Source organism: Halichoeres trimaculatus, unplaced genomic scaffold, assembly GCF_033239565.1.
Source record: "Halichoeres trimaculatus isolate MK-OKI-2021-1 unplaced genomic scaffold, fHalTri1.1 fHalTri1_scaffold_3, whole genome shotgun sequence".
In the NCBI taxonomy this organism is placed as follows: Eukaryota; Metazoa; Chordata; class Actinopteri; order Labriformes; family Labridae; genus Halichoeres; species Halichoeres trimaculatus.
This window is the reverse complement of record NW_027437181.1, coordinates 40,871,480-41,118,979: the sequence shown is the minus strand read 5'-3', so window position 1 is coordinate 41,118,979 and position 247,500 is coordinate 40,871,480. Positions and strand designations below refer to the sequence as shown.

The 247,500-nt window shown below is 42.4% G+C and overlaps 5 protein-coding genes across 7 annotated transcripts in view; 3 read left to right on the top strand and 2 right to left on the bottom strand.

The window, feature by feature from the left end:
* The window catches only part of ano1a (anoctamin 1, calcium activated chloride channel a), a 77,571-nt gene extending 18,712 nt beyond the window's left edge, over positions 1 to 58,859 (top strand). For all 3 annotated transcript variants that reach the window (XM_074666401.1, XM_074666402.1, XM_074666400.1), the window contains exons 3-25: positions 4,426 to 4,773; positions 12,207 to 12,305; positions 13,683 to 13,834; positions 17,150 to 17,204; positions 20,967 to 21,018; positions 23,467 to 23,522; positions 23,822 to 23,863; positions 29,546 to 29,610; positions 32,698 to 32,832; positions 33,524 to 33,684; positions 35,212 to 35,297; positions 40,052 to 40,123; positions 44,383 to 44,457; positions 45,284 to 45,485; positions 45,900 to 46,011; positions 46,107 to 46,164; positions 47,624 to 47,724; positions 49,643 to 49,785; positions 55,413 to 55,565; positions 56,388 to 56,440; positions 56,567 to 56,751; positions 56,854 to 56,959; positions 57,349 to 58,859. In XM_074666401.1, coding sequence (XP_074522502.1) covers positions 4,426 to 4,773; positions 12,207 to 12,305; positions 13,683 to 13,834; positions 17,150 to 17,204; positions 20,967 to 21,018; positions 23,467 to 23,522; positions 23,822 to 23,863; positions 29,546 to 29,610; positions 32,698 to 32,832; positions 33,524 to 33,684; positions 35,212 to 35,297; positions 40,052 to 40,123; positions 44,383 to 44,457; positions 45,284 to 45,485; positions 45,900 to 46,011; positions 46,107 to 46,164; positions 47,624 to 47,724; positions 49,643 to 49,785; positions 55,413 to 55,565; positions 56,388 to 56,440; positions 56,567 to 56,751; positions 56,854 to 56,959; positions 57,349 to 57,591 — 2,754 coding nt within the window. In that variant the 3' untranslated portion in view covers positions 57,592 to 58,859. The remainder of the gene's footprint in view (positions 1 to 4,425; positions 4,774 to 12,206; positions 12,306 to 13,682; positions 13,835 to 17,149; positions 17,205 to 20,966; positions 21,019 to 23,466; positions 23,523 to 23,821; positions 23,864 to 29,545; positions 29,611 to 32,697; positions 32,833 to 33,523; positions 33,685 to 35,211; positions 35,298 to 40,051; positions 40,124 to 44,382; positions 44,458 to 45,283; positions 45,486 to 45,899; positions 46,012 to 46,106; positions 46,165 to 47,623; positions 47,725 to 49,642; positions 49,786 to 55,412; positions 55,566 to 56,387; positions 56,441 to 56,566; positions 56,752 to 56,853; positions 56,960 to 57,348) is intronic.
* Positions 58,860 to 101,281: 42,422 nt separating this feature from the next.
* On the bottom strand, positions 101,282 to 110,060 carry LOC141788187 (phospholipase A2-like). The gene is made up of 4 exons (XM_074667045.1): positions 110,012 to 110,060; positions 108,931 to 109,081; positions 108,704 to 108,837; positions 101,282 to 101,400 (listed from the first exon to the last, which is right to left on the bottom strand). The coding sequence occupies exons 1-4, from the start codon at positions 110,058 to 110,060 to the stop codon at positions 101,282 to 101,284; spliced, it is 453 nt and encodes a 150-aa protein (XP_074523146.1).
* Positions 110,061 to 117,557: 7,497 nt separating this feature from the next.
* On the top strand, positions 117,558 to 204,338 carry cep89 (centrosomal protein 89). Its single transcript, XM_074667131.1, has 18 exons — positions 117,558 to 117,805; positions 120,833 to 120,939; positions 121,472 to 121,618; positions 121,696 to 121,888; positions 123,974 to 124,025; positions 125,786 to 125,890; positions 128,235 to 128,492; positions 129,990 to 130,132; positions 131,935 to 131,985; positions 132,618 to 132,701; positions 134,076 to 134,179; positions 135,423 to 135,538; positions 136,326 to 136,506; positions 137,096 to 137,263; positions 140,541 to 140,682; positions 147,936 to 148,025; positions 192,114 to 192,262; positions 202,959 to 204,338. Exons 1-18 carry the CDS (start codon positions 117,728 to 117,730, stop codon positions 203,236 to 203,238), a joined length of 2,448 nt encoding a protein of 815 aa, XP_074523232.1. The 5' UTR covers positions 117,558 to 117,727; the 3' UTR covers positions 203,239 to 204,338.
* Positions 163,263 to 192,131, bottom strand: LOC141788247 (E3 ubiquitin-protein ligase RNF182). The gene is made up of 2 exons (XM_074667132.1): positions 191,898 to 192,131; positions 163,263 to 164,413 (listed from the first exon to the last, which is right to left on the bottom strand). Exons 1-2 carry the CDS (start codon positions 191,974 to 191,976, stop codon positions 163,668 to 163,670), a joined length of 825 nt encoding a protein of 274 aa, XP_074523233.1. The 5' UTR covers positions 191,977 to 192,131; the 3' UTR covers positions 163,263 to 163,667.
* Positions 204,339 to 207,104: 2,766 nt separating the features above from the next.
* On the top strand, positions 207,105 to 229,524 carry LOC141787386 (ATP-binding cassette sub-family C member 12-like). Its single transcript, XM_074665677.1, has 30 exons — positions 207,105 to 207,158; positions 207,304 to 207,452; positions 207,651 to 207,797; positions 207,917 to 208,064; positions 208,236 to 208,472; positions 210,226 to 210,399; positions 211,752 to 211,899; positions 212,331 to 212,479; positions 212,598 to 212,705; positions 212,889 to 213,104; positions 213,209 to 213,280; positions 213,402 to 213,526; positions 215,075 to 215,147; positions 215,359 to 215,562; positions 217,893 to 218,045; positions 218,234 to 218,330; positions 218,474 to 218,560; positions 219,882 to 219,968; positions 220,390 to 220,493; positions 221,075 to 221,245; positions 222,372 to 222,598; positions 223,839 to 223,976; positions 224,121 to 224,310; positions 224,388 to 224,477; positions 224,699 to 224,888; positions 224,980 to 225,139; positions 225,239 to 225,317; positions 226,948 to 227,061; positions 227,417 to 227,581; positions 229,404 to 229,524. Exons 1-30 carry the CDS (start codon positions 207,105 to 207,107, stop codon positions 229,494 to 229,496), a joined length of 4,149 nt encoding a protein of 1,382 aa, XP_074521778.1. The 3' UTR covers positions 229,497 to 229,524.
* The last annotated feature ends 17,976 nt before the right edge of the window (positions 229,525 to 247,500 follow it).

Sequence of the window (247,500 nt, the reverse complement as noted above, 5' to 3'; positions counted from 1 at the left end):
TGACTTTAAACAGGGTTTAAGCCCTGTTACAAACAAGTGGTCTGGTATGAATCTGTACAGTTTGGTATAGTACTGCATTTGGCAGTGTCTTAGCTGAATGCAGGTAGCCCCGTCAGCTACATAAAAATGTGATGGCATACCAACGTGACACAGTGTACCACACAAATAAATCCAACGAAGAAGAATAATGCAACATAGTTTCATTTCAAGAGCGGTTTCACACACGCCCACAGATCAAAAAGTGTGACCATACAGGTCGATAATTTGTGGACTTAGGTCAAAGGGTACACCATCGAATATGTACCGTATGATGTCTTAACCTGGACTAAGCTTATAGTAAACTGGTTGGAGTTGGAGGTCCAGACATGGTTTCACTTTTTAACCAAAGTTCAACACTGATGTTCCAGTCAGTGCTCACTAAGGGAGATCAGGTTTTGTTTGCCATAATTTGATTATTAGAAAATCAGAGATTTTAATGTTCATGGTAGTTTACCTCCAGAGGAGCAGGAATTTAACTGTGGCACCGATGACCCTCTTTTACAGCAGTTATAACATCTCCAAGTTGAGGTGTAAATCTTTTAGGATGTAACAAAATCAAAGGTTTATCTGCTGGAGTCCTTACTGTGATATAAACAACCAGGGTCAGCAGAAGAGCTGTGTGTGTTTGACCAGTGTGTGTGCACAGTGTGTGCTCTAAAGGCCTTACAGGGGTCTCACCCACACACACACACACACAGACACACACACTTGAGGGTTATCCAGCATACGACAGTAACAGTGGCTGTAATCAGATGAATGAGAGCAGACAGGGTCAGGCAGTGGGATAACACCGGATCACGTCAGACTACAAACATGGATGATAAAAACTCATCTGTCTGTGCCCCAGCTCATGTCACAGAAATGATTATAATAAATAATCACTGAGTGTCATGTTTCATTTTTTTCCCAGCATGGTTGTGACGTTATAATGGTTAAAGGTTGATTGATCGTCCTGTTGCATACATAGAATAGAATAGAATAGAAATAGAATAGAAAATACTTTATTTATCCCCGAGGGGAAATTCAGGAGTCACCGCAGCATTTAAGAAAACAAAAGTAAGAAAGAGTATAGAAAGTGCAAAAATGTCCATAAGAAATTAGATGACGACATCCCGTCCACCACTCGTCCACCACTCTCCAGCCCAGCCAGTCTCCACCTCCACAGGGTCCAGGACTGAGCCTCCCCAGCAGTCTGTTCAGTCTCTGTCTCCTGGATCCTGTCTGCTCACAGCAGGCGAAGCTCCTCCGATGTGTCGCGGCGTCCGATGTCAGCTCCGTCAGCCACGTCCGTAAACAGCACGATGCCGCTGGATTAGCACAGCTAGCTCGTCCATCCCCCGGGGCTAGATCCCACGTTCCCAACAACGATGGATGGAAGGACAGGTCCACGTCGTCACCTCCCAGCTCACATCTGAGAACCAGCACGTCGTCCTCACCGCCTCCTCCTCAGCTCGAGGGAAATCATCAAGCCCTACACTAGTTAGCATTGACATGCTACAGGCTGCTAACAGCTAATTTCGCATGTAAACAATGCAGCCATGGTTACATGTAGGATCTCCAGACAAACACAGGAGAAAAGTAGTAAAAAATATCGCCGAAGCCACAAAAAGTTTGGTGTCCGTGACCGACAATGAACCATACAAAGTGATGATCCACTCCAAATACAAAGATGACGAAAAAGAGATGAAAAAATTACAAGAAACGGACAAAGACGAGAGAGCTGCTGCAACAGGCAGCTACTTGGGTAGCGCCTAGCAACCGAGAGCAACATGACTCCAACAGTGTCAGATGAAGACCTTGTCTTTGCATGGCTTACATTTTGTGGTGTTTCCATTGACTATAACCAGGACAGGTCCCCAAATTACCAACAGGTACTGTTCCACTTTTTGGTACCTTTCTGTTGGGGAGCCAAAGGTACCAGTCCTACCCCAGAAGGTGGAGCTAGAAACACTGTGGTCTGTTGATTTGTCGAAACAATCCTCACTCCAGTCTCTTCTGTCGAAAACAAAACAGAGCCAGGTTCTTCTTCTCTGTTGGGTTTAAAAGCGGGGTACAGTGTGTCGCACTGTTACATTGCTGATGCAGCTATCAGCATCCAGCTTACACGCCTCTGGCCAAGAAGGGCACAGTTGGCTGTGGAAACACAAACAGGATCAGACTTTACCAGTCCATCCCGTATCAGACTGTACTGATCCACACCCAACCACTCAGGGGAAACTGGGCTTTAGTGTTGGGGTCCTTCTTACACCACTGAATCCTGTACCAGTGTCCTTAAAGCGCCACTTTAGTTTGGGAGATTTCTCTGTCAGCAGCTTTTCAGCTCAGTCTCTGATGTTTTCATGTCTTTTCTTTATTTCCTGCTGAAAACAAATGTGAAACAAATCTGACCAGTGTTGGGTGAATTACTTTGAAAAACTTAGTTAGTTATGGATACTTGTTACTTGCTCACAAATATAAATAAACTGAATTAGTAACTGAGTCACTCCTTCTTAAATGCAATTAATTACCAGGGAAATTTATTGGATTAATTAAAAAAAATCCCTCAAAAATGTGAAAGAATTTTGAGTTTTCAGCAGATTTTGCTTTGGGACAACATTATTGTACTCTTCTTTGTTTGTGCTTTTAACACCAGTGATGTTGAAGTGGTGCCTGTACGTCCATCCAGAAAACACCAGTTTTAACCCAACAAATCACTCCAAACTCACCATTGTTGCAACTCTGGCACTGACTGGCTTATCATTGAATTGATGTATTCAGCTTATCATCATTACTTATGTGTCTGTCACCTCTCACCAAAGGACAATCAGAAAAAAAAACATGTTTTATTTGCAGCTCCTGTCCTGAGCCTGGTTGAGTGAGTCAGGTCAGACAACAGCTGTCTGATTTTGTTGCATTGTAACGTGCCACATTACACCATTGGTTAAGATAACAGCATTGTAACGGTCAAAATATTAATGAATTAGATCACCTGTTACTGGTAAACATTGCCATTATTCCCAAAACTTCAAATGGAGCAGACTTCTCTCTGCACAATGATATTGATATGAATCCCCCAGAGTCTGGGAGTAGTGCTGCATCCCAGCAACAGTCTGTATTTGATGGCAATGGTCTGCCTTCTGGGAGCAGCATAAAGAAAATAAAATGCACAATATCATCATGTGCCTCCTCTAAACTGGCTGGGTGAAAGTCAAAGCGTACTGAGGACACTCCAAAAAGAAACATTTGAACCACTTGGTGCAACACGGTGTACCAGAACATGGTAACCCTTGTGTGCGGATCCTGCTCACTGCATCAATACACTGCAGGTTTTTCCTCCATAGGAGGCAGCGTAAAGGCCTTTTGTCTAATGCATTGGGGAATTTGGTTGGGGAATATGGAAACATAAATAGACAGAGTAGGATGCATATCACTCTGGAGACACTTCTTGGTATGAGAGTTAAATATTGTATGATACAGCAAACAGCATGTTTCAGCTGAAGGCACGGCTCTGCAGCATGTTGCTCCCTGTTGAACAACATGTTGTGTACACTGGGTTGTATGTTTTCTCCGCTGGCCTCGACACAACGCCTCATGGGTCCACAGATGCTGAAACATAGAGGTTATGAAAGTGGATGGTGCCCAGGAGTGCATTAGTCCACTGAACTGTCAGGAACATGTACATGTACAGCAGTGAACTGTTGAAACCATCAACAACGTGATCCTCACAGTGCCCTGACTCCGCCTGTCAGTCTCCATCCAGCTTTCTCTTTTCTCTTTTTCTCAGTCTCTCTCTGGGCTTTTGTTGTATTTGGTAAAAGACTCATAGTTCCCTGAGGAGAAATGCACAAGATTTGAGTACTGGTCATGGGCTCATGAAACCAGGGACCCTGTATCTTTACAATGAGAACATTTACAAAGATAAATACATATAAAAACAATGTTCATGCAGATATGTTTTTCCTCTGAAAAGGAAATTCAATATTTTTCTTTATTTTTATTTGGGATCCTTTTACCACAGGACTGTCATGTTGGAGATCAGCCTGTGGCTCTGCTGAGGAGTTACTGCAGCTTTGCTCAGAGGATAATAGACGACTGAGTACGAGTAGACGAGTGTATGAGTGTGTGCTCTGGAGTCGTATGTTTTGACTGTAACAACAGCTCTGCCTCTGGGACATTAATGTGTTTGTATTTATGTCATGTTTTTGTCTTGCAGAGTAGAGACACAAAAGCAATAAAACAATGTTGTAAAGACAGTGTTTGGATCAATAAATCGAAGCAAAAGTTATTTAAGTAAATCCTTCCTGAACAAACCTTTGTTTCATTCAGTGTTTGGAACATGGTTCATGTTTTCCAAGTCAACTTTTAACAAGCTCTGATAAACTCCCTTTTTTTCTGTCTTCCCTTCAGCCCCTGAAAAATCTTTATGCTGAGGATGGCTCACCTCTGCATCAGCGGCTTGGCCCATACTTCTCTGATGGCCGGCGGCGGGTAGATTACGTACTGGCATACCACATCCAGAAGCCGAGCAGCATCCGGCGACAGTCGTCCAGGTTTGGAGACAACAACTTTGTCAGACGGCTGCGACGCAGCCTGAGCATGAGGAGTAGCAGGGCGCCCCTGCAGCCCAAAGAGGACCCGGAGATCGCTGCCCAAGAGCATCGGACTGATTATCACGAGGACGACAAGCGCTTCAGGAGGGAGGAGTTTGAGGAGAACCTCCTGGAGACGGGGCTGGAGGTGGAAAAGGATGAAGGGGTAAGATGGGAGGGCGGGGTTAGTTGATATGTACTATTTGACAGTTGTAGTGTTTTTTGTTTCTATGTAAAACTGTCCATCCCAGCACTGTCTTTTCAATCAGTCGTCAAAGCAAATATACAACCACCAGTTCCATCAGATGTGGACACTGAGTGAAATGATGATTGCAACAGATCTTCATGGTTTTACATGTCGTTTTACTCCAAACTGAATTGAAAAGAGTGCAAAGACAACATGTCAGATGTTGAAACTGAAGTATTCGACTGGTTTATAAAAGATCTGCATTAAAAACAGACATGACGGAGCACAGATGGCCCAGTGGTCTCGGTCGCACTCCCTGAGGTTCACCCGCGGTCGGCTCAAGTTCAAATCCTGCCTGTGGCCTCTTTCCCTCATGTCGCCCCCCCACTCTCCTCCATTTCCTGTTTCATCCACTGTCCTCTCCTCTCTGTTTAAAAAGATTATAGCCCCTAAAAAACAACTTAAAAGAAAAAAAAGAGGCATGACTCTGTAGTGGAGATCACTGCATTAAAACCAGACATGACTTTGTGGGCTCAAATTTATTTTAAAATCTATTATCTTTGAACATAGTTTATCACTTCATACACAAAATCAGCTTCAAACTGAAAAGAGGAAACCAGATATAAACCTGGTCCAGAAACAGATGAGACTTTTCTGGACCTGAGCCTGTTCTAGATGGACTCAGGGACTCCGTGGAAAACTATCCTGTGGTCTGATGAATCCAAATCTGGCAACCCAGTTTGTTATGAGCTCACAGCTCAAAGCCAGCCTCCACAATGGAATGTGGATCAGGAGAGTCCGTGTCATGGGGGGGGTTGCAGATCTGTGAAGGATCCATTGAGGCTGAAGTCTATCCACAGGTTTAGGAGCAACAGATGCTGCCATACAAAGACTTTTCCACTTTTCAGGGTGGTTCAGGAAGCTCAGAGAGCAGCTCTGAGCAAGGAGAAGACCGAAACTTTTATCTTAGTGAGCAGGTGTGGCTGACCCCGATGCTAGGTATGACACAGTCTGCTAAAATCTGTGATTGGTTGGTACTAAAAGGAAAAAAAGACTAAATAAAAGCTCCTAGTGATGAATGGACGGTAAAATCAACCAGTCACATAACTTGGGCAGGATTAAGAAATGTGTCATTGTAACATGAATTTTATATCATAATGATGAAACTCAGTAAAATTCAATTAATTCTGATTCAGCTTCAAAAAGTTTGAACGTCCCTCTTTCACATTCTGTTAAATGTCCATGCTGCTCATGTTACTACTCCATTCAAGAACTAGACAGAGCCTGCTGTTTGGCTCTGCTCATAGGGGGGAATAAAAAAGTACTGAGAGGGAAACTAGGTCCCTGTATTACAGCACAGGGGAAGAGGCAGACTTGGAAAGGCATTGCCCAACAAATCAAAGTGTGAGGTTCCCTGTCCTTATGTACATGTTGCTCCTTAGTGTGAGGAGAGCTGGTACGTGCTGCAATCCCAAGCAAGGTTACAGCACCAAGTGAAGTTGTTCTCCAAAAGTAGACTACCATTTAAGCTATGGCTGCTGGCAACACTTTCTTTAAGTTTGACAGTCCTAAAAATGGTGAGGCATTTCATCTGCTGATTAACTGAACTGTTGAGGGGGTTTAGAGTTTATATATGGGTTGTAAATCAAAAAAAGATATATTTACATTACACAAAGTAAATAGTTCTGTTCCTTTATTGCAGTTTAGAGTTTGCATATCTAGTGTTACAACACATAGCAGATTATTTCTGTCTTGCATAATCCAGTCAGGGCCTATTACTTCTTTGTGGTTTAACCTGAGCACAGGTGTGTTTGGGTGAAGGAATAACCTGTGTGTCTGACAGAAGCTTCCTCAGCTAGCGCCTGCTGGAGTGACAAATTTCCTCATTTGAATTACAAAAAACTCTGAAACTTAAAACATTGAGCATGTCTGTGGTTTGGCCCCGTGTCAGATAAAGGATCAGCCAAGGATCACCCTGGCGTCCCCCATGCATCCTCCACCCCTTTGTGCTTGTTTACTTTTTAGACACATGGGGATCAAGTCCTGGTTTAAAAAAAAAAAAAAAAAAACTTGGACATGGTCTTTACTGTTGTCTCTCAGGGGTAAGAGGACCATGTGTTATAAACACAGGGAATCTTGTGGGCAGGATAAGGAAGTCAGGGTCCTCAGGAGCCTTTCCCAAAGTTCAGTCATTTTTTTTTACATGAGGGGTCTCAGAGTTCTCTCTGAATGGTTCACCTTACACCTGAACCTATCCTGAGCAGTCTGGGACTTGGTGCCAGGGTGGTCCCATGTTAATACATGTGTTTGCACCTGTCAGTAAAAGACCTTCAGAGTGCAGCTGAGCGTGGTTGATGCTGCAGGAAGAGTGTGGAGCAGTGGGAATGACACTCAGCACCACCAGGTCCACAGTTCTGTGCAGGAACACTGAGAGTGGGCCTGCTGTGATGGTTGTGGAAAAGAAAAGTGAAACTGGCACCTGGATGGCTGGATTGATGCACTGACAGGATGTGGACTGCTCCTCAGACTGGTTGATTTGTCTGGAAATGCATCCTGGTGGTTTGAGAGCTCAGGATGGATTTTCACATTTATGATACAATAGTTGTTTTGATTGTAATTATTTCTGTTCTCACTTTCTCTAACTTTCTGTAAAATATGTGCCTTTTTTTCGTAACAACACACCCACTGTTCCTCTGAGGATGCTAAAGATGGATCTTTTAAAGAACAGGGTGAGGTAGAAGAGATGGATGTGGGTGGAAACAGTCAGTTCGAGTTTTGGAGATGGTTTTAATGAATGGACTCAGTAATGGATAGAAAGAGGCCATGAGACAGAGAAAAGCAGCGTGCAGCCGGGCCTGAGGTGGATGCAGGTCACGTTTCGGATACTGAGGTAGAAAGTGACTGGACTGGATCTCCTGGTAATTTAAAGGTGTGAGAGAAAGCTTTGAATTCCATTTCTATTACTGTTTCCCTCTTTCTCACAGCGCACCTTGGATTCCTCTGAAGTTCCTCTGCTGAAAGCTTCGATACATCAGCCCTGCCACTGTCAGCGTAATGACTTTTCCTGATTGTCCTGACTGTCTTGATTGATTGGCTCCCTGTTACAAACAAGCTGTTGTATTCTGTATTCTGTTATTCACAACCACATGCTGCAAAAGGCTCAAGGTCCTGCAGCCTCTGACCACACACTTAGAGAAGAGTCTCTCTATAACCTGAGACCTCTGGCTAAGATCCATCCATCCATCCATACAGCCATCCATCCATCCATCCTTACAGCCATGCATTTGTCATCCATCCATCCAGCCATCAATATATCTAACCATCCATCTATTTATTCATCCATCCATCCATCCATCCATCCATCCATCAATCCATCCATCCATCCATCCATCCATCCATCCATCCATCCATCCATCCATCCATCCATCCATCAGTAGATCCGTAATAAAACCATAACCTCCCCAGATCTGTGCTCTCTTCCTGTGAAGCTCTGAGTCATGGATCCTTCCTGTGCTAGTGCTAGATGACAGTCCAGCACGTCGAGTTTCCACATTAATAAACTTTGAGCAGTAAAAGACAAACAGATCTGCTGCTGATTGTTTTTCTAGTCCATCCAGATCTTTGAACCATTCTGGAGAACCACTTTGATACCACAGTGTTTGTTTCTCTTATCTTAAGTCTTCTAAACATGAATGTTCGCTGGGCTTTATTCCTGGAGTCTCCCGTGTCCTCTTGTGTATTTTCTAAGTGAGTGAATCCACAGAGACAGCATTTGTTTCCTTTAAAGAAGGAGCCCAGCTTCTTGTCACATCTTAGTCACTTTAGAAAAGGCAAATGGAGATGAATTAACTCTTCACCCAGTGAATCATCCATTAAAAGTTACATGAGCAAACCTTTGACATAACACAGCTGGAGTCTTAATATTTTCTGAAAAGGCTTTTAACGAATCACCGTGTCACGTCTGAATCTCAGCTTGTCGTTACATGTCAGTCTGCAGGGCTGGAATGTGGGGGCAAGTTTTCTCACTCGAAAGGAGGCTGTATAATCTACAGAGAGGGCACAAAGATACAGGGCTCTATCTGCTCTGTTAGAAAGACCTCAAAACTGACCTCTGAGGGCACAACATCTGGAGTCATGGAGCTAGAAACAGGGACAGGGCTGAAGAAAACCTGGAGCAGAGCCAGACTCACGGTGGCTCTAGAAAGGTTTACTTATCCTGGTGAAAGTCCCAGTCTTACTCATGAGGGTTTAAAATACAGCTGCTAAAATAAAATGTGGGTACGTAGTGTCCATCAATCCATCCATTCACCCATCAATCCATCCATCCATCCATCCATCCATCCATCCATCCATCCATCCATCCATCCATCCATCCATCAATAAATCCATCCATCCATCCATCCATCCATCCATCCATCCATCCATCCATCCATCCATCCATCCATCCATCCATCAATAAATCCATCCATCCATCCATCCATCCATCCATCCACCCATCCATCCATCCATCCATCCATCCATCCATCCATCCATCCATCCATCCATCCATCCATCCATCCATCCATCCATCCATCAATAAATCAATCCATCCATCCACCCATCCATCCATCCATCCACCCATCCATCCATCCATCCATCCATCCATCCACCCATCCATCCATCCATCCATCCATCCATCCATCCATCCATCCATCCATCCATCCATCTATCCATCCATCCATCCATCCATCCACCCATCCATCCATCCATCCATCCATCCATCCATCCATCCATCCATCCATTCATCCATCCATCCATCCACCCATCCATCCACCCATCCATTTATCAATAAATCATCCTATCCACTTTAACCTTTTGGGGTCCCAGCTGTCATTGGTTTAGAGGTGGGTTCACCTGAACAGGTCTCCACCCTCTCACAAATTTGGAGTATGAGCTCAGTCAGCGCAAGCTCGGACTACTGAAATGCTAACAGCTGGGTCGGACAGAGATCAGACCAAGCCTGTCTGCCACTGTTGTCAGTGTTGTCACAGTCACCCTGAAAAAGTAATCTGATTACTGATTGCTCCTCTAAAAAGTAACTTACTTAACTGATTACTCAATTTTAAAAGTAACCAAAGTTAGATTGCAAGTAACTTCATTTGTTACTTTCAGCAGCTGCCGCCAAAACCTACAGCTGCACAATTTGGCAAAACTGTGTGTTTGTGATTACAATGGATAATATGAGTCTACATGTTTTGTTTCAAAGGAACATGCAGAGATTATTGGTCGTTGTGTAATGTGTACTTTACTATTACAACAAAACTATTCATTTTAGACATTTTGAATTTTAAACTACCACTAAAGAAAGCTTTCACAGTACTATTTTTGGTGCACTACAGCACTGTTCAGTTTAATTTTAGATTTAAATTATTTTTGAAATGCTCTGTTTTAGTCTAATTTGGTTTTCATCAGTTTCAGTTTTTGTTACAGCTGCAGTCTGTTGAGAGAGATTAGAGAGTCTGCTCTGATAATCCTCAGTACCTTGCTCAGGGCACCAAAGTCTAAAAAGTCTGGGCATGCTCCTGCCTGTCACCAGGTGCCTTGTTGTAGCTTACATCATGTTGCCCTGCTCATTAACGATGGATTTATGCTAAATGGACGCTTCCTCTTTGGGTGAACCAAAACTAGTCTGATACACACACATAGATAGAAAGATAGATAGATAGATAGATAGATAGATAGATAGATAGATAGATAGATAGATAGATGGATGGATGGATGGATGGATGGATGGATGGATGGATGGATGGATGGATGGATGGATGGATGGACGGACGGACGGACGGACGGACGGACGGACGGACGGACGGACGGACGGACGGACGGACGGACGGACGGACGGACGGACGGACGGACGGACAGACAGACAGACAGACAGACAGACAGACAGACAGACAGACAGACAGACAGACAGACAGACAGACAGATAGATAGATAGATAGATAGATAGATAGATAGATAGATAAAATACTTTATTAATCCCCGAAGGGAAATTCATGTAGTTTGGGCTCATCTTCCAAAGATTAAAGAATGAAAATAAAGATAAAGAATAAACATCTTCACTTATAAGAAAAGGACAGCGCCACCTGTCAAAGCAGAGTGACACGTTCTAGGCCAGAAGTCTGATTCTCTTTTTCTGCATGTATACTCGGTTGCGACTAGACCCCCTGCTGTACACTGCTCTATGATTGAGCTATGACCTTAGTCAGACCACTGTGTGTATGGGAACATACTGAGACAATCATTCACACACACTCACACCTACAAGATACTCAGAGTGACCAATCGACCTGATGAGCATGTTTTTTGACTGTGGGAGAAAACTGGGGGGGCCGTTTCAATGACTGTTTCAGGATGAAACACTAAAGTATCGTGTTTTAGCCTCACAGACAGCATTTTTAGCCAAACTAAAATGTAAACTTTTGAAAATGGCCTCCAGAGGTGTTCCATTTTCTGTAATCATCCTCTGTTTTGTTTATCAGCTGCTGGCTAGACTTCTTCTGGTCTGTGGAGGAACGTGGGGTGTGTCTCTATAGTCATATCGCCAACTACAGGCCTGGCATGTGTACTACAGCATTTTTGGTCCCTCAGTCTTTCCCTGTAATTGCAGTTCAGTGTGAAAAGTTTTTGTGTAAAGGACACTGGAGGGGACACACACATCCCCGGGGTGAACATCCTGCACAGCTGGAATCAAACCAGGAACTTCCATTTCTAACAGGCACAAACAGAGCTCCAGACAGATTTGGGAGCTCCGTATCAACAGAGTATCCTCTGCTCCTCAGCGTCATAGCACCCAGTCTTTTAAATCCTGCTCAAAAATGAAGCTTTGTTCTAATTTCTGACATCAACTGCCCTGTCTGCACCTTTTTTTTAATTCAAATCCTCTTGGCTGTAAATTGCAAAAGCCTTTTATCGTGCTTCTGTTTTGTGTGTTCCTGTTGCAGAAAGCTTATTTCACAACAGTTAAACTGTGTCATCTGTTGGATTGTCATCAGGAGACAGAACAAACCAGAATATCTGATGCTTGTTTGACACTCAGTAGGCCTTGCTTGTGTGAGTTGGTTGTTATGTATTTTTGTATCCAGACGGGTCAGTGTGATGAGCTGAAGGGTGTGAAGTGAGTCTGGCAGTGTTTGAGTGGTTTACATAACAGCAGAGGCTGCAGAAACTCTTTAATGCAGCAATAAAGATGCAACTTTGAGCTGAAGTTTGAGCTGAAGTGTGGACGCAGAGGATTTTCCTGTGACTCAACATACAGCTCTGCAATCAAGCATGTAGTGTTTTAGCCTCTGTTCATTTTTGTTGGTAAGTTTTTTGTGTTGCAGAGGCTTTACAAATACACTGTTTAACAACTCACACTGTTTGTGTTTCAGAGTAAGATCCCTGGAATCGGCTTCTTGAAGATACACGCTCCCTGGAATGTTTTGTGTCGAGAGGCTGAGTTCATGAAGCTCAAGATGCCGACAAAGAAGGTAGTTCACCCATAAGCAAACCATCCCTCTGTCAGACTCATGTGTACTCTAGCCTCCCCCCCAATGAGCCTGAGCGAGCTGCAGTCCGGGGTTACGCTGTGAAAAATGGGTAGATAAGGATTTCCTGTTCCTCCGCCTTACTTAGCATTCATGGAGCTTTTCAACAAAGCCATGGTGAGATGTTAACAGCTCATACTTTTGCTGAAGTGAGGCTGCATAGAAACCTAAGAGGACTGCAAAACACAAGAATAATCATTTAACACCTGTCGAAGCCAAAACACACAATTTGTTCTGTCATTACTCTCATTGAAACCATCACTGTAGTCCCAGGAAAGGGTTTTTAATGTGAGCCTCTGGAGACAGATACCTCAGCCATGTCTCAGCAGGTAGAGCTGACAGTTTTCTCAAACCCAACAATCTCATTTTTACCTGGTTTATGTCACACCTCAGTGAGGGTGTTCCCCAGGGGTCTGGACTTGGTCCCCCTCAGTTACACAAACTCTGTTTCTGTCCACAGTCTTTTATCTATGTTTTATAAATCTTTTTTTTGTCATTTCTTTGTTTGCTAAAAAATAATCTCTAGAACAGAGGTCTGCAACCGGTACTTTCAAAGGAGCCATTTTGCCTCTGCACACCTGAATTTAAGTTGTTCCAGAGCCACAAAATCTACTTCAAGTGTATTAAGTGTATAAAACTGTATGCATAGTTAAAAGCTTGTATGAAAAAGTGTTTTGAGTTTAGACAATTCTACATTTGATGTGATAGTTTATTTCTTTAGAAAATTCAGAAAAAAAATCATAAGAGATAATTTTTAAAAAGTTGCAAATCAATAAATTTTCGAAACTTAAAATTTTTTTTTTTCAAAAGGTCAAAAATTTCAAATTTCAAAAAAATGTTTGATTTTTTAAAAACACTGCAAAAATCGAAAAAAAAATCCAAATTTTAAGAATAGTTTAACGTATAAAAATTAACCAAAATTTTGATATTTTTGAAAGAATTTTTGAGTTAGATACCATTTAGTGATAAGATTGCTCTACTCATCATTTTTTGTTGTTTGCTAATGTCTTGCCACATGTAAAGCATGCAAATTAGGCTGGCAAGTTGTCAGTTAGATCAACAGATGAGATGACGATTTGGTTCAACAAAGTAGTTACACATTATTTTAGGTAGTGTCAGTGTCTGTAATCTTTATTACCTCCTGTGAGAAAAATAAAAATTCGTTATTTCAGTCATATTTTTTTAAAGCTACAAGGAGCCACTGCAAAGGAGTCAAAGAGCTGCAGGTTGCAGACCCTTGGTCTAGAAGATGTCAGGAATACAGGGACATTTTAAGTACAGTGCATCATCTCAAATGACCCTTTGTCTGAACCTCCCCAGGTGTACGAAGTGAAACAGGGGAGTAACGTGGTGGAGAAGATTCGACTGTTCATTCATAAAGTTACTGCTCCTCTCCATCCTAAAATCGATGCCAACCGGCCCCAAAGCGTCAAATCCCTCTCTCATCCTTTCTCCAGAGAGAAGCAGCATCTGTAAGTGGATTCTTTGCTGGTTTTAAATTCAGCACACAGCGTTTCTGTGATTTACTGACTTTCATTAGGTTGGTCAGAATTAATGCCACAAAGAATTACATTACATCACTGATTAAAAATAAAAACTGTTAACCGTGGATCATAGAGATGTGGAATTTTGAGGTGTCAAACCAAAAACTATGTCCAGAAAACTGTGATAAGCTCTGAACTGTGAACTGTTCCCTCCCTCATTCTGAGTGACGCAAAGATAAAATGTATTTCAACTAAACCGTAAAGGTCAGGAGGTCGACTAAGCCATGTCTGTCAAATGAAAGAACAATAACTGTGACAGTAATGATGCTGAAAAAAATAATTACCCAACCTTACTGAAAGCCTTGATTAACTCACAGAACTATCAGCTGTGTAATCTCCTTAAACACATAAGATACAGACTCAGACACAGAGCCCAGGGTCAGGGGTTAGAGCTGGAACTGCTCTGGTGTCCCAGTTGTATTGATCAGTCAGTTCAAGGGGCCTCATTGTGTGTTTGAGTACAACAGAATTTATTGTCAGATTATGAGGGCCCATTCTTTGTCCACAGACCACCATTATTCATCTTATTGACGAATGTCCACAGGAATTGGAAAAGAAATGCAGTCGCAGCATCAACTGTTTCTCAGTTACTTATTTGAACAATAGCAGAGAGAAAAGGAAGGCATGACTCTATGTCAGCTAGAGGAACAGAAAGCCCAGAAACAATGTCTTCTGTCCCTGTGGGCTGTCAGTAGGTAACAGTCCACTGGTTTTAGAGTTACCATGGTGGCTGTGGTGAAGCCAGGGATCAGAGGATAAGGTGAGGAAACTCAAACTACCATTTTGTTATCGTCCGAGTGCTGTTAAGAGAATTTGGAGAAGACAGCTGCAGCCACACAGGAACTTTTCTGACTGAGACAGCATGGAGAAATAACAACCACAGAGGTGTAAATTGGAACAGAAATCATTCAACAAGCCTTCCAAAGTGTCCGAGTGGAGCATGGCAGGAGCTTTTCAAGCCTGACGCCAAAGCCTCCATCTCTCGGCGTCCTCTCCCCGGAGGAAACAAACAGCCTGAATCACAAAAATCAGTTACATGTTCTGAACACTGTCGCTCAGATTTTTCCACAGACCAACGCAGCATTTAGACTGATCAGAAACACACGTCATGACTCGATATTTCATTTCCAGTCCCAGCCAGTGAAGCCCTTTCAAAGGCTGTGATCAGAGAAGAAGAAAGTCTTAGTATAAACGTCAGCCTGCTGGGATGTATGGAGGAGAGAGTGGGCTGTGGGCGGCTATATTTACAGCTCTGACTAACAGCTAGCCGGAGATCTCCCTCCACATCTTCTTCCTCTCCTAATCTTTGGCAGCGCTGAAAGCTCCACGAGCTTAATAACTGGTTAGATTAATACCTTAAATCTTCAGGTTTTCTGTCAGACTGTTGCCGTTTCTCTGTAGAGATAAGAGGACCACTAAGAACAGTTTCAGTGAAAATGTACCAGACTGACCGGGAGCTGGAGAAGGTGACTGACAGCAGCTGCCCACTCAGCCACTTCAAGTGTGCATGTTTCAGTACACACCTCCAAGAGCTTTCCCCCCAACAGTACGCTCATTCAGTCTGAGAGGTCTTCATGTCTTTGCAAACTCCTGCTGATGTCTAACAAAAGTGGCCTGACCCTAAACGAGTTGGAAAGGAACTAAGGTGTAAGGTTAATGTCAAAAGCAAAACGGCGTTTCAGGTGCAGGCTGAGCACAGATCAGATCAGTGAAGAGGGGAAATGGAGGAATTCACTGATGTCCCAGGAGCTCAGCTTCAGATGATGATCTACCAACCCAGCCGACAACAACTGACCTGTTCGGCAGAGAGTCATCAGTTAGCACGGTCAGTCATAACTCTAAAACATTGTTTTCTCTCTGACAGTCAGAACTCAAAAGAAGCTGACTCCATGGTTTAGTATCATTTCTGACCACAGAGCAGCTACACATTTTCATGCTCCTTACAGCTTTCATTTGGTGTTTGAAGAACAATAACTCGTCTGAATGAATGGAGCTTAACACCCCTCCTGTTGCCAAAATGCGTCCTTATGATGGCATAGGTTGAAGAGGGGTCTGTGTGTGCAGTCGCAGGTGTGTTGTGCAGAATGCGTGCTGTACACCAGCTGGTGGTCGTGGTCAAACCAGCATAGGATGGTTTCAGCTTTTGTCAGGTGGATAACACACAAATAAGGCAGAATTGTCAAAGTCTGACAGACTACCCACCAGCTTTTTCCCCCTGTCTCATCTGGTCAACATAAACTCACAAATATCTGGACAAGTTTTTGTCACCAAAGAGTCATGTTTAGCTCGTCACTGTCTCACTGTTGTCATGAAAGAAGGGGGTGTTAACTAGTTTGATCACGTACAAAAACAACACTGGAGTTCAGTGATGAAATGTTGCTGTAAAACTGTAAGAGATGTTTCACGTGTTCAATGTATAGAATGAGAATCTCTTATGAGAGAGTCATGTATCAGTGGGCTCTCACAGAGATCTCACCTGTAGCCCTGTTTTTACCTGATACTTAAATGAAGTACAAACACGTGAAGTGAGAGGTATAAACACATGATTAAACTTGAAAGTGATTCACCTGAAGCAGGCCGGAGTCATAGCTTAAAACATGAGCGCAAAACTGCTAGCTCAGGCTAGCTGGTGTTAGTAAATTACCCTCAAAGATCCAACATCAGCAGAAAGATGGTGCTTGGTGTGGCTACGTCTCTGGACTCGATGGAATCTAGTGGATTGTTTGGTTCAGACAGTTCGGTCCAGCTCCGGGTATTATCCTGGATCTGCTACGTTTGCTTTGTTATTTTACTAACTGCTGTTTGAGGTTTTTTTTTGGCCTTTATGCGCTGACACGTCTCTGCAGAGCTGTGAAAGCTCTGACTCACAAGATGTAACCTCCAAGATTGGACAAACATGATCTGCCCAAACGCTGATAAATCATTTGACCTCCTCACTGCTTTGAGTTAACCCATGACTCATCGTATTGGGAGGGGGGGTTAACTGGTTAGTTGGTGTATTGGAGCTGAGTCTTCACAATGGAAAGTGTGACCAGTATGCGTGACATTTGCTAAACCCTAGAAAAGGGCGCTGCCGTGCAACAGTGCAAAAACAAAACTCATTTTATCAACTGAATCAGACCAAAGCAGTCGGACGAGATAGATTTAAAAAAGTTGTTTTCCCTTCACAGCCAATAAAAGGAAGCTCATTTCACAGATCTGAATGTGGAACTTAACCATTTCCTCTTTGTTTTGTGTTGCCAGATTTGACCTGTCTGACCGGGACAAGTTCTTTGACAGCAAGACCAGGAGCTCAATAGTGAGTACTGCCTCTAACTCTTGGCCAGGGGAAACTGCGAATTGTTTATCAAGAGAATTTGTAGTATCTTGTTGTCTTGGAGCAGAAGTGTCCCGATTGGAACGATGGTTTGAACACTTTCTTGTTAGCCCTTTCCCATGTTGGCGGGTGCCAGTGGGTTGGCTGGTTCCAACCATTCAGAACAGACAAAAACACACCCTGTTTATCATCTGATCCACTTTAATAAGATTACTGATGACAAAATGAAAACCGTGCTGCCTCAAAAAGACTCCAAAGCTACAATTGAGAATATTGACTCATGAGAGATTTTTTTTCTCTGAGGACCTAGCGGTTGAATTACTTAAAAGGCTAAAGATGTTCTCTGTGAAATATTTTACTGTAAAACAACAGTAAAATACTGACAGCAGAAATGGTCAGTGATTTTATGTTATTTTACAGTACAGTAACCCTGCTGCCAGTATTTTGCTGTTATTTTACAGCAAAGTAATTTTTGTTGTGATGGCATTTTGTAAACATGAGTGAGGAGGGAACTCAGTGGATAGAGACCCTGCTTTACTTTTAGAGCACAAGCTGTCTGTGTGTCAGACAGCTGTTTGTGCTCCAATTGAATTACTGTATTTTAAGTTAACTGACAAAGAAAATTTCAGTTTATCCTTTTTATTCATTTAAAACACTGTAGAAATCAGTGGGTATGTGGTCCACACCATGTGAATCACAGACAACCTGTCTGTACAATGTGGAGCACAGATAGCTGTTCCATGCCATGTGGATCACAGGCAGCCGGTCTGTGCCATGTGGAGCACAGATAGCTGTTCCATGCCATGTGGAGCTCAGACAGCCAGTTTGTGCCATGTGGAGCTCAGACAGCCAGTTTGTGCCATGTGGAGCTCAGACAGACAGTTTTTGCCATGTGGAGCTCAGACAGCCTGTGCCCCGCACTTCAACACATGACTGTACAACAGGATCTCATATCCACTGAGTTCCCTCCTCACCTACTGTTACAAACACTGTCACAACAAAAATGACTTTGCTGTGAAATAAATGTAAAGTGCTGGTAATTAACTGTTATTTTACCAGGAGATTTTTCACAGTGCTGTATTTAAACATTAATGGATTTTACCATTGAAGTTGCCTCGTTGTCCTACAGTAATTGGTTGCAGTGTTTGCTTGCTAACTATAAAGTAGTCAACAGCTTTGGCAGATTTTAGAAATCCTAACAGGAACTAATGCCGTGACCAATGATCAGCGGGGAAAAGGATCATTCTTAAGACGTAAAGCTGCTGGGCGAGTCATCCACTAATATCTTTCCTCCCTGATAGATCAGGTCCTCAACTTATTATTTTATTAAACAGACTAAATTACCTTAAATTAATCATTCTTAAAAAGGGAAAAAGGGCCCAGGGCCCAAGGCCCCAGTCGTCTGCTGTTTTGTTTTGTTGGTGTTCACTCATTATAACTTGAACTGGGGGCAGAATTGAAACAGGATTGCGTTGTCTCTTATAGATCAGGTCTGTAAGTTATTATTTTGTTTCACAGACAAACCAGCCTGATGTTATTTATATTTTTTACATGACAGGGTGTCACTTTTGCCTCATGTTTGTGGTTCACAATTCTCCCCTGCTCTGTATAGCACATGGCAGAGATCCACTCTGTTAACAGACACACAAACAGATGCATGAACACACACACACACACACACACACACACACACACACACACATATACACACACACACACACACAAACACACACACACACACACACACACACACACACACACACACACACACACACACACACACACACACACACACACACACACACAAACACAGAAAGAGAAGTAAAGGGATGAACACTCTCTGTGTAGCAGACAGTTGGAAACAAGTAATGTAAAACAAATATCTGCCTGCTTGTAAGCGCTCCCAGCGCCATCTTTGTAGCCATCTCCCTCCCCATCTCCCTCCCCATGTGTCAGCAGCCAACGCTGCCCCCACCCAGAGCAGTTTCGTATGCAGTAATGTGATGACATTTTATATTTATTTGATGGAATGACATGGCCTAGACTTGGCTCTGACTTGGCTCTTTACGGATGGACAACCAAACTGGTTCTTGGAAAGAAAGTGATTTGAGCAAAAAAGCAGTAGCACCAGCATCTAACTAGCACTGGTGGAAGTGGGGTATGAGTCCTCCTCTTAATAAACTCCAAGCCCAAGCCACCAGAGCTGGAGCTGAAATTCTCTCATGAGTCCTGATGGTAACGATTTGTTACCCCAGCAGCCCTCGGCGATAGTCCTGCCAAAGTGAAATCTCTTTCTTTACTTTTGGTTAAAACAATTCCTCCACCCTCCTTCCAAACCTGGGCTGTGAAATCGGGCTCTGTTATATCACACCCATACTTCAGCTGCTGGCAGTTTTCTTGAGAGTGCTCTGAGGCTGGAACCAATCACCCCCCCCTCAGCAGCCTCCACACTCACACAGTCAATCATTCCTGTCACACTCACCTGCAGCCCACCACACAGGCTTCACAGCAGAGACGAGGAGGAAACAGATCCAGAACACATGGGAAGAGACGGCAGGGGAGAGATGGAAGAATTCACACTAACATGCTGGTTTAAAGACTCATCTTTACACATTTATGGATCAGTTTGACTATTTTCTTATTGGCCTGGCAGCTGATTAGACAGGCATTAGTGGAAGGAGATCCTGACGAAGGGTGGAGCTGCTCTTCAGCCTCAAAGACATATTTGAACATCCACCAGCTGTCTTCACCAAATTAGCCAAACCAGCTGTTTCCCAGTTAGCGTACAGGTTTGAGAATCACTGGTAAAGATCTGAACACTCATCACAAACACATTTATCAGCTGAGCCACATCTCTCTAAATATCTACTACCAAAAGTTGTTTTCTCTCTACTTTTAGGTCAGTTGGTTTAAAATTATTTTAAACGTCTTTTTTTACAGTGTAGCAGACTGACAAAGTCATATTCATAGTCACTTTTTTTGCACAATGTCAGATTTTTTATGAGAAACATTGGTTACACTATTTGATATTTATTGGTTACACTAACTGACCTGACATGTGGTTACATTCCGAGGTGCATGTTGGCCTCCGTGCGTCGAATGCGTCGCCTGTTCGATGCAGAAGTATAATCACACCACACTGGAGAGGCGGCATTAATGTGAACAATAAATCTAAAAGCCAAGACCATGAAGTGTGTTTCATTACATTCACGTGATTCCCAAATTAAGGACACAAACTTTCTGCATGAATAAGAATGGGATTTTAAAAGTGTGATTTATCTGATTAACGACTGAACTTCTCTAATTAATCACCATTAAATAAGCGCATCGTCTAAATCTTCCAGAGTGTTCTATGCCTGGGTGCTTCAGGTCCCTCTCTACATGAATCTGCATCACACACGTGTGGCTACATCAACGCACACTCACAATCTGCACACCCACACGAGCCACAGCAGCACTTGACTAATTACTGGATAATGTGATTATCTTCTCATTACTGGTTGAGCTTCTCAGTCTCTCTTATTGCCTCTGTGCTGAGCTCCGCTTCTCATCGATGTAACCGAGTGGAGAGCTGTGTTTCCCTCTTAGCCGATCAGAGGCCTCTCTCAGGACATCTATACAGTACAGGTCTCTGCAGGTCCCCTGAGTCCCTCTCCATCCAGTTCCCTCACAATTAAAGATCCTCAGCCCCAGCTTTGTGTGTGTATCTTCAGTTAAAGAGGGATTTTTCTCTTTCGTTGTCAGGTCTACGAGGTGCTGAAGAGGACACGATGCACCAGAGCCAAATACTCCATGGGTAAGACTTCTTATAACAAACAGGAAGTAAACACATTTGGTGGCATTTGGCGATCAGAATCACCCCACAGATCAGGAGAGGTGTGATTATCTCTGCCGTCAAGTCAGAACTTCAGCTCTCTGTACCTTTCTGTCATCTCTAAAGTGAAATGTTAGCTGAAAGTGTCTGATAACCAGTGAGATCAGCCCCGGCTGAGCTTCACAGTCTCTTGAGTGTTATGTAATTGTCAGCTGAAGAACATATATTTATATTTCTATAGGAAATATGTTGAGATTTGTTGTTCAGGTAGATAACACAACATCAGAAAAAGAGAAATGTGAAAAAGGCAGAAACTCTAAAGACCGTTTGAGAGAAACCAAGTCAAACATAGTTTCTCCACACAGGTCAGAGGGTTTCACAGTGAAAGCTGCACAGAAATAGTCCATTACATAAATACACTGAGGATGAAGCTGGAGTAGTAGTCATATTAAAAGATGTGTATGCTTTTTTTGCATCCTGCTGACCTGATATTATTTAATATGAGAGATGAATGCACGATGAAGCATCTTTTTTAATATCTTGGTAAACATTTATGGACATATTTCTGCTGTTTCTGAATCTGGTCATCATATGAGCCCCTCCTAATGTTCATCTGTTAATCTGCTCATCATGTGGTCAAACAACCTTCGGACCCTCTAGCTGTTTTGATTGTTGAGCTATTTTTGGTACATTTTAGGCAGGGTATAAATAACTACAGCTTGTTTCCACAAAGCGGTTCAGTTTGGTCCATCTCAGTACGACACACATTTTGTAGCTTTTCCGTACCGTCCCACTTTTTGGTACCCTCCAGTTGAGGGGCCAGACAAACCGATCCTACCCTAAAAGGTGGTGCTGTTCGTTGATTGGTTGAAAGAATCATCACTTCCCATGTGAAAGCAGCAACAGAGACCAATACATTACCCTGCTATGCTTGAAGCTTGATTGAGCTTTGCAACAAAGAGCCACATGCCAATCACAAAGAAGATGAATTTCTTAATGTCTTCCATCGCTGCTCTTTGTTTACTGTGTCATGTTTCTCTTCTTCATTGGATTTATTAGCGGGGTACACTGTGTCACGCTGCTATGCTGTCATGCTATTACATAGCTGACACGGCTATTGGCATCTGGCTTGCACCCAGGGTTGGGTACCTTTCACATTTAAAACAATATGGCACTGATGCCTGGTACCTAGCTATCTGTATCGGTACTCAGTGGTACCAATTTTTGGTACTTTTTGTGTTTATGTGATAATGAATGCTAATTTTTTAGTAATGAAATCTCAAAGTTTTTCAATTTAACATTAATTTTTCAATAGGTAACCTTACAATGTTGTGTTCATGTCAAGCATGGAAAATTGCCTACTCTCCACTTCCTAGCAGTCACAAGGATGTGTTTAGGTACCAAATCATGGCACCAATTGACTTTATATGAATAGGTACTATGGACGGAATTTGGTCAGTACCTATGAAAGTACCTAATTCAGTACCCATCCCTACTGAAGAGAACATTCGTATTAACCACATAATGTTGACTGTTGAATACAGAGCATTATGCGAGTAAAACAAAACCAGAAAGGAAAGAATGAAATCAGACAAAGTGTTGCAGTGTTCTTCATCCCTCCTCATCTGTATTTAAAATCCCTGTGAGCCTGTTTGAGATGAGTATCACTAGACATCAACAATCACAGCATTTCTTTCTCGTGACTTCACTGTAAATATAACAGACCATTAACAGCAGGCCATGCACACTCTGTGAGGTAAACTGGTCCGCTGCATTCAAAGAGTTTTTCCAAATCAGCAGGACATTTGGGTATTTTTGACGTACTGCAGATTTAGCTCTTTTTCACACCATACTACATTTAGACCAAATCAGTACAAACTGCTGGGATAATAGGAGGTTTAGAAAACAGCCTGAGTTACCAAGAGCAGTGAGGCATCGATAGCAACACATTAGTTTCTATTGACGCTGAGGTGTAAGACTGTCAGCGTCATCATCGTTAAATCATAACCAACAGAAACAGTGACGGGAACAATAAGGGCTGTTTTTGGACCAACCTCATTGAGCCTGTGGGGTCATTAAGTGTGACATGTCTGACATATGGACTAAGAATAGAAAAATGTCTTATTACCCTGAACAGCTTGGTGGAGAGGAGCAGGAGGGAGAGAAGGCAAAATGATGCAGGACAGCTAATACCAACATACAGTCATAATAAACCATGTTTTTGTTTTGCTAGTGAGATAGTGCAGAGGAGTTTAAGCCTTTTCCAAGCTTATGACCAAATATGATACAATGCATCATCAGTTATTCTGTGTGTGTATATGTGTGTGTGTGTGTGTGTGTGTGTGTGTGTGTGTGTGTGTGTGTGTGTGTGTGTGTGTGTGTGTTCCCTGCCTGCCTGCATCATAATCTGTTGAATAATTCCCCTTGCAGGGATCACCAGTCTGCTGGCTAACGGCGTCTACACGTCTGCTTATCCTCTGCATGATGTGAGTATCAACACGACACTCCCCAGCACCTCGCCACTCTGACCACCTGAGATAAACTGCAGTTCATTTACAGATGACATTTTTGCATTTCAATTAGTCTCTAATGGGAAATCTCCAAAGCACCTGCAGCTCGCCTCCTTTGATTTATGTAAACTAATCCTCTTCTTGAGTAGGATGAATCTCATGGCGTTAATGAGTTTATGTGAAATTAAAGGTTTTACTTATGACAACAAAGTGTGTTTGTCTGAAGCAGACTGTGTGGTCTCTAACGTGTCTACATGTCTGTTTGTGTGTCACAGGGAGACATTGAGGGAGTGAATGCAGAACCCAATGACCGGAAGGTAAGACCTTAAGTCGACACATTCAACAAAGTGTCAGCACACAAACATGCTGAGATCATAAAAAACAGCCTAAAGCACACTTTATGAGCCTCTCTTTACCTCTTCCTCACTCATACTCTGTCCAAAATCTCTGAGTGTTGGGTTGGATTGGATTGTCTGTTAATAAAAGTGTTGCAGATGCTCTTATTCAGGGTCTAGTAGTCGTCTAAGTATATCCCCCAATACCCCTTTTAGACCAAACTTGTGCCAGTTTCAGGCCAGTGCCTGACTTTGCACTGGTTCTTCCTGTTTCCAGTGACAAAGCTCTGGCTCCATGTGCTCAAAACTGGTGCTTAGGGAACACCAACTCTTGACTGGGCCACAGTGAAGCACCCACAGAGTGGACAGCATGGCCCCGCCTTTTGCCATTGTACAGTTTTGAAGCCAAAATACCTAAGTTGCAGGCGCTGCCAGAGTCTCTGCGCAGTATATATGTGTATATATGTCTCTAAATATATGTATATATATATATATATATATATATATATATATATATATATATATATATATATATATATATATATATATATATATATATATATATCTTGTTTCTCCTGCCCAACATATTCTACAATTCTCAAAAAAAAAAAAAGAAATGCACAAGAACAGCAGCTGTCAATCATTGTCAAACGTGACATAATTCAGAATAAAGAGGACCTGAATACATGGCAGCCAAATGATATCCTCAAATCACCACAACATTTAGGCCTAGATGTGAGAAACATTTCTACCAGGTGTATTTACTTTTTAAAGTCTGACCACAGCCCATCTGGAATGACTGGTGAGATGGCTTTTTTGGCCTATACTGCAGCCAGCCACCTGGGGGAGCAGTTTTCGTGGTTACCTCACTTCAAGCTGAGCTGTCCATATTTTTTACAGTCTATGGTCTAACCCATGTTATTTTATTTAACAGACCAAATAGCCCTATGTTATTTCTATATTCACCCCGATGTGTTCACAGACCCACAAACACATGTGTGCGCGCACACACACACACACACACACACACACACACACACACACACACACACACACACACTAGTACTCTCTGCAAACAGTCAAGAAAAATAATGTCACAACCACCACAAGAAACACAGACTTAAAAAAGATTTGACGCCACCCCTGGAACAGCTACAATGTAGCGATGTACTGACGGTTTACGGTGATGCAACGATGCGGCCCCCGTTTGGCTCCTTGCTGATGGAAAACCAAACCTGTTCTTTGAAAGATTGTAATCAGAGCCAACTAAACACTAACACCAGCACTGAATGAGCACTGGTGGGAAAAGAGTAACAGATGTTCCCTTTTTCCAGCTCCTCCTGGAGCATCCCAGTGTGTTCCTAGACCAGGTGGGATATAATCCTTCCACCAGGCTCTTAGTCAGCCCCTGGTTCTCTTTCCAGTTGTACATGCCTGAAACACCTTCAAAGAGAGGTGTCCTTATCAGTGTCTGAACCTCTTTAGTGACTCCTTTGAATGTGAAGCAGCAGCAGCTCCACTCTGAGCTCCCCCCCTAATGACGGAGATCCGGACCCTCTCTGAAGCAGAGCCCAGGTACTGTCATTACATTTAGGACAACATTTTCTTGACAGTGTCGTGGCACATAGTTTAGAACTGCAAAGTGAAACAGTCAGGCTGACAACAACAGGATGTTCTCTCCATGTACATATCGTGTTTTTATCATTTCCATAACTCAGTTTTCATTTGAGAGTCTGAAACCATGACCCCATGAAGTTCCTCTTATTGTGGGGTCAGACAGATTTCACTCCCTGGCACTCCCTGGTGTGAGTGAGGAGGGTTGTTTAATAAATGCCCAGTCCTTTCCACTAGGTCCTTATAAAAGCTATAAAGTATTTAAGATGTTTCACAGGGTCTGTGGTCAGCTTCATACCACACACAACACAGAAACACGGGATTAACTAGTGAGTCACACACAAACCATCAGGGAGCATTTGTGATAATGTGGGGACCAGCCTAACATGGCAACTTTTCCCTTTTCAGAGGTTTCTGCTCTCATTGTTGGAGGGTACAATGAAGCAGGCACTGAGAGGGAGTATAAGAGCTGGAGCTGAGTCTGAAGTCGTCCCCTCCCCTGCTAACACTCTCCATAATTATACCGTAGGCCGAGCGTCACTAAGGAAACAGACCAATGGTTCCACAGACGAGCAGCAGCCTCCACAGAAACACACTGATCTTTCACGTTGAACATGTTGCAGAAACACTTTGAAGTCAGCATAATGCAGATATTCTAGGCGTTGTTTCCCTCCCAGCTGTTTGATTGCTCCTCTGGAGTTGCCTCCTCTGATTTACACCCTTCACTTCTCGTCCTGAAGCCTGTGAAAAGGGGTGTGATTGGGTTTGTCAGGGTTTTAGGGTGATTTATGTGAAGCCAAGATGCAGAGCACACAAGCCCACTGAGCTGTGTGATGGTAACTGTAAGGAGCGAATCATGTGGTGGTGATTTACATTTAAATGAAGTTCAGCACAGGGCTCTGGACACACACACACAAACACACACACACACACACACACACAAACACACGTGTTGTTACCCAAACAGTAGACTTTCAGTTCACACACTATTAGACAGCATCATGTATTGTAACTGATGGCATGAATTAAGCACACACCTGAAGTCTCCAACTGTTAAACGGTGCAAATGCAGCTTGAAATTGTTAATGAGCTAAAAGTCTGTAATCAGTGATTTAATGACTGACAGTGGTCCTGATGGAGCAGATATTTGCATTTTGCTGCTCGTCACACGGCTGCGGACGAAACAAGAGCTCTGTCATTACAACAGTATGACTGGAACTGAAAGCAGCTGGTGTCGTGCCTGTGGTCAGTGGGAACATTAGCCTGTTGGGTCATTGGGGAAAGATATTAAAAGAAATCAGAGATGACTGCACTTTGAAAACCAAGCTGTTGTTTTCAATGTGGACTCCACCCTTGGTTTGGTTTACTCTCTGAAGTCTTTCCAAATGTTTTCCTCTGAAGATCCAGTTCGGACATGCTCACGCTGACGATTGTTAATAACCTTGTCGTTGCTATAATCATGTAATTATAACTATTAGCTCTACAAATGCAGCGTAGTTAGCTTTGTGGAAGGTTTTGACAGAGGGATTTGTCTGACATGCTGCAGGGTAGAGCCAGGTAGGGCCAAGGTCACCTGTGGGTGATCAGTTATTTACAAGTTCGGATCAAAATCTACTTCCAGTCTACACTCCTGGGTCTGGATTTTCTGTGGTCTGCAGGATAGTGATGGGAAAAGCAGTTCTTGTCAGTGTACTGAATCAGCAGAATCAGCTCAGTAAAGTGATTTGTTCAAAAGATTCACTGAATCGTTCACAGCTCTGCCTGAGAGTCAGAATTCAATAAGCTGAAAACGGCTAAACGTTTCGTTCTGCTTGAACTGACTGAGATCAGCTGGTGAGGAGCATTGAGCCAAAAAGCTGAGAGTTTAGTGGGATTAAGCTACAGTTTGCAAACTAAAAGCTGCTGAAACAATCACATATGTTAACCATGAATGTTCTGTTTTGTGCGTGCAGTCCATAAATCATTCACTGATTGACTGACAGAGAGGAAGAAAGAGACTCAGAGGCGGAGTTCCCATTCAGGACAATTAGTTTACAACTGACAGAGCCTGAAGGTGTGAGACTGTGAGGCTCCAGCCTCAGTGACACACTCTGTCCTGACTGAAGCGTGATTGAATTGAGACTGTCGTTGGTGGATGTTGAAACAGTCAGCTCAGTGATAATAAGCTGTATGTACTGTATGTCGTCCTTCAATGTGTTTTACAGCCCCATTTCCACCAAGCTGTTCAGTTTGGTTCGACTCGACATGGCAGGTATTTTGTGGTGTTTCCACTGACTAATCCCAGGATAGATCCTCAAATATCTGAGACTGGCCATCCCACTTTTTGGGACCCTTCCGTGGGGGTACCAGACTAAACCAACCTGATCCTGGAAGGTGGAGCTACAACACTGCAGACTGTTGTTTGTTCGAAAGAATCGCCACTTACCATTATTTGTGCAGCTGCAGTTGTATTTCTCCTGGTGGCCCACAGCCATTGCCAAAACAAAACTTGACTTTTGTAACAAAGAGCCACATGGAAATCACAAAGAAACGCTAGCAGGACCAGGCTTTACCGAGCCAAGCCGTACCAAACCATACTGATCTAAACTGGACTGCTTGGTGGAAACAGGGCTCAGATTGTCATTCAGGACTGCTGAAAAAGAGGAAAGTAAACTTAGCATGGAAAAGGAATTCCTAGCTCTGTTAAACTAGGAAATGACTTGTTTAAACTTGTTTTAGTCGAGAACGCTGGGTTTTTATTACAAATTGAGGTCAAAGCCAGGTAAAGAGTGGTTTTATTATGGTTCATTCTGGAAAACCTCACCTCAAGCCATCCACATAAGCAATTCTTTCTTCTAGCCCAGAAATCTGGAGCTGTTTTTTTTCTGGTCCAGTTCTATGGTTGTCCAGAAACAAGAACTGGTGCCTGATTTGGATCCAAACTAGACCTGATACTGGTTTGATGGAAAAGGAGTTAGAGGAAGATCATGACTGATGGGATCAGTGGTTTTCAGTCCTGCTTAAAGGTTAGCATCCTCATGCCTGAGCTGGTTCCTCATGTGTCTGGTGGACTGGTTATACTGTGTGTCTATTTACCCACACACAGCTTTGCCTTCCAAGGTGCCAGGTAGTAGAGCTGTAGAGCAATGTGGGAGCAGATACCAACCAGAGGTCCAGCTCCAGCTGGTGGGGGGAGGCTGAACTACAGCTTCTATTAGGAACTTGAGGCTAAAACAATAACACAACAATGAATCATTTGTTTACTAAACATACACATCAGGATCTCTATAAGAAGATCCTTACTCTGACGCAGAGCTTGTTTTTACTTTAAAGCAGAGGCAACAACGAGGAGTAATGTTGTAGTATTGATGCTGTAAAGCATGGGACCTGCCAACAGTAACATATTAGGAAGGACTTCCAGTAAGGCATTAATGTTACTGCTGCTTGTTTTGATCTGAGAAACAAAACTCTGTCATCATCTCTGCATCCTTTACCTCCGGTTGATGTATGGATTTCCACTTTGTGTTCATTTAGAAAACAGTGATGCACCAGTGGGAGTGGGTGTGCAAATATTTACTGTGATTTCATCTGATGATTGTCTACCTACAACAATGGTGTGTTCAGAGCTGACAGCAGTCCCACCTGGACCCTGTGTTCCCCTTTGTTTGGATGGATGATGCTGATGTGCTGTGAGGCCTTTGGGTCTCATTCAAACTGCATTGATTTCTTGCTGCAGGCACCTTCTTTAAATGTGTGACCATGTTAGTGTTATTGTCACACCACAGCCTGGGCCCTGCTGCGCAGAGATAGAAAAAACAGAGCTGTGAACATACAGGGTCATCATGTTAACAACAGATTATACAAATAACTATGTATGAGCCATGCATTGAGCAGCAGGCTGTGATGCTCAGAGCGTCGTGTAAATCATTTGACCTTTAAGGAACAAGAAGAAGGCATGTTTTCTGTTTCTTTGACTTTGCATCAGCAGCAGACCGTCATATGAGTGTGTGTCCCTTGTACAGAAATGAAGGCGAGTCACAGATATTCATGGACTCTCGTGTTTCTTCACAGCTGCTGTACGATGAGTGGGCCAGCTACAGCGTCTTCTACAAGTACCAGCCCATTGGACTCATCAGGTCAGATCCTTCTCTCCGCTCTGCTCTGGTCACATGGTCCATCAGCTGAGTTACAGACACATTTCTACACCTCCTGTGTCTCAGACAGCTGGTGCTCCCACAGCACTCTCACCTGCCTTCACCTGCCTGCAGGCAGAACCACAGATGAGGACTCTCATGAGCTAATTGGTGCTTTGCTGAGGCTCTCTGTGTTCCTGCTCAGAGACTTTGAGCGTGAGCTGTATCACACTGGCTCTACTCAGGGACTAAAGCAGTGATAAACATTTCTAACAAAAAGATTAACACAATACCCCCAAAATACTAAACAGTAGTTGTTAAGCTGGTGATGCTAATCGAGGCTATGCTAACTTGATTTAATCAAGTGACAGACAAAGGGTTTCAGAACTTATCAGAAAATCAGACTTTTTTTAACCTTGTCAATAAGAATAATGATGCCAGTAGAGCACTGAGTGTGTCAGGAATTTGTATCATTCACTTCCGCAACAAGAACTTAAACATGAGAGCTTTTTGTTGCCAATCTAGAAAAAAAACATGACCTTATTTCGAGGCTGGACTGACAGCTGTGAGTCAGGTTCAGCCCAAACAGTGTCATAAACAGAGGCAGCAGCACATCAGTAGCTGGAGACAGTTCCTGTTCAATTTAACATATTCAGGATATAAACTTGCAATGATGTGTTCATGTACAGTATGGTAATTCACCTACTCTTCAGACAGACAGAATTCAGTCAGAACCGTAAAAAGTACCTCATTCATTATCCATCCCTACTAACATCACTCAGCTGCGTCCAATACATGAGAATATGTTGGAAAAGTATCGTATTCCAGTATTCCAATTCAAGAAAGTAAATTTATGTACTCTATGGATTCAGTTAACACGGGGTCAGCTCAACGCAGCTCAAACTTTTGCATACCACTCAAATTCTTTCAAGCATGATTTAAAGGAAGGGTCTGCAGGAACCTTCATTACAACATTCAAACTGGGCTCCTCCTCCTCGGCTCAGTGCCAGCAGCAGCACACACCCACTGCCCCCACCCGTGACAACGTGAACACACTCATTAGCCCATCAACCACCTGTAGCATCACGTTTCTATGTGGGAGAGCCTCAAGAGCACCTGACTTGGCATGTTAGCACAAGCTAATCATGGGTTTTAGACACATATGGTCAGCAGAAAGCTAACTCGCGTCGCTCTTCATCCAGTGCTGCTCTCCAAGTGCTCGAAAGTGAGTGAAAGTTGAGCCAAGCTTCACCCTGGTTTAGGAAAAAGCTTTATCCGTTTGGCGTTTTATTTCACTTTGGTTGGTTTCCTTTCTCCATCCGACGTCCACTATGGTAGCCGCTTAGAATAGCTTTTTCCACTCACAGTTGTCAACACACAAAGTCACTGATGCACTGGGTGTTCTGTGATTGGCTGAGGTAGCCATGCTTACTCTCTGCCAGGAAACACCCCGATGCAACCATGTCAACATATAGACAGAGGAGTGGGGTTGAGGCAGACACTGACACATATGTGTAGAGGTCTGTAGGAGACGAGTAAGAAAGATTATTTCTGTAAAAGTTGACTTTTTTTTTTTTTTAAATCCTGCAGACTCTGCCTTTAAACAACCAGAGTGGAATAAAGTGTTGAGCAGATCCAAAGCAGCAAAAATGACAAAAATGACCCAAACAATGATGAAGACACAAAACTGAGATACATCAGTGGAGTAAAAATGTACAATAATATAGACTTAATTTAAATGTAATTAGAATTTTGCCATTTGTCTTGTCAACCTTGATTAAAGGCCAGGGAGAAGAGGTGTGTCTTTAGAGATGGTTTAAGCCCCTCAGCTGATCCTGCAGGTCAGGCCAGGACAGGTTGTTTCAGAGCGGAAAGGAAGCCACCACAGAGGCTCGGCCATCTTTGGTTTGTTGCCTGGTACTGGGGATGACCGTTAACATCTGACTGAATGATCTCAGTGCTCTGGGAAGGTCATGGTAATGGATAAGCTTGGTTGGATACTGGGGGGCTAGGCCATTAAGAGCTTTAAAAACAAATAATACAATTTTGACATCTATTCCCAAAGCAACCAGGAGCCAGTGAGGAGATGGGAGCTGCATTTTTTTGCCAGCTGCTGGCGATGTAAGAGTGAGTGGTCCAGGCCAAACCTCAGTGAGTTGCAGTAATTCAGTCACGTGTTAATCAAAGCATGGAATAGTCTCAAGACCTCTGTATGCCAGGTGCCCCTTTACTTTGGATAAAATCCTCAAATGATAAAAGCTGCTAACCTAGAATTCAAATTTCAGCCTGTTATCAAATATTACAGCAGCATTCTCTACATAGGACCAGATGTTTGGTGTAAGGGGGCCCAGAAAACCAGCTGGAAAATCTGCAGGACCACATCCAAACATTTTGACTTCTGTCTTTTTTTATGATACAGAGAAACATTTGAAACGTCCATCCAGGACTTAACATCATGTAGGCAGTCAAGCAATGTTCTTATAGACTAATTGGATTTTGAAGTCAAAGGAGGCTAGACCTGATCATCACAACAGTGAAAGAAAACGTTATACTTCTTGAAAATGAACCTTAATGGCAGCATATAAAGCAAGAAAAGAATGGGCCTGAGGATGGAGCCTTGGGGGACCCCAGAGGTGCTGTGGAGGGGGTGGATTCACCTAGCTGCACAGAGAAACTGATCTGAGAGGATCCCATGAGCTACAGGATCCAAAGCAGCTCTTAAGTCAAGGAGCAGGAGCACAGCAGGGTTACCTGAGGTCATTAAAACCATGCAGTGATGCTGTTTCTATGCTATGGCACCATTTAAAGCAAGATTGAAAATTCCTGTAGACATCATTTACTACCGAGAATGACTGAAGCTGAGGAAAAATCATTTCCATTGTTTATTTTTTTGACTTGTGGAAATTATGGTCTACAGGTGATGAAAGCACAAAATTTAGCGTACTTCAGCACTGAACCCCTGAAATGAATACACTTTTCCACTATATTCCCGTTTCTTGAGATGTACCTTTAAATCTAAACACGTGAAGAAAGAAAATCTTTCTTTTTGACTGAAGCTGTAAATGTGTTTTTTGATCTCTGCCTCCACAGGAAGTATTTTGGGGAAAAGGTCGGGTTATATTTCGCCTGGTTAGGAGTCTACACACAGATGCTGATCCCAGCTGCCATTGTTGGAGTAATTGTGTTCCTCTACGGCTGTGCAACCGTTGATGACAACATACCCAGGTACACATGAACAAACACTCACTCTCATACTCTCATTGTTTTTTTCAGCCTCACCAACAGTCGGTCTCTTCTTAAAACATTGATTTGCATTGAAAACTGTGAATTATTCATGGCTCCCTGGCTCTTATTTGACTTGGTTGAGGAAATCAATAGCAGATTAAATGAACTGCTCACATGGAGATTTATTGCAGTGTGGTACAGACATTAGGCTTATACCACACCTATAGAAAGACTCCACCTATTTACATAAACACACACACAGAAAGCTTTAGCTTTATTGCTTCATTGTGTAATTAGAAACTTACTTTTGACAGACGATGTCAGGACGTGTTTGGAAATAGTGTAATAAATGATTCAACAGCAGACATCTCAGCCACCAGAGGTTGTGCCACAGTTCTTTGGCTGGGTTATCACTCTGAAACCTTAGTTGGTTCGTGCTGTAGTGGGTATTTCACTAATGCAAAGACACAAACATATATAAACACAGTAAATCTGTCAGATTAGCTTAAGCCCTGTAGCAGCGTGCAGTAACAGGTACACAGTTAGAGCATGGCCACAGTTTGGGTCTCAGTTAAACCTGCTCTCCTCGGTAAAAACACATATTGTTCTCGTTTAGCTGCAACCTGGTTCTCACCCTGCTCCCCCTGCACCATCATTTTGCCACTGAATAATTCTCTCCCTGATCTGGCAGCATGGAGATCTGTGATCCCAGGAATAACATCACCATGTGTCCACTGTGCGACCGAGCATGCAGCTACTGGAAGCTTGTGACGGCATGTGGTACGGCCCGAGCCAGCCACCTGTTCGATAACCCAGCCACCGTCTTCTTCTCCATCTTCATGGCCCTGTGGGGTAAGACAAACACTCATCCAGTCAGCAGACAAAGAGTCCAGCAGACGACACGCTGGGTGTGGTCTGTGCAGCGTCATGTCACTGGAAACAGTTAACGGACAATTATTTGATCCATTAAGTGGAGTTTTTCAGACACCTCACCTCAGGCATTAATAAAAGCTACAGTCCAAGCCCACGATGGCAGCTCCTGAGTAAACACTGAGTCGGACCTCCTCTGATGTTCTGCCAAACCACGCTGCCATCTGTTAGCAGCAGCAGGGCTTCAGACCAGGGAGGTGTTATGTGTTCAGATGAAGCTGATGTCTGACAGAGTCACAGCCTGACAGCCATCTGGGATTCACCTACTGTGGGCGTGATGTGGCAGACGAGCACTCAACTATACACCTCCATCCTGTATTTAGCATCAGCAACGTAGCCTCTTGCTTGTTTCCTCCTCTTTCTTCCTCAAAAGGAAATGGTAATTAGTTTGTTGAGTGTTTGAAATGATCACATACTGTACACAGTATGTACGTGGACATGATTTATCTTTGTCTTCTGGCCATTAGACCTAGAAGCCCTCATTTATCAATCTGACACAGGAACTGGCGCTGATCTTGTTGCAGAAACAAGCTCATGACAGGGCTCATGTGTGATCTGCTTATGATAAATGTGGCGGCTGAAAACAATCGTTCTATGAATAACATGGCCCTGAATATTTGCGGTTCAGCCGGCCTGACCTACAGGTTTACAACATGGAGAGACGCTTTACGGTAAAAAGAGACTTCAGTCGACAGCGTTTTACACATTTCATTTAAACATCCTTCATTTTTATCAAACTTAAGTAATCCATGATATCCACTTTGAGAAGCCCCTTTTAGAAGCCTGAACCTGAACCTGTCACAGACTGAGGAGAGAGTGGAGCTTTTACCGGGTCTGCTTCATTTTATGAAGCGTTCTTTCTGTATGTTCATGTTTAAATATAGAAAAGCAGAATACGCACTCGTTGAAGAAGTTCCAGTCTTGCACACAGTGACAGGATCTTCATGCCTGGAAACAAACTCCCAGCAGCGTCATTCAACTTGTGTCTCTTTTAAAGCGACAGTGTCCAACAATAATGGCGTGGGGATGTATTGACATAATAAAAGACAGAGATTTGTCGATCTGTACGCCAACACTGCAGTCATCAAGCTGGGCATACAGTGAGATTAGTCACAACAGAAGTCAGTTATATGAGACAGGAATCAAATAATCTATCAGGTTTTGAATAGTGATGAAAACATGACACCCTGACCTGAGCTGTCCAGTCTGTGTCACCATCAGTACAGAGAGTGTTCAGTCAGATAAAACACCTGATCAAGCCCTCCCTTCATGTCCAAACTTCATGTCCAAACTTCATGTCCAAACTTCATGTCCAAACTTCATGTCCAAACTTCATGTCCAAACTTCATGTCCAAACTTCATGTCCAAACTTCATGTCCAAACTTCATGTCACTTTTATCTACAGATGTGTCTGTACTGAGTCTGCTTTATGTTCTTGTTTTTGTGCAGCGGTTCTCTTCATGGAGCACTGGAAGAGGCGACAGATGCGGCTCAACTATACCTGGGACCTGACGGGCTTCGGAGAGGAGGAGGAGGTGAGATAAATCACATCATGTATCTGGGAATAATCAGCCAATCAGTCATTGTTTATACAGCACCACATCGTAACTAACGTTATTTAAAAACACTTAAAAGCATGAACAGGTCTACACCTGTTTATGCAGATGGCATTTTATTTTAGAGACCAAACACCAAGATAAGATGAGGAGTTTTAGCTCATCCTAACCCACCATGAAAACAGAACTTTACAGCATTCACCAAGCTTACCAGGTTTGGAAAACAATCTGCCTGGAGCTGTGTTCAGGAGTACACAGCTTTAACCTTTACACACTGCAAATTATTCTGCACCGAAGATTAAAACTCTGAGACTTAGACATGTTAGATGTCTTACCTCATTTTACATTTCTTAATTTGTTTTCAAACTTTCAGTTCCCCCTCTAACCTTGAATTTACCAACAACTTGTTTTTTCTGACTCAATAAGTCCAAAACCTGAAATGAGCTAAACTGATCTTCTCATCAGAAGTCTCTTCAACAAAACTTGTTTCAAGATTCACCAGCACACCCAACTTGCTTGATTTAAGACTAAGCATAAAAAATCAGAAGGAAATTGATTTTAAATCCTGATACTGTTACACTTCCTGAGACCTATTTAGAAATTTAACAATATTACAAAAATGATCAATTTTTGGCACAAACACACCTTCTTTAAAACAACAAAAAAAATCTTTAAATGCACTTCTCTTTAGCAGAGTCACTTTTTATATAATTAGTTTTATGTTTCTTATCCCCAGGCATTTATTTGCTAAATTTGATAGTGAAGAGAGAGTGCATCTAGACTTTTTGTTTATATTCAGTGTATTTCACTTATTAATTTACTTCAGGAGGTTCATTTCCAAAGAATTTAATTTAAAAAGGACCATTAACTCCTTTTTTTAACACTTGAGTACTCATCAAGGCTCACTCATTTTAAGATTTCTTCTCAAAAAAAGTAAACTCACTGCACAGACAGATAATTTAACTAGTTTTAAAAGTTTTCTTATTAAATTTGTTGTATTTATCTCGTCTTTGAGAACCTCTTTTGCAGTGCACCATTTCAGTGGTTTGCAAAGCTTTAGCCAGAAGCCTGTTAGCTTAGCATTAAGACTGGAAGAAGGAGGAACAATGACACGCTGGGCACTCGCACAGTTTCCTAGGGAGTGGAAATGATGAGCAGTGATTTACTCTCTGTTTAAATCCACTCTGAAAGTGACACAGCAGGCTGGCAACTGTAACAATGCCAGGCTCTATGATTTAATAAGGTCAGAGAAACACATCATGTTTTTAAGCTGAGCTCAGAGTGTCACAGTTCAAACTGTAAGAGACGGTTGAGCTGGAATAATATTTTGAAATCCCAAAGTGAGGAAAAACCTGTCTGCTTGGATCCTCCCACCTCAAACCTCCCGACGTGAATCCTCCTCCAGCGGATCCCTGAGCATCCCTCTTTGTTAGTGCAGAGTCCAGAAACTTCTCCAAACTCAGGCCACCTCTGAGCACAGTCACAGTGATGAGGCCGGCGTGGGGCCACAGGTCATGGTATGCAGATGAAGAGCGCCTCCTCTGTCTTTTGTTGGTGCCGTGGAGCTCTGTAGTGAGTCAGCCTTCAGCAAAATGTTCCCACGCAAACAGCACAGCCTCAGACATCTGCAGCCAGTCTCCGCTCAGCCTGATCGTGATGGGTTTTCAGTTTTGATCTGTTTCTTTGTGACTCTCATCTTGACAGGGATGTGTTTGGAGGAGACAATAAGTGCTGACTGACGTGTTCTCCTCCTGTTTCTGTGTGTGTGTGTGTTTTACAGGAGGAACACGAGGTTTGGGTCCTTCTCATGTTTAACTTCTCTCTCTCTGACAGGCTGGTCCTGCATCCGCTAACACTAACTCTTCTCCCTCCCGTCGCCTAACCGTGGGCCTCAGGTGTCCTCGCTCTGCAGCTTCCCCGTCTCTTTGGTGCACTAACGTGTTTTCACTCTTCTCTCTCTGAAGCTGTGAGGCTCTCAACACCTTACCATCGCTGTTGTTTGTGTCGACTGAAAACAGCAGAGCTGACAGGACAGTTGGTTGACTCATAGCTTCTTTTCTCTTGTCTTCTTTTCTGTGAAACATTTTTCCTGTTAAACAGAGACAACTGTGCCCTCCACACCCAGAACACAGGCAGCCTACACACTTTATAGTCAAGTCAAATATTTACCTTCATCTTAGTGCGATGGAGGACGAGCTGCAAAATATAAATGTGGCAACTTTTAGAGCAGCTCATCCCAGACTCATTTAGTCCCTTTTCTTGGATGTTTTCTGCTCCAGCTCTTTTACACCGGCCTGAGAGGTAACGGCCCAGTACGAGATCAGTCAAAAGGACTCCTTCCCTCCTGTTCAAACACTTCTTCAAAGAGCCGTGCATGCCCCGAATAGTTTACAGCTCGCTTCGAGCCCGTACGGAGCCCACATGGACATGTTGGCACACAAGACACAGATATGTCAAACCAATAAATCTCACAGGAGCCTGAAAATATGCTCCTCCCAAAACTTCAGACCAAGAGCTGGGCTCTGTATGCACGTTCAGTCACTGAAAAAATGGGGGCCATTAGTCCTAATGTTCTATTATGAAACGGCCCATTTGGCTGGAGTGTTAGCTGGATGCAGGACTGCAAATCGCTGGCCGATTAACCATGAAAGTGAGGCAGGTGCAGAGCGTCATGTGTTGGGGGAACCTCCTGGAAAACTCCATCAAACAAATCAGCAATGAAGATGATGAGAGGTAACAGTGTCATTGAACAAAGATCAAGAAAAACACTTTTCAGAGGAATAAATGGAGATTTGATTACAGGAATAAAGAATGAACAAACAGCTGTTATCAGTGAGTCAATCAGATATCAAACAAAGAGAAAGAGAAAGTTTGGATTAAGATTTTGAACAGAGTAAATGTGTGTGGTGTTTGCGAGCTCACAGGAGAAGATCTCAGAAATAAAATAAGCTTAATGGAAACTGCTCTGTGGAACTAGCACCACAGCAATGCCCCAATAACACCATGAATAACTCTACCATCAACTGTTTGATCAACTCCAACATTTCACCGCACACACCTTGAAGGACCCACACGCATTAAAGCAAAGAGCAAATCTAACCAACAAAACTGGAGCAGGGTTTGGGGTTTTCAGGAGTCAGCAGGTGGATGGTCCTAACATGCTGCAGTAAAGAAGTCTCTTCCTTCCAAAGGTCGCCTGCTGACGAATCAATCTGCTCGAGACTGACAATGCTCAACAGACTTTCAGGATCAGATGATGAACACTCTGAGCGTCTGACGTAATGTGAGCTGCTGCTGGGATATTCACTACAAAAAAGTCAAACACACCAAGAGGGAAGTCCATCCAAACATCAGCTCTACCTCTTCTCCCTTTCAGGCTCGTGGGGAGCCAGACAAGCACTCAGACTTACGGGACATTCAGAGTGATCAGTCAACCTGATGAGCATGTTCTTGTGACTGTGGGAGGAATCTGGAGAAAACACACATGTGCTGGGAAACTCCTCACTGAAAGTATCCCTGCCCTGCCCAGGGAATCTAACCAGGAACCTCTTTACTGTGAGGAAACAGCACTAACCACTGCCCCACTGTGCAGCCCACAGGACTGAATTATGGGAACATATAAGTTTAAGATGCAAGAGATGGTCTTTAATGATGAGCTCTAACATGCACTGATAACAGGAGAAAGAAAGCTGCATGAAAACTTCTGATTAAATGTGAAACTAGGTAAAAATGACTGAAGTCTGAGAGTGCAGAGTGTGAGTGTGGCAAGTCTGTTGTCTCTGTTGGGTCCGTCTGTTTTCTCTCCGTCTCCATCTCTGAATGTTCTCTGAACCCTCAGGCTCAAAGACGGCGTCTAACCCTCGGCCCTGTCTCTCTGTGATGCTGTTTCCTCTGAGTACACGGCTCCTCTGTGCTCCTCTTTGCTTTCTAAAGACTGCTTCTCAGTGACACATCGCTACACTGTCTGTTCACACACACTCACACACACCTCTGACCATCAGTGACTGTGGGACGGAAACGTTTGTCTGGTTTTACTCACCATGAAAGGATTCTTTGAAACATTCAGATGTCATAGTGAAACTTAGGGAGACAAAGACTCGCGCACAGAGCAGCTTGAGTTTTACGTGACGTTCATACTCGCCCTCTCACCCAGTCAGATGATTATCAGGCTTCGTGTGTCCACGGCAGGCTCACAAACACACACAGGTTACAGCTGTCCTCTACAGTATCCAGCAGAGCAGCAGGTGTGTCAGGGCTGAGCTGTGTTTGATATCAGTGAACCCTGATTCAACAGGCCGCACAGTGGGACCTTCATGTTTATCTGTGTCCAGCTTTTGATGAAACCTCTAACAGGATGTGACTTCATATTCCTCATGTCAGAGCGGACCGCTGGATGACCCTCTGACCTCCTCTTCTCATGGGCTATCCCCACACGAAAAACATGACTTTTTGTTTTTATGACTTTACATTTCCTTCAATATCTACTGTACACACAAGGTCCAGACAGAATCTACAGGTCAGTGCTGAAAAACCACATCATCCCGCCTCACTATCCTCTCAGTCCTTTCACAGTGGGTCCAGTACTTCTCTCTTTTCTGCTCACAGCGCTGCTCACTGACTTGAACAAACATTTTTTTCTCTAACGGTTAAATAAACCTCGTCCTCCTGCGCCGTAACATGCCACCGCCGTGTTTCTAAAGCTGCAGCATGTGAACTCCTCTCTTCTCCTACAGGACCACAACCGAGCAGAGTACGAGTTCAGGGTCATGCAGAAGAGGATGAGGCAGGAGCAGTCCACCCCAAAGGTAAAGTTTATTATGACCGGTGTGTTTAACCTGTCGACCTGTCAGTTAGGCTGCCCACTAAACTGCCCACACAACGTCTGATTTTGGTCTCCTGAAGGTGTCACTCCACACTGTGAAATGCATTTGTTGCTCTGACATCTTATTTTAAGTCAGGATGACCAAAGATTACTGAAGTTGTTGTGATTACACAGAATTATCAGTTGGCATCATCTACTAAAAAATATGTTTCAACTTAAAAATCTGTGTCCACATGAATCAGAAATGCATGGCAACTGAAGGGATTTGAGTGGAAGTGGGAATAAAACACGCTTATGTCATCACCTTTCTATGAGTGTTACCCAAGTGCATTATGGGCACCTTTAGAGTTCACCTTCTTTTTTTTATTTGTAAGTTGTTAGGTTGTTTAAGCCATTGACTATTGTCAATCAATTTCATTTGAGTGAATGACTGTTTGTATCTATTAATGGGCAACATTAAAATAAATAAAGTACACTGTACACTGTCAGAAGTAACTGTATATTTACATAGAAATTTCAACGGTAAAAACCTGTTTTGTTCAAATACAGTGCTGCAAAAAGTTACTCTGAAAAATAACAGTAAAATGCTGGAAAACCTGCTGTGGGTAGTTTACATCAAAGAGGGGGTGGGGCACAGGCAGGTCTGTGCTCCACTGCACAGCCTGGCTCTCTGTGCTGATCTGACAAACAGACACTCAAAGGACGTCCTTTCAAAGTCATTTTTGGACATATAATTTTAATCTTTAGTTTTGCTTAAAGTAATATTTTGTTTGCTGGTTTACATTTCCTGTTTTCTACTCTAAAATGGTAATTATTTTTATTTTTATTTTCATCCTGTAGCTTCATTTGGCTCAGCCAGTTTTGAAGTAGAAATGTAAAACACGTTTACAGTTACCATCTGCTGCTGAGAAAATCAAATGAAGCTACAGAGCCAACTTCAGAAACTAAGCTACAGTTAATCACAGAAACTAGCTGTGACCAAGGGCGTAGGTTTGCATAGGGACGGTAGGGACATAACACTACCAACTTTTCAGGAGGCACAAATTGTCCCCACCAACTTTTAAGCAACTTTTTGCATTATATAATGAGTTCAGTTGTATAGGGAATTTAGATTGTCTTCCCATATGTTGTAAGGATAGAATTGACCCTACCGTTATTAAGTGAACTATTTGCATAATGTTCAGACTTAAATTTACCCCTTTTCACTCACTGAATGAGCCGGTCCATTTTTTTTTCCTCAAACGCACGTTAGATTGGCTAATGACTCCCCCCCACCGACACACACACACACACACACACGCACACTCACTCAGCCCCGACAGAAATACGTGTCGACAACATGCCGCCTCCTTCGCAGAGGAGGGATATTAGAAGTTTTTTTCGGCCAGCAGCAGCCACTGTAAGTAATGTAAAAAGACGTCAGTGTTTTGGAGGTGGGGAACACACCACTAAATTTGCTACTGAAAGTACGACCTGCATCAGTTAGCAAACTGCGCATGCGCAGTACTCTCTAGAGCGCTGATTCCTTTCTTTGAGGGGCAAGCGTAAACAAAGTCTTCGTCAGTTCAGAGGTCATTACAGCCACACAGCGCTGTCTGGAGTGACACAGACTTCAGCAGATCATCGATATCTAACCCAGAGCGGCCTGGAATGTTGGTGAAAAACATGAGTTTTTGAACGATTAATGCAGTTCTAGGAGCGGTGCTGACTATGAGTTTGGCTGTGCTTGTGGACAAAAGCAGTAGTGTTTTACCTGAAGGAAGGCTCCATTTTTATTTATTTTTGTTATTCTCTAAGACGTTTTTTCAGTTATATTTAATTTATTTATAAGACAGACAATGTTGAGTGGTTTAAGACAAATGTTTATTTTTGCAGTCAGTGAAGAGATTATTAACAAGTTTGTACTGTGTATGTTAATATAATTTAATGTTGTGTTCAAATATTGCAATTTAGATTCAATTAATTAGGTTCATATTTGTGAGAAATGTAGCCCTGACCCCCGTTCACCCAATCTGTTTGGTCTTATTAATGTCCTGTCCCCAGCAAAAAGTGTACATGCAGGTTATGCTGTTATATTGTCCCTACCAATGTTGAGACCAAACCTACGCCCTTGGCTGTGACAATGGCTCAGTCCATGGAGAATTGGCTTTGAGACTGGAGGGATGCTGGTACAAATCCTGGCATGGACAAACATTTATTTATTATTTTCAGGTAGCTCTAAGACAGAGGTACTGTGGACGTCATAAATGGATGTTCAGTAGACATCATCCGGAGTGATAGTCTACACCTTCAGGAGCCCAAAGTTAGACGTCCAAAATGGCGTTGGGAGGACGTCCTTTGAACGTCTCTTTGCTCACTGGGTACTTGTTTAGGCAGGCCATCCTTTGACCCTGTCAAGGTGCTTTTTCATGAAATTTTGCTGCCACTTTGTGAGTGTGTGTGTGTTTGTTTGAACTGTTTGCTTGTTTGTATGCAACAATGACTGCTGATTTAATTCTGTAAAGCACTGTGTGCCTAACCTGACACACCAGACGAACAGTTTCATATATCCGCCACGGAAATATTTCACTAGTCCATCTGGGTAGCAGCTCCAGATTTGTTTTCAGAGGCAGGCCTTTACAAAAAATCAGCAGCTGGTGATTGGATGACCGCTCTGATTGACACACTGACCACAGACCAATCCACATGAAGCCACGGTGTGGCGTAGCTTATGTTTTCCGCTGCTGAGAAACAATAGGCGAACAACTACAGGAACACGAGAAACAGTTGTGAAAAAGGCGTTAGACGACAGCTTCCGTTTTTATAAATTTAACTTAAGAATCAAAGGAACGCTGACAAGTACAAAAGTCTGTTGACGTCACGTCTGCTTGTCACTTCCACTGCTACCACTGCACCCACAGCTCCCGCCTCTCTTCCCTGACTGGGCCGGTCAGAATTAGCCGAGTGAATTTGTTGATCAGCTGAGCCTGGCAAGATGGATCTGCAGGATTTCAGAAACTGAATCAGACAGGTCCATCTGCTCTGCAAGGTTACTGTGTGAGTGAAAGGTGCAGTAAAATAAATGTGACTTCCTTCCTTTATCATTTAACACAGTGAGAGCTGGAAACTTCGCTCAGCGACTTTCTGCTTCCACTTGTCATTTTGCACCCAGGCTGCAACCTCTGGTCTATAAAAATACGAAGCCACTGCAGAAATGTAAAAACCTGCAGTTCCTCCAGTGTCCACTTGAGGCCGTCTGCATAAACCACATACACACTCACACAGAAATCTGATTTTTACAGCAGGAATTAACATGTTTACAGCCTGGTTCAAAAAGTGAGTTTGGTCTGAATAGATTGTTTCTCTACCAGCACTACCAGAGGATTTGTTAAGTTTAGCTTGTTGCACAGCTGGATTGAGGTCTGCATCAAGGGATAAATATGTCAGCATGATGTGAGTTGACTGTCAAAGCCAACATAAACATAAACACTCCTTATTTACTGTTCATCTCACTGTTGGAGCTGCTGTTAGGGTGAGGGTTGTAGGAATCTTTTAGTACAATGTTTGAAACAAGTCTGAGTAAAAAGAAGTGACGTCCTGACATCTCTCAGATGAGTCAGGCATGTTCCTGGGATTATCATCCCTTGGCTTTTTTGTCTCGCACCAAGGTCACATCTCCTATACACAAGAACACACACACACACATGAGGAAATGCACACAGTTGCCTCGACTCTCTGACCCAATTCTCAGTAGACTTGAATGTGACATGATCGCTCAGGGCAGAATTAGCTGTGCTCTGCTGCAGCCATGTACTGCCCTGTGTGTGTGTGTGTGTGTGTGTGTGTGTGTGTGTGTGTGTGTGTGTGTGTGTGTGTGTGTGTGTGTGTGTGTGTGTGTGTGTGTGTGCATCTGTGTGCCTGGAGCATGAGAGGCTGCTGCAGACAGAGAAATAACACACACATCAGCACACCCTCAAATCCAAACAGCAAGAGACGTCACTCTGCTTTCAGTCATGTTTTATACTTTGTGATCTACACTCAAAACACGATGCTAATGTGTGTGTGTGTGTGTGTGTGTGTGTGTGTGTGTGTGTGTGTATGTGTGTGTGTGTGTGTGTGTGTGTGTGTGTGTGTGTGTGTGTGTGTGTGTGTGTGTGTGTGTGTGTGTGTGTGTTTGTGTGTGTGTGTGTGTGTGTGTGTGTATGTGTGTGTGTGTGTGTGTGTGTGTGTGTGTGTGTGTGTGTGTGTGTGTGTGTGTTCCAGGAGGAGAAGGTGAAGCTGACATGCACAGACAGAATGCTGGCGTACCTGACCACTGTGGTCATGATGTGTTTCATGGTGAGTCCCCCTGCACTGTTACATCATCACTCCTTCTATTTCTAACACACGTTTGACATTTGGAGGGAAAATATGTAAATAAATTCCCCTGAACCGACCGCAGACTCAGACAACACGCAGAAGAGCAGGGGGAATTTTAAATCTATATCACTTTGACCCAACAACAGTAAATATGACAAAACAAGCCCCATGACACATTATTATTATAATTATTATTATTATTATTATTATTATTATTATTATTATTATGTGGTACGTTTGGCTGTTTTATAAAACAAATATTAAAGATTCTCCATCTGTTATTGCTGTTTCCTGTAAAAAAGGTTGGCTGGTGTTGTGTCTGTGTTGAATCAGCATGTTTGAAGTCAAACTTTGAGCGCTAATGAGGCTGCCCTGCTTCCCACTCACTGCTCATAGATCTGTTAAAAATTTTAATTACTTGCAGATGTTCAAAGCCCATCTCATTAAAAGATGTAAAATAATTCCTATTTTTGAATGAAATTAGAAAGATTTTTTACAGTGTGAGGCTTTGAATCCAATCACAGTTTATAATGAAGAAAACAAAACAACTTGAAGCTGAGTTTGGTGTTGGAGAAAGTAAACATTTAGTTTCAAGCACGAAGCAGAATGAAGAAGTTCATTTTTCTTTCTGAAGCAGGCGACTTCCACTTTTACAAACCTTCCTTTCTATTTTCTTTTCTTTAATCGTACATGTATGTGCAATCACATCTGAAGTGTCAATGCTTTATCTAACAGTCCTGTCAGTGTGTTTCCACCAGCCCTCATGTTTCTGTCAGATTATCACCTGTCTACTCCTCACCTTCAGATCGCTGTGACCTTCGCCATAGTCTTCGGGGTCATCCTGTACCGCATCAGCATCAAGGCAGCTCTGCACATGAGCAGCTACCCCGCAGCTCGCTCCAACATCAGGGCCACCGTCAAAACCACCGCCGCCATCATCAACCTCATCGTCATCATCATCTTGGACGAGATCTACGCCGCCATCGCCCGCTGGCTCACCACACTGGGTGAGGGTTATTAACAGTCAAGACGGATGCTCTGACACAATCCCTCTCATCAAAGTCTGGGTCTTTGTTCTGAGGAGGGATTTCCAACATGAGGTTGACTGATAATGACCCGTCAGTCTCCAGCTGTTGATGAGATCCCGTGAGGCTGTGATGGTTCTGACCTCTGACGTTCAGCTTCAGCTTCGTGGTGGTTTGAAGACATTCTCTGTATCTGTGCTGTATCTCCTGACGACACTGACTGCTCTGTTACTGTGATGCTTTGTACTCAGTCCATCACAGATTGACTTTTATTGGCTGTGGAACCAGACTGCTGATGCTTTCTGTCATGATCTGACAGCTCGCTTGTGATGCTTCAGGATAAAATGATGAGTGAGTGAGATAATGAAGTCACATCAGATTTCATCTCTTTTGCAGAGGTCCCAAAGACAGACAAGAGCTTTGAAGAGCGCCTCATCTTTAAGACTTTTATTTTGAAGTTTGTCAATGCCTTCACGCCCATCGTCTATCTGGCTTTCTTCAGGGGAAGGTAAATGCTCACCTCTCAGTCTTTACGCTCACCATGGTTTTTATAACTCCCTCTGTCTGACCTCGTGTCTGTACTTTGATGTGTTTGACTGACAGGCTTGTTGGCCGGCCGGGAAACTACCTGTATGTTGTTGGATCGTACAGAATGGAGGAGGTAATTAATAAATTCAGATTTATTCATTTATTCTAGATAAACTCTGCTGTTATTTAGCATTTACGATCACCACAGACAGGTCAGACTTAAAGCAGCTCAGTCTGTTTTTGTCACCATGTTTCCACTGACTAGATTACAGTAAAGGGCCATTTCACCAAATTGATGCCATTTGCATACCCAGGTTATACAGTCTATAAATGCCTGATAAAATGATCAGTAAAGCTCATTGGTATGATTTCACATTAAAGTGATACTCCGGGATGGAACAAGTTGGGTCCTATCACAAGGTTTAGGGCAGAAATTACCCCTACAGCAGTGTTTTTGTGCAGCAGAAGCCCAGAGTGCACGCGCCACACACCCCCTCCCTGCTCGTCTGCCAGTTTCCTCCTCCCACCAAAAACTCTGATATTGGCCTGCATTCACGCTTTATGAAGAGAATTTTCAGCGCCTTACTTTCACACAAAAACACTGCAAAATAAGGCTCTAGTTCTCATCGTGTCTGTTCGTCCTGACAGACTACCTGCGTTTGTTTATATCTGGCACGCCGTGTGCGCGGACTGATACACTAAGCGCCTCGTAGCCAGCTGTGGCTCTGAAGTGGAGGTAGCGCTGTTTTACGAGAACTAGAGCATTATTTAGCGGTGTTTTTGTGTGAAAGTAACGCGCTGAAAATTCTCTAAATAGAGTGTGAATGCAGACCCATATCAGGCTTTTTCGGTGGGAGTCCGTTTATTTGTGTTTTTGGTCAAGTAAAATATGTCCCCGTCTGAGTGCAGAGGAAACCGGCAGAGGAGCAGGGAGGGGGTGTTTGGTGGGAGCGCTCTGGGCTTCTGCTGCACACAAACACTGCTGTAGGGGTAATTTCTGCCCTAAACCTTGTGATAGGACCCAACTTGTTCCATCCCGGAGTATCAGCTGAAAAAAATGATATTTAAAATACCAATTTAAACTACCTTTAACACTGGAAAAACAGCACTTGTTTCCTGTCCCTGCTTCTTAAAATAAGATTTTTACCATCAGATAAAATTATTAAACTCCTTTAGAGAGGTAATATTTTTACATGTTTATGTAACTCCATATCTTAGCTATGCTTTAAGTTTTTTTTTTTTTTTAATAAAAAAAAACAATATTTTTATTATTTTATTGTTTTAAGACAAAAACATTTGTTTAGTTTTGTGTTTGTGTCGTTATAGATAAAGCTGCTGTGATCAGTGTCATTTTACTGAAAAATCAACCTGCTTTTATGATTTCATGTACAAATTCTGGAGAAATTTTGTAAAATACATTAAATGAAATGGTGTCTTTATAACTTCCCCACCTGAGTCTCCATCAAAAGAAGTCTGTTTCCAGGGATGATGTTATTTAGTCTGGATCCCTCCTCTCTGTTGTCTCTCTAAGCCCCGCCTCCCGTGGCGCTCTGCTGCGGGCTCTAAGCCGCCGTCTCTGTCTCTCCCTGCAGTGTGCCCACGCAGGTTGCCTCATGGAGCTGTGCATCCAGTTGTGCATCACCATGCTGGGCAAGCAGCTCATCCAGAACAACCTGTTTGAGATCGGCATACCGTGAGTGCAGAACACACAGACAGACACACACTGTGAGGCATGCTGTCTATGGCGCTCATACACAGAGGAGACACACACACACACACACACACACACACACACACACACACACACACACACACACACACACACACACACACACACACACACACACACACACACACAGGCTGAGCAGCAGGTCAGGTCATAGTGTCAGGGTTCAGCAGCCTGCAGAGCAAATAGTGCACACCTGCTCTGTGCTGGTGTGAATCTCAGACACTGTTACCTGTGAACACAATGCTGGACTCAGTTAACCTCCCTTCTGATGCTAACAGTCAGCCTGGCTCTTTTCCCTTTTTATCAGTAAATGTGTCAAAAATGTGTTTTGATTAAATTCTTTTGCCCCTTTTTTCAGGACAAATTCAACTTTCAAAATCATTTTTATGTTTTGGATGTTTTAATTTGTGTGAAATGACAAATAAATAAAAAACAGACGTGAATATTTATCAAGTCTTCTCCTTATAAAAACTGTAGATGAGCAGGTCTAAAGGTTTTCAGATGACAGAAATTAACTTTCCACTATAATACAACAACACAAGCTCTGTAACAGTTTGATAAAAATTCGATTATGACTCACATTTTTTTCATATGAAAAATCAAGTTGGTATATAGGACAGTAAAGATAGATAAGCAGTTTGAAACAAAGCCAATGAGAAAAAGATTGCATTGGCTATTGGAAATAATTAGTTCAATAAGTCTTGGCATAAATACCTAGTGTATACAAACTGTTTCCTTACTGTGTTTGGGACGGTGACACACTCCCAGTCTCCTCCTGTACCTCCATCTGCTCTTCCTCCTCCAGCAATCCAGCAGGAGCTCTCCTCTTCCTCGTAGATCTCTGTACCATGTACACCACCACTAACACTATTTATAAAACAGCGCCTGATTAAATATTTCAATCTCATCAGTGGAGTGGGACCTCCTGTTGAGTCTGTGACTCTGGCTGTCCATCAGTCATGTGGCTTGTTGGACTGAACACACAGCCGGTGTGAGCTGACAAACACAGTCAACACGCCACAGAGGGGAGCTGGACTGCAGACATAACTGGTGTATTTTAGGTGTAACAATGTAGTGTAGGTCATTTTCTGGCGACAGCATCTAGTCTTAAAGGGTTAACCTGTAGTTTTTACCCCTTCTTTTATCTTGACTGGAAACTGCTGGGGGTTAGTGGCTTGCTGAGGTCCTACTCCATATGACATCACGTCCTGCCCGACTATAACTCATCAAATCCAGAAATGCTGAATACTCATTCATGCATCAATCAGTTGAGTTTTTTTTTATTTTTGGAGTGCAAAAGCAGTTTTTCAAACATCAATCCACCGTGAGCTCAACACATGAGTAGAAAAGGAAACACATCTTCTTTCATCAGGCAGAAACCTGGAGCAGAGCCAGAGATACTGTTAGCATGAATAAATATGCATGAAGCTGAATGGGTCAATCAGGAAGGATGGAGGAGGAGAGGGGGAGATACAGATGCTGAGATACTTCAGGTGCTTTTTCATCAAAGGTTCCTGGAACTACTCTTCCAGGAACTGGATGGCTTCTGTGGCCAAAATAAAAGTAATTGCAAGCCACCACCAGACCAATAGAGGGCAGTAAGACAACACTGAAGGCCAATCAGCAAAATTGACACCATAGAAGAAGAGTTCTGTCATTCATGTGTCCCTTTTGTGGTCCAGGGGAGGGTGGAAGGACGTTTTGTTGTCACATAAAAAATGTCAACTGAGTCAGAGACAGGAATCACGAGCACCAGTCCTTAGACCAAACCTCAAATCTCCAGATAAATCTACGCTGACTCACAGAAGCACGCTTGGAGCAGTCATTTACTCTCTGATTGTTTGGGTTAAAGCTTCAACACGTCTGATGTCTTGTGTTGCAGAAAGCTGAAGAAACTGCTGCGGCAGAGGAAGTCAGAGCTGGACTCGAAGGAACAGGAGGAGCTGAACAAGTCAATGCTTCGCCACGAGAAAGACCACATCCTGGGTCCATTTGTTGGCCTCAGCCCAGAGTACATGGAGATGAGTGAGTCTCACACACACACACACACACACACACACACACACACACACACACACACACATAGAGCCAGCATGGCCTGCTCTTTTCAGTCATGGAGTGGTGAGTGATTCTCTTCATGAGCGGCCTGCGGTCTGATCCTTCTCCTGCTCGTCCTGCATACGTCCTTCATCTCCTCGTGGTCTGTGAGAGTGTTGTCTGCACCCTGCTAACCTCTGCACAACAAGTCAAACACATTAATGCTCAGCTCCTGTAAAGGCTTCTTACTGTTGCTGCCACAGTAGACCTCTGCAAATGCCACCTCTTTCAGCAGCGTGCAGGAAACCTGCAAACATCTCCCTCTGATAAATGCAGGAGAATGCAAATTAACCCACACGCTGAGGGATCTTGACCTTGAGCTTCATGAAAATCCAATTCATGGTAGAGCGTCAGCAGTCATGTGGAAACAGATCACGCATGGCGTCCTCCAGAGGTCTCTGTGCATGTGCGTTAAGTAAAGATACATAAATTACAGGCTCTGGATTTTATTGCATCTGCTCAGAGATTACGGTTATTGCAGTTGGGTAATTTCTCTTTGGAGATCTGAATTATTAAGCAGTTGATCCGTGGGTCCCAGCTGAGCGGGGAAGATCTGGAACGGCTCAACAAGGCTTATTATCCTGTTACCAAACATCTCAGTGCTCCTGAGAGAGAATTAAAGCCACCTCCAGCTGAACGCTCGATTTCTTTATCTCTCTTTGACCAATGATGAGCCTGGAGGAAGGTTTCTGAAGCAGCTGCTGATTGTTGAATGAGCACTGAGCGTTTCCAGTCTCTGCTCTGCCTCCAGTCTGGAGGCGGTCAAGGTGACGGTGTGGTCGGGAATATCCAGCCACCTCTCCTCCATCTTATTCAGCAGAGATCTCACGGTGAGGACATGTGGCTCAGAAAGCCTCTGCCATCTCTTCCCTCATGGCTTTGGCCTCATGTGTATCACTGTGCGTCTCAAACAGGGCTTCACATTAAACTTTCTCACTAGCCACTGCAGCCAGTGGTTTCTCAGAGTTACTATTCACTCAACATTTTCACTAGCCACAATTTGTTGTTGCATAATTATGTTATATGTGATTAAAGCTGACGAAGACATGCTACGGTTCACTTGAACTTGATTTAAAACCTTTTTTAGATGTGAATGACCCCTGTGCACACTCAAATCAAGACAACATCCATGTTTCATGCTACAGGTCATTATCAGGTGTTAGCTCTGATAAGGTTGTGCTTCTTTTTATGGAAACATGCCTTCTGTAAAGACAAAGTCATAAAATCAGTAATTTATTATTGCATGTAACTAAAGAAGTGAAGGGGTATAGGAGATCGAAAGGATCAAAACTTTAAGAATTAATTTAATTAATTTTGGGATTAACTTTTCTAAATTAATCATGTATAATTAGTTATCAATAAGTTTACTGTATCTGTAGATGCTTCAGGTATAAAGAACTGTGAGTCTGCCATTTGGTGTGTGTTTGAACTCCAGCCACATGCTGTCGTCCATCAGGCCACCATGGACCACAGAAAACACTCAGTGACAGATTTTACTGTTTCCTTTGAATTTGTTTTGCTGACTCTGTCAAGCCAGTCATTTGTATTTTTCCTCTCATGTCTGTGTTTTTGCATCCTTGTGATTTCAATGTGAAAAACAGTGAAAAACAGATTCACAACTCCCTCCATCCACACGTCCAGAGAGGGAAAAACATCCTTCACCATCAACCTCAAAAGATAAAACCAGAGAAACATCTGACATGTAAGCTCACAAAGCACGTGTTAGAGAGAAACTCTGCTGAAAGGCTTCCTTACACATTAACTATTGATCAGATGAGTCAAACACTTTGATTTTAACCATCAAAGAATAAATACCTGTGTGTGTGTGTGTGTTTACATGTGTGTTTGTGTGTGTGTGTGTGAAGTCTGTGCCTGGTCAGAGCACCAAACCTTAAAATGAAGTGAAACAGGAGCAGCAGAGGGTTCTCGCCTCAGCTCATGTTGTATTGATCCTTAAATCTCTGGAAGTAACGAGTATTGATGGACTCACTTCCTCATTACTTCGCTCCTTGATGGACATGTGTTGGTGGTTGAGGCTATCATGCATAATTGACCCTGGAGCTGCCCCTAAAATCATTTTTTATCAATAATTGATCAGACTGCTTGTACTGTGAATAGGTCATGATGGAGATAACCATCAGAGCCTTTAAGCCTGTGGTAGCTCCTAGTTTTGATTCAGTGTAGCGATCATCAGGGGTTAGGAGAGGATTTCTCCTACGTTCAGAGGATGCAGGACATCTGCACAGATAGGAGAGCACGTCTATGGACAAAGTCGGGTTTGGTATTTCTGGGACCAAAGAATCAGATCAGGTCCAAATAAATCAGAATTGATTTTCCAGTGAAGATGATCATGAGGTCGAAGCAGCAAATCTTGAAAAACGGATTGAGACACAAGAGTGAGCATCAGCTCCAGAACACAGTCCAGACTTTTCAAGCTTGGCCGTGGCACAGTACCACCTGAGGAACTGGAGGAAACTTTTTCTTTTTTGAGCTTGATAAACAGAACCAGGTAAAAAAGCAAATTCACAATAGAAAGGGGAATAAACTGAAGAATAATTAAGAAGGAATCAGGACAGAGAGGCTGTGTGTGTGTGTGTGTGTGTGTGTGTGTGTGTGTGTGTGTGTGTGTGTGTGTGTGTGTGTGTGTGTGTGTGTGTGTGTGTGTGTGTGTGTGTGTGTGTGTGTGTGTGTGTGTGTGCGTGTGTGTGTGTGTGTCTGTAAACAGTGTGATTATAACAGTAACAGTAAACTAATGAAACAGGAAAAACTAGAATGTCATTAAAGTGTTCTTGTATCTCTTTGACACTAAACGACCTGACAAACACACGTTCTTTATCCTCTGTATCAGCAGAGTCTAATACAAAACAAACAAATATTCTGTTTTCTATCCGTCCTATCTGTCATATCTGGCTCACACTAAGGAGTTCGCCTCAGATCTTTTATGGAAACATACACTAAGCTGAGACAGTTTACCTGCAGATTCATAATCGTGTGATTGACGTATGTGTGAAATCTGCTCTTCACAAATAATTACTTGGACGTTCAGTCACTAAACAAACGGACCATTAGTCCAAATGTTCTGGTTTGGAATGGCCCGTTTAGCTGCAGTGTTAGCTGCATGCACAACTGCAGATAATCAGCCAGTGAACTAATGACACCATGAGAGAGACTCAGGTGAAGATTATGTCATAATTCAGGGGAACCTCCTGGAAAACCCAATCAAACAAACTCAAACTGCAGATATCTCCCACTCATAAACAGCAGTAACTCTGCTGAGAGGTGATGGTGTGACTGAGATTTATGACAATCTAAATTTGGTGTATGGCTACACATCCCCACCTTTCCAAAGGATTGTCCACTGTCTCTGTACACTTGGGGGTCTAATTTCGTAGACCAGGCGCAAGAGCAGGCGCACCTGCCCTGCGGCGGCCTTTGCCCCGCAGACAGGGCGTGACCGGTGCACTTTGCAAGTTTCCTGCAGTGCCAAGAGAGGCGCAGTCAAGGCGAAGGGAGGCGCAGAGGTGCGCGTCCACGCCTCCCTCCGCGCAAATGGCAGAGAGGGAGGAGAAAAGCTGTGAGTGGGTTTAACACAGCTCAGCGCTGTTTTCACAAATCAAATGAGTGCCTCTTCTCGCCTTTTGAGGCGCAGCGTCTGATTGGTCTGAGTGATCCCCAGCACCGCGGAAACAGTGCCGGTAGCAGAGACAGTCAGAGCCGCTGTCCCTGCAGCAGGAGAATGGACAGCGGGGCACATCAGAGGACACGAAGCACGTCACCTTGTGGGCCAGCTCCCGGGACAGATGTAATCTGTTCCTTTGTATTTATTCGGAGTAAAAAATTGAGAGGCAGTTACACAGCTGGCTTATCCATTCAGAATACTTTTAAACCACCTGCACTCCTGGTTTGTCATCTCCAAATAGCAGAACCTTTGGTGATATACTGTATACTCTCCCAGTGTCTCCACCTCATCCTCCTTACAATAATGTACTCCATCTTTTTAGATCAGGTTAAGAATAAAGACTAAAACAGAGAAATATGGGAAATGATGGGTAAATCCTGAGTGACATACATTTATTTTGTCTCTTTTTTCTTTGTCTTTTCTCTCCCTCTTTTCTTTGAATTAAATTTAATGACAGAAGCCAGATATATACTCAGTATCAGATGTTAAGGCTGTTTATTCTTTAATTGTAAGATGTGCGCCTGTCACCAAATTACAGCTGCGGAGGGTGCGCTCCGCTTTGCGCCGAGAATAGACCAGGTTGGAGCTGGCGAGCTTTCAGCGCACTTTCTACACTGTTTTTGGCACGAAATTGTCACTGCGCCAACATGAATCTGCTGACACCTCCCCCTGGTGCGCCGTCAACTCCCCCTGGCGCGCCGTCACACCCATCTCTGCGCAGACGGTCTAGCAAATTGTCAAATTGGCAGCGCACGGCGGTGCGCCGCACAAAATTAACACTGCGCAGGGTGCGCCAGGCTTGCGCCCCCTCTGCTTCGCCACGAAATTAGAGCCCTTATTCTCAAACGGTAAAGCATGGCGGGATGTCCACCTTTAGACAGCTGAACATGTGCTGTAATCCTGCTGTTAGCGTCTATGATGGTGGTTGGTTTGACCTGGATGAAAAGTTGAATCCCGTCTTTCACTGTAACTTCCTCCATGAGCTGAACCCTGCATGTAGCATAAACCATCTGCTCATGGGCAGAGGAAGATAACGTAAGAACCAAGTAAAGTTCACTGTTCTGAACCCAGGTAATACTGTGAGGAGCTCATAGAAAAGAAGGCTTAGACACCAAATTTAATCCTAAGGACTAAATAAAGACTATATAGAGACTATATTTAAATAGTAAATATTAAAAATAGCAGAAACAGATATTATATATTCACAGTAAAGCTACAATCAAACTGTTCACTAACCTTATCATCAGACCTGAAACTCATTACCACCCTAATGTGACTGGAGCAGTTGTCTGTTTTGGTGCTGTTTAACATTTATCCTCTTGTTGATGTCTTCCATCTGCTCAGTGGAGTCAAAATAAAAACACTAATCCTGGCTGGATAATAAGTGCACAGGAAGGTGACATGTAGTCTGTTCTGCCTCTTTTTTCCCTTTCTTCAAACAACGCTGAACATATGTTCAGGGCCTCACAACTCCACAACATATCACCAGGAAGCATTTACAAGATTACAAAACACAATTAAAAGAGAGCTGATCCCTGATAGCGGAGGCTTTGACGTGCTCAGTTAATGAATCCTCAGCACTAATTACACTGAGTCTTCATTACTTCTCTGACACAGTGCCTGAAGCTGCTCTCAGGTCAGTGAAGAGTCAGAAACACTGAACACTCCTCAGAGTTAAGGTACAACCATGTCCTGGTTGTAAAAACTTAATCTTAGCTCCAATTTTCAGTTTTCAGTTTGATAGCCATCCATTAAAACATGGAGTAAGGTGTTGATCCGACGTCTGTCCTGGAGTTTGTAAAGTCACTTTCTAAAGTGGGAGGTGATGTTTCCATCCTGATGTCTAAAGGGTTTGTCCTCCTGTCTGTTCCTGCAGTCATCCAGTTTGGGATGGTGACTCTGTTCGTGGCCTCCTTTCCTTTGGCTCCACTCTTCGCCCTCCTGAATAACATCATCGAGATTCGCCTGGACGCCAAGAAGTTTGTCATGGAGCTGCGCAGACCGATCGCAGCTAAAGCACAGGACATTGGTGAGTGGAACATGTCACACAGGTCTGTTCTTCTCTCTGCAGTCACTCAGACACATCCAACCTGAGCCTTTCTACTTTACAAAGCTGCTCACATCCCGACTGACTGAGGGTGACAGCTGGAGTTAAAGGTTCATCCTCAGTGCCTTTTAAATTCAACCTCTTTCAGTAATTTGTAGGTGTTAAGAGAACAAGTCTTTCCATAAGAGGCTGGCTTTCAAAATAATAGCTCTAACCTTTAACCTGGAGCGCTCCAGACAGACAGGATTTTTACATTGGATTAATTGTTTTTACCTTTTAACTTGGTGCTTTCTGAAAGACTGACAAACCAGTCTGTAACACCAGCACAGTGAGACGGACTGGTCTTAAACCAGTTAGAAGTCAAAACCTGGCAGAGGCTGTGAGGACCAGAGAGGACCAGAGACAAGAGACTCTGAAAAATCACAGAGATGGTAGGAGGCATTTTAACAGCAGGTTAAAAAAAGAACAGAAAACGTTGTTTGCATGTCAAAATAGTCAATCGTAAAATCCTGATCCTGCCATCATCGCTTTGGTCAAAAGCGTCCGCTAAATGAAACTGTAGAGCTGTGGAAACTGTATTTTAAAAAAAATCCTGACATATTTTACCCACATCGCCTCCTCATGGAGAACATCTTCCTCGGTTTAGCCAGCGTGTCTCCTCACTGTGTGCTCTCCTGGTGGATTCCTGTGATTGTTTCTGCCCCTCAGTGACCCTCTTCATTTTATACAGACTGTGTCTGCCATCTAGTGGTGGAGCAGGGGACAGCCCAGTATCCATACTCACTGACTGTTCTCTGTCTGTAGGTATCTGGTACAACCTTTTGAGAGGTCTCAGCAAAGTAGCAGTCATCGTTAATGTAAGTCCTCAAAGTGTGTGTGCACAGACACACTCTGACTCACAGCAGGATGCTGCAAATAAGTGTCCAGGTGTATTCAGGAGCTCTGCTGCTTTCTGAGGACGTCATGTGAATTCTGTCCTGCAGGCCTTTGTCATCTCCTTCACCTCGGACTTCATCCCTCGGCTCGTCTATCAGTACATGTACAGCCCTGACGGCACCATGCACGGCTTCGTGAACCACACCCTGTCCTACTTTAACGTCAGTGACTTCCAGCCGGGCACAGACCCTCTCCAGCCCATGCACCTGGGCTACAAGGTGGAGGTTTGCAGGTGAGGATGAATACAGAGTTGACATTTAACTGTGAATGTATTTAAACTAAAGAAAATCTCCCTGCATCATCCACTCTGAGTGAATGAACTGTTTGTGTGCAGGTATAAGGACTACAGAGAGCCCCCAGGGTCCAGCTCACAGTACGAACTCTCCAAAGAGTTTTGGGCCATTCTGGCTGCTCGCCTGGCGTTTGTCATCGTCTTTCAGGTTAGAGATCACAATCAGATTCTCTGAAGTCCAGCAGACATCCCTCTCACTTCTGTTATTCATGTTTTATGAGAGGAGCACATCATTCAGGACAGACGTGGGAAAAGTCAGTCTGTTCATACCAGCTTGTTTAGCCATGCCCTTCAGTGTCTGATGCTCCTCGTGGAGGGAGCTGGACAGCTGTCGGTCAGCAGGCTTCACCATGACTGAGTCACAGACTGAACCAGATAATCTGAGTGTGACACCATCAGTTTAGGGGTTTCAGCTCTTTAACTTCACTCTACTTTTATGAGATCCTGAAGTGTGTGATTTCACTGGCGATGTGCAGTACCTGTTCTCTGATGTCTGATTTGTGATTTCTGTGCTCTTTTACTCCTTGCTTCGTGCAGAACGTGGTGATGCTCATGAGCGACTTTGTGGACTGGTTGATCCCGGACATCCCCAAGGACATCAGCCTCCAGATGCACAAGGAGAAGATCCTCATGGTGGAGCTCTTTATGAAGGAGGAGCAGGGCAAAAGGCTTGCAGCGCGGGACAACCACGCCCAGGACAACTACACCTCCCCCTCCTCAGCCAATCACAGCCCTCCTCAGCCTCGATCACGACCCGTGTCGCACGCAAACTGCTCCTAAGCTTCAGCTCCTGGGCTCTGAGGAAACAAGCATCAACAGCAACAAGCAAACGTGTGTAAATAGGTCAAGCAGCAGCTGGTTAAGGCTCTGACGGTTACTCATTCCCTTTTTAATACTAACACAGCTTCGCTGCTTTCTTGTGGTTTGGGAAAAGTGCAGAAATGGTCCTATAGCTAAACTTTGACTCTTCATAAGACAGTTTTTAAAGACTGGTTGTTTTAAATCTTTCCCTTTGTTACTTTGTTAATTCATTAACCAAAACTCTGGGAGAAACAGCACTAATAGGAATTGGGACTGCCACACATTATTTATTGGATGTATTTGGAAGGAACAAGCCATTAACCTCAACCTGCTCGTGGGACTTACCTTGTTGAGATCATTATTTAGGACGTCAGAGAAAGCAGTGCCAAACTTTCCTGGGAGTTCATTTACGAGCAGTAAATTCGAACCTGCCAGCTCTCCTGTGGGACATTCATCCAGGACGTCCTCTGAGAATCCGTCCAAATGGTCCTGCCCTGAAGACTCCTCCAGTTGTCCCACCGCTGAGACTCACACAGACCCTTCACCTGCCAGCAGCGTGATGAACTCAGACCGGCCTCTTTCTTTCTTTTCTTTGTTTTTGCACAGATATAAAGGAATATTAATGTACTTTTGTTGATTATGCAACATGGTGCGGCTTGTGTGCTGCGTTTGTCGGGATCAGAATCAAGGTTTTGGAGGACCTTCAGTGTCGAGCCATCCACTGATTTCTACTCTCTAATGAGCACAATGTTGATGTTACATTTTGAATATGAACTAATTGCCTGACGGCGCTCGGTGCCATGATTCCTGGAAGAAGATGTCGCCGTGTTTTTACTCTCCTTGATGAACTGGAATTCTGAAAGCCGAAAACAACGGTGAGATTTACAACAGAAATACATCATGATGTCATTCTGCCGAACTGTAGATACGTCTAACCTCTCCACATGAAACTATCTCAGTGCCCCGTCTGAAATCTGTTCCTTCCTTGGTCACAAGGGGGCAGTACAATGAACTTAAAAACCTTTTTCTAAGCTCTTCAGTCTTTCATAGCCGTGTTTCTTTGGCTCGTGGAGCTAATGAATAGAGGAAATCTTACCTCTGACCCCAAACATGAAGCACGGTTCATACAACTGAGGAGTCTGAGTCACATGATCCATGATTTATACAAACCTGCTGACATTTAAGGTGCAGTGTGTAGTAATCAGTGACATTCGGTGTGAATATAATACTTGTCTTACACCATAAAGCCCCCCACCACGTTTAAGAACAGATATGGTAAAAATGAAGCAACAGAGGTGGATTTAAACCCGCGACAGACTCTCCCTAAATGCCTGGTTTGGTGTGTGTCTCTCTAAATCTGAATGAGCTACTAAAGCTCCTATCCTTCATGAATATAGCATCAGAGTGACAGACTGTTACAAAAATGGACGTCATCTCCCTCAGCTCGAAGTAGCCACAGAAACTGCTCCCCCAGGTGGCTGGCTGCAGTACAGATCAAAAACTTGGTCAAACTTTAAAAAAAATACACCTGGTAGTAATGTTTCTCACATCCATGTGCTGGGGTGATATGAAGATATTACTGGGTTGCGGTGTGTTCAAGTCCTCTCATTAGTGGTTAACAACAGGGTTTTCAGTCACGTTTAATGATGATCGACAGCTGCAGTTCTTGTGTAGTTTTATTCAGGGATTGTAAAATATGTTGGGAGGTAGAGCCAAAAAGAGATTAGACTCTCGAAAGAAAAAAAATATTATTATTTTTGTCACCTGGCTCCACTCAGGTCCTCTCAGAGTCCCTCAGGGTCTCTACTGAGCAGACTGTGGCTGCACAAAGGGGGCGCCTCTGACAGGAAACCGTCCGTTCTATATACCGTCAATAGTCAGAATATACCATCAGAGATCAGCCCTATGTAGATTTAAACATGTGTAATGGTCTGTATCATGTGTGAGTCAACTTCACAACAAAGTGATGGTTCATTTCGTTTAGATGAAATGTAAAAAAGCATCCAGCAAAGTGTAAACATGAGATCTTCTCTAGGAATGTCCAGACCGATACACTGATTGGTATCTGCGCCCAATACAGCTGTTTTTGGAGGATCAGATAGCATCAGGCTTTGATACGTGATCAGGACCGATCAAGTTTTCACATGTTTTCAGCACTATGGCGGCAGTAAATCAAACCATGTTGCAAACATGTCCGCTGTGTGGGACTACTTCTCTGTGGAAAGCAATGATAGTAAAACCTTTAGTACAACAAACAGGATTCATCATTTACAACAGAATCACCCAACAGAGGACGGGGTTTATCAGAGAAAGGGATCAGATCGGAACATGAAAAATTGGATTGGATCCGGAGTCAAAAAATCTGTATCGGGACATTCCTCATCTCCACATCTACTTGAGAAAATCTGTGGCAGGCTTTTAAAAAGAGGAGGTAAGGAGAGGATGGGGACACCAGGTGAGGAAGCTTAATTTATTATCATTTCTCAGCTTGTGGCATCACATGTTGAGCAGATTCTGAACAGACTGTCAGACTGAACACAAACAAAGGGCTAGGTTGGCTAACTTCATTCCAGACACTAAGACCGTGAGCAACAATGCTGAGAAAATGGATGTTTTTGCCTGTTTGTTTTGACATTTTTGCATGTCACCTTTAAGTGAGCATGTAATCAGCTGACTAAAAACAGACCGCCATCTTTCTTCTGTGGCGTAGAACAGACAGAGGAGTAGTCAGGAAAGCGATTGGAATGGAAAAACGTGGTGGTGCAGAGTTGAGTTTTGATGTTTTTGATGATAAGAACTAAAAACTGGGGATTAGACTTCCCATGCAAAGGTCACCGTGTCCTTAATATTAGGAGGGATAAACAGGAGAGTGTTTCAGTCAAGAATCAGCTGCTAGATCATCTCTACATGTTCACATTTCTACACACTGCACCTTAAACACAGCTCCATAAGAAGGTTGTGGATCTGTTCTGCCGTAGTTTCTGACATAAAAACAAAGTTTCTCTTTTGTGGCTTCAGGGTTCACCTGCTGCCCCCTGTCATTGCTAAAAACCAGCTCATGCAGATTCGAATAACTGCCAAAAAGAAGCTTTCAGGGTTCTGTGAGTCTCTGGCATTGACTCATTTCATCCCTCCTGGACAGAAATGAGTAAACTGATACTATCTTACAGAGGAGACTCATGGGATCAGATTCCTCTAACTTGGACAAAATTTTTAATGTTCACTTTTTAAACGGTGAAAGGAAAATGTGGGTTATCCATCGTCTGAGAGCTCAGGTGTGAAATCTTTGTATATCTTAACATTCATAAATCGTTTTTTGCCTGATTCCACACTTGGAGTGAACATAAACGGTTACCAACGAGGGCGCTGATGACCTGTTCCAGTGTGGATGGGTCTTAATGTGCTCATTTAGTATTTTCTGAAGTGTTTGAATACAAAGTCTCCAGAAATCAGCACACTCCGGTGGCAGCTGTTAGCGATAATAATGACTCTGTTTGTCTGCCTTATAGTCTCCAAACCACTCCAGGTTTTCAAACCATCATGGGATCAGACTGGCTCATATTATGAGGTTTTGGAGTTTTCGTACGCAGGATGTGGAACCAGGAAAGGCAGCACTGTTTCAATAAAATTACATTGCCTTATATTAACCGCATATAGCATCTGCATTTTCCTAACGCTGCGTTTCTTAAGCTAGTCAAGCACAAAGACTGAGTAATAATTTGTTTTGTATTTATGAACCTGCAAAAACCCACATGTGGGAGTGACTGGATATCACTTTGAGGAATGTAAACGTCCTGTAGACTGAAATGTCTACACTCATCCGTGTGTCACATCCTGCACCCTGCTGTACATACATCAGGCCTCCCTAAAGTTCAGCCCTCTGACTGATGGAATGTAGAAGTTTTACTGATGTTTAAGGTCAAACTGTACCCGCTCTGTGTTTCTGTCCTGTTATTACCATGCATTTTTCAATGTCAGTCTGGTTCTGAGAGGATCAGGACCAGCGGACTGTGTGGGAAACCGTCTGTCCGAGTGCAGCCTTTAAAGATATTTTAGCATATAAGACGTGACTTCTTTCTGGGACTTGCTTTTCTTGAGCAGAAACTGCACATTTTTTCGTTTGGTATCAGATCTGACTCCTGTTACAGCTGTGTGTGTTGGTAGGGTTAGTGTTTGTATCAGTGATAGATGACGTACTGCTGCAGCGCTGCAGAGCCAGAGATCTCTAATAACCTGATGTCACGTGTGAAGAGCGTCACCTGCGCGTCTTCATGAGATGTCTTTCTCCTGCCGTCTGACTCCATGTGGTATTGAGAGCATCAGTAAACACAAGTTGTGACATGCTAACATCCAATATAATGTATGTCAAAGCACATTTCACAACGTGTGTATGCATGCGTGTATACGTGATTTGTCTGTCTCTGATATTTTTTGTTTAAACTTACTGCAAATAAACTTGAGATGAACTGAGTGGAGCTCATATCTTTATTGATCCCTTAGGTGTATTTGAATCTTCACACATTAAGAAGTTGGCCTTTGTGGTCATCAAACAGCTGCACAGACCGACCCACACAAACAAAAGAACTACCTGGCATGATTAACTCTGCCTTCGGGACGCTGTGAGACATCTGCTCACAGAGCTGAAGAGCAGCAGGCCTGTGGTTCTGACACGCAGACTTGACAGGTACAGGTGAGGGCGGGCAGGTCTGTAATAAAGCTCATTTCAAATGGAGCAGACCGCAGAGAGCCCGCCGTGCTCAGAGTAAAACATTCACCACAACAAACTCAGAGAGCAGAACCAAAGAATCCACTGCTCTGTGAATAAGCTGAAACGAAATAATCAATGTGGCTGAAATGTGGATGAAAAGCTTTAAGTCAAATTGTTAACTACTGTGTGCTACTTCTAATTATTATCAATTGATTCTTATACTTCTATTCCTAAGTGCTACTTTGTATGTTCCTGATCTGGTCCACCAGGACCAGATTGATTTATGGCACGTTGGTCTCTATGACAACACCATGCTGAAGTTTGACAAAGCTTAGTAGTGAGAGATCTGTGTTTTTTCTGCTTTATAAGGATTTCTGTGATGACATACATATGATCTGCTACTAAACTGCTGTACAAACTAACAGCTAGCTTGTTGTCACGTTAGCCTACGGATGCATTGTAGCACTGGGCTGCTAGTAGCGCTACATATGTTGTGCAAACTTACGATTGCTTGTTGTAGCATTTCTGCCCTCAGTACAAGTCATTTAGTTCCTTCATTGCCCCACAATAGCGGTCTCAATATCCTCATTTTAGGCCATTCTGAAGATCTCATTGAAACGCTCCGTTTCCAGAATGACCTCCAGTAACCTTGCAACGTCACAGCCCTTTGTGCTCTGATTGGTCAGTTCTATCAGAGGGGCGGAGGGGGTAGAGCCAGGGGGCGGTTTTTGCAGCATGGCAGTATTTACAAAATCGCCACATTGAATGGAGCAGACCGAGCGAGTTTGCTGTTTGCCAAAACTTCACCGTAAGGCATCGATAGCACTAATAAAATGGCAGAGTGTAGGATACGTCCTTTTGTATTGGACCCTGAGTCAGACCCGGATGGTTCTGCAGCTCAGGAGGAAGAAAATCCACCTGGACACAGATCATCTCAGGACGCTTCAGTGTGGTGAGTCAAAGCGGTACTGTAACATGTATAGTTTAACCTATAACATATATACTTAGAAATAAAGGCAGACTTCACCAATAAACTATTTCTATAACAGGGCTCCATCCTGCTCCTTCACTTTTCTCTGTCTGTTTTATCCATCATGCTGAAAGTGTAGTCTAAAGATCGCCTCTACCATCAGTTCCTCACTATGTTATTACCGCAGCATTATTGTGGTCCAGGTTCACAGTGCATGTCAGAACAAGCATGCAAATATCACAGTCTCACAAGTATTATGACCTCTGCTAAAACTACAGTGTTTTAACTGCTAATTCACCATGTAAAGCCAAGCTGCTCAGCAGAGCAGAGTCCCTGCATCCAGCATCTGAGGGGGGATAATCGACTTTTGGTGGGTGTATCCCTCGGTGGCGGTTGTGTGATGAACTGACATCACAGAGGAGGAGCTGCTTCATCAGATTACTCCAGTAAAAAGAAAGGATCCTTGTGTCGTTGGTCGAAATCTCGCGGCCAAATGGCAATGACCTATTTTCAGAGGCATCAAATCTCGTTCTAGGATATCAGAAAAAGTACAATATCTCATTTTTTGAAAATTCAGGGGGTGAAAGGTCTTGTTTTCAAATTTATTATATTATATGTAAGTATTAAATCAGGGATCAGCATGATATGTCCCCTTTAACTGATAAATACATTACTTTGTCGCGTGTCCAGTAAAAAATTGTCTTGAACAAAGAAAATTTGTTCCAGAACAAAGACACGCCTGGTTAAAAGTCACATCTTTACATCAGTGTGTGTGAGGGTGTATCCACACCTGGATTGTTTGGGGCAGTTGTTCCAAAACAGCGGGCAGCCCCCCCGAAAGTCTGGTTTGTTTGGGCATATTTGAACACAGCAATCGCGCTCGGATGCAGGACAAAACAATCGGGTCAAGATTGCCAAGAATAGGTGGTCTTGGCTCGCTTCCATTCCAGCCCTGTAGTGGTTCCTGTGTGGTAAGAACACAAACGCCCCAGCAACCGGCACAAGTGACTCCTAACTGTGGCTCACACTGCAGTGATGGGGGCAGTAATAAGCCCAGTTGACAACTGCACAGTCAAAACGGTAGAAGAAGAATGAGTAGAAGAATGAACAACAGCAGAAGAAGAAGTAGAGAAGCCTGAAGAACAGAAAAAATGAGTCCTAGGCTCACGTGGAACAGCGAGGAAATACAATGCCTCTACAATAAAAAAAAAACACACGTTGTTCATATAGTGCACACAAAGGTGTTGCTCCCTGAAATATTCTGGTCAAAGCGTCCCATCATAAGTTTATCAGATCCTCATCATGATTAAGTCCCAAGTATTAATGTTTCATTCCGCTTCAGTCATTCTCTCTTCATTATGCCTCAATCCACAATGCCATTAAGCTCATCAAAGAAGCAGGTAGAGGAGCGTGGTTATCAAAGGCTGACATCACAGTTGGGTTTAAAGTCATACCTCTACACTCTTCACAATGGCTCCTGTTCAGTGTTAAATGAAGAAAGAAATTGTTTTTTGCAATTAGGCTCACCTTTAGATGTCGCAGCAGTCCAAAAATTTTGACACATTGTCTGAGCTCTTTGCTGGATTCTCTTAGATAACTGCAGCTGCCGTTTGTGCTTCACCCGTTAGATGATTTTCGCTCAGAGATTTTCTACATGCCAAGCTAGATCATGCAATCACCATGCTCATAGATACTTTTAAAAACCTGGGAGTCCCCTTATCAGAGGAGAAAGCTTCAGGTCCACTTCAAGTTATTGAATTTCTAAGTATCAATTTAGACTGTGTTCCTCAGGATAGCTTCCCTGGCTCTCGATAATTTGAAATCACATCAGAGGAAGGATCAAGTTTCAAAATACATTTCAAAAAGAGATCTTCTCTCCCTGCAAGGTCATCAATTTTGTCATCCGTGTGATTCCTCAAGGCTGTTCATTTATATCCAGGCTCCAAAATCAGTTGAAAGCGACACGATACAGTGACTCTGGATGAAAGTTGCAGATCAGAGCTCCGGTTCTGGTCTCTGCTGCTCTAGAAATGGAATGGCATGTTGTTTATCTCTAACAATTATACAGAATCGTCTTTTGCCATTAGTTTAGTCACCGACGCAGCTCCTTACTTGGGTTTTGGGGGGGTTCTTTGATAAGCAGTTGTCCGGTGATGCATGGCCAAAAGAATTGTCATCTCTGCCAGCTAGTGCTTTTTCTCCTCCTAGGGGCAGACCAGCTGTCTTTGCTCCTAAGTGCGCACCAACTGCCTGTGCTGCAGGGAGTGAACCAGCTGTCTATACTCCAGGGTGCGGACCAGGGGTCTGACCTGCTGTCTGTGCTTCAGGGTGAGGACCGGCTGTCTGCTCCAAGGGGCGACTAAAAGTCTGTGCACCCGGGGGCACACTAGTCGTCTGTACTTCTGTGGGCGCACTGGCTGTTTGTTTTCCAGGGTGCGGGTTGGCAGTCTGTGCTTTTCGGAACGGACCAACTGTCTCCCAAAACAGAACCATCCCGCTAAATAAAACCGTGCAAGTTAATGAAGATTATTTTGTCAAAGTGGTCCTGACTGAACTGTCTGTGTTCCCAGGGGTGTGACCAACTTTGTGTGCCTCTTGTTTGACCAGCTTTCTGTGCTTCAGGTTGCAGATCAGCTATCTGTTCCCTGGAGGGCTGACCAGCTGTCTATGCCAGTCTTCACCTCGGAGCATGGACAGCAGATCTACTACTAAGAGCACAGACAGCTGGTCCGCCCCCAGTGGACTGGCTTCCTTTGGCTGTCTGTGCTCCATGTTTTGTCTGTGTCCAAAGGTGTGGACCTGGAGTCCGTGCTCCAGGTTGTGGATTGGCTGTATGTGCTCTGTGGGGTTTAACCAGCTGTCTGTGCTTCATGGTGTGCACTGACTTTCCAAATATCCAGGGAGCTAACTAGCTTTATGTGCTTCTATGGGCAGACCAGCTGTATGTGCTTCAAGGGGCAAACTTGCTGTCTGTACTTCAGGGTGCTGACTGGCTGTCTGTACTTCAGGGTGCTGACTAGATGTCTGCGCTCCAGGGTGCGGACCATATGTCAGTGCTCCACTGTGCAGATCGTGCACAAGGTCTGTGTCTCAGGTCTGACGAGCTGTCTTTGCTCCAGGGTGCAGAGCAGCTATCTGTGTCCCATCGGGTGGACCAGCTACCTGTGCTCTGGAAGGCAGACAAGCTGTCTTTTCTTCTGGTGGCAGACTGACTGTCTCTGCTTCCAGGAGGTGACTGGCTGTCTATCCTTCATGGGGCGAACCAGCTGTCTATGTTCCAGGATGTGGACTGGCCGTTTATGCTCAATGGGGCGGGTTGGCTGTCTGTGCCTCTGGGGGCTGACCAGATGACTGTGCTCGGGGGTGTGCACCAGCTTTTTGTTCTCAAGGGTGCAGACCAGCTGTCTGTGTTCCTAGGAGTGTTTCAGCTGTCTGTACTCCAGGGTGCAGTTCAGCCATCTGCATATACAACTGGCCAGCTGTATATGCTTCAAGAAGAAGACTGTCTGTGTTCCCAGAGGCAGATTGGCTTTCTGTGCTTCATGGGGTGGACCAGCTCTCTGTGCTCCAGCGTGCTGCTAGGCTGTCTGTGCTCAGTGGGGCAGATTGGCTCTATTTGCTCCTGGGTGCAGACTGGCTATGGCTGCTCCTCATAGTAGACTTTCTATCTGGGCCAACCAGCAGTCTGTGCCTGGGTGTCTGATAAGCTGTCTGTACTCCAGGGTGTAGATCAGCTATCTGTGCCCCGGGGGCCAACCAGCTGTCTGTTCTCCAGGGGGAAGAATTACTGTCTGTGCTCCCAGGGGCAGACTCTGTCTGTGCTCTATGGGGAACAGCCTGTTTTTGCTCCAATGGGCAGGCCAGCTCTCTTTGTTCCAGGAGGTGCTTGAAAGTCAGTGCTTCCAGGGGCAAATTCTATGTCTGTGTCTCAAAGGCTTGACCAAATGTCTCTGCAGCAGGCTGCAGACTGACTATGGTTGCTCCCAGGGGTAGACTTTATTGCTGTCTGTGTTCCTTGCGGTGTTCCAGGTTTCTTTGATCCAGGGTAGGTACCAGCTGTTTGTGCCTGGAATCTTGCAAGCTGACTGTGCTCCAGGGTGCAAATCAGCTATTTGTGCACAAGGGGACGGGCCAGCTGTCTATGCTTCAGGGGGAAGCACCGACTGTGCTCCCAGAGGAAGATTGGCTGTGTGTACTTCAGTGGGTAGACTGGCTGTCTGTTCTTAAGGTCTTAATCTGGCTGTCTGTGCTCAGTGGGGCAGATTGGCTGTCTGTGCTCCAGGGTGCGGACAGGCTGTCTTTGCTCCAGGGTGCCTGGCTATGGGTGCTCCAAGGGGCTGACTTTCTGTCTGTACTCAATGGGCAAACCAGCTGTCTGTTGTCGAGGGGCGGGCTGGCTGTATTTGGTCCAGGAGGTGACTGAAAGTCTGTGCTCCTTTTGGGGACATGCTGTCTGTGCTCCAGAATGCAGGTAAGCTGTCTTTGGATGAGGGGAATCACCAGTTGTCTTTTCGCCATGGTGCTGTTTGGCTGTCTGTGCTCCATGGTTGGAGCTACATTCTCTGCTCCCAGGGGTGGATTGGCAGTCTGTGCCCCAGGGGGCAGACCAGTTGAATGTGTTCCAGGGTGCAGGCTGGCTGTTGTGGCACACCAGTGGGGTTACTTGCAGTCTGTTCTTAGGGATGAAACAGCTGTTTTTGCTCTAGGGTGCAAACTGGCTAGAGGTGCTTCTAGGGGCAGACCAGCTGTCTCTGCTCCAGGGTGTCTGGCTATGGGTGCCCCTAGAAGCAGACTCTCTGTCTGTACTCTATAGGCAGACCAACTTTTCTTTTTTATGAGGGGACCGGCTGGCTGTCTTTGTTCCAGAGGCTGACTGAAAGTCTGTGCTCCGTGGGGGGCACAAAAGCTGTCTCTGCTCAATGGGGTTGATTCGGCTCTCTTTTCCCCAGGGTGCAAACTGACAGTCTGTGCTCCCTTGGTGAAGCACGCTGTCTTGCCCCAGGATGCAGATGAGCTGTCTTTGAATAAGGGTACTGACCAGTTGTCTTTTCTCCATGGTGCTGTTTAGCTGTCTGTGCTCCAGGGGGCGGGACTGCATTCTCTGCTCCCAGGGGTCGATTGGCACTATGTGACTCAAGGGGTGGACCAGTTAGATGTGCTCCAGGGTGCCGACAGGCTGTCTTTGCTCCAGGGTGCCCGGCTATGGGTGCTCCTAGGGGCAGACTTTCTGTCTGTACTCAATGGGCAGACCAGCTGTCAGTTCTTGAGGGGGCAGGCCGGCTGTCTTTGTTCCAGGAGGTGCCTGAAAGTCTGTGCTCCCGGGGGGCAAACTGACTATTAGTGCTTCCAGGGGTAGAGTGGCTGTCTGGTTTATATAAGGCAAACCAGTTGTCTCTTCTCCAGGGTGTTGTTCAGTTGTCCGTTCTCTCATGTGGGGGTGTGGATGTCTTTGTTCTAGGGTGCAGACCTGCTATGGGTGCTCCTTGGGGCAGGCCAGCTGTCTTTGCTCCAGTGGGCTGACAGGTTGTCTCTACTCCTGGGGGCCCGGCCATGGGTGCTCCTTGGGGCAGACTTTCTGTCTGCACTTAATGGGCAGACCAGATGTCTGTTCTCAAAGGGGGCAGGCTGGCTGTCTTTGTTCCAGGAGGTGACTGCAGTCTGTGCTCAGTGGGGCCGATTGGCTTTCTTTTCCCCAGGATGCAAACTGACAGTCTGTGCTCCCTGGGGGGGACAAGTTGTCTGTGCTCCAGGATGCAGATTAGCTGTCTTTGCATGAGGGAATTGACCAGTTTTTTTTTATCCCCATGGTGCTGTTTGGCTGTCTGTGCACCACGGTTGAAGCTGCATTGTTTGCTCCTAGGGATGGATTGGCAGTCTGTGCTGGAGGGAGATGGACCGGCTGTCTTAATTCTAGGGCAAGGATTGGCTGTCGGTGCTGGACGGGGCAGACTGGCTGGATTTGCTCCTGGGTGCGAACTGGCTGTCTATGCTCCAGAATGCAGGCCACCTATGGTGTCCAAGGGCAGAACATCTGTCTCTGCTCTATCGGCAGACTAGCTGTCTTTGCTCTAGGACAGGGATGTCAAACTGGTGCCATGGAGGGCCAAGAGGCTGCAGGTTTTCTTTCCAACCAAGAACTCCACCAGCTGATTTCACTGACTAGTCCCTGCTCTCTGTTTGAAGGTTAGGTAATCAGTGGAATCAGCTGGTGGAGTTCTTGGTTGGAAAGAAAACCTGCAGCCTCTTGGCCCTCCATGGCACCAGTTTGACATCCCTGCTCTAGGAGGTGACTGAAAGTCTATGCTCACTGGGGGGACACGAGCTGTATGTTCTTTGGGGTGCACACAAGCTGTCTGTGCTCCAGGGGGCAGACCGTCTGTCTTTGCTCAAGGAGGTACTGAAATTCAGTGCTCCTTGGGGGCACACTGTGTGTCTGCACTTCAGGGTACGGACCAGCTCTCTGTGCTCCAGGGTGCATTTGGAAACTCTATGCTCCAGGATGCAGATCAGCTATCTGTCCCTCGGGGGGCAGACCAGCTGTCTATTCTTCAGGGGGAAAGACTTGGAGCGCGGTCACACTGGCCATACAAATCGTACCGTGCCTAAGCATGATTGCCCCCCTGCAGCGCTGTTCCCCAGCTGGAGAGTATGGCCAGTGGTCACACTACCCCAATATGAACCAGACTTTAGCGAGTATCACACACGCGCACTGCCTTCGTCATCGTAGTGTCTGTTTACATGAAGCACTATCTCATCAGAGTCAGCACAATGAGACACAGAGAGCACTGCTACAACCTTAGAGACTTTTGGACTTATATTAAGTCATTTTCGCCCGACACAGCCCTCTAACACCCTGCTTTGTTTAAACTGATTGTCGAGGGATGCGCTCGCAGTGATTATACGTAATGGATCTCACGCGCTGTCCGTGTGCTTGTGCTCGTGCATGAAGTAAACCGTGCTGAAGCCCACCTCTTCGAAGTGTGCCCAAGCACGGAAGGGAATCGTGCTTAAGCACAGCACAGTTGCGGTCATACTGGCCATTCCAAACGTGCTTTACGGCTGAAGCGTGCTTATGCACGGCACGATTGGCCAGTGTGACCGCGTCCTTACTGTCTGTGCTCCCAGGGGAGGACCTTCTGTGGGTTCCCTATGGCTTTGCTACAGGGGGCAGGCCAGCTGTCTTTGCTTAAGGAGGGGACTGAAAGTCTTTGCCCTAAGAGGCACACTAGCTGTCTATACTTCAGGGGTGAGCCAGATGTCTGCGCTCGAGGGTGTGGAAAGGCTGTCTCTGTCCCAGAGCGTAGACTGGCTATGGTAAAAATGCAGGATAGTGTATGGTTAGCAGGCAGCTACTATAGAAATCTGAAAGGGTGTAACAAGTCCCTGACCTGAAGCTGAGGGTAAGGGTCCTATGTCCTACCAAAGACTGTATAGAGAGTGGACAGCATGGCTCCGTCATTTATCATTGTACCGTTTTGAAGCCAAAATACCGCCGTCTAAGGTGCCACCATAGTAGCAGTTTGGAGCCAGATTCTGCGCAGTAGAGATGATGAGGGATTCAGAGTGAATCTGAGTGGGGCTGGGTGACAAAAATAATATATATTTTTTTCTTTCGAGAGTCTAATCACTTCCTGACTCTACCTCCTGAAATATCTTACGATCCCCGGAAAAAAATACATGAGGACGGCAGCTGTCAATCATTGTTAAATGCTATGTAAAGCCTTGTTTTTAACTTCTTATAACTAATGAAAACAAAACTTTTCAGAAAAAAGGGGACTTGGATCCAAGACAGCCAAATTATATCTTCAAATCACCACAACAGTCAGACATGAAAAACATTTCTACCAGGTGTATTAATTTTTTAAAGTTTGACCACAGCCCATCTGGAATGACTAAAAAGCCTTATTTTTAAACCTATACTGCAGCCAGCCACCAGGGGGAGCAGTTTTTGTGGAGACATCACTTCGAGCAAGCAGATGTCCATTTTTTTTGTACAGTCGATGGCCCAATCCCAAACCGCCCCCTACACACTCCCCCTACCCACTACCCCTCCGTTTACGCGTCCCTGCGGAGGGTCTGCCATATTAAGGGCTGTCCCATTCCACAGAGTGCGGAGGGGGAGTGGACTGTTCAGCCCTTAAATAGCGAGCCTGCATCGATGCAGGCTTCCATTGACTTTGGCAGGAAGTGCAATGCCAAAATGGAGGCGGAAACAACATATAAATGTAAGTGCCGCATTTGTCTATATGTTCCACACCTTTGTCACACTGATAGAAAATCACGAAAGCGTGGCTTGAAAACCTAAAAAAAAATTACAATGAAATAAACATATGTTACTTCATGCTGATGTTTGATTTGGTTATGCTGACTTTTGATTTGATTGTGTAGCCCTGGCACCTCAACATGTGAACACAATCGGCCACATTTATTTATTTGTTTGTTTTGAAATGTCAGATGGTAACAAGATTGAGACACATGTGGAATCACTTAAGATTATTTTAAATACGATGTAGCTTGTGTCATTGTAATGGATTTTAATTTAATGATTTTACAGGGAAAATTGAAAAAACGAGACAGCTTGTGCGGCTCAGAGTTGTCAATGATGCCCGTTTTACAAAAAAAAGAAACGCTGCAAAAGAGGCATGGGAGTAAGTACCTGCACAATCTCAGTGAAATTCATTTGTTTCTTGTTTCAGTCCAACTGTTTTTTGTAATCACACATTTCCCCTTCTCTTTCATTGTGCCTTAGATTTTTGATCAAGGAGATGGGGCTTGAGGGGAAGGTTACTCCTAAACAGGCCTCCAAAAAGTGGGAGAACTTAGAAAAAAATATATATAGGGTGAGTCATTGTGTCTGTGGCCCAAGACTGATGTTGTCGTTGGGTGAGACCGAACTTCGCATAATTAATCCCCAGGAACTGAAAAAGCCACGGACTGGGTCAGGTACTGACCAAGGGGAGGAAACCGCGAGTACCTGACCCTATTATGGAGACCTCCATGAGGCCCTGGGCTCTCGACCCTCCATTTCCCCCCCAGTGTTAATCTCATCCAGCTTGCCAGACCCAACCATACCCTCCCCAAATAATTCAGATGACCAGGCACCCTCTACCTCTCATGGCTCCTGTCCTTCCCCAGTCACCATCAACCCCCTCAGCCCAATGTCATCCACTCCTTTTCCCACTCCTTCTCCTGCTCCTTCCCCTGCTCTTTCCCCTGCTCCACAGCCACACAAAAGAAAGTCTGACTTTTTAATGGATTTTCTTATGAAGGAGGCAGATAAAGAGGAGAGGCGTCATTCAGAGCTGACAGCTCAGAGTGAACGATGTTTGGTGGCATTTGAGAAAATGGTGGACAAAATGTAGCCCCCTCCCCATACACACACAAGCACATAGAGTGATGATGCTGGATTATTTTTTTTATTTGTCTTCTCAAGTTTTTTTCTGTCATTTCAATGAGGACATTTTTGTTGTGGACCAGCAGTTTTGAGTTAAAATTAAAATATAAATGCAATAAATTCTCTTTATGACTAATCTTTTCAACACAAATTTGTTTTGTATAAATGAAAACAAAGAGTTGCAACACAAGCACAACAAAAAATGTAATCAAATATAATAATTCTCCTGCAGGTGCTGTGGTAGGAGTTCAGGAGCAGAAACAGCTGCAGCCATCCTGTCCCTTATATTTTGGCCACTTGTCTCCAGCCCTCCTGGTGGGTGTTGCAGAGGACCCTGGTGATCACAGTCAATGATGAGGCGTTCCTCCAACTCAGTGGTGGCGTTGGTGGTGAGGCAGAGGTTATGCAGAAATGCACAGCATGCAACTAAGTCCGGGGCAAAGTTTGGGCTGACTTCTACTGCTTTAAAAAATGTGGCCCTCCATCTTGCCTTCATCAACCCAAAAACGTCCATGTAGGGGTAGCTTGTAAGGGGTGATGATGGTAATGGGTGTTTCAATACAGGGATATCCACCATCTGCCAACAGGCAGAACCCAGAGGGTGGATACAGCCCTTGGCTGTAGACAGGACTATTTCTAAGCACTCGGGCATCATGGACAGAGCCTGGATAGCCCACAAAAATGTCCAAAAAACCTGCCCCTGGCATCACAGATTGCTTGCTGAATTGAATAAAACAATTTATAGTTTAAGTAGTCTGACTGGTGGACATTCCCTGGTGGTTTAATACAGATGTGGCATCCGTCAAGCGTGCCAAATGCTGGAGTTTGTCCTAGCTGGCAGAAACCACCTGGGATGTTTGGCAGTTCATCTGAAGAGGGCAGGGAGATCATGGCACCCAGCTTTGCCTTAATCTCACCTGCAACTCTGTGGATGACCCGGTGCACAGTGGATTTTGGCATTCCAAATACACGGGCCACCACAGAGAGGGAGAGGCCATGAGCAAGGCTGTATAGGAAAGCCAGGACCTCCAGCTCCTGACCCCATCCATGGTCCCTTGGATTGTTTAACAGCCTCATCAACACTGCCACAGACTGCCGGGTGAGACAACAATCCCTCTTTAGCCAGGCCTCTGGATCACTGTACACCTGCAGAAGAGGTATGGCTGGATTCAGCTGCATGTACAGCACTGTGTGATCCTGGGAGAGACAACACATATTGTTGGTTTATGTCAATATATATATTAGTTTCAGCAATAACTCAATCTTCTCACATTTTGGTCTGTGATCGCTAAATAAGTCAATTTAATTTAATGACATGAGGAGCACTGATAGCAAAATAATTAGCTGACAATAGCAAAATAATATGCACCATCAAATATGGATAGTTAATTAAATAGACAGCGGAGCAGCATTCACCTCTTGCTGATGCAACAAAGCCAACAAAGCTGAAGATGCTTGCGTCTTCTGAAAGCTGCTGCACTCCTGGCGAGTCGCAATCTCTGCCACAGCGTGACAGCCATACACAGGGGGTGTCTGTGTGTGTCCATGGTGAAGACATCTCCCGTTTTCCAGTGAAGTGGAGAGGGCATCCCATTCCTGCCCATCGTATTTATACCCTCCCCCTTCATTGAAAGTGCCCTCCACAGCTGCGAGTGTGACTTCATTCGGAGTGACACTCGGTAGTGGAGGGGGAGTGTTTAGGGGGTGGTTTGACTGTGATCAAGCAAGCCGCACTTTCCACGTTCGTGGTCAAATGAGCTGCACTTATATTTTGAGTGCGCAACCATTGACAGCATTACGTAGATGCGACACGGTGTATGTACTTCCGCTTTTCAAAATAAAGGGATCCAAATTAATGTCGTTCAGATATCTTTTTTTCCTGCAACAACGTGGAGACAGATACTTGACAGGCTATGCTAAATAAAGTTCTGATTCAAATATAACACAGAGGCTATGTTTTCTTAGATTTTGTGTGATGCAAAACACTTTTGATCAATAATTCATGGCTATGGCTGGTATATTTGACTGATCATCCACCCAGCACCTCTGCTTGATATCAAGTTTTTTAACTGCACCAATCTGGTGAAAGAAAATAGCAAAGTAGAATATTTATAGCAGGAGAATGCATATTTCACCATTTTTGACTTACTGTAAATACAGTTTGATCAATAATTCCTGGCTGTGGATGGTATATTTGACTTTTACTCATCCAACACTACACCTGTACATATATCAAACATTTTTTCTGTAAAGATCTGAAGAAATTAAACAGCAAAATCTCATATTTGTATCCGGATGTTGAACATTTCTCAGTTTTTTTCTTAATGTAAATACATTTTGATTTATAATTCATGGCTATGGGTGTTATTTGCAGCAGCTCTCTCGTCTTTGTCCGTTTCTTGTAATTTTTTCATCTCTTTTTCGTCATCTTTGGAGTGGATCATTACTTTGTATGGTTCATTGTCGGTCACGGACACCAAACTTTTTGTGGCTTCGGTGATATTTTTTACTACTTTTCTCCTGTGTTTCTCTGGAGATCCTACATGTAACCATGGCTGCATTGTTTACATGCGAAATTAGCTGTTAGCAGCCTGTAGCATGTCAATGCTAACTAGTGTAGGGCTTGATGATTTCCCTCGAGGTGAGGAGGAGGAGGTGAGGACGACGTGCTGGTTCTCGGATGTGAGCTGGGAGGTGACGACGTGGACCTGTCCTTCCATCCATCGTTGTTGGGATCGTGGGATCTAGCCCCAGGGGATGGACCAGCGGCATCGTGCTGTTCACGGACGTGGCTGACGGAGCTGACATCGGACGCTGCGACACATCGGAGGAGCTTCACCTGCTGTGAGCAGACAGGATCCAGGAGACAGAGACTGAACAGACTGCTGGGGAGGCTCAGTCCTGGACCCTGTGGAGGTGGAGACTGGCTGGACTGGAGAGTGGTGGACGAGTGGTGGACGGGATGTCGTCATCTAATTTCTCATGGACATTTTTGCACTTTTTATACTCTTTCTTACTTTTGTTTTCTCAAATGCTGCTGTGACTCCTGAATTTCCCCTCGGGGATAAATAAAGTATTTTCTATTCTATTCTCTATTCTATTTTTAACTTTAGCTCATCCAACACTACACCTCTGCTTGATATCAAGCATTTTTACTGTACCAATCTGAAGAAATTAAACAGCAAAGTCACATATTTAAACCAAGATAATGCATATTTCACCATTTTCAACATACTGTAAATACACTTTGATTAATAATTTATGGCTATGGCTGGTATTTTTACATTAAGCCCATCTAACACTACACTTCTGCCCGATATCAAGCATTTTGACTGTACCAATCTGGAGAAATTAAACAGCAAAGTCTCATATATATATATATATATATATATATATATATATATATATATATATATATATATATATATATATATATATATATATCTGGAGAATGCATATTTCACCATTTTCAACATACTGTTAATACACTTTGACCAATAATTCCTACCTTTGGGTGGCATATTTGATTTCTACCCATCCAACTCTACACCTCTGCCTGATATCAAGCATTTTTACTGTACCAATATGGAGAAATTAAACAGAAAAGTCTCAAATTTATACAGGGAGAATGCACATTTCACCATATTTGCCTTACTGTAAATACACTTTGATCAATAATTCCTACCTATGGGTGGTATATTTGATTTCTACTCATCCAACACAACACCTCTGCTTGATATCAAGCATTTTTACTGTACCAATATGGAGAGGAATTAATTATCAAAAGTCTTTTGCATCACATAACATCTAAGAAAACAGCCTCTGTGTTATATTTGAATCAGAACTTAATTTAGCATAGCCTGTCGACTATCTGTCTCCACGTTGTTGCAGTAAAAAAGGTATATGAACGATGTTAATTTGGATCCCTTTATTTTGAAAAGCGGAAGTACAAACAGCATGCCACATCTACCGCAACGCTGTTAATGGTTGCGCACTCAAAATGTAAGAGCGGCTCATTTGACCACAATTGTGTAAGTGCAGAAATAAATATCTTCAGGTATGCAAAAAAAATTCTTCAACTACACAACTCCTAAAGCACTTTTATTTGTGAATGCAATTTTTTTGTTACACATACGCAAATTTATGGATATCTTTTACTGAGACTTCAGATTTGTTTTGCACCCAAAATCTCAGACAAAGGGGAGCAAAAGTGAGAGTGTGCAGAAATTGCAATTTGAGCACTCGCAGCAGTGGATTTGTGCACTTGCAAAAAATAAATCTGAAGACCTGTAACTGTTGAATTGTATCTGCAAAAAAAAATATCTTCAGGTATGCAAAAAAAAAAACAAACAAAAAAAAACCTTCAACTACACAACTCCTAAAGCACTTTTATTTGTGAATGCAAATTTATAGTTACACATACTCAAACTTATGGTCATCTTTCTCTGTGACTTTGAATTCGTATTGCACCAAATTTACCTTCATAGTTCTGCTATTTGGCGATGACAAACCAGGAGTGCAGGTGGATCAAAAGTATTCTGAATGGATAAGCCAGCTGTGTAACTGTCTCTTCATTTTGTTCTCCTATTAATGACAAAGGAACAGATTACATCTGTCCCGGGAGCTGGCCAACATGGTGATGTGCTTCATGGCCTCACGCCCAGCTCACATTGGCTCCGGAACGATTGCAGTCCAGCTACCGTGCAGATTTTCCACATGCTGCCACTCACATCAGCTCCATATAGAGGCTGCGGCTGGCTCCGGTGTCAGGTGTGGATAGGGCACTCGCAAGAGTAGAAGCTCACGTGGGTTCACGTTCTTGTCGAGACTTGCGCGAGAGCTTTATTCCTCTAATGTTTATTATTTTTAATAACGTTACTTTTTTCTTTTCTTGAATTAGTCTTATAATAGTAAGGGATGTGTCATCAAATGGGATGACTTTTCACTTCAAGGATGAGTCTCTCGTTGTCCCTTGTTGTCAAAATGAGACCTCATGTCTAGGGATGTCCTGATATTACATTTTCACTTCCGATACGATACCGATACTGCAGCATTGAGTATTGGCCAATGCTGATATCAATCCGATGCGATATCAGCATTAAACATACATACTTTTATTACTTATTCTGTAGTATGTCTGTCATGTTAGAAAAGGCTTGATTAAGTGATATTATTCAAACAAAGAACAGTAGTCAGCAACAGTAGGTATGGGCAAAAACTGACCCATTTATTATTAACCAATGGGTACCAGAAACTGCTTATATCGGAGTGCTTATATCAGAGTGCTTATATCGGAGATTTTAGATGCATTCCGATACGATACCGATATTTGTTTTTTTGCTGATATCGGACTGATATCTGATATCTGATATCAATATCGGACTGGGACACCTCTACTCTTGTCACTGGGTGTGATGTGATGTTTACATTTATTACTAGCGTGACTGTGCTGTCAAAGAAGAGTCAAGTTACATTTGTTTGTACACTGATTTTATTAAAAAAACAACAGATCTACATGCCACCATGCAATTCACTTCCTGTATAGCTCATCATTTTTCATTCAGCTTGACGCAGACCCTCTCCGGCATCTGGAAAAGACAGACTTCTTGCAGATTCTTTCCGTTGTGCCGTACGGCTCCCGCAACCGGACTCGCACCTCGCAGGGGCTAATGTGAGCCTACAACAGTGATTTTAATGATACAGATCACATGCGGAAGCCGCACCGGACCCGCACCGGATTCAGTGTGAGCCTGGGGTCAGATGTGCGCCCCAATGGCCAGTTCGTTCTCCTGGTTGCTGAAGTGACAGCAGCACTGACCATCTCCGCAACCGGGTCTGGCGGGGATTATTCAGACTAATCAGACGCTGTGCTTCAGCCGCAGCACATAAAGGCGAGGAGAGGCGGTCATTTGATTGGTGAAGACAGCACTCGGCTGTGTTAAGCTCACTCATGCCTTTTTCTCCTCTTCTCTGGCACTTGCGCGGAGGGGCAGGGATGGAGGCGTGGATGCGCACTCCTCTGTGCCTTGAGTGCACCTCTCTTGGCACTGCAGGAAACTTGCAAAGTGCACTGGTCACACCCTGCCTGCACGGCGAAGGCTGGAGGGGAGGTGCTCCTGCGACTGGTTTACGAAATTAGAGCCCAAACTAGTTAAGAGCAATAAAAATAAATAGGTTGGAAAGTTATATCACAAAAGTACCAAACTTTAAAAGAAGAGGAAGTGTAAAAACTACAATATTTCTTCACATAAAGTGATTCTGATAAGAAACTTTTGCAGCTTGAGTTGCTGTCTTTTTTTAAGAAAAAACAATTTACTTAAAACAGCCCCACAAGCTTAGCTGGGCTGTAAAATTCTACACAAGGGTTGTTAAATTTTAAACAATTTAAATTGTCAGTTTAAAAAGTTATGGCCAGATCCTCAAAAGGATTGCACTGCTTTTGTGACCAACCTGTGCTAATGAGACAAAGACTAGCCTACAATCCACAAAGTACACACAAAGGGTGAAATGCTTTCAAACTGAACACAAACTGCACTGTCACTCGTCTTTGTGTGTCAAGCAGCACTGTTACTATTATTACTTCAATCACAAAATAATGGAAATTTATTGATTTATCAAATAAGTTTTCAACCAACACATTTTATCACTTTCAATTTTGCTTTAATCACTTGCTTTGTCATTTCAAAATGTGTAAGTGATTGTGTAGGTGAAGAACTCTTTCCCCCTGTTACTGTTTTATTTTTCTCTGTCATTCCAGTTTACAAGAGGTTACGGCCAGTGGCGGACTGGGACTGAAAAACAGCCCTGGACTTTAATGCGTCCTCACCGGCCGTTCATACACTGAAATGACAGCCCCCCCGGCCTACTGTCAGCCGAGACCAAGACACTACCAAGACCAGAAGGTAACAAGACCAAGACAAGACCAAGACTAAGGCCGAGACAGAACAAGCCAAGACCAAGACTTAGTCAAACCGAGATCAAGGCCGAGACCGAGACCTTAAAAAAAGAAGAAAAAAGTCTAGAGTTGGAGTTAATATTACACCATAATCTGCATAAGTTGAAGAGCCAAAGCCTGGTGTTCAGCTGCATGATATAAATATGAAATTGTATTATTTCAGTACAGAGACAGTGCATGTCTTGTGTGTGAACTGTGAATTAATGTGTCCGTCGTGGTATGGCTGCGTCCCAGTTCAGGCAGGAGGCATATACTCAACAATTCTATATTTGCCAGGTCCTGGAGCAGTGATGTGTTAATTTAACAAAAAGCAGATGGAGTAAGACAGGAAGTTGTGCACTGATACCACCCAAAAATGCCCAGTGTCTTTTAAAAATAATCATATTCAACATATTAAACAAAGTAAAGATATTTATCAACAGTTAGGTAGAGCTACAGTTTGAAACGTGACAAGAAGCTAACTTTGTCAGTTTGTGGCATAGTTTAGTAGCTGCTATATTTAGCTCCACTCACAGCCCAGTGCTCTGAGACGTGTAACGTTAGTGAATCCTGGTTCTGTCTTACCAGAGCTCATCTACCAACTCCAACCTCACCAAGCAGAGCTAACGTTACCTCACTCTTCATTTTATTGAGAGACTCTCAAGTTTGAACAGACCACTGCAGAATAACTGCTGACTGTGGGTTGGAGTCAATATTAGCACAAAATTTAGCCAGTGTTTGAGCTGACACTCTTTCTCTCTCCTGTTTCTCTTTCATCTGCTTTTCTGTCCTTTTTCTGTCTGATAGCTAGGCTCCAGTGTCAAAGGTCAAAGGTTTCTTTATTTATACCTTGCGGTAAATTTGGTTTGCAGGCAGGAACTCAGTAGTCCAGACAAGACACACAGATAAACAACAATACAACAATCAAATACAATATGTCCACCATCACTACAAAATAAATCACAGAAATTGTTTTGAGCAGAGGAAAAAATAGACCTCTCTTCTCTCTACTGAACTCCGTCAGTTGGCGTGGTGTTGTCATAAAGACTTTGGCAGTCTGTAAATCAGTCCAGTCCTGTCCGACCAAACGGGGAAGCTGAGAAATGGCATTTGGGAATAAGCTGATGTTAAAGCTAAGATGTTGATGCTGATAGTCTCATTTTAAGTTGTGTATTACAATCAGGCATAGAACAGAAACTATTTCGAGGTCATTTGTAAAGTCCTTACAGGCCCTTTAATATTTTTTCTTTTGTTTCAATGAAAGTTATTATTATTATTATTGTTGTTGCGTTTATTGTTATTATTATTATTATAATTATTAATATTATTGTCATTTATTTATTTAATTATTTATTTATGTAATTAGTTAAAGCTGTATCCTTTCAATCCTGTATTTTTAATACATACATAGCAAGTGCCCAAGTCGGGGCACCCCATTCTAAAATATCTGGACACACCCCTGCACGTCAGCGCAAATCTGTAAATCTGCAAATCTGCAAATCTGCAGGTACGTTATGTTGCTTCGCTCATCAAAAGATAGATTTATGCTGAACAGAGGGTTCAACTCGTGGATTAGAGGGAGTTACAACACAAAATGGGACTTTACTTTCCCCAGGTAAGAGTCAAACAACTCTCCAAACATGCAACGTGTCTCTGTCTCTCTCTCTCTAGTTGAATTGATGTGGATCACCCATCTGCGTACCGTCTGCCTCTGTGCAGTCACAAACAGGATGAGCGCAGACGTTCGTCATAAAATACTCAAAAGGCGCGTAAAAATAATAAAAGTCATTGTAGAAAGTTGTGCTCGACAAAGCCAGCAGTGTGCCTGGACATATCGTTGGCTTCTAATCCCTCCAAGACCGACATGTCAGTCCCAGACCCATCGAGAACGGGAGACCCCGAGACCAAGACAAGACCGCGACTAAAGACTGTCGAGGCCGTGACAAGACCGAGACCACAAAAAAGTGGTCTCTAGACCAGTCTCGAGACCAAGACCGGTCTTGAGAACTACAAGCCTAGTGTATGAACGGCCGGTTCTGCACGACGACGGCCACCGCTGTCGTGGGGGGTGCTGTCACCGGTCGAACCGGCCGTCAGCAGACCGGCAGCACCGGCCGTACTGGACTTCTCCAGAACGTCCAGATGGCCAGTCTGCCCCCTCTGCCCCCTCCAGGAGGTCCTGGAATCTTGTTTTGTTGAAAAAGAGTCAAAATCTAAGAAGCCGTTGAGGAAAAGATCTCGGCCGTTGGTTACCACATCTGCAGGAATATGTGAAACATAGAAGCAACATCATCAGATTGTTAAAGAGCATTTCAAAGACAGTTGCAAGATTGGCATATCTATATTTGGTCAATCCATGTTGGTAACATACTTAAAAGCTGAGGCTAAAGTTAGGGTGTTATTTCAGGATCAAGTCTGATTTCTCAGGTCCTGTTTTTAAAGACATGATTTTTGGGGACATGTACTCTGTCTTTATTTCTTTTTCTTCTTTCAGTTGTAATGGTGTTGTCTGAATAAATAGTGTATATATAAAATATTATTGTACAATGGGACTCAATGGAGAGTGGCATGGCGATCCTTAACAGGGCTGTGCTTTGAATGATCTTGATAATATTTTTTAATATCTTAAAAACTAAAGCAGCACCGGGGGGGGGTTGTAACTTAACATCCTGATGTCACTTCCTTCTGACAGTGGATAAGTGGAGCCTCCAAGAGAGTCCATGGGGAGTGGAGGTCAACAGCTGGACCCCTCCTGAATTACAGCAACTTAGACTGCTGTGATTGGCTCTGTAAAATGTGTGTGAAAAAACTAGAAAGCTTTCCTCAACGTGCCCTCATCGTGTGGTTCTGAAGGAAGTTATTGGCGTTTTATTCTTTGATAAAGTCAACACTTACCACGGAGTGAAAAAAATGCAGTTTCTCTCTGTTTCTGCTGCAGACGAGTGTGTGTGAAGGGAGAGATGGAGCTGCACTTTGCTGGTAGGTGTGGTGGTGTTAAAAAGTAACTCAGTTACCTTACTGACTACTTGATTTTAAAAGTAACTAAGTTGGATTCCAAGTTACTTTATAAGTTACTTTCAGCAGCTGCTGACAACACCTGCAGCTGCATAATTTGTCAAAATTGTGTGATGCAATTAAAATGAATAATGATCTGAGTCTACATGTTTTGTTTTTAGAAGAACATGCAGACAATGGCTGTTGTAAAATGTGTACTTTACAATTAAGTCAAAAATATTCATTTTATACATTTTGAATTGAATCAGCTCTTGGAATAGAGGGATTTACAATGAAAGACAGGACTCACCTTTCCCACAGGTAAAAGTCAAACAACTTCTCAGGCATTAAGTTGGCAGTATGCTGATCTCTCTCTGATTGATTCCTCAATGTTTCAGTCAAAGATCTTAAGCAAAGTACCAGCACAGAGTGAACAACGAACCCTTATACTGTAATCTTTAGCTGACACAGACTCAAACAGTGACGTATTTCTTGCTAGAAAACACACTCCTCTCCCCCTCTTTTTACCTTTGTGTGCTGGCTGCTGTTACACCTGAGTTGTTTACATCATGAAAACAGGAAAACAGGAGTCAAGTGATGGACGCTTGACTCCCGTCACTCCCCGAAACCCAAGAAAAAAAGCATTACAGAGTGTTTTTTATACATTGTTGTTTTTTTTTTTTTGTTGTGTTTTTTTTTTCAGTTGTGAAACTGTTGGAGAAAGCGGAGACCCCGGAGAAAACCTGACAGACATTGTCCATGCACTATGTCTGTGTGTGTGTGTGTGTGTGTGTGTGTGTTGTTTCAGCCCGTGGGGGTGCATGTTTCTCCCACTATAGCCAGTTCAGATGAGATCAGGCTGTAAGGGACCAGCGATCCTTGACCAGATGGCTTTGGAAAAGAACTCTGGGATACTCTTGAGTTCTCTATAGGGGGTAGTCTGATGGACTGCCTGGTTTGAACTGGCTGCAGGACTTCGGGATGCCCAAGGACTGGAAGGTTTTTCTGTTGCTCTGGGGTAAGTGGTAAGCTCCACATCCTTGTCCTTAGGCGGTTTGGAGGCTCAGCTGCACGTTGCAGCAGACGTTCTGTTGTGAATTTTTCGTCCCGCTCTGCCTTCTTGGCTTCATATCTAAGCTCAGTGTCCATCCGTCGAAAAGTCTTGTCATTTTTTACTTTCAAATCGATCTCGTCGGGGCGGCCTTGGACGTATCTTCTCCCCAGCTGGATGACCCTTTTCTTCAGGGCTTTGTCCTGGTGGATGGGGTGGATGGCGGACAAGCATGTCTTCAGGTCTTCTTGGAAGCGCAGCCGAATGTTGTGCTGTACTTGGAGGTCGTGTTTCAGGTTTTTGATTTTTACCTCTCTCTGCGTCAGACTGTCGTTGAGCTTTGTGAGGGTCTGCTCCATGATCTTGTTAGCTCTTATAGACTCCCGAAGGACAGGTGTCATCTGTGTCAGTGACTCCTCTAACTCTGTCTTCTTTTCCTCCAGCAGTTTGTAATCTGCCTTTAACACCACTAACTGACGCTTTAATTGGTCTGTGTTCTCGATGTCCTTCTCTAGTTCATATTTCTCTGTTTGGAGCGTTCGGATTTCTCGATCCTTTGTCTGGACAGTTTTCTCATACTCCTCACACATCGCTCTCAGATTCTGCTCTCTTTTTGAAGCGCCTCATATTTTACTGACAGCGCATCATGATCCGCCTGCAGATGTTTGTGCTTAAAGGGATAGTTCAGTTTTATTTAAGTGGGGTTGTATGAGCTCTATGTGACCACTAAGGACATTAGATACAGTAGAAAGGTGTCTCCTCTCCTTCAGTAAGACACAAACTTTAATCGATGGTGACGAGGAAATAGACACTAACAGGGACAGACGGTACCAGATTCAAAGGCAATTTTCTCTGCCTACAAGAACTCAAATCAAAAAGTAATACCACAGTTTAAGAGTACGCTACATAAAATATTTTTTAAGTGCATTAAGTCTTCGGAAATATAAACATTTATCTGGACCCAACTAACTCATGTGTCCTTACGTGCAGCGCTAGTGCGCTCCGTCCCCCCTCCCCCTTTCAGCTGTAGGGAATGTAAACAAGCTGTGCGTCGAGCGCTGGTTTTAGCCTCGTGTAAGTTTGATCAAGTATCATAATTCTTTTGTGAGGCAGCGTAGGAAATTCAAAATGAGTGACTATGACAGCGACGATGCAGTTTCATTCACTTTGGAACCAAAAGGATACCTGTATGAACCGAAGTAGCTACACAGAAGAGGAGCTGCTACAGATGACGACTGAAAGGAATACAGAGGAAACATCCACGGACACTGGACATCAAGATAGAGTCTGAAATACTCAGTGGTGTAAATGTCTGAGCTGTGACTCAATGCCCACAGATGCTGAGTGTTACTGCTGCCACGAGTGGAACTTGGTGACAGACACTCTTCAGGATTTGTCTGAGTTAGAGGACACTGCTGGCTCTCAAACCGTCTGTATAACTCATCACACAGATTTCCCTGCTCTTCTGAATTCTGGAGTGTCCTGTAACAGCAACAACAACAACAGTTGTGGCAGCAGTAACACTTAGCATCTTGATGTCCGGTGTCCCTGGATGTTTCCTCTGTATTTCTTTCAGTCTCCATCTGTAGCAGCTCCTCTTCTGTGTAGCTACTTCGGTTCATACAGGTATCCTTTTGGTTCCAAAGTGAATGGAACTTCATTGTCGCTGTCATAGTCACTCATTTTGAATTTCCTACGCTGCCTCACAATCCTTAGAGTACAAACAAAAGAATTATGATACTTGATACTCTCCATAAAGGTGCTGGAGATCTCAAAGCTCACATGGACACCGAAAAACATGACATGACAGGGCATGTTTGGCATTTCATATTGTAAAACACCACAACAGCTACAGGTCCATGGATTGCACCAGTGCCTTGCTAAAAAGACATTTCCTGACTCTGACGTTGCTAAAAAGTTTAGGAGTGCTGGCACCAATGCCCGGTACCTGGCAATCGGTACCAGTGCTCAACGGTACAAATTTTCGGTACTTTTTTGTAGTTATGTGGTAAAAAAATTCAATTTCTTTAACAATATTATATATATATTTTTCAATTTAACATATATATCCTTCAGTATATACCCTTGCAATGCTGTGTTCATGTCCATCATGGAAAACCCCCCACCCACTCCCCTCGTCTGCCCCGTCTGAGTGCAGACTCAGATGAGCCCATATTTTACTTGACCCAAAACACAAATAAACGGACTCCCACCAAAAAAATCTGATATCAGTCTGCATTCACGCTTTATTTAGAGAATTTTCAGCGCGTTACTTTCACATAAAAACACAGCTAAATAAGGCTCTAGTTCTCATCGTGTCGTAAAACGGCGCTACCTCCACTGCAGAGCCACAGCTGGCTACGAGGCAATCGCCGCTTAGTGTATCAGTCCACGCGCGGCGTGCCAGATATAAACAAATGCAGGTAGTCTGTCAGGACGAATTGTGCAATAACAACGTAAAGATGAGGAGGCTTTGAAGAGTCAAAGAAGAAGACGTTACCACTTCCGCTGAATGTTATTTTCTGGGAAAGAAATAAACGCCTGTTCCAAATAAACGCCCGGTCCCAAATAAACGCCTGGTCTGCTCAGTGATTGAAACAAATAAACGCCCCGGCTACTATTTGGTATTTTACGGTATAAAAACAAAAAGGCTCAAAAAAATGCGACTGGGAATCATGTTACACGAAATACCCTGACATCCTGGAGGAGTTTTCTGGAGGTGTACGTGCCCAACAGTGAAGAGTCTAACGGTAACAGCACTGCGAAAGATTTTCCTCATTCAAAGGAGTCCATCAACAAGGTAATACTGTCGTCAGAGCTCAAAAACATAATTATTTGATACTGCACTTAATGCCTTATTTTTGTATAAAGTTAAATAAGTTGGTTAAGAATAAGACATAAGTTTTTGAATGTCTGTGAGTCACAGATCTACATTATCAGGACAGCCAGGTAAATGTGGAGTTTTGTGCGTAAATTAAAACACTTTGAGCAAAATTGACATTTCTTTGATTGTTTTATCATGTTGATTTTGCAAGGGAACTAACATGACCAACTTTAGACAGATGTGGAAAACAACTACATAGACATGCTTTTCAATACATATACAGAACAAGAAAAAAAGAGCAACTGCCTGTCACTACTGCTGATGTCACAAGTTTTAAGGGTCAAAAAACTTGGTGAGCACCCTTCTGACTCTCTTCCCTTCAGCTTCATTACAGTCTGTGCGATAATGGTTAGACTCTGCGGGAGGCTGGAATTCCCTGTGGAACTGAATGGCCTCCATCACTCTGCTGTCATCCACTGTGTCTTTACAAGCTTCACAATAGTTATGTAAAACAAAGCAAGCATAAATCACTGAAGGGAGGTCATGCATGTTTATGTCCATAGCTTTTCTAAGTGCTCCAAACCTTGCCTTTAGACGCCCAAAAGAACATTCAATTGTCATTCGGCTTTGGCACAGAGACAAACCAAAGTACTGTTCCTGAGGGGTGCAGCCACCACTTGCATATTCCTTCATAAGGTAAGGCATTAGGGGATAAGCTGGGTCTCCAAGCAGAAATACTGGAACAGGGTCTTCATCTTCCACTATTCGTTTCTTCAAGGCAGGGATACGGCCAGTCTTGAAATGAGAGTTCAACTTGGAATTGGCGAAAACTCGCGCATCATGAACGCTTCCAGGGCACTTGATCACAACATCGATGAATTGGTACTTGTAGTTGCATGCTGCTTGGACATTAAGCAAATATCTCCCCTTTCTATTGATGTAGTCCATAGAATTAGAGGTTGGTTGTTTAATTTCTATATGTGTCCCATCGATCGCTCCTAGGCACTGTGGCATACCGTGGGCATGGTAAAACTCTGTGACCAGTTCTTCCACTTAAGGTTCTGAGAATGGCAGTCTTATGTACTGTGGACCAAGATGGTCTGTTGTAGCCCTGCAGACCTGAATGAATGAAAGAATGAGTTATTGTTATTATTATGCTCAGTGTACACTACAGCAGAACAAAATAAATTCATTAGAATATTCCATATATATATATATATATATATATATATATATATATAAATATATATAAATATATATATATATATATATATATATATATATATATATATATATATATATATATATATATATATATATAATATTTAGAGAGTGATAAATATAAATCATTGATACACTTCTTTCACTAGAATTTCTACAAACTTAGGACAATAAAAAAGTCTGATACACACACACACGTACTCCTTACCTGCCGTACGATGTTGGAGACGCACTGTGGGGACAAACCAAAGGCGTCAGCTGTGTCTTCCTCATTCTTGCTTGGTCACTGAGGTAATAGAGTGTACAGGCTACTTTTTTCAATATGTCGACTGGAGATCGCATTACAGTCGATTCACCTTCTATATGAGGGCGAAGAAGCTCGGCCAAAGAAATGAGTGATGTCCTGGACATGCGAAAGTTGAACTTCCACTCCTCATCAGCCATATCGCCTGCCACGAAATTGTCCCACCACTTGCTGGTCCGGCCAGGTCTGACCCAAAACCGGCGTTTCTTGTGATGTTTAAACCATGGACGCTTGGAATAATCTAATAATACTGAGTGAAACAGACGCTGACGTTGCGCAGCTGTGGAGTGGCTTCGATGCAACAACATTACATTCATTTGTAGAGCTGTAATGAGGGCAAACAGTGCATAGAAGAGAGAAATAGCGTGGTAAATGTTGGCCATCGTTCTTGTTGTTGGCAACCGTTGCTACGCTGACTTGTTGCTAGGCGCTTGACGTCATCGCGTCAACTCCAGCTCCGTTTAACACCGCTACACGGATCCACTCAACCGGATATTTTTTTATTTCTTCACTTTTTTATCCATTTTTAAAAATCTCAGTTTATGTGGGTGAAATCTCCGTGTTCGTGTGGTTGAGAGGCCCAATCGGACAGAAAAATGTGCGTTTAGGAATATATCCATATACGTGTGGTTCAGGCATTAGTATTCCCCAATACACCAGATGATCAGCTCAACTCTACTTCGGTTGAAATCTCCCAAAAGCGGCTTCTGGACAAAACAGTTATAGCACCACCTACAGGCCTGGCATGCTACTACAGCGTTTTCAGTCCATCAGTGTTTCTGAGTAAACGCAGATTTCTTTCACTGCGTTTTAGCGTTTTCTGATGAAACGTTGTGTAAACGAGGCCTGAAATACTAAAGCCATTGCAGTATGAGACACGACACTACAACTCCCATGAGCACTGTCTGCACAAAGTTTTTGCTCAGTGGTCCATTAGTGAAGTCTTATGCTGACGTAACTGCTGACAGAAGCTCAGACATCTCCAGCTTCCGTCTTGGACACTGTGACAGTTTCCAGTGTTTAGCGCCTGATAACGTGAAATAAAAGTTCACTTGCGTCTTTTTGGCTCTCCATTGTAAACAAATCCCTGGATTTAAGTCACAAAGTAGCGCCATAACTTTTTAGGAGTGAGGACGTTCATTGGGTGGAGCATATTTGAACTCACACTGCACAGATCTCAGCAGCAATAAGACTTGTGGCCCAGTGTGACTTATATCTGTTGTTTTCTTTTTGATGACACATTTTTTGACTGATACAGCTTTGAAAAATGTATCATTATACTACGAAGTGACTTGTAGTCCAGAAAGTATGGTACTTAGTTTATTACTAAAAAATGACTGTTGTAAATGAATATCTAAGCAAACATTTTTTTTTTTGCTAGTTTTTCAGTTTAGTTTTTATCTTTTCGACTAACCTTAAAGCATAACAAATTTCATTCAATGCAAAAATAGACTACTCCTTTTATAACTTTGTCTTAATTGTCTGCATATTTTCATATTAAAAGAGCACAACTGAATGCCTGATAATGGGGTTAAACACTTATGTAGTCTTTTTTTTGAGTGTGCACACATTTAAAAAGGTTGTAAATCTAGTTCAGGTAACTTTAAGCATGCTATTGTCTGCTTTAATCATATTCAACATAATTATCCAACAACAAAATTGTGGCTAGTGAAAATGCTGAGTGGCTGGTCACTCTGGGAAACCACCAGACACAGTGGCTGGTGAGCAAAAACGTTCATGTCAAGCCCTGGAAACAAGTGTTAATTCAGACAGTCCTGAAACAAAGGCTTCAGAGGCTGACAGTCTCAGGAATCAGACGCCTCTTGGTCAGCCTGACCCAGTGGATATTTGCTAAGGCTCAACAGGTTATTTTCCCAGGAATCATAGGTAACAGTAAGAGGTAAAGTGTCACTTGGAAAAACAACATTTTCCAGCCAGATAAGCATATTTACTGGAAGTTTCATTTCAAAGGTGAAGGGTGGTCACTCATAGTTTGGCCATAGGTTATCACCATAGCGATGAACTGGCCAAAACAGGAAAACAGTGACGTTGCTGAAGCAAGGGTTTCCAACATTTAAAACATGAAGTCTTTTCAAAACATGATTCTGACTCTGTTCTGTGTTATAAGTGAACACATCCTACCTAGCAGGTGGAAAATGTCTAATACTGTAATAGAAAAAGGCCTTTGCCGACAATGTGCTTTTGGAAGAGAAGAGCACTAACAAACTATCGCAACCCTCAAAGAGGGTGCAGTATTACAACCTGCGGAGGCAGAGAAGCGCTGTGCCTCATCGATGCCCACGTTAATCAGCGTGAGACCTTAAAGATCTGCCTGCATGCGCGAACCTGCAAAACATTGTGATTTCAAGTAAACGGTCTCTCTGTCTCTTTCGGAGTCTCTGTCTCCGACGCACATTACAAGCATGAAGCCAGCGCGAAATGCTGTCCGTCGCCTCTATTAGCCTCCCTCTTATTGACAAATCAGCAATTTTCAATTATATCTTTAAGACTCTTAGCACAGTTATTCAGCAGGGATGACCCTCCAGACAGAGCTAGGTCCAGCCTGCTGTACGTCCTTTTTTCCCCTACAGAGACAAACTGACTGAGGAAGGTGGTATCGTCATGAAAGGACGTAAAACTGTTATCCCCCAGTGTCTGCAAAGAGAGTACATAGACATCATACACAAAGGTCACCCTGGCATAGATGCAAGCAAACCCTGAGCCAGAAGCATCATATTTTGGCCAGAAATGTCAAAACACATTACTGAAGAATTATTTTCATGCGCTGGATGCAACAGCACAAGACCTCATCAGCAAAAGGAACCCCTCAAGCTTCACCCAGTTCCTAACCTCCCCTGGTCAACAGTAGCAACAGGCATTTTCAATTGGCATGGAAAACACTACTTGCTCTTACAGCTCTAATCCAGCGCCCAGGCTAGAAAAGTCACAGCAGAATATTTTAAGATTGTTTATATTGTTTACCTGTAGGCTTGGTCCTCCTTATGATCAAAGCCAGCAAAGATAAGATAAGATAAGGGGCTCTAATTTCGTAGACCAGGTACAAGCGCAGGCGCACGTGTCCTACGCCGGCCTTCGCCGCGCGCACAGGGCGTGACAGGCGCACTTTGTAAGTTTCACAGGCACAGAGGAGCGCAGAGCTGCGCGTCCACGCCTCCCTCCGCGCAAATGGCAGAGAGGGAGGAGAAAAACTGTGAGTGGGTTTAACACAGCCGAGCACTGTTTTCACCAATCAAATGAGCGCCTCTCCTCGCCTTTAAATGCGCTGCGGCATTTAACTGATCCCCAGCACCAACAGTGTCTGGAAAGACCCAATAGCGGTGACGGTCAGAGCTGCTGTCCCTGCAGCAGAAGAATGGACAGCATTTAATTTTTAAATAAACGTGGATTTAAATAAATTTACAGTATTAAACATTTAGCCCAAATGGCAAGTTGTATTGTTACAGACAGTGCATGTCACAGAAAATGTGGAATAAATGCACCTCCTGTATCCCAGTGCCAGGCCCAAGTTAACACAGCAGCAGTAACATCAACCACCTGCTATTTGCACGTACCAGAACACCGGTAAAACGATTACTACGGACATGGACACCGTAGATTTACATGGACAGCCACCTTCCACACCAGTGGTGCTGAAAGACGCACAGCACTACAGCTGTGCAGTATGACGGCTAAATGATCATAGATCAAGAGCACACAACTCCGTGAAAAGATATTTTAAGACAGTCAGTAAATGCATTAAAACAGTGGACGGAATTAACAAAGTTGTCATGGCGTAGATAATATAACATATAAATCATTAGCTTTACGCAGAATCAGCGTCTTCCATGAACTTGATTTGAAGAACTTTTAAAACTATGTACAGTCACTTGAAGCCAGGTCAGCTGGCTAATACATGGATGAATCAAATCTCCCCAACAACTGCCGGGGAGGTTTGAAGGTAGCGGACGTCCATCCATTTCTGCTGAGGCCAGAGCGCACAACCATGAGGCTGGAAAGGAGCCGTAATCCCATGCGGTTTCTTGTGTCATCCTTCAGGAGTGTCACTTGGGAGAAGGCTTGCTCAATGTGAGCATTTGATATTGGCAGAGTGAGCAGTCTGATCACACAAGAGCTATTTCTTTGAAACACTGGTTTCCTGCAGCATCATTGAATGCCTCAACTTGCAGCCAAAATGCGTCTATAGTCTGGTTACCTGAGAAGCCGGCTGGAGCAACATTTCTCCACTGGCACTCAAAGGTGTCGATTGCGCATGAGAAAAACTCAGCAGGCAGATCTTTAACTCCTGGCCTATTTGTCACGGACATCACAGAGGTTGGGCGAAACAGTTCCAGTTTGCGCAGCATTTCCAGTGATGCAGGAAGGCACATTTGATAATGCACCAGCACTTCCTTCAAAGAGTCTAAACACCGAGATGAAATCCTCCCCTTCACTTCTGGCGGTAATGTACTGGCCTCTAACTGTTGCTGGAAGGAGTAACCCAGGTCTGTGTCCACCTGCGTGAAGTTGTCCCCCCACCCAACGCAAAACTCGATATAAATAGTCTCAATCGTTTGTACTACGTTAGTGCTGGTTTGTGCAGAAAAAATATTGTTTGTGCTGCTTCAGTTTTTAAGATATTAAAAAAATATTATTAAGGTCATTTTAAGTTCACTCAGCCCCCCGACACAGTTCAAACTGAACAAAAATAGTCTCAATCGTTTGTGCTACGTTAGTGCTGGTTTGTGCAAAAAAAAAATTATCGTTTGTGCTGCTTTGGATTTAAAGATATAACAAGTTTATTATTAGGGGATGACGTCACTCAGCCCCCGACATAGTTCAAACTGAACAAAAATGTCCCAATCATTTGTGCTTCGTTAGTAATTGACCCCGTCCGTGTTGGGAGAGGTGGCGTAACAGCCTGCCGGCTCCGCTCAGTGCCGCGGCGCGGGGGAGCGAATTGATCGTCTGGCTGCCGGGCCCTCGGCCGGCTCGTTGGCGGAGGAGTGCAAGGGAGACTACCCAGGGTAGCGTGGCAGCGGAGGCCGAGACCAGCTGTGGAGCCAGAGCTGAGGGCGACAGGCCGGAGATCCTGGAGGTGAGTGAAATGTGTTTCGCCTGAGCCAAGGCTATGGATATATAGCCCTCCAGCAGCTTGTCCTTTTCATGGATATCCTTTTGCAGACGGCAAAGTTTTTCTTCCAGCCGTGAGTTTTCTCTTTTGCACTCCACACACACAGCCATTTAGAGATTTTAAGAGCTTTTAGACCCACTCTTCCGGGTCTTGTTGACGCCGAGGTGACGAGCCGCAGTAATTTTGCACTAAAATCAGCCTGAAATGGTTGTTCTTGTGGCTGAGAACTGAGGCCCAGTTTAAAATGTGTCAAATCCAGCTAAAAAGTTAAAACAGGGTTGAAAAAAGCCATAAAACTCGTTAAAAGTCTAGCTTTCCAGGAGAACATCTGGCGGGAGGAACAGACGCTGATAATAAAACAGAGGGAAAACAGGGATCCCGAGAGGAAGTAGCACGTGATCTAGGTGGTGGGATACTGACTGTGCATGCAGTGGCGGGATGAGAAGGCGCTCCGCACAGCTCACAGGAGAGGGAAGTGCAAGCAGTGAAGATGCGGCAGTACAACTTGGAGTCGAGAGTGCCCCAGCATGTTCCCTGATTGAACGGTTGTATGCGGCCTGCTGCTTGATTAGCAAATTAAACATGATAAGAATAAAACCCTGTCCCTCCGAATCGTAATGCCATGTCCAACACTATGGACAGGTAATCGTCTAGCTCAGGTCTCCACATGGGGAAGGCTGAGCAGATGACATCTCTGTACCAAGAGAAAGCAAGGGCAAATTCGGTGGGAGTCAAGTCTTTGGATCGAGAAGGTACAGGGTGATGGAGCTGCATGGGGCCTGAATGAGTGGGAAGTTCTCTGGGCTGACTAGTATCAACGATGGATGGCTGTAGGAGTTGGGCTAGATCTACGTAATTACCAGAGAGGATTTGCTGTCGCAGTGTGGGAGAGACGGGAGAAGGCGATAGAGTGCTGAAGCTGGTCGGCTGGGTGGAGCTGCTGTGGCAAGAGAGTAGTTAGTCACGTAATCAGAAAAAACATTTGAGTGTTGGGGAAGGGATGGGGTGGGGAGGGGAGGGGAGGGGAATGGATAGACCAGTTGGAAAAAAGGAAGAAGGCTGTGTGGCTTGTGGTGGGGCCCTCTGGTTTGCTGCATTGACCTCATGACCTGCTGTGCTGCTGAAAAGGGAGGACGGAGGAAAAGTAGCCATGTTGCTTTGAATGGCTGAAGGAAGCGTAGAGGAAGGGATGGTGGGATGAAAGGATGCGTGTGCATGGGATGATTGTGCAGCCTGCGAGGACAGGGATGAAAAGAAAGCTGAGATCAGCTGAGACAAGTCAGACATAGAGGGAGCAGGCACAGGGGGTGTACAGCCTCTCCCCCGCTAGGGGGAGCTGATGTTGGCTCTGGTTGAGGCGGGCTGTGGTTGGCTTGGGTGTTGAAGCAGGAAGCGCGGGAGCGGCGATGGTGGCTGTGTACAGATGCAACAAAGTAGCTTTATTATCGGTACGGTGAAATGGGATACCTCTCTCCCTTAAGCTCCTCTGCAAACGGACTGTCCAGTTTCTTGCATGAGGTGGTGATTGTGTGCAAGGAGACTGCCGGGCTGGGGTTGGAGACGGAGTGCGACGGTGACGGGAGGTTCTTTGCCAGCGTGTGGGAGGCTGCCGCTGGGTAGGAGGTGGAGAGGGATGACCTGATCTCTGCTGGGTGTGGGAGAGATCTCGTTACTGAGACTCGAGCGGCCGAATTGAGGTACCCTCACCACCGACCACACTCGGTTCCTGCGAGATGATTGATTATGGTCCGGTTGCTGCTCCGGGGGAGAAAGACCGGTTTCAGGCAGGTCGTCGAAAAGATTGCTGTCGGAGTCCGGAAGGTCGATGTGCAATTCAACTTCCATGGTGAGTACTAACGAGTAGTATTACTCTGAAAGTCTTGAATTAATATTTGCTAGCTGCGTGTGCTAAGCACTGTCTGTCAGAGGCTCTGTTGAGAGATCTGAAACTGACAAGGCCAGATGTGTTCGCCAGGTATGTGTAGATTTGTCAGGTGATTAGAGGCGTGGTTGAGGCGTGACCCTGCTCCCGAACCTAAGTTAACATATTAACTTCATTTAAATGTTTAGTATTGACAATGTTGCTTGCTCTCTATGAGGCTATAAATAAAGTTTAGTTGTATTTATGTATAATGTCAAGAATTTTCTCTTTCCCGTTCTGTTAAATACATGTATAAACCCAAATGAAACATGCATCAAGTCTTGCTTGTGAAAAGTGAATTATTTTATTGGAGTAGAAGCACAGATTGGCACAATGTGTGTCATGGTTTGGGTTTTTGGTTTCTATGTTTTCTTGTGTTTCTGCCCTCTTGTGTTTCCTTGTAATTCTGTTCTTGTCCTTTGTTTCTGTGTCACCTGTGTTAATCTTAGTTATTCTTGTGGATTGTTGTCTTTGTCTCTTGTTGTCTTTAGTTTGTGCTTCCTGTGGTTTTGATTTGGTTCTTGTCATGTGTATGTCTTTTTGTGATTATTTCTAGTGTTTCAGTGTCTTTAGTCTCTGTCTTGAGTTTCCCTGTGTTTGGTTTGGTTCTCCTTATGTTTCCCTCCTGGTTGATTGCTCCTCATGTGTTTCACCTGTGTCTTTTTCTGCACCTGTGGTTAATTACCTGGTCTATATAGTCAGTGGGTGTTTCTCAATATGTGTACTTCAGCGTACTTCTGGACTCGCGGACTCGTGATAGATCATCAATCACAGCCGAAGTCCTGTTCCAATTCTAAGTCCGCATCGAGACAAGTTCGGTTCACGTACCCGGATGTGGACTTGCCCTGCCCCTATTACCAAGTCTGCCTCCGGACGTAACTTGAGCGGACTTTTCACAGCTCCAATCCCACAATGCAATTCGCCCGTTCGGCCAAAGGAAGAAGCAGAAAAATGGCGGAGGACAAGAGTCACAATTGTAAGTAACACTTGCCACGTAAAAGAAGGAATAAGATAAGTAATAAGAAGTGTAAGATACATACTTGTGATGGAGTTGTGTTTAAAACCTGAATGTTTAATAAGGCCAGGGTTAAGACATCCCAGATGAATTCTAAATGAATGATGCAGGTGGTTTTGGTAACGATAAAAAGGGACATTAAGCTAGCTAGCACCAACCACTGAGCAGCTTTATGTTGGTATTTCAGCAGAGCTAATACAGTGCAAAGTTGCGTTCATAGGTTAACTGTTGCAGTGTTACATGTCTGTGGTTTTAGTGTAGATGTGAAAAAAGTACTTGATAACGACGGTATCACTCGCTGTTATCCAGGGACAACTGAGGAGACCCGGGCCCTTATACAGTGGCGGGCGGCCAATGAGGCTCTATTCACGGGAAGGCGTGGGTCAGCCCAGACTGGCTGGGAGTGAGTAATGCTGTGTCTTGTTGCTTATTGTACATTTAGGAGCATTATAAAGACGTTATGAAGGTTGATTTATATTCTCATGTTTTGCCAGGGACTTCGTGACTACTTCTGGCCTGCCGATATCGGCCAGGCAGGCCAAGAAGAAGTGGTCCAATTTGAAGGATAAATACAAGGTAACGACCTGCCTCTGTTTGTAATGGTGACTGAAACCGTTTCCGGTACTTTCCTGTAAAAAAAGTGTAGTTTACAAAAGCCATTTAAAAAAAATGAAGGTGCGGTGTATATGATGTATACAAGTCTGTAAATATAAATACAGTATCAGCTAGAAGTTGTTTTTCTGCCTCAGGAGCTTAGGACCGACAGGCAGAGGGGTAGAGGCTGGAGGTGTGACTGCTGTCACCTGGCAGTGGTATTCTGAAATGGATGCAGCACTCCAGGGGCAGCACTCAATCAGTCCGCCCCTGGTTGTTGCATCCAGTCTGACTGCCACTGCTGGTGGCTCAGTCAGCACAACAGCCTCTACCCCAGCCCAAGAGGCATCCAGAGCCGTGCAGCCAGGGAGGAAGAGGGCCAGGGAGGAGAGTTTGATGGATTTCTTGAGGGAGCAGGCGGAGAGGGATGAAGAGAGGGAGAGGAGGGCTATGGAGAGAGAGGAGGAGAGAGAGAGAAGAGCAGCAGAGAGGGCGGACCGTTTTTTAAATTTGTTTGAGAAACTTGTGAATAAATAAATAAAATGTAAATAAATGTAGTTTTTGTACAGAGTTCAATCCATGATTCATTCGAATATGGTGTCCCAATAGTTGAGACATCTATGTAGTCTTAAATTATGTCAGACTGTTTTAGAAAAATATAAAACATAGTTGTTATACATAATATGCATTATCATTTGGACTTATACTGATGCATCTATTTATCCATGTGCAAACTAAGTAGGTCACAGTGAAAGGAAAACAAATACAAGACATTCATGGTGATTGTAACCCAAAACATTTTAGTGTGCACTGATTTAATAACTGATTGAAGAACTGATTTAATAACTGATTAAAGAACTGATTTAATAACTGATTAAAGAACGTAAATAACTGATTAAATAATTGATTAAAGAACTGATTAAAGAACCTAAATAACTGATTAAATAATTGATTAAATAATTGATTGAAGAACTGATCAAAGAATGTAAATAACTGATTAAATAATTGATTAAATAATTGATTGAAGAACTGATCAAAGAATGTAAATAACTGATTAAATAATTGATGAAAGAACAGATAAAATAACTTATTGAAAATGATTAATAATAACAATGAAAAAATAACTATTTACACTTTGTTGTGAACATAATTGTTTTCACAGATAATCATGCTGCTCCAGGCATGGTGGTAGAACACCTGGAGCAGATGACTGTGCAGCTAGCCTGCTTCTGAGCGCGTTCCCAGAACTGTGCCGCCCAATGGCATCTGGGCACTCAATGTACCCCTGGTCTGGGCCTTCCTCCTCCAGCTGTTCCTCATCAAGTATGACCCCTGCTGCGATGCAAATGTTGTGGAGCATGCAGCAAGCTCCAACAACTTTTGGGGCAAAGTGGGGCCGGATCTCCAAGGCTCGGAGAAAGATTGCACGCCAGCGAGTCTTGAGGAGACCAAAAGTCCGCTCGATTATGTTTCGAGCCCTGGCGTGCAATCTGTTGAACCTTGCTCCAACGTGACCTGGTAATTAATATTCATTAAAAAAAACATATTAAAATGTATCATTGTAAAAAAAATCATGTTCTTTTTAATATGTTTAGCAACAACATGTCCTTACTTTGAACAGGCTGCCGATATGGGGTGATAATGGCCACAGGGAACTCCAGACATGGGTACCCTCCATCACCCAGCAGGAAATACCCCTCTGGTGGATAGAGGGCCTGCTGGTACATGGGGGACCTTCGCAGGACCAAGGCATCATGCACGGACCCTGCGTTCCCGATGTACACATCCAAGAAAAGCCCCCTGGAGTCGCAGATAGCCTGCAAAATTATGGAAGCGAATAGCTTCCAATTATGTAGGCCTACCTTTGTGGTTCTCCAGGGGGCCGGATCCTGATATGGCACCCATCGATGGCACCAGCAGCCCAGCGAAACACCTCGTGGCCAGCAAGGCGGGCAAAGCCGGCACCCACCCCCACCATTTCCTCTTCCTTGGGGAAATGGATGGCTCTGTGCAGGGTGTCCATCATTTTATCAATGGTGCGATGGACCACCCTGCAGACAGTGGCCAGTGGCATGCAGAAAATATCTCCTGCAACCCTGTAGGATGCCCCACAAGCCAGCCAGTAGAGGGTCACCAGCACCTCCACTTCTGCACCCCATCCATGGGTCCTCTCCAAGGGCAGCATCTGCAGAAGCATATTGATGCTGTCCCTGGAGAGCCTGAAGGCTGGTTTGGTGTCAGCTTCGGCGTCCTAATAAAACAAAGTCAGGATGGGTACACTGTGGTTGACGCATACCTCCTGGCAGGCTCTTGGTCCTGGCCACAACAAAAGGGGAAAAAAATGCAACATTTTTTTTTTTTAATATTTCAGATTTTTAACCTATTCATTATAATTATTGTTCTCCATTTTGATAAATGTAAGTTTAGTTCTTATTATCAATGTTAATGTTTTATTATGTATATAGTCCCAATTGTAATTTTTTAACCTATTATTAATTATTCTCACTGTTAACTTAACATTATTTATTCATTTTTGTTATTCTAAATGTTCCTGATTTTTAACATATCATTAATTAGTTAACTATTAATATTGATGCTTCTGAATTAAAATATATTTGTTATTATTTTTAATGTTATTGATTTTTATGTCATATTATTATTAATAAACTTTCCCAATTTAAATCTTTTTACTCTGGATCATTAAATCATTAACCTTACCCTACCATACTAACTTAAATTATTAACCTTTTTCAGTGTGTAGCCTATGTAACATTTATGTTTGAATATATGCATGTATTTATTTAAGCAAAACTACTCAATCATTGTTTTTGCGTAATTCCTTATTATTTGTATTAAAGGTAAGTGATGCCCCCGTTTCTCTTTGTCCTGAGTCACACTGTCTTGTATGTTTACTGTGAAAGGTTTAGGAATGAAATGTTTACTGGCCATTTTTTTCGATGTATGACATATGAGTAATTCTATGCAGCAAAGACTGTTTTGTGGAGTGACTTATATTGATATTTTCGGCACTTTATCGAGCCTTGAAACATACACTTAAGATATCAGTTTGTCTTTCACTGGGATAGAGCTAATGTAAGTAAGTCCAAAGTATATATAATTGTCTATTCCTAATCTGAATGAGATGAAATGAACGTACAAAGACAGCGAAACTGGCCAGCAGGGCGCGTCGTCTTGCCATCCTTCGCCTCATCCTGGCCCTCCTCTGATGGATCTGCCTCCTCAATCGTGCAGCCTCCTCTTCAGCGGCGATATAAAGTATGCCGACAGCAATAGTGAAGTCGATTTCGTTCATTTTTGTGTAAATTTTTAGACTTAACTGATTGAATTCGTGCCAAGCAGACGTAGAACCGATGATTTCTTTTCCTCCCCAACTACACTCGTTTTTTCCCGCCACTGGTTTGCTATTTATTGGAATTCGGAGAAACTAATAAATTACTATGAAACAATGACCACAACATGAGACATGATTGATTTATGTTATAATTTATGCTTTTTATTTGTGTAATTTTTGTCAAACTGCTGGCAAGACAACCGGATGTGACGTGGACGTACAGGGAAGGGGACGCAAGTCCGCTGCTGTTCCAATAGTGGTAGGATCATCCTGCGGACTCCCGACCTCTGAAGTCCGAACTCAGAGACAAACTTGCCAAGTTCCAACTTCCAAAGTTTGCGAGTTCGAACTTGCGAACTCTGAATTGAGAGACACCCTCTGTGTTTCGTGTGCTTGGGGTGGGTTCATTGTTTGCTGTTGGCTGTCGCTGTGTCTTTGTGCCTCCTTTGTTTCCCTGTGCTTCATGTGAGTTTTCTAGTGTTTTTGGTTTTGTTTCTTTTGTTAGAGTTTTTTGAGTTTGGTTTGATTTTTTGAGTTAGTAAAATAAATTTTTATTTCATCTGCATTTGGGTCCTCCTTCCTTTCGATTTTCCCTCCAGACTCTCACGACAATGTGTGGGAAAACAGTGGAGTCACTTTTCTGCTGCTGTAGACTGAGATAGAAGAAAATGTAGATTATGGTGCCCTCTGTGGAATCTTGGTTTTGGTTACCTCCGCCAAGGAGGTTATGTTTTTGGGAGAGTTTGTCTGTCGGTCCTTTTGTCCGTCTGTCTGTGAACAAAATAACTCAAAAACTAATGGATGGATTTGGATGAAATTTTTAGGAAATCTGAATATTTAGATGAAATAAAGGTAGGAGCAATATTTATGGTCAAAGTGACAATATGACTGAGGACTGTGGCACTGGCAGAGGTCTGTGTTCTCCAAGTGCTGTTCTAGTTACTTGTGTGAACATGCCGTCAGTTAGAGTATTTTGGAAGGACAGAAGCTTATCTAAAAAAAAAAAAAATCTGGAAAACAACTTCAGGATGATGATGCACCTGACATACTGTAGAGACTTTTTGATTCAGAGTGTAAAACTGAGAATAAAAGGGCCGTGATAATCATTGCAACCAAATAGACATCATGATATATTGAATAAGAATGTATATGATACTATATGGATATTACAAACTTTGAAATACTGGTTCATTACCAAAAACAAATGTAATTCACAACCAAGCTTGAGTTTCAAATTCAACACTGGTTTTATTTCTTTATTGACACTTATGTTTGGGCACATTATAGTGCTTAAAAGTCCAAGGAGATCTGGTAAAACATTCGACGGCCACCCTGTCACACTCACAGATGAACATCTCACACTCGTTGTTGTCATCTGGAGGAGAAATAAAATAGGACTCATTAAAACACATCCTACACCATCAAATTAACTGCAATCAATTTGATAACAACAGAATCCAAGTATGGTTTTTTATTTGGTTAGTCTGTTTCAAAACCAAAATAAAAAGGAAAAAAAGGTGTGATTACTTTGTTTTTCTGATTAAAAGAAAAAAAGAAAAAAGTGGTCTTGAATTGTTGTTTTTCTGTTTTAAAACCAAAACAGAAAAATCAAGTTCTATTTCATTCTTCCTGACCGCCAGAGGCAGTTCTTAACACTGGATTATATCTGTCTCATGCACGCGCAGGTCGAGTATTTAATATCAACAAAGTCACATGTGACCTGAGGGGTATTGCACGAAAGTAGGATAAATACATCCAGGATAAATGAGCAGGCGCGGCTTGAATAAGCCTAGTTGGCGCTTTCTCTGATTAACTGGCTGCATGATGAAAAGCCAGGATGAAAAGACGCGGCTTAGTCAAGCCAGGTGTGGATCATTTGGATAAGTGCGCATTCACAGCCTTCTTAAGAAGACCACGAGATTGATCACAGAATCACAGATTGAAAATGGAGCAAGGACGTGCATCTTTCCTCACGTGGGATGAACAGGCAATACTTCTTCAACTATATGAAGAAGTAAAACATATAATCCACAAGAGAGGCAACACGAGTGTGGTAAAAAAAAAAAAAAAAAAAGAGAGGGAAAAAGCCTGGCAGTTAATAACAGACCGGCTTAATGCGTAAGTAGCGCGAACATGTACAATTAAGAAACAGCACTCCACACACTGTCATAATTACAGTATAAAGATGTGGAGCTGATGACTTTTCAAGTCTGTGAATCACTAATGTTTTTCTTTAATGTGGCCCATAGAAGTGCATGTTACTCAGGTTATTTGAAGTATAATTAAGTTCAAAGAAAATTTAAACTCTGTGTCCGTGTTATCTATTGAATCAACTTCTCTTATGTTGTGTTCTGTTTATCCCTCATCTGTCATGAAGAACAAACCTGTCTGGCCAGAAAAGAACCTGGCAGCAGGTGAAAACCAAATATAAAATTATTCTGCAGTCTGGTAAGTTACTTAAGCGTAGCCCAAAGAGCAATGAATCAAATGAAGTGATACATTTGTTGTATGCTGAGAATGAATTTCTGTACAATTTTAGCCATGAAAAAAAGACACATCAAACCAGCGCAGGGGGTGGCCCACCAAGCCAGGACCTGACCCCAGCAGAGGAGCTGGGACTCCACTTAAATAAAGGGAGGCCAGTGATGGAGGGGATTCAGGGGGGACTGTGACAGATAGTGATATACATATTAATTAAACCTCTGCCAGCAATTTGACAAACTGTCTTTATTAGTATTGCAATATAACAGTAGGGCTGACAATGAGACCGAATGAATGAATAGAAAGATTGTTTACGTTAAAAAGTGGAGTCAGAATGATGTGGGACCCTTTCACTCCGAAAGGTGGAGTCCTAAAACAGGACAATTTTCCTATTTTCAGGAGACAGTAAAGACAAAATTATGTTCTGTCTGCTATATTGTAGTCCATTTCAGTGGTGTGATATATTTATTTTTCCTTTGTTTCTCCTCTTTCTCATTCTGTAGGTTTAGGTTTTTTTTTTAACAGTTTGGATTTGTACCAATGTCAGTAAGGCCTGTTTTTTCCATTTTTTTAAATAATAATTTTAAACCTTTTATTGTAGGACTTGTATTAATAAAGAAAGGATTCTCAACTGTCTGTGTTAAAAGTTATTTTTGTCTTCATGTAATCTGTGCAAATAAAAAATACTAAAGTCAACCAGCAAATGCAATGACTACATTTGTGAGATTTGGGTGCAGGATGATTAAATGATGTAATGTGTAGAAAAAGCATGGAAATGCTGTAAACCATGCTCATTTCTTACATTACATAGAGCAGAGCCAGCGCAGAATTAATCTTATCCTGGTAGTTAGCCTGGTCTGGAGCAGGCTAGCTGCAGAGAATAAATCGCCATGGTAACTAGTCCAGGATAAACTTGGCCAGCTTTTGTTCAACCAACTTGAGGCTAACTTCATCCAGGATAACCAATGTTTGCCAGCTTAATCCCTTATCCTGGTTTTGTGCAATACCCCACTGGGATGACGCATGAGGTAGTTTAAATAGCCTGCATCATCGCAAGAGACGCCCCTTCTATCTTCTCGCAGGTATCCGCGCTGCAGGTTGTTTTCAGAAGGAAGTCAAAAAGACTTTTTTGCTTGGAGCCCTGTAACTACGGTTGGAGCTACGGAATTTCGTCCCTCTAAGGGCAGCAATAAGTCACAACGGCTACATTATTTTCACCAAAGCCGAGTTGTCTGGCCAGTGTTTTCGCCGGCAGCCTCGGCGCCATACAGACTGGCTAATGATAGCTGGGAGCTGCTAAGGTCAGTAGTATAGCCTACGGGCTGAACGTTTTGTTTTTTATGTTGAAGGAGAGCCTGGCTTCTGGCTGCTTTTGTGTCTTTTTTTTTGCCTTTTCCCGCAGTAAAAGTGTGTGTGCTTTCACCGCGGAGCGTAGCGAGAGTAGCACACCAGGTTGTAATTGATTGTCCCACTTGTGTTTTCGCTTCGGTGGTTCATGGTTTTCATTTAAGAAGAGCCTGACTCTGGGTTTCTTTGTTTGTTTTTTTCCCCGGTGAGAAGTGTTTCCATTTTTGATCCGCGAGGCTGGTTGTATCTCGGTGTTGGACGGCTGACTGTCACTGACGGCTCCACAGCTGGTTTCGCTCGCTTAGAAGTGACAATTTTCCATTTTCTTTTAGTAGTATTGAGTGCTCCCCATAAGTGTGTGGTGGAGGAGTTGATTTGGTTTTGTCGGCTTGTTACCACTGAGTGGTTTCGCTCGCGGGTAATATCACCCAGATAGACCACCATGTCTGACATGTTAGGGTCCCATGTTTGCCGTTCATGCATGGCGCCGCTGCATGCATCCGATGGCCATGATGAGTGCCCTTTATGCCTCGGTGCTGCACACATGAGGGAAGGACTTTCAGAGAACCCTTGCATGAATTGCAGTTTCATGCCACGGGATCTGAGGCTGGCACGGTTGGCTGAAGTGAAAGGACAGCAATCGGGGGACCAGCTGCCTCCATCTGGTATGGCTTCCAAGAGGCATTGTGGGGTAGGTGGCACACTGCTGGAATGTGCCCCACCTAAGAAGAGACCCAAGAAGGTGGATGGTTTGGCCATTAAGGTAAATAAACTAGGCTTAGAATTTGCAGAGATTAAGGCACTGCTTCCTAACCTTCAGCTGAGCAGTGGGGCAGCAAGTCCAGGAGAAGACCCACCTGGTTGGGATGGAGATGTCTTGTCTACAAGAGCTTCCTGTAACCAGTTTTGCGGGGCCAGTTCGATCCAAGGGGGTGTGGACACTTGTGATCCTGCCGCTGGTAGGGGGTCACAACAGACAGTGAGTGGATCTGGGGTTGGTTCAGAGGCTGGCCCAGCCTCTATTAAACCAATGGTGCGCATGGTGTTGGGCACGCTTGGGCTTGGATGAGGCCCGGTGTCTGGTGCCCCATCAGGTGCCTTTTTCAGACGCCCCCCCCGCAGGCAAGCTTCTGTTCCACCATCCCAGCCATATATTGAGGAGCTCCATAAGTGCTGGCCAGACCCCAAAGCCCTGTCTCATCACACATCTGATGGCAGGGCCCTGGCCTCCATGCAGAATGCAGGCAGTTATGCCCTGGGCCAGATGCCAGCAGTGGAACCAGCAATAGCCTCCCTCATTGTTTCACCTGATGAAGTTTTGAGACCTGATGCTCGCTGCCCCAGGCCGCAGTGTCGCATCACAGATGATTTTCTTGTGAAGTGTTATGATACAGCGGCCCGTATGGGGCGTATTGGTAACTCGTTGTCCCATTTGATACTGGCCCTGTCGCAGTCCCTGCAGTCGTCTGACCTGGATGTGTCCATCCAGAGTCTGAGTGATTCCTCTTTGCAGGCGTTTGCCCTTATGACTAGGGAGCTTGGTAGGTTAGTGTCAACACTAACCCTGACCAGGCGTCAAGTATGGTTAGCTCAGTCTCCAATTCCTGAGCCAGGTCGGAGGGCTCTTCGGACTCTCCCAGTAGTGCCTGGGGAGTTGTTTGGGCCAGCGGCGCAACAAGCATTAGAGCGTGGGGTTCAGGCAAACCAAGCTAGGTTACAATTTGCTAGCCTTCAGGACTCTGCGCCCGCTTGGAGACGAAGGCCTCAGGGGGCATATAGCACTAGCCGTCCTCGATTGCCAACCCAGTCGACTGCCTTCCCAAGGACATCACAAGCCCTTGAGCGGCCTGATTACCACCAACGCCCTCCCCAACGGTCTGGGCTCCAGACCCAGAGGGGTCAGAGGTCTGGGTTTCGCCCAACAAGAGACCCTAAGGGCCAGGGGGGAAGGCCCTGAGGCCTTGGGGCCGGCCGTCTGATGGTTCTCCCAACAGCACCTCAGCTATTGGAAAAGCTGTACTTCAGACCCTTGGGTGGTGGCAACTCTTTCCCTAGGCTACCATCTTCAGTTCCGACGCCGGCCCCCAGTTTTCGGTGGGATCCGACATACCAAGGTCAGCGATCCCACAAAAAGACAGACACTCAGCCAGGAGATAGCCACCCTCCTGGAGAAGGAAGCCATAGAAGAAGTGGACCATCTGACACAGCAAGGTGGGTTCTACTCAGTGTATTTTCTAATCCCAAAAAAAGAGGGCGGATTTCGCCCTTTTCTGGATCTAAGAGGGTTGAACACTTTTCTGAAGGTGTTGCCCTTCCACATGCTGAGAACAGCAGATGTGCTACAGTCTGTGACTCAGCAGAGTTGGTTCACTACAGTGGATTTGAAGGATGCATACTTTCATGTGCCAATTGCGCTCCACCGAGGCAGGGTTTATCAGTTCAAGGTGCTTCCTTTCGGGCTATCCCTTGCCCCAAGGGTTTTTACATGGTGCATACGGGCAGCATTGGCCCCACTGCAGGCCAGTGGTATGCAAATCCTACCATACCTGGACGACTGGCTGATCTGCGCGTCGTCCCAGTCACAGGCAGATCAGGACACTTCAGCCCTTCTTCACCATGTTTCACAGCTGGGCCTCACAGTCAACTATGCCAAGAGCTGTCTCATACCCAGCCAGAGGGTGGTGTTTCTTGGAATGATCCTGGATTCAGGTCACATGCTGGCCTCCCCCACACAACGCAGAGTGGAGGCCATACTCCAGCTTCTCTGCCGTTTCCAGGGAGGCAGGAGGATACAGTACAGTCTTTTCCTCAGGATGCTAGGTATGTTAACGTCAGTAACATCAGTGGTGCCACTCGGCCAGTTGTATCTACGACCTTTCCAGATTTGGATAAATGGCCTTCATCTAGACCCAAGGGTGCACAGATCAAAGAAAGTCATGGTGTCCAGCCAATGTCTTCTGGCTCTGCGACTATGGAGAAACAGGGAGTTTCTGTCCAGAGGGGTAGCATTGGGTTTAATACCCTCGCGACGGGAAGTGGTTGTAAATGATGCTTCAACAACTTCAGTCATCTTCATCAGTTGGGGAGCAGTGTGGAAACGCAGAGCGGTGAGAGGGCTCTGGAATGTGCAGGAGGCGACACAGCATATAAATGTGCCCGAGCTCCAGGCAATGCATTTGGCTCTCATCGAATTCCTACCGCATTTAGAGGGCAGACATGTTCTGGTGCGTTCAGACAACATGTCAGCAGTCTACAATGTCAATCATCAGGGGGGCCTAAGGTCAACCCGACTGCTGGGGGTGGCACACAGTCTCCTTGTATGGGCTTTCCCTCGCTTTGCGAGCCTCAGGGCCATGTACCCGCCAGGACCACATAACCTGGTGGCAGACTCTCTATGCCGCCAGAGACCTTCTCCGGGGGAGTGGAGACTCCACCCAGAGGTGATAGAGGAGATATGGAAGATATATGGCAAGGCAGAGGTGGACCTGTTCGCTTCGAAAGCCTCAACCCACTGTTCTCTTTGGTTCTCCTTAATGGAGACAATGAGCCCTCTAGGGCAGGATGCTCTGGCACACCCATGGCCAGATCTTCTCCTGTATGCATTCCCACCGTTTCCTCTCATTACAGCAATACTACACAGGCTTCAGCAGTTCAGCCACAGGCTTTTGCTGGTTGCCCCGAACTGGCCAGGGAGGCCGTGGTTTCCATGCATGTACTGTCTTCTGACCAGAGTGCCATGGTGCCTGCCGAAACGACAGGACCTGCTCTCACAACTGGCAGCATCTGGCATCCGAATCCAGAGCGCCTGCAATTGTGGGTATGGCCCTTGAGGGGCCTGAACCACTCTTAGCTGCTTGTGACCAAGCAGTTATTCAAACCATAAATGACTCCAGGGCACCCTCCACAAGGGCACTTTATGCAAACAGATGGAGGCTCTTTTCGGAATGGTGTAGGGCCCACGAGGAGACTCCTGAGAGTACCTCAGTGCCAGTAGTACTGCGGTTTCTGCAGTCTTTGCTCGAGAAGGGGCTCTCTGTTTCCACCTTAAGGGTATATGTGGCTGCGATTTTCAGCCAGGCTTAGAGTAATAGATGGAATTACCTTTGGATCCCACAGTCTGGTGACCCGATTTCTCAGAGGAGCCCAGCGGCGAAACCCTCCACAGGCTTTTAAAGTTCCCCCATGGGACCTACCTTTGGTGCTTGGAGGCCTTTGCCTTCCCCCCTTTGAGCCTCTAGGACAGTCAGGGATTGAGTGGCTATTATCAAAGACTCCTTTTCTTGTGGCAATGGCTTCAGCTAAGAGAGTGAGTGAGCTTCAAGCCTTGTCAGTGAGTGAAGCATGGAACTGGAACCTGGAACTCAGATGGCACAGCGGTGTCACTCTGGCCTAACCCAGCATTCATCCCTAAGAGGTTGGGGGCAGACTACATTAATCAGGTCATTGAATTGGGAGCTTTTCTCCCCTCATCCCAGCAGGGAGAGGGGGTCAATTCAGCAGAGCTGCTCTGCCCAGTTAGGGCATTGAGGCGCTACATCCAGGCAACCTCGAGCTTTCGCCGCTCTGATTGCCTGTTTATCTCTTATGGTGGACACAGGAAAGGACAGGGCCTGTCTAAGCAGAGACTTTCCCAGGTGGATAGTTATGGCAATTGAGGAGGCCTACAGGTCAAGGCCAATGCCACTTAACATCAAGGGTCATTCAACCCGGAGCGTCTCAACTTCGTGGGCAGCACTTCAGGGGGTCCCTCTTAATGAGATATGTGCCGCAGCTACTTGGGCCACACCATGTACCTTTACTATTTTTGACCCAGGAGTTTTTAGTGTGCAGAAGAAAGTTTGTGTACTTACTGCCACAAGTGATCTTCCCGCGGGACTGGTCGCAGTTGTAGCTGTAGTGCTCGAAGTAGGGACTATCAAAGAATTTCCAGCACTTAGGGTGGGCTATGGCATCACCCCAACACTTGTCATGGACTTGACAGCACCTACCAGTTACAAGATCAAGCAAGACAGTTTTAGGAAAATGTCTGTTTTAAAGTCCCTGTCATCTTAAAGAAGCAGAATGACCGGATCATGACCTGTCTGTATCATCCACAGGTGTGCCAGAGCCTCCTATTCCACAGTAGCAGCCATAGTCAGTGTAGGCCAGAGTAGGCCAGCTTTTAGGCATCATACACAGGATCATGTTTCTGAGCTGTATGACTGACCTTTTGTCCAGTACGGGCTGGGCTGAAAAAAAGAGCCCAGTCATACACCACATATACAGATGTACTGGTTAGAATTGAATTAAAATAAATTTGATTTTATTTTAATGTGTACTGTATGCAATGAAGCAGAAAATTGGGAAATGCCATTCTCACACAAAGGAAAAAAAAAGAAAAGAAATGAAGTAATTATACATGTTCAAAAAGGCGTAGGAAGAAGTAGATACTTTTTGAGCTATTACTCCATAATACTCTTCCTCATGGGTCTTATAAAAACAAATTCAGCTGTCAATGTAAATATATTACACACGTGTGCATTACAAAACACAGAATCTTTAAAAATATGTTTAATAATCAAACTCTATTAGTGTAGCACCTTTCACTCAGGACTTGATAATACAAAGTGCTTTACATGGGATATAGAATAAATTATAAATAAAATAAAAAGTAGAAAATTATATCATTGCATAAACTTAAAATATAAGACCCTCCCCCCACCAATTCAGTACACGCACTCACTTACTTTAACACACAGAGACATAAAATGGAAATTCTGATGAAAACAAAATTAGAGGAGTGGGGAAACACTATCTTAAATTATAAATGAGGAAACACAGGAGCTTAGACAAAAAAAAAAGCTAGTTAAATATCATGGTAAGGCATTAGATAGAAATACTATAAGGTACACTAAGTAAATACATGATGAATAAATTACACAATAATAATATAAAATCAAATAAATAAAGCCTAAAATCAGGTGCATATTAAAATAACCTAAAACAGGATAGTAAAAAGAAAAGCATTAAAAAAGAATAAAATTCCACATTAACAATCTGAATATGAATAAATATACACATATGGACACACATACATACTTACTTGTATTTACTTTATAAGTCACTGTTCATATAAATAACATATCTATATCCATCATACTTACATGGAGCAAAATTACCAAGAGAGATGGCTAAAGCCACAAGAAGCAGAGTCTGGAGGGTTTTCATCCTGGGAGATGGAGAGTCACACAGAAGTGCTCACCCTGATGTTAGGTCACTTTATATATGAAGCCTGAGACCCAGGGAGTGTCCGTCTCTGGGTCAGTGTGTTTGATTTTCATATCTGAAGTTACTGAACTTTGGGGGAGAGGTGTGGCAGGTCTGATAAAGGACCACAAAGACACATTCAGGACTACATGTATCAGTTGTGTTACGTGTGGGTAAAATGAACCTCCCTGATAATTGTTCAGTACTTTGTGCAGCCAGTACTATTGAAAAAAATGAAGATGTCAATCAGTCAAGTGTTATCTCAATGCACTTTACCATAAGGAGGCCAAAGCCATACTCTTCACCTTGTACATACACATGCAAATACACACACACACACACACACACACACACACACACACACACACACACACACATATATATATATATATATATATATATATATATATATATATATATATATATATATATATATATATCTCAAAGCAGAGACAAAGGGACTAAAATCATACTTGTCTCTGCTGAATCTGACCTTAGCCAGTCTTTATTTATATATAGCACCACATTTGTTGAATATAGTTTTATCAATGGTAATCCTCTGATATGTGGCATCTTATTTTTAAGAGGGGCCTCATGTTTATATGGCTGTAAACATAGTTTCTATGGATGTATAACTGATACAATCATGGAAAGGGAAATAAATGTTATATTAAAATTAATATCTATATAATCTGGAGGGGAATTGATGTTGATTGATATAGCAGCATTGAGCTGTACTGCCATTAAAGTGAGTTTCCCTGATCTAAATGTATAATTTTATCATGGGATGTTGAAAAATTTCAGGACTAAAAAATGAGAAGCTGGCCTAGAAGTGTTGACAGGTTGAAATGTCCTAGGAGAAGACTTTTAAAGAGATTTGGGGGTTGTTACTTTGGTCTAAAAATGTCTACAGCTCTGGATAAAGCTACTAATAATGTGTTGGCAGCTGGATTTCAGCTTGTTTGGAGCTTTATAAGATTCTTTTCAAAGCACTTAATTGTTCATGCCTCTAGTATATAACAGCCTCACACAGAAGGTGGTGTTCATTAGAACTTACTCATTTTATATCTTATATTTAGATTTTAGATTATTTGTATTTAAATAGGACAGTTTGCATTAATTAACGCTGTAAATGAATGGAATTTAAGCCAAGTGGCTACTTTCCATCCCAAGCCCCATTTGCAGGTTGTGTCAACACACAAAACAGTCCTCTGTAATTGGAACAAAACATACAAACACACTAAAAGACATAAAGTCATAGAGAAAAAAAACGTCATAAAGTCCAGAGGAGAACAGGCCAGGAGTTGGAGTACCATGTGAATTACACACACTGAATTACAAAGTGCTAAAATGCAAATTAAAACGCTTAAGTCCTGAACGCTAACTACCTTGGAGCACTGTTAATTGTTTGATTGCACATTGATATGGGTTATAAAGAACATACCACTTTGCACATTTTCCTACCACCCAAGATAGTGAAATGTGGCATTTTGAATATCATTTTGCACAGTGCTCAAGTTCAGTCATGCATGTGTGAGTAGATATTGCATTCAACAGCTCAGTAGCTCTAGCCAACATCATGACTGGTCAGTTATAAATGTTGATTGAGGGAATGATTGTCCAACCATTTTCTGGGGGCTTTTGAAAAGTCCTGCCCATCCTCAAAAACCTATGGGCTCTTTCTCAAATGTATCAAATAAAGTCATAGAGAAAAAAAATGGCATAAAGTCCAGAGGAGAACAGGCAAGGATTTGGAGGACCATGTTGATTTTACACTGAATTATAAAGTGCTAAAATGCATATTACAATGCTAAAGTTCTTAACACTAGCTGTCTTGGAGCACTGGTCATTGTTTTATTGCACATTGTTACAGGTCATATAGTGCATGCTGCTTTCCACATTTCCCTACCACCCAAGATAGTGAAATGTGGCATTTTGAATATCAGTTTGCGTGGTGCTCTTAGCACATGGTTAAACATGCAGATGGGTTGCACTGAGAAAAGCATACATAGATAACTTTTGTAAGCACTCATTCACAAAAATGACATACATGGATGTATTTACACGGGACAATCATAGACTAAGAATATGTAATTATGGATTAAGTGTTACACTTTTATGTAGCCGTGACACAGCACTGAGAGAATTTAGGTTTCAGAGATGACCGACTAATCACTTATTTGACCACTTCTGTGTTTTGCTGTTAACTGACCTTGATACTGTGGGGAAAAAAATATTAGGATCTGAAAACTTAATTAATCCCCAAGAGGAAATTTTGTTTTTTTCACTTACTCTTATATACAGTATGGCAGTACAAATAAGAAGCCCATGAAAATAGATAAGAGCATAAAAATCTAAGTAAAAGATCAAGAAAGCAGGTTGCAACATGCAGATTCTTTAAGCCACATCAACTTCCCTATGCAGTAAAAACATAAATGAGAATGAATAAGGCCAATGAGAATAAAGTATTAACATAACCATTATTTACAACATAAATATAACAGGACAGCACTGTGTGACAGAAAAAGGAAATTTGACCAAACAGTGGTTTTATGCCTCCGTTGGGAATATATTCCAGAGAGTAAGTATACAGTGATGGGACACATGGCCTCTGACCCTACACCTCCCAAACTGAAAGGCACAAAATGCCCAAAAATATACATTAAAATATACATACAATATACAAATTAAAGAATCACAAAAGTTCTAGAACTATTGCAGGTGATAGGTAACTTCTTATGAGACTAACACTGATCTCTCTCAGGCAGGTCGCACAACTAGTTTGATCTGATATTAAAATGAATGTCCAAAAGTTCAGCATTTTTGGTACTTAAGATTCTAAATCTTGTAAGACCTTTGAAATACACTGTTAAATGGTAGAATCTAAAGGATTCATCACATGGTTACAACAGCTGCCAGTCCCACTTTGATGCATACACCAACCAAATTCATAATCTCTATTTGAATGCGTTAAGGGGGCTGGATTTTGTATTTTATGGGGAAACACTGAACTGCTTAGCCAAACCAATCAGCAAATCCACAGCAATAATCTTAAAAGTCATTTAAAGTATCAAGTGTGTGAACACATTGCAAGTACCACAAAAAACGTGCTTCCTATTTCATGGATCTGAGACATTTTCTTTGGACCTAATCAAGCCAAGTAAGTCTGCTACTTTTACATTTGTAGCATTACAGACATACTTTTATTTTCAGCACCTATATCGTGTCTCTTCATCGTGGCAGACTACCTGCGTTTGTTTATATCTGGCACGCCGTGCCCGCGGATTGATACACTAAGCGGCGAGAGCCACGTAGCCAGCTGTGGCTCAGCAGTGGAGGTAGCGCTGTTTTATGACACGATGAGAACTAGAGCCTCATTTAGCAGTGTTTTTGTGTGAAAGTAACACGCTGAAAATTTTCTACATAAAGCGTGAATGCAGACAGATATCAGTTTTATTTGTGTTTTTGGTCAAGTAAAATATGGCCCTGTCTGAGTGCAGAGGAGCAGGGAGGGGGTGTTTGGTAAGTATTCGCGAATACCCGGAAGATGACAGAAAATGATCCCACCCACAACTTAACAAAACATGATTGGCTAAGACAGCTGTCATTGTCAAATTGTGTCCACATTCCCTTGAGTTACACAGGCATTCGTTGCAGTTACTGAAGGCCCTGCCTGCCAGAATGTGTCGCTGATTTACCCAGATACCATCAACAGGAAAATTGTGATTGGTCCATTTTCCATTTTGTTATTTTAACCCATTGTTAGCCAGGACAAGTTTATAAAAATAATATAAAACTCATTGCTATGATTTCATTGAGTAAAATAAATAAATAAAAACAAAATAAAACAAAATAAAGAAATACAATTATTACTTAGGAGTACAAAAAATCTTTCAATATTTTTTATTAGGCCTTCACTGAATACCTTGAAGGCCACGAGGGTTCCCCTCTGGTTTCTTTATTTTGCCTAAACAGCCAACCCAAACTCTCATACACACACACATACAGCCAACCCATACACACACACACACACACACACACACACACACACACACACACACACACACACACACACACACATACGCGCGCGCGCGCACACACACACACACACACACACACTCACACACATACACACACACACACACACACACACACACACACACACACACACACACACACGCACACACGCACAGGTGCATGATCTTAAAGACATCATTTGGCTGCCTTGTACTCAAGTCTTCTTTTTTTCTGAACAGTTACATTTTCATTAGTTATGAGAGGTTAAAAAAAAGGTTTTATGTCACGTTTAATGATGATTGACAGCTTCTGTTCTTGTGTATTTTTTTTCTGGGATTGTAAAATATGTCAGGACGTACAATCAAAAAGTGAATAGACCCGCAGAAGAAAAAAAAAAATATTAGTTTTGCCACCAGGCTCCACTTAGATTTTCCTAGAATCCCTCACAGTCTCTACTGCACAGACTTTTGCTGCACAACTGCTGCCTATGGCTGGGCATTCCACAGAGGTATTTTGGCTTCAGAACTGTACAATAGTAAATGGCGGAGCCACACTGTCCATCATACAGTCTATGTTTGTGATGTATTGCTTTGGAGCTTGAATAGAATTATCACTACTTGTTGCAAGGCACTGCCCAAGTAGCTGCCTGTTGCAGCAGCTTTCTCTTCTTTGTCCGTTTCTTGCAATTTTTTTTGTCTCTTTTTCGTCATCTTTGTATTTGGAGTGGATCATCACTTTGTATGGTTCATTGTTGGTCATGGACACCAAACTTTTTGTGGCTTCAGCAAAATTTTTACTACTTTTCTCCTGTGTTTGTCTGGAGATCCTACATGTAACCATGGCTGCATTGTTTACATGTGAAATTAGCTGTTAGCAGCCTGTAGCATGTCAATGCTAACTAGTGTAAGGCTTGATGATTTCCCTCAAGGTGAGGAGGAGGAGGTGAGGATGACGTGCTGGTTCTCAGGTGTGAGCTGTGAGGTGACGACGTGGACCTGTCTTTCCATCCATCGTTGTTGGGAACATGGGATCTATCTCCGGTGGGACGGACGAGCTAGCCGTGCTAGCCCAGCGGCAGAGGGGCTGCCGGAGGGCAGAGTGGCATCGTGCTGTTCATGGACGTGGCTGATGGAGCTGACATCGGACGCCGGCGCCACATTGGAGGAGCTTCACCTGCCGTGAGCAGACAGGATCCAGGAGACAGAGACTGAACAGACTGCTGGGGAGGCTCAGTCCTGGACCCTGTGGAGGTGGAGACTGGCTGACTGGACAATGATGGACAAGCTGTCAGCATCTATTTTCTTATGGACCTTTTTGCACTTTCTATACACTTTCTTACTTTTATTTTTCTTAATTGCTGCTGTGACTCCTGAATTTCCCCTCGGCGATAAAGTATTTTCTATTCTGTTCTATTCTATTCTAGAATAGATACGAAAGTGTGCATGCGAAGAGCGCTTGACTGTGCATTAGGTTATTTGACATCTGTTGAATCAGAAACCAGAACTTTTTCGCAACTTCAGTCCAAAACAAGGTCTGGTGACATCAGTGTTTCTGATCCATTTTTATGAACGCAAAAAGCCCGGCCGCCCGAGCCCCTCTCATGATTTTGGTGGAAATTGTCTAGTATCTCTATATTGGTACAGTAAAAATGCTTGATATCAAGCAGAGGTGTAGTGTTGGATGAGTAGAGGTTGAATATGCCACCCATAGCCATGAATTATTGATAAAGGTGTATTTACAGTATGTGGAAATTGGTGTAATATGCATTCTCTGGGTATAAATATGAGACTTTGCTGTTAAATTCCTCCATATTGGTACAGTAAAAATGCTTGATATCAAGCAGAGGTGTAGTGCTGGATAATAGAAACCAACTATACCACCCATAGCCATGAATTATTGATCAAAGTGTATTTACAGTAAGTCAAAAATGGTGAAATATGCATTCTCCCGGTATAAAAATAAGATTTTGCTCTTTTATTTCTCCATATTGATACAATAAAAATGTTTGACTGTAAGTCAAAAATGGTTTAATATGCATTCTCTCAGTATAAATATGACACTTTGCTATTTAATTTCTCCAGATTTCCGCTGTAAAAATGCTTGATATCAAGCAGAGGTGTAGTGTAGGATGAGTAGAAGTCGAATATGCCACCCATATCCAGGAATTATTGATCAAAGTGTATTTACAGTAAGGCAAATATGGTGGAATATGCAACCTCTGGGTATAAATATGACACATTTCTGTTTATTTTCTTTGGAATGGTACAGTAATAATGTTCAATATCATTTACAGGTGTAGTGTTGGATAAGGTAAAGTCAAATATACCAGCCATAGCCAGGAATTATTGATCAAAAGTCTTTTGCATCACATGAAATCTAAGAAAACATAGCCTCTGTGTTATATTTGAATCAGAACTTTATTTAGCATAACCTGTCGAGTTTCTAAAGTACTTCGGAAGTACAAACAGCGTGCCACATCTACCGCAATGCTCTTAATGGTTGTGCACTCAAAATGTAAGAGCGGCTCATTTGACCACGAACGTCTAAAGTGCGGCTGGCTTGACCGCAGTGCGGTTTGGGATTGGGCCCCTGTGTCCTACCCACTAACCATAAATTATCCCTTATGTTTGTGATCCTTCAGACAATGATGTACAAAAAGGTCAGGTGACTCAAAACAGTGAACATTCAGTCATTGAGTTCACACACCACTGGTGATGTGAAAATACATCTATCAGAACACAGGTTGGAACTCTCTAAATCAAAACGTCCCACATCTCAATTTTTCTTCTTCTTTTTCTTCCAATACTCGACTGTCATCATCTTTGGGGTGATGGAAATTAAAGCAAAGCCATACAATGTAGAACATTTGTGGGAAACCAAGAGAGAGGGGATGTTTTTTATGATCCATTTTTGTTGATGACTGGCAGAGTAGGTAATTTATCTCCGAAATGCTCAGGAATGAAAACATGTTTGATTTAAAACAAAGGTGTGCACATTACTCAGACCTGTGTGATTCACTGAGTCGGACTCATCCCTATGAAAATGTTTATCCTGCCTCGATGAGTCGTCCAGTTCAAACTTTTTTGTTTTATATTTGGGCTTCCACTTTTTTTCTTAGGAGCTATGAGGCAGTGGATTATAGTGTTAAAACTGTTAGGTCGGTTTGTTTCAGCCTGTTTTAAAGATCATTCTTTCGCTACTGTGTTACACTTTAAAAAAAAAAAAAAAAAAATCTTACTGAATCTTTAAAAATGATGAGTGAGATGTAACACAGAGGATGTGAAAATCCTGACATGGCACGTCGACGCCCCCTGGTGGATGTTGATTGGCGAGGCCATCGTTGCTAGGGGAACCATGTGAGACACCGATTGGCCAAAGTCAGTCAAGGAGCCAATCAGCGGTGTTTTTGTTGCGAGGTGCCGTATTGCAGTGAGGCGTCCAGCTACAGATAGGCTGCCTGTTGAACAAACAGAAGTTATTCTGTTTCAATCGCGTTTAGTTTGAGATAGAGAAGGAACAGGTGTCAAATCCTTTAACCACCTGAGTGCCATGACGTTATTGACGGTATGAATGATCGGTTAATAAGTTAAACTGTTAGCGCCTGTTAACGAATGCTCGTGATCGTGGAGCGGATAAAGCGTCTGACCATGCTGAAATTCAACTTCAGGAGGGAGAAGGACCAGGACTTTGTACGTGTCTCTTTTATTCTTGATTTCAATGAACGTTATTCAAAGCTAACACGACTCCTTCTTCTCAACAGTTGCAAATAAATACCCGGTAGTCAGCTACATGCTGTCTGAAGGATGGGTAGGGTAACATCCCACACTGTCCTTAAGTACAGTCAGTTGACACTGCATTTGGATGGATTCGGGTGTATTGGGAAAGATTTTGTCTTTCCACCTTGTGATCCTTTTTTTTTTTTTTTTTTTTTTTTTTTAATTTATTTATTTATTTTTACATGAACTACAAAACATAATCCTATAGGACACAATTTCTCTTTGTGTCTTCTTTGTTTCTATGAGGAAACTGTTTCTGTTTCATTATTTTTAAAAGGTATGGTGATGTTTGTGGTAATTTGAGACAGCAGGTCAGACAGATTGAAGCACATGTCATTACCATGGACCTTTGCCTTAAAGCCAGCTTATTGCAAAACAAACAAACAAAAAAAAGTGTCAAACTGAGATTTTCTTGCCCTGCCTTCACCACCTGTCTGTTCTCATCAGTAGCTCATTCCGCTTTCTTCTGCATTGAACTTGTTGTAAGCTTTCCTCCTTACAATCATCCCTTGATTTCCCACCCTTGTTGCCCTTGTATTTAACCAAGTGTGAACAGAGGCCGAAACTTAGATTAGAGTGATCAGGAACCATGAAAGCAAAACATGCACTGGCTCCAACATTTTCATTGCTTTACCATCACTTGCACATTAACATTGAATCTCCATTTAGTTAAGCTTCCCTGTATCCATTAAATTAGTGAACACATTTAAATTAGTCAAGTCAAATAGAAATAACATGAGGGTCAGTGTAAACAGAATGTAAAGTCTTAAGGTCCTAGTTTGTTCATGAATTTTTTAAGAGCTTTACGACTTGTACTTCAAAGTTATTTTGTCTGTATCTCTGTGGGTCTATGCTGATAGATATATCAAGTAATTAAAATGAAAGGCTGTATGAATACACTATTGGTTAGCTTCATTATAGTGTCCAAAACAACCTGTAATATGCTGACTCCAAAAAATGTCTTAATTCACTGAATAGAAACACACCTTGAAGATATTTTGGGTAACGCTTTATATTAAGGTCTTGTAATAAGCATTAACAAGACCTTTGTAAGTACTTATAAGATGCTTATTAACATTATTTGTTTATAAGACTATTTAACTGCTTAATAAGTGTTTAACAAGGTCATTGTAATAGTTAATGCAAGACAACTTAATCTATAAGCTTTTTGGAACCTAATCTTAACCCTCTTTGTTTTTTGTCTTCTGTTTTTGTCTCTCATGAGCCCTACCCCAGCCCTTCCCCTAAACCTAACCATTTAGGGCTCCATGCCTAAACCTAACCTGTGGGGCCTAACCCTTACAATGACTTTATTAAACACTTATTAAGCAGTTATATAGTCTTATAAACAAATAATAATGTCAGTAAACATCTTATAAGTACTTACAAAGGTCTTATAAATGTGTATTACAGGACCTTAATATAAAGCAATACTTTATTTTGTTGTGTTTTTACACGTAAAATTTGTTCATATTTCTACGTAATTTTTATTCAAAGTGTTTATGCATTTAAAATTCCTGCTGCTAGATTAAAACCAAGGCAGAGTCACTTTCATGTAATTACCTACCTTATATGTTATGAGGTCAGCTTACAGCTTGATGCTGGTTGGACCCTTCCATGTGATGTCACAGCAAATTTATTAAGGGGGTTTTTGGTCACCTACTTCTAAAGTAAGGCCTCTACATTAACTGCTTTGGATTTTACCTTGAAAACCAAAAGAGTGATTCTATAATTAGAGGAACATTACCGAAAAGTGAAAAGATGTTGTGCTTTTTTTGTTTTATATTCTATTTGACTGGAAATGTTACACCTGGAATGTGCTAAATTCAGTAGTTTGCAAGCTTCAGTTTTAATGAATTCTTAAACATTTACATAATAAAAAAGGAGTGTAATTTTGTGTTATGGAGAAAAGTTGTGACTATTTTTGTTTTTACATTTATCCATATCATACATCCATCTATCCATTCAACATGTCTCTGCTCCCTAGAAATGTCCCTCATCATTTCTATCACAGTTTAGACAAAATTTAAATGAATTATGGCTCAAAAATCCCAGTAACCAGCTGACAGGACAAGAAGAGAGAAACCTGACTCTACAACTCTACATTTAGTGATGCTAACACAGTCCACATTTCCTCCATTTTTTGTCCCTTGTGCTAACTGCAGACCCTGAACATGTCACCACCTGACCTCCATCAGTTCATAATTCTGCTCCTTTTCTTCACAGTTTGCTCTTTATAACATCAACATACAACATGTGACTTTGGAGACAACCATTGCTGATTTATAGGGTTTTTTTTCAATGGGTAACACAGTTGGTGCGGATTTCTCAGACACACACAAAGTGAATAATTTTATCCATATAAATTATTCAGATAGTTTTGAAAACACTTTTGTCATATTTTAATGATTATTAAAAAAAATAATACTGAAAAAAATATTCTCAAATATGTATTCCAGTGTTAACTTTGAAAAGCAAACCCTGACATTTGAGGAATTGGACTGCACAGGAATTTTGACATGAAAATGTACCCCTAATGATAGAATAACTGAAAAACTTAGAACCACCCATAAAATCAGTTTTAATACTTTATAATTTTTATTTTGACATGATTATACTATTGATGTAAACTCAAACTACTTTGCTGGTGTCTTGTTGGTGAAATATTCAGTGTTCTTTGAAACCATTATATTGTGTCCCCAGAGAGAAGGCACCCTTTTTTTCATCCTGTGTTGATCTGTTTTTAATGATCCTCTCTGCCACTGTTGTCAGGACCACAACTGCTGTGTTCTTCTCCAATGTGATGATAACCCTCTCCTGAACTTCCCTTTGTGTGTGTGTGTGTGTGTGTGTGTGTGTGTGTGTGTGTGTGTGTGTGTGTGTGTGTGTGTGTGTGTGTGTGTGTGTGTGTGTGTGTGTGTGCATGTGTGTGTAATGCAGAGACACATAGCTCCTGGTTTGATCCCTGCTGCCTCCCTTGCTCCCAAGCCAGCTGTCCCTCGTACCCCACCTCCACACAGCCCACACCCCTCACCTGAGAGACCCAGGTACCTCTCCATGACCTCCAACCTCCCAAAGCCTTTGATTTATCAAAGTATCAAACGATTTTGTTTCCTCTTTTACAACTAATATTTCAGATTAAAGTGAATCAGTGCAGTAAAAGGAATTTTCACAAGTAATAGCACTTGGTCAGAAACTCGTGTTTTTTGGGAAAACTTTTTAAAAGGGATTTCAGGAATCAGAGCTTCTGCTATAGAATCCAGGTTTTATCGTGTAGAATTCTTGGATGTTTTACAGTAGTTTCTGAAAAGGACCTCTTCTTTTTTTTTAAAATGGAAATTGTGATCTTTTAGCTCGTGTGGACACGTCTCTTGCCCAAATATGCGTTATATTACCACCTAATGCTCCCAGATGATAACTCTACTGAAACATGTCAGACAGCCGATGCTGTGCTCATACACCTGAATCATACACCTAAAACTTAAATCTTGACCTGATCACCTGATGTCATGATCAGTGTGAACGTTTTGTTCATACGTGCTGTCTGTCCTTCGTTGATGTAGATGTTTCTGTCTTCAGGTCGGCCTTAGCAGCAGCCATCTTGTCTTCTTCACTCACTGGACAGACGTGGGCCATTCCTCCTGCCAGACCGAGGTCTTTCTCTGAGAGTGAGCGCTCAGAGTCCTTCATATCAGAGCCAAACCTCAGCACAGCGCTGTTCACCAGGTAGAATCTCTAAAAGTAATGGATTGATGGTTGGATGTGAACTTCCTCCACTGAGTCCCCTTTTTTAACATCCGCAGAGACAGATGGTCCGAGGATCTGTCTGGCCGGCCCCGCCTGTCCTCCCCTGAACACTCAGAGGAGGAGCTAGAGGACAAGGAGGAGAGGGTTCAGGCTGAGGAGGACGGGGAAGAACATGTTTATCAAACTCTGGAAAGACACGAGACTAACTCAGACACTGAACCTGTCTACGCTGTGTCACTCAAACTGAAGGTGAGACGCAGCTCTACATCGTTGTTCATTTCCAGCCAGCTGGGATGTGGCATGGCATGAATGTCGCTGCTTTTCATCCATGTTTTAGAAATGTTATATGTGAAAGTTTAACAAAACACGTTAATCAAGAGACTTTTCAAACCACAGATTTCACCGTTCATTGCAGAACAGCGTGTTAGTATCTGAGAAACTGAACTGAGACATGCACTGGCCTGTGCTCATCCTTAGGCCCTGTCTCCTGTTTCCTGATGAGGAACAGCACAACTGTTTCTCAGCCATGAAAAGAAGAGGGCCGTGAGAATGTGTGGGACATCCCTGCTCAGTTTCTTTTCACACTTGGATTAGCTTCAGTCACCAAAACAGCATCACCAGTCTGATCCAGCAGGTGGCAGAGTTATACTGAGAATAGGTCATGTCTTCAGCTGATTTAGGGAAACACTGTCTTTGCCTGCACAGCTTTGATCATATGGCATGGTCGCTGCATTTCCTGAGATATTTACCATCACAACATCACATCATTTCACAGCAGACGCTGTCAATGCTAACGCTAAACAGATGGTGTTGTTTCACATCTCTTTTTTTACCATTTTTTACCATCATCTCTTTTTTTTTGTTTTATTAAATTGACAACTACTGTAAACTTACACTTTTTTTGCTATTGTCATCCCATCCATGGGCACAGATGTGGTACCAGGCACAAAACAAAACCTCAGGTACAGTAATAAGGGACACAAATAGATCGTTTTTAGTCACACACAAGTTTATTCTAATTGGAATAGTAAATGAATGAAATTAATCACCAGACCTTGAAATAAGGTAAAATAAACAGTAATGTATTTAATGATAATATGATTTATGAAGTGGCTGCCCTAATACTTAGAACACCTGATAGATCTGAAAGCATTGACCTTTATTTGCCTCCAAATCCTGATCTTGAAACGTGCAGGTCGTCGCTCTGAGCTCAACAAATCTCAGATGAACTGAGTCCTCCTGTTTTATCTACTTTAACTGAAACATTTGGTTTGTTCACCTTTTGCAGCAGTTACAGCAGCACGTGTCTTTGACATAGTGTCAACATATTTACAGAGAACTTGTTGAACGGGATTGAAGTCCAGACTTGTGGTCCAGTCCATCATTTTCAGTGTTCCTCAAAATCACCAAAGTCTCATGATGATGGCTGTATTCTGTGGAATACAAAGCACAATGAAATAATTATGACTTTCTTGATATTTTGTTCCTTTTTGAGTATTTTAGCTGGTAACTCAACAAAACAACTCAAAGCTTGTAAACACACCGGTTTTCTGAATAATTTTGCCACCACTGTACATAACTAATATAATGTTCAATAAAAGATAAGCAATAATCAGATTAGGTCTAGTTAAATAGTTGTTGTGCTGTCAGGAGTTAGAGTTGGGAATCTTCAAGGTGCTGCGTCACAGTTTAGTGTATGAACATCTAAGCTGGGTAACTCAAGGGTCGTCTATTCCTCCCCAAGTCCCTGATAGTTTCCAGGAAACCAGTTACTTCAACTTGATGTACCAAACTTTTTCCATGATAGAGCAATTACTGTTTTAGCCGCTGCTCTAGTCCTGTCATACATATTTAGTATTTTTCTTTGTCTTATATTTTACTTCATGTTCTTGTTCTTATACTCCTGCACCTAGTTTTCCCAGTGGCATCTGTCAGTCAGTCACGCCTCACAGGGTCAACCTGCCTTCTGCTCGATTCATTACTGGAAAACTCAAAGCAAAGCACAGATGACAGAGTGGTCCACCACAGCCAGAGGAAATAACACCACTTCATATCGCGTCCGTATTCAGTCTCTGCTTCTTTCATGTTCGTCTTCTGTTTCACCTGTTGCTCTTAGTCATGCTGAGCTCAATCTTTTCATTTAGATTAACTGGCTCTCTGAAGATTCACACTTATAAACAGACTGACAAGAACGTGTTGGTACCACAGTGACTGTGTCCAAAAGGCGGTGGGCTCTGGAAAGGCCCTGCACAGAGAGAGAAACGGGCAGTGAAGCTCTAGAAACGACCTTCTCCTCATGTGACTAACGTCCTGTCTGTTCTGTCACTCTTCCAGACCAGCACAACGCAGCCGGCTCAGATGCCTGAGGGACGCTCACCGTCATCAGGTACTGACTTCACACTCGTAGAAGACGGGTCAACACCGTTAATTCTACAAGCACCAGAGTGTGTGTCTGTAAGCGGTCATTAGCTTTTCATTAAACCCCTTTTTATTGAGAAGTTTTATCTCTTAAGTCAAATCAAAGTGAATTAGTTCCTACTTTCTGTAGGGACTAATTCACACAAACAACCTTCATCTAAAAACCGGTTCAGGGTTGAAATGGATGCTGGTGTCAGGCAGGTATTTTAGCTAAAGCAATTACTGATGTCTGACGAGTTCTTCCAGTGTGGATATAATCCTTAAAATAACACTTAGTTCATGTCAGGGTTTAATGACTTGATATAAAACGTCCTATTCAGTCCTCATGCACAATAAAACACAAAGTGGTCTGTGGATAAACTCAAATCAAAAGGTTTTGATCAAAAACTGGGTCCACCACCAGCAGGTATACCGGGCCAAAGCTCCCCTCTGTGTTCTTTGTAGAAGTTACACGAAAAAACAACCACACTTGTTTTTTTTGTGTCCTGTTGAAGAAATAAAGGAGGAAGAAAAAACATTTTTTACTGCATCAAAAATTCTTAGTATGTATTTTCTTAACCTCTGTATTATGATCAATGCATCACTTTGTACTTTGTAACCTTTTGCTCAACTACCTGATTCTTATTGATGTGATTAGGCAAGTCAAGTTTATTTATGTAGCACATTTTGGCAGCAAGGCAATTCACACAAGACCTAACAAGACTCATACCAAAGGTCACTGGAACACACTGGGAAAAACAAAACAAAACAAAACAAAACAAAACAAAACAAAACAAAACAAAACAAAACAAAACAAAACAAAACAAAACAAAACAAAACAAAACAAAACAAAACAAGACAAAACAAAACAAAACAAAACAAAACAAAACAAAACAAAGCAAAAAAAACATCAAGAATAAATCAAAGAGTAAATTTAAGGCCACGAAAAAATAAAATGAAATAGCAGAAACAAAGGGTTAAAATGTAACAGAAGATTTTAAAATCCAACCGTTCAGTAAGAGTTTTGCACAAAAACTGATATTAAAGGAATTTGTGAAAATATCCTAATAACAGGCATCTGTTAAAAGGTGAGTGATTAACCTGGATTCAAAGGAGCTGGGAGTTTCAGCACACCAGATATTTGGAGATGTTTGAAGTAAAAACTCAAAGGTGCTTCTCCATGTTTGCTCCTGACTCTGGGGCAGGGAAGACGTCCTGAGCGACTTTGATAGTTGGTGCTGAATGAGAAGATCACTCAATGTATTTTTGCCCAGAACCAGTCAGAAATAATTCTTACCTGTCTAAATACGATGATTCTTCACTATGAAGCTCTACTCATACCAGAACCAGAACCAGTCAGAAATAATTCTTACCTGTCTAAATACGATGATTCGTCACTATGAAGCTCTACTCATACCAGAACCAGAACCAGTCAGAAATAATTCGTATCTGTCTAAATACGATGATTCTTCACTAGGAAGCTCTACTCACGTCATCTAAGTGGTCAATCCCGCTTTTCTTGAGCATTAATATGTGTGAGAGATGTGATAAAGGATTAAACAAAATGAGAATAATGACAGCCAGGCTCAGGTGGGGCTACATTAAAGTCCTCTGCGTAACACCGGAGAGGCTCTTTCCTTTAAACTAAAACGCTGCATGCTGGCAGACGGTGAGGCAGTTTAACACACCAGAAAACTCGTATTTAACAGGCGTTATGCATTATGATGATTTTATTTTTTCTTCTTTTAGATTTGATTGAAGACGCTAGTGTCCAGTCACATGACGCTAGCAGCGTTTCTCTGAAGAAAGCTTCTGTCAAAAGGAGATCTGAAAGTCAGAGAGATGCTGTGCCAGGTAGATTCAAGTCCCCCTGAAGCCAGCTGTGTTTCTTTTTTTAACTTCATTGCTTCTTCCTTCTTCCTTTCTGTGCACAGTGGTCCACTCTGCTTGTCTGTCTGTAAAAATCTGTGTCAGAGCTTTTTGCTATATCTAAAATGTTGACTCCACTTCCAGCCTTCACTTCAGGAGGGTCTAAACTTTTCCAGAGAGCGTCACATTTAATTTGTGAAAATGATCAAAGGCCAGCAGCTCTTACTGCCATATTTATTAAACAGACAGCAGGATACATAAACAGCAGGACACACTGACAGCAGGATACATTGACAGCAGGATACAGACAGCAGGATACACTGGCAGCAGGATACATTGACAGCAGGATACAGACAGCAGGATACACTGACAGCCCCATACATAAACAGCAGGACACACTGACAGCAGGATACATTGACAGCAGGATACAGACAGCAGGATACAGACAGCAGGATACACTGGCAGCAGGATACAGACAGCAGGATACACTGACTACAGGATACAGACAGCAGGATACACTGACAGCAGGATGCAGACAGTAGGATACACAGACAGCAGGATACAGACAGAAGGATACACCGACAGCAGGATACAGACAGCAGGATACACTGACAGCAGGATACAGACAGCAGGATACAGACAGCAGGATACAGACAGCAGGATACAGAAAGCAGGATACACTGGCAGCAGGATGCAGACAGTAGGATACACAGACAGCAGGATACAGACAGCAGGAAACACTGACAGCAGGATGCAGACAGTAGGATACACAGACAGCAGGATACAGACAGAAGGATACACCGACAGCAGGATACAGACAGCAGGATACACTGACAGCAGGATACAGACAGCAGGATACACTGACAGCAGGATGCAGACAGTAGGATACACCGACAGCAGGATACAGACAGCAGGATACACTGACAGCAGGATACAGACAGCAGGATACAGACAGCAGGATACAGACAGCAGGATACAGAAAGCAGGATACACTGGCAGCAGGATACAGAAAGCAGGATACACTGACAGCAGGATACAAACAGCAGGAAACACTGCAAGCCGGATACATAAACAGCAGGATACACTGACAGCCGGATACAGACAGCAGGATACACTGACAGCAGGATACAGACAGCAGGATACACTGACAGCAGGATACAGACAGCAGGATACACTGACAGCAGGATACAGACAGCAGGATACAGACAGCAGGATACACTGACAGCAGGATACAGACAGCAGGATACACTGACAGCAGGATACACTGACAGCAGGATACGCTGACAGCAGGATACATAAACAGCAGGATACATAAACAGCAGGATACGCTGACAGTAGGATACATACACAGCAGGATACAGACAGAAGAATACACTGACAGCAGGATACAGACAGTAGGATACACTGACAGCCGGATACAGACAGCAGGAGATTAACAGCAGGATACACTGACAGCAGGATACAGACAGAAGGATACAGACAGCAGGATACACTGACAGCAGGATACAGACAGAAGGATACAGACAGCAGGATACACTGACAGCCGGATACATAAACAGCAGGATACACTGACAGCAGGATACAGACAGAAGGATACAGTCAGCAGGATACACTGACAGCCGGATACATAAACAGCAGGATACACTGACAGCCGGATACATAAACAGCAGGATACACTGACAGCTGGATACATAAACAGCAGGATACACTGACAGCCGGATACATAAACAGCAGGATACAGACAGCAGGATACAGACAGCAGGATACAGACAGAAGGATACACTGACAGCAGAAAACACTGACAGCAGGATACACTGACAGCAGGATACACTGACAGCAGGATACACTGACAGCAGGATACACTGACAGCAGGATACAGAAACACGAGAAAAAACTTAACTCACGACAAACCAAAGACCACATCCTTACACCTTTTAGTGTTTTTGAACTCTCACATTTTCCCAAGTTGATTATTTATTTAATTTCAAGATGTCAGCTGTGAGAGATGTTTAGTTACTACTGAATGTACTGAGCTCTAGCTTTATACAAGGAGCCAAAATGTAGTTTAGTAAGATGCTATTTGATATAGTTTGGTTCTGTTAGACAAATGTAAATGTACTCAGAAGTTAGAACCTGAATTATTTCAGAGCAATAATCATTACATTGTAGGATTGAAGCAAAGGGTTAAATGATTGTTTGCCAGCCTGGCTTTGGACATGGCTGCTTTACTGCCTGTTTTATCACTGCATGTTGAACTGGTCTTATAGTCCTGTCTCTTTAAAGTAGAATTTGCTTTTTTTTTTAAATGATACTCCTTTCTCATTTTTAGCTACAATAACAGTCCCAGCCGCTGACCATCCCAGCCAACACAGCAAAGCTAAAACCCCCAAACACCCCTCTCAGCGGTCCCCCAAACCCAGGCAAGCAAACAGCGAAGCAAAGATGGAGGTTCAAAGGGAGGCGGTGCCGTCTCTGCCAGAGAAACACAGAAGAATGGAGGATGAGGAGCTTCTGGAGGGGAGACTGCAACGGCTGGAACGGGAGATCAGTCACAGCCGCGCCTCCTCACACCTGAGATCATCTGCAGGTGGAGTAAAGGAGTCTGTGGAGACGTGAAGTGGTTCAAAAAGACAGGAGACAGGAATACCATCAGTAATTTTGAAAAAAAAAACAGAAATAAGAGGCTGAAAGTAAAAGAGAAAGATTGAAGAGATGATGCAGCCCCTTGCCCCCTGCTCCTCCCTCATGAAAAGTTTGTGGATAGAAAATGAAATGAGAATAAGGCTGAGTGTAATGAGCCAGAATAACATGTTAGGTACAGCTCTTAGTGTGGCCCAAGGACAATACGGTTTCTTTTTAAGAGCAGAGAGTGAGGGAGGTGTGAAAAACAGCTGAAAGGAGCAGTAAGATTGGCAGAGTGAATGGAGGCAGGTTTACCTCGTGGTCAGAGACTCTGGCCTCCTCATGGGAAACTGGAGAGCCACTCCTGTTCTCTGCTAGTCAAGTATTGATCATCCACTTATTAATACACTCAAAGGTTGGACTTTTGTTTCTCCGGATTGTTTCCCATGCAGCAGACAGTGGGGAGGGTCAAATTCATGTCGGAGGAAGAGCACACCTGGCTGCCCTGCTGTGAGTTACAGCCTCACATCAGTAAAACCATTGGAGGCCTTGCATAGAGCCATGGATTTAGTATTTTGACTCAACACAGAAATTTGACAAATGAGGAAAAAAAATCAAGGTTGAGAAGAAAAGCTTTCCATTCGTTGATCAGTCAATCAATCAATCTGCTGTCTCCATATCTGTTTGTCCTGGGTCCTGTGTCTGCCCTGTTCTTTAACCTCTCCTGACATGGGTCACTTTAGGGCGTAAATACTTTACCTGTGAGGTGTGCAGCTGCTCAGATGAATGATTGCAGAAAACAGCATTACCTGATTGGCTTCTGCTTGTGGCAGGTAAAAGAGATGCAATGGACAATGCACCGGTTTTACTGAAGAGGCCACTGAATATGTTCTTTCTAGCTCCTGTCAGGACTTTTTTTTTAGGTGTTTGTCCACTTTGAAGCTTCCTGGGGACATACTGATACCTCTTATCGCTTTGCAGCATATGACTGCATGATACTTGAATTTCAGCAGAAATCGCTCCTCTGATCCCTTCCTTCCCTACATGGGATAGCAACAACTGACACTAGAAATATCCTAAAATTGGTTCTAAGTAACAATCATCCACGTTTTCCTTTGTCGCCAGAAAAATTTACAAAAATTAGCTTGTGACTGTTAAATTTTAGCTAAGAACTCCTCACAGGTGCTTTAACTACCTTCCTCAACATAAACAACTCAGCAGCACTTGTGTTGCATAAATCCTGAGTCTTAGTGAGATTCCTCACTTTTCACTGTTTGTGAGATCTTTTGAAAAGGTTATAGATTAAGTGCACTCTATTTGATTGTCATTGTATTGATACAGCACAACCCCTGGTCTCTCTCTCTCTCTCTCTCTCTCTCTCTATATATATATATATATATATATATATATATATATATATATATATATATAAATAACCTGATGCTCTGTCCGGATTTTTCAGGAAGCCAAGCTGAGCTCCACGATCTGAGGCGACACGCTCAGGAGCTGGTGGATGAAAATGACGCTCTCAAACTGACGGTTCACCGCCTGAACGTGGAGCTGAGCCGCTACCAAACCAGGTTCAGACCTTTAACCAAGCAGGAGGTAAGATATCACCTCTGCTTTGGAGTGATACCTCTCAGGGGTTTTAGGTCGCAGTATTGGGGGGCATGAAAAACTCCTCTTCAACTTATTTTATCAAATCAAACCTGCACCGGCTTGGTTGAAGTATCCATGTGAGAGGAATGACTTCATGCCTTGCTCAGTAGAGATTTGTCATGAAGCCAAAGCAACCAGCTGGTTGCAGCTTTGAAAGCTTCCTGCAGAAAAAGGATGAGTTGTGAATTTTGAATATCAAATAGTTATTTAGATGAAAAAATCATATAGTTTTTGTGACTTTTATTTCATCTTAGAAATGTATATGAGTTTATATTTTTAGTAGGCTCTGGTTGTAACTTGATATATAAATACCAGACGGTGGATGAATAAACCTGCCATGATAACAAAACAACATGAGGAAGCATCGTTGCCAGTTGTCAGTTTGCGATTTCTGCATCAGCACAATAAAAATCACACAGAGAGTAAGACGGAACAATAGACAGCAACAACTAAACAGTAGATTCAGCAGTGAAACAAGCACACGGGCTCTTCAGATGACCCCAATCCTAGTTTTAAAATCATCCAGACTAACAAAATCATCTAAAATGGATGATTTTTTTAGTCTGGATTAAAAAAACTGACTACAGCCACTCTTTTATCCATATCTGATTTTGGATAAAAGAGTGGCTTGATTCAGTTTTTTTCTGAGCTTTTAGGATGTGGATGTGATGACTAAAAGTAAGGCTTTCATCCAGGAGAAGATGAAGGTATTTGAAAATATGGACGCTTTAACCTCCTTCTCCGTGAGAGAAGACCAGATTTTAACCTTCACTTTCCTCATAGGCCAAGAGAAGTCATTTTAGTTTCATTGGCGTCTACGTATCAAGTCTAACTCCCCAACAACTTTGAGAGGTAGAAATGGATCTCCATCTTTTTTTGTCAGTGGGGGGTGGGGAAATATTCAAATAATTGGTGCATAGTTAGCAGCGACTGTCAAATCATATTTTTGCTGGAAACGCCCATCCCTAGTGTAGAAGAGTCTTTATAGGTAGAAACCTTTCAGTTCAGTCTTCTTACCTGGAGAAAAAATGTTACCTCACCTTGTGAAACATAATAAGCCACTGGATATTATCAGTTCAAAGGCTTTTCTACAGCTTAAGCGTGAAAACACTTTTCTCTGTTACAAAGCCTTTAAGACAGAAATCTGCCTTTGATCCTGAACCCTGCTGAGTGGAAGGCGGTTTGGTTTGGTCTGTTCTTCTCTCTGCTTTGTTGCAGTAATGAGTTTCTTGTTCCTGCCTGTTACGCTCTGTCCGCTCTGTCCGCTCTGGGTTTTGTGTTTAACACGGGAGAGAAAGACCGGCCTGTGGTTTTAATCAGAGCTACCTCATGCTGTGTCTTACTCTGAGAGATGCTCTCATGTCACTGTGGGTCCTCATTACTCCTGGACCAAGTGAGAAAAATAAAAGGAAATACAAGTGGATGAGAAAATGCTGTGATAAGAGCTTGGAAACATGAAGCTGTTTGATCTGCAAAGCTTAAAAAGAACTATGTCTGCCTCCATAAAGGTCACGTTGACATTCACCTTGAGGTGTAATTCCCCATGAGTTCAGTTGATCTAAACTTTAATATCCTCTGATAGGAAAAGCATTAAAACAGCTTTATGAGCATGAAGAGCTCATGTAGCCCTCGTGTGGATGTTGTTATTTATGTTTAATGAGAGAAGTGAAACATTTGAAGCTGCCTCATTACTGAAGCTGTAAAAACATGGTGGTTTTTAACCAGTATCTCCTTTTTGTCTCAATCAGAGCTCCAGGATCAGTGGCTTACCAAAAACAGGCTCCCCTCCTCCCTGGCTGGTCAGTATTCACACACCACTCTAGGTCAGAGCAGTTCAGCCAATCATGTCATGATAAAGTGATGACTGTTTAATCCTCTGAACATGACAGGCCAGTTGAATAGGCAGGTGATGTTTGACTATGACTGAAAGGTGAAGAAGAGTTTTATCAAGTCTGGGTATTAGATTAACCAGATATTATGGCTGATCTCCATTTTTCTCTTCCCTAATAAAATAAAATGGACATGCTCTGATCTACTGTTGAGGTCAAAATGATTAGTCCCCCTTTAAAACGTTATGTATGACATGTCTGCCAGTTTGTAAACAGGCCAAAAACAAATTGCAGAAGGAAGAGCCCAAAGGCTGAAAAACAGTCATTTTTACCCCAGCTTGTTCATGCACTGATACTTGGCTTTAATGCTGTAGCTCAGCTGTTGTTGAAGTTGGGTTTGGAGTTCTTTGAGGTCTAAAGGGTCCAAAGGGTCTTTTCTATGAATCTATCCACACAGAGCACAATAATGCATGTGTTTCTGGCTATGAGTAATTTTTTTTTGATGGAATATCAGGGAAAAATAATCACGAGATGAGTTAACTGGGAAGAAATCTCTCTGACCTCTGCCAAAGTTAATTTAGTGTCTCTGTCTGTGTTTGTAGCTGGACATGAAGCATTTATCTCCCCTCCTCCTGTCCTACGAAGACAGGATGAATGAGAAAGATGCACTTCTGCAAGTCACTGAGGTAAAGTACGACTGAGGGCTTCTGTGGATTAAAAAAAGGAGCATAGGCTAAGTTTGTTAAGTCTTTGTGTAAAAATAGAGACCTGATGCAGGGCCAGGTACGGTCCAGACTCAAAAGGCTACAACACTGTGGTTTTCTAACAGAGCTGTGGTTTTCAGGTTCCAGTTAAAATGTCCAAAACACACGTTACTATGGTGGCCCCGAAGTGCAAACCACAACAGCAGATTTAAAAGCACATTGACATCAAGCTACTGGAAGAGGAAGGTCTTGTTGTTGACCCGAGTCATTGCTGATTGGACGAGATGGAGGACTTGATTGGACAAAGTCTCTGTTCATCATTTTACCAGCAAGTTGTTCTGTGTGGTGCAGTGTGTGGTGCAGTGTGTAAGGTGTAGGCATGATTTATTTTTGACGTTTTGCAGTTGGAATTGCAGTTGCACAGTCAGACCTGTCTGTTGCTGTATTCAGCAACTTTTCAGACACCTCCAGCCACTTCTTTTCAAAAAAGCCACCAACAACAAGTCTTGTGACTTTTCTGGACTTTGGAGACTGATGTGAAAGCATCTCATCTGATCAGCGATGACTCATGTTGCCCACCAGTACTTCTTCAGGTAGCTTTATGTTGTCGCATTTAGTTATTTGTTGTTGTGGTTTGCACTTCAGGGCCATTTAGCTTTTCCATATGTGTGTAATCGTATCTCAATGCCTCATGTTTCTAGAAGGTCCCATCCTATTGGTGCGTGCGTTCTGTTGGGGGGAACCCCTGTTTGATCCCTGTGTGCAGTCCAGATTCTGGTACCCCCCATTAGCAAGGCCCTTCATTTAAGTTAGATAAGGAAACCTGATTCAGCAGTGAAATCCACACATAGCTGCTCCTGTTTTCCAGTCAGTGAGGCCTCCAACAGGCCTCTGCTCATATCAACCCATATTAAGCTTTGTGCTTTGTATTCATTTGTTTTGTCTTTTTGATGTCTGAATGGTTTTGTTTCTACTTTTTGATATTGTGTCCTCACTGTTATTATGGCTGCTGTAACTGCATTTTCACACTAAGGATCAATGCAGTTTGTCTCTTTAGCTGGTGTGTATGAACCTGTTGTAAGTTAGTCAGTGTTAAAGGCCAACATGCAGCTGTAATACAACATGAGCAGCTGTGTGTAGATGGTGATCTAGCTCCTGTGCCCATACAGACTGCTGTCCTGTGCAGGTAGTACTCAGTGAACCTGATAAACACAGCCCTGCTGCATAAACCCAAAGCCAAACATATTGGGCTGTTGATGCTGTTAAGAAGAATTTGTCTCAGCTGTTTTGTTCTCGGATTAAAAATTCTCAAACCACCAGTGTTAATCCAAGTCCTTGGGTCTTTGTTTGCCAAAGGAGGAAGTGAAGAGGTTGCGGGTCCATGTAGAAGAAGTAATCCAGGAAAATGAGAGGCTCCATGATGAAATTGCTAAGACTGCAGGGGTCAGCCAGAAGGACTGGTAAGAAGTAATAAACTCTGTGTGTATTGATTCTGCCCCGTCAGCACTCGCTGGGTTGTCACTTTTCATCCCTCTGATATGATGAAATGAAATGCTTCCTTTACTCTCTCCTGCCTGAAGATCTCTGCTCTGACTCTCTCCTTTATCCGCTGGAATAAATGTGGTGGTAAACTTATTATAGTTACCTACAGTGTTCTATACGTCAACATAGAAAGTCATTTTTTATAACCCGTTTAGAAAATCTTCACAAGTGTAACCTGTTGTACTAATGCAGCAATAGAAAAGAAATGAAGCTGCAGAGTTTTCTGTGTCTCTAAAAGACAACAGTCATCATGTCATCACACACTGAAGAACATGTCAGACACAATCACCCTCATTTATCAATCTTGCATTTGGATGTGGGTGTAGAAATGAGCTTACAGCAACATTTGTGTGTGATTTATTAAACTAGTACACCAATCACGGTGTACCCCTGATCAGGTACTGATCATTCTGGTGGGTGAAAACAATAGTAATTAAAATAACACTTCCCCAAATGTTCAAGGCTCAGCGGGTCTGTCCCGGGAAATTTATGCCATGGGGTCAGATTATGGGAAAAAGAAACTTTCTGTGCTGGGGATGGACGCCATAGCACCTGAGGTAGAGAGAAATGAAGCTGTGGGTCAGAAAAGTCACGTCTGCAAGGAAATCACTGCAGCCATCAGCCGTGTGGATGTGAAAAACCAAACTACAGCAGAGTTTTAAACATTTTTTTACACATTCTTTATAGTTTCACTTTTGATATTTGACTATTAGAAGCCTCAATAATATTAACTTCATTTGTGGCTAAGTGGCGCGTAGCTTGTGAGCAAGTATGCATGGGTAAACCAGAGTTGTATGGTTATTCATTTCACGAGATGAGCTGATTGGTTGTGATCTGAAGTAGATGAAGGTCTTTTGTTCAGATTTATATCATAATATTGTTAGGAGTGAAATAATCATCTTCATGATAAATCCATCCCTCTAATCAGTACAGCTTATACAGAAACAGAGTGAAATGTCAGATTCATTGGTGTCACAAATAATTCAACCATCTAAACATAATCAGTGAACCTCAGTTAGTTCGTCTGAAAATGCTCCGCTCTCATATCTGATTCTTTTCCACAGATTTTATTTTGCTGCATCATGCTCCCCTCTGATGTGAAACTTGTGTCCATGAACTCACATTTCTCTCCCCCATCTCTTCCTCTGTGTTCCTCCACAGCCATCAGCTCCAGCAACAGGCCTTCCTGGTTCTGCAGGAGAACCAGGTTCTGATCGATCAGCTCAGGGCGCAGCACGTGAAGGCCACAGCCAGCCACAGCAGACACCACGCTGAAGGTACCAGGTCAAGTGTTAAAAACCAACATGTTTGGCACATGTGGGCATGTGTTGCGGGGGTCTCCAGTTGTACCTGCGGTTTAAGCTCATATCTGTGCAGGAGCACCAAGTGAAGGCAGCTGGATTAAGATTAACCACTGTGGAGGAAAGACCCATGAATCTGTCCGTGCACGGTGCAGTTTAATTTGTAGTTTAATTTGCAGTCTAAGTCCTGAAACCTAAACTGTAGAGCAGTATGTCTCAACCCTGGTCCTGGAGGACCTCCTGCCCTGCATGTTTTAGATCAGGGGTCTCAAACTCGTGCCATGGAGGGCCAAGAGGCTGCAGGTTTTCTTTCCAACCAGAACCTCCACCCAGGTGATTTCACTGATTAGTCACTGCTCTCTGCTTATAGGTGAGGTAATTAGTGAAATCACCTGGTGGGGTTTCTGGTGGGAAAGAAAACCTGCAGCCTCTTGGCCCTCCATGGCATGAGTTTGACACCTGTTTTAGATGTTACCTAACTCCAACACACCTGATTCAAATGAATGGCTCGTTATCAGGCTCGAGCAGAGCTTGATGATGAGCTGATCATTTGAATCAGGTGTGTTGGAGTCAGGAACATAAAAAACATGTAGGGCAGGGGGTCCTCCAGGACCAGGATTGAGAAACACTGCTTTAGAGAAATTATTTTTTCTTCAGATTTAGATTTATCTTCATCCGTGGTGCTCTGTTCTTTTCTGTGTGTCTTTTATATGGCATTGAATTAATGAAGCTGTACTTCTCTGCCCCTCTGCTGCCTTTATAGTTTCAAAGGTGTCTAAGCAACTGATGCTGTTGGAGGCAGAGAAGCAGCGTCTGCAGCAGGACCTGGAGGAGAGCAAGGAGGAGCTGCAGAAAAATGTACGAGAGGTACAAGTTCTGCAGGCCCGCCTGAAGGATTCAGTCACCTGGGACGAACACTGCGGCATTTCTGGGAGACTCAGGCGGTACTGCTTTGAATGTTTTATTTTACTTCCGTACGGTAGGAATCAAAATAAGCATCAGGCATGTCTTGATGTACAGTCGGCTTCATTTGACTGAGGTACACTCAGTGTATTGACTCAATTATTCCAATTTAAAGATCCTAAACAGCAGGGCTCCTTTTCCTTTGCTCTGAACTGGTTTCAACTGGCATGAGTTCAAATCCAGTGCTGGGTTTCATCACTTCACCTCTTTAGTAGTGATCTATTCTGGATAAAAAAAAGAAAAAAACACTTGAAACAGTTTTTTTGATTGGACTGAGGGGGTCACCTGGATGTGGAGGTAAAACAAGCTAGAGTTGGTTTATAGCTGAGAATACTCCCATTATTTCTATGAGGTGGCAAAAGGAGACCATTGGGATTCACAGCAAACAAAGACTTCCATAATCTGACCGAAATGATCATCATTACAATCGTTCTCATAATCCCAGTCAGCAGGATTTAAAACACTAGGGTGAATCTCTGTGGGAGGCTGATGCATCATTTAACGGCAGTAAAACTGTTCCTGAGAGTTGTTGTGTCACACTGTGCTGTAAGTCTGCTTTCTGGCTCCCAGGCAGCTGGAGCAGCAGGAGAGCAGGAGTAAGAAGGAGGTGGAGGAAATGCTTCTTCGACTGTCCAGCCTGCAGGAGGAAAACAGGAGGCTGGCTCTGGACAAAACCCGTCTATCTGCCGATGTCAAAACAATGGAGGCTGACCTGGAGCTCAGCAGACAAGTCAACAGGTACTAAAATAAAAACTCAGTGTAGCCATTCTGCCCTCAAGAGCACTCAATATCACTTTTTCAAGGTAATGATTTGTTGTTTTGTCCTGAAGACACAGCCTTTAAGTTACAGTTGGCTGATGAGGTCCCCATGGGAAACTTGATGACACTTTAATATAAATATAAATGTTATTATTTAGACTGATGATAAGATGAAGCTGTCAGAATAGTGAGCAGGAAACAGAGGTGGTTGACCCAATAGCAGATTTAAACAAAAAGGTTCATTTAACACAAAATCCCCAAATCAAAAAAACTTGAGGGCAGCAGTGAAAAGAGACAGTGACTGCAAACAGCCACAGGATACAGACTATAGCTGTGGCCCAATTCAGAGTCTGCAGTCCACAAAGGCTGCAGCCTTCAGGGGACCCGGCCTTCGTGGCCTAGGTAGACCACAAAGGCTGAACTGAATTAAGACGGTCTGGTCTACAAAGCATTTCCTGTTTGTGACTCTCAGCTTCACACAGCACCGCCCTCACCTGTTAGCCTTGCGTTACTCTTCAAACACACAAACCAAAACCTTTCAACAAGATGTTTTTTACCATTAATTTTTTCTAATATTCCACTGTGTTATCATTATCATTATTTTAGTAGTATTTTAGGAGTATAAAACCACAACGTACATGTAAGAGTTAAGCAACTACAAGTTTTCAACATTTGAACAAATGCTATGGGGAAAGTTTAATAGAAAAAATATAAAATACAAACTGTTATAGTTTTACTTGCTTTTTTTTTTTTTTTTTAAAGAGTACTGAGTTGTTTGAATGCTTTGTTTGAACTCCTTGTAAACTAAAAAAAAAATAGTATATATTTTTTCCGATGAAAATTACATTTGTGAACATAGGAATTTTCCATAATAAGATTTATAAAGAAGAACTGTTTTACCTCAGTATATAACTTAAAAAGAGCCCAAACAACACATTTTTACACAGTAAGTGTTATACTTTTCAAAGGGCCCCGTCCTCGCCTGTCAAATTTTGTGCGGACTAAATTTCAATAGAGTGGTAGGGGAATTTATTCAAAGATATGCCCAAAGATCAGGACATATATATAAAGTCTACCCACCTGCAAAGCCTGTAAAAAAAATCTATCCCTGTTATTAAGTGGGGTTGTATTTTCGATCCATGTAATCTTTGATGCTATACGTGACAAAGCGATTTAAAAACAAAAATAATTTGGTACAAGAAACATTTGTTCAATATTCAAAGTAAAGTTGTGTAACAACGTGAGTGGACTGATTCCAAAAACTGATAATAAAACCCTGCACTGTGCGTCAATGAGTAATGAGGAGTCAAACAGCGGAGTCCCGCGGACAGCTCCTGAATAATGACAGTTAGGATCCGCACCTCGACAGCGACTATGACATTTGGGCTCTATAGGGTGATCTGTCACTGCAGGAGTGAATAGCCTCATGGAAGTTATAGTTTACAAGTCTTCACATTATTTACTGACGAAAACTAATTTGGTGCTTTTAAAGTCATGCCGTTAAGTTTACATGGATCCTGATGTTTGCGTTAAGGGGCAGACTTAAAATGATACAACGTTCATATAAGAATATATCAAAGCATGTCAATTTATAAAACTTTCTTTTAAAGCATAGGCTGTATCAAATAAAATGAGTGCCATCAACTGACTCAATTGGTTAGGAACTAAAATTAATATTGCACAGCAGAAGCTTCCATTCGGTCGGAAACGACCGACTTTTGCTTTTCTTCTCGGCAGAGGGCAAGACATCATCTGCTGCAGCCTCCGGGATTTCAGCCTCACCACCACCTTTCTCCTCTGAACTATTTTGTTTAGTCAAAAAGTCTTTAAGTTGTTGCCTGTTTCGACGTGTCTCCCGCTGTATTTGTCGGAGTAAATGAAACCCGTGCTACAAGTTTAGTACCACCTGAAAAAAAAAAAAAAGTTTTGTTCCACATAGACCAGGCCTATCCATAAAAGATAAGAGGGAATATTTTTCACCGGACATTTTGACCGGTGGAGTTGAAATATGTCGGACTTCGGCAGATTTTACCGGTCAAAGTCCGGTAATTACCGGATAACGGAAACCCAGCATGAAACACAATGAAAAACTCAAGAATAACCGAGACGAACACAGGAAACGCATGACAAGAACCACAAAGAAAAACAACCAAGAAACTCCAAATACAAGAACTCAAACGAGACGTGAAAACCCCAAAAAGCCAACATCCCTGAAGGGTACAGATTGGCTTTCATGGATGGGTGTTTATCTTGTTTCTAATGTCCATTAAAGGCTCTGCAGTTCTAACACTTCACCATCGGCTTTATTTCTTAGCGGCTGTAGCTTTCTAAACTCAAATTTGTTTGATTTTTCCTGGGAAAATAGCAATCTATCAAGTCCTAGTCCCAGTCAGATTATTATGATTATTGTTATTATAATCATTCATTAGACTGATTAATCAGCCCAGATAATGGCATTTTGAAATATCTGGTACCTGCAATCCCAAGGTTGATTTAAAAAATGAAACAGATAATGTCAGCAGACGCTACAGACAACACGGACAGTGTGACAATGGTCAGGAAAAGTCGATGTAGTTACATATGATAACAGGTTTTCTCCCACCCTGAATGACAGGCTACAGAATCTAAAACAGTAACTGTCCGGTGTTTTCTGTTTGTTATGAAGTGAAGAGTAATATTGTATTAACTAGTAATCCATCTGGCATGTTACTTGCCAAGTGAATTCGATGTCCCAGCACCCCCCCAAGGTTGTTTCACAAACTGCAGACAAAAACCAGCAAAGGAGTCTTTTGTTTTCCCCCCTCGGTCTTCTGCAGCGACTGTAGTTCAGATCAGGTAAATCTCCTGCAGTGTGTGATTCATTTCTGTCAGGGTTTGCAGTGGCTCTGAAATCAGTTCTGGTCTCTGGGACCCTCCTCGGCTCCCTTCAGACCTGAGCAGAGATTAATGCTGTCGCCTCTCATCCTGAAGTGTAAGGGTGTTTAATTAACCAGCACTGTTTTCCCCCCTGTTGCATCAAGATAGCCAGGTCCCCAGATGTTTTCCAGTTTGCTGCTTTCCTGCTTTGTTCTTTTTTTTTTTTATCTTTACCATACACCTTTCATCACACCACTCATCTTTCTCCTCTACATTTCTGTGTTCTCACATCTTTCTTTTTATTCCTGCCACTCTGTTTCCTCCCCTCATTTTCTCCCCTCACCCTCTGAAATTCTGTTTGACTGATCTGATGATTCTCCATCCCTCTCTCTGTTTCCAGGAAGGCTGAGAGGAGAATGAGTCTGTTAAAGCAGCAGAAGGATGAGTGTGTGATGAAAGAGGAAAGCACTCGTCATCACATGGGAGCTGTCATATCTGTGGCCGAGCACGTTTCCCAGGAGAGAGACAAACTGCTACAGATGGTATGACCATGGCGTGTTACACACAGCGCACGTGATACACGTGCTACCTAATCAGTAACAAAACTCTACATGCGACAATACCAACACTGTCATACAGACATCAACACACCTGAGATTTGACTTGCACCGCGAGAAAAATAATCTGTAATCTACCATTTGTCTTTTATTTATTTTCACCATTTAAACATTCTTAAACCCTGGCAGTAACTCTGAACATTTAATGTAGTGGTTATTTTTGGAAGTCAGTTTTTGTTTTTCCTTCTGGCTCTTATGAAAGTTCCAGCCTGAATTTAAACTCCCATAGTCATCAAAGCTCAACAGGTGGCTTTCACAGCAGTTAAATCCTGGCTTTAGTCAGGTGTGAAGGTGTGAAGGGAGAAAAATACTCAGTGAAAAAGTGACAGTACCAAATACAAAGTGAGTTTTAGTCAAATACTTCAGCAACAGAGCGATCTCTCAAAGCTGCCTCCTGCATATAGCGAGGAAGGATGAAATGGGAAGGGGCAGCTGTGCACAGCATATGGCTGATGACTGCTGATGACTGCTGATCCACTGAGGCAGGAAACTCTGAGGACAGGTTTTTAAAATCTTTAGTGCTTGGAGTCGTGTGTGGTTTGTTAAACAGGTCCAGTTTCTGTTACCTGAGGTGCTCTCTAGAGAGGCAGGAAGTAAGATTTATGAGGAGTGTAACTGACCGATTGTAACAAGGGGCCTGCACAGTAGGGCTGAACAATTTATCGTTTTTAGATCGAAATTGCAATTTTAGACAATGAAATTTTGAGATCGCCAAAGCAGCAATTTTTTTGCAGCGCTCCTGACTGACTCAGGATCTGTTGTGTCAAGTATTATACACATTCTCTTTTACAAATTTGTAGACAATCTATATGTTAAAAGTGCTGGTAAGCAGGTCAACAACACAAAGCCTCTGTTTAGGAGTAGAAGTTGATGAAAACAGATTATTTATCATCTCTATTGATGATTAAAAAATCGTGAATTGCAATATCTCCCAGAAAAATTAGATCTTTTCCTAAAATCGTTCAGCCCTACATGTGAATATCCCAAAGCTTGATTTGAAGAAAATCGTGAATCAAATTGAAATCACAATATCTGCCAGAAAAATCGCAATTCAATCTCTTCTTAAAATTGTTCAGCCCTACTGCACAGTCCAGTTATTGTGTTTTTGTCGTACTGCTGTGCCTTTCTGCTACACTGCTGCAGTCATTGTGTGCATGCACTTGTCCTATTTATGTTTCACCTACAATTACCTGCACAATTTAAATGTTTATCATCACTCTTTCTTATATTCAGGATCGTCTCATTTGGAAGAGTCCCACCTCCTGTCACAAGTTTATTCCCCTCAAATACACTTATTGGGTCTTTGATGTTTTTAATACATTCATCAGACCATAACTGGATGCCTTTCAAATGTTAGTTTGGCAGATTGTTTGTAATTGCATTGTCTAATCCAGGGGATCAACATCAGCGCATCTAAAGATAAACCTTGTTATTTACATTCACAATGTTATCAGTAATTATAAGCTTAATGTTAGAAATGTTACAAACTATCAGAGGATGCGGGTTGTGGTATTTTATTTGGATATAATGAATCTTGAAAAGACTCTTTTGAAGTGTAAAATCAACACAGTTCAGTCTTTGCCTTGCACTGAAAAGAGATTTCCATTTGGCTTTGCTGTGAGGCATCAGCCTTGACATGTTATTATCAGCTTCCAGCTGCTGCTCTCTCAGACCTCATTTATTCCACTCAACCATCCAGAATAGATTGATTGAAAAAAACTTTTAGTGGATGTTTAAAATGACTTTTTGTTGCAGTTTTGGTGAATAATGCTGCAGCAGTAAGGAATGAATGCTGAGTTCCACATACAGAATGTTTCAAGTCTCAAGTCTCTGGTCATGAGTCTAAGTCAAGTCTCAAGTCTCTAAAACAATAAGTCTTATGAGCTTTTGCCATCTGCTGCTGTCTGGTCTAAGAATGCTGCACAGCTAGATCTACAAAAAGCATTCAGAGCATTAACTGTACTATTATCACTGCTGTCTGTTAGCATACAGTATCAGGACTCATGAGCTGTTTGTCATATGATCCTTTTGTTGGAGCCGTACTGTCTGAAGTTTTATGACCAAATGTAAAGACAAATGGAACAGCAGCAGCTGCAGGTCTGTCACCAGGCGTTACCCAATGTACAGATGGTACCGCTTGATGCCACGAGGCACACACCCAATGTGTGAAGTGGTTACCATGGTAACCACGAAAAAAAAGGAGGAATCACATTAAGCTCGTCAGTTTCCTCAATTTTAAAACGCCCCCCCAAAAAAGAAAACATATTGATTGTTTACAAGTGCCAAAACACTAGTAAGAGTTGAGTCTGAAGCCTTCTGAGCACGAGCCCAAGTCAAGTCTAAAGTCTCTGTGTGCACAACTTCAGTGTGACTCAAGTTAGGGTTGCAAACTCGAGTCCCCATCTCTGGTTTTTACCCTATTGAATAAAGAAAATAAATAAATACAAAATCAGTGATAGGAGTGAATGATATGAAATCAACATAAGGGGGGCTGTCATCAGTCAGGTGGTAAAAACTGTACTATGTTTAAAAGGACTGAAGAGGACTGCTACCTCCCGTAAACTTTTCAGCGTTGCCTCTCAGTGATTTTCTTTCCTTGTCTAGATCTAGAAAAGTCATGTTGTCCTGAGCCGTTGAGTGTCACAGGATGCTCTGTTGGACTTCTGGCAAGAAAAAGCGAAAACCAGTTAGTGAGGTCTATTACAGGGACTTTTGCGTGTATTGATGATAGTCTACAGGACATCTAAATACAACAACATATGGGGAAACTTTCACAGGTATCGACAGTATTTTTGACAGAAGACTAAAGTAGCTCTGCCTAAAGCTAAAAGATGATGGACAGGAATGAAACAGATGAGTTCAGTTGCAAACAGAAGCATGATATTCATCAGAATTTGTGATCTGTAACTTTTTCCTTTGTGTCAAAGCAATCTGTAAAACCAATCTGTAAAAAAAAAGGCACATCTGTAGGTTACTAATAATGGACGTCATCTTGCTTGGATGAAAGTGAGGTCACCACAAAAAACTGCTCCCCCTGGTGGCTGCCTGCAGGTAAAAACTGGGTTTTACCTCACAATGATGGACAGCTGCCTTTTTTTTTTTTTTTTTTCTTTTTTTTTTTGAGATTAGTAAAACATACCGGGAGGGAGAGCCACTTTTGACAGAAAAAATAAATCTTTTTGTCACTTGGCTCCACTCAGATCTTCTCAGAATCTCTCATAGTCTCTGCTGCACAGACTCTTGCTGCACAACGGCGGCGCTCCTGGTGGGGGTATTTTGGCTTCAGAATGTACAATCATAACTGTTGAAGCCACACCGTCCAATCTACACACAGTCTCAGCCCTCCAGTTCAATCCCTGTCAGCTTTGACTTGTTGCACAGAAATAGTGTGTTGTAAACTTTTGAGATCAGTGACTTTTAAAGAGGATTGACGCTGAGTAGTCCATCCAATAGGATGTAAGAAAGGAAGGTAGAGAAGGCGGGAAAAGCTGGAAACAAGGATTTAATCCAGTGTCCAGTCACTCACTGCTGATAAAATGCAGCTGTACAGACGTGACAAGATAACTTTGGGTAGGTAGCACCTTTGGTAAAACAGGATTTAAACATGAGTTAACTCTGCACTCCTGCTGAGTATGAGAATCTGTATCTTTAGTGAGCTGTGCTTCACTCTTTGTCCTTTTCTCGTCACCTTCAACACAACGGTGAAAGATGACTCTGTACCCAGCTGCTTAAAGCAGGTGTTTGTGGGCTTTAGTGGTCCTGTACATCTTTCAGTGTGACACGTTTCTGCCTCTCAGCTGCTCGCCTCTGGGTAAGATTCTGACATAAACTGGTAATGCCGCCGTCTTTAGCTGCAGGAGACTTTGAACAGTGGAGTACACTTTGTTTGAGCTCTGGCACAGCAAAGCCTGTACCAAACAACTTACAAGACGTCAAGTTTTGGAAACAAGTATGTAGTAAACAAGGGGGGAAAATGTGAATTATAGGAGCCCAAGGGGAGCAGTGGAAAGAGCAAAGAGAAACTCGTGAACTTATTTTTTACAAATGCTCAGAAACCACAAAGAGGAATTCAATCGATTCATTACACAGCTCTAGTTTAAGAAGACTTCACATTGAGTCAGAACAATGGAGCTGATCTCAGACTCATCAATAATGAAGCTTTCTCAGACGGCTGAATGTTTTTTTCAGAAGACCAGCAGAAGAAAGTTTGGAAAAGAAAACTTTTCAGAGGATAAGAATCAAACCCATCATGTGTAGAAGGTCAGACTGACACCACTTCAGAGGGAGCCATTTCAAAGCTAACAGGACCTGATCTGTCTGGATGAAGTCGGAGTGACCTCAGAGGGTTTCTGTTTGGAGCTGTGTTTGTCTGTTCGACCTGAGTAAAAGTTTAATTGTGGTTATTTTCTCTGATGTTGTCCAGGCACACCAGGCTCTTCTCTCAGAGCAGATCTGAAAACAAACTTAAGATCACCTTCAGGGAACAACATCAGAGTTTCTGTTCGTCCAGACTTGTGTTTTCAGACATTATTCCTACTAATTAGGTACTAAATGACTGAGATGACCTTAAGTAGGATTTTAAGTTTTTATTTAGTTTCCTCAATAATAACCTTAAACTGTTACTAAGGCATTGTCTTACACCTTGTCTGAAAAACACCTTTACAACAGCTTCATTTGTCTGTTTTAGACAAATTTAGTGCAGTGCAGAGAGAGATGGTATATTTAATCCAAAATGAAGCTGCTTCAGTTTCTTTTGATCATCTTTAGTGCATTTTTTAAAATAAAACAATAAATAATAAACAAAACAAATAATAAACAATAAATAGATTGAGAAAGTAGAGTAAAGGAGTAAAACTTTGAATTCCCCATGATTTCATTCTATAAATGCAATGGTTCAGATTTATCTCATACACCTCTCATCACATTACATATACACACTATACAAGATCCATTCACTACCACCACAGTTCACACGGTTACAGACTGTTTGAAAACGATGAATGGAGTATATCTGTATTTATACGACCAAACCTTCACCCTGATGGCAGCATCTGGATCCTGCCTAACCAGCAGATCAGAGAAAAGTCAGGATGGCCTGGTGGTGGAGTTGCAGCCTGTAGCTGTCGACCCAGGTTGGTCTCCAGCCTGAGCCCACTTTCTGTGTCATTTCCCACTCTGTCTCCCTGTTTCCTGCCCCGTCTGCTGTTCGGTCCTCTCCAAATAAAGGCGTAAGAGTCCAAAAAACATTTCACTGAGAGCAGTACCTGGGTATTTATTTTGCTGTTTCACTGCCACTGGCTCACCCCTGATCACACACTGAGCCGCTGCAGTGGAGGAGGAGGTGAGGGGCCCACTCTTTCAGGAATCAATAAATGTTTTTTGTTTGCTTTTGTTTTTGTCTCAGCCACATTGATTTTGGCGTAGCATGGATCACACCAGTTAATAAAGTCACTGAGGGCTGAGCCTTTATCTTGCTCCATGGCATACAAAAGGCTTACAGTCCCAGAGCCATCTGTAAATTCAACCTTTTACCCCTCCTAACTTCTTGTTTCTTTGACATTCAGAGAAGAAAAGTCACACACCCCACGGGAAATCACCTGGTTTTGTTAACTTGGACCATCTGCTAACAATTTGTTGAAAAGCTTTGTTAGACAACATACAACACACTGTGAAAAAAAAAATGTAAAAAAAAATGGTAAAAGCACTGGCAGCAAAGTTTACAGACAGATACTGTAAGTTACAGTCAAACACGGTAACACTGAACTACATAAATTACTGTAAAAATACAGGACTAGATTTTACAGTCAAAATAAATCAAAACACAGTATTTAATAGTTTATAAATGTCCGTTATACTGTAAAATAACATATAAATACAATAGAAATGCATTCAAATCAGATTTCTTTCATGTTAATCTCTGTAATTTTATTGTATAAATCATTTATTGAATTATTTATTAAATACTATTTTTCCCATGTACAAGAACACATCCGTACTTCAAACAAGAGATAAATGTCTGCAGATTTACAGTATTAATATGTAATTTCAGAGAAAAATACCATTATTTAATTCAACATACTTTTCCTAAATTTTCACAGTGCTTTAACATTTTTTTTTTTCTATTTTTTTTTTTTTACAGTGAATTGCAGCCATGAGTGAGGAGGGTACAGGGTGCAGCTATGTGCTATTATTAGCACGATAGCCTACCAAAAATAAAAACAAAACAAAACAAAACAAAACAAAAAAACATTTCCAGAATATTATCTTACGTATAATTTGTGTGATTTTACAGTTTTGTATAATATTTTTTAAACACAGAAAAAATACCCTAAAAATTAAGGGTTAATAACCATAAACCTAGGATTGTTTTATTGACTGTGTAAAATTGCTGAAAATATCTGTGAATCTACTAGCAATTTGTTGTTTTATGAGAAAATAGGAAAAATCTGTTAAAAAATTGCAGACCATTTTTCCGTAAAATTACATTTTTTTAAACAGTACACTAGAATCCACAGACAAGGTTGTTCATGAGCCACAAAGATGTAACTTTAGGTGTTCATTTGGTTTAGTATACTGTCAATAAAACTAATACTTTCCATTTTGTGACTTTCCTCAATAAAAGGAGATTCACAATGAAAACATCGATTAAAGAGTAAAGAGAAAAAGTAATATTTAGGATGATTTACTTTTGGCCCAGTTGGAAAATGTCTTACTTTGGGTTGATTATGCTGTCTGCCCATTGGCAGTTGATGTGGGCATTATGAGGAGGTTTGGTGTTTCTGCTGCAGAAGTGTGGTATTCATTCATACGCTGAACAAGCTGGGGTTAAGATTTAATTATCTTCTTATTACTCAGTAGATTTGATGTTTTGAAAATGCTCGGGGCAATGAAAGACCACTGACAGTTTACTCACAAGTATGATTTTATTTTCCATCTTCACGCCCTTCTTCAGCTCTTAGCCTTTAGTTAGATTCACTGTAATGAAATGTGTTAAAGCTCAGAGGATCTGCTCGTTAGCCCCTGCACTGTCTGTCTGCTGCCTCCACTCTGCCTCTTTAAACCTCTGCTGACTTGTGTGGATTTACTGCAGCCACTTCATACTTTCATCCAGGCTGGGTTTTATCGCTCCTCTGCGTTCCTCCCTCAGATCAGTAACCTCTGGTACTCTTTCTCCTCAGGCTTCGATGCTTCAGAAGGAGAAGCAAAGATTCATCGGCAGGATCCTGAAAGGAACTGTTCGATTTGAGAAACTACAGGAGGATGTCAAAGTAAGTTTGTTCAAACACCTCTCTAACCCCCAGAACTGACTCCCTTGGCAGACCATATCTCTCTCAGAGCGGTGGAGTGGATGGTGTTGTTTAAAAGCATATTTGGTTGTTTTCTGTGTTTTCTAGAGACTTGTGTTTGCTGTCAGTTTGTTTTATACCAGCTAAATCAGCTGGTCTTTAACAATCTGAGCTGCTCTTTTAGTTCCTCTTTCAGTCACAGTCTTTGCTGGTGTATTGAGTTATGGCTCAGTGGACCTGACTGCAGCACATCATTTTAACCGAGGTTCATTTTGCTTAAGATAAGCTCCCAATCTACTTCCTATTGATCTACCTTCTCTACTTCACTTGGATAATCATTTATCATCAGTGTTCTCCTCGCTGTAAGTGTATATTGATAACCACTTTAGTCCAACAGATCACTATCTCTCCAGCTGGGCTCATCGGCCTATATGGTTTGATTTTCCTGTTTAACAACCAAAACCAGCATAGAGATAATGATCAGCAATTACAAGAGTAATACTCTGAGTCTTCATTTCTCTGATTTGGTCCTCTGATCTGAAAGAGTCCACGTGCACGTCTACAGCTAGCTGTTGCGGTGCTCTCCCCTATTACACCATCGTCTGTTAAAGTTGATAATCTTGGCTCTTTGCGTCCTCTACAGCCAGAGATACAGGAAACAAACAGGTTGTTCAGTGGGTAACTCCTTTCACTGATGTTTTGCTAAGATTGACACACAACACCCCTGCCTCATGTCGGCTCCCACCATCCCAACTGTCGGCAAGCAGAGCCTCTACAGCTTATCCTGAAGTAGGGCTCTAACATGTTCCTGCCAGGTTTGGCTATGAAGTGGAGGTTATATGATGGACTAAGGTTACAAAAACAAGACCTTTCACTCAGTGTCCATGGAGTTTAAAGTTGTTGATGTTGAACCATTAGGTAATTTAATTGTACAGATAGACTACAGTGATGAAACTCACTGAATGACACAAACTAAACTCAGCGAGACAGTAAGTTGATGCAGGTTTGATAACTTGTTTCTTTGTTGCAACTTTTCTTAGAGTACAGGACCTAAGCTTTTGATAGATTAATTTTATGGGCTCTAATTTCGTGGCACAGCGCAGGAGGCGCAGGCCTGACGCACCCTGCGCAGTGCTAATTTCGTGCCAAATTTGCCAATTTGGTAGACCTTCTGCGCAGAGATGGGTGTGACGGCGCGCCAGGGGGAGTTGACGGCGCACCAGGGGGAGGTGTCAGCAGATTCATGTTGGCGCAGTGACAATTTTGTGCCAAAAAAGTGCGCTGAAAGCTCGCCAGCTCCAACCTGGTCTATCCTCGGCACAAAGCGGAGTGCACCCCACGCAGCTGTAATTTGGTGACAGGCGTACATGTTCGCACATGTCATCAAAGCCTCAGAGGCAGGTTTCCAGAGTGTCAGGCACATTTTAATGCAATACACAATCACAGCAATCACTATTTAATGTAACTGTCTGAACCAGCATATACATTTGTATCTATATTAACTGTCCCATCACATCTGATGTCAGATTAAAGCTGTTTGTTATAATGGAAAGTTAACCTGACGGCAGCTGGAAGTTTGATGCACATCTTACAATAAACAATAAACAGCCTTAACATCTGATACTGAGTATATATCTGGTTCTCTCATTTCATTTAATTCAAAGAAAAGAGGGAGAGAAAAGACGAAGAAAAAAAGAGACAAAATAAATGTGTGTCACTCAGGATTTACCCGTGATTTCCCATATTTCTCTGTTTTAGTCTTTATTTTTAACCTGATCTAAAAAGATGGAGTACATTGTTGTAAGGAGGATGAGGTGGAGACACCAGGAGAGTATACAGTATATCACCAAAGGTTCTGCTATTTGGAGATGACAAACCAGGAGTGCAGGTGGATCAAAAGTATTCTGAATGGATAAGCCAGCTGTGTAACTGTCTCTTCATTTTGTACTCCTATTAATGACAAAGGAACAGATTACATCTGTCCCGGGAGCTGGCCCACACGGTGACGCGCTTCGTGTCCTCCGATGTGCCCCGCTGTCCATTCTCCTGCTGCAGGGACAGCGGCTCTGACCGTCTCCGCTACCGGGTCTTTCCAGCACACTGTTTCCGCGGTGCTGTGGATCAGTCAGACCAATCAAACCTGGTCTACGAAATTAGAGCCCTATTAGTTAAAGTTCTTGTTCATAACACCAACTTCTTTATAGTCGTTGCCAAGTGATCTGGTTTGTCCCAGGACAACCACTCAGGCCAGGAAACACTGTCCCAGACACTTTCTCAGCACAGCCCTTTGGCGCCTCTTTCATAAAGACTTCAGCTCCTGCATTCTGTTGAATATTAGTGCATGTTTTCATGAGACTCAAAGAGCTATGTGCCTCTTGTATCCTCAGGTGCTGACAGCCAGGTCACTGATCAGCACCTGATTACCAGCCCCTTTGAGCGAGGGCCCTGGTACTGTGGTCAGTAGGTACCAGCAGCTGAATAAAAGATTCAGCAGCTGCTGCAGAATAAGCTGTTCGGCACTGACAGGGAAGATCTGACACATTTCTCATGGTTGTAACCCACAAACTCAGCTCTGCCACGTAATTCATAAATTCATGTTCCTTACAAATAAGACTCCATCTAAAAAGGAAATAAACCATCTTTGTAAACGGTCTAAGCCTAGCATACACTACCAAACACATATTTCTTTACTTTCTGTGCTGAGTTTGGTTTAGTTCAGTCAGTTGCCAAACACAGATGCAGATCAGTCAGCGTCAGTCTTATCTCACTCTTCACATAACTACTCGTTATACATCATAATTGATTATAACCTGTTCATTAGCTGAAACCAAGTGTTGATTATTTTTGATCTAAAATTTGATTTGTACAGATGATAAAATAGCCTCTTTTTTCAGTGGTTGGTAACACTCACCCTGCAGTGTTGTTCACCTCAACCTATGGTTCAAATGAAGGCTAAAGTTATTATCATCTCTGTTGACACTGTCTCCTCCCTGAAAGAGCTGTGTAACTCAGAAAAAGCCCAGAGCAGTGGTGCGGTGGTTTGTTGTTGCTTCATGTCTATATTCTATGTTTGGCCTGTGTCTCTCAGCTCCAACCTTTGCTCTTCTTTCCACCTCCAATCTTCTTTCCTCTGTTGCTGACTCTTCAGTTACTGACCCCCAGTCAAAAGGTTTCATGCTCTCCAAATAACCTGAGAGTTATCTTGAGACTTTACTCCATGTTGTCAGACTGTCTTCAGGAAGAAGTGAAATCATGGGCTAGATCAGGGATCTTAAACTCATGCCATGGAGGGCCCAGAGGCTGCAGGTTTTCTTCCCAACCAAAAACTCCACCAGCTGATTTAACTAATTACCTCACCTTCAAGCAGAGAGCAGGGACTAATCAGTGAAATCAGCTGGTGGAGTTTTTGGTTGGAAAGAAAACCTGCAGCCCCTTGGCCCTCCATGACATGAGTTTGACATCCATCCCTGGTCTAGATGATAGATTTGCTGTTACTCCTTCCTGAGTTTTTGACCAATCAGAATTGAGCATTTAACACAGTTGAGTGGTTATTAGGAAAAGTGGGTGATCAGTAATGAATAATGGATGCTTAGTGTCTAGTTATGAGATAAAGAACCCCAACAGTGTTGGCTAAAGATATGACATGATCAGTTTATCTCTGGTATGCTCATGTTGGAGGAAGATAAACCAAAATCAGAAACAGGCATGTTACACAGCCAGGAGATCAGTGAGAGTAGTACAATAGCAAAGCAAAGAGACCTCCTGTGGAAAAAAAAGAGTGCTGAAATCATCAGCCTGTGGTGGCGTGAACCCCACTTTGACAAAATGTCAAAATAATCAGGTGAATTTATTTGTTTATTCAGACAAAGATAACTTTGTATTCTTAGGTTTTCCTTTTTTACTTTTCGTGGGCTGTTAAAAGCAAACAGTGTTTTTATGATTCTTTGAAGACAGGAAGATGAGACACTTTTACCCTCTTCATTCTTGTTTGACATAAACCACACCGAGGTTTTTCTTAGTCTTCCAGGGAAAAAAATTCAGCAAATTACTATGGCAACCTTACTGACGTGGCTCACTGTCTTAGCTTAACAGGTATCACCATATTCCACAGATGTCTTACAACATCACCCTGTAGAGCCCTTCAGTCTTTGTTTGTTTGCTTGTTTGTTTGTGTGTTGTGTCAAGTATGAAGGAGACATGAGTCTGGGGTACTCGGGCCTTGCTCCAGGGCGAACACGCTCTGTGTGATCCAGCTGTCAGCTGCTCCCGTCACTCAGACCACGGAGGGGAAAAACATTTATTAGGGTTGCTATAGCAACAGACCAGTGAGAAGGATGTGTGTGCTGCAGTGTGTGTGTGTGTGTGTGTGTGTGTGTGTGTGTGTGTGTGTGTGTGTGTGTGTGTGTGTGTGTGTGTGTGTGTGTGTGTGTGTGTGTGTGTGTGTGAGATTGTGTGATCGATTCATGATAATCACATCAGTAAAAGAGGGAGTATTTAAATGTCGGGCTGCAGAAGGACTTCATATTGATTTCATACTTCAGTAATCTGAGTCTTCATCTCCTGACAGTTAATCTGGGTTCTCATATGGAAAACAATCTGTGGTGTTCAGTTCACAGTAAAACATAAATGAGGGACCCACTACAATACAGTGTCTGTGATCAGGCACTGATGTGTCACCATGTGAGCAACAGTTACAAACACATAATGTTGGAGGGGGGACACCCATTAAGGAGCATTTTCCTCTCAATCCTGCGTTTGCTTTGTTTCCATCAGGAAGGAGGCTCAGAGTTCCTCTAGTTAGGAGAGTGGCATACAAAAGGTCATTTGTGCTCTCTGCAGTAAACATTCAAACCAAACAATCTGAAAGAACTATGAGCTGTGTCTCAGGTAACCTATGTACGTAGTGGAATTGTAGTGGATTATTTATTTATGTATTTATGGACTTGTTGTGTGTTTTTAGTATTGTGAGCTTTACTGCTGTGTTTTTATTGTTGTGGTGGCTGGCGATCATGATGCCAAAGGCAATTTTCCACTGTGTTTTAAACCAATGGAAAATTAAGTCTTCTATTCTATTCTATTCCATTCTAAGCATAGTGTGTAAAAAACCTCATAAGACCCTAAAAAAACAAAGCAGTATGGATTCATATTCATCACGTCTTTCTATGAGCGAGCTGGCTTCACAGAGTCCACAGCTACAGGTGGAGCTGTCAGGAACCATGGAGCGTTACACCGCAGTTATTACCTTTCTCAGGCTTTCTGCTTCAGACTCTGTGCACACTCAGGGGAAAGGAGAGCATTTAACGGATCTTTCCAGACTTTTTAGTCATAGAGAGATAATGACTGGTTGTCTGATTTAAACAGATTTAATGAGAAAAGATGATGAATGTACAAAAGTAATCATGATGAAATTGCCACTTAAAGAAAGGAATCCTGCACCACACTTTGAGTTACTTGGTAAATCATTTATTTATTGTCTCGCACAATACACTGTGAGCTGTTAAATTCTAATGCAACAATGACAGAAAAACCAGTGAACTTAAAAAATGGTTTAGACACCCTAAGTGGTTTTGAAATCACTTCACTTTTATATATTTTTCTGTTCAAAATTCAGAGTTTAAAATGATTTCATTGGCACCAAAATTCATTATTTCTAAATGCTATGTCAGTGAACAGGTAGTCGTCATAGTCTCTTTTAGGGCAGACATTACAGTGACTAAGTCTCCTGCTTTGGGTTTATTGCGCGTCTTCATTCACTTATGAAAAATGTGATGTTACCATTTCAGAACTGTTCAAACTTTTTCAGGGGGTCATTTCAGGCTTTTATAAATGTTATGCACTTCAAAATCTGATTTCAAGCCTTATCTCTGAACAAAACTTGGTCTCGACCAGGTCCCGTATGCACTTATAGTCACCAGACAAATGGGACCATTAGTCCTAATGTACTGATATGGATGAGACTATTTAGCTGCAGCGTTAGGGTTACCTAGCTTATTACACCATGAAAGCAAGGCAGGTGCAGATTACGTCAAAATTCTAGGAACGAATTTGAATTGCACATGCCTACTTCACACAAATAGCAATACACGTGGCGAGGAAAGCAGCGGAGGAAATGAACATTTTATTACAAGAACATAAAACGAGCAGCTGCTACCAGTGAGTCAATCAGATAACAAACCAAGAGAAAGGGGACATCTGCATAAAGATCTTGAATATAGTAAACGTGTGGTGTTTCCGGGCACGCTGCAGAAGAGCTGAAAAGTAAAATAAGCAAAATGAAAACTTCTTTGTGGAACAAGCAGCGCAGCACTGCCCTGGTAACCTCCATGAACAACTCTACAAGCAGCTGTTTGATGGACTCCAACATTCACCACACACATTTTGGAAAGACCCAGACGTATACAAGCAACGAGCAAAGCAAACTGATGGCAGGGAGCCCTGCTGATTTGAGACTTCAGTTGCCTCTCTTATCTCATCAGTGAACCAAAAAATGGTGTCTCCTCATCCTCATACTTTTCAACAGGATGAGCTCAATAAGGAAAATATTCCCCACCTTTGTATATTTTGTCTTAAACAGTAAAGCATAAATACTATGTCCTCCTTTCAACAGCTGAAGAAGTGCGGTGATCCCACCATCAGCACCTGTCATGGCGGGGGGTCTACCTGCATTAAATTTGATGACTGTTGGGGCGTTAACCTGGCTCGTGCATACAGCTAATCGATTTTTTTCACCAGTAGTACAAACGGTCTGTTTCCCTGGCTAACGGCTGGACATGCACACTGGCCCAGGTCATGAGCAGGGGTTAAGTTATCATGTTGATGTAGCGCTGTTGGCAGGTAGTTAGATCCAACTACCGTCCTAGGATACAGAACTCCAACAGGGTGTGACAGGACCCTGATGGGAAATACACACACAGAAGATCAGTAAGAAAGTCAGGTAATAGTAACAAATAGATATAGTTAACATCATTTTTCACTAAACATAACACTGCAATCAAAATTGATGAAAAATTGTATTTCCTTCTGTTATGTTTGCACTGTTTTAATAAGTTCATGAGAAGAATGAACGATCCCCAACCACACGCTGTGGGTGTCTTCAAAGCCCACAGGAGCAGTGTTTATTAGAGAAAACTCAGAGGAGGTCAACATTCAGCTTCATTTTTCTGCTCCAACAGCAGTTTGGAAAGATTCTAAATTGACTAAGTAATATTATCTCAATAAAGCTATTCCTGTGGTAACAGTGCTTTGTTAAATGTAAAAATCATGGAGTATTCCATATTAGAGGTCGACCGATATGGGTTTTTTGGGGGCCGATGCCGATGCTTTCCAAATTTGGGCAGCCGATGCTGATATGCATAGCCGCTTTTTCCAATTTGATATTTAGGCCGATTGTTAAATAAATATATATATTTATCACATTTTTGTGAAACGCAGCAATTTCTGAGCAACTAAAAGAGATGTATTACAACAAGTTGTGTCCAGTCCTCTGAACATTTAAAAGTATGTAATGTATCCAAGTGGTTCCACAAGTTTAAGGTGCTCATCTTTTTTGTCCCTGATCAAAAATTGTGTCATTTTATACAATGGATCAAAAATTGGCTTTTTAGAAAGAAAATACGGCCGATGGCCGATAGAGACACATGGCCGGCCGATATATCGGTCTACCTCTGTTCCATATCATATTCCAATCAAAAGTTTCCTTTTTCACAACAAGCAAGATGAACTGCGAAGACAGTCACGGTCTTTGTAACCTCATCTTCTGCCAATGCTGACTACAATTAAAAACTACACACCACTTGAAGATGTGAGTAGCCAAAAGTTGAGTCTTTATCAGACTGACTACTTGATACAGCACAGTACCTCCAGCAGACCTCCCCTCTGTGTGGGAATTCAGAGAATCGATAGTATTGAAGAAGCTACACCGTTGAAAAATCTGTGGTATCCCTTTTACATCTTGAAAGTTTCACCTGTCTGTATCCAGACTTTCCTCTGCACAGGTTAGTTGGTGTTTTATGTAGGCATGTTGCTGCCAGAAGAATTATAGAGCCTAGGAATCCAATGTTAAGTGTGTGCTTTACAGAGGGGCTGGAGTGCCACTGCATTATTCATGTATGATTAAAATTTATGCCCCTACATTTCCCTGAAACCCCCTGAATATGTTGCATAATTCACTGAGTGCATGTATAAGTATAACAAGGTGACATATTCACACGGCCTGACTCTGTGTGATCACTTTGTCACTCTTTTGAATTCCTGGCTTTTTTCAGCTGCCATCTCTAGGGAAAACAAAACCTTCACATGACAGTGACGACTCATCACATACAGTCTTTTTCCTTTTTTTAGTTCCCCCCAATGTCAGCATCTAACCTCCAACCCATTAACCAGCTTCTCCTCAGAGACTGTATCTAAGGTATGAGAAGTGAGGGATTCATTCTTACCTTAATGTTCACTTTGGCAGAGAGTGTCAGTCAGAAGGACAAGAGCTATGCCCATTAAAGCCATGACTTTCAGGGCTCCCCCTGGTGATTGGCTACAGTATGAGTCATAAACCCAGCCCCCTTAATTTTACAGATGGACTAACCCCCCCCCCCCCCCCCCACACACACACACACACACACACACACACACATACACACACACACACACACACACACACACACACACACACACACACACACACACTCACACACACACACACACACACACACACACACACACACACACGTAATAATAACATGCTTGTCATTATAAATTCGTCTTTCATTAGAAACATATTTTTTAAAGGTCCCATATCCTGCTCCTGTTCTGCAGTGTAATCTGGATCATTGATGTCTTCATGAAATGGTAGTAACATGTTTTGGTCCAAAAAGCCAATAAATCAAGCACAGCAGCATTGTTTCCAGGCTCTCATAGCCCCTCTGTTCAGAAAGCTCTGATTTAGTGGGCGTGGCCTTCATATGTAAATGAGCCACCGCTGATACCGCCCCGCTCTTCAGCGTCACTGAGAGCGGCGCCACGAGCTCCGAGCGCACAATGTTTAGAAAACAGTGAAGCTCGTTTACCGTAACATTACAGGCTAAAAAAACAGGCTAACTGCAGCTAAAGTTAGCATCCTGAAGCTCCACTGAGGAAAAGCTCTTACGTCTGCTCCACAGCACACAGCGTTTTAAATACTCACATTTCCAGGGTCCCAGGTTTGTTGGTGGATGGTTGGTAATGTGCCTGGATTCAGGACCAGTCTATTTGCTAGCCCTCTGTTGTACTTTCCAAAGTTGGAAAAGCAGTCGACAGTGAAGTGACAAGCACACACATGCACAGTTTTACTGAGTGTAGCACATTTCCCTCATAAATGAACGCCCCGACGTTTGGCCAAGATTATCTTCTAATGTTAGCGGTTCACTTATGAATCTTTAGCCCCACGATCGTCTCACAGACTCGTCGGAGCCGCCCCGATAATTTTCAAACATGTTTGATATTTGTCTGGATTATTACAACATTCATTCTCACTGAGGATGGCAACAGGCAAGAGAGAGGGAGAGAGAGAAAAAGCCCCTTTACAAGAGACCGGACAACAGACAACAAACACAGGCTCAAAGTGCAGCTGAAAGGCTCCGGGTCAGCTGACTGCGTGCTCCACTGGCCCACCCGAGCCAGTTCAATAATGCCTTTAAAAATAACACATAGCCACGCCATTTTCATACAGTAGCAAACTGTTGTTTTATCAGTGATGGGTGTGAGATCATGCCATTATTGGCTGATACAGCAACAGTTTCACCTCTGTCCCTCTGCTTGCGCGTAATGGATGAAAGGCATCGCTGCAGACAGCTCCGCTTCTCTCTCCTCCTGTCCCACCAGTGAGCTAAAAACCTCAGATCAAACAACTGAGCACATGTGGTGCATCACTCTCTCTGGTGGAATAATCTTGGTGAAATCCTGTAGTGTGTGCTGGTCGGTATTTTCAAATCTTGTAGTTAGAGTGTGCTTAAGATATAAGAGAAGATGATCTGTGAAGATCCTCCTTATGTGTGAGATACAGCCTGATTTCAGATTCTTTTAAGATTTTTAAAAACCTGTAGTGTGAGCCAGGCTTTTGTCTTGTCTTTTTCCGAGATGGGGAGCTTGTGCATGGAACTATGTGGTTGTTTACAGTCAAAAACAGCCACACTCCTCTCCCTGTTGCTGGAGAGATTTCTCTCCTGATGCGGGGAGAGGAGTGGGCGGGGAGGGGGTTCGGGGGTATTTGTGGTGAACCAATCAGGTCAGACTTGCTCCTGAATATTAAAAAAGGACCTCGCTGACGTCGACAAACCCCGGAAATTCCAAACAGCTCGTTTAAGGTCAGGATTTTATATTCACAAGCACTAGTAAGTACAGGTTTTGTCATTAAATATCACATTTTGTGGGCTGGGAGGAAAGCCAAAGACCCACAAATTTAACTAAAAGACTTAATAAAGTGATTTTTGCACAATATGAGACCTTTACATGATTGACAGCTCTGTAAGTGTAAGAGGCTTCTGCAGCATCAAACTAAGTGATATTAGTTTCACCGCCCAACCAGCAATTTCTCCACCTGCCTCAGCTTCACATCTCGACTGGATGAGTATTAAGGCGTTTCATAACTGAATATGCAGCCAGTGGTTGGTGTATGAAACCTGAAAATAAGATGTTACTCTTTATTGTCCTTAATTCACACAGCTTTTCTTTCACAGACTACACTGAACTTTTAATGTTTTTTTTTTTTTTCCAAAAAATCATTTCTGGAGAGAAATGGAGTCACTGTTAAAACTGACAACAGTGAGGCCTCTTGAAATCCCATTTCCATTTCCATCACTAACTGCACATAAGGATGGCTGACACATCACAGGCTATGAATAATTCTTGAGTCCCTTTGAAGCAATGACTAAAGGTTACAGAAAGTTCAGCGACTCCTGTTTTAGGGTTTTTTCTTGTCATTTCTACGTTTTACTCTGCTGCTCTCGCGCTCACAGGATTTTTCAGTAGAGCGGTCAATCATTGCATCCTGCCCAGTTTGAGCATCAAGCTATCAAACACACCTTTACCTTTAGATAATGACAGTTCAACAGAAGAGATCGTGTCTGACTGATTTGTTTAATCTGATGTTTTGACACATGTCCCATCAGAAAACATGGAGGAGTCTGGCTTTGTAGGGCACACTGAAGACGGTCAAACAGGAAAGCTCCAGATGTTGTGGCTTCACTTTAGGGAAGCTGTTGGATCATTTTATCACTCACACTGGAACTAATGAGCTATATCAGAGAAACACTCTGATACAAACTGCTGTAAGATTGGGTTGGAGTCTGGGTTGATTGATTTCTCAAAGAAAACTGGAGTCAAATGTTTTTTAATCTCACACAAACTGGAAAAAAACATTTACCTCTGGCTTCAAACCTTAACTTACTGTACACGCCACCTGATTTTTACCCTGTGTTAGATTAGAAGAAAAACAGATGTGATATTTGTTTATATGAGACACACAAGCACTCCCTTGTGTGCCCATTCAAAAACCTTGACTGGCTGTGACTTTTGTTCTTGTGTTTTTTTCAGCTCTGTGAAATGTTGTATTGTTCGGTAGTTTTTTGTTATGCTCAAGGGATTCAGGGTTGTCTTTTATGTTCAACAGTATAGTGAATCTGTTTTCCTGCGAAAGAGTGACACGTTGTTTTATTTCTAATGTGACCTTCCTCTCAGCCCTGAAAGATGAAAGACAGGGTCATGTAGAAGTCAGACATGTAATCAGTGAGTCCTGACCAGCTCTCCATCAGCACAACAAAGGAACAGGACAAAGGAAATCTTTGTCCTCTGTGTCCAGGAGGTATTCACCACACTACTTTTTCCACATTGTGTTATGTTACAGTCTCAGTCAAAATTGAATTAAAATTCTACAAACCAACACCTCATAATGACAATAAGAACAAAGGTTTCACAGCCTTTGCTCAGTACCTTATTGATGTGCCTTTGGCAGCAGTTACAGCTTCACGTCTTAATAAATATGATGCCACAAGCTTGGCTCACCTCTCTTTGGGCAGTTTGGTCCATTCCTCTCGGCTCTGTCAGGTTGGATGGGGAGCGTCAGTGCACAGACAATTTCAGATGTCTCCAGAGATGTGTGATCAGATTCAGGTCAGGTTGTCCTGTTGAAAGATGAACTGTCACCCCAGTCTGAGGTCAAAGTGCTCTGGAGCAGGTTTTCATCCAGGATCTCTGTACATCGCAGCATTTATCTTTCCCTCAGTCCTGACTGGTCTCCCAGTTCCTGCTGAAACACGTCCCCACAGCATGATGCTGACACCACCATGCTTCACTGTAGGGATGGTATGTTCCAGGTGATGAGCGGTGCCTGTTTTTTTTTATGTTGTCACATTATGGCGTGTCATGTGTTGAATTTTGAGGATAAAATGAACTTATTCCATTGTTAAATGAGGCTGTAAGATAAACTATGGATAAAGGGAGGCGCTGTGAATAGTTTCCGGATGCTCTGTATGTCCACCCTCTAAGCTGTTTCCTCTGTGGTGTTTTTTTTTTTTTTGGTTTGTTGCTTTTGTAATCCATTCAAACCTTTTTTCACTGAGAAAACTTTACAGTTAAGGCACAGAGAAAATGAGTGGCTGATCAGTATTTTGAGCTCAGAAATATCCTGACATATTCTTTCATTTTGACACATTACTTGTTATGACAGCTGATTTTCTGTTTGAGGCATCACTATCTGACTAACACTTACAGTAAATGTGTGCAGCCAGACCTCCATGACTGGAGATCAGAAAGTCTTTTTCTTGCTCTGTGAAAATATAAGTGGGCTCTCCGTGTTGTCGTCTTACCAGTTTAAAGTTTAAAAACAGTCATCCCTCTTTCCTCTTTAATGAGATGGATTATTAACATGGAATCACAGCAGAGTTAAAAGGCGCCAAAAGTGGACTCTATCAGCATGAAGCAGGCATTAAGAAAGACAAACATTACATAGAAAATAATACTTCATTTATTTCTCTAGTGGCTTTTTTGATCAGTGCTGTGGTATGGAGCTGAACGCTGCTGTCAGTAAACCATAAAAACATGAATACACAGGGGGTAGGTGCAAATAAAAGTTTAGAAACTGTGATTTGATCAAAGTTGAACAAGAAATGATCAGAAAAGATCAAAACAGCAACACAGAATGAAAATAATTAAAGTATCATTTCAAAGGATGGGTTAGCACAAGGTGAATACTGATTTCATTAATGCTACATTTCATCTTAACAGAAATTTAACCACAAATAACATTGATCAGCCCAGGACCCTCAGTTATCAACACCCAATAGAGAAGTTATAAGCTTCATCTTTAGATTAAAGCAGAAACCTTGAGTATGTGAGTAAAATACAACTGGAAATGTAAACATTTCTGAGTGCAACAAGCGTCACCAAAGAAATGTGCTAATACTCAAAGACAGAAATCTGCTTACAGACTAAAACACTCTGATAACAGTTTAAAGCTTTTACTTCAGGTGATCCTGCAAATGTCACATGTTGCTGGTTATTGCTGAACCTTTCAAAGAGTGGAGTCAACAAAAGCAGTCATCTTTGGCTGTGAGCGACTTCAAATGATAAACTACTTTTGGAACCCAGTGAGAGCTTAATGTTACAGGTGACTGGATGGAAACTCCCTAGAAATGCATGTGTACCATGGAAAGAAGAGCCTCATAAACACAGAAAGCGCCTCAAAGCAGGATAACCTTTTGAGCCTTTTAGAACTCATCAGAAGATAAAACACAGTAGTCCCACTCGGTTCAAAGCAATGAACATATGAATGTAAAATAACTGCTGCTGCAGAGTGGGACAGTATCAAAAAAACCTGAGGTGTGAGTCTGGTTTATGCTCCAATGTGCTAAATCTATTCAACACCACAACCTGAAGGTCTGTTTTTGAGGCGTAGCATGAAGGAAGCAAGAGGCACATTCAGTCATTGACACCAACAACCTCATCACATGGATGAGCAACACCACTGCTGTGGCTGTCAAAGGGGTTGGAAAGGAAACATTACAGCCAAATCACAGCCAGTGTTTGCTACATTAAGATACACATTACTTCCTCTCACACACTGAACAACTTTACGACCTTAAACAGTTGGAAAACCACACACACAAGGACATTTCTGAGCAGTTTTAAACTGAACAATCCTTTCAACACATGCACTAGATAATTCCACAAGACTGTAAGACCACACACTTTACATCTGTGGCAACAACGTCAGACATAATAACACAACATTAGCTGGTGTGTAGTTGAAAAACAACAACAAAAATAAAAACAAACAAAAAGCCAGGTAAAGAGTGTGGGTAATTTATTACAAAAGCTGGTCTTCTTTTTCAATATCAGTGTGGCACGGGGCACAGCTGTTAAATTTGCAGCCATGTTTGTGACATGTACGTAACATAAGGTTAATGGGGCATCACAGTCTGCTTCTCTCATTGTTCAGTTCAGGTTTCCTTTCAGAGTCCATCCAGCCTGTTACTTTGATTGGGGAGGCTGTGATGAGGTCAGGAAGTGACAAAAAAATGTTTTGATGTTGATAATGTTGAAGATTGGGGATGGCCCAAAAAAAAAAGAAAAAAAAGTGGCCCTAAACCTGGCCCCTTTTACAGTCTAAATAAGAAAAAAACAACTCTATTGTCAATATAAAGAGTTAAGATAGGAATCTATCTTCAGCTGATGGCTAAACAAGTGTCTATAGAAATACATTCAAACATAGTAAGCTTGCATCTTCACAGAGATGCAAATATTTGGTGCTACTGTAAATGCTGGCTTTTTGGTAAAAGAACTCCAAAAGAATTATTAGTGAAAAATATATTTCATATTTGTATCGTCATCTGAATCCTTCTGTTAAGTATCATCCAGACATGCCAAATGCAATTGTGCTGTGTGTCTGAAAAACAAAAGTTAAAATACAGCTGCTCACAGCCTATGGGCCACAGAAAGATGATTTTATTATTATTTTTTGATTGCTCTCATCAATGTTAATACTTCCTCTATTTGGCAAATGGTACTTCCACACACAATATATATATATATATATATATATATATATATATATATATATATATATATATATATATATATATATATATATATATATATATATATATATATATATATATATATATATATATATATATATACATACATACACATGTTAAAGAGCTTTCATTTGTAACCAACTAAAAGCAATAATTCAACTCAAACAGTGTCGATAAATGAAGGCCAAGAACTATCAGTGCTGTTGTTAACGAGGGCACAAATAAAGTGACGTTTGACTAGGTCGTACACACAACAAAGAACAAACAGACAGTCACGGGGACGCAGGTGTTGGTGCTGCTCTGGAGCTTTTCTCCATGCTCCTTCCCTGTTGGCCAAACTGTCACTCTGTAGTTCAGCTTGTACAAGCACAGATCAGCACAGAAGCTTCTCTTCCCGTCAGTGTATTTCCAAGGAGATTGCAGGTCTGCAGAGCTACTGAGAGTACAGGCAAGGGCATTGTCATTGTCTTCATCTCTGGGTTTCCCAACAGTCCACCAACAAGTCAGGTACCCATCAGCCATCCCAACCACCCCAGGGCCAGGGCCTGATCCTGGGATCCTCTCAACCCCTGGACGTACAGTCACACATGCCCTGGCATAGGCACTGGCAGAACCCATAGACGAGGCAAACTGTCAGGCTTGATGGCACTAAGCTAACACATACTATGCCTAATGTCACTCTCTGGATCACCAGCAAGTAGATTCCCAGAGGCAGGGAGCCAAAGTACAAGAAGCCTAGCAGCCAGACCAGGATACGTGGGACATGATTACAGAGCTTGGACAGGGCATCCTGATCTGCCAGTCCATTGGAGCCCATCGATACTGAGTCCAGGCTCTGCTCAGCATAGATGTCTGAGCTGCCGTTTCTGCTTGGAGAGTGCTGCGAGTCCCTCTGGACCTCCATTATAGTGATAACCAGGCAGTTTGAGGAGTCATGAGACAAGCTGGAGGAGGAGAAGCTCTTTGGAGTCAGGACCACCTCTTTGTTGTGGTCAGAGCTCCAGGATTTGTCCCGCATTGCCAGGTGGCACATGATGTTAGCATCGTCGGGCAGGGCCGACACCTCATACTCGGTGATCTCCGTTTGATGTCGGCAGAAGGGGCAGCTGATGAAGCTTGCTCCGTCTGCGATGTCCAGGATCTTGACCAGGCAGCGGGCGCAGACCCGGTGCAAACAGTCCAGAATCTTGGGCTTGCGGTTGTGGGCATTGAAGCGTTGGTAGCAGATCTTACACTCTAATTCCTCCGGTGGGGGACGATCCTTTTCCTCTGGCTCAGTCTGAGGACAGCTCATCTTCAAGACATGTTCTGGGGAATGAAAGCACAGAGGATAGGACGCATTAAAAGGCTCAGAGGGTTAATGGTTTGTGTGTAGTCCAGCATTTCATGTCACTGTGGTTAAATGTCATGAATCTCACATCATAGGCGGATGTTTCTCAGTATTGTTCTCTGCTGTGTTGCTGCCCATCAGGAAAAGGTCAGGGCTGTGGCTGCTTCTATTTTCTCTACCTGCTGCTGATGAATGATTTATGGTGCAGGAGCTGGATCAGTGTGTCATCCCAGAGAGCTTCACAGCAAAGCGAGAGTCTGTGTTTTAATTGATATATTCATAAGGCTCTATTTACCTTTTTTCGATGCCTCTGGCACCATGTAGTAAAATCCTTTTTTGTTAGAGCCATACACTTTCATTTTGATCCATGCTGATATGTCAAAACAAAAGTTTTCTTTCAGTTTTATTAATCTGAACAAGTTTAGTTTATCTGGGAGGGATTAAAGACACATTTACAAAACTACTGAATGTAGGGTTTAAGAACAAAGGTGAAGAGGCTGTTGGGACTTTGAGTTGTTAAAAAAACAACTCAAAGTCAAACCCTATGAGGACTTTCCAGATGGTCTTAAAAAAACAAACAAACTCACCAATACAATAGAATAGGATAGAATATTCTTTCTTTATCACCAGTGGGGGAGATTTTGGTGTCACAGCAGCTCACAATAAAGTGCAAAAAAAGCAACAATAAAAAGCAGAATAGTAATAATAAGATAAAATAAAAAAAGGAGAAAAATAGAAAATTGGAAAAATAATACTATTCATACAATATTATTATATTGTTGTTTTTATTATATTGTTGTCGTTATTATTATAATAATTACTATTTACATTTCTAGACATATGCTAGATCCTAATCTACCACTTAAAATGAGATTATCAGTGCCAGGTAGGTGTCAGTACTTTGTCCCTTTGCAATTCTAAGAGCTCAATATAACTTTGATGGTTCTTACCACAAAAACCCCCGACATAAGTAAAAAAATGGTCATGAGACAACTGAAGCAAAAAGTTGAGATTTAATACAGCGCCGGATTTTACAACATGTCAACAAGATGCTGGATGCTGAAACTGAAGAAGTGTTATGTGCTCTTGGTATTTATGAGAGAGTCAAGAAGTGTATGTGTGTGTGTTATCCTTCATACCTCACTGTCCTGGAATGAGCCAGACTGAGCTGGTGTAGAAGGTGTCCCTCAACAGATAAGAAGTCAAAAGACAGTCTCCACACCGAGGTCAGATACAGAGGTCAGATGAATCAGTATATATGGTATGTGCTTAAGAAATGTCTAAGGCATGTGGCTGTGTGCTGTGTAAGTGTCAGAAGAAGCTAGTAGATAATAATTACAAGCATGATTACATGACAGGATTAGCACAGGGTTTACATGAAGTCAAATACATGAAAAGGTTAGGTGTTAAAGTGATCATACTGAATGCATAAACTGCACGAGGGGCAAATTATTCTTCACAGTAGGTTATTTCTAAATGCTATTTCTCATCTAATAGGGTGTTGGATTAGCTCTGTTGGTAGAGCAGGCGCCCCATGGACAGAGCCTACAGTCCGTGTTGCACTGCTTGCAGTATTAGTTCCCTGTCCTTTCAGTATTTGATGCATGTCTCTCTTAACCTGTCCCATCCTGTGGAGGTAAAAAGCCTGTGAGGAATCTAAAAAATAGATATGAGAACACGTGAGAGACCAATATGTAGGAAGTCATTAGTAGAAACATTGATACTGTCCATGAATATTAATGTTAGCTCCTCAGTAACAGGCTGTAAACACTGCACTGACAGGCCATCACCCACTGGCCGCTAAGAGAGACAGTTCAAGCTGTGATGGGAGCCAAGAGCTGAAGCTTGTGTGGAACTTATTAACACTTACTCCTGAGTGAGTCCTGTGTGATGCCAACAGCTGCAGCTGATGTGACTTAATTGCTGACAGATACTGAAGTCCAAAAGGACTCAAATGTGAAAACTCCAATTAACACATTCCTCATGGAGAAATGTGCAGAAAGTGTGGCTCAATATAAATGAGGTCAAACAGCTGTGAGCATGTGTCCATAGACACCAGGCCGGAGTAAAAACAAGGTCAAAAACAACTTAAAGTTCCCATTCATCATCATCATCATCATCATCATCATCATCATCATCATCATCATCATCATCATCATCATCATCATCATGTAAGTCCTTCATGAGAAATGATCTCAATAAGTATTCTTCCTCCACCTTTCTCCACCCTCATGGCACCATGACACTTCACATGAGTTATGGTTGCAGCTTCTGATGTGCTCTGTTGCTTAGCAGCAAACCTGTGTTCCCACAGCGATGGGCGCTTGGCCTGATTATTAGAGCAATTTAGGGATTAAAAATGTGAGAACAACATCTGTTACACCTCAAGTCAGAAAATGTGATGTGTCTTCTGCATTTTGCTTTGGAAGGATGGGTGCATGATAAAAGAAAATGCACACTGGCATTATTATTATTATCATTATTATTATTTGCATGCTTAGACTGTAGAGTGCTGAACAACCTGAGAAGCTGTAAAGGTGAGTCAGTATTTACTTCATGGTAAGTCCACCTTGGTCTCATTGAGCTCACCTGAGTGTTACAGTTCATCATTAACAGTGTAAGACTCCATCACGGCTTCAGTGATAAGTTACGCTGTTAAGGTTGTTTGGTTTTTGTGTGCATGCTCTAGTTTCTAAGAATCCTCTGAAATAACTGCCCTTTTATTTACTGCACCGAGGACTAAATGTTTTCAACACATAAATAGTTGTACTCGATAGAGTACTTAGCATAATGTTCCAAACTGTACACAAAAACAAACATCCAGCCATCCTCCCTACACTGGAAATCATAATGTTTTCCAGTGCCAGCTGTGTCTTTTTTGGACCTGTTTATCGCTGACTTGGTCCTGTTTGTCTTAGGGAACGTATTTAACAAGTTCATTTCTACTTTAGCTTTCTCACCAGAAGCTTCACCAATCATCATTTTAACTGAACACTCAGGAAAGAGGTGTATCTAAGAGGAAACAGTCCACTCCCAAGAAGAACTTGAATACGAAGAGTGCCTAAAAGGCTTAGATAAAAACCTTCTCTAGAAAAATAATAAATTAAGAAAAGGAGACATTTTTAAAAACCTGCTCCTCCTCAGTACTTTCTCTCTTTTTTTTTTGGTGCTTTCAGTCACACTGTGACAAACAATGATGATTTAAATGTGGGGTTTAAAAAGGTTGAAACACAAAGCAGCTACTCACCTCATGTCAGTGTTTGTCTCTGACCACACAGAGGTTAAAAAACAGACACACTGACATTTAGGAGACCAGTCCAGTCCACGATTGTTAGATACCCGTAAACTAGGCAAATGTATATATTTATATATATTTATATACATACATGTACATATATATTGGGCATAAATCAGGACCGAGCAGTATTCTCTGTCTGAAGGTGGGAACTGGCACCATCATCCTGTTTTAAGACACTTTTTGTTTGACCAGAAGTTGTTGTTAATAAATGTGCAGTATGAAGACCTAGTCTCTCTTGATCTGGGATCCTTTGATCTTGTACATTGGTACATAGTTTCTTGATATTAGCTGAAGCTCTTTTCTAAAAAAAACCCCCTTCATGTCTGAACTGAGATGGGCTCTTTTCACAGAGACGAGGCCAGACCGTGAAGACAAGCTTTTTAATCCCACTGAGGGTCATGAAAGAGGCGTAATCACACAAGAGGAACTGAATGTAGGGCTTGTTAATACCACAGCATCAGTTTTATGTCTCAGATGAAGTCTGAAAATGTTGGACAGCTGAGTGAGTGAAAAACACTTCTGCTCCAGATAGTGAAAGAAACATTAGCCAGTGTTTGTTCTGTGTTAAAGACGTGTCCCAACAGTAATCAGCTTGGTATGTTGACTTCTGTGATTGTTTGTTTACAGCTGAGCCTGAGGGGATGAGCTGAACATGAAGGTAGATGTCTGTTAAAAGAACAGTGTTTTACCTTCCCGTTATAACATTTTTACTGCTCAGTGAAGGAGATGAATAGTTTTTAATGTTTTAAGGTTGCAACACAAAAATTCTCAAACCATTTTTCTGCACTGCTTTTTAGTTGTTTTTTGATACGCTGTCAGCTTTTACTTCTTTGTTTTGGCACTTAAAAGTCTACTTCCTCCAAAAAACATAGTGTTTTAAAAAAAAATTCCCCTCCTACACTATTTGGTTTAGCCCTTTCCCAAAGGCATCGGCAGAAAACACCATCAGGTTTCTTAAAAAACATTTACAAGTAGAATTATCTATTGCTGTGGTGTTACTAACATGTAGTTGACCACGCCCACCATATGGTGTTGGATAATTGGTGGTTATTGATGTCTCAGGTGGTAACCTTATTTGTCTAGTGAGGTGTTCCAGCTGGAAGGTAAAAACAGATAAAGAGTATTAACCTTGGAGCGTCTTTTGAGCAATAAATTATAAACAGTATGAAATAAACTAACAGCACCTTAAATGCTTGAGGTTCAGCCTCTTCACAAATTTGAATGTGAGTGTAATCTGGAGATCGAAAAGCTCTCAGCTCAGCTAAGGATGAATGAGTGTTATTGGGATCATAACATTACTGCACACACATGTTCCAGTACTGATCATGAAACAAATCAGACCGTGCAGTGAAGGATCATTAAGAATATAATTATCCTCATTTACACACAGTTAATGCTCTGCTTTAACAGAAAAAAATCAATTTCTTTTATTACTCTATTTTTGTAAACGATAAAAGAAGACAACAAAGATCCAGGAAAACAAACAGCTTCTCTCATCAAAACCCATCAAAATCTCATATTAAATTATATCTAGATTAAATCAGGTTTTATCATATTTGTACTTTCAATATCTGAGCAAATTTCTATCAAGTCAGGCTTTGTTGAGGATTCCACCATTTTTACTTGTTGATGCCAGGGTTTGCTGGCTGCATATTCGATCCTGGACAAGTATGAATTTATCTTGCATTGAGAGGTGAGCTACAGTGTTGCACAGATAAACTGCAGCTGCATAATATGTTAACTCAATCTGCCATAAATATGAACATGATAGGAAGCCTAATACTGTTGATAAACACCCACATACCCTCCAGATTCATGCAGAGCAGCACTCACACTCGATGCTTTGCTGAAACAGCCTGAAGCAAAGAAAACAGTGATTCCAAGCAGATAATTAAAAAGTCTTTTCTTCTCCCTAAATCATCTTATTTTCTGTCGTATGCCAGAGTCACTGTGCCCTGGAGCACTCACACTGTACACCACATGAAGCAGAAAAGCCCACACGGTGTTGGTGTGTTTCACTGTTGGTTTTGCTGAGAGACATGAGCAGGAACAAAGTTACTGAGCAGATAGAAAGTCCAGCACCAGTGCCTGTGCCTGCTGCTCTGGTAGTTTGTCCCCTGAAGATGCTGTTTGAAACGGACAACAAGCAGCACGTGACTGCGTTTATTCATGGAACGACTTTAGGAAACTACTCCGTCAGTACTGATCAAGGCTGTCCATGCTGAATGCTCCAGAATTTTATGTCTAAGTCGTGCAAGTTACCCATCATGTTGTGTAAGACCAACACAGCAGCTTTTTCCTTTAAAAATGGAGTAAGATTTGTTTTGGAAAACTAGGTATTGTCCCCAGGATTAAACATCACCTGAGACATTAAAATATTAAACTAAACACCGTAAGAAAATTGATCCACTCCTGGATCAGACACCAGAGGAGGGGTTGTTCAGCCTCTGGTTCTCATGATAATGGTACCAGGTTTCATATCAACCCTTCTGTTGGGACAGTGATAAAAAGTGGTGAAAGTTTTAGCTTCAAAACCCCGCACTGCAAGTTTGACATGCAAGGTCCTGAGTTTTGTCAGCTCCTGTTTAGGTCCACATTTCTAAGACTGTCCTGGGTTTAATAATCATTTTAAAAAAAGAGTTCAGAAAAATGGCCTTTCATGAGCTTTAGTTGCAGGTTCTGCGTTTTGTTGTGCGTGTCTTTCTGTTTACTTCTTACTTTCCCTCTACCTTTGGTCACCAACAAGTCCTCCACCCACCAGAAAGATGTTATTTAAAGAAAAGTTATTCTTTTATTCATGACCATGAAATATAGATTAAATAGGTAGATGTTGGGCTGGCACTGGCACTGGCTCAGCGGGCCTCTCTGTGAGTTGCTGACTGTTAAATATTTCAGCTGCCAGTCTGTTGCGTTAAAAAGCCTCCTGGAAAGTGTCAGAAAGATGTCAGGAAGAGGCAGCTCCCTCAGGGCAGAGCTGACCACTTCACCCCTGAAGCTCTGGACCAATAAGAGTTAGAATGAAGAGCGTGGAGCTGGGGAAAGGGGATCAACCCAACACGTCAGACAGCACATAGCTGTCTCCAAACAGATCCTGTGTAAGGGTTTATCATTCAAAGAGGCGTGCTGCTGTTTTTACAAAGAAAGACAGACACAAGTCCATCCACCCTCTGACTTTTTCAGCACTCTCAATGCTGCTAACAACCTGATGTTTTCTGTCTTTTGCTGTTTTATTATGTTATTACTACCATGTGCATGTCACTCTCAGTCATTTTACTCCAGATCACAGCTGTTCATGTTTTCCTCGTCACTTTCTGACGAGTTTCAAGCTGTGTCTGAGATACAGCACATTAAAAACATGTAGCGGTGTCTGTTGTCTCTTGTGTTTTGCTGTATTTATAATTTTCTGGTTTTATTCGAGGTTTCCTCTTATTTGCTGTAAATCTGTCCAGTATTTTAGTTTTACAGCCGTGTAAAGCTAACGCACCAACCCCTCTGTGCTGAACCAAGAAGTGGGGATGACAAAGTGTGACTCACACTACTTTGGCCGTTGTCTGAAGTCTTCGTTATAAACATCATTGTAAGTGCACACAGCACAAAGCTGAGGGGTATTTTTAGTCAACAGCTTCACTCAGTGTTGGTTTTCGGGGGCAGCTCCCACTGGCTCTGTGCAGCAGATTTAGGTTTGTTGTCTTTCTTCAGTATTTTACTTTGTGTTTTTAACTTCTATATTGCACGACTCATTTCTAACGCCCTGGGCTCTGACAACCCTTGAAAAATCTTAAATCTTAGATGGTTTCATGTTTGTCCTGGAGCATGTGGATTAACGTCCTCTGCCACTTATTGGCTTTGTTTTTCAGTGCTCTTTAGGTGACGTGTGTTTCAAAACTGCAATGACAGCATTCACCACAGTATTGATTCTTTAACATGTGCATCAATGCACATATTTGCAAGAAGTACATGGCAATTGATTGCTTTATTGATTTTCTGAGTGCAGTCCTATCCATCACTAAACCATAAATAAAAAATAGGCTTAATATAGGAGGGCAGGCAGCTCTTCAAGAGGCTCAATTAAAGTCACGCCTGAATAGTTGAGGCAGATTTATGTGTGATGTCTGATAGAAGAGTCAGAACAAAGAGGGTGGAGGGTGTTACCATTAATTAAATCAAACATTCTTTGTTTATAGTCACAGCAGTGCTCTAAATCCCACATGAAAACTGAAAACAGGAAGAAAAACTGTGAATTTTGTGAATTCTCATTTATGTTCATGTGGATTAAGTCAATTTAACTCTCTGACATTTAAATTAGCTCGGTGATTAACTTATTGACATGTTGACTGACTGACTCTGATTGGTCTTTTGGGAAAACACTTTGAGTAGAAAAGGGTTTGTATTGGTTTTTCACATTACGTACCATCATGAAGGAGAAACAACAACTCCAGCGAGGAGAAAGAACCAAACTGACATTTGAAAAGGTCATCCTTTTTAAAGGAAACAAAGCACAAGTTACACAAACATATGGCCAGAATAGGCTTCTTCACGGGGTAAATGGCACATTTAGCCTTCATGAAAAACTGCAAAGTATGAGCAAAAGTCAAGAGATCCAAAACAAAGAGACAAGAATCATCATAGTGGTTTTCTTCTCAGCGTGACCTTAAACAAGGCCATGAAAAGAACTGGAAACTACCTGCAGCCCGACCCAATAACACCCATACTGTTAGCTCACAGACTGAACACACCCTGTCAGAGTCTTTGTAAGTATATGATTCATTCTCCCAGGGATGACTATTTAACAAGTGAGCAATGACTTGTACAGTAGCAGTTTTAATATTGGCATGCAAAACTGCAAACCTAGACTCAGTTTGAAGTCCCAGTGAGGAGTTTATAAGTGGTCTTTAAATGGTCTCACTTTTATATATTTGCCTTGTCCTAATCTACAATTCAAAGAAATGTCATTATAAGAACCAAAATGTGTTAATTCTGTGCAAGGTTATAATAGTTAACTAAAACGAAACTAAAAAGGAAAACTAAAATTTAAAATACATTGCAGTTAACTCAAACTAATAAAAACTAGAAAAGAAAACAAAAACGATAAGTAAACTAAAACTGTATCTTGTGTTCACAAAACTAACTAAAACTAACTAAAATTAAAGACAAAATTCCCTTAGTTTTAGTTTTTGACAATATTAATAGCCTTCAGGATTTAAATTAATCCAACACATTTTCCCAACCAATTTTACAACAGTTTTCGGCAGTTGTCAGCACCATACGCAAGTTTTTTTTTCCCTAGGATGACATCGGGAAATCCACACCCCCAACGCATGTGATCGGTTCCTGCAGCATCTCTTCTTCTTCTGTATAATCCTGCTGATTTGACATTGAGTGCATTACATGCACCATCATCGATCTCCAAGGGAAATGAGTCGCCTCGCAGGTAGTTTACATTTACCTATCAGAATGGAATATAAAATCAGAACAAGAAGAAACGCGCTCTCGTTCTCAACGTGTCTCTTCGTCCTGGCAGACTACCTGCGTTTGTTTATATCTGGCACGCCGCGCGCAGACTGATACACTAAGCGACGAGCGCCTCATAGCCAGCTGTGGCTCTGCAGTGGAGGTAGCGCCATTTTACAATGAGAACTAGAGCCTTATTTATATGTGTTTTTTATCCCTAACCCTAACCCTAACCACGCGCTGGAAGTTCTCTAAATAAAGTGTGAATGCAGACACATATCAGATTTTTTTGGTGGGAGTCCGTTTATTTGTGTTTTTGGTCAAGTAAAATATGGCCCCGTTTGAGCGCAAAGGGAAACCGGCAGAGGAGCAGGGAGGGGGTGTTTGGTGCGTGCGCTCTGGGCTTCTGCTGCACAAAAACACTGCTGTAGGGGTAATTTCTGCCCTAAACCTTGTGATAGGACCCAACTTGTTCCATCCCGGGTATCACTTTAAAGTAAAAAATGGCACAGCTCTCCCCTATTTTTTGTTCAATGTTGTATGATATCCATGTAAACAAACTTTGGGTCAACCTTTTAGTTTAGTTGCCCTTAAGAGAATATGTACTATTTTTCATTTGCAAATGTCAAATAATTCTATACTCCATCAGTCAGAACCATATGTAGCCGAAACGTTTTGAAGAAAAACCGCATTAGCTTTGGAAGGTAGGCGCGCATTTCCACTAAATGCAAAATATCATACAGATGATGCTGTTACCGAACGTAATTTAAGTGCAGAATATTTTACTTTAACATAATTTCTAACCTTCAAAAGCGGACTTTTCGAGTCTTCGCCTCCTGGCCACTTGCAATGCTGACGAAAGCTAGCCATTACCTCAGAAAAATATTCGAACTCCGTGCGATTTTGGCGCGTTTCTTCTTGTTCTGATTTTATATTCCATTCTGATAGGTAAATGTAAACTACCTGCGAGGCGCCTCATTTCCCTTGGAGATCGATGGTGGCGCATGTAATGCACTCAATGTCAAATCAGCAGGATTATACAGAAGAAGAAGAGATGCTGCAGGAACCAATCACATGCGTTGGGGGCGTGGATTTCCCGATGTCATCCTAGGGAAAAAAAAACTTGCGCGATGCGACGTACTGGGCCGTGCTTGTTTACTGCACTGACTGGCTGTGCGCTGTGTTGTGACCAAACGTAGTGGAGCAATGAATCAGAGCATCTGTAATAGTTCAATTTCATGTGAGTCTGACTTTATTGTCACAAAGTCCAAGTTTCTAATTATTAAAGCTCATATTATATTTTTTTTTACGTAATTTATGTTTTTATTATTTTTATTTAATTCATGTTAACATTATTTTAAATATTTTATGTTTATATTTTTATATTAAGTTTATTTTCTTGTGTTTAAGGCAGCAGCCAACATTTCAGTATTAGCATTGAATGAGCAGTGAGCACTATGTTGAACTGGAAAATAAACAGTATCACAAAATATTTACTCTGACCTTTTTGAATCCTGCACCTGGTTAATAAGGTATGAAAAAACTAAAACTAAACTAAAACTAAACTAAAACTAAGCCTTGTTGCAAAAATTAAAACTAAATAAAAACTAGAATGCCCGCTCCAAAACTAATTAAAACTAAACTGTAATGAAAAAAAAAAATGTCAAAACTAACTTAAACTAAACTATAATGACAAATCCAAAACTATTTTAACCTTGATTCTGTGTTCTGTTTCTCAGTGTCCACAGTCTGTCCAGATATTCCCTGGAGAAAATGAATCCAATCACTGCACATAGACCAAAACCCCCTTTACTCAACATGCTTTAATACTAAACCAACCAGCAAAGTTTAGCAGTGAGAGGAGAGATCTGTGTTTCAAGGATTTCTGTGATTAATTTTAAAGTGATGGTGGACACTGGTGCTGGATCGTCAAGAGGAAAAGGAGGTCAGTGCAGGAGACAGATAAACAGGAGAGCACGAGCTAAAGGCTAACACACAGGTTAATGTGTTTGTGCTAATGTTGACTCCAACCCACAGTCAGCAGTTATTCTGCAGTGGTCTGTTCAAACTTGAGAGTCTACCAATAAAATAAAGAGTGAGGTTACATTAGCTCTGATTGGTAGATGACTGGCAAGACATGACCAGGATGCACTAATGTTACACATGACAGACACGTCCCAGAGCACTAGGCTGTGAGAAACACTGAACAGATAATCTGCTCACCTCTTTGACAAACTGAGTTTACAAACATTTGATTGCTGTCAAGTTTCAAACAATAGTGCTCCGATTGTAGTGCTCACATGCTGATGATTCACACAGCATCATATCCATATCTACTTTACTCTGAGCCAGCCTGCCTCTCAGGGGCAGTTTGGGAGAAACAGACCTCCGTTGTACCATGACAGCGTCCTCTACGTGTTTCATCATGTTCCCAGTATGAGTCAATTTACAGGTTGAAATTACAAATCTTTTTAGCCACTGGAGTGGAGGGAATTTTAGAAGAACAGGTCGACATGGATGGATTTGTCAACAACACCTCAGGCTTTCACACACACACATAGATTCTTATTTCTATCAGATCAACCTCATCCAAAGCGCTGTGGCATCGAAAAAGAGCCTGATGATTTCTTTCCTCGTGGATATGCTTTTCAGAAGAAAAAACAGTTCTACCGATAATGTTAACAGCCTCACAGTTTAATTAAAAAAACACGTTAGTGGGAAAGACACGTACCACCTTACACCATTTTCATTTCAGCAGGCCCCTAGCTCTCAAAGGAGGTCAACCAGAGGAGAATTTCCAATGGAAAAAAAATCAATGAAGTGTCTCTCAAAGTTATTCTACAAACCTCCAGCAGTCACATCAGTGTTTTTAAAAGCAAAGAGGGCTTTGATCAGGTTTTTCTGTCTAATGGGAAACACTTTGATCAACCAGATAAAAGTGTAGTTCCACCTGCAAAGTCACTCTGAGCTGCAGGCTGTTGGATCTGCAACTTCAACAGCTTGAGTCACATGAAGGTCAATACTGAGAATGGATCCTGAGGAGAAAACTGCTATCAAGTGGTGCATCTACCTGCATTTATAGCTGGTAAAAAGGGGGCAAAATCTCATGCACTCTCCCACTAAAACACTCACTAGTTTAAGCTAATAAAAGATTTTTTGGAAAAAAAAATTATTAGGTCAAAGTAATGTGATATGCAAAACAAAACAGTGAGAGGGGTTGTTAAAGCAGAGGGACTCCTTCAGGTGAGACCATCATCCTTCACTTGGTGTCCTGCTCACCCTGTCAGGATCACAGACTCACACTGAATGAATGACCCCAACACAGCACACAGGGCTGGACACTTCTTTCCATTCTGGAGAGTTGAGGGGACCTTTGCTGTCAGAATACCTGCTTGGTGAGCAATCTCTTAACTATGCCATCGATCCAAAGGATTCTTGTCCTGCTGCTGTTTGCAGATCTTTAATCCTAGTTTACACAATTAAGTTAGAAACAGGGCAGAGGTCTGCTAAAATGCCTGCAGCACAGTTTTTCCACAGTTAAGCTTTGTGAGAACTAGCTTTATGTATTTATTTTAAAAGAAGCCCATGGACAATGCTCTTCATCAGTGGTATTTGGGTACATCCATTTCTTAACTCATACTTATATGTAGAGTTGATCCTAGGTGGGAGCCACCCTATTCTCAGAAGGCCTTCAGTCAGAAGTAAGGCTATTACCTAGAAGGCCGTTATTCAAAGGGCCTTTAGTCAGGAAGAAAGGCTTTTACTCAGATGGCCTTTAGTCAGAAGAAAGGTCATTTCTTAGAAGGCCTTCAGTCAGAAGAAAGGCTGTTACTCAAAAGGCTTTCAGTCAGAAGGAAGACCACTGCTCAGTAGGTCTTCAGTCAGAAGGAGGGCCGTTACTCAGAAGGCCCATTAGTCAGAAAATCAGTGGACTGATGATGAGTGTGTCAGCATGGCTGATTCAGACCTTAGAGCCCTGCTCATAAGGACGCCTCAGCATTTGAGCTTTGTGGTTAAACTGCCAACATTTTGACTGGAGAACATTTCCTTTCATTTATGCCTACACATATCTTTAAGTACGCACATGTGACAATTTAGGGTGGCCCCTGAGACTAAACTTTCCTGTAGGGATGTTATTGAAAGCAGGAGGCATCTACATCTCCAGGTTATGCCTCAGGGAAGCTTCCTGTTTGCATCAACTCATGCAAGAAGGCAGGCGAGGGAAAAACAAGAGAAATACAAAGAAAAACAAATATGTCCCTAATCTGTATACGTACATTCTCCAAGTTCCAAAGAAAGTCACCAACTGTGGTCATGTTTTTAATGCACTGATTATGAAACATCTAAATAAAGCTTTACACCAAATCTTCTGAGTATCCCTGATAAAATGAATGAGATATGTGATAGGGTTTAGGGCTCTTACAGAGCTCTTGTTAAATAGAGTCCACTGTTTCAGTTCATTCAGGGATGTTCCTGAGAAACCATTTGTCTCGTGGTTTAAAGGGAAATGGAAATTTCAACTGAACAACTAATCAAATGTTCAAACAAACATCAAAATTTTGTAAAATGTATTTAACACTGCTAAAAACAGGATCAGAGAATGCAGACTGTCAGGTTGAATTGTCAAGTGTAGCAAACATTAGAGAACCTCTTCTTGCAGGTTGACTTCTAAATGCCTCAGCTTGTTATGCATCGCTCTGTTGGGTTGTTTGGTGGTTGCAGGTCAGGTATTGATTAGGTGTCACTTTAACAAGAAACCTTTTCAGATAAATCAAAATTTTTAAGCCACACCTCACCATGATATGCCACATGGCACCTGTGCTTGTTAACATTTGAGTGACTGAGCATTCTGGTGGTATGGTCTAGAGCAATAAACACTGTTAAAAACTGCAGTTCATTAAGTGTCCTCCACTGCTGGCTGCAGAAACACCAGAAACCACATACAAATCAAGCCAAACAAGATCATCTCTACAGCAAAAACAAAAGTGTCGACTGCCTGGTTCAAAACGATTGGCTTCAAAACTCTATATCAGAAACAAATGGGTGACATCACAGACACCACGGCTATATGTTATACAGCCTGTGGGCATAGCAGAAGCTAGTGATCAAGCTACAGTTCTGGCTAGCACTGGATGACAGCACTGAAGTCTAGGCACAATATATATATATATATATATATATATATATATATATATATATATATATATATATATATATATATATATATATATATATATATATATATATCTCATTGTAGGCTGTAATAAAAATTTGAATGATATATTTAACCCATGTTAGGGTGGCAACACTTATCACATGGTGACATAACTACCTGCTGTAGTATGACTATATTCCACAGATAATCATGTTTCGCTGATTTCATCCACTCTCTTTCCTCCTAAGACCCTGCAGACATGTGTGTGGACATTACATTTCTGCCTCTCAGACCCATTGACAGACCCATCATTTTATAAAACTTTGACCAGTTAGCCACTTTCAGGGACACTACCTACATCATCTTGTGGTGATATTACAATATTGCATTTATTTTCTGAATTAAACCTGCGTATTTATGTACAATAACAACTAACTAATAAAAAATAACTTAATAACCAAATAGCAAGAAATAAAAAATGCACACCAGAGAAAAGCTTGGGTCTCAGGAGGCCAAACTTAGTGTTACTGTATGATATTTTATTTGTGTATTCTTGACATTGGACCATAACTTTGGCTCCAGTCTTACAAAGCGCGTGTCCTGCAGACTGCATTAGGAGGCCCTGTAGCTCCTCTGTGACATTTTGATGGCGAGCTCCTCAGCACTTCCTGTTTGGTGACAGAACGCAGCAACACTGCCTGATTAACAAAAGCACAAATCCATTTGTTGATATCTGTAGGGAGTTTTACAGCCTGTCCAGCCGACCATTAGCTGGCCCAGCCACTTTCTCCAGCCTTTTCTTTAATTTGTTTCCACTGACAGCAGAGATCAATCTGTATCACACTGAATGCGCCTGTGTTTGCCAAAGACTCATTTTCAGCTGTTGTGCTTTTGGCCTGCTGTTTGATAAACTATGAAGAAACACATTAACTAGAACTAAAAACAGCCCCACACACACTCACACACACATTTACAAAAAGAGGAAACCCAGACCATATGAAAGGCTTAAAGGAGTAATAATGCATTGGTTTTTTTGAGAGGAGCATGTGAAGTTCAGGCCAGTAATACTAAACTGTGGTTAGGTGAACGGCCAGCACAGGTCAGGAGGCAGGAAAAAATAAGTAAGTTGTCGTTGTAAAAACAATTCTCCTTCTTGGATGTTTGTTTTTATCCGTCACCTGTGGCTTCTTCTGCTCGGCACCAATCACAATCTAAAAATATTGACCTCATTAGTTTGTGGTTCTTGCATATACGCATGAATTTGGCCGAGGGGCTGTGTGCTAAATGCAAAAATATCAGCTGCATTTTAATTGTTTGACTGCATCTACACATGCAGCCCAGCTTAAATTAATTTGGAAACATTTTCTGTAGTTTTTTGCACGTTTTAGTACACTATATACAGTGGGAAAAATAAGTATTGAACACGCCAACTTTTTTCTCATTACATTTATTTCCAAAGCTGCAATTCAAATGAAATTCTTACCAGACATTGGTATTAACTCAAATAATCCACACATGTAAAGAAATCACAATGCTCAGGTCCATAAATAATGATTATGTGGAATTAAGTACAATAACACAGGAAAAAAGTATTGAACACACCATGTAAAGGCTGTATACTTTGGCAAGGAAACGCACCATACCACCTAAAATCTGTCAGTGAATATTACTTGAACTTCCAATTAGTACAAACCAACATCAGCTGGGCTAGAGCAAATTGATGGTCCTATAAAAAAGGTTGTTTTTTTCATAAAGCAGTTAAATACCACACACCTCATGATGGGTAAAGGCAAAGAGCTCTCTGAAGACATTCACAACCTGACTGTTGCTCAGCATCAGAATGGAACTGGTTACAGACTTATATCAAAGCACCTGAATCCTCCAGTCAGCACTGTAAGGGCTATTATTCACAAGTGGAAGAAGCACCACCTTACCATCAACAGGCCACGCACAGGAACTCCTTGCAAGATTTCTGACCAGGGAGTCAGAAAGATAGTCAGAAGAGGACTCAACAAGCCAAGGACCACCCTGAAAGTGCTCCAGAAAGACTTGGAGGCAGCAGGTACAATTGTTACAGAGAAAACAATAGGCAATGCACTCCACCGCCATGGCCTATGGACACTCAGCCCGCAAGACTCCATTCCTCAAGAAAAGGCATGTTGAAGCTGGTTTGAAGTTTGCTAAACAGCATCTTGACAAGCCTGTAGAATACTGGGAGAATGTTGTCTGGTCAGATGAGACCAAAACTGAACTTTTGGGCTGTCATACTACAGACCATGTTTGGAGGAGAAATGGCACTGCACATCACCCAAAAAACACTGAACCAACAGTGAAGTTTGGAGGTGAAGCATCATGGCATGGGGTTGTTTCTCATCTCATGGTGTTGGCAAACTTCATATAATTGACGGAGCGTTGAATGGAGCCATGTATGGGGAAATTCTTGATCTGAATCTGCTGCCATCCACCAGGATGGTGAAGATGAGACGTGGCTGGACCTTCCAGCAGGACAATGATCCAGAGCACACGGCAAAGTTGACTCTCAAATGGTTTCAAAAAAAGAAAATCAATCTGTTAGAACGACCTAGTCAGTCACCTGACTTGAATCCAATCCAACATTTGTGGAAAGAACTAAAGAAAAGGGTTCACCACAGGGCACCAAAGAATATTCCAGATTTAAAGACAATCTGTGCAGAGGAATGGGCAAAAATCACACCTGAGCAGTGTGGGTGATTGGTTAAAACATACAAGAAGCATCTAGAAGCTTTCATTGCAAACAAAGGCTTCTCCACTAAGTATTAGATGAGTCTCAGTTAGCGTGTTCAATACTTTTTTCCTGTGTTATCGTACTTAATTCCACATAATCATTATTTATGCACCTGAACGTTGTGATTTCTTTTCATGTGTGGATTATTTGAGTTAATACCAATGTCTGGTAGAAGTTTTGTTTGAATTGCATCTTTGGAAATAAATGTGATGAGAAAAATGTTGATGCGTTCAATACTTATTTCCCCCACTGTAGTTATTGTCAGGTCCTGTGTTTTCACACTACATTTCTGCAATGTGGCGTCTGCACATGAGGTTACTGATCATGCTTTCAAGATTCGACGATCAGGTATTACCATACAACCACTGACAAGTGAAGTTCACTGTTTATCTGTCCTCAAAGCCAATGTGTTGGAAGCAGGAAAAAATGTGAAAGCATCAGGTTTTGATTGAGTTTGACAAGGGACAAATTGTTATAATCAGACAACTGGGCCAAAGCATCTCCAGAAATGCAACTCTTGCAGAATGTTCTCGTACAAACAAGCAAACAAGCAACAGGGTCAAGGGCAGCCAGGGCTGATTGATGCAAGTTGGGAGTGAAGGCTACGGCAAATCAAACTGCTAAATGGGTCTATGCTGGTTCTTATAGAGAGGTTCAGTGCAGTCCACTCTGCTGTATTTGAAGCTGCCAATCTGTAGAGCAGCCAGGAGCCTGTAGTGACACCTGTCCTTCAATGAAAGTGCCAACAATGAGCACCTGAGCATCAGAACTTAACCACAGTGCATTGCAATAAAGTGGTCTGGATTATTGAATGAAGTTTTTTTTAAGCATCACCTCTGTGCCCATGTGCACGTGCTTTGCTTACCTGAGCAACACATGGCACCAGGATGCACCATGGGAAGAAGGAGAGCTGGTGGAGGCGGTGTGATGCTTTGTTTTCTTGTAATGTAGCTGTGACTCTTGAATTTCCGCTTCGGGATATAAAAAGTAAATTTTATTCTATTCTAGTCTATTCTATTCTATCGATGGATCTGCTGCTAACACCACAGTACACCCTCAGGGGTCTAGTGGAGTCCATGCCTTGATAGGTCAGGGATGTAAGGGGACCAGCTCAGGTTTAGGCAGGTGGCCGTAACGTTATGTCTGGCTGGTGACTGATGTTCCTGAAGCAAACATGTTGTAAAACTTCTGCAGGTTTTGTTTTTTGATAATATAGATTAAAAATTTACAATTAATTGAGTGGAACCAGCTTTTATTGTTGTTTTCACTGCATCCAAAAAATGATGTTGTCAGGCTTGTTCCTGTTTCCTCCCTTAATGTACACCATAAAAGTACAGCAGTATATCTTTGCTGATGAAGATAAAGCAGTACAGCTGGTGTTTGTTGAGACTGCCAACAGCTGCACTCTGCAGGACAACAGTCTAAATTCCAGGCAGAGGAAAGGTTGCGCTTGTTGTTGCTCTTCTAATTGATTATACATCTAAAGAGTGATAAACAAATAAATGAGGAAAGAGCTGCAAAGGTAAACACAGATACAAGCCATTAGCCCCCTTACAGCTGCAACATCCTGATCCACCTAATGCCTACAAACTATCTGGCGCGCTAACAGCATTAACAAATCAGTTCATTCTGATTTTACCACAGGATTCTGCAGTCTGCTCAGGAACACTCGTGTTCGTGGTGTTTTTAGGTTTGTTTTGGCTCATTCCCAGCCTGACTGACGCGGGGCGGCTCAAATCAGACGTGTCATTTATCTCATTAACAGCCTGAACTGATGGTGACATTGGCAGCTGTTTGTGGACACCCCCGAGCAGGAGAGCTGTTTGTGCGGCTGTGACTGATGACTGTGTTTGTGCATTTGCAGAATCCTCTTAAACTCAATGTAAAAAGCTTTATTAATCTAACTTTTTCGATAACATCCTCATGGTTATTTATTTTGTAATTTTCATTTCATGCTAACCTCTATCAGATAGTCCCACGCCTGTGGACTATGTCTCATAAGAGCTTCATTCAGAGATGTGTTCAGAGTATGAAGTCTGAAAAGAGGTGAGGAACAAGATTTATTTGACATGGAGTTTTATGCTGCACACCTCTGGCTTAGGGGGAAATAAGTCATAATTCCACCTTTTCTGTGTCTAGAACAGATAGCTGCCCGACTGTAAAGGCTTTTTCTCAGCCTCATTCTGCTTCCAGACATGACATTTTATAGATTCACACCTCGTTGCTGCTCAGAGACTCGCAGGATTCAGCTTTAACTGCTGGGAAACGAGCGGACCAGCTCTCTTATGCTTGTGTTATTGGACATTGGTTAGCCACATAAAGCTAACAAGCAGGGTCACAGCAGCTCAGTGGTGCTAAATAGCCGTGCACTTGGAGCTCCTGTCACAAATGAACTTCCTTTTGCTGTCCTACAGACCTGTAACAGAGAGCCCTGTTTTATCACATCAGTGCGCCTCTCTCTGCAGTCACCCCTGTTTTCCTTTCAATTAATCCCCAGGGCTTTTATCAAACGCTGTTAGGTTATGAGTATGGTCAGGTGCTATGTGATTCAATCCTGCGTGCTCTTTAAAACACATGCTGTGGTTTTTTTATCTGATAATAAGTCAGGACGATTTCATTTTTCATCTGCAAAGGTCATTCTGTTTGAACATGCAATGAATGCGTTATCTCTGAGAGGAGACCTACTGCAGCATGAAATGGTACTGTGATTTGGATTACATATTAATGAACTGGATTAAAGAGTATGATGTTGTCAGTGTGTAATTTGAATAACAGCAGGAGGCAGATAAAAAAGGAGGATGTATTAACAGCAGCATTAGCAGCATGAGCTAGCTGCAGCACTTAATGAATTCCAGTTTGAGGTGAGACATATGGTTTTATTCACACCTAAAAAACTTCAGATTTACCAAAAAATTAAGGAGTATCACAGGAAGTCTGAAAATGTGGGGAAACTTTTCATTTGGTACTCATGCTGATTGTGCTGAGCCTGAAACTGTCAGAGGTAAAGCATGATGGGAGCAGACTCTGTATTCACTTTGAAGAATGATAAAAACCTTGATTCTCCTCCCATTCTAAATCCACTGTGCTGTCTCTGCAGACCTAAAGCGTAAGGAAAGGTCACTACATATGTACAGATAGAAGAGGAGTTAGAGAAAAAGTGAGCCTTACTCTATGACCAGGAAAAGAAAACCCTCTTTCAGTCAGAAACACTGTGGCTCTATTCTTAATCTCTGGCTAAAAGTGTCACAGACACAGTACCAGGGCTGTGTTGCACCTTTACGATGGTCCTTAAATATAGTGAGAGGAACTCTCAGTTTATACTGACTCTGAGCTGCCTCTCCATCTTTGATGATGGAGAGTTGAACCAAACAAACTGTTTTACTGATTGTGTCTAACAGATTATCAAATAAGGATAAACAGAGCTGAAAATATGGAGCTATAAAGGGCAGTGTTTGGACTAACAAAAATGGTGTTACTGGTGCCTTTACTTTCTCCAGGAATGGATAATATAATTAATTATAAAACTGTTACCGTTACCAACAGTGAAATGTGGTTACTATGTATCAACCTGGTTCACTCAGCCTCTCATTCATGATCTGTTTACTGTTGCACTTCCTCTCCTGACCACAAACTAACACTGTGTGACATTGGGAGTAGGGTGGCACTAGTCCCATCAGGATCTCTCAGATCCATGACCAGAGAGTGAAAGGATGCAGGGTCATGGATCTGAGAGATCTGGGTATGATACAGTAGCCATGGTTACATGAGGAGTTTTTCGTCCTTCCGAATGGAATCCTTCCTTTTTTGAAAACAATAGTATACATGGAGAGGGATATTCCAATCTCTGGTCTACATGCGGCGCTATAATCAAACAGAATAGTCAATGAGGCATGCGCAGTCTCTGATTGTGTCTTACGTCATATCTGAGCATGCGCTGAAAGAACGTACCCTGACAACTTTTCGTCTGAGTGGATACATGAAACCTAAATCAGTTTGGGGAAAGGAATATTCCACCCCTGTGAAACCGATTAACTTTCCATTCAGATTGGCACTTTTCTTTTGGAATGAGGTTTATACAAAGGTTAAATTCTTTCCATTTGAGCAAATAAACCAAATACAAGCGGAATATTTGGGTCTATGTATATGTGGCTAGTGTCACTCTGACAGGAGGAAGTTAAAAAGTAGCTGGGAACATGAGTACTTTTTTACAGAAATGGATCCCACAGCAGTTTGCCTGATATGTAGGCAGAAAGTGGCTGTTTTATAAGAGTATGATCTCCATAAATCAATGTAAATACAGCAGTCATTTATAGGGGGAAAAATCTAAAGCAGGAGTCCAGTTTGATTACTATTTCCCAGGTTGTATTTCACTAAATATCTCTGAAGACACAGGCCCAGTATTTGTACCATATGGATGTTCAGTAACTTCATACTGTGAAATGCAGTAAAGAAAAGTGTTTTCATTTTCAAAATTACTTGCCTGAGTATTTATTTTACACAATTATGCTACAGGCATATTTATTATCATGCACTGCATCATGAACGTTAAGTTTTGGGCCAAGACCCTCAACCCTGATTGTTTTTTTTTCCCTTTACTGAAAAGAGTTTGGGAAACCCTGAACTAGAGGGAGGGGGTGGATGCTTTTTAAAGTTTGAATGTGAGGCACATGTAGTCAAATTGTTTTGATTTTAATTTCTGTCCAACCTGGCTCGCTCAGCCAGACACAAGACAAGACAAGAGCTGTAAATTTAATCTGCCCAAGTCTGGAGTGGTCTCTCAGGTTAAAACTGGTGTTTTCAGGATGGAAGTACAGACACTACATTACATGCTGCTGTTACTGATAAACAGTAACAGCAGCAAAAAATGTCATAAGTTAGATATCAAACGGATGTCAGCTCAGAAGCTGCTTTTAGTTTTGTCACCAACACACACTGGAGGTTAGAATGATCAATGAGTGTGAGAAAGATGCACAGAGGAGGGGAGAGCTTGTACTTAGAGCATCTGTTGCAGATAAATGACTGAGCTATGTCACTATGGACATTTTCACCTTGTCATGTAAAAATGGGTCATTGATGAACATTAAAATCTTGACACCACAGCTTTAAAACTGTGATGTTTGGTATTCCAGTTTGTACCAAAACCCCAGCTCTCAGAGCCTGCATTAAAAAAAAAAAAAAAACTGGATTACAGTCAGGCTCGCTTTGAAACCAAGTAGTTCTCAGGGGTGTGTGTTGTACTTTAAATGTGAAGTGAAGTGACGCCTGCAATGAGAAATAAGTCTTATTAGACAAAACCTGAGAACCATCTAAGTTCCACTGCAGTCCCCAGCAGGACTGTAAGAAAAGAAACCCCCCCTCTGCTTTGGGTTTGTATTGGTACTGTTGTTATTGTTGCTGTGTAAAGAGCAGGTCAGCCAGCCTCTGGGCTACAGGAGCGGGGACATGTTGGTTTGGCTCGGCTCAGCTCAGCGTGCTGTGGGGGCTAAATGTCACCGCTACTGCTGAGCTGGAGCCTCGCTGCCTCCCAGGGGGTTGATGGAGAATCAGGCCAAGCTGGGAAATATTTATACATCCCAGATTATACTTCTTCAAGTCAGAATGCCAGTCCATTACTCTATACAACCAGGATAAGAACACTGTTCAGAAATTGTTACCAGGAACTTAAAATACTGTTTTTAGAAAACTTTTATAGTCTGAATTTCTTGTCTTGTTCGACAAATAAAAAATATGGGTATGAGAAGTGTAGAAATATGAACAATCTTTCACTGGTTTGACTTCTTCTGACATTATACAGTGGCTAGCTCAGTTGACTTTAGACATACTTTTTATCTTTGTCGCAACATTTTAAGCTAGCTTCTTACACTTTCCAGGTTCATGGTTCTGTTTTTCAACCTTTAAAAAGCACGTAAAGTTAAAAACAGAAAACCCTTCACTACCTTTAAAGCCTCCAGTCTTTGTCCCTGAAGCAGAGCAGAGAAATAGTCTGCCATTGTTTCTGGCCTCTTACAACATCAAATTATGACATAAGTAACACCTAATCATCACCCAGATGTTCCCCTGGCAGAGGATGAAGTGGGCTGACCTAGATGTTTGCAGCTCTCCACGATGTGAGTCCTGTGTATACCTTATCAAGAGACATGCTGCATATGTATGTGTGCAATACAAATGTAGTTTTTTTGTTAAAAAACTGTATGACGTTTATATTCTGTCAGATTTACTCTCAGATGTATAGAAGACCCCGTCTCCGTGTTTGTCCTCTCTTTGTCCAAACTGCACTAACAGTGGATCAATAAAGGCCAGGTCAGATACTTAATCAGTCGGATGCACTTATTGTGACACTATGATTGACTGCCAAGCTCACAGGTTGTATATCCTGTGTTGTTAAAATCCTTCTCATGTAATTCATGGTTTCTTTCATTTCAAAGCTCCATGTGTGCCAAAGTCTTTGTAAGAAACTGTGTGGGCCATGCAGGAAGACACACAGATCAGTAATACCCACAGAGTCATTAACAATATGACTGACTAAATTTAGACCGCAACAGAAGAGAGAAAAAGAAACTGTCTGATGAAGACGTGATGAGGACTTCCTGTCCATCAGTGCCCAGTGAGGTCAGATATCTGGTTGGACTTCCTGGCAGTAGATGGTCTAACAGGTGATATATTCAAGTGATGCCAGAGCTCAGGGTTAATCTCTTGGACTCAAACTACCTCCTATGCCTGAAAAGAACACTAATGGGCTCCTGTACTAATGACAACGGCACTTTTTAATAGTCGCCATTTTCAATTTGCTCACACAGCTGAACTAGCTTCTCCATTAAATGTCTGTGCATTAGTGATAAAGTGCCCACAAGTGCCATTTTACTGCTCCGTGGCTCTGTGCATGTTCTGTGCTCTGTGATTATCTCTGACAGAGGACCGTACACAGAGCAAAGGGATGAATTGACTAAATGATGAGGTACAGGGCTGCATAATGTAAATGCTAACTAACCTGACCCGTGTCAGCTGTGTGGTAAGATGCTATTGATCCATGGTAACAGAGGGCACCTGGTCACGGCCAAGATGATGAAACGCGTTTCAAAGTTTGGGCTGATTTTCATCAGTTAGATCTGTACTCTGCTGTGTTTTCTGTCCAGTGCTATCAGTGTACACATTAAGTGAAGAAGTCCAGTTAAGTCAAAATTAGCTTCAGCCCCACATGGTCAAATTGTGGAGGCTGACATGCTCTCTTTGTTTCTAACCTCAAGCAGCTGATCCATCTGCACCAAATGTAAATTAAACACAGACGAGGACCAGAAATTGAAACAGACATATCAACAGATTTCTACAAGTCTAACGTCTGCATGCTGTAAATATCAACTCGTGCTCACAGCTTCTCATTTATTACACTTCTTTTTTACTCCACTCTTTCTTGATTTCATTCTTTCATCCTCCATTTTAACTAATACAGTCTTGTGTGTCAAGGATTGCTTTAACAGAAACAGTCAACTAAGTCACGCAAAGGCTGTGTGATCAGTATTCCCCAAAGTCTTACAAAATAGACCTGCGGCAGACAACATGCTATATCACTGACATGTGTAACAAAGCGAGTGTTTATGCAGTTTTTATTTGTGGTAACAAGAGAGGACTCTAACCCATCGTTTTTGATTGTAGTGAAGTGTAGATAGCAGTATTCCTGTATCTTTCATAAGTAATGTTACCCAACACTGAAAGGAGGTAGTTCAGCACTGCACAGCAACAGTTAAAGTGCTGTTAGTTTCAGGTTTTCTTGAAAGGAAATCTTGTTGTAACAATGCTTAACCATGAATCTTATCCTGAAGTAAAGCCTGTTTGTGTCTCTTTTATCATCTGCCAGTGTCACCATCAGGTCTTCTCTCTACTATGGAGACTCATTTTTAAGGGACATGCATGTGTGGGATGTGCAGCAGAGCTGAGTGTGTGGGCTGCACCTGTGGAGGAAATGCCACTCCTTCCCTGCCAATGCCAAACAGCTCATTCTGCCCTCTGATTCTTGTTTGGTGTTGTCTGGTAGATTGGATGATTGAAATTTCAAGAAAAAAGACTTGTCCAAACTCAAATTTCTTGACTTTTGTCTTAAGTTAAACTACGAGTGTTAAACTAAGTTTGTACGGCATACTGCTGTCAAATGTAGTCTGACTTGATCTCTTTTTCAAGTATGCTATAATGGTTTTCAGTTTAATATTAATTGGGAAATAGTGGAGCTGGAAGAATCTGCTCAGTGAGGAGGCTGACTGTTACTATCACTATATCACAGGCAGAAGTTAGCAATGGTACTACAATGGTTTTAACATCAAACCATGGTGCAACAATATCTCACTGTTATGTAACAGCAGAGTCTAGATGACTGTGTTAAAATCTGACTTGATTGAATCAGCAGTGTGTTTATCACTGAAGTGTTTGAGTTGAATAGGATGGAGCCACCTTCAGTCATAGGTGGACGAGTTTGCTGCCTGAAAGACGATTCCTGGTATCTGAGAATGTCTCTCATCATTTCACACTCTATTGTTAGTATGCTGGGGGTGACAATAATAAGCAGGGTGTCTCTGCATTATTGCACCCATAGACTGTATGAAATATGGAAGTAGTCTCTGCTACGTCACCTGTTTCTGAAGCCGAGCAATGAAGCTGAGCGTTGGTGGGGACCATATTGGATATGCTGTTGGCTTTGAGCTTCTTGTCTAACTGCTGTAGGGCTCTGAGCTGTGTCTCTGATTGGACAAACTCTTTGTTGCTTTTGGTTGTGGCTGCCTGTTGCAGCAGCTCTCTATTCTTTGGCAGTTTCTTGTGATTTTTTTTCATCACTTTTTCATCATCTTTGTATTTGAAGTGGGTCATTACTTTGTATAGTTCATTTGTTGGTTATGGACACCAAACTGTTGTCTTCAGTGATATTTTTACTACTTTTTCTCCTGTGTTTGTCTGGAGATCCTACATGTAACCATGGCTGCATTGTTTACATGTGAAATCAGCTGTTAGCATCCTGTAGAATGTCAATGCTAACTGGTGCAAGGCTTGATGTTTTCCAACAAGGTGAGGAAAAGTAGGACGATGTGCTGGTTCTCAGGTGTGAGCTAAAAAGTGACGACATGGACCTGTCCTTCCATCCATCATTATTGGGACGTAAGATCTATCTCCAATAAGATGGATGAGCTAGCCATGCTAACCCAGCAACAGAGGGAATACCAGAGGGCAGAGTAGCATCATGCTATTTACAGACATGGCTAACAGAGCTAACACCAGACACCAGCACCACATTGGAGGAGCTTCACCTGCTGTGAGCAGACAGGATCCAGGAGACAGAGACTGAACAGACTGCTGGGGAGGCTCAGTCCTGGACCCTGTGGAGGTGGAGACTGGCTGACTGGACAATGATGGACAAGCTGTCAGCATCGATTTTCTTATGGAGCTTTTTGCACTTTCCATACACATACACTCTTACTTTTGTTTTCTTGATTGCTGCTGTGACTCCTCACAAATTTCCCATCTGGGATAAATAAATTATTTATTATTCTATTCTATTCTATTCTATTCTATTCTATTCTATTCTATTCTATTCTATTCTATTCTGTTCTACACTTGGGATCCTAATATGTTCTGAACAACTGAGTTAGAAAATAATCCCCCCTGGTACAGTGTATGCTGATTGTAAAATAGTTTTTTCAGACCCAAGATGTAAACATGTTTTTAATGGCGTAAAATGTGTACGTGGTTTCTGGTCTTCCTGCAGACAGCCTCAAGTGGATCCTCGATGAACAGCAACTTTTAGCACTTCCACATAGGCTTCCTTATTCCTGAAAAGATGTTACCCCTTGATTACACCACAAATGCAACAGAACTGTTAAAATGTAGTGTTGCAGGATGGTCATTGTAATGCTAACTCATCACAGTGGATAGCAGTAACGCACACAAAACTGAGCGTTACCTGCCATAAAAAGAATAAAAGAACAGTATTAACACTGAGTATTGTAGGTAGCCTGGTCTGTTGCATACTGATAACTTTTTCCAAATCAGGACATTGGGGTATTTTTGGCAGATTGCTGATTTTACTCTTTTCCACATACTTCACTCTGTGAAGAACACTACACATCTCACCTGTCACCTGACCTCTTATCATGCCCAGTTCATTGAGGCTGAGGTGTCAGATGGCTTAAAAAGTACAGCTTCACAGACAAAACCGTGTCAGATCTCTTGCCTGATCCTCCTCATCAAATCCTGCCAAACCAGCTCTCTAACACTGTTTTATTATTTATAGTGAACGTGCAAAACAGCTTGTTTTACCTTAACTTGGGGGCAGGGTGATGAACTTCTAAACACCTACACACTGCCTGTACTCATACAGACCCTGCTTTCTCATAACCAAATCCTTTAACTGCAGAGCCCAGAGCAGACACACGCAGCATCTCTCCTCTCTGTCCCCTGCTCTGCAGCTTCCTGCTCTGTTTATGTCCAGGATACTACACCAACACAGCTGGACTGAGATAGTCAACATGATAATATATATATTTATATAGTTAATATATACTCCACTTGTATGAGTGTGTGTGTTAGTGTGTGTGTGCTGCACAACCTGCAGTAGTTCACAACTGTCTGCAGCTCCACAGCTGATCTCCTGTCACAACAACTTCAAAATAAACCCCAACACAGTCATTCACGAACACAAGCACACAACGTCTGAACAAGTAAATACAGGACAGACATCATCCTCCTCCACAAAGTAACTGCAGGTTTGTGTGTGTTGGTGTGTGTGTGTGTGTGTGTGTGTGTGTGTTTCCTCACCTTGTCCAAATGTGTGCGAGTCCCCCTCCTCCACTCCAGTTGTCTCTGCTGCGCTGTCCTTCATGTAAATCCTCCCCATTCATAGCAACACTCCACATCTCATTCCCGTGTGTGTGTGTGTGTGTGTGTGTGTGTGTGTGTGTGTGTGTGTGTGTGTGTGTGTGTGTGTGTGTGTGTGTGTGTGTGTGTGTGTGTGTGTGTGTGTGTGTTGAGCAGGTGTACCGGAGTAAGGCGTCAACAAGACTGGCAGTGTTGAAGGAGGCAGCAGAGGGGAGGACAGCGTCTTACCAGAGGGAGATCCTTCACCTGCAGAGGCTGCTCGGAGAAAGACAGGAGGCAGAGGAGCGACTGCTGCAGTCCAAACGGTAGGAGGGGAGAGATGGAGAGGGAGGGAGGGAGAGAGGGGGGAGAGGGAGGGAGGCAGAGAGGAGGGGTGAGGGAGAGGAAAGAGAGAGTGGGGAGGAAACAAAAGGAGACAGACAGAAAAAACTAGCGTGAATGAAGAGGAGGGGAGGAGAAAAAAAAAGAGGAGCTTTAGTCGGGAGGGAGGCCAGAGGTGGAGGTAAAGTGTGCGTTGAGCAGAGCTCGTCACATCAACAAAACAACTATGAGAAGCAGCTCAGAGAGATGTCAGAGCATCAGCTTCATCCCTGTCCTCTGGAAGAAGGCTTCAGGTGTGAACTGGATCAGAGACATGGTGAAAACTGCGCGTTCAGATCACTGACAGCTTGATCTGTTTATGTTTTACAAGTTCGAACTATTCTAAGTTGATGTGAAAGAGCTAGTTCACTGTGACAAACACTCATGACTCAGCAGTTCCTGTTGTTGGCTTTGTGATGCTGCAACCCTTGACTCTCATTAGCTCTGTTTCCAGCTGCAGCAAGGAGCTGCAGTCAGCAACAAGCCCTGATAAACCCACTTAATGATACCTGCCACGGCCAGATGAAAAAAGTGTTGAGCTGTTAGCTGGTGAATTCAGCAGTCAAAGTCATCCTCACTCAGCTGTTGATGAGAGGAGTACTGAGTCTGATAGAGAGTGAGCTGGTCGGCTCAGATAAATAATCCTAGATGGCTGAAAACCCAGTTTGTTAAGGATACATTGGTCGTCAATAAACTACTCAACATCTTCATTGTGACTCCACAGCAGAAATACTTTTCTTGTGCTAGAGCTAATGTTTAAGTAACTTGTTACTCAACCTCACAGCAAATCCATTCACAGGCTGCAGAGCTGCAGCTCCAAGAAGTGTAAAGTTCATTCTGCAAAACATCTTCAAGGACTTAAGTCCTTGAGCTCTTTGCCTGATCATTCACAATTTACTGCAAACTAACAGAGCGACCCAATCTTAGTCAACTGAGCAACAAACCTGCTCTCACAGCTGATTTTCTTTACCACTGCTGAATGTGTGCTGAATAGCATTGTGCTTTACCTATAATAACTTTTCTCTTGTTTACAACCAAAAGATCTTTAAGGGATGGATGTTGCAAGTTAGAATCTGCTGCTAACTACTGTTTTCACTCAGTAGGTTTACATGCAGCGCCAGAAATCAGACTATGAGCTTATTTATTTATTTGTTCGTTTGTTTGTTTGTTTATCAGGGACAACGCATATTAATCAACACTTCTTCTTACATCGATAGTGTAAATATGCCAGAGTTAGCCATAAGCTAATTTTCATCTGTAGTCCCTGAGCAGGTTGTTAAAAAGTGGAAAGTTAAAACCATTTGGGCAAAAACAATACAACACAATACAATACAATACGAAAAAAAAAACAAAAAAAACATGAAGGTACAGAACGTCTCTAGGTAAGTACAGGTGACACCAGTGACAATTTTTGGCTTATCCATGATTACAGATTTAGTCAGCGCCAGATCTGAAATACATGTAAACAGCTTGGTTAGACTGAGTTTGGACTGAGCATAGCTCGGTTGACACATGTAGGTAATGTGATTGCTAGATTGCCATACGACAACGACGGTAGGAGTAGGTATTTTTTGGATTTTGGCTGGAAGAAGACCAGACTCCCCCCGCCGAGAGTAATAAAGTTTTTTGATTCTGATTCTGCAGTAGCCTACCAAACCAAAGTGAGACGTTCTGTCACTCAAGCCTGGGGTCTAGATCCCCCACTGTGACCTCATGATTAAGCTATAACCTTAGCTGGACAGCTGCATGCATGTAAACGTAACGTGTGTATCTTTGTATACTGTACCTGCCCTTATCAATAGACCACTAAAAGGAAAAATAACCAAACCAATTCTTCATATTTTCACGTTGTAGGCCTGGGATGCCATCTGTATAAAATATCTTAAAGGGGACATATCATGCTGATCCCTGATTTAATACTTACATATAATATAATACATTTGAAAACAAGACCTTTCAACCCCTGAATTTTCAAAAAATGAGATATTGTATTTTTTCTGATATCTTAGAACGAGATTTGATGCCTCTGAAAATAGGTCATTGACATTTGGCCGCAAGATTTCGACCTTCGAGACGACACGAGGATCCTTTCTTTTTATTGGAGTAATCTGATAAAGCAGCTCCTCCTCTGTGATGTCAGTTAGTCACACGACCGCCACTGAGGGATACACCCACCAAGAGCCGAGTATCCCCCCTCAAATACTGAATGCAGGGACTCTGCTCTGCTGAGCAGCTCGGCTTTACATGGTGAATTAGCAGTAAAAACTCTGTAGTTTTAGCAGACGTCGTAATACTTGTGAGACTGTGATATTTGCATGCTTGTTCTGACATGCACTGTGAACCTGGACCACAATAATGCTGCGGTAATAACATAGTGAGGAACTGACGGTAGAGGCGATCTTTAGACTACACTTTCAGCATGATGGATAAAACAGACAGAGAAAAGTGAAGGAGCAGGATGGAGCCCTGTTATAGAAATAGTTTATTGGTGAAGTCTGCCTATATTTCCACGTATAAACTCTACATGTTACAGTACCGCTTTGACTCACCACACTGAAGCGTCCTGAGATGATCTGTGTCCAGGTGGATTTTCTTCCTCCTGAGCTGCAGAACCGTCCGGGTCTGACTCAGGGTCCAATACAAAAGGACGTATCCTACACTCTGCCATTTTATTAGTGCTATATAAAATGCATGCAAGGCATAATGCCTTATGGTGAAGTTTTGGCAAACAGCAAACTCACTCGGTCTGCTCCATTCAATGTGGTGATTTTGTAAATACTGCCATGCTGCAAAAACCGCCCCCTGGCTCTTCCCCCTCCGCCCCTCTGATAGAACTGACCAATCAGAGCACAAAGGGCTGTGACGTTGCGAGGTTACTGGAGGTCATTCTGGAAACGGAGCTTTTAAGTGAGATCTTCAGAATGGCCTAAAATGAGGATATTGAGAACGCTATTGTGGGGCAATGAAGGAACAAAATGACTTGTACTGAGGGCAGAAATGCTTTACAGGCATCCTAGTCTGGCATCGTGAAAAGGAGAAACAAGCATGATATGTCCACTTTAACCTGAGTGCTAACGATAGCAGCAGTAGCTGATAATGTTGTGTGTCATTCCTCTAACAGCTGAAGACTAACTCAGCAGCACAAACACAGCCTGGTGACCCAGCAATGAGCACAATGCGTTACTGAATACACAGAACAGCCTGAACCCCTGCTGTATTTTGTATCTGTGTGTCTCCATGTTTATGACGTATGCTGACATATCTAAATCCAGATCACACAGCTTGACTGGATTTTCCTTCACATGCAGTCGACCCCCATTGATCCTCTAACTCCCTCTTTGTATGCTCATTCACAGACTGTGGTTTCTGGAGGTGGAACATCCTTATCTCCTTTCTAACACTGAAAAATGTATTACAAACACTGCAGATAATGCAACATCATGCATTTCTACAGTATAGTTTTCCTTTAAATCCACATACATTGTGATTCTTCAGACATGGGGCTTGACATTATATCCAACAAAATGCTTCCTGCTTCCTCTTTTCTGCAGGCACTGGGCTGGAAACTGTGAAAGACTCAAAATGACAGAACAGGAGAAATGAGAGAGCAGTCCAGCTGTGACAGAACGTCAGGGAGAGATTTTTCTTTACTGTTGCGATCCACAACCTCTGATGAAAACCAAACTGTCACTTTGTTTCTTCTGGAGCCATGTTCCACTTCCCCTTCACTCTCCTGTTGGTCTGTTTTTAGCTCGGCCTCTGGGCGTGCTGCCTGCCTCTATCAAATGAGAGCTAGCTAATCAGATTGTTAGGAGATCCTGTCCTGCTGGACCCTGAGGGCATCTTAATGACATATAACACACGCTACCACCTCATCACTCACACGCTGAACTAAAGGCTTTATAGCTCCACAAACTGCTTCACTGTGAGTTTACTGTCCCCTCAATGACGGCAGTGTCAGTAGATTTAACCAGCTGAATCTAAAGCTGTGAAATAGTCTGTGCGTGATTCTTGTTTTCAGTTTTAAGATAGCAGTTGTCTTTGTTCTAGGCTGCTGCAGCACAAGATAAGCTATGCAGCGATCCACGCTGCTAAAATCAAACTTTTAACCTCCACACAGAGGAAGAACCTTATCCCGCCTGCTTCTTTTCTCCCTCTGATCCTCTGCTCTGTATTCTGCTCGTGTTCCAGCGGCAGAAATGCTGATCGCTTGTGATAGCTTTCTGCCCGCTGCGCTCTGTGCAGCCTTCAGAGAAAATGCTCAATACTTCCAGGAGCTCAGAGGGAAACTCAGCCTGCACTTTGCTGATTTTTTCTCCCCCTAAAGGCAGAACTATTCTCTCTGTGCCCAGAAACAAGCACACACAACATTTGCACATACTATCATCTAAAGATTTGTATTCAAGCAGTCAGAGTTTCAGAGAGTTATCATCCTCATCCTCATCCTCCATCTTTCCTTTCTGATCCCTGCTGGCTGAGAAGCTGGTTGTAAAATCTGATTTGATGCATTTTAAATGTGTTTCCTGAGTTTAGTACGACTGAGTGAAGCATAAATCTGTCAAACTTTTTCTGGATTTGGAAATAATTTTAACTACAATCTTCTTTAACAGTAGGTGTGTTGTTAGAGTCATAGCAGGGTCCAGCTGCAGGCTTGTTCTGCAGTGTAGGCCTGTGTGTGTTTAAAATATGTGTCAGCCCGATGCAGCACTGTAAATTCACTCCTTCTCCTCTTCAGCCTGTTTGAACTTGTGGTTGCTGCAGTGTTAATCGCTGCTGTTTCACACACTGTGTTTAAATCGCTGATGTTACTTTATGTTAATGGTGTAAACACTTGAGGCCTCATCCATATTTAATCCTGAAGCCCATGAATGCAGATAAACACATTTTAGCAGAGCTTACTGTTCCCTTGGTTCAGGAGTGGCTCTGATGCTGCTGCAGGGAGGAGCAGAGGGGGAAGATGACCGAGACACTGGGACTGTTGAGCTTCCTGTTTGGGCTGAGCTGTAGTCAGAGGTTGAGGAACAGGTTTATGCAGCGGGGATGAAGCTGGCAGTGATGGTGACCTGTTCTGTGTTTCCACTGGCTGTTGCTCTTAGGCCCTCTCATGTGTTTTGTGGTTTAAAGACAGTACAGGGTGAAGTCTGGTATCGACGCTCTTTGAGAGTACTTTAGCAACAGCACTCTGCTCACATTGATAATCTATACTCTGTTTGTAGTGCTGCAAACAGCAGCAATGTACTGTTTCACTTATCCAGAGGAAGACACCAGAGGAAGACACCAGAGGAAGACACCAGAGGAAGACACCAGAGGAGACGTGTTTATTGTGTCAAGTGTTTCAATTCATTTCCCTCCATTCAATACGAGTTCTTTCCAATACAACGAAACATATGTAATAAACTTATGTGGAGAAAGCATTCAAGACAGACCACTGTCAACAAAAAACGGTATCACTTTATATTAAGGTCCTGTAATAAGCATTAATAAGAGCTTTGTAAGTACTTATAAGATGCTTATTCACATTATTTGTTTATAAGACTATATAACTGCTTAATAAGTGTTTAATAAGGTCATTGTAAGGGTTGGGCGTGAGGCCCCACAGGTTAGGTTTAGGCATGGGGCCCTGAGTGGTTAGGTTTAGGGGAAGGGCTGGGGTAGGGCTCATGAGAGACAAAAGCAGAAGACAAAAAACAAAGAGGGTTAAGGTTAGGTTCCATATAGCTTATAGATTAAGTTGTCTTGTATTAACTATCACAATGACCTTATTAAACACTTATTAATCTGTTATATAGTCTTATAAACAAATCATAATGTGAATAAGCATCTTATAAGCAAAGGATTTATTAATGCTTATTACAGGACCTTAATGTAAAGCATTACCCAAAAAACTGAAAAATTGAAAAAATAAAATAAAATAAAATAAAATAAAATAAAATAAACAAGTCAAAACGCAGAGAAGTGATGAAGCTGATTTTAAATGTGTCAGACTCAGTCAATCCTGGTTCAAGCTTAGAGTGCGGAGCAACCAGCAAAGCTAAAAGTCCTGCAGGGACTAGGGTTTTGTAGCAAAGGCAGGTGTCTGTCGATGCAGAGCTTTAAAGTGATGACAGGAATCTTAAACTGCATCCTGAAATGGACGGTGAGTCGTTGTAGAAAACAAAACTACGACCTTTTGAAAGACTTTGTGGTCTGGATGCAGAATTTTATACTTCTTGTAAGAGGTTGATGGATGTTTTACCTGGACAGGGGAGGAAAGTAACAGTCATCTGAAGGGGAAGAAATGAACGCATGAATGATCATCTCCATCTGAGCTGTGGGTTTCATGGGCCTGAGATTCACATGAGAGAAGCAGACGGCACACGTCAGTCAGGGCACGCCGTCCGTCCAGGTGAAACACTGAGATAGCAGAGTGGGTTCAACACAAACAGGCTCAGTGCTGTCTGGGGCAGTCATGACAGCTCCTGGGTTATTCCTGTTGTTGGTGTTAAGTTTCAAACACCTGTCCGTCTCTGTTTTCAAAGAGGCTAAGATAGCACAGCAGATTTGAAAGTTTAAAAGACATCATAAGGTGCTGATAAAATGTAAATGATGATGTTTGCTTTGCAATATGAGGGAATACCTTTAAATCTGATCATCATGTGGTAAAGTCAAAGTATTCCCACTGTGTTCCCAGGTATCTTGACAAGCTAAACATCACCATCCCAGTGTGGCTTCAGAAAGAATAATACAACTTATATGGTAATACTTGATTTAATTGGAAAAAAATCAGAGGCACAATTAGGAAAGGGGAGCACAGCATTGTTTTTTTGTGGAGTTATCTGTAGCAGTTGACACCGTAAAGCTTGACGTCCAGTCACTGGCAAGGAGAACAGACCGTTACAACTGATGAACAATAAGAGACAATAGATGACATCTGAAGGAGCAGTTTGCAGTATTTTTAAGTTTAAACAGAACAGAGTGAATAAACCTTATTTACCTCCAGCTCAAAATATTTATCCTCTACAAACATGCAGGCTGCTCACAGATAATCAGATAATCTGTTTGACTGGTTTTTCACCTTTTCCTTGTAATGCACATGCCTTTAGGTTATACAGCTATGAGTCCAAACACACGGCACCTAATTGTTCCAGTGTGTGAAATGAAAGGAGCACTTCATCCATCTTAACAGTAACAGCACAGAAGGTAATTACGTGACGTGCTGTCTCCTTGGTTTCTTCCTTATCCCTTCACCTTTCCCTCTCTGTAAAATAACAGGTTGTCGATGTAGCTGAAAATGAACTTCTTATGTAAGACCACAAGAAAAAAAACAACAACAAAGATGTAGTGAGAGATAGACCTGAAAACATGGCATATAACTCTACACACACTACTTTCTCCCAGGTGTATCTGAAAGTTAACGAGTCTGAGTGTGTGTACGAGCTGGATGTGTGTTTGGAGGAGGAAATGAGAGGAGGATTAACAAGGGAAACAGTTGTTTACGCCAGAGAAAACAGAGATAACAGAGACAGAGCGGTTTCAGTGCTCCCCTCCCTGTCTAATGAATACCAGATATTCTGAACTCAATGATTACTCAGTTTGATGATGTCATCAAGAGACTGAACAGTGAATTACTAACAGCATTAAAACATGGTAGTTTTTGTACCATTCAGAACAGATTAACACTTCAGTAACTGGTATTTTATGTTATCTTTATTCATTTTTTCTTATCATTTTACAACATTTTACATACTCAGACAACAGCTGATGGATGGTGAGCAGCTGGCAGTGCAGACACACCTCTTCCCACAGTGGGGGGTCTTGTCTTGCCTTATTGACCTGTTACAAACCAAAGATTCAGAAAGATTTTTTTCTAAAGCTTTAATAAGCAAATATCTCCACATTCAATGGAAGCTGACTCCTCCATGGCAACGGATTGTTATAAACAGCCTCTGGAAATTTCCATTAATCTGAACATTTGGATTCACAGTCAGGTTCAAACTGTCTGCCTGTCTCTTAATAAATGACATTAAACAGTAGTTGGACTTTCCACAAGGCAAACAGGACTTCATCAGGAGTATTTATGTCTCAGCAGATTTCTGTCAGCTCTCCCTCCCTAAGCTTTGATGTTGACTCACCTTTAAACAGAAACGAGGAAAATGTCTTAACTTTTAACACCGGTGCGATCATCACTACTTCTTCAGGTTGGAGTGACTTTGTCGAGATCAGCAGCTCAAAGATGCTCTTGCCAGCTCTGCTGCTGGTGTCTGGATTGCAGGACAGAATGCTGCTCCTCTTTCCCCTATCAGGCTGCTTTCACGTCTGTGCTGATGACTATCATTATTCCCCCACTCTGAGACCAACCTACGCTTTTTACCACAGTGTCAACAGGAAGAGAGAGAAGGTGTCAGACTCCTTTCCACAGACTGATTGGATATCAAGTTTAATGATCAGGTTGTGCCTGGCCTTGGTCTTCAGGCACTGACCAATCAGAGTCAGTCTGTTGATACATCCAGGTAATGGTAATCTGTTTTAATCCAGTGGACTGCTTGTTCTTTCAGAGACCTCCACTTTTCCCTGCAGTGCGCCTGATGAGTGCAGTTAATGAAAAACTTGGAACTTTTGGAGTGTAATGAAATATGATGAGAGGTATTTTTGATATTTTAGGCTTTTTGGGTAGTGATGGTTTCAGAAAGTCTTGTCTAATCTACCTGAATAATCCCATCCCCTCACTCCTATCCACTCTCCAACTTTCTGTGGTCCCTATTGGTCAGAATTAGCTGTTTCTATTTTTTATTGAGTTTTGTATCGCTGCTGTGTGCCTCCCTGTCCTAATAACAAAATGCTTTGGGTACTGCACAAAAAATAATTGGCAAAGGAAGTGACACATGCAGCAGCATTCCCTGCAGTCCAGTGTTGTGGATATGGAGGAATTAGAGCCATCACTCCTGACTGAGGCTGGCATATTGTAGATGCAGTCTTAGCAGAAAGTTTGTCCCCAGGACTGTTCACTTTATGAAACAATAAGAAGGCCCAGGTTTATCTCCAGACACTGTTTGTCTCTGTGTACAGAGAGTTTAGGGTCATAGACCGATACCAGGGCTGATACCAAAACTGATTATCTGGAGTCAAGGAAGCTGATATCCGATATTTGGGGCTGGTATTTGTTTGCAGTAAAAGTGAAAATATTGGCGTCACAATTCAGGATAAAACAAACTCCATCACTTAACTTTGTTCAAAGCCTTTAAGCATATGTTTGTTAAACAGCTCCTAGGCTCAGCAGCTGTCTGATAGAGTTTAATGAAAACTTGGAGAAATAAATAGCTACCATTTTTATTTTTTTTTGGTGGTTGATGTATTCTAGTGACTTAAATAATGAATTCTTTACAAAAAGATGAATTCACCACTTACAAAGAAGTACAAACTTTGGTTGTAACTCTGTTGATTCAAATAACTTCAAACAAAGTTCAAGTTCAACAACAGCTCTACCATGAATTCTACTTTTACTAAGCTCTGTCATCTGTTTTTGATTTCATGTCAGAAAGTTTGAGTTTAAAAGTTTGATTTATAATCAAAGTGTTCCTGTGTACAGGTTTTTTAATGGTCAAATGCAACCACATTATTTTTTTCTCTCCATTGTGAGCGCACAGTTGATGAACATTGGTTATGTATTAGAAATCATTCTCTTGTACTGACAGAATCTGCTCTTTGTTACAACACTTGTGCAGCTGTACGGTGTATTCTGAGCTGAATCAGTCCCATGGATGACCTGAGTGAAACGCACAGGAAACACCTTCAAACACTCAACCATAAGGTTATTAAAGATAACCAAACTGATTACTTAATCATTTAACAAATATCAAATTAAGTCCAAATAACAAACAACACGAGCACCAAAGTCCCCAGAGAGAAGCAGCAGAGCAGCAGCCTCCCTCCTCCTCCTCCTCCTCCCCCTCCTCCTCGGAGGAGGAGAGCAGCGATAGACTCTGAGGAACCTTTTGAGTAAAGACTGGGTTGACCTGCAGGCTGGAGCAGACAGTCAGATGGAAACCAACAGCCCTCACTCTGATCAGACTACGTTAATGCATGTTTCAGGAATAGTTAGCATGCTAAAGGATGAACTCGCATTGCGCTGGCTTGTATTTGTTAATCAGGGTTTGGGGTTAATGAGACAAAGGAAAAATATCTCAGCCCTGTCTTCACCACACACAGACTTATTTTACCTAAACTTGACATGAGTCTGGTTCTGTCCGAGGTTTCTGCCCGTTCAAGGGAAGTTTTTCCTTGCTATTGTAACTTGCTAAATGCCGCAAAGTCCTGTACTCAAGGTGGATTAAGATAAGATCAGACTCCTTATCTTGTCTTGATGTTTGGTTTCTGCTAATGAAATTTTATTAACATTTACGGGTCTAGACCTGTAAATGTTTTTGTAAAGTATCTTGAAATAACATTTGTTATGATTTGGCGCTATATAAATAAAGATTGATTGATTGATTGATTTTATTCTCTCTCAATTTCGAAAAATTCTCTTTTGCTCTGTAACTTCATCTTTCTTTATGTGAGGCTCTTTTTCAGACTTCCGCTCTGTTTTTTTCCTACTCTCTATTACAATACGAGGTAGAAGTTGTCTGACAGACTTCCCTGCCCTCTCGTCTCTCTGCTCTCCAGGGAAATGGAGGAAGAGTTGGAGGTTGTGTGGCAGGCAGCTACAAGAGAGAACCAGAAGATGAAGGAGACACTTCTTGACTCCACACTCACTACAAACCTCTACAGTCCAGACGAGGCCACTACATCCAACCAGCAGCAAGCGCGCAGCTCAGACCCTCTCCTCTTCAACCCTCCTCAAAGCCCTGGGCTTCAGAAAAGGCTCATGTTCACTCCTGACTCCGATAACCTGAACAATTCCTCTGAGGAGAAACAGAAGCATGGGCTGGATTTCTACTGCTGACACCTCAGGGGGCGTAACCTTCACTACAGGTGGGCTCTCCCATGTCGGGGGACAGGGTGCAGGTCAAGTCCTAAACACCAAAACATACAAGCGCTGAGTCAGCTGTCTTTCAAATACGCTCGCTATCGTTAGCGAGTGTCAAGCTGCCTTTCTCCATTTTTTATGCTTAAGGTCAGTGACGCCTTCAGTGATTCAAAGCACAAATTAATTCACTCACCATTTCAGGAAAATGAAATGTGTTAAATCGTTAACTTTAGAGGCTTCCATAGACATTTGGAGACACAGAAAATGTAATTAACAAGCAGCTGATTTTACAGCGCGTTCTTCACTGTGCTGCCAAATCTATTCTCACAGAAGAGTTCAATTCTATAAACCAGCAGTTCATGAACCGTCATTCTTTTTTCTGTTGTCATTGAATTGTTTTGGTCTCCTTTATGAAGTCTCAGGGTTTTATAGACCATGCCAAAGAACAGGTTCGCCCAGCAGTGAAGTAAGTTTCATTGGTAATTGTCGCCATCTGCTGGACATACGTGGTAATGTGTTCACAGTTCCTTCATGGTGTGGTTCAGAGCTGCTGCACATGGGAGAGTTCACCAGGTGTTGAGTTTTAGTTCATGTTGCACTGATGCACTTCTATTCATGTTTGTAGATTTGCGTGTATTGAAACTACGTCTGTAAATCAATAATATGTTTTAGACTAATCCATGCAATGACTAGTTTCGCTTTTGTGTGGATAATAAAACTTCTCCAGTTGTTATATTATTAACTTGTTTCCTTTTATAATCAGAAAAAGTATTCTCTGTACAAAAAATGACTTTTTCCAACTGTTCTGAGTCGTCCTGGGTGTAATGTGAAAACCAAAGGGCAGACTGTTATTGTAGATATGTACCCCCCTCACACACACACACACACACACACACACACACACACACACACACACACACACACACACACACACACACACACACACACACAGACACACACACACACACACACACACACATACCCTCATGTTGGCAGTGCTCATGTTGAGACATGTCTGGTGGTGGTGATGTGGTGAAACATTAAGCTGTCCAACGAACCAACGTCACATTAGAGCTTTCGGCAGTTCAGCAGCACCTTTGTTGGCGGTCATTCTTCTTTCAATAAAAAACTGAAATGATCCTCACGTCTCGGTGTCTTCTGTCTTTCCTCACTTCATTAATTCATGTTCTGTAGAAACTAACTGATGGCTCTGTTTAACTGCTTTCTTCCCTATGAGGGTTTTCTTTTTCTTCAGAACACTTTGTCACTTTTTTTGTCTTTTCTCATGCACTGCAAACCACAAATAAAATAACCTTGAACCCTGAACAAACACATATATTTCAAACTTAAATGTATTGCAACTTGAGTTGTGCAAACTCCCAGACTCTCTGACTGTGAAGCCAACGTTCACAGATGATCCTGGATACTAAAGTCTGAATCAAATGTTGGGGGTTTTGGCATTAACCTGACAAAGGCACAACTTGTCACCCTCATCACTCACAGCTGTTACTGATTCATCTGTGATACAAAAACTCAAAGTGTGTTACTAATCCCAGAGTGAATTTTTGCTGCCTTCTTTAAAGACAAACTGTGTCCTTCAGCAGCGTGGACCCACAGAGAGCTGGATGTCCTTATCGAAGAAAACACACTGATGGACTCACAGGATCAAATTGAATAACCCTTCAGGATCACTGGTATACTCATTTTATTTTACACTTACTGAATGGAATCAATGAGCTGAAGCAGTTTTAGATTATTTTTTACATTCGTATGTTTCAGATCACACTGAATAATCATCAGCTCATCCATAACTAACATTTTAAAAAGAAATATACAGTGACTAAGAGCATCCACATCGAGTATTCCAAACCCCCGTAGCATGTGGTCAGTTAACTGGTCAGAGTAAAATGACTCTGCTGTCCCAGACACAGTTGAACTGTGAGGAGAAAAACTGTGGGAAAATACCATGTTGGAAAAAGAAGAGATGAGCCTGTTTGTGAAAACTTAACAAATTTAAAATTCATTTTACGCCAAACTCATATTTTAATACAAAGTCTAAATTTTCTGTTTGTTTCAACCTAAACCTTGGAATAATTGAAAAGACATTGAGTTTCCCTGGGTCAACTTCAGTCCACAGGTCGTCCTTTTGTTGTTCTTGAGGGCATTTTCTTACACACACACACACACACACACGCACACGCACACGCACACGCACACGCACACGCACACACACACACACACACACACACACACACACACACACACACACACACACACACACACACACACACACACACAATCATTGTTTATTATGTACGAGTGTGGTTTGATGTACAGGGTTTAATGTATACTGTTTTAAGGGCCATGAAGCCAAGGGCCACTTCCTTCCTGTTGGTTGTTGACAGCGTCCACACACAGTGAATGGACAGTGTGTGTAACTCTATAGGAGTTAACTTTAAGCTGATTTCACTGATCATTTGAGTCCAAGCTCTCAGGGTTATTTTGACTCTGGACATCAGAGTTCAGTTTACATTAAATTAGAGTTCAAATCCAAACACCCAGAGTGATATGAAACACTGGTTTATAGGTGGGGTTAAAGTCTGCCGATTCACAGATAGAGCTCTCCAAGAAGACAGGTGGAGCCTGATGCAGTGCTGCAGAACCGTCTGGGTCTGACTCAGGGTCCAATACAAAAGGACGTATCCTACACTCTGCCATTTTATAAGTGCTATCAATGCCTTATGGTGTAGTTTTGGCAAACAGCAAACTCGCTCAGTCTGCCCCATCCAATGTGGCGATTTTGTAAATACTGCCATGCTGCAAAAACCGCCCCCTGGCTCTACCCCCTCCACCCCTCTGATAGAACTGACCAATCAGAGCACAAAGGGCTGTGACATTGCGAGGTTACTGGAGGTCATTCTGGAAACGGAGCTTTTAAGTGAGATCTTCAGAATGGCCTAAAATGGGGATATTGAGAACACTATTGTGGGGCAATGAAGGAACTAAATGACTTGTACTGAGGGCAGAAATGCTTTACAGGCATCCTAGTCTGGCATTAGAAAGGTGAAACAAGCATGATATGTCCTCTTTAAGGCTGATTTATCTGACTTAGACATGATTATTTTATCTTAAACTTTCTTTCCAACACTGTTTCACAGACCTGTCAGGTTTATTTATTTAGTAAAATGTATAACTGCTTCAAAAAAGTTTATGAAACAACACTTTTCTCCTGTGAGATGACGCTCAGAGCCTCAGTGTGTCGCTGAGGTTTTAAAGCTGTCTGTAGTGAATATTTAACTGTGCCAAGAACAACATGTCCAAAATAAAACACTGAGTATTTTATCATGCACGCTACATTAGCCAAAGTTTGGTTCTTGTTATCCAGGTTATCGTTAACATGTTCAGACAGAGGGGTCATCTGATGAGGCGTCAGCTGCGTGTCAGACCTGAGTGAGGGATTGGTTTTATTCCCAGGAAACTGCAGACTGAAGCTTTCACACCTGGATATCTCAGATCAGGTAAGACAGGTCTCACACTTGGGGTCATCATTTCAAAAGTCAGTGTTTGTGCCATATGATTTTTTTTGTCAGATTGTTTTAAATCAGATAAGTTCAAAAATCAGCGTTTGGTGGGATGAACCTGATTTTGCAGCAGTCTGTCATGCTTTGCTGACATTTTGCTGCTTCTGACAAAAATGTGTTTTGATCTGTGTGGTTTAAGAGTTTTGTTGTGTCAAACATTCACTTGTGATGTTGTGAGAACGTTGGTGACACACTATCTGGCTACGAACAATGTTTCTACCTGAGACTGACTGGTCTGGCTTCATGTTCATGTAGGACAGAATGAGGAAAGGTTATTCTCTGGAGGAGCTCAGAGGCGCCCAGCAGGTCTTCTCTGTGAGTGCAAAACAAATGTCCCTTTTCATATTTTACCTTCAGAGCCACAGTCACACAGTTTCCACTTGCTGCTCCTCGAACACCCTCTGTTTCACTTCAGGAACTCTGACGGTTTTTGTGTGTCTGCCAAAAAATGATTTTTCAGATTGAGGATGGTTTCTACTGGGGCAGAGGGTCTCTCTCCAGTCCTGAACACTTTGACTTGGACAACATCAGAGCAGCTCATCGTCCCCGGTTCAGAAAATATCACCAGAGCCTTCAGACCCTCAAACCCTTCCGCTGCTCCTCTCCAAAGTCAGTGTGACTGACTGACTCAGAAACCGTCCTTTTACATTAAAAAAAAAAAAAAAACGTTAAAAAATTTTCAGACTGTCTCTGAAAAACACAAAACATACTGTGAGCTTACATATTTACAGATCTCCGTCTGAAGACGGTTGACACTCTGTCTGCATACCATCCTGCCAGTTTGTTGTTCCATGTTTTTATCTACAGCCCCCACCCTCTGGACAATGCCGGTTTCCTGTCCTTTGCGACCTTTTCCTGGATGACCCCCATGATGTGGGCCATCTTTAGGAACAGGCTGGTCCTGAGCTCACTGAGCCTGTCGTCTCTGGACTCAGCCATCACCAGCGGAGAGAGGTCTGACAGTCTTCTTTGACCTTGTTTGACCTGTGATCTGTGTAGAGCTTTGCTTTACACGTTGGTAATGAGCTGAACACTGAGCAGTGCTGACATGCAGTCTCTCTCTTGTGGTCCAGGCTGCACAGACTCTGGGAGGAAGAAGTGGAGAAGGCGGGTCTGGAGAGGGCCTCTTTGGTTGGAGTGATTCTTCGCTTTCAGAGAACCAGGCTGATCATCTCCGTCCTCGTCGGTGTCCTCGCCACGGTGGCTGCGTTTCTTGGCCCGGTAAAAATATCTGACTGTTGGAATGAACAGACTGCTTTGTCTAGATCTAGTTTCCTTCACAGCCTGTTGCTGTTAATTCACTTTATTTAGGAACCTGAAACCAACACATGCAGCCCAGTGCCTGTGTGACTTTAATGACTTGAAGAGTAACACCCCTCTCTGTCCTCTCAGGCCGTCCTGGTCCATGAGATCCTGAAATATGCTGATACCCCAGAGCAGTCTTCAGTGTACCAGGGTGTTGGTCTGGCCTTCAGTCTGTTCTTCTCTGAGTTCTCCAAAGCTTTCCTCATGTCGCTGCAGTGGGCCATAAACCTGCGTACAGCCGTCAGACTGAAGGGGGCCTTCTCTTCAGTGGCCTACCAGAAAGTCATCTCTTTGCGGGCGCACAGCGGCGTCTCAATGGGAGAGGTAAACTGAGAGTTAAGCCCTGTTTCCACCAGGTGGTTCAGTTTGGTTTGTCTTGGTACAGCACACATTTTGTAGCATTCTCACTGACTAATCCCAGGATAGATCCCCAAATAACCCTGACGAGCCGCCCCACTTTTTGAAACCCTGCTGCCAGACTAAACTGATCTGACCCCAGATGATGGAGATTCGACACTTCAGATCATTGATTGGTCAAAAGGCTCGTCTGTGTGACAGTGTTGTATTTCTCCTGGCAGCTCACAGCCTCTGAAAGAAAGCTGGTTTGCTTTTTAACAAAGAGCTACATGAAAATCACAAAGAAGACGAATAGCTAGATGTCTTCTATCATTGCTCTTTGTTTATCCATGAGGTGTTTTCCTTCTTTCTTTTGATTTATTCATAGGGTACACTGTTGTGCTGCTTTGAGGCACAGTTGGTTGTGGAAACACAAACAATTTATTGCTTTACCGATCCAACCCGTACCAAACTGAACCGATCCATACCACACTGCTTGGTGGAAACAGGGCGGCCTGCTGCCTTGAGCGGCTGATCCATGTCGCTGCAGGTAGAGGTACACACGCGTGGTCATAGTCTGTACATAGAGTGGACAGCTTGGCTCCACCATTTATCATTGTACAACTTTGAAGCCAAAATTCCCCGTCACAGGCGCTGCTATTGAAGCAGTTTGCAGCCAGAGTCTGTTCAGTAGGCTATGAGGGACTCAGAGAGAATCAGAGTGGAGCTGGGTGATAAAAATTATAATTATTGTTTTTGTTTTTTTTCTCGAGTCTAATCACTTCTTGACTCTACCTTGTAACACATTTTATAATCCCTGATAAAAATACACAGGAATGACAGCTGTCAATCATCATTAAACGTGACATAAAGCCTGGTTTTAAACCTCCTATAAATAATGAAAATTAAACTATTTAGAAAAAAAGAGAGCCTGAATACAAGACAGCCAAATGATATCTTCAAATCACCACAACCATGGGACGTGAGAAACCTTTCAACCAGGTGTGTTGATTTTTTAAGTTTGACCACAGCCCTACTTGGAATGACTGGGGAGATGGATTTTTTGAGCTCTATTGCAGCCAGCCACCAGGGGGTGACCTCACTTTGAGCTAAGCACCATGACGTCCATTTTTTTAAAGTCTATGTGTGTGATATGTGTTATAATAGTGATAACGCAGCACAGTACAAATGTTGTAATCTCATGCTGGGATGAGTGGTTAGACAGACTTTGTGGTAAAGTGACGCGGTCTGCAGCAGTTTACAGCCGAGCTGTGACGGGATCTCCTGTGGATAGCACAGATATGATGCTGCCTCATACAGCAGGCTGCGAGTCACACCGAGGACCCCTGCAACAAGGACCATAGCCTCTGTAGGCGACATACATCTGGCTAAGCTAGCATCAAACTTTTCCAGTATTCATGAAATCTACATGAAAAAAAACCTAATACTAATAAGTATCCCAAAGCATGATGGGTGTTAAAGGTTTGCCCATCATGCCTTTAACCTTGCTTTGTTGTTTAACTTCAGATCTGATTTTCCTCAGATCTTATTCGTTTTCTGTCTATTATTGTTTAAAAAATGTTTCCAGGCTCAACAAAATGGATCTTGTATGAATCTTTTCTCAGAGTTTGGAGCAGGGCTTTCATTACTCCAGGTTTCCCCAGACTCTGACCCGAGGTTGAAGCAACCTTCACCAGAAATATCTTCTTGACAAATGTGTCCCTCGCTGTCTCCCGTCCAGATGATAAATGTTTTGACCAGCGATGGCGACAGGATGTTCACAGCGGTGATGTTCGGGAGCTATGTGCTCTCCTATCCCGTGCTCTTCTTTGTGTGTATCGTCTACGCCTGCTTCGTCCTGGGCTACACTGCTCTGACCGGGGCCTGTGTCTACATCATCTTCATCCCCCTACAGGTCTGTGACTCCTCCTCCTCACTGTGCTGTACCTTCAAACAGAGACACAGTCGTTGTTTCAGAGTTCATTAGAGGCTCATTACAGTCAGGGGCGTGATGGGGTGTTATTTTTAACAAAGTTACGTGTCTTCTTAGTGACTTCAGATAACTTAAAGACATAATCTACCCAACAAACATTGTCTTACAGAATTTCCCAGACTACAGTTGCACTTTGTTTCATAGTTTGGCTGGTCCTGTGACTTAAAGTCAGGTATGAACGGAAGCGTATTGCATTCACTCGAAGAAAAAAACAACAACTCAGGTTTTTCAGAATAATTTATTCTTCAATTTGTTTTTTGTGGTAATTAATTTTGTTTTTCTAAATAAAATTTTTTTGTTGGTTTGTATTTTGTTATAATTATTATATTGGTTTGTTTTTTTTGTTAAGATTATTTCTGTTTTTATGATAATTTTTTGTGGTGATTAATTTTGTTTTTCTGATTAACATTTTTTTTACTGTTTTTTTTGTTACAATTTATTTCTGTTTTTATGAGTTTTTTTTTTTTTTCTGTTTTCAGAGGTTCTCGCAGGATTTCTAAGTATCTCGTAATTCAGGAAAAAATTGCTCCAAACAGGAAAAAAGTAATCTGAAAACAGAAAAAAATACTCATAAAAACAGAAATAATAATAACAAAAAGCAAACCATTAAAAAAATATATCAATCAGAAAAACAAAATTAATTACCACAAAAAATTACTCATAAAAACAGAAATAATCATAACAAAAAACAAGGCAATATTATAATTATAACAAAAAACAAACCAATAAAATATATTATTAGAAAAACAAAATTAATTACCACAAAAAAACAAACAAACAAACAAACAAAATAAAAACGAAGAATAAATTACTCTGAAAAACCTGAGTTGTTTTTTTTCTTCAAGTGAATGCAATACGCTTCTGTGGGTATGAGTTGAAATATCAAATATATTAAATGTTTAATTCATACTGACTGACACAAACCAAGCAGAACTTAAGAGTCTACAGCTGTGAGGTTACTCTTACTGTACTGAAGAAAACAAAGAAAGCTAATGGCTGCTAAATAAATGTGACTGATGTGTTTTCTTGCATCATCATTATTCATTTTTAGACAGATGTGACCCCAGAGCGACTCCTATTCTGAAAATTACAGGACTTTCTGTGACATGTTTGTTTGTGAGGCACATTGTTATTTATGTCTTTGAAAAAAAAAAAGCTTATTGAAATGTTTGGGTTTTTTTTAACCATCTTTCATGATGTTTTAAAAACTTCTTGTGCTTTACTGTGCTTCTCTTTAACATTAGTTGTAAAAACTATTCTTCTTCTTCTTCCAGTTTTTCTTAGCCAAGCTTATCAACATGTTCAGATGGAGATGTGTGCAGATAACAGACAGCCGCGTTCGCACCATGAACGAGATCCTCAGCAACATCAAGCTGATCAAGATGTACGCCTGGGAGGATTCCTTCCAGGAGAAGATCGCAGGTAACAAGAAGACATGCAGCTCCTGCTGCACTCCTGTCCTTTTCTGAAATCCACTGACTTTCTAATCAGGACATTTCCTGGACTTTGCGCAGGCCTTTTTATTTCTATAAGTTTATTTTCTGTCCGCACATACACTGGCTCAGGTTTGAGACTGTAACTTGTATCAAAGTGTGTTTATTGTGCTGTCCTTAGATCACATAAAAAATGATTATTTCACTAATGAAAGATCTGACTGGGATCATTCTGGGCTCTTTCACACTTACTACGAAGCTCTCTGTAAAACTTTTTTCAGGCCATAAACTCCTCCACAAACTCTGCGTTTAATTGCTTTCCACATCAGTTATAAAGTTTACTGAGCAAAGAGTTTATCAGATATGCAGCTGAATCAGTCGAGGTGCTCTTTGAATCATGTGACCCTGGTCATGTGACAGGTCTGAGGAGAAAAGAGAGGAAACAGCTACAGAGGGTCAGTTTGGTCCAGAATATGAACACCAGCATGTCCGGCATCATCCCCACCATCGCCACCGTTCTCACCTTCATCATTCACACCGTGTTGAACTCTGGTCTCAACACTTCTGACGTGAGTGTGGCAGCAGGGCAGCACATCGTGTCTGCAGATTATTGGATCGAGCAGAGGGCTCTACTCACTACAATTAACGTTTTCATGTACGTTAACCTTAATGCTGTGGTGTTTACAGGCCTTTACCACCATCGCAATCTTCAACGCCATGAGATTCTGCCTGGCCCTGATGCCCATGTCAGTGAAAGCCATGGCTGAGGCTGCGGTGTCGCTGACGCGGCTGAGGGTGAGCTCTTGAGATCAGGGTGGATGATGGGAGATAATTGATGACCTGTGCCTCATCGCAGAGATGAAACGATCCTGTCGCTCCTGTCTTTGAGTAGCTATGAATGTGTGATACAGGACTTTCAATCCTTGATTATATATCTGCTCAGATGCATCCTGGTTAACTCATCTCGTCTCGTCCTAGAAAATCCTGCTGATCCAGAATCCAGAGCCCTACATGGAGCAGATGATGAACAGCGACACGGCCATAGAGGTGAAAAAAGCAACTCTATCCTGGACTAAACTGGGCGGTCAGACAGACTCGTCACCTGGTTCAGCTAATGGAGGGAACGGACACGAGAGTAAAAAGACTGAATCAAACCAGCCAACCCTGAGGAACATCTCCTTCACTCTGCCCAAGGTGATCTGAGCCGCTGTCACTCTGTGACCTGATGGATGGATGGAGACGCTGTGGAAAAGACACTAAAACCCTCTCTGTGTTTTTCTGTTTTCCTGTATCTGAAGGGTCACCTGCTGGGAGTCTGTGGGAATGTTGGGAGTGGAAAGACATCGTTGATTTCCAGTATTTTGGAGCTGGTGTGTCTCACCTTTGCCCTTCAAGACTCTGACTCAGACTTCTCCTCTCTGTTATCTTTGAACCAGATGCTGTGTGTCGAATGTCTTTTCTCTTTGTCGTCCTCCTTTTATCACGTCACAGATGCACCTCCTCAGCGGCTCCCTCTCAGCTGATGGGACTTTTGCCTACGTTTCCCAGCAGGCTTGGATATTTCATGGTACTGTTAGAGAAAACATCCTGATGGGGGAACCTTTCAACAAGACCAGGTCATTTACTGCTCGTGTCATTTGACTTCCATCAGGTCTAAATATCTGCAGATGACGTGACCTCTGGATGGAGCTAAACAATGGAGTTTTTATCTGATTTCATGTTCATTTGGGCTCAGATGAACTCTCTGAACAGCTATGAAAATGAAATCTAAGAGTTTATGTCTTATTTTTAGTAATAATTCACCTAAAAGACAAAATTGACCACACCATGGCGGCTGACAAAATTTAAGAGAAGAAAGATCTGTGTTTTTCTCTGCTAAAAATGATTTCTGTGATTAATTTTGTAGTGATGGTGGACACTGGAGCCTAACTGTCAGACAGAAAAAGGACAGAAGAGCAGAAGAAAGATGAACAGGAGAGAGCCCTAGCCCTAAAGGCTAATTAGCCTTTGGCTCAGGCTGTATCACTCTATAACACATTAGCTAAACTGTTTGTGCTATTGTTGACTCCAACCCACAGTCAGCAGTTATTCTGCAGTGGTCTGTTCCAACTTGAGAGTCTATCAATAAAATGAAGAGTGAGGTTACGTTAGCTCTGATTGGTGAGGTTGGAGTTGGTAGATGAGCTCTGGTAGGACATGACCAAGATTCACTAACGTTACACATTACAGACATGTCTCAGAGTGTGAGGAACAGCTAACCAAATGGCAACCTCTGGTCTAAAAACACGAGGCGACATGGAATTGCTACAATCTGCTGTTCCTCACCAAGCCAAAAAAAAGCTGTTTTCACAGCAGAAATATACATATTTACTGCTCGGTTCAAAAAACATCTCCTGTCTGGATCACTAATTTCACCATCAGCTCACAGTGTGTGTGTGTGTGTGTGTGTGTGTGTGTGTGTGTGTGTGTGTGTGTGTGTGTGTGTGTGTGTGTGTGTGTGTGTGTGTGTGTGTGTGTGTTTGTGTGTGTGTGTGTGTGTGTGTGTGTGTGTAGGGAAGGTATTTAACTCTGCAGTTTGTAAAATATTAAGGTCATGAGTTCTCCTAATCAGAGACACAGCCCTGCTCATGTGACTGACAGGTGCCCTGTAACTGTTAGTGCGGAGACTCAAAACCCGCCCCACTTTCAATATGGCCACTACAGCAGATTTGCTTCAAAAATCCACTTCAGAAACAGACGCAAGGGAAACTGTGTCCATTTATTAAACATTTTATGTACTAAACAGATAGTCTGCTCACCTTCTGAAACTACAAACTGAGTTTACAAAGTTGATAGTTCAAATAATAGCTCTATTCATCACCTCATTGCTTTGCATCCTGGGAAAAGTTGTCTGGAACATAGAAAATTAGTGTCAAAAAGAAGATCTGTTCTTGGTTCATTTGCTTCTAAACCAAAAGACGTCTTGATAAGAGTCACATCCTCACAGCAGTGGGTGCAAGTGCTCGTGGGAAATAAAGTCTCCCATAAAAACACTAGCTAATCCGGAAAGTCCTCACAGCCCCTTAAGGTTACTGTTACAGTGAGTTGTATGACATCACAGAATTGAAGATCAGAAGAGTTAAAGGTGCTCTTTACCATCCAGAGCATGTGCTCTGTCTCCACAGGTATGACAGGACCTTGGAAGTCTGCAGCCTCAGAGCGGACCTGAACATCCTCCCGTATGGTGATCAAACCGAGGTAGATACTGTGAAATCTAAAGTTTGGACAGATTGACACATGACATTGTACTCTTTTATTCTGCATCTTTCAAAACTAGTGATAGTCATTTTTCCTGGCTGTACAATGTCCACTTATCTGTAAATCTAACTGAATTTCTCTCTGGTGGAGTTTTACTGCAGTGACATCGTGTCTTATTTTGAGCAGCAGTTGAATTTCTCTTTGTCTGCAGATTGGGGAGCGAGGCTTGAATCTCTCTGGAGGGCAAAAGCAGAGGATCAGCCTGGCCAGAGCCGTCTACTCCAATAGAGACATCTTCCTCCTGGACGACCCGCTGTCCGCTGTGGACGCGCATGTGGGGAAACACATTTTTGAGGAGTGCATAAAGAAGGAGCTCAAAGGGAAATCCATCATACTGAGCACACACCAGCTTCAGGTGAGACAGAAATAAAACACAGCTCATTGTTGATTCAGTGATCAGACTGACACAGAGAGAGACCATACATGAACAGAGAATGAAAATCATCCTGTTGTAGATTTATAGATTAAACCCCAGGAGGCCTGCTTGTATTGAAATGTTATGAAGTCTTGTTTTTATCACTTAAGGCGGTTGGCAAAGGTCAAATCTTTTATGTCCAGGCAGCACTTTGAAACAGTGATCCATGCTTTTATCTCATCACGTTTGGATTATTGCAACGGACTTTATGTTGGAGTGAGTCAGTCCCTGCTCTCCCGTCTGCAGCTGGTCCAGAACGCCGCTGCACGACTTTTAACCGGTACAAGAAAAAGAGAGCACATCAGCTCAGTACTGGCTTCACTCCACTGGCTGCCTGTGACTTTTAGAGTTGATTTTAAAATTCTTATGTTTGTTTTTAAATGTTTAAATGGCCTTGCCCCGCCTTACCTCTCTGAGCTTCTTCAGCCCTACTCGCCCTCTCAGTCCCTCAGGTCGGCCGACCAGCTGCTCCTGCAGGTACCGAGGTCCAGGAAGAAGCTCAGAGGGGACAGGGCCTTCTCTAATGTTGCTCCCCGATTGTGGAACTGTCTTCCCCTGCACATTAGAGAGGCCCCTTCACTGTCCACTTTTAAAACACGTCTTAAAACCCATTTTTATTCTTTGGCTTTTAACTCCAGCGAGACTTAGTTTCTTTGCCTGGTCTTATTCTCTTTTATCTTCTTTTATTCCCCTTTACTTGCTTTTTATTTGCTTTTATTGTTTTTACAATGTTTTTCTTTTATTTGTCTGTTTTTACCTATCTGTTTTTATCATTTCATTTGATCTACCTGTACAGCACTTTGTCTACAGCTGTGGTTGTTTTTAAAAGTGCTCTATAAATAAAGCTGGTATGGTATGGTATGGTATTGCTGCCATGTGAATGCAGATAATGTCTGACCAACACTGACCGTAGCCCTAACCCTGCTGTTTAGAGTCAGCTGAAGTTACGGGTAGTTAAATGAAAGGTTGCCTGTTTGATAACCAGCTGGGATTACAGCTGGAAATGAGCCATAAAGGCTAAAGCTTCCTCTCTGACTGTGCAGTAAATTAAACCATGAAACAATAAATAAATAAACTAAACTAGGGCTGCACGATTATCGCAATCGCAATCGCAATCGCAATCGCAATCGCAATGTCAGCACATGCAATTCAGATTTTTCTCCATGATTACCAAGCAAGTCTGTAGACTCATCATGACACAGCTTTTTTCATTAAATTGAAAGCACAATCGCAATCGCAATATTGTCCACCTAATCGCAAATCACACCTTTTCCCCAAATCGTGCAGCACTAAACTAAACCAAACATTTTTAACGCTTGAGCAAAGTGTGAGCCACCACCTAACAAGATATGTGCATTCAGACATATTCAAAGTAATCACCCAGCCATTTCATAATTTGTTTATTTTTATTTATAATGCTGTAATCCTGGCTGTGAAGAGCTGTAGTACAGCCATTCGCCACTAGATGGAGCCACAATACCATAATATTTAGGTGATTGATGGCATCTCATGGTTTGTCTGTAGTATTATTTAGAGTATGGAGATAAAGTTATGTTTAGGTAAATAATCACTCGACCAGCAACGACTTGAGGATCTTAACTTGGAGGGAGGACTGAAGCTCTGCTAACTTTAATTTGGCTCTGTTTACCCAAAGACTCTGTTTTCCTGTATTAACTCATAAAACAACAATAATAATATATATATACTTTTTTGTTGAAATAAAGAGTAAATAGTTGCATTTACAAAATCTCTCACTGATATGGGCAGTGGAAGAAGTTTTGTTTACACATGTTGGACCAGGGACCCCAAAGCTTTCAGCCTGCAACCCCTCAAAACAGTGAAGCCAGAAACTGGCAACCCTCTGCTATGAGAATACACTAATTGGTCAATACAGAAACAGACAAAAGATTCTTAATTTTTTCTGACCAGAAAAAAATTGTTCTTCCTACTCTTTGTTCACTTATTGTAGTAATTCATAATCACTCCAAACTGTCGTTCTCCTGGTTGAACCACCTCAGGGGTCTTTGGGAACAAAGCATTGTGGAAGACGGATCAACCATTTTCTGTTTGAATCGTTTTCTATTAAATTTAACCTCTCGTTTTGTTTTTACTTTATAATGATGGATGAAATAGCCAATTAGAAACCGTTTCTAGATTTTAAGCTCTTCCCAGCAGCCTATGGGCTCAGGACCAGCACTCTGGGGATCACTGTTTTTGGCTGGTTGTAACTGGTTTCATTAACTTGGTTGCCCTCACTTTCTCCTCTGCAGTATCTGGAGTTTTGTGATGACATCTTGGTTCTAGAGGACGGCGAGGTGCTGGAGTCAGGTGACCACCAGGCCCTGATGAAAGTCAACGGACGCTACGCTCAACTCATCAGCAACTACCAGCAGCTCCCGGACTGTGGTCCGGAGCTGTCAGAGGTAAAAACAGATCCTCACAGAGCATCACTTCAGATCCATCATTTCTGGGTGGATTAAAAAAAAGATCATTTCACCTGATTCTGGAGCAGTCTAACTGTAGTCCTCTCTATGACGACAGGTTAATAATCATTTACTGTAAGATTTGGGGTTACTTACCATCCCTCCGATCTTGTGCCTGGTATTTACAGACCCAGAGGGAAGAAAGTGCAACTGCACCTCAGAGTGCTGCCATGGAAGAGGAGGTGGAGATAGGAGATGGAAACGACAGCGGGATCGTGAACCTTGGTAAGGTTTGTTGGCATTATGCTCCAAGGATAACATGTGACTGTTGAAGACGACCTGTTAAAGTGTACTGTCACTTTAACAGAGGAGGGAATATGGATTTCTTATGAAGTCATTTAAAGTCTGATCTCCTGTGTTTCCTTTAGGGTTTGACATGTCAGAGGAAAATGATGATGGAGCAACAACTGACCATAAATGTGAGTTTATAAACACTGAACTTAGCTGCGTGAAATGCTTGATTTTGATTGGTCAAAACTGGAGAACAACAATAAACAATCCTCAGCAGGGACAAACAGATCCAACAGGTCATATCAAATCAATCCATGTAAAGAACATTTTCCCCTGCCTGTTACACTGTGGTTGAAAACTGTTCATCATTTCTGACATCATTTCTGTTCTTTATTGACCTCCATGTGATGAGGAGGAGGAGAGACCTGACAACTGAAAACAAAACTTCCACTGAGTTCACTGAAGTCAGCGTGAAGCCAACTAACCTTTGGGGTTCTTAAAGAAATGTCAGCTGCAGACGTGTTGTACTCTTTCTTTGGTAACATAAAGTCAGAAACAATAATAAACTGTCTGGGGAAACAAAGCCAACAGAAAGTCTGAAGAAAAGTATGATGGGAGTTTCCTACTCTCTCATGTTTCTCTGTTGTCTCTTTGAGCTCCAGCTTCCTAAAAATCCAGTTTGCCCTGTAACCTTTCTGTTACCACGATAGATTCATCACACACACAGCTTTCAGCTCAGACAAGTACAATCCAGTGAGAGATGGTTTGAGCTTGTTTTGTATTTTATTATACAAAATAAAATCTAAAACTACACAAACAAAAGAACAATGAGTCGCTGTACAGGTTACTTTAAACCTATCAAATATTTCTCAGCCTGTATTCCCTCAGTATTCTCTCAGTATTCCCTCAGTATTTCCTCAGTATTCCCTCAGTATTCTCTCAGTATTCCCACAGTATTCCCTCAGTATTCTCTCAGTATTCCCTCAGTATTTCCTCAGTATTCTCTCAGTATTCCCCCATAATGCCCTCAGTGTGCTTTATCTCGTCAGTAAGCACGGTGAGCTGTCTCCTGTGCCAGGCACTCTGACTTTAAGACTATAAAGCCCTCACCAGTTGGGTGAGAAAGAAAGAAGAAAAAATAGCACAGAAAATTATCAAACTCTGTCAATGAAAATAAAATAGTGCATGGCTCCCACAGAAAACCCTGTCTAAATATTCCACAGACATGAAAATGAACAAAGGAAAACAAGTCAGATAGATAGAAGGTGTTGGACCAGCAGCGTATTGTACGTCACCTTCAGCAGCTCCTCCTGAACTGACCAAAACTGACCAAACTAAACCCAGGAGAAGAGGAAAAAACTGACAACTAGACCATCAAGAACTAGTCTCTGGGTCAAACTGACACAGCAAACTAAAATGTTCAGCGGAGGAACAAAAGAACACCCGGTGTTCACGTGCCACATGTAATGGATTGTTTGTGATTTAGACTTTTATCAGTTTTTAGTAGTTTCATAAGAAAGGACTTCGTTTGTCTTCACGCTGCAGCTGGTGGTCAGCTGGTGGTTCAGGAATCCGCCACTGAGGGCGCTGTTTCCTGGAGAGTCTACCAGCTATACTGCAAGGCAGCAGGAGGTCTGACACACACAGACACACACACACACACACACACACACACACACACACACACACACACAGACACACACACAGACACACACAAACACACACACACACACAGACACACACACACACAGACACACACACACAGACACACACACACACACACACACACACACACACACACACACACACACACACACACACACACACACACACACAGACACACACACAGACACACACAAACACACACACACACACACAGACACACACACACACAGACACACACACACAGACACACAGACACACACACACACACACACACACACACACACACACACACACACACACACACACACACACACACACACACACACACACACACACACACACACACACACACACAGATGTATAACTGCGAGTGTGACTTGTGCTGTAGGCTACATCCTCACCTCCCTCATCTTCCTCGTCATCGTCCTCATGATTGGCTCCACGGCCTTCAGTAACTGGTGGCTCAGCTTCTGGCTGGGGAACATGAACGCGGTGAGAACACAATTTATTAAACCCTGAAATCTAAATGTTTGTCTTAGCAACTGAGCTCTTCCCTCAGGGTCACGGTAAAGATTGTGTTAAGATCCTCTTTACCCAAACCCCACAGCAACAAAACGTATCTTCCACCTTTTACAGAGAAATGAATAAACATGAAATCAGTTCATTACTCATCAAACTCTCCTCAGAGAGGAAATGATGAAGAGTTAGTCAGAGTGGACCCTCAACTCAACTCAACTCAAACTTTATTTATAGAGCACATTTAAAACAACTGAAGTTGACCAAAGTGCTGTACAAACACAAACAACACATATGGCTTAAAATATCTAAAACATAAGCAAAAGTCTGTATTCATTAAAATACAATAAAACACATAGAAAAAACAAACAAACTAAGATGTACACTCAACTTAGATTAAAAGCCAGGGAGAAGAGGTGAGTCTTTAAAAATGATCTAAGAACCTGAACTGAGCTGGCGGAGCGGATATGCTCAGGCAGACCCTGGCTGCTGATTCAGAGAAGTGTCATCACCCACCTGAGCACCCTCTAACAGATATTCTTTTTTCACTCCTTAAGACTTCAAGTCTTCAAGGCGACACCTCTCAAAGTGCACACCTGCGCTTTTACCAAACCATCTACGGCGCCGTGGCTGTTGTCATGGTGTTGCTTGCTGTCATCAAATGCTTCTCTTACACTTGGATCACGCTGAAGGCGAGCTGCAAACTTCACGACACCATGTTTCATAAGGTAAGATGATTGAGCTCCAGGAATCAACATGGCATCAAAGATTCAAAGATTAACACTCTAACTACAAACTCTTGGTTTGATCAGAGAGGTCAAAGGTCACCTGTCATAACAGTCTGAATGAAAACACACGGTCATGCTGGAGACCCCAGTGGGAAACTTTTCCCCCTCTGTCTGCTCTGAATCAGGGTCCAATTTACAAAGTAGTGTTTTTTTTTCTGAAGTTACAGACATTACTCTTTCAACAACTGATCTGTGACGTCATTCCAGAAAAAATAAAATCTTGAAGTCTGTTTGGAGAGGCATGGACATTAAGGGTGTATTCAGACCTGAACTGTTTGGTCCACTTTAAACGGACCAGGGTTTGTTTCCCATGCTGGTCTCCGGACTTTTCATGCAGGTGTGAATAGACACAAACGAACCCTGGTGCGGACCAAACAACCAGACCGAGACCCACTTTTTGAGGTGATCTCGGTCCGCTTCCAAACGAACTCTGGTGCAGTTCGTGGTTCTCCGGTGCAGGTCTGAATACAAACCAAGGTCCATCCAAACTAACTACAAGATACATGCGCCTTTTGGGCCTATAAAGCCACCGTAGCCTAACCGTCTTTGGTTCATACCTGATCCTCCGTCTTCTGTTTAGCCACGCTGTTGCTGGCATGTTGTGGTTCAGAACACACAGAGCATAGCGTCTCCTTGCTGCACGCATTCGTCTTTGCTGTTCCAAATTGTAAACAGTGTTGTTAAGCTGCTTTGAAGGAGCTGCTCTTGAAACTGAAAATGATTTAGCAGCTCTAATAAGAGCACAAACACACATGTTTACCTCCATTTCCAGGTCTGTACTCTGTGTGCCGCCCTTTGTCAGTGCTGTCCAATGAGAGCACTGATCGTCACACACGTGGATGTGTTTACAGAATATAGTCCTCTTGCAAAAAGTACAATCTGAATACGAACTGCACCAAACGAAAAAAACATAAAGTCCGCTTTTGGTCCAGACCAAACAAGTGGACCAAAGGACTTTTCTGGTCTGAATACAGCCTAAATCTTTGTGTTTCAATAACTGGTGTCTTCAGATAAAGTGCCTGTCACAATAGGCTGTGTGTTTTTTTTGGATGTGCTCCTTCCTCAGATCGTCTTCAGTCCCATGAGCTTCTTTGACGTAACTCCGACCGGACGCATCCTGAACCGTTTCTCCAGAGATCAGGAGGAGGTGGACGCTGTGCTCCCCTTCCACATCGACCCTTTCCTGCAGTTCTGCCTGATGGTCACTTTCACCATGATCGTCATCTCTGCAGTTTTCCCCGCCATGCTGGTTGCTGTGGTTATTATGGGAGCTTTGTTCACCATCATCTTATTGTAAGTGAATACCAGAGAGTTTGAAAGGCCATCAGACAGATTCAGGGGGGAAAAATAAGAGTCCAGCGATATGGACTCTCTGTGAACGCTACTGAGTTTGACCAGTTCAGTGAATTATAAAAAAATGTTTCTAGTTTTATGTTTAATGTAGAGCAGTCTTGGTGTTGCAAATAAATAAAACCTGCTGTGATCTTCATGAATGAAAATTACAAAAGAAACAGTGAAAACACGAAAATACTCATTGTCAAAAACACACAAACCCTGGCAACAAGTGCAAAAGGAAATATGCTGCATATCCACCGATCTAAAAGAAAAACTCCAGGTCTGATGGTGGGTTAAAGGAAATGTAGTTAAATCATCACAAATGTTTGAAAGGAAGTAATTCACCAAGAACAGCAGGAATTCTGGGAGAATGAGTCTGAAGGACCACAGTATGGAGAAGTCATGACCACAAACCAAACCCCTCCCCTCACACGTGATGAGTTTGTGTTTGGCTAACCACCTTCTAACCAGACATTATCCACACAAACACCTCAGACCACTTGGGGAATGGATTTTGTTAATGCATAGAATTGAAACACTTATCAGAAAGCTAACTCAACAAATCACGAGAACACTAAATCCCCTGCTAGAGCATTGCCTTTGTCTAACATAGATACAACTGAAAAATGGGTCTACACTCATATCCATGCATTGACTGGCATTGATCAATCTGAAGGTGGGTGGTTTCAAGTCCCACACAAGGCTGAGTCTGTGCAGTAAAGTAATTCTGTCTGTGGAGGGCAGTTATTACACCATATGAGTGTCCAGACAGGACCAAATCAAACTTTGAGCGTGTGAGAAAGGTGTTTTTAGACAGCTGTTGTTCTCAGGTTTTACCGCCAAACCACTGTTACACCCCTAACAATATTATCAAACACATCTTACCTATGTTTGAAACACTCAAACTTTTAATGACAAAAGACATTTGTGTATGTGAGATCATAACCAGTGTGCTCATCTGGAGGTACAAATAATCAACGTTACTCTGGTCTGTCTGTGCGTAATACTGTGCACAGGTGATGCTCCTCTTGGCCAGACTTCATGTGACATAATGAGTAAAATAAATCTAACTGGGATCAGTGGGTTTACCAGTCTGTTACCTTATAAAAATAAGAAAAATGTTTAAAAAACTGTAAAGTGACGCCTGGCCACCTTTTGGTTCAGAGTTTCACTTTGGCACGGTGTTGTGGTTCCTCAGCGTGTTCCAGAGGAGCATCTGTCAGATGAAAAAGATGGAGAACATCAGCCGCTCTCCCTGCATCTCCCTCACCACCTCCACCCTGCAGGGCCTGAGCTCCATCCACGCCTACGACGACAGAGACCGACACATCAAGCAGTGAGATAACGTCATTCTTCAACAGATGATGCTTTGTGTTTGTTTGATCAGGCTGTGTGAGAGTGGACAGAGCCTCTCAGCTCCATGCAGCTGACGAACCGCGTCCTTCCTGTAGACCTGGGCTCACTCTGGGTCTTTCCGTAGGTTCAAGTCCCTGAATGATACATACTCCAACCACTCCTCGCTCTATCACTGTGGGACGCGCTGGCTCACCTTCTGGCTGGACTTCATGGCTTCCACCATGACTCTGTTAGTCTCTCTGTTCGTGGTGCTCAGCGGTGATGATGTCATCAGTCCAGCTCTGAAGGGCTTGGCCATGACGTACACTATACAGGTACGTTTGGACAGCAGTGGACACGCTGCAAGCTGCTGTTACAGAGGGACTGACAGACGAGGTTTTGTCTCCTTCAGCTGACAGGAATGCTTCAGTACGTGGTGAGGCAGCTGACGGAGGTGAAGGCGAGGTTCAACTCAGTGGAGCGGCTGCAGGAGTACACCAAGGTCAGATTCTGACTGCAGAGCCTTTCTAAAAATGTTTGTTAAGTTCACATGTTTCCTTGATCAAACTGCAAATACATCTTTCCGCTCTGGTGTGAAACGTAAAAGAAAAAACTTGAGAAAACTTTTTCTTCAGCTGCTTTTTATCTTAAGATGTCTTGAAGATCTCTGTCCTCTAAGTGATGGTCCAGACCCCGCCTTGACAGGAGTGTTATTCTGTACAGGACTGTACCTCAGAGGCCCCCAGACACATGGCAGAGGCTCAGATCCCAGAAGGCTGGCCAAAGAGCGGAGCCATCACCTTCCAGGGCTATAAGATGAGGTACAGAGAGAAGACACCCATCGTCCTGAATAAGCTGGATTTCTCCATCAGGGCCGGAGAGAAGCTGGGCATTGTGGGAAGGACAGGCTCTGGTAGGACCTGACCGGAGGAGTTTTTTAGTGAGCACAGATGGAGTAAACCTTTGTTATAATGCTCTGATGCAGAGTCGGCTTGTGTGTGTAGGAAAGTCCTCGCTGGGCGTGGCTCTGTTCAGGCTGGTGGAGCCGGCAGGAGGAACCATCCTGATCGACGGAGTGGACATCATGAGCATCGGTCTGCAGGATCTGCGCAGCAGACTGTCCATCATCCCCCAGGATCCTGTGCTGTTCATGGGCAGCGTCAGGTACCTGCAGCGTCTCTGAGTGATGCTCTCTGTTTGAACACACGGTCACTAAGGTAAGGCAGTCACCTGATCAACGTCACAGACAACGTTTGTTTACAGGTACAACCTGGACCCCTTCAGTCACTACACAGACCAGGAGATCTGGGCGGTGCTGGAGAAGACCTACATGAAGGACACGGTATGTGAGCAAGAGGGCGGAGCATGGCTCATTAACTGTGTGTGTGTGTGTGTGTGTGTGTGTGTGTGTGTGTGTGTGTGTGTGTGTGTGTGTGTGTGTGTGTGTGTGTGTGTGTGTGTGGGTGTGTGTGTGCACGTGTGTGTGTGTGTGTGTGTGTGTGTGTGTGTGTGTGTGTGTGGGTGTGTGTTGTGGGCTTACAACTTTTCTAGGTACTTTTCTGAATGATGTTTCTAGAGATGCAAGCGGGGCAAAAACAATCCCTCGATCCCTTGATGGTTGGTGGCACTTTAATGGTGATAGTGTACCCGTCAGGTAACTTAACATGAAACCTGTCTCCTGTTAACTCATTTTCAAGCCTCAGCATCGGCTCGCTTCATTGTTATCACTCATATTATTATTTCTTGTGGTAAAAATGGAAACAGAGGCGTGTGTTTTTACAGTGACCCTGAAGTGCAAAAACAAAATGACAAAACTAATGACACACAAATGTAATTGGAAAGTGTAACCAGAAAAAAATAAGACAAAAAAAAAAAAAAAATCAAACATAATAAAAATAAAAATGAAAAATAAAAAAAAAATACAAAAAAATAAAATAGGTTAGTGCTGGTTTTTGGTTTTTCTTTTTCTTTTTTTTGGTTGAGTTGTATGTTTTTTTTTTTTTCTCAATATTTTTATTAGGAGGCAATACAGAACAGAAGAAAAAATACAGAGACAAATGGTAGAGCACAAGATGGAATGAATAGATTGAGCAACACCTGATATCAGTAACAGAAATACAAACAGATACAGAAGTAAAAATATATAAATATCATACAATAGTGTGCTACAGCAGATACAGTTTGCCTCCTGGGTTGTTTTTTTAATTTAGTGCAAATCAAAACAAATGATAATGATAAAAAGAGAGAAGAGACAGAAAGGAGAAAAAAGAGTAAAAAAATGAATACAAAATAATGGAGATAAAGGAGGAAAGAAAAAGAAAAGAGGAGAGAAAGAAAAAAAAAACTAATTGAGTTGTGTTTTTTGAAGAATTTTTTTAGTGTTGTTTTCTTTGACACATTTATCCTTCCTTCCTTATTTTTTTCTGATTCATTGTGGTTGCACTTCCTGATTTTCTATGTTTTGTCATTTATTCTTGTGTTTTGCCCTTCAGGGCCACCGTAGTGTTTCCATCATTAACTGATGTAACTGTAAACCTCTCTGTTGGTGTTTCTTCTCTCTCGGTCAGTCCTGTGACTCTGAACGAAGCTCACACTGTGTTGTGGTTTGTGTTTGCTGAATGTCTCCTTTAATGAAGATGGCCCTTTACGACAGTATCTCCTTGTGTTTTAAAGTCCCTCAGTGATTCCTGCACAGTGTTTCCTCCTCTTATCTTCTTCTCCCTGTTGGTTAATAATCAGTCTTCAACCATTAACCCGAGGGTTTGTGCCCCAAACAGACTGGGAGTAAAATTAAAAATATCTTGTGGTTTACTTGTGGTATTGGAAACTAATGATTCTCCCACAGTCTCAACAGGAAGAGGTAAAGTCACAGGTTTTATGAAAATAAAGATTATTCTGTGATTTCTCATTGCTGACACTGTGAAAAGAGGGAAATGGATGAAGTCTTAGTGAGTGTTGTTTTGTCACCTCAGATCTGCAGACTGGAGGGGAAACTACAGGCACAGGTGCGAGAGAACGGGGAGAACTTTTCTGTGGGAGAGAGACAACTTTTATGCATGGCTAGAGCACTTCTACGCAGCTCCAAGGTGTGCACGTGTGCTAACGTCTTCTGACTTGTATGTACTTTGACACGCTCCGTTTGTCCTGCAGCTGAACAGAAACTGGGTGAGGACAAACATGGCCAGGGCTGAGAGGCCGGGCCAGTTAGTTGGTCAACTGAGGATGAATACATGTAAAGAGAGGTGGTTGGAAGAAGCAGGAGATCAAAAGATAAATCATAAGGCTAAAAACAAGAAACCAGGATGAACAGGTAGATCATCAGAGGACTCTGTCTGGTATCTGTGGTTCCAGGGATCAGGTTTTTTGTGCTCACCCTCTTTGCAGAGTAAACCAGTTTCCTGACATCCCCGTCCATCCTAACGGTCCCTCTGCTGCCCACAGATCATTCTCCTGGACGAAGCCACGGCCTCCATCGATGCAGAGACGGACGCTCTGATACAGAACACCATCAGAGAAGCCTTCCAGGACTGCACTGTGCTCACCATCGCCCATCGCATCAACACTGTGATGGATGCAGATCGTATCCTGGTCATGGACAAAGGGGAGGTAACAACAAAGGAGCACAAACACACAAAGATTAAGCTCGGACAGTGATGGATAGTATGATAAATCTACTTAAGGACATTATTTGAGAGTTTTTCCTTTAGTTTTTTAGTGTGTGTGTGTGTGTGTGTGTGTGTGTGTGTGTGTGTGTGTGTGTGTGTGTGTGTGTGTGTAAATACAGTGCCAGATCACAGCAGAAAATAACCAAAGGTAACCTCTCCTAGAGATCAGGTCGATATCTTGTCTTTTATTGCAACAGACCAAATATCTTTTTGCTGTTTATCGTATTTACTTGAGAGAAGTTGGCAGCAACTTTCCGCCGTTCTGATCCGCAACCGCAGGACTTAGATTTATTTATGAACGCCAGCACATGACTTGAGCAATGTTCTGCAATGTGCACGACACAACAGCAGGTGGCACTGTTGATGCTTTTTGACCAAAGATCTACATCATGGATATGGCAAGAAGCCCAGGAAAGAGGGCAGCAGCCAACAGGTGAGTTTGGGACCATGGTTGGTGAAGTTTTTGATTTTACTGGCATGTCCTCCGTTGATATATGTATTGGCATTGCCAGAACTAACCTATCAAGCCAACTTAACCTTATTCGTGTTTTCTCACTAAATACGTCTTGTTGGCCGCTTCAGTCGCCTCGTGTGTTCATGAAATGTCTCAAACTGGATCGCTCACTCAGTGACATTCATAGACTGTAAAGCTCAATATGATAAACATGGAAGCAGCGGCGGAAAGTTACTGCCAAAAGTCATGTGACGGCGAGAAGATCGTGCCAAAAGTCACGTGATGTGGTAGAATCATGTCAAAACTGTTTCTCCGACTTGCAGAACTATTTCACTGCAGAATTGTTTCTCCTACTTGCAGAATTGTTTCTCCTACTTGCAGAATTGTTTCTCCTACTTGCAGAATTGTTTCTCCTACTTGCAGAATTGTTTCTCCTACTTGCAGAATTGTTTCTCCTACTTGCAGAATTGTTTCTCCTACTTGCAGAATTGTTTCTCCTACTTGCAGATTTTTTTTGAACTCGAGAAGAAAAAATAAAATCTTGAACAATATTTTTTTTTGTACTTGAAAGATTTTATTTTTGCGCCTCAAGGATATTTTAATTTAAGTGAAAATACATTTTTCTGTATTGGTGAAGCAAGATGTATTTGTTGGAGAGACATTTTTTTTTCATTAATAAAACTAAATACATTAGTTGTGAATTATGTTTTGCTTTTGCAAATCACACTGAGTTTGTTTGTGAATCACTGGCTGCAAATAAAACACAGTTTTTGTGTTTGTGAGGTTTTGGCAGTAATCTAACTCCGTACACAAACATGTGCTTACATGCACAGAGATGGACACACTTCATATAGCGGACAGAAAGTCAGGAAAAGTAATGTTGCAACCACCACAAGCAACAGAAAAAACCTGCCTTTTCAAACCACTCCCAAGGCCGTCTCTGTGGAGATGGCAGCACCAGCCCCTGGTGGCTTTAATGAGACCCCACTTTTCAGCCACTTTGGCTCCTCTCTGCCTGTCTCTAATGAGTAATGCTATGCTAGGATAGTTTTTGTGTGTACTTTAGTTTCATTTTATTGTAATTACCTTAATTGGAGTGACATCCCCAACCTCAGTGTAAGATTAATTTAAATCGACTGAATTCAGTTGCTCTTATAATCTATAATCTATAATCTATAATCTAGTTCATGTGGAGCCCTTGGTGTGGAGTATCTGTGCTATGACTTCAGTAATGAAGCTGTATACATCGTCCATCTCTGGCTTTGGGGGATCTTAACCCTGAACTAACAGTGGACTCTGTGTCCTGCAGGTGGCAGAGTTGGACCGTCCTGATGTACTGAAGCAAAGACCAGACTCTCTTTTCTCTTCACTCCTGAAGGCTGCAAACACTGTGAACACCTGAGACAGCACAGCAGCACCAACCAGGAGGAACACTTCTTGATTTGGTGGCAGTGTGTAAAGGCTTTAGTTTTAATTATCTGGTCCGTCCGATGGGGGTGCAGTTCTGTTGTTAAAAAACATAGTTGAGCCTCTTGATATCATGGAGTTGTAAATATGAAAACATAACCTGTGATGGTTCTTCTGACAAACATTTAAACAGTGACTGACAGTAAAATGCTCCTCTGATTAGTCAGGAGCAGATCAAAAGAAAAGTTAATATGGAGGCGCACAGGGAACCCTGGATGACAGGACTATCACAGCAGCAGTCTCCACTGGGCTGAGGAAGTAAATCTCAGCAGGTAACGACATTAACACAGGAAAAAAGATCTTCTATGTTAAGCTGAACTATCAGACCAGCTTAAACTGTGGGAAAGTTTATGTCATGCTCATGGAAATTGACCCAAGACTTTCCACATCTCTGATAATGCAGGATGTTAACGTAGCATGATATCTGTGATGTATATCCTGAACAAAGGTTCAATATATGTATGGATTTTATATTTTCCATGGAGATCATACTCTCTAGAATACTATTTTATATTATATACGCTGGGAAATATTTGAGTATTTACTGTGAGCTATATTGAGTTTTGGGTGTTCATAACTGTAAGCCATGAGTAAAGGAACAAGGGCTTTATGTATTACACAGTTTGCTCAATGTACAAAGTGAATTCTTTAAATAAAAAAAACTAAAATAAATAAAGTTTGCTACCTTATTATAATTCAGACACACCTTTAGTCGAAGATGAGGAAACAGCTGAGCTCCTGCACACACACACACACACACACACACACACACACACACACACACACACACACACACACACACACACACACACACACACACACACACACACACACACACACACACACACACACACACACAGGACTCAGACATCACCCACCTTCAGTCAGTGTCAGTGAACTCTTTCTCCTCAGATTAACCCAGGTAAACTCTGTGTGTGCTCACAGTTCTTCTCTTGGCTCAGTCTCTGTTGGACCACAGATATCTGTGTTCCCTGCACTGTGAGGGGTGCAGTCATTATCCATGGAGGCAGAGGGCGCTCTGACTCTGACAGACAGCACTGACTGTTTTTCTGACCCTCTCTCTGATCCATGAGGTCGTCACTCTGAGCTTGTGTTTCAGAGCTTCCCCCTGCTTCAGAGCTGCAGGATCTTCTAACGCCTGCTGCTTGATTGAAGGGAAACCAAGTCATTGACTTGCAGAGAGAATGTGCAATCAGTGGCTTTATAATTGCATGTAGCCCATTATTGATTCTCTGTGGTGGGTCTCCCTCCCACAGCGAATGAGGTCAGTCTGAGAGGGAGATGATAATCAGCTGCACAGAAAGTGGGGCTGAGAAGAATCTGCCCCTAGCTGCACATTAGAGCTCTGACACTGATTTCCTGTGACGCTGTGCGTTGAAGAGGGCTGACTGCTGCATTATAGAATACAACACCATCTTTATCCTGCTGCTTTACTTTACTGCTGTAAACAACAAGAGCAAACACTGCTGGGGTGGAAAGTCAATCACACAGAAGTCCAGCTGTAAAGTCAAATTAACGTTGTTTCTTTTTAGATCTAAATAAATCCAACGTTTCTTAGTTTTACTGATTCTTCTCAAGTTGAGCTGTTTTACTCCAAATAGTTACAAACAGTTCTACCAAAGACAATCTTTAATTCTTGTTGTCTTCTCATTTCATCCTAGACAATCAATCCATCAGTGTTTGCTTATGTATCTTTCAGTCCTGGACTGAATTGTGTCCATGTGTTTTTAGGGATTTTAAGTCCTGATCGTTCATGTTTAACATGCAGCCTGGCCAGAGGAGGCTCACAAGAAGAACCAGGCAAGAGCCGCTGACCTGGCAGATGGCGGTCCCTTTGCAGTGCCTACAAAGAACAGGCTCTGGTCTCTGTCCATGGTGCTGAAACACTGAGCTGCACAGATGAGGGCAGCGCTGATGGGGACACAGAGTTAAAACTTGTGTTTCCTTGATACTGAGCTTCTGACTCTTCTGTTCATACTTAAATAAGCTCTATGCTGTGTTTTATGGATGTGTCTCTATTTTTATATTTTATTTGATTGTCTCCTATGGGGCTCTATACATGTGTGTCAGTGTCTGTGTCTGCATCAACCCCCTCCTCTGCCTGGATGTTGATGTTTTGATTGTATTTGGATGTTTCTGGATAGCCAGTTTCTGGATAGTGGACATAGCACAGAGGAAGAAAACCAAAACCAAAGAGAAATAGAATAAAAAAGAATAGAATAGAATAGAATAGAATAGAATAGAATAGAATAGAATAGAATAGAATAGAAATTTATTTGTCATTGCAACCAATGCCACAAAATTGCAATAGCCTTTCAGTCAGTGCAAAACAGTTAAAAGTGCAAAATAGCTGCCATGTTCAGGTACATTAATGACATGAGGTAATTGTTATGTAATTATATAATGACAAATGAGGTACTGATTTCAGCCTTTGTTCCGGACCCTTACTGCTGTTGGGTAGAAACTGTCTCTGAACTGGTTTGTCCTTGTAGTGACAGACCTGTACCGCCTGCCTGACGGTAACAGATAAAACATGTGGTGTTTGGGGTGAGAGGGGTCCTGGGTTATTTTTCCCGCCTTTCTGAGGCAGCGGGAATGGTGCAGTTCTTCCAGTGTGAGGAGAGGGCAGTCAGTGATGTTTTTAGCTGTGTTGATGATCCTTTACAGTGACGTCCTCTGAGCCACTGTGCAGCTGGTGTACCACACACACACAGACAGTTCACCAGGATGCTCTCGATGGTGCACCTGTAGAAAGACACAAGCAGTCTCTGGGGGATGTTGTTCTTCCTGAGCACCCCCAGGAAGTGCAGTCTCTGCCGGGCATTCTTCAGAAGCTCAGAGGTGTTCACAGTCCGGGTCAGGTCCAAACAAGACAGATAAAAGTTTTGACTAAATGAGGGCGAAGCTTGGCTAAACTTTCCCTCGTTTTGGGGATTTTGGAGAACAGCACAGCTGAAGAGCAATGCCAGTTAGCTTTCTGCTAACTGGGTGTGTGTCACCCGTGATTAGCTTGTGCTAACAAGGCCAACTCAGGTGCATGGCTCTCGAGTCTCTCCAAGGTCGAATGCAATGCCACAGGTGGTTGCTGGGCACATAGCCACAGTAGGAGGCTGTGGGTGTGTGCTGCAGATGGCACTGATCCAAGGAGGAGGAGCCCAGTTTGAATATTGTATTTACTAACATGTAACAAAAACTTCTGCAGAGCCTTCCTTTAAGCTGGGTTCTCTCCAGGTCCTCCGGCTTCCTCCCACAGTCCAAAAACATGCTCATCAGATTAATTGATCACTGTAAATTGACCCTAGGTGTGAGTGTGTAAGTGAAGGGGGGGGGGGCAGAAGACAGATCACTAAGAAAGAAGAAGAAGAAAAGAAGAGAAAACTCACTGAAAACACTGAAACATTGGTTGAAAAACAAAACAAAACCACTATAGCATGAGGAAGTAGAAGAACTAAGTAGGTTGTTACTTTTATGGCTGGAATATTTCAAGTGACCCTGCAACATGTGAGTGTGAATCAACACTAATTGCTTCAAACAGATTTTCTCATAAATGAGGAATTAACTGACACTTTTCTGTTGGTCGTTTCAGTCACTGGTGTGTTTGGAGTTAGATCAGTCTCATAAATAACACATTGGACAGAACCATTTAACCCATGGACAAAATAAAGAGTAGACGCCGCATTGGCTGCTCGGGCACGAGAAATACGGCAGCCATCTTTGTCCGGTCAACCTAGCTGTCAACACAAACAGATGCAAATGAGACTTAAAGATGCCAGAACATTGTACAGCATATTCCTGCATAAATCGATGGACGTTCTAGAAAAGGGCTCGCAGGACTACTTTCCATGGGTAACACTGAATATAATTGTTGATTTTATTTCATAGATTTAACATTATTGTGCTGTCCACCAGCCAAATTGTTTTCTCTCTCAGTCCAATGTGTAGGTTAAGCTGTGCGGACGCGTTCATATGATTGGCTGAAAAGTACAACCCACCCCATGTGGGGTGCGTTCTTGTGATTGGCTGAAAGGAGGGAGGAATCTTTATGAATTTGTGAATGCAGATTCAACAGTTTGTGAATAAATATCACAATAAACTTATTTGTTTCAAACGGAAATTGCAAATTATTTTAAATATAGACATTCGTGGATTTCCATTGTGATTATATAAATCAAGTAATATTTGTGTGTGCATCAGAAATACATTTGTGAACTTTGGAAAATATTTGTGAATTGAGAGACAGTATACATTTGTGAATCCTTCTGTGTGCATTTATGTATTATGAGACTGATCTAACTCCATAGGTGTGGTCATACTTTGTGCTGAAGATTTTCTTTAATAGGAGATGCGGCTGTGAGACTTTCACCCAAAGTTCATTTCCAGTATCCTGCTTAGATCTGTATTTCACCATGACTGAGGCAACTGGAGAAAACCCTGTCTCACACAAGTAGGATGTGGCAAAGGCAGTAGTGTGGCCGTGGCTTTCCTGCCTGGCAGTGAGTAAACCTTTTCCTCAATGAGTAAACCTTTTCCACTCCAATCAAAAATGCAGCAAGAGTCTCCAGATATGCTCTACAAGATCCTGCTCTGGGAAGTTTCTCTGGAAATGTTTCTGCAGGACAGAGATATAACTTTTAATGCATGTGTCTGTACTATGCAACTAGTTGGCACTGATGAAGAATCTCAGATTCTCAAATGAAGTTATGTTTGTCCTTCTTTCTCCCTCATCTTCAGTTTTCATGTGAACAGTGTGATTTTATCTGCCAGACGACAGGTGTGTGTTGGAGCCCTGCATCTGCAAATTTAGTTCACTGAGTCTCTAAAAGATGTCACTGAGGTATGAAAGTTTCATAAGGAAGTTGTCATCATTAAACTTGTGTGAAGTCCATTACCCTCCTCCTGGAACAGCACTCTGATCTCATCCAGCAGTTCAAACACCCTGGGTAAAACCAGTGACAGCTGCTGTGTAACAAGACAGCATTGTGACTGGATCCCATGTCAAAAATGTGTGTTTATGGGTTTTTTTAATGAAGTCTACTGTTGCAATGATGTGTGTCATAACATGGTCCAGCTCACCTCTCTGTGTGTCATGCAGAGCATCCGCTGTGCTTCAGGGGCGACCCGTTTGACGAGCGCTGGCAGCCACCCTGTTCCCAGCCATTGCCTGAGCAGATCCCCTCAGATGCTCTGTCAGCCACACGTTTGCAGAAGAGCAACAAAAACCATCTTTGCTACTGTCTGTTGCTTCTTCCATCTGTAGGGCAAAATGACCATCTCATATTACTTTTGCTCCCCTGCTCCTCTGTGTCCTTTGTCATGTCATGAATGAGCCTCATGGTGTTGTCAAACAGAGGAAATGGTTTCAACTGTTGCTTCATCAGTCAGATGAATCGTATCAATAGCAGGAGGAAGTATTTACTCCTCAGCAGTGGTGTTGGACTTTTTACACCCAGAAACTCTGTATGCAGCTTTATAGGAAGCAGGGTGCTTGAGATAGGCTCATCATATGCTCTCGTCTTCACTTTGGTCAGCATACTTGTGACGTTTGATGCTAATTCATGGTTTCCTTACGGCTTACTGGATAGTCCTGTCACAAACTTCAACCAAGTTTGGTTGTATGCATTGTTTCAATTTTTTTCAGCACTTTAATTTATTCATGTATTTCTTATTATTTTGTGGCACTCCTCAAGTCTCACACTCCTTAAGTCCCCCCCCCATAAATCTGCGCCTCCTGTTTTGAAAATACTTTGAGTCATAAAGACTAGAAAAACACTGTGTAAGTACAGAACCATTTACCACTGATTCTTCATCTTAATCATCACCATAAGTGTCACCTCATGATCATCATCATGATCACACTCAACCATCAATGGCAAATTATTAGCGCATTTATTATCACATAAAGTCATCTTTGTCAATGCCATTATCATTCAAACAATCATAATTGTAATTTCCATCATCATCATCATGAATTATCATCATCATCCTCATCATTTTGATCAGTTTGTCGTTTTGCATTACTATCACCATCATCATCTACATTTTAACCGCTCAATACGCTATAACTTTGCATTAACATAATATACTGTCATCACATACATCACAGCTATTCCTATCATCATCATGATTATCACTGTCTCCAACAATTTTATCTCCTTTATTATCATCATTACAATCATGATCCGTATCACGGTTTCATCATCATCATCATCATCATCATCATCATCATCATCATCATCATCATCATTTTATTTGTCTTTATTACCACAATCAACATCATTCTTGTTTTCTTTTCTTTCTTGTTCTTTTTTTTTTTTTTAACCAATTAGGATTACCATCACCATCATCCACATCACAGTTACTTTGCTCATCATTATCACCATTATCAACCCCTATCCATCCATTTTCTTAACCGCTCATACACCTACCTTATACATACCTATCCCAGCTGTCATTGGGTTAGAGGTGGGGTACACCCTGGACTGATCGCCAGTCAATCACAGAGCTGACACAGAGACAGACAACCATTCACTTACACACTCACACCTAAGGTCAATTTACAGTGATCAATTAATCTGGTGAGCATGTTTTTGGACTGTGGGAGGAAGCCGGAGGACCCGGAGAGAACCCACGCATGCACCGGGAGAACATGAAAACTACAGACGGAAAGGCCCACTAGCCAATCTGGGAATCAACCTTATTATCATTTACTTCTTTATCATTTCAATTCAGTAACATCATCATCCTCATTACCATAATCATCATGTATCATCATCATTATTACCACCATCTTTATTACTGGCTTTTCTATCATAAATACCACAACAGTCATGTTTTCATTATCAATACCAGGGATATTACTACCATCCTAATCAGCATCATCATTATCATCATCATCACTTCACATTTTCATCATTACCATCATCAGCCACATCATCATCATCATTGTCATCATTGTCATCATTACTGTCGCCGTTACTGCCTTCATCACCATCACCATTGTCACCCTCATCATCGTAACATTTCTTGATTTATCCTGAAGCCAGTTCTCTTAAAGGTTCAGGATGAGCTAGCTCGGTGTTTGAATCTCAGACCAGGGGCAGCCCTCTGCTTTACACTACCCCACATCCAACACCCCCTGAGCCCCCCACGTTCTGTGTGTGAGTCCACCCTCACACACAGACAGCACGATGTCAGTCCTGCTGCACAGACTGTAGGGACAGTTTCTCTCACAGTGACAGCAGAGAGGAAGAGGAGCTCAGAGAGGAAGATGTTGTATAATAACATCTCTTTGAAGAAGCTTCTGCAGTGTGTGTGTGTGTGTGTGTGTGTGTGTGTGTGTGTGTGTGTGTGTGTGTGTGTGTGTGTGTGTGTGTGTGTGTTATGTAAGCAGCTGCTTCTCTGTCAGCTCAGATTATCTCTCTGTCACTGTGACCTGCTGAAGATCAGCCAACACATGCACACATTCACACGTGACCCCCGAGTTCACAGCATCCACACACACACACACACACACACACACACACACACACACACACACACACACACACACACACACACACACACACACTAGAGGCTGAGGTCTGGCGACCGATCAGGAGCAAATAACGACCACAGAGATGTGAACTGTCCTTAAGGTGAGCCATTCAGCCCTCTGCTATTTCCAGGAGGCTTTTATCTGCTGCTCGGGTCACCTGTGAGAGTCATGGCTGTAAAAATACCCAGCTGACAAACAGGAGGCGATGGATTCTATCTTTGTGGGTGTTCTGATAAAAAAAAGGAAGCAGACGTCAGGCTGCGGGCTCTCAGAGGACCTCAGGGAGCCAAGGAGATGGAGGCAGTTTGTTCAGACTCAGGTCTTACAAAGTAAAGTGTTTAATCTTAAAAAACAGTCCGTCCCTCTGTGTCAGTGCGCTCTGCTGCTCCCTGAGTATTCTCACAGTGACATGCACATCTCTAGCATACGGCAGAGGGACCCAGGGAAACGGACTACAGCCATAAAAACAGTCCCTCACTAATTCTGCTCTCCTGTCTCTTGTCTCATTGTGCTGTGTATCTGTTGTGTATCTGTTGTTCAGAAGTGTTAATTTGCCTTTTCTCTTCGAACTCAATCATTTAGTCAATCCTAACCTGGTGTCAAGCTTTTACCTTTGCTGGATATTTCAGTCTCAGCCCTGCTGTGTTCAGTGTGCGGAGTCTCTAAAAAGTAAAAGTTATGAGAACACATTTAAAGGTGTTAATTAACATGAATGGTCCTCACTCCGCGTCAAGAATCAACTGTGTGGACCCAGTTGCACTGTTAACATCTAGGGCTCTAATTCTGTGGCACAGCGCAGGAGGCGCAAGCCTGGCGCACCCTGCGCTGTGCTGATTTCGTGCAGCGCACCACTGTGCGCTGCCAATTTGAAAATTTGGTAGACCGTCTGCGCAGAGATCGGTGTGACGGTGCGCCAGGGGGAGTTGACGGTGCACCAGGGGGAGGTGTCAGCAGATTCATGTTGGCGCAGTGACAATTTTGTGCCAAAAAAGTGCGCTGAAAGCTCGCCAGCTCCAACCTGGTCTATTCTCGGCGCAAAGCAGAGAGCACCCTTCGCAGCTGTAATTTGGTGACAGGCGCACATGTGCGCACATGTCAATGAATGTGAATGTGTCTCTTTTGGGGGACTTTCTGTTGACCCCAAGCAAAGATAAAGAAGGAGGGTTGTCAAAGTTCATTTATAGCTAAAAACATGTTTACAAGTTTTTGAATTTTCACACTTTGTCTCTTTCACATCGTTATTTCTCTTTCCTAACGCGTTTATGACTTCTGGGACAGCTAATGACTACACTGTCAAATGTTACTTCTTGTTTCAAGGTAAAAATGTGATGTAAAGAGGTGCTTCAAAGTTTCAAGTTGGGTCAGATTTTGTTGTTTTGTTGTTTTAACTCTGACGGCAGTTAACTTCATTTAATAGGATGTCTTGTTTCAACCCTTGTCGTCTTCATTCTGTTGATGTAGACTTATGTTGTAGTTAACTTAACTTTTTCAAGTAGTCATGTGAAATAACTGATCTGTTTTACCTTAATTAAACCTTCCAGTTGTGTTCACCTTTCTGTTTTTTGTACTTAAATTATATTTGTTCACTAACTCAACTTCTTCAGGGTTGTTGTTTGACATTATGAATCTATTACTGATTAAAACCACTTTGTGCTGCCGAGCTCTAACAGCAGGTCTGTGCCGTCAAGCACAGACAGCTGATCTATGCAACATGCAACTTAAAGAGTCTTTGACCACCTGCACAGGTTTTTATGTGCAGTAGGGTCTAATATCCGCAGCATACCCTCTTTACTTACGCTGACGTTAATTATAAGACAGTACTTCACAAAGTCATCCTGGGTAATAATTTAAAGCAGTATTTACTAAACAGCTTGAGGCTCTTATATCCACTGTTCCTTCCTCACTCATGGTGACAATAACTGTTAGGAAACACTTTACAAAAGCATTTTGGGTAATAAATTGAAAGCAGTAGCTTTACTAAAGGCTGATTTATGCGTGACACATCCATGGGGTCTGCGCAGTGCACACTCGAAAATTTCTAACCTGATGGGATCTCCCAGTGGTCGAAGTGCAGAAACACAGGCACCTGAATACCTCTTCCCACAGAGATCACTGTGATAACTAAGTGGTAAATAATTCATGGCATGAAATTTTGGCCACTCTTGGCAGAAAAGAGGAATCAGTTTAAAAAAGCCTGGAAAAAAACTCTGGGTCAGATACGTCATGAAGTAAACTCAGACAAACTTCTTGGACTCCCATTCAGTGCTCTGGTAGACGTACGTTTCTGATACACTGCCCCCTGCAGTTTGGGTGTGGACACCAACGGTCGCCGTGTGGGGTGTCATAAGCATAAAAGCCTCTCACTTTGTGCCTCTCATTTCCACATGTCACGTTCACGCAGAAAGCATAACACAGCTCCAAGGAGCAGGGGCTAAGGTGTGTGGAAAATGAGGAAACAAAGTGCAGCAGCAGACCCCTGATGGTGAACTCCAGCTGTAGTATTTGACTGTTGAGACCATGGGCAAGAGTTGATAAGAAAAGTTTATTCTAAAAAGAGTCAACAACTAATGAAAACTCTGCTTTCAGGAGCAAACATGACCTGTTTTAAAGTCACTAATTGTTAGATTCAAAATTGAATTCACTCAAATGGAGGCTGCTGCGCCACACCTGGGGTGAGCAGGTGTTGGTACCCCTGCCCTGTCCTCAGTGTAGGTTTTCTCTCCACTTTCTACCTTAATATGCCGCATGTGTGTGCTTTAAATTTCACATCATTTAAACCTTGTACCAGTCTTTCTCTTATAGTTTGATTTCCTCATTAGGTTTGCATAGTTTTCATCTTTCTCTTCACCGTGCAGTTCACCTCAAGTTCACACATTACATCAGCGCCTCACATGATGTGTGTTTTCTCTCACGTCTGTAGCACTGCAGAACATCTCCCTCTGGTTGGAGCACCAACAGGACAAGCTGAAGCTGCTGTTACACGACAGTTCAGATCGAGATGTGAGTGTTGAGTTTTTACAGTTGCTGACAGCAGACGAGCAGACCATGTTGAGGCTAGGCTCTGGAGAAGTTTTAAATGATTGAATGGTTAAAAAGAAAGGCTTAAGCAAAATCATCACAAATAGGAGGTTAGGAGGATTAGAATCCTTCCTGAAAGGGACAAAGTGTCTGCACTTCAGGGAGCTCGTGACATGGGTTTAACCAGACGGTTTTCTGACATAAACTGAGACATATAAAGATGAAGATCTGGGGAGTGTTCCTCTGAGACTTTGCTCCAGCTACATGATAGTACCACACAGCTGACCCACTCAGCGTCTTTCATGAAGACCGTTCAGACCTCCTCAAGTGAAGTGGGCCTGGTTTTATGTAAAGGTGATGGTTAAAGTGCAGAAAGCGTGATCCCAGGTTCTTCACTGAAGCAGAAAGGAGTCTTTTACTTGATTGGAGCCTGGACTGGAGCCAGTGTGGAGAATGTTCAGGAACATGTGCTCACCATATGGCCACTTCACGCCTACTTTGGTAAGCCGTCTCATTTCCTCTCTCTGTGGCAGCCAACCGTGCACTTTCCTTTTTCCTCTCTGGTTTGAAAGATATAATCTACTCTGTGGACTGCAGAAACAGTGAAGCGGTGATGATTAGTCGCTGTTTGGCTTCTTTTCTGCTTCTGTGAGCAGAGGAAATGTGAAGCGCTGCTGGCAGGAAGCCGGGCTGACTGAATGGGGTCATAATGAGGGGCTACAGGTAGCCGCCCGTGGCGAGTCAGCTGAATGACGTGGAGCGTCCCTCTGCTCTCTGATGGCTGCGGCTGCACACTGAGTGCACATGAAAACCTGATCACGCTGTTTCATTTGCCTCATCAGATGTGATTATCACAGACACATGGAGAGTGATGTGTGAACTGAGCCATTAGCTGCTGTCAGCCTCTGCGCTCACCTCTGCAGCTGCACAGGACACTGGTCTATACGGCTCAACCTATGAGAGTGGGAGGGATGAACCATGTGGAGCAAACTCCCTCTGTGTGTTATCAGAATAAATGTGGGAGAAAAAAAATCAAGTACAGACACTTCACAGTTCTTTTCCTCCTGTCACCATCTTTCAAAGCTCTGAGCTATACGTTATTGAAAAGTGAGGTATAAATCTGATCTGTTTGCTGCCCTCTCTGGAGTTTGACTGACAACAGCTGGACAGTTCTTATAACTGAAGACAGAGCTCCTCAGGTTTAGACTCTTAAATAAAGATACACAGATTAAAAAAGAACAGCAACAGGCCACAGCCCACATATATTGAGATTATCAGTGAAGAACAACACTTTTATTTAACAAGACTTCACACTGACTTCAATTCATACAAGATATCAACGGTAGATCAATCAGTGTGTCAACAATGACTCAGATCAGACTGTTTACCATGTTTACTCTTTATCTACTGATGATCTGGTGGTCAAAAATGAGTCACACACCTAACATGATGAGCCCACAGCAGTCTGAGCATATAACTGACTGAACATATAACAGTATAAAACCTATAGCAGCATAACAGAGCTGGTCCAGACCCCAACCAGCTCTGACTATAACTTTTTTTCAAAAATAAAGTTTTAAGTCGACTCGTAAAAGTAGAGACTGTGTCTTCCCCTTAGACCTCAATCAACAGATTATTCCAGAGAAGAAGAGCCATGAAGCTAAAGGCTCTACCTCCCAGACTACTTTTAGACCTAGGGTCCTAGGGTTTTGTTGTACCTAGGGTCTCCTAGGTACAACAACAGGCCCGTGTACTGAGAACAGAGTGATCTAGACCAGTGGTTACCAACCTCTCCAACTCAGGGCCCACTTTTAGACCTCAAAAATGTAATTAATGATTATTCATAAAAAGAACTGAACAGAATACTGCGATGCAGTCCCGCTGCAGTCTGGCCAATAACAAGACTTTTTATTTCTTATTTTCATGTTACAAGTCTAATAATGAAGGAAAAAACAAAACAATATTTTAAAAATTTCTATATACTCTTGAACACAAGTGAGTTTTAACATCTTAAAAATGATTATGTACACTTTCATGTCTACATAATTTTACACACACACACACACACACACACACACACACACACACACACACACACACACACACACACACACACACACACACACACACACACACACACACACACACACACACACACACACACACACACACACACAGAAAGGGATTGATAGGTCAGCCTGATGAAAGAGAGATGCAGTGGTCCAACCTGGAGGAAACCAAATCATCGACAAGTTTCTCTGCATCACTCTGAGACAGGATGTTTCTAATTTTTCTGATACTGAGAAATGAAAGTTAAAACTTGTTATATGTGAGTGTTAAAGGACAGGTCCTGATGGAAAAAAACACACTCAACTCAACAGTGCAGCATGAATTCAGTTATTTATCACAACGTGGCCGCAGACTGAAGTGTTTATCACTGACATGAATGAGAGCACACAAAAGACTTAATGATAACAACAGAGTCTCTGGGTCACACACACACACACACATACACACACACACACACACACACACACACACACACACACACACACACACACACACACACACACACACACACACACACCATGTGGGATGCTGCATGGATGGTGTGTGCATGCATGCATAGACTCACTGTTGCCTCTTTAATAATGCAAACGAGGAGAAGGCACCTGGGATGAACCCGGACACTCCTTCAGCTGCACCGGTTTGTTTTGGAGCTGAAGTCCTGCACCTGGTCCACGTGCTCTTACTGTCACACCTGGAGTGTGTGCAGGTCCGTGTGTAATGTGCCTCAGCCACACAAGGTGACAATCAGACCAGAGACAGATGTGTGGAAGACAAGAGGTGCTTCTACCTGTCTACGGGTCACTGTGCAGTTAGTGCCAGGTGCCAGACTTAGTCCTGTCTGCAAAGATCTGTAGTCCAGCTTCAGCAGTTTCTCATTAAAGGGGCCGAGCTGACAGGCATCTGCTGTTGTACAACACAACAAGTGACATGTAACTCATTCAACTTCAATTAGAAAAAAAAAAAAACAGAAATATCCCTTTAATAATCCACCATCCACAAGATCCAGATGAACCTTATTTACTGTTAGTGCAGAAAACAAATTCTCAGACCCCAAACATGCTCACACAGCCCGCCTGAGGCAAGCTGCTCCAGTAAAATCACATTCAGTCAGAGGAGCTGGGGATGGTGGAACAGCTTACACAAAGAGCCAACACATGAACGATGAGTCCACACTGTCTCTGCACATTTTCAAGAGAAATTCAACCAACACATTCATTAAACACAGAAAATCTGCCTGTCATGTGACTGTGATCCACTTCTGCCTGCTTTCAGTTTCTGTTAGCCTCAGACAGGAGGTTATATCAGCCTTCAGGAGATGATCATGGTTGAATAAGTAGATCACAGTTTACAGCCAGGAAGTTTGTTGTCAACTCTTCATCTGGCACCAGCATACAGACGAGGATGTGAAGTGTGGCGTCACGCAGCGGGTTGACAGCTCCAGTGCCGCTGTCCTCCACCTGGCCATCTCAGCTTTACGCATAAGCGCTGATGTCGTGTGAAACACAAATATTGTCACATCTGAGAGAAAGCAAAACAAAAGTCTGACAGATCAGGGCAGAAAGCAGGACACCTGGCTCACCTGGCTCGGCTTCACAGTCCCAGATCTCAGCCTGACAGTAAGGCCAGGTGACGTGTTGTTTGGTGTGACCAAAGTGCAGACATCTGCTGTTTACAATGATCAGCTGTGTCACATTCAGAAAACACGCCACATACTCTGTCATCTCCATCACGTTACAGCCCACAGTGAAGAATCATGGGAGTGAGGGTCACTGTTTCACGGTTAAAAGCCACATATCCTTACACGACCTGCGGCACTGGCCCCGGAGTCTCACATCAGACTTAGTGCGTCTTTGAGTTCCCCAGTGGAAATGACGTTTCACCAGCAGCAGCATGAATTACAGAGCAGGTCATAGCAGATACATGAGCATAAACATGAGGCAAATATTACAGGGCCTGTGAGGAGTTTGAAAGTGATCATGAAAAGTCTCCATTCTGGATATACACCTGGTCATAATCCAGTCTTTTAAATGAGATAACCAGCACCAATATTGCTGGTTATCTGGAGATCTGTGTTTTTCTCTGCTGAAAACGTTTTCTGTGATTAATTTTGTAGTGATGGTGGACACTGGAGCCTAACTGTCAGACAGAAAAAGGACTTAATATCATTAGAATTGATATCAGAGTATAGTGTGGACCTACTCTATATGAAAATTGTCCTGAGAGAATTGATAGTTGATGATTCAGCACTACAAAAATGAAATTGACTTGCATTGACCAGAAGACTGACAATTGACTTGTTTTTATATATATGTGATTTAATGTCAGAAGAAGACACGGGACAGTGAGGAGGAAGGGGATGCTGCTGTTGCTGCTGTCAGTTTTGGAGAAACAGGTGAGCTGTTGTAACAGAGTGTGTGAACAAGCAAGCATCAGTTCTAATATAATCACTGTCTGTGCCCAAATATTAGTAGTGGCTCTTTTTATCATCAAAAGTAAGATGGTAAACAAAGCACACAATTGAAAATGAATAAGATGAATGTTAGATGCAATAGACCTGCATATTTTGCCACTGATCAAAATATTATCGTTTATTATCATTGATTCTTATTGCACAGGTTTAGGTGAGTTTATGGAACCTGGAGGGAGTGTGAAAGGGAGAGCAGAGTCTACTCCAGGACTGATTTCAGAGACAGCAGCTCAGCAGCAGCAGAACCCTGAACCACAAGTTAGGGATGAGACGGATGAAGATAAGTCTGTTGATAGTTTTGACTTCTTTGCTCGCCCTCAGTCACAGGATATACATATACATTTTTCTCATCAGCACTCTTAACATGTATAGTTATAATCACATTATTTTAATACAATGGATCATGATATAAAGTGGGCCGGTCTGAGGTATGAAATTCCAGGGCTGAAAATGAGTACCACTCTGCCCTGACTCTTTTCTGTAAGTGGTTCAGTTCAGTTCGTTTGCCCAGTTGATTCATTTGTTTTGAGCTCATCATTCATGATTCGTTACATCACTATTTGCTGTGGTGAAAGATATCATTGGGCTGCCTCGTGTTTTCTGAAAACTTTTTCTTTAGTTATTAGATCTTAAAAAAAGGGTTTAACATCAAGTTTCACCGTGATTGACAGCTGTTGTTCTTGCATAGTTTTTTTTTTTTCAGAATTAGAACAATGCGTTGGAAAGGACACCCAAGAGGAGACTAGACTTTCAAAAAAAGTCTAAAAAATAAGAAAACCAATTGTCTGTCGCCCAGCTACACTCAGATGCTCCACCGCACAGACTCAGGCACGCTGGTTTTAAAATGGTTCAGTGATAAAAGGCAGAGCCACGCTGTCCTTTCTATATGCAGTCTGTGGTTCACACTCTGTAGCTTCACAGGGACTCCTCACCTGTGCGGCCCTGCTGTCTGTTTGCATGCAGCCTAAAGGTGTGTGATGCAGAAAACGTCTGGGGTGGGGGAGGGGCGATGAATTATGGAGGCAGACAGAGGGGAGACAGAGCGGTGGGGGCTGATATCCCTCCCCCTTCTCCTCTTCGTGCTAACTCAGTGATGCTCGGCGGCCTGTGCTTTGACATGTTTTGTTCAGCCGCTCTTATCAATGTTTCATAAGCTCCCCGGCTGAGAACATTGTTAAGTGAACTGTCGAGCTCCTGGGAGCTCCATCCTCCTCTTCCTCTGTGTGTGTGTGTGTGTGTGTGTGTGTGTGTGTGTGTGTGTGTGTGTGTGTGTGTGTGTGTGTGTTTCTGATCATATGGGATTATCAGAGCAGGGTTTAATACTCACACACAGACCTACAGATTACCTGGACACTCTGCTGTTTAGCTTGTTTTTTAGGAAGCTCTGGAGCTCTCATGTCTGCAGTGATGTGTTAAAACTCAGTCTCTGTCTGAATGATCTGATCCCTGAAGGTTAGACTCCTCTGAAAATGTCACACTCTCTCAACTTTGAAAAACTAGTCAAAGTAGTTTATTCACAGCACTTTGAAAAGCTGAATCACAAAGTGCTTCACTGATACATTTAAAGGCAAAACACAGAAATAATGTTGAAATGGGTTATTGTGCTTTTTCCAGTCATCATTCTGTCCATCTCGTGGCCGCGCAGTCTCTTCAACTGATGATTTACAGCTCAAAAAATCCTTATTTCTCCCACACTGGTGTTCAGAAAACCATTCAGCCTGTGTCCCAGATGCTTCGTTAAAGCTGGTGTCTCTTTAAAGCTCCCTGCTTCACAAACCCTCTTCTCTCTGATTCGCCAGCTCTCTGGAGGCCTGTCAGGGGCGGAACGATGGGAGACCCTGGTGTTTGAGGCCCGACAGTCCAGTGTGTCTTTAACCAGTGACACTTTCCTGATGTGATGACCTCATCCTTTCAGCAAGTCTCTTGAAGATCGGGTGCTATTTTTTTTTACAACAGAGTGTTTTGATCAGTTGACAGAAAGATTCAGGGATTTTATATAACATAAGTATGTAAAAAAATTAAGCATTGTACCTCATGTAGATGTTAAACATATGAGATCAGGATAAATAGGTCAATTTAAAGCAAAAGCAAAGAAACAGATCAAATGGGTTAAAGCAGATGGGTTCCAACAGAGATCACACAAAAGCATCTATCTATCTATCTATCTATCTATCTATCTATCTATCTATCTATCTATCTATCTATCTATCTATCTATCTATCTATCTATCTATCTATCTATCTATCATCTATCTATCTATCTATCTATCTATCTATCTATCTATCTATCTATCTATCATCTATCTATCTATCTATCTATCTATCTATCTATCTATCTATCTATCTATCTATCTATCTATCTATCTATCTATCTAAGTTGAAACACCGTCCTCAGTTATTTGGCAGATCGCTCACAGTAACTGTACGATCCTGCTTTATGTTTGTAATTTTCTGAATGAGTGGAGACCAACAGTTGATAAATCTCCTCATCTGTCCAAATATCCATGAGACATTCACCTCCTCTCTGCTCCAGGTCTCCACAAGGACTCATCCAACGGTGCCATCAAGTTTGCAGACGACACAACCATCGCCGGGCTCATCTCAGGGCCGGGATTTGTCCATGGACAGGGACGGGTTGCAGAGGATGTCAGAGTGGTGCTTGGCTAATAACTGACCTCAAACTAGGGCTGTCACTTTAACACGTTAATTAGATTGATTAATTACACCACAAATTAACAGGTTGTAAAAATTAATGCATCAGCAACAGGTGTCGAACTAAAACTGCACACACAACTTGACATCCTTTGGTAAAATCAGAAGCAGAAAATCT

Coding starts and splice junctions, on each gene's coding strand:
- LOC141788187 (XM_074667045.1), bottom strand. CDS start 110,060: ATGAAAACCCTCCAGACTCTGCTTCTTGTGGCTTTAGCCATCTCTCTT. Junction 108,838..108,930: donor CCTGTGGATGATACAGACAG/GTCATGATCCGG, acceptor TGTAACTGGTAG/GTGCTGTCAAGTCCATGACA. Junction 101,401..108,703: donor CGGGAAGATCACTTGTGGCA/GTAAGTACACAA, acceptor TTTCTCCTCCAG/ATGACAACAACGAGTGTGAG.
- cep89 (XM_074667131.1), top strand. CDS start 117,728: ATGCTCGTGATCGTGGAGCGGATAAAGCGTCTGACCATGCTGAAATTC. Junction 117,806..120,832: donor GGGAGAAGGACCAGGACTTT/GTACGTGTCTCT, acceptor TGTGTAATGCAG/AGACACATAGCTCCTGGTTT. Junction 137,264..140,540: donor CTCAGCAGACAAGTCAACAG/GTACTAAAATAA, acceptor CTCTGTTTCCAG/GAAGGCTGAGAGGAGAATGA.
- LOC141788247 (XM_074667132.1), bottom strand. CDS start 191,976: ATGGGGAGGATTTACATGAAGGACAGCGCAGCAGAGACAACTGGAGTG. Junction 164,414..191,897: donor CTCGCACACATTTGGACAAG/GTGAGGAAACAC, acceptor TTCATTCCCCAG/AACATGTCTTGAAGATGAGC.
- LOC141787386 (XM_074665677.1), top strand. CDS start 207,105: ATGAGGAAAGGTTATTCTCTGGAGGAGCTCAGAGGCGCCCAGCAGGTC. Junction 218,331..218,473: donor CAGCGGGATCGTGAACCTTG/GTAAGGTTTGTT, acceptor TGTTTCCTTTAG/GGTTTGACATGTCAGAGGAA. Junction 223,977..224,120: donor AGAGACCGACACATCAAGCA/GTGAGATAACGT, acceptor GTCTTTCCGTAG/GTTCAAGTCCCTGAATGATA.